The sequence below is a fragment of the Meles meles genome, chromosome 6 (assembly GCF_922984935.1).
Source record: "Meles meles chromosome 6, mMelMel3.1 paternal haplotype, whole genome shotgun sequence".
Lineage (NCBI taxonomy): Eukaryota > Metazoa > Chordata > Mammalia > Carnivora > Mustelidae > Meles > Meles meles.
Window position 1 is genome coordinate 137,484,755 of NC_060071.1, and position 236,982 is coordinate 137,721,736.

At 41.9% G+C, this 236,982-nt stretch overlaps 2 protein-coding genes, 1 non-coding gene and 1 pseudogene across 12 annotated transcripts; 2 read left to right on the forward strand and 2 right to left on the reverse strand.

The window, feature by feature from the left end:
- Positions 1-6,677: 6,677 nt before the first annotated feature.
- On the forward strand, positions 6,678-197,951 carry NUMB (NUMB endocytic adaptor protein). 8 transcript variants are annotated; one of them, XM_046009246.1, is made up of 13 exons: positions 6,678-6,760; positions 53,028-53,159; positions 86,277-86,361; positions 124,009-124,149; positions 154,827-154,901; positions 160,338-160,370; positions 180,380-180,454; positions 182,332-182,472; positions 187,219-187,423; positions 189,554-189,844; positions 191,807-191,956; positions 194,842-194,988; positions 195,878-197,951. In XM_046009246.1, the coding sequence occupies exons 4-13, from the start codon at positions 124,024-124,026 to the stop codon at positions 196,591-196,593; spliced, it is 1,959 nt and encodes a 652-aa protein (XP_045865202.1). In that variant the 5' UTR covers positions 6,678-6,760; positions 53,028-53,159; positions 86,277-86,361; positions 124,009-124,023; the 3' UTR covers positions 196,594-197,951. The 8 variants fall into 8 exon arrangements, with proteins under 8 accessions (XP_045865202.1, XP_045865206.1, XP_045865208.1 ...); XM_046009250.1 differs by lacking the exon at positions 6,678-6,760 and adding an exon at positions 6,927-7,093 and having other exon boundaries at positions 189,563-189,844; XM_046009245.1 differs by lacking the exon at positions 6,678-6,760 and adding an exon at positions 6,934-7,093.
- LOC123945274 lies at positions 48,835-48,970 on the forward strand. Its single transcript, XR_006819141.1, has one exon. It is a non-coding gene; the product is annotated as a U4 spliceosomal RNA (small nuclear RNA).
- Positions 132,434-132,563, reverse strand: LOC123945248 (annotated as a pseudogene).
- A 1,881-nt stretch (positions 197,952-199,832) lies between the features above and the next one.
- On the reverse strand, positions 199,833-230,377 carry PAPLN (papilin, proteoglycan like sulfated glycoprotein). Of its 3 annotated transcripts, none has more exons than XM_046009243.1 (28): positions 230,265-230,377; positions 227,447-227,506; positions 225,797-225,912; positions 224,924-224,984; positions 224,504-224,606; positions 222,604-222,734; positions 221,757-221,880; positions 221,309-221,389; positions 221,051-221,223; positions 220,827-220,950; positions 220,317-220,443; positions 219,864-219,929; positions 219,126-219,333; positions 218,414-218,596; positions 218,055-218,196; positions 213,305-213,385; positions 212,895-213,144; positions 211,913-212,033; positions 211,397-211,535; positions 209,934-210,375; positions 209,099-209,239; positions 208,825-208,949; positions 208,443-208,581; positions 207,808-207,945; positions 206,973-207,100; positions 206,750-206,858; positions 203,631-203,797; positions 199,833-200,242 (listed from the first exon to the last, which is right to left on the reverse strand). In XM_046009243.1, exons 2-28 carry the CDS (start codon positions 227,498-227,500, stop codon positions 200,067-200,069), a joined length of 3,849 nt encoding a protein of 1,282 aa, XP_045865199.1. In that variant the 5' UTR covers positions 227,501-227,506; positions 230,265-230,377; the 3' UTR covers positions 199,833-200,066. The 3 variants fall into 3 exon arrangements, with proteins under 3 accessions (XP_045865199.1, XP_045865198.1, XP_045865200.1); XM_046009242.1 differs by having other exon boundaries at positions 219,864-220,001; XM_046009244.1 differs by lacking the exon at positions 219,864-219,929.
- Positions 230,378-236,982: the final 6,605 nt, after the last annotated feature.

A 236,982-nucleotide genomic window follows, 5' to 3' on the forward strand; every position in this document is an offset into this window, starting at 1 on the left:
GCTGATTTTGAGGATACATTTCTTAGCATAGGGCAGGCAGGAAATTAGGCAGGAGTTCAGCTTTGTTGGCCATATTTTATGAACCCCAAATCCAGCATTACGGTCTGTCAGGTGTAGGGTACACATAGATAAATGAGACAAAATATTTGGAAATAAGTCCATCCTGGGAAAGTTACCGTAATCATAGCATATCTAGTAGCTTGGAGAGGAAACCAGTTATCACACACTCATGTGAAGTTAATAACAACTGATGGCTACTGAGTACATATTATGTGCTCAGTACTTCCTGACTTATGTAGATTATCTCATTTATTCTTCACAAAGGCTTTGCTCTAATAGCTAGAAAGGAGAAAATCAATCATTCCATTCCATTACTATATGTACTGTTATATTAATAGTAATAATAGTTATTACTTATGCCAGTTACATAATATATGCCAGGCCCTGAATTGAACACATTCTCTCATTTAATCTTTATTTTTTAAGAGGATTTTATTTCTTTATTTGAGAGAGAGACTGCATGCACAAGTAGGTTGCTGGGGCAGAGGGAGAAGGAGAAGCTCCCTGCTGAGCAGAGAGCCCAATGTGGAGCTCAATCCCAGGACCCTGGGATCATGACCAGAGCTGAAGGCAGACGCTTAACCGACAGAGCCACCCAGGCGCCCATCTCATTTAATCTTTAAATGAAACCAACAGAGAAGTATTATTATTTCCTAAGGTAGGCTAATTCTTTTGGTGGTGGTGGTGTTGTTGTTGTTTAGAGGCTGGGGAGGAGCAGAGGAAGAAGGACCGAGAAAACTCTAAGCAGGCTCCATGCCCAGCGGGAGCCCAACAGCAGGGTTCCATCTCACAACCCTGAGATCACCAGCCTGAAATCATGACCTGAGCTGAAGTCCAGAGTCAGACGCTTAGTCAACTGAGCCACTCCGGCACCTCTAAGGAATGCTAATTCTAAAGTGACCCCAATGAGCCTCCTCTTGGTATTTATATTTGATATAATTTGGTATTTATATATGATAGAATGTGGCAAAGTGATGGGATATCAGTTTTGTGATTAGATTACAAAAGACAATGACTTCTGTCTTGCTAGCCTTCTCTCTCTTCATGGCTCTCCCTCTTGCCCTCTTGCTTGCTTACTCTAATGACATAAGCTGCCATGTTTTGAGATGCTTTATGGAGAGACCTTCATGGCAAGGCACCGAGGGAGGCCGTGTATCAATAGCTCATGAGGACCTAAGGCCTTAGCCTCAAGCCTATGAGCTATTGACTTCTGCCATCCCAACGGAGCCTTGAGATCACTGCAGCCTTGCAAGACTCTCAGAGCCAGAGGACTCAGTTAAGGGGCATCAGGATTTCTGACCCACAGAAATGGAGATAATAAATGTTGATTTAAGTTAGTAAATTTGGGGGTAACTTGTTATGCAACGAAAGATAACTAACACATCCCATTTTGTAGATGAAGAAACTGAAGCTTGGGGAACATGGATCAAATTTCCCAAAGTCACACAGCTCGTAAATGGCAGAGCCAGGATTTGAACACATTTAGGTTCAAGAGTCTTAGCTCTGGGGTGCCTGGGTGACTCAGTGGGTTAAGCTTCTGCCTTTGACTCAGGTCACGATCTCAGGGTCCTGGGATAGAGCCCCACATCGGGCTCTCTGCACAGTGGGGAGCCTGCTTCCCCCTCTCTCTGCCTGCCTCTCTGCCTACTTATGATCTCTATCTGTCAAATAAATAAAATCTTTAAAAAAAAAAGTCTTAGCTCAAATCTACTTTCTTACATAATTCTAAGAGATTGGAAAAGTGGAGTTCTAGAAGGCATTCTACTCTCTGAAATCTTTGGAGTGTAGCCATGTTTCCAGGAAACTCTTTGTGTGTAGAACAGGGATGGACAAAAGTTTAAATGGTGCTCAAAAGCCCACTCCCTGCTGCGGAAGAATGGCTGGTCCACCCACAGATCTAGTGATAGTAACCGGGGGCTCCATTCAACAGCATAAAGGCAGAGCTAAGAGAGGCGGCCCATCCATTTCACAAGCACTCAAGTTATCTTATCTCTAAAATTCAAGGTGGGTAAAGGGGACTACAAATTTTTCTTGAGGATGAAAATGCATGCATTACATAATGAAGAGGTCTGGTGTGCTATTTAAAAATCATATGGGGGCGCCTGGGTGGTTTAGTCAGTTAAACATCCAACTCTTGGTTTCAGCTCAGGTCCTGATCTCAGGGTTGCGAGACTGAGTCATGTGTCGGGCTCCTTGCTCACTGTCGAGTCTGCTCGAGATTCTTTCCCTCTCCTCCCCCTCTGTCCCTACCCCACCTCCCTCTCTCTCTCTCAAATAAATAAATAAAAATCTTGAAAAAAAATCTATGAGCGCTAGCATTGGAAAGGAAATGGTTTTGCCTGAGAGAACATCAATTTTCACTTTTTTTTTTTTTTTTTAAATCTTTTCCCATCCATGGAAGAAGCCTTGAACTTTGAAACCACAGTGCTTTGTTCCAGCATGGATAGTAGCTTGGCATTTCTCTGTGTTGGTATCTCCTCAGTTTGAGAGGGTGAAAACATCTTTTGGACAGTTTCCCTTTTTCCAGAGCTCCATGCCAGTGGTCACCTTTATAAAATCAAATGAAGATATTCTTGTTGGTTGGCTGCATAGATCTTGTCGGCTTTGCCCTGATGCCAGAGCCGCAGGTTTTGGAGCTCAGGGAGGACTTCCATGGTGGCAGTAAAGCAAAGATCCCATAGGGTAAAGTTCGGACATGGTTCTTTGAGCCAGCGACAGAGGCTGCACTCCGTTGGTGTAATTGTGTAACTTGGTATAAAGTCCACAGCAGGGTGGAGGGGAGGTAGGACTCTAAACCAGCTCAGCAGTCTGTGGCCTCTTGGCTCTGTCTAGCTTTCCTTACTCTCTTCTCTGCTGGCCTTCCTCCAAACCCCCCCCCCCAATCCCTTCATCCCTGTCAGTCTCCATCTTCAGGGATCCCTAATTCAGGGAACTATCTCTTTTTTTTTTTTTTTTTTTTTTGACAGAGAGAGATCACAAGTAGGCAGAGAGGCAGGCAGAGAGAGGGGAAGGAAGCAGGCTCCCTGCTGAGCAGAGAGCCAGATGCAGGGCTGGATCCCAGGACCCTGAGATCATGACCTGAGCCGAGCTGAAGGCAGCGGCTTAACCACTGAGCCACCCAGGCGCCCCAGGGAACTACCTCTTATCAAATACTTTGGCTTGCTTCCAACTGCTAGAAGCGGGCAGCTCCTGCACTTGTCTGCTATCTGAATGCTTTTCTTCTCTACCGGACGTTTGTTTCTCTAATCCATTTGGAATTGTGTGTAGAATCCAAGGAAGGGGTGGGAGAAACCCAAACCCCCCCCTCCCCCAGAAAAGAGCTTTTCCCTTATGAGGTTGCCCCTTGGACTAAAAGAGCAATGAAAGGAAACCAGGATTCTGCCCCCTTGGAAAAGCGACGTGAGGAAAAGAGGGCAGAAAGTAATGTCAGCATGCACTGGAGCCCAGGGCAAATCGTGCCACTCCTTAGACATCAGGACATCACTCCAAGTCCGTCATTGTCTACTTAATCAGGATTTATAAAGTCTGTTTTTGCCTTTAATATACCTGCTATCCTGGTCTTGCTCAAGTGGCTCTGAGCAGATATCATCGGCTCCACCTCCACCGGGAGCCTCACAACACAAAGAAGCAGACGCCCCAACTCCAGTGTTCTTGCCTTCTAAAGTGGGGTCTTAAGAGTAGTGAAGATATAGCACCAGAAAGAAAAGAGAGTCTGGATGGCTGAATTACCTTAGAAGGTCTCCTTGTGCGTGCAAAATCAAAATTTTATTTTATTTATTTAATTATTTTATTTTTTAAAGCTTTAATTAATTTATTTTTTTAAAAGATTTTATTTATTTATTCGACAGAGAGAGAGATCACAAGTAGGCAGAGAGGCAGGCAGAGAGAGAGGAGGAAGCAGGCTCCCCACCAAGCAGAGAGCCCGATGCGGGGCTCGATCCCAGGACCCTGGGATCATGACCCGAGCCGAAGGCAGAGGCTTAACCCACTGAGCCACCCAGGCACCCCAAAGCTTTAATTTATTTTTTGACAGAGAGAGAGCGAGCGAGCACAAGCAGGGGGAGCACAAGGCAGAGGGAGACGAGAAATAGGCTCTCTGCTGAGCAGAGAGCCCTGATGTGGAGCTCAATCTCAGGACACTGGGATCATGACCTGAGCTAAAGGCAGATGCGTAACCAGCTAAGCCACCCAGGCGCCTCCTGCACAGACTTTAATAACACAATAAATAGCTTTTTTGGTGGATCAAAGAATGTTCCTTAAAACCTCCCTTCTTGAAGATTATTTTTTTCTCTTCTTACTGGGTCGAAGATGTTTGTTTTACATTTCTTATCTGATTTTCACAGGGAATGGTAGCGGTAGAAGTGTATATATGTACGTATGAGTGAAAACATTTATGAATGCTTTGTTTTTTTTCAGTGTATGGGCTAGAATGAATAGCTGCTGACCTTGTGGCAGTATTCCTAGTTTTGTGATAGTAATTTTGTTGAGTTCCTGAACTTGATGGCAAGTCCTCTTAGCGAGACTGGCATAATTCTATGTTCTCTACGGCACCAAGTCACCGTGATTGTACAAGAGCCATTATTACCCAAAGTACCATAATAATGCCCATGCCCTCCTATGATGTAATTGTTTCCTATCTGCCAGGACATTAATTGCCTTCTAACTTGCTCTAAAATTGGTAGGTAGGGCATACTGCCAAGACTAGAGAGAAGAAAACTGGTAATATATGAAAAGGCTGTGTAAAGGACATACTGATACCTCCTTCTCTTTGGAGAATCTTCACATTTGCATGTTACTTCATTTGTTATGGATGTTAGCTCAGGCTTGCCTTATGTCTTGGCTTCCACCTTATCATGGTCAATGTCTGATCTTTCCTTTAACTGAATGATTCAGACATCTCTGAAGTTATTTTGTCTTTTCCACTTTCCTTTTACAGGCTTTTTATGAGTCACTGAATTGAAGGGGAGGTTATTTCTAAATTGGAAGGTGAGGATGAGGGAAGGGGGAGGAAAGTTCCGGAAAATAACCAGGAAAAGACACCTTATTGTTATAGTTACTGGGGAATAATTTCCGCTTAGTTTGGTGATAGGTGGTTTATTTAAACTTGACTAAAAATATAAGCTAGAAAATAGACAATTTCCCCCCCTGGATAACAGTGCAATTTTAGACTATTTGTAGCTTGCTCTGCAAAGGACAGAAGAGTGAATAGAAGAGATGTGGGACAAAGAGTTAGCAGGAAGAACAAAGGGGCAAAGTACAAAATTTCTAAAGTCCAGATTCTCAGTTCCATAGGAAGTTCCCAACCATAAGGTAATGCTTGTGACGAGGTACCTCTTTGATTGTCCCAATCCATCCCTGGGTATGTTTCATGGTCCATGGGTTTGTGCATTATAGGTAGAGTTGTAAGGAAGGTACATTTAAATCTGACTTAGACATTTAAAGAGTAATCAGGCCAGCATTTTATTATTTAGGAGCAGGAAAAGTGGGTGGAAATGAAAAAGAAAAGCAATATCTAATGATGGATATATTTCTAGGAGCACAAGAGTTTTTATAGCAACACCAGATTTCTCAAAAATGCATACTGTGACTTGTACCCAAATGAATAAAAAACGCAATCATTTATTCTTGTGTATTGTGCCAATGTAAGAAAAGGGCTGCTATTCATCCAATGGTCCTAATTTAGACTGCTAGGAAGAGGAGAGGTTGGGGGGAAAAAAAAGACAAGCTTTTCAAGTATCTGACACACATCTAGTATGGCTATTTAAGAACTGCTGAAAATAAAAATCAAGTTGGGAGAAGGTGGGAGGAACTGAATTCTCATTTCCAGAGCATCACAAGGGTAGATGTGGTCCGTTTAGTCCCAACTTGCCGCTGGTGGCTGCTTGGTCACTTGACAGGAGCCAGCTAGGGGTGAGTCTGGAAGCTAGAGAACGCTCAACATGCCACTCCAGTTTATTAACGACGTTTTACTGGCAACAGAAGCGACTGATTTCTGCTAAATAAACGGGTGTGCTTTGCCCTTTAGCATGGAGACTTCCGGAAAGAACTTCAAGGAAACTGAGTGCATTTGGAACTTTCAAGAAGAAGAAAATTTTATCTGTGTGATTTCCTCCCAAGGAGTTGGAAAACAAGCCTTAAACACAACCTCTGATATTGGTATTTTGTTAAGCACTACCCTATAAACTAGCAGTGATAAACTTCTCTTTATAGGAGGGAAACTGGCGAAAGGGATGGGTATACAGCGTGAATTCTACAACAAAGAGTTAACCCCTCCCGGGTAACCTCAGCTGTGAGCGTCTGCCCCTTCCTTGCTTTCTACTGCGCAACCAAACTGTGCCCAAGCTTGAACCAACCATGACCATCACAACCCTTGCCAGTTGACTTAACAGACGCTTTTGGCAGCCTATCATAACTTCGAACTGCCCAACCATCAACCAATGACAACTAAAGCTTGGTCCTGGGCTCTCCGGGTCCGAACGGGGGCTAATACCGGGTCCCGGAAAAGGGGCGGCGAGGAAGCTATGACGGACGGCTACGCTCAGCCAATCAGAGCAGAAAGTCGCCTCCCCACTATCCAATGGAGAGGTAGAAAGTATGAAATGGGGTGGGCCTGTTGTCATGGGGGAGGTGGTGGCGCTTGGTGGCTACTGGCGGCCGAGGTAGAGGCAGTGGCGCTGGAGTTGGTTGGGGGCAGCGTCAGGTGAGTGCCGGTATCGCGGTCTTGGGGTCTGGGGGCCGTCGCGGGGCGGAAACTCCACCTCGGTGCTCCGGAGGCGGAGGCCAGAAGAAGGGGCCTTGGACCGTGGGCCGGGTCGGGCCGGGGCCAGGGCGGCGGCGGCGGCGGCGGCGGCGGTGGCGGCGGCTGCGGCGAGTTCGCGCTGACTGGGCTGGTGGGAGAATGGCCCGGTTCCCGGCGGCGAGTTCGGGTTGGCCAGATAGGCTGGGGCCGGACACTAGTGTTTCTGGTCTGGAGATCTCTGGGACGTCCCGCTGCTTGGGTCTGGGGCACTGAGCGGCGGCGGGTGTGTGAGAGGTAAAATCCCTCGGGAGACCGGAGCGGACGGGGTCCCGGTGGGGTGGGGGGGCGGTGACCCGGGGTGACTGGCAACGACCTGGTCCGAGGACCGGGTGACTTCGGCGTACGCAGCCAGCACAGCTTGGGTGCGAGGGAGCAGAGGAACCCGGGAATCCCAGGAGCGGCCCGAGCGGGGAAAGCTGGGGGCCAGGAAACTGGGAGTGGCCGGGGTCCGAGGGAGCCGGGAGACCGAGGGCGGTCAGGGTTCGGAGTGCCAGTGAGCGGCCTGGGTCCGAGCGAGGGGGTCGAGGAAAGGCGGGTTGGGGGGGGGCGGTTTGCTGGGGACCCTCTTGTGGAGGGCAACTGTCGGAGGGTGGAGGGCTCCCGGGGGAGTCAGGTTTTAGGAGTTTTAGCCGCGGGTTTTAGGAGGGTGGGACCTGTGGAGACCTTGAGCAGCTGGGGTCGAACCGGAGCGCCCTGCCCCCACTGCTGGTCTGGGATGGGATACCCGAGACTGGACTGGGAGCTCCTGGTCTGACGATCCGCGGGGCATCAGGGATCCTCGAGGAGTAGCTCGGATTCGATACTAGGCTGACGGGTCTACTGGAGAGTGGAAGTTGTCTCCGTTGGAGAGAAGTCAAGCAAAATGACACAGGGGTGGGCGGGGAGAAATAATTTCCTTATAGGAAGCGCGTAGTAGATGGGGCGTAGTTGGAGGGAGCGAGAAAGTTGGTCAGGAAGAGAGTGGTGGTCTTGTGGAAACTGGCCAGAATAGTAGGTGGGAGAAATTAGCAGTGTGGCCATTAGCGGATTTTAAGGACTAAAGAAATAGAAGAAACTTTGGCTTCGTATACTAAGGTGTAAAGGAAAAAGCTCCTAAAAGGGTTAAGTGGCTTGCGTTCCAGTGCTTTATGAAAAAAAAAATTGTTTTAGCATGACTCCAGTGATTAGAAAATGAGGACGTTGACAGAATGGTGAATTTGAAAGGGAAAAGGAGAGGAGTCGCTGAAACTAAGGGAGTAGAACCGGGGACTTGATCAGAAAGAGGGGAGTCATGAAAGGATGGACATACCCTGGCCACATTACAAATACATTTGAATTCAAGTTCCACCACTTAGCTTGGACAGTTTAAACTCTCTGTGCAAGTTTCCTCGTCTGTATAATAGGGATAATAATAGTCTCTATTTATTAGGGTTGTTTTTTCACATGAGTTAATATTTGTAGAACTTTGAGAATAGTGGCTGCCACGGAGGGAGCCCAGGGTACTTACTGACTGGATTGTTAAATAGAGGAAAAAGACCAGGGATTTTTTATGCTGTGGTTCTCAAACTTTAGTTTGCACGAGAAACATTTTGGGCTTGGTAAAATACGGACTGCTGGCTCCCTCCAGAGTTTCTAATTCAGTAAGTTTGGAGTGGGTCCTGCGAATTTGCATTTATCTCAGGTGATGCTTATGTTGGTCAGAGGATCACACTTTAAAAACCACTTGCTTCCATGAAAACAATAATAATGTAGCAACCTTAAAATATCTGTCTCCTGCTATAGACAAGGAGAGGCAGATTGCCAAAAATGATCCAAATATAAGGGATACTCTCTGAGAAGCCCTGTTTTTCAAACTGTGGATCATGATTTATTAGTAATTTATAAAATCAAGTTAGTGTGTTACCGTGGCGTTGAAAATAAAGTGAAATAGAACAGAATTGCAGTTTCCTTGGTAAGGAAAAGTATTGTTTGGGAAATTTTTCTCATATGTGTGTGTTCTAGGTCACAATGTAAAATGTATTTCTTACAGGCAAAAGAGTTTAAAAAATTGTTTTGAGCCATGCACTGCAGGAGGGGGTTTTGAGGACTGGGTTTATTATTTATGTTTTTATTTTTATTTTTCTGCTAATTTGTCTCCAGTGGTGATACATTCTATTACATTTCTTCTGATTCGGTTTCTCTTATGTTTGCTTTATCACATACTGTGTTGTGCCTCTTTTTAGATACTGAGAATCTTTGGTATGAGGAATTAAGGAAATGTGAGGCAGAGAAATGAAGTCGAGTGGTGTTTCTTAGATGTGGTACACCTTTGTTTCACTTGTGCCTTCTTGTTTATCCTTTCTTTTTATACCACTGTACTGTAAAGCACTGTAAAAAACCTAAGTATACATAGACATATTGGCAGTAAACAACTAATGCTGAAATGGACTGGTTTGAGAAGAGTTCATGTATAGAAAATAAGCAAAAAATAAGTAAGACCCATTTCAAAGGAGAAAAGCAAAGCAGTGTTTCCTTTTTAAAAGAGCGAAAGTTATTTAAAGCTTCTCGTGGCCTTACATTAATACAAAACATATAATATAGAAGCATTTTTAAGGGAATCAGCTATACTTGTGTATTTTAGATTTCTATGTTTCTGAAGAGCGAAAAAAGTGATAATAATCCACAGTAAAATGTACCTGGGATAGAGGCCTAACTACAAAGTAAAGTAAATAGTTTATTAAGCAGGAGCTTTTTTTTTTTTTTTTAAAGATTTTATTTATTTATTTGACAGAGATCACAAGTAGGCAGAGAGGCAGGCAGAGAGAGGAGGAAGCAGGCTCCCCGCTGAGCACAGAGCCCGATGCGGGGCTCGATCCCAGGACTCTGGGGATCATGACCTGAGCTGAAAGCAGAGGCTTTAACCCACTGAGCCACGCAGGTGCCCCGTTTTTTGTTGTTGTTGTTGTTGTTGTTGTTTGTTTGTTTGTTTGTTTGTTTTATTTGACAGAGAGAGAGATCACAAGTAGGCAAAGAGGCAAGCGGGAGTGGGGCGGGGAAGTGGATGCAGGCTCCCTGCCAAGCAGAGAGCCTGATGTGGGGCTTGATCCCAGGACCCCAGGATCATGACCTGAGCCAAAGGCAGAGGCTTAACCCACTGATCCGCCCAGGAGCTTTTGTTTTGATGTTTTTCTCCCTTGAGAATGAACTGTGTGTGGCATATTTGGTAAATTTAACTTGTTTGAGGGAGTTAAGTGTAATCTACAGTAACTTTTTAAAGCTGTGTTAAGAATATATATGTATTTTCTGTGCTGTTTGGTTTGATTTTTCTTCTATAAAAACCTAGATGGTTTATATTTAGGAAGAGTTGATTTAGGTTAGTTTTTGTGGATATAAGAACAGAGAAAGCAGTATGGAAAACAGATTCTTGCAGTTCTCCTTAAAATTTTTAATCCAAGGGATTTATGTAACCCTTTCATTAATGTTTTATTGATGTAAAGAATCTCTTGGTGTAGCTTTGCATTAGGGTTTTTTTTTTTTTTAAAGATTTTATTTATTTATTTGACAGAGAGAGAGATCACAAGTAGGCAGAGAGGCAGGCAGAGAGAGAGGAGGAAGCAGGCTCCCCGCAGAGCAGAGAGCCCGATGTGGGGCTCGATCCCAGGACCCTGAGATCATGACCTGAGCCAAAGGCAGCAGCTTAATCCACTGAGCCACCCAGGTGCCCTGCATTAGGGTTTTTAAAAAATTTTTTGAGAGAGAGAGGGAGAGAGGGAGGGAAAAGGAGCACACGAGCAGGGGCGGGGGAAAGGAAGAAGCAGACCCTGGGTGAACAAGGAGCCTGAATCGGGGCTGGATCCCAGGACCCTGGGATCACAACCTGAGCTGAAGGCAGATGCTTAACTTTCTGAGCCACCCAGATGCCCCACATTAGGGATTTTTACATAATTTCTTGTCTCTCAAAAATAATTTCTCTCAGATTTTTATGTTTCATTAAAATTTCAATTTTTGTTTCGAAGACTACAAAACATAGAATCATTACATATTTGAATTGAAAAACATAAGCAGTCTTTTCAAGAATAAAATTACTGATTTTTATGACATCCAAGGATGAAAGCTTTTGAATTCCTTGCATTGCATTAAATGGAGTATTCCTACCACCAAAATGGTTGTTCTGTAAGTCACTGTGCAGTTGGTGGGCACATTTGTAGAGATCATTCAGTTTTTTACTAACTGATGGAGGAATGTAAAATCTTAATTAATTGAGTGTGGGAAAATATGAAAGTTCGTTCTTTGTGAGCATTCGACCAGTTTGATTACTTGCTTCTTAATAAATGGACTTTATTCAGTTGACTTATTATTCACCCATAATTTAATCACACTTATCTGTGAATAGCTCTGATTGCTCAACTTACTTTACAGTGAGATTTGTTAATCTGTAGTTGAATGAATGGTGGTTTTTAAATCCCAAAGAAACTTTATGTTCCAGACTGTACAATTTAGTGAGACTTAATTTCATATAGCAAAGAAAATTCAAGTAAATGATTTTAAAAAGTAGAAGTTCAATTAACACTAGTTAATTAAATTTATTTTCTATTTCAGTAGCGTTTTATCCTCTTTTATTAATAGCTTCCGATCTGCTCTCTCTGCTTCTAGACTTTATACAGTAAATCCTAATGGAAACTTTGGTGCCTGAAAAATCTAGTTCGTAAAAGTAGAGAAACATGTCTGGTTTTCAGTTCGCCGAGAGAACTACTTTTATCAGGAAAGGTCCCTTGGTAAACGTATTACCTTAAAAAAAAGTTGCTTATTTAATAGAGTACTTGAAAACCAGCATTTTATTTAGGACTTGCCACAACGTCTATTGTGTTTGATAGATTTTGATTTCCACAGAACGGCTCTTGAATTCTCCCAGTTTCTGAACTCTGATACATGTTTCCTTGATAGGGCTAAAGAGAATGGAAACAGTTGTACTCCTTAAATATTAAAAAAGAATTTTGCTATCTTATTTTTTTATCTTGACATTAAAATAAATCCTTTTATTTGCCAAGAGAATTTGTTTCAGTAATACAACCTATTGGAAATTTCATTATTAAAGTTAGAAATACTATATAAAGTCTTAGGATACTTGTTCAGATGTGAGACATGGGTTCTGGTAAGTAGGATGTCCTTATGATACTGCTACGTATTTTTGAGAATGTAAAGTATCCGCAGTTGGAAATCTTGGGGCAGAGGAAGGATTGAAACTAAGGAAGAATGAGGAGAATACGGACATGTGTTTAAGGAGGAGTCTGGAGGATCTGTAGGAAGGATGTCTAGAGTAGTGAGCCACTCTTGGCAGTTTTCCTAGAGTGACATATGTAAAGGAGGATGATCCTATTTTGCAGCATTCTCCCATGGACGGATTTTTTGTTCTGTGCAGCTTCCACTGCTTGCCATGACTCTTCCTTTGTTATCTTCCACTCGGGAAAGCAGGTCAGAATGCAAGTGAATAGACTAAGAATTGCTAGTCCTAGAGGATAGGAGCCTGGGCAGGACCACGTGGAATTAGAAGGCTGGACACTTGTCTCTGCTTCTGTAGCTCTTCCGAATAGGTCCCTAGCAGTTGTCCCTAGGCCAAACCATACCATTTGTCCTTCCCAGTGAACTCTGGGATTAAGCAGTGGGAAGAGACCCCCTGTCATCTAAATGGGTTACCAAGGAGCTGGTGTATTAATAATTAGTGTTCAGTGACTTCCCCTTCTCTCACCACCAAATCTCTGTTTCTTCTCGCTTGCTGATTCCTTATGTTCTCCTAATCAGGATCAAAGTCCTGAGTTCTCTGATTAGATAGCAAAATTTTAATTGTGGTAACTTGTTTATACTAAGGTACATATAGTTAATTAGGAAAATTATTATCAGATTCTTTTCCATTTATTTAGGGAGGAAGAAGGATTGAAAGCTGTGGAAAACTGCTTCGCTCCTGAATAAAGGCAAAGTCAGGGAAGCCAGCAACACAGAGAAATATAATATTAGGTTGACTTCCGAAACTTAAATTTCAATCTTGAGCTCTTCTTGACTCTGTTGTCTTATTTTTAGTCCCATCTATTGAATACTTGGATCTTTCTTTTAATTCAGTTATATTTTTTGCCTTTAAGTCACAGTAAAATTCTTAATTATTTACACCCAGATTAGCAATGTTATAACTAATTCCTAAATTCTTTTGGGTTATGAAGCATAGCTGTGGAACCTATCAGATAAATTTTTCATTAGATCAGACTTCTGGGTTTTTTTAAGCTAATATTTAAGTATTGAATCTCCTTGGCATTGAGTATCCTTAACATATAGTGTGGCAGTTCTCAATCTGCAAATCTTTGAATTGGGGTGGATGTTTTGTACAGTTAATTCATTTGCTCATCAAATGTTAATCTGACAAAAAGTAGTTGGTAGTAGACAAAAGTAGTAAGTTCTAAAAATATAATTATACTTAAAAATACATATACTTAGAACTTACTACTTTTATATATATGCATATGCATATGTTATCTGTATTATATAAATGTTGAGGTGAATTAAATTTTTTATTTTGAAGGTTAGACTGAATTCATAGAAGCTTTGGTTGTTTTGACTATTTGTCTGCATATTGAATATTCAGCTATTATCATACAGGGATTAGATACTATTTTGACTTTTAAAAAAAATTTAATTTTTTTTTTTTTACTGTTTGACTTTTAAAAAGGTTCATCCTTAAAAGCTCTTAGCCTACCTACGTTTTCTATCTTTTCCTTACCCAAATGTGGCTTTTTAGAAACCCTAGTATGCTTCTGTTTTCCCCAACATGGTGTATGCATTCTTTTTCCTCTCTTTTGGGTAACTTTATTCAGGTATAATTGACATACAATGAAATTGCAGATGTTTTAAGATACGGTTTGATGAGTTTTTGCCTATTTATCCACCACAATCAAGATAAGGAACATACTTAACCATTCTAAAAGTTTCCTTGTGCCTGTTTATAATCTATCTCTCCCTTTCCACCCTTAGAGGTAACCACTAATCTGTCATAGATTATCTATCTGCATTTTCTAGAATTTTATGTAAAGATAATTGTAGTGTGTACTTTTTTTGATAGGGAGGTCTGGCTTCTTTCACTCAACCTAATTTATTTGAGATTTATCCATGTTATTTTGTGCATCAGGAGTTTATTCCTTTTTATTGTGGAGTAGTATTCCAATATATAGTTATATCACAATTTTAAAAATCTCTTGTTGATAGACACTGGATTTTTTCCAGTTTTTGGCTATTCACACAAAGCTGTTATGAACATTCCTATACAAGTTTTTATATGGATATGTGTTTTCATTTTTTTTTTTAAAGATTTATTTATTTATTTGAGAGGGAGAGCAAGCTCGCACATGTGGGAGGCAGAGAGGGAGAACCCTAAGCACACTCCCCACCGAGTGCAGAGCCTGACTGGGGCTCCATCTGCGGCCCATGAGATCATAACCCTGGTGGAAACCAAGGGTCAGTGGCCCAACCAACTAAGCCATCCAGGGGTCCCTTCATTTTTTTGGGTATATCTCTAGTAGTAGTAGAATTGCTGGTTTATATGGTAACTCAGTTTTCCAAAGGAGCTATATATGCCATTTTGTATTTCTACCAAGAGAGGCAGTGAGCAATCCAGAGAGCATTCCACATCCTCACCTACACTTGTTACTACTTTTGGATTTTTTTTTTCCCATTTTATTTATTTTTTCAGCGTAACAGTATTCATTCTTTTTGCACAACACCCAGTGCTCCATGCAAAACGTGCCCTCCCCATTACCCACCACCTGTTCCCCCAACCTCCCACCCCTGACCCTTCAAAACCCTCAGGTTGGGGGCGCCTGGGTGGCTCAGCGGGTTAAAGCCTCTGCCTTCGGCTCAGGTCATGATCCCAGGGTCCTGGGATCGAGCCCCACGTCGGGCTCTCTGCTTGGCTGGGAGCCTGCTTCCTCCTCTCTCTCTCTCTGCCTGCCTCTCTGCCTACTTGTGATCTCTATCTGTCAAATAAATAAATCTTTAAAAAAAAAAAAAAAAAACCCTCAGGTTGTTTTTCAGAGTCCATAGTCTCTTATGGTTCGCCTTACTTTTGGATTTTTATTATAGCTATCCTAGTAGATGTGAAGGGACAACTCGTTGTGGTATTCCTTTGAATTTCCCTGATGGCTAATGAGAATTTTTTCATGGGTTTATTGCCTGTTTATCTTCTTGGAGAAATGTTTTTTGGATCCCTTGCCCAATTTAAAAATGGGGTTATTTGCCTATTATTATGTAGTTTGAGTTGTAAAAATAAACATTCTGGACACAAGTCCCTTATAGATACTGGATTTGCAACTAATTTCTTTCTTCCTTCCTCTCCTTTCCTTTTCTTTCCGTTCTGTTCCATTCCTTTCCTTTCTTTCCTTCCTTCCTTCCTCCCTTCCTTTCTTTGAAAGTGTATTTATCTATTTATTTTGTAATCTCTGTACCCAACATGGGGCTCTAACTCAGGACCCCAAGAACAAGAGTCACATGCTCTTCTGACTAAACCAGCCAGTAACCTTTGTTACAAAAGTTTAATAAACTATTCTGCTTTGTTACTAATTCTTCGAAGTAGTAGTTTGTTGGCCTTTTGGTCTAGTGTGGCAGTTGGGATTGTGGTGCCAAGGGAAGCATTTTAGAGTTGCAGGAATGGTTTATAAATGAATCCACTGATCTAAATATATGATTGTATAATTTTATCCTTACATTGTTTCATACTTGGACATTGAATGAAGTTCAGGTGTCATTTTTCTCCTGACAGTGCAGCCTTGTGTCCATATTTCTATAGAAGCTTCAGTGTTGGACCTTTAATGGAAATCAGGGTCAGATTTTTAAACATCTTACTTAGGGTCAAAATCAAGGATTAGTATAACTAACATAGGTTTCTTTCCAATGTAATCTTAGTTGAAGTTGAGAAATAGCATAGTATTTTCCTTTTCATTTAAAATATAATATAAATGTAATTCTTTTACAGTTTGTGTGATTTACTTAGCATTTTCAGATAAACTGATTCTTTTTTTTTTTTTTTTAAAGATTATTTATTTATTTATTTGACAGAGAGAGATCACAAGCAGACAGAGAGGTAGGCAGAGAGAGAGAGGGAAGCAGGCTCCCTGCTGAGCAGAGAGCCCGATGCGGGGCTCGATCCCAGGACCCTGAGATCATGACCTGAGCCTAAGGCAGTGGCTTAACCCACTGAGCCACCCAGGCGCCCCTCTTTTTTTTTTTTTTAAGATTTTTATTTATTTATTTGACAGAGAGATTACAAGTAGGCAGAGGAGGCAGGCAGAGAGAGAGGGGGAAACAGGTTCCCAGCTGAGTAGAGAGCCTGATGCAGGGCTCCATCCCAGGACTCTGAGATCATGACCTGAGCCAAAGGCAGAGGCTTAACCCACTGAGCCACCCAGGTGCCCCTAAACTGATTCTTTGTTTAAAGAACATTTAACTGGGGCTTCTGGATGGCTCAGTTGGTTAAGTGACCAACTCTTAACTTCCACTCAGGTCCTGATCTCATGGGTTGTGAGATCCAGCCTTGGATTGGGGCTCTGAGTTCAGTGGAGAATCTGCTTGAGATTCTGTTTCTCCCTCTGCCTCCCCTTCTCTCTCTCTCTTTTTCAAGTAAGTCTTTTTAAATTAAATTTAATTTTTTTAAAAGATTTTGTTATTTGAGAGAGAGAGAATAAAAGATATAGAGACAGTATGAGAAGGGGAAAGGAAGAAGCAGGGACTCTAGGATCACGACCTGGGCCGAACGCAGTCGCTTGACCAACTGAGCCACCCAGGTGCCTCAAGTAAATCTTTAAAAAAACCCACAAAAAACATTTAACTCTAAATTGAGCTCCTTTTCCATATGTTTTAATAGGCATTATATTTTCTTTTTGGAGATCTTAGGAGCAAAGGGAAAAGTATACATCTTTTACATAGTATTTGAATTTGTGTGTCTCATTTCTCTTTGTGGAGTTCTGCTTCTTTAGAATATAAGGGCAATACTTTGCCAAGTAAGAACTAATTTCCTGGGAAGGCAGGTTGCTGGCTTGACTTCTGGCTGTGCCTGAGTTTAGTTCTATGCAAAATAATGAAATCACCTAATTATTTTCTCTAATTCAAATTAAACATGATTGGTTTATATTTGCATTGTATTGAATTCTGTAACCTTTTCTTATAGATTTGTTAACATACCTTGAAGGACTTTGACTTCATTTGATAAGTTGACTATTTGTATCTGAAATGATACTAATGATGTGTTCCTTCATTGAATGTTCTTACTCTTTGGGTCTCCCCCCACCTCCCCAGTAGATGTAGTTAGTGTGGGATATCACTTGTGCTTCTACAAGAAAGCCCAGACACTGAAATATAATCATAGTTTCTATGATATTGACCCTTCATTCTTTTTTAAAAGATTTTGTTTATTTATTTTGAGAGAGAGTGTGTGTACATGCACACAGGTGAGTGGGGGAAAGGGCAGAGGGAGAGTGAATCACAGGTTAACTCTACTCTGAGCGTGCAGCCCAACGAAAGGCTCAAGGTAGGGCTTGATCCCACCACCCAGAGCATGACCAGAGCTGAAATCAAGAGCTGGGCACTCAAACCAGTAAGCCACCCAGGTGCTCTGACGCTTCATTATTTTTTTAATGACATTAACATTTATCTATTTTTTCCTCATGCAGATTTTTATTGAACACATAATTTTGGAACTTGCTTTTTTTTTTTAAGGCTCCACACTGGGCATCGAGCCCAATGCAGAGCTTGAACTCATGACCCTGAGACCAGTACCAGGAGATGGTCACTTAACTGAGTAAACCACCTAGGCACCACTGGAACCTGCCTTTTTTTTTTTTTTTTTAAAGATTTTACTTATTTATTTGACAGAGATCACAAGTAGGGAGAGAGGCAGGCAGAGAGAGAGGAGGAAGCAGGCTCCCTGCCAAGCAGGGAGCCCGATGCGGGGCTCGATCCCAGGACCCTGGGATCATGACCTGAGCGAAAGGCAGAGGCTTTAACCCACTGAGCCACCCAGGCGCCCCTGCCTTTTTGTTTTAAAACATACATTGTAATATCATTATAATTATTTGAAAACAGTTTAAAACAGCTGAGGAATATTCCATTAAAGGGTATATCGTCATTTATACAAGGGATTTCCATAGTTTCACATTCAGATTATTAATTTATTAATTTCCAATTATTATAGACAAAACATCATTGAATATTGCTAAACACAGATCTTTGTCCACATTTCTATAATGTTAAGATAGATTTCTATAAGTGGAATTATCAAGTCAAGGTATACATTTCTGAGTGTTTTCAAGAGAGCAGAACATTGCATAATTCCTTTCTAGAAGGTTGTACAAATTTATGTTTCCATTAACGGTGTATGAGGTTGAGGTATATACCCTTGCCAGCAGTGTTATCATTTAAAAATATTTGCTAATTTGATAGGGAGAAAATAGTAACTGGTTTCTGAAATTTTTATTTTATCATTAGTGGAACATTTTAAATATTATCATTAGCCTTTAAGTATTTCCTTTAAGTGAAGTTATATTCCTGTTCTTTGCCGTTTTTCTTTTTCTGAGTGGTCTCTAATTTTTTTTTTTTTTTAAAGATTTTATTTATTTATTTGACAGAGAGAGAGGTCACAAGTAGGCAGAGAGGCAGGCAGAGAGAGAGGAGGAAGCAGGCTCCCCACGGAGCAGAGAGCCTGATGTGGGGCTCGATCCCAGGACCCTGAGATCATGACCTGAGCCGAAGGCAGCGGCTTAATCCACTGAGCCACCCAGGCGCCCCGGTCTCTAATTTTTTTATTTAAGATTTTATTTATTTGAAAGAGAGAGAGATCACAAGTAGGCAGAGAGGCAGGCAGAGAGATGGGGAGGGAATCAGGCTCCCTGCTAAGCGGAGAGCCCAATGTGGGCCTTGATCCCAGGACCCTGAGATCATGACCTGAGCCGAAGACAGAGTCTTTAACCCACTGAGCCACCCAGGCACCCTGAGTGGTCTCTAATTTTTATGTGGAATTTAGGGATGGATAATATTCAGAGCTGTGACTTAATTTACATAAATGATCAGCAAAAAGTTTAATGTACCTGTCTTTTTTTTTTAGATTTTATTTATTTGTTTTGAGGAGAGAATGAGCAGTGGGGAGGGGTAAAGAGAGGGAGAGAGAGAGACAGACTTCCTGCTGAGCATTAATGCCCCTTTCAATTTTTTTTTAAGATTTTTTAAAATTTATTTGACAATTTAAACCATCCCTAGAGCACAGTTTATTCAATTTACCTCAAGTCCAATTTGTATCTCCCTAAGGCATGGTTTCCTATGAAGTAGCCATTTTTTTTTTTTTTTTAAGATTTTATTTATTTATTTGACAGAGAGAGATCACAAGCAGACAGAGAGGCAGGCAGAGAGAGAGAGAGGGAAGCAGGCTCCCCGCCGAGCAGAGAGCCTGATGCGGGACCCGATCCCAGGACCCCGAGATCATGACCCGAGCCGAAGGCAGCGGCTCAACCCACCGAGCTACCAAGCGAGTCTTTTTTTTTATATATACATGAATGACTTCTGGAGGGAACACTCAGGAGGAACATGTACCAAGAACACATAAGAAAAAATATGTACACATACATTTAAGAGTTTCACTTAATAAAAGTAGTATTGCGTAATAAAACCCTGAGATTTATTTGTCCCTCTCTCTCTTTTTTTAAATTAAATTAATTTTTTTTGTTTTTCTTTCTTTTTAAAAAATTATTTATATTAACATATAATGTATTATTTACCCTAGGGGTACAGGTCTGTGAATCATCAAGCTTACACATTTCACAGCACTCACCATAGCACATACCCTCCACATGACCTTTTTTTTTTATTTTTAAATTTTAATTTAAATTTTAATTTTTTTAAAGATTTTATTTATTAATTTGACAGAGATCACAAGTAGGCAGAGAGAGGAAGGGAAGCAGGCTCCCTGCTGAGCAGAGAGCCCGATGTGGGGCTCAATCCCAGGCCCCTGAGATCATGACCTGAGCCGAAAGTAGAGGCTTTAACCCACTGAGCCACCCAGGTACCCCAAGGTTTTTTTTATTTTTGAGCAATCTCTACACCCAGTGTAGGGCTTGAACTCACAGTCCCCAAGATCAGGGCTTGCATGCTCTATCGTCTGAGCCAGCCAGGTGTTATTTGCTACTTAAAAGCACCAACTAAAAAATTCCTCAGAAGTTTTATCTTGCAAAAAAAATTGAAGCGAGTTCCTAAACAAAAAATAAGGTTATTTTCAGAATAAAAATGATCTTCAACGAGGGATTAAAATACATTTTAAAATGAGACAGGGGGCGCCTGGGTGGCTCAGCGGGTTAAGGCCTCTGCCTTCGGCTCAGGTCATGATCCCGGGGTCCTGGGATCGAGCCCCGCATCGGGCTCTCTGCTTGGCTGGGAGCCTGCTTCCTCCTCTCTCTCTCTCTGCCTGCCTTTCTGCCTACTTGCCTACTTGTGATCTCTATCTGTCAAATAAATAAATCTTTAAAATAAAATAAAATAAAATAAAATGAGACAGAACTTGAAAATAGAAATCCTCAGTAAGTAATAAATTCAAATCATTAGTGTAAACAACAGATAACTTCCTAGGTCGCATAGTATTCCATTTTATGAATACCACACTTCGTTTTTCTGTTGTCCTGTCGATAGACATTTGTGTTATTTCCAGTTTTTGCCTGTTAGGAATAAGGCTGCTATTAACATTCTTGTACAGGTCTTTTTGTGAACATATGTTTCATTTCTTTTGGTCAGCTACCCACCAGTGGAATTGTTGCATCACAGGGTAGAGGTATGGTTAACTGTAAGAAATTGCCAAATGATTATCCACTAGCAGTGTATGAGGTCCCGTTGCTGCCTATCATTGCCATCACCTGAGTTGTTAATTTCTTTGATTTTTTTTTTTTTTAGCCAGTCAAGTGGGTATAAAATGATGTCTTAGAATGATTTTTATTTGCATTTTTCAGATAACTAAAGATGTTGAACATTTATTCTTTTTTTTATTAAAATCTTTACAAGAGCAGATTTGCAGATTAATAGTAAATATATTAATAAAACGTTTAGTATGTTTTATTGCTATATATGGATCTAGACTTATTAATCTGATCTGTAAGGTCAGAGTTTAATTTTTTTTTTCTAAAGATTTCATTTATTTATTTGACAGAGAAAGCACAAGCAGGGAGAGCAGGGGAGGGAAAAAAGCAGGCTTCCTGCTGAGCAGGAAGCTGGATGTGGGGCTCCATCCCAGGACTCAGGGATCATGACCCGAGCCTAAGGCAGACACATAATGACTGAGCCACCCAGGCACCCTTAATTTGTAATTAAAAATAAAATGAAAAAGATTTATTTCAAGTGTAAGATTTTTCAGAATTTCCATATCATAGTGATAATTCTTAGATTTCTTGGAGACAAGTAAACGTTTGCTGTTGATTAATACTTGTGAGAATTTTGTTTGATAAGTAAATGATTTAAAAGGAAGACTTGAGGCTGTGTTTTGTAGAGCTGCTGTTTGAATTTGGTATATTGAATCATTGATTCAGGAACATTAAAATTGCATGATCTGGCTAGGACACTAGCTTGTATTTGAGCCACTTGAGAGAACTGATAGTCTAGTAATGGGATTAGGTGGTAGTAGTAACACTAGCAGCAGCTGATGCTGTATTCGAGGCATTGTTCTAAGTGCTTTACAGGCAACTCATTTAATTCTCACAATAACTCCTATGAGGGTAGGTATTATGATCTTTATTATTATTATTAAATATTTTATTTATTGAGAGAGAGTGTGCATGTGTGTATGAGCTCACGTTGGTGGGGAGGGGCAGAGGGAGAGGAAGGAGCAGGTGCTCCATCCCAGGACCCCAGGATCATGACTCCAGCCCAAGGAATTAACTGACTGAGCCATCCAGGTGCCCCGTCATTATTATCCTTATTTTCCTGTTGAGAAATTTTAGGTACAGAGGTTAAGCATTTACCCAAAATCATAGAGCAAATGGTGGACTCAAACATAAGTAGTCTGGCTTCAGAGGTCATATTCTTACCCTTCAGTGCTTAAGTGATTAAATACAGTCAATTTTATGTTCTTTATAGAGCATATCCTTCTGTGGTACTGGTGGTCGTAGTGTAAATTGGGATTTCAATTTTGCGAATAGGTTCACGTTTTCAAATAGGTTCTCTACAAGTCTCCTTCACTTCACTATCAGTATTCCTGCATGTATCCCAGGGGTGTGATTTATGGAAGGAAAGTTTCATCTGAGTTAACAGATGGTGAACAACCCTAGTAACCTGAGATTGAGTGCTTTTCTAGAGATGTCATTTCTGTCTATACCTTAATTGAACCTTTGGAATTGGAGCAACTACTTTCAGACAATCTTCAGCCTTGTTTGTTTAACTGGTCTCTGTGAAAATCTCTAAATGTAAATGTTTAACATCCTCTGGAAACAAACTGAGTGAGATATGAGGTTGATGGAGCTTGTGCCTGAGAAAATTTGGCCGAATAACAGCGCTCCCTAAATATATGATATTCATAGATATTTTTGATGTGCTGACACAAGAATCACAGTTCCTAAAATTCTTTTCTTCCTGAATCTTCCGCATACTGAAACCATGAAACTCTTCTTTGTCTTTAGTTTGGATTTAGATAAGATTCATCTTTGAGGGTAGGGCTGGATTTTTTTTTTTTTAAGATTTTATTTTTAAGTAATTTCCGAATCCAGTGTGGGACTTGCACTTAAACACCCTGAGATCAAGATCATGACCTGAGCTGAAGGCAGAGGCTTTAACCCACTGAGCCACCCAGGAGCCTCTGGTGCCTGATGATCTAAAAAGGATTTCAATACTGAAATATTCAAATTATTCTGAAATTATAGTGAATAATATGAATTTTTTAAAATCAGCTTTTTAAATATCAAAAACAAATGTGCCAGTGCTGTTTATAGAGCAGTATCTGGCACTGATTTTCAGTGAAGATCTTTTTTGGGGGGCTTTTATTTTATTTTATTTTTTCAGTGTTCCAAAATTCATTGTTTATGCACCACACCCAGTGCTTCATGCAATATGTGCCCTCCTTAATACCCACCACCAGGCTCACCCAACCCCCTACTCCCCTCCCCTCCAAAACCCTCAGGTTGTTTCTCAGAGTCCATTCAGTGAAGATCTTTTTTTTTTTTAAGATTTTATTCATTTGACAGGCAGAGATCACAAGTAGGCAGAGAGGCAGGCAGAGTAAGAGGAGGAAGCAGGCTCCCTGCTGAGCAGAGAGCCCCATGTGGGACTCCATCCCTGAACCCTGGGATCTTGACCCGAGCTGAAGGCAGAGGCTTTAACCCACTGAGCCACCCAGGCGCCCCATTCAGTGAAGATCTTAAGTCATATGTCATATTTCTGTTTACATGTGGGCCTGTTTTTATGCTCTTTTTGCTTATCTCAGAGCTAGTAGTACATTGTCTTTATTTACAATAGCTTTGTAATAAATTTAGATGTCTGGTATGGTGAGGACTCATACCCCCACTTCGTTATTCTTTAAAATTATCTTGGTTATTCTTCTAAATCTCTATTGGCGTTTAAAATACTGTAATTTTGGGGCACCTGGGTAGCTCAGCCATGAAGCGTCTGCCTTTGGCTCAGGTCATGATCCCAGCGTCCTGGGATTGAGTCCCACATCCGGCTCCCTGCTCAGCAGGAAGCCCGCTTCTCCCTCCCCCACTCCCCATGGTTGTGTTCTCTCGTTGTCTCTCTCTGTGTCAAATAAATAAATAAAATCTTTAAAAAATAAAATAAAATTCTGTGATTTTTGTGTATTCTGCTTAGACTTTCTGGGTATTTATTGGTAGTCATTATATACTTATTGAATGAATGTAGTGAACAACAGCCAGTTACCCTCTAAAGGCTTATGAATAATAGTGTTGAAAGTTATTATCAGTAAAATTATGACTTTTGAGAATATTGCTAAAAAAATAAACCTGCCTTTTACTTTTGGAAGTATTTTATTAAATTACTTTCAAATTTGGGCTGGGTGTAATATTAAATGTCTTGAAAGGTCCTACCCCTGGCCTCCCTGCCTGCCACCTTTTCCCATCATATTCCCTTTGGAGTAAAATTTTGGGAAGTGTAAATAGGATTTTTGAAAAATTGTTTAGACAGTTAGTTTAAAACCTCCTTAAAAGTCATGATAAATTCCACATGAAGTTGATGAAGCATGCTTTCAATGAACACTTTTACTTGTATAAGTATATGCGTTCCATCATTTGAACTTCAGACCTGGAAAGGACATTAGTTTTTGTTTGCTTGAAAATACTTCATATTTTCATTCTGTAGTGGGTAAGGTTGAGTTCTATAGCACATTTACTGAAAAATTTGTTTTCTGTTTCCTAATTAAGATCATCAAACATGATTTCAGTGGAACTCTACAGTTTCTCTGTCTGTAGCTGCTTTGGTTTTTCATCTCTTCTTCTTATATGCCCTTTATTTATTTATTTTTAAATAGTTTGTTTGTTTATTTGTCAGAGAAAGGGCACAAACAGGGGGAGCAGCAGGCAGAGGGAGAAGCAGATTCTCCGCTGAGCAAGGAGCCAGACGTGGGACTCAGTCCCAGGACCCGGAGATCATGACCTGAGCTGAAGGTCGACACTTAACCAGCTGATGACTCTTAACCAGGCATCCCTGTCCTTTACTTTTTGCCCTTTTTGTTTTTTTATTAAGGTTGTTTGTCCTGACCTGAATGCTTTTTTTCCCCCGTATTACCTTTTTAAGCGATAATAGAACCATCTTCTTTTTTTTTTTAATTTGTACATTTTTAAATTATTTTTATTAATGTATAATGTATTATTTGCCCCAGGGGTACAGGTCTGGGAATCATCAGGCTTACACATTTCACAGCACTCATCACAGCACATACCCTCCCCAATATCCATAACCCAACCGCCTTCTCCCTATCTCCCCCCCAAGCAACCCTCGGTTTAGAACCATCTTATATGAGTGCTTTCTTACCACTTTTTCTACATTTTATTTCTATTTTGATCCCGTAGCACTTTGTAGCAATATTATATGGCATATTATCTGCTCTGCATTTATAGTTACATCCATTTTCCTCCCTAAGTAGATTATATACCTACTGGGAATAGGATCTTTGTCACTTTGACTTACGCTTTGTAACACCCAAAGTTACCTATCATAGTTCCTTGTATGTCGTTGGTCCCCAGTGGTGTTGGAATTGAATTAATTTAATTATCTCTGTCCTCAATGAAGTTTATAGTGTGGGGGAAGGAGATACACAATATGAAGATAAGTACAGAGGAAAATTGCCATTTGAGACTATGCAGTAAAAAGAATGAATAGTATGCTGTAATAGGAGAATAACAGAGGAACCAGTTTTGATCTTGTTGGCAAAGTCCACCTTTAGGTTGACATTTGAATTGGTATGAAGAACTAGAAGGAACCACAGTGCACAGAGCTGGAGGTATTTTGTCCTTGTGGGAAGAGTAAAGAAAGAGCTTGAATTTTGAGGTACTGAAGTAAGGCTATAGCTTAGTGAGTGTGAGGGAAAGTACTTTTTAGGATGAGCTTAGATAGGTATAAAGAGGTCAGTCATGAAGTGCCTTGTAGGTTGCTATAGATTTGGATTTTGTTCTAACTGGGGTTCCATTGAAGGATTTTTTTTTTTTTTTTTTAAGATTTGTTTATTTATTTGACAGAGAGATAGCACAAGTAGGTAGAGCAGCAGACAGAGGGAGAGGGAGAAAAAGGCTCTCCACTGAGCAGGGAGCCAGATGTGGGGCTCGATCCCAGGACCCTGGTTTCATTTCCTGAGCCGAAGGCAGCCGTTTAACTGACTGAGCTACCCAGGTGCCCCACCACTGAAGGATTTTAAGCAGAGGATAAGATAAATATGGTAATACATTTTAAAAAGATTTATTTATTTTAGAGAAAGAGACAGTGTGAGTGAGCTGGGGAGGGGCAGGGGAAGCAGACTCCCTGCCAATTGGGGAGCCTGATTCAGGTCTCAATCTCAAGGCCCTGGAATCATGACCTGAGCTGAAATCAAGAGTGAGAGCCTGGATGGCTCTGTGGATTGGGCCGCTGCCTTCGGCTCGGGTCGTGATCTCGGGGTCCTGATCTCGGGGTCCTGGGATCGAGTCCCGCATCGGGCTCTCTGCTCCGCGGGGTGCCTGCTTCCTCCTCTCTCTCTGCCCGCCTCTCTGCCTACTTGTGATCTCTCTGTCAGATAAATAAATAAAATCTTTAAAAAAAAAAAAAGAGTGAGAGCATGATACACATTTTTAAAAGATTATCATGGCTATTATCTGATAGTTAGGTTTTAGGGAGAAGCAGAAGAGAGAGCAGGAAGAGCAATTTATTTATTTATTTATTTATTTTTTTAAATTTATTTATTTGACAGAAAGAGATCACAAGTAGGCAGAGAGGCAGGCAGAGAGAGTGAGAGGGAAGCAGGCTCCCTGCCGAGCAGAGAGCCCGATGCGGGACTCGATCCCAGGACCCTGAGATCATGACCTGAGCCGAAGGCAGCGGCTTAAACCACTGAGCCACCCAGGCGCCCCAGGAAGAGCAATTTAGAAGAGTGTTGGAAGTAGAGACAGAAGTGGATGAATTCAGATATATTTTAGTGATAGAATTTTCAAGATTTACTGATGGATTAGATGTGAAAGAGAAAAAGAAATCAAAGGAATCAAAACTTACTACCAAGTTTCTGGCTTGGTATTAACATATAAGAGGACTAGGAAAAGAACTTATTATGAGGATGAGAATCATTGGGATCTGTGAATTTCCAAGTGACATCTAAATGATAGTGTTGGGATATGGGAGGCTGGAGCTTAAGGAGAGGCGATACTGGAAATTGTCATTATATAGGTGGTATTGAGAGACATGAGGAAAGGGTGAGATCGGCTGTCTGGTACTGAGCTCAGAAGAACTCCAAATATTCTTTCTAGTGAGGTGGGGAATGGAGTTTATATCGAGAGAAACCAGGATATGTCATGGAAGCCTAAGAGAAGAGAGAGAGAACAGTGCCAGTGTGATTTATCAAAATGGAAATTATTGATGGTAATATGTTGGTCATCTTTGTATGTTTCTCCAGATCTATTTTTGCCCTTTTCTTCTCTGCTTTGTGCTTCAGAAGGCTGACCTCTATGGTTTATATTACCCAGGCTTCTTTTCCTTCTGGCTTCGTGTTGTGTACAGCCAGTGGGGATACAATTGGCAGGAGACTGGACGGTGGAAGGAAAAAGAGATTAGGGTATTTATTCCCTTTCCTCTTCCCGACGGGGCTCCAGTTTAGATAAAAACTGCATACCTTTACCTGTAGCTGCAGGGTACCTTTTCCACTGCCATAGGTTTTTCTGGTTTTGTTAACTTCAGGCTTCAGAGAGGTGAAACTTGTACACCTTGTACTTTCTAGTAGTTTAAAGAAGGTAATAGCTTCTTTTTCTTTCTTTTTTTTTTTTTCTTGATTGCTCTCTATATATGCTACTTTAATCTGACCACACTTTTGTAAATAGTCTCTCCATTAAGCTCTCTTCATTTATTCCTTTAAGTGTGCTATCTGTTCAAGGGGCAGTTTCAATGAACTTGTGGAGGTAGACCAGTTTGGAACAGGTTGAATAGTAAATGGAAAGTTGAGAATTAGAGACTGTGAGAACTGATAATTTTTGAGGAATGAGGCTCTAAAGGGTAGCAAATGGGGGAGGAGGTGGAGCATAGCTGTGTAGGGAATAATGGGATACTCTACAAAACATGTAAATATGGGAGGTAATGGTACATGTTTACGTGATACTGAGAATGATCTTGTAGAGGAGGAAAGATTGGTGATCTAGGAGAGAGTAAATTATGGAAGGAAAGAAACCTCTAAGTGAAAGAGAGAATGCAAAGAGCAAACTTCAGTGGTCATTTAATAGGAATCAGGGGCACATGGGTGGTTCAGTCGGTTAAGTATCCGACCCTTGGTTTTGGCTCAGGTCATGATTTCAGGGTCTTGGGATTGAGCCCCATTTTGGGCTCTGAGCGCAATGTGGAGTCTGCTTGGGATTCTGCTTCTCTCGCTCTGCCCCTCTCCCTGCTCTCGCTCACTTATTTGCTCTTGCTCTATCAAAATGGAAAAAATTTTAAAAAAATAATAATCAGAGATGCTTATTCATTTTAAAGCAGTGGAGAAGAAGATGACTGTTCAGTTTGGGGGGGATGTTACAGATTTGGTTGTGGAAAAAATTGGGAGCTTCATTGATGGCTTCTGTTTTCTTAATGAAGGTATTATAAATTAAGTAGTGGGAGAAATGGAGAGTGGGTGAAATGTTTAAAAGTTGCAAAACAGCCACAACAGGGAGCTTTTAGAGTAATATTGTTGTGGTTGAGGTTGTTAGTTGTGAATTTATGACAATAATCAGTCTGACTGGTTATGTGATTTTCTTCAATATTATGTTGCTCTGTCGTGGTCATGGAGAAGAATAACGAGTTTTGCTAGGAGAGTGTGAAGGAGAGGGACTGGGCAATAGTAAATAGAGTGCAAGGAGTGATTGATTATATTGATGAACTGTAAAATCTGTACTGGATAAAAAAGACGAGTGAAACTAGGGGAATGATAGGAAGAAAGTGGAGGGTTTCGTAAGTAGGTAGTTTCATTAAGAATGAAGAATTATTTCTGAGGGACAGTTGAACAAGTGAGTTGGAAAGATCAAACCTTTTATTATATGTCTTCTTTCTCATTTATGTCCCAAATAACCAGAATTTGTATAGACTTAGCCGCTTGGCATCTCCCATTCTATTTTTTTTTTTCAAAGATTTTATGCTCACTCAAAGAGCATGAGTGAGAGAGAGTGAGAGCACAAGCAGTGAAACAGCAGAGGGAAGGGGTGGGGGGGAACAGGCTCCCTGCTGAGTGGGGAGCCCAACACAGGGCTTCCTCCCAGAACCCTGGGATCATGACCTGAGCCGAAGGCAGACACTTAACCAGCTGAGCCACTCAGGTGCCCCGTAGAATCTCCCATTCTGAATAGACAGCTTTTTAATTTTATATTGCTCCCCCCCCCCCCCCCCCCCCCCCCGCTTTTTAGGACTTACTTGAGAGAGAGCAGGTATATACGTGTGTGCCCTGGGAAGAGGGGAAGAGGAAGAGGGAGGGAAGGAGATTCCCATTGAGTGCGAAGTCCCACAGGGGGCTCAGTCTCATGACCCTGAGATCCTGACCTGACCTGAAACCGAGAGTCAGTCACTCAACTGAGTCACACAGGTGCCCCCAAATAGACAGTTTAAATCCACATTTTAGCCAAATCGATTTAAACACAGTCTCTGACCTATAGAACTTATGAGTGTTATTTAAAACAAGGCATTTTCAAGTCTATTAAAAAATATTTTTCTATTTGATAAATGTGAATATTTATCAAATTGACTTTCTTTGATAACTTTCTATAACAAACTTCCTTTGTTAACTTTCTATGCACAGGAAAATAATTTTTTTCTGAAAAATACCTGATTCTATTTAGGATCTTTCTATGAAATTGGTGACATAAGATCTAAACTTATTTTTCCTTAAAACCATTAAAAAACTCTTATTCATTATTGGTACAGTCTTTTGGAAAACAGTTTGGCAGGTTCTCACATACAGTTAAACACACACTTATTGTAATGATCTAATAGATCTAATAAGTATTTACTCAAGTGAAACGAAAACTTCATCTGTGCTAATGCCCCAAACTGGAGACAAATTCACATGTATGGCAACTGTGAACCTCCATACAGTGGACTACCATTCGGCAGTGCATGCAGCAGCATGGGCGGATAGTGATGCATTATGCTAAGTGAAAGAAGCCAGACTCTGACCACATACTGCCTGATTCCATTTTTACACTCTTTTGGAATAAATGAAACTAAAAGGACAGAAAACTGACCAGTGGTTGGCAGGAAGGGAAGGCGTGAGAGAATTTTTTGGGGTATTCTGTATTGCCTGTATCTGTTGTATATCTTGATTGTGGTGATGCTATGTATTTTTCAAACACAGAAATGTACACTTAAAAGTGAATTTCAGGGTTGCCTGGATGGTGCAGTCGGTTGGGCGTCTGACTCTTCATTTCGGCTCAGGTCATGATCTCAGGGTCATCAGATTGAGTCCTGAGTGGGGCTCTGTGCTTAGCAGCAGTGTCTGCTTGAGTTTCTCCCTCCCTCTCCTTCTCCTCTCCCTCATAGGTGCATGCATGAGTGAGTGAGCTCTCAAATAAGTAAATCTTTAAAGAAAAAGTGAATTTCAGTGTTTCTAAGTTATACCTCAATTAAAGTTCTAGGATATGTTACCATATTAAAAAGTATTTTGGAAAACTATCTCAAAATGTTTGTTTTTAGATTCTACTTATGTGACTTTTGGGGGAGCAGAGAGTGGTAGACAAGCATCATTAGCATTTATAAAGTTGTTTGAAACTCTAGAAATGTGTAAATGCTGAATTTGTCTATGTGTAGCAAACGTTGCTATCATGTGTTTAAAAGAATGTTACAATGTTAGCATTAGTAGAGAAAAAGAGGGACACTTGGGTGTCTCAGTCGGTTAGGTGTCTGCCTTTGCTCAGGTTATGATCCCAGAGTCCTAGGATGGAGTCTTGTGCATCTATCTGTCTTCTTCCTCCGCAGGGTGCTTGCTTTTCCCTCCACCTGCCACTCCCCCTGCTTCTGCTCTCTCCGTCTCTGACAAATAAATAAATAAAATCTTTAAAAAAAAAAAAAAAAAGAACCTGAAGTCTCGGTTAGGTTAGCCAAAGTTGCACAGCTAGTTGTTAGCAGAGATAGGTCTAGAATTTAAGTGATGGATTACTAATTTGATCCTTGTTTTACTAAAACACAGTTTTTATTCTGAGTTAGTTCTTCTAGAGACTATTTTTAATTCCTATTTGGAACTCTTTAATTGTGTCATCCTCAAGCTGGAAACCACTCCCTTCCTAGTGGTAGGAAAGGCCTGTGTCTGGTTGATAATAGGACTGTGTCTAGTTGATAAATAGGAAGGCTGAATTTGAGAGATCCTGCATCACTTAAAGTTTGCTTAGACATAATCAACAAATTTAGTTATAAAGACGCTTTTCTTTAGGTGTGGGAAACTGGATGCTTAGTTTTGGAATTGTCAAAGGTTACCAGTTAGAAATAGGTTTTTGTAACTTTATTGCATTTAAAAATCAACCTTTTGCTGGGGCAAAAGAGGAGTGAGTGTGCAACTCTTTTTTTTTTTTTTTTTTTTTTTTTTAAAGATTTTATTTATTTATTTGACAGAGAGAGATCACAAGTAGGCAGAGAGGCAGGGCAGAGAGAGAGGAGGAAGTGGGCTCACCTGCGGAGCAGAGAGCCTGATGCGGGGCTCGATCCCAGGACCCTGAGATCATGACCTGAGCCGAAGGCAGCGGCTTAATCCACTGAGCCACCCAGGTGCCCCGAGTGTGCAACTCTTGATCTTGGTCTTATGAGTTCAAGCCTCATGTTGGATATAGAGATTACTAAATAAATAAAAACTTAAGAAAAACCCCAGTGTTTTCAGATTATCATGATTCTTCGTTTGTTCGGAAGGTAGGAAAAGTTTAAGAATGGTAGGTTTTTTCTGGTTACCTTAAGGAATGAGGATTTATCTTATAAATACCAGGGGTGTGAGGAAGCACCAGAAAGGCTTAATAGTTATACACTTACGAAATGGAGACTGGAATGTCATTCAGATACAGTAGCAGATTTAGTTGTCTTCTTCATTTTTTTTTATGGAAAGTACAATTTTATTTCCTATTTTTTTAAAGTTTTTGTTATTGAAGTATAGTTGACATACAATGTTATATGAGTTTCAGGTGCACAGTGCAGTGATTCAACAATTCTGGACATTATACAGTGCTCATCACTTAAGTGTAGTCACCGTCTGTAGCCATACAAGGTTGTTATTAACTATATTCCTTATGTTGTACTTTTCCTCTCTGTGACCTAATGTGAAGTTTGTGCCTCTTAATCCCCTTCACTTACTTGCCTACCCCTCCCTTTTCTGGCAACCACTAGTTTATTCTCTGTATTTATAAGCCTGTTTCTGTTTTGTTTTGTTTTTTAGATGCCACATATAAGTGAAATCATGTGGCAGTTGTCTTTTAATGTCTGATTTATTTCACTTAGCATAATACCCTCTGGGTCTATCCATGCTGTTGCAAATGCAAAACCTCATTCTTTTTTATGGCTGAGTAATATTTGTTTGTGTGTACACCACCGTCTTCTTTATCCATTCATCTTTTGATGGACACTGAGGTTGTTTCTGTGTCTTGGCTGTTGTAAATAATGCTACATTGAACACAGGGGTGTGTGTGTGTGTATATATATATATATATATATTTTTAAAGATTTTATTTATTTATATGACAAAGGGAGAGAGAGCACAAGTAGGCAGAGAGGCAGGCAAAGAGAGAGGGGGAAGCAGGCTCCCCACTGAGCAGAGAGCCTGATGCGGGGCTCGATCCCAGGACCCTGAGATCATGACCTGAGATGAAGGCAGAGGCTTAACCCCCTGAGCTACCCAGGCGCCCCATATCTTTTTGAATAATACTGAGGGGTTTGTTTTTTGTTTTTGTTTTGGGTGCGGAAGTAAGTACCCAGTAGTGAAATTACTGAATCATACAGTATTTCTGTTTTTAATTTTTTGAGTTACCTTCATACTGTTTTCCACAGTGGTTGCACCAACTTACATTCCTACCATCAGTACATGAGGGTTCACTTTTCTCCACATCCTCAGTCAACACTTGTTATTTCTTTTCTTTTTTTGATAATAGCCATTCTGACTAGTGTGAGGTGGTACCTCATTGTAGTTTTGGTTTGTTGGGAAGGTAGGAAAGATCTAAGAATGGTAGGTTTTTTCTGGTTACCCTGTGGAATGAGCTGATTACTAATCTGGTGATTAGTAATGTTGGGCATGTCTTTATATGTCTATTGGCCATTTGTATGTCTTCTTTGGAAAAATGTCTATTTAGGTCCTTCGCCTGTTTTAACCAGAACATTTGGGGTCTTTTTGGTGTTGACTTGTATACATTCTTTATATATTTTGAATATTACCCCCTTTACAGATATATTAAATATTTCTGAGACTCAGAAAACTTTCCCTGTCCCTCTGTGTTCTCCTCTTCCCTTGTGGTATAAGTTTTATCCTTGCCTCTGGACCCTAGTTCTGGAGCCAGGCTTAGAGTTCCTGCCCCTCAGAGATATTGGTGATAGTGTGAATGTTGCAGAACCAGTTTCAGAGCTAACTGGTTATCCTGGTTACTTTCTTGATTTTGAAACTGTGTGTGTGTCTTGCAACCTTTGTGGAAGTTATTTACTATGAACCATAGTCCTAGGTAGAATTGGCAAGTTTTTTCTTTTCTTCAAAGATTTTATTTATTTATTTATTTTAAAGATTTATTTATTTGAGAGAGAAAGACAGATAGTGAATGTATGCTGTGGGGAAGGGGCAGAGGAAGCAGAAGAGGGAGTCTCAAGCAGACTCCGAGCTGAGCACAGAGCCTGACACAGGGCTCTGTCTCGCAACCCTGAGATCATAACCTGAGCTGAAACCTAGAGTTGGATGCTCGGTCAACTCTGCCACCCAGACATCCCTAAATTTCTTATTTTTAAGTAAGCTCTACAGCCAACTTGGGGCTTGAACTCAGAACCCTGAGATTGAGAGTCACATGCTCCACTAACTGAGCCAACCAGGTGCCCCAAGTTGTTTTCTTTCTTTTTTTCTTTTTTCTTTATTTGACAGACAGAGATCACAAGCAGGCAGAGAGGCAGGCAGAGAGAGAGGAGGAAGCAGGCTCCCTGTAGAGCAGACAGCCTGAGACCTGAGCCAAAGGCAGAGGCTTTAACCCCCTGAGCCACCCAGGCACCCCCCCCCCAAGTTGTTTTCTTTATATGGCAGGCTACTCAAGTCCTAGCTCTGAGAAATCCTTTGTCTTACTTGTATGGAAGACTTTTAGTCCCTTTTCCCCAGGGAAGCCAAACTCCCAGGTGGTTATTTTTGGACTAGGACCCTTGTGGGCTTTTTGCTTCATCATTGCTTACCATTTTGCAGTTATGTTCCCTGTCACTTCCTGAGAGATATGTGTATTATTTTTTGAGCTAGTTGTACATTATTTATTTATGTATTTGACACATTTGCATATTTTTCTTGGATAAACTTACTGTGCCAACTAGAAGCCTTTTTAATCTTTCAAAGTTACAGTTTCTCATTTTTAAAATTGGATTTGTAGCCCTTACCTCTTGTATTTCGTATTTTGATGAAATGAGGTTGTATACACTCCTGTATTTGTATTCTATGAACAATGCCTAGCATATAGTAAGTGGTGTATATATGGCAGCTGTTATGTTCTGTGCGGATCCTATAATCCTATAATTACTTATTGATTTTTTATTTAGACAGATATATCTGTATCTATATAGATAAAGATATCTGTATATAATATATATAATATATAATAACCCTAAAACCCTAAAGTGTCAGTCAGTATTGGAAATTTTTGCAAATGTATTTGGGGATTATGGTGTGTTTTGGGGCTTTTGGGTGGTATATTTAAATCTGATTTTAATCTGTGTCTTAGCAACTTTGAATTGGAGGTTTTTCAAGATGAATTGTAATTTTTTTTAATATAATAAAGTGCTAAAGTGTTTAGTTCTTTGTATTTGTGGTAACATTTTAGAAATATTTAGGTGATTGATTTTTTTTTTAAGATTTTATTTATTTATTTGACAGACAGCGATCACAAGTAGGCAGAGAGGCAGGCAGAGAGAGATGGAGAAGGAGGCTTCCTGCTGAGCAGAGAGCCGGATGTGAGACTTGATCCCAGGACCCTGGGATCATGACCTGAGCTGAAGGTAGAGGCTTTAACCTACTGAGCCACCCAGGCGCCCAGTGACTGATAATTCTTTTAAGCTCTATTGCATACACTTTTCCATTAGCTACTAATCAAAAAAGTCAGTGCATTAGGTATAGATATCACAGAGATTATGGAAGTTATAATGGATTGAATTTCAAGCCTGGAAAAGGGAAGTAACTGTACATGAAGGAGAAAATAAGGTCTTGTTTCAAGTGGAGATTTTGGCTTAGACATCCGTAGTTATGACTGAGTAAAGTTCCTCTTTGGGAAAGAGGAACAAAAAGGAGGGATAAAATATTATAAGACAGGGACGCTTGACTGACTCAGTCTGTAGAGCATGCAACTCTTTTTTTTTTTTTTAAAGATTTTTATTTATTTATTTGACAGAGAGAGATCACAAGTAGGCAGAGAGGCAAGCAGAGAGAGTGAGAGGGAAGCAGGCTCCCTGCCGAGCAGAGAGCCCGATGCGGGACTCGATCCCAGGACCCTGAGATCATGACCTGAGCCGAAGGCAGTGGCCTAAACCACTGAGCCACCCAGGCGCCCCGAGCATGCAACTCTTGATCTCAAGTTTTAAACCCTGCGTTACTTAAAAATAAAAATAAAATAAAAAAATACATAAGACTTGCAGCTTGTGTGTATAGTTTATAACTGATATGCTTTCAAGTTGTAACTCCTAAAGTCTTCACTCCAGTCAAACTTTACCCGTGAATTTAGAAGTATAAATGGAAAAAAATTTTTTCTTTTAAAATAGAAATGTCAAATTATTCTTTCTTCTTGAGTTTTGGGTTCAAATTAGTGGAGGGATGAGACATGTGGATTATTGTCCACTCTTCTTTAGGGAAACCTTGGTATATTATTCTGCCCTTTGGAGATGTGTCTAAGATTGTGCTTGCTGATAAATGATCTTACTTCCTTATTTCTTCAGCTGAAATAATAAGACATACTACTTCCTTTTCCTCTTACATCAAGCCCTGAGTGTGCCTTTGCTTTTGTTTTTGTCTTGTCTTATAGACTGTTGTGTGGATATGGATGTTTGTAACTATGGAAGTGTATTATCAATTAAGAAGCGTAGCACAGCACCAAATAGAGTTTTAAAGTTAATCCACATGAACGAGAACTAATTCAATATGCCATCTTCTCATGTTGTTATTCTCAAATAAAGTTTAGAGAACTTCTTCTGAGAGGACTAATCGAGGGACTATGTTAGAGACACTTTGGCTAAACTGAGATTTTATGAAATTCTTTTCTTTTTTTTAAGATTTAATTTATTTATTTGACAGAGACACACCAGAGAGGGAACACAAGTAGGGGGTTGGGAGAGAAGAAGCAGGCTTGCCACTGAGCAGGGAGCTCAGTGCTGGGCTCCATCCCAGGACTCTGGGGTCATGACCTGGGCTAAAGGCAGATGCTTAATGACTGAGCCACCCAGGCACCATTTTTTATGAAGTTCTTTTTTTTTTTTTTTTAAAGATTTTATTTATTTATTTGACAGACAGAGATCATAAGTAGGCAGAGAAGCAGGCAGAGAGAAAGGGGGAAGCAGGTTCCCTGCTGAGCAGAGAGCCCGATGTGGGGCTCGATCCCAGGACCCTGAGATCATGACCTGAGCCGAAGGCAGAGGCTTTAACCCACTGAGCCACCCAGGCGCCCCTTTATGAAGTTCTTTTTTTTTTTTTTTTTTTTTTTAAAGATTTTATTTATTTATTTGACAGAGAGAAATCACAAGTAGGCAGAGAGGTAGGCAGAGAGAGTGAGAAGGAAGCAGGCTCCCTGCCAAGCAGAGAGCCCGATGCGGGACTCGATCCCAGGATCCCGAGATCATGACCTGAGCCGAAGGCAGCAGCTTAAACCACTGAGCCACCCAGGCGCCCCCTTTATGAAGTTCTTAATGGTTGTGCGTTTCTTTCCAAGCGGAAAGGGTTTTGTTTCCTTTTTTTTTTTAAAGATTTATTTATTTATTTATTTGAGAGAGAGAGGAGAATGAGAGAGAAAGAAAGCAAGTGCATAGTGTGGGGAAGGGCAGAGGGAGAGGGAGAGAGAATCCTCCAGTGGGACTCCCTGCTGAGTACAAAGCCAGATATGGGGCTGGATCCCAGGACCCTGAGATCATGACCTGAGCCGAAATCAAGTTGGTCACCTAACCTACTGAGTCATCCAGGCACCCCCATATAGAAAGATTTTTAAAAAGACTGTTAATTTTTTTTTTTTTTTTTTTTTAAAGATTTTATTTATTTATTTGACAGAGAGAGATCACAAGTAGGCAGACTGTTAATTTTTTAACTGTCAGAATCTATAGTGAGATTACTGGAGTGTTGGATTAAATAGAAGATTGAATAAAATTATGATCCAGAGTTGTTCTTTTTTTTAAAGATTTATTTATTTATTTACAGTATTTATTTGACAGGGAGAGAAACAGTGAGAGAGGGAACACAAGCAGAGGGCTGTGAGAGGTAGAAGCAGGATTCCTGCTGAGCAGGGAGCCTGATGCCAGGCTCAGAGGACACCACTCAGGCACCCTGATCCAGAATCTTTGATATTGGAAAGTAATTAGATACTGTATGTCATGGTAATTGCTAAGATTATACCTTTATTCTGGGCTGCCTGGCTGGCTCTGTCTGTAGAGCATACAACTCTTGATCTTGGGGCTGTAAATTCAAGGCCCATGTTGGGTATAGAGATTACTTTAAAAAAAAAATCTGGGGCGCCTGGGTGGCTCAGTGGATTAAGCAGCTGCCTTCGGCTCAGGTCATGATCTCAGGGTCCTGGGATCGAGCCCCGCATCAGGCTCTCTGCTCCGTGGGGAGCCTGCTTCCTCCTCTCTCTCTGCCTGCCTCTCTGCCTACTTGTGATCTCTCTCTGTCAAATAAATAAATAAAATCTTAAAAAAAAAAAAAAATCTTAGGGGCACCTGGATGGCTCAGTGGGTTAAGCTTCTGCCTTCGGCTCAGGTCATGGTCCCAGGGTCCTGGGATCAAGCCCCACATTGGGCTCTCTGCTCAGCGGGAAGCCTGCTTCCTCCTCTCTCTCTCTCTGCCTGCCTCTCCAACTACTTGAGATCTCTGTCTGTCAAATAAATAAAGTAAAAAAAAAAAATTTTTTTTTAATCTTTAAAAAATTCTCATATTGAGAAATAGCTACTATAGGTAGTCTGCTGTACTCAGAATAGCTCAAGATGCTTTATGTTGCTCTTTTACCATTAACACTTCTCTTGCATTGGCTGAGGTTTTTTTGTTTTTTTTTTTTAAATTTATTTATTTGAGAGGGAGGGAATGAACAAGAAAGAGAACACAAGCAGGGGGAGCAGCAGAGGCAGAGGGACAAGCAGGGAGCCCTGTGTGGGGCTCGATCCCAGGACCTTGGGAGCGTAATCTGAAGGCAGCTACCCAGATGTACCTGATGAGTTTTTTAATCTGTATTGCTATATTGAATCTTTGTGAAGCAGTATAGTTTGATGGAAAGAACATAGGATTTGAAATCAGAGGGCTTAAAGTCCTGTCTCTCAGTTTACCAGCTCTGTGACTTTGAATGATTGTTCTCCTTACAAGTAATACTAAAAAAAAGATATCTGTCTTAATAGAATTATTATAAAGATTAAAATTAAGTATGCTTTGTAAACTGTAACATACTTTTTGAGTATTACAATATTTTTCAATTGGGACCTTTGTTGTATTTTGCAAAAATAACACTGTCCTGAAAGATTGCTTTCAGATGGGTGAAAAAATTGCCCAACTTTGGATTGATGTGTCACTTTCTTTGGAGGTGAGGATTCTTGGGTTTTATTTATTTATTTATTTATTTTAATATTTATTTATTTATTTTTGATCCTTGGGTTTTAATCTGCCTTTATATACTTTCTCTAATAATAATTTTCTTCACTGAATGAGGAATTCTTTTTTCTTTAAAGTTTTTATTAAGTAATTTCTCTACCCAATGTGGGGCCCAAACTCGTGACCCCGAGAACCGAGCCAGCCAGGGGCCACTCTTCTTTGCCAAAGTTAGAAATTGGGTAGGCTTTATCATTTCATTTAGCTTTATGGTGTTGTGAAAATAAAGGCTGTCTGGAAACCACACTGGGACTTAGCCTTTCTAGAAGTCACTGGTTCTCAGTGGGGTCAGGACCCCTATGAATCTTTGAATCTTTGAAGGTGCACTTTTGGTTGCCACAATGATTAGGGTGGGGTAGGTGCAGCACTGTTGTTCAGTGAGCAGAAGCCAGGAATGCCATACATTCCACAATGTCTGAGACAGTTCTGCATGATTTTTGAACATTTTCCCAGCTCTCGTAGGTGAAAAACCTGTCTGTACTTACCTAGTGCTAATTCTGTTATACATTTAAACAGTAATTTTTTGCATGGTTTTAATAGACACTAAATTTTCTAGGAATACAACTGCTTAGTAAACTGAGGGCAGATTATACTTTGTTCAGAACTTTAACAAGAGTTGTTAACTGTTTTTGGAAAATCATTACCAATGGCATTGACCCTTTTGGCATCTGATTCTCTAATACAACTCAGTTGTGTCAGTCTACATTTGTAGATGTTATGTGCATGGCATGTCTGTGTATGTGTGCAAGTGTCAATTTCCTTAATAATGAATGCTGGGATGGTTATACCTGAACATTTCAGTATTACAATGTATTAAATTACTTTTCTTTCTTTTATATTATATTAGGCATTATCTTAAGTTTTGGAAACTGAGGATAGATAAATTACCTACTTGCATCTCAGTTCAGCTCTTCTTCTTTTATTTTTTAAAGATTTTATTTATTTATTGGGAGAGTACATGCCACGTGAGTAGGAGGAGGGACAGGGAGGCAGAGAGAGGAATCCCAAGCTGACTCTGAGCTGAGGCTGAGCACAGAGCCCAGGTGAGCATGGAGCCAGGGTAGGGGGTGTTTGATCATTCAGTCTCATGACCCTGAGAGTCAGACATGCAACTGACTGAGCCACCCAGGCACCCCAGTTTGTGCTCTTGAAACAAAAATCTTTTATTTTAGTGGAGTTTCTGGATGGAGCCTGTATTTAATGGAAATCTACCTTGCCTTTCAAGAGAGAGAGGATGTTGATGTTGATCCGTGTTATAGATGTCTGTCCTCTTTCCTTTTCTGTTTTCCCTTCCCATTATGAAGTATATGGTACTCAGACAAGAATATGGGGTTGTGTATGTAAGTAATGAAGCATATAATAAAACCAATACCTGTGAACATATCACCCAGGTTAAGGAATATCTTACCAGTATTGTTGGTATGTTTCTCCTTGATTTCCATTCACCTGTCTCTCTACCAGGGATAAAACTATTCAGAATTTTTGTTTTGATTTGTTTGTTATTTCCTTCCTTAAGTTTACCACATTTGTATGTATTTCAAAAATTTATTATTTAGTATTGCTTATTTTTTAGCTATAAAAATGGAATCATAGTATACATATATTCTTGTTTTGTTTTACTACATATATTTATTTGCTTTGGCTAATCAATATTATGTTTTTAAGATTCACCTATATCAGTATGTGTAACTGTTATTTATTTTCTCAGGTATATGTATTAGTTGTATGACTGTACCACAGTTTTATCTTTTCTCCTAAAGATAGACATTGTTAAAAAAAAAAAAAGATGGATGTTGTTTTTTTCCATTTTGTTGGTATTACAGAGAAATTCTTGCTTATCTTTGGGTGCACATGCACAAACATTTCTCTACAACAGTGAATTTTAAACATTTTTAATTTTTAATTTTTTTTTTTAAGATTTTATTTATTTATTTGACAGTGAGAGAGAGAGAGAGATCACAAGTAGGCAGAGAGGCAGGCAGAGAGCGAGAGAGAGGGAAGCAGGCTCCCTGCCGAGCAGAGAGCCGGATGCGGGACTCGATCCCAGGACCCCGAGATCATGACCTGAGCCGAAGGCAGCGGCTTAACCCACTGAGCCACCCAGACGCCCTTTAATTTTTATTTTTTAAAGATTTTATTTATTTGAGAGAGAGGGAGAGAGAGCACGCACGAGCCAGGGAGGGAAGGGCAGAGGGAGAAGCAGGCTTCCCACTGAGCAGGGAGCTCCATGCAGGGCTCTGTCCCAAAACTGTTGAGATCAGGATGTGAGCCCAAGGTAGATACTTAACCGATTGAGCCACCTGGGTATCTCTTTAAACATTTTTTAAAAAGATTTTTTTTATTTGTTAGAGATAAAAAGCATGAGCAGAGGGGAGGGACAAGCAGACTCCCCACTTGGCAGGGAGTCGCACACAGGGCTTGATACCAGGAACCTGGGCTTGTCACCCAAGCCAAAGGCAGATGCTTAAAGAACTGAGCCACCCAGGTGTCCCAAATTTTAAACATTTTTGATGGTGACCCCCCCAAGCATGCATAGAGTTGAAAGAAAAATGAGGATCAGTAGATCGATATTCATCCTTAATATACATGATGCACTCATCTTTTCCATTTTATTTCTCTCTAAGTGCTAATTGTGATCTAAATGTTTTCACAGTTTAAAATAGTTATCTTGGGGCGCCTGGGTGGCTCAGTGGGTTAAGCCGCTGCCTTCGGCTCAGGTCATGATCTCAGGGTCCTGGGATCGAGTCCCGCATGGGGCTCTCTGCTCAGCAGGGAGCCTGCTTCCCTCTCTCTCTCTCTGCCTGCCTCTCTGCCTACTTGTGATCTCTCTGTCAAATAAATAAATAAAATCTTTAAAAAAAAAAAATAAATAAAATAGTTATCTTGGTTTCTTGTGGAGAGCATTATGTTGACCTGACTTCCCTTTGGTGCCAGAGGGCAACATCTCATGAAGTGAGAGTGCACCTGGCTAAGCAGAACACTGCTCCTACACCTGGAAATACCTGGTTTCTTGAGCTCAGTGAAGATTCAGCTAGGACTAAATTTGGATTCAGCCCCTAAGTACCTGCCATTCCTTTATGGGGTGAATTCTCTAGGTATGCCCTAACCAGATATTTTGAGTTATGCAAGAGTCCTACCGTTCTCAGAGAATGTGAGGGGCGGGATAGGATTGGTTGGAGCTTTCTGTTCTTGATGTGTGCTTTGTTTACTTTCATACCAGACTTGGCTCCTCCTCTTACTGACTTCTCAAAGGCCCAGGTCTCAGTAGTTTATTCTTCAGTGTTCTGGTGACTTTCTAATATCCGTATTCAGATATTTGAGATATTTCCTCTTACTTGGGTTCTTTACTTTGCTATATACTAGATAGCTTCAATTTTTTGCTGAAGAGTATGAGAGTTAATTTACATAGGAATTTGACTTTCATCTTAAGTAGTTAGTAAAAAACACGGAAGCTATATGTTTTAACTCTGTCTCGGTGTCTCTTTAGAATATGTATGCAAACTGTAATTTACAGAGCTATGCTTTGAACCTCAGGGGAAGAATATTTACATTTGGTGCTATTTTTAATACAGGTTTTTCTTTTAATTCCAGTTCACCTACCGTATTATGTTAGTTTCAGGTATACATTAAAGTGATTCGGCAGTTCCACACATCACTCTGTGCTCCTCAAGATAAGTGCACTCCTTAATCCCTATCACCTGTTTAACCCATCTCCCTCTCCCTTCCCCTCTGGTAACCATCAGTTTGTTCTCTCTAATTAAGACTCTATTTCTTGGTTTGCCCCCCTCTTTTTTTCCACCTTTGTTCTTTTGTATTGTTTCTTAGATTCCAGATATGAGTGAAATCATGGTATTTGTTTTTCTCTGAGTGACTTATTTTGCTTAGCATTATACTCTCTAGCTCCATCCATGTTGTTGGAAATGGCAAGATTTCATTCTTTTCTGTGGCTGAATAGTATTTGTGTGTGTGTGTGTGTGTGTGTGTGTGTGTGTCTTTTTTTATCCATTCAACAATTGACGGACACTTGGGTTGCTTCTGTATCTTGGCTGTTGTAAATAATGCTGCTATAAATGTAAACATAGAGACAAACCATAAATGACTCTTAATCTCACAAAACAAACTGGGGGTTGCTGGGGGGAGGTGGGATTGGGAGAGGGGGAGGGGGCTATGGACATTGGGGAGGTGAGGCGAACCATAAGAGACTATGGACTCTGAAAAACAACCTGAGGGTTTTGAAGGGTCAGGGGTGGGAGGTTGGGGGAACAGGTGGTGGGTAATAGGGAGGGGAGGGCACGTTTTGCATGGAGCACTGGGTGTTGTGCAAAAACAATGAATACTGTTATGCTGAAAAAAATAAATAAAATGGGGAAAAAAAATGTAAACATAGGAGTTTTTTTGAGTTAGTGTTCTTCTATTCTTTGGGTAAATACCCACTAGTGGGATTGCTGGATAGTAGAGTAGTTCTTTTTTAAATTTTTTGAGGAACCTCCATGCTATTTTCCAGAGTGGCTACACCGGTTTGCATTCCCACCAGCAGTGCACCAAGGGTTCCTTTTTCTCCATATTGTCTCCAACACATGTTTTTTCTTGTGATGGTGATTTTATCCATTCCGACTGGCATACATTTGGTACTATTCCTGATGACTTGTGTAGGGAGTGCTGAATAGGATTGGAAACAGGAATAACCAAAGTAATGCATTTTTTAAATTTCACTTTTTATGAGCATAGGACTCAAAAATAATAAACACAAAGGTTTTCTCCAGTCTATAAGATGTGTTATGGTTATTGTTACCATTTTTTAATTTAATTTTATTTTCCTAAAGATTTTATTTATTTATTTGGGAGAGAGAGCACGAGCAGGAGCATGAGTGGGGGTGGGGGGTAGGGAAAAGCAGGCTCCCCGCTGAGCAGGGGAGCCTGATTGGGCCTCCATCGCAACATCTTTAGATCATGACCTGAGCCAAAGGCAGATGCTTAATAGACTGAGCCAACCAGGTGCCCCTGTAATTTTTTTATTGTAGTAAAGTATATAATAACATAAAATTTACGGTTTTTAAAAAAGATTTTATTTATTTATTTGATAGAGAAATCACAAGTAGGCAGAGAGGCAGGCAGAGAGAGGATGGAAGCAGGCTCCCTGCTGAGCAGAGAGCCTGATGCGGGGCTTGATCCCAGTACCCTGAGATCATGACCCGAGCTGAAAGCAGAGGCTTAACCCACTGAGCCACCCAGGCTCCCAAAATTTACTGTTTTAACCATTCTTTTCTATTTTTATCATTTAAGAATGTACAGTTCAGTAGCATTAGTACATTCACATTGTTGTGCAACCATGATTACTATCTATCTCTAGAACTTTATCTTTCCAAACAGAAACTGTACACATTAAGCAGTAATTCCTCATTTTCCCCTCCTCCCAGCCCATGGCAGCCAGCCTTCTACTTTCTCTCTCTATGAATTTGACTATTTTGAGTATCTCGAAGACAGGAAATCATATAGTATTTGTTCTTTCGTATCTGGTTTTATTTCATTTAGCATAATGTTTTCAAGGTTCATCCGTGTTGTAGCATGTGTCAAAACACTGCTTTTTAAGGCTAATATTCCATTATATGTATATGCCACATTTTGTTTATCTGTTAATCTATCAATGGACATTTAGGTTGTCTTCATCTTTTGGCTATTTAAATAATGCTGCTATGAACTTTGGTGTTCAGATATCTAAGTACGTGCTTTCAGTTCTGTTGGGTGTATACCCAGAAATGGAATTGCTGGATCATATGGTAATTCCGTGTTTATTTTTTTCTGAGGAACCGCCATACATTTTACTGTTTTTTTTTAAACATCTATAACTTATTATAGATGTATTTCTAATTAATAATTATAGATCTACATTATCATTTTTAATGGCTGTGTAAGATTTCAGAGTATGAATATATCATGGTTTATTTGTAGACATTCTGTAATGGTAATAGTTTTGCTATTATAAACAATACTATGATTCATCATTCAACAATAGTATTTACTCATCAGGGATTTACTGAACATCTGCTGTGTACTGAGCATCTGTAATAGCTCTTATGTCCATATATGCTTATACACATCTAGTTACTTAGGATACATTTTTTAGAAGTGGGGCTTTTGGGTCAAAGTATGGGCCTATTTTGAAGTGTGGTTATTTTCCTGAAAGCCTTTATAATGATAAACTGTTGTTAGATATAATCTTAGCAGTAGTGAATAGGAGTGCTAGATTCCATATACCTTAGGGAACAATGGTTCTTACTGATATTTTTAGTATTTGTCAGTCTGAAATAATAATGATAATAGTTTGCATCTCTTTGGGGTGCCTGGGTGGCTCAGTCTGTTAGTGTCTGCCTTCGGCTCAGGTCATGGTCTTAGGGTTCTGGGCTCCATCCTTATACATCGGGCTCCCTGCCTAGTGGGGAGTCTGCTTCTCACTCCATCTCTGCCTCTACCTCTGCTCCTTTCTCTTGCTTGCTCAATTCACTCTCTCTCTCTCTCAAATAAATAAATAAAACCTAAAAAAAAGTATTTGCATCTCTTTGATCACTAGTGAAGTTTAACATCTTGTGCTTTTGCTTTTATTTCTTTTTTTGTAAGCTGTATTTTCATGTATTTCTGCCCATGCAGAACTTCTTAGATGTTAAGGGTATTAAATCTCTGTTTTGTATTGTAGATATTTTCCCAATTGTCATTTGTGTCTTTGCTTTCTTTCACAATGGCTTTTACAGTGTAGATGTTTTACTTTTTAAAAAGTTTAGTTATTTTTAGTAATCTCTGCACCCAGTTGAGGGCTACACTTGACCCCTAAATTGAGAGTTGTGTGCTCTTCTAACTGAGCGTCAGGCACCCCTAGGTGCTTTACATTTTTGTAGTCCTTTATGATATCTGTTTTGGTCCCTTGTTCTGGTGTTCTTTCCCCACCCTGATTTAACCTTTACGTAATTTTTTTGTATATAATAGATTTCTAGGAAATGTTTTTTAGAAATAGAAACCTCTGCATGAGCTGCTTACATCGATGTTTTGGATAAATCTAATATAGATAGGGAAAATGAGGTGTAGAAGGAAGGTGAGGAATCAAAACTTGATTTTAACCTTTAATTTTTAAAAAATTTTATTTATTTATTTGAGAGAGAGCATGAGGGAGTGTGAGTGGGGCTGGGAAGGAGGAAGTTCATTGGGAGAGGGAAAGAGAATCTCAAGCAGACTCTGTGCTGGGTGCATAGTCCAGCCAGGGGAGAGGGGCTCGATCTCACGAACCTGAGACCATGACTTGAACCAAAACCAAGAGTCAGTCACTTAACCAACTGAGCCACCCAGGTGCTCCTAACCATTTTTATTTTTAGTGAAAATCTTCATAGAGAGCAATGAAAACTTTTCTAGTCTCATGCTAGAACCTGATTTGCTTTTTATTGATTTCTAAGGGTTAGGGATGTATTTCCTTGTTCCTTATTAATTTAGATATGTAGGATATGGTAGGTGAGAGAAATGGTACATTAAACAGCCTTTTTTTTTTTTTTTTTTTTAAAGTTGGCTCCAAGTCCAGTGTGGGGCTTGAACTCATGACTCTCAGATCAAGAGTCACATGCTGTACCACCTGAGCTAGACAGGTATCTCAACTCAGAGATACTCTAAAATTTACTTGTTCTCAAAATTTCTTTTTTATTAAAAAAAATTTTTTTTAAAGATTTAATTAATTTATTTTAATTTATTTATTTGACAGAGACAGTGAGAGAGAGAGAGAGCGCGCTCACAAGCAGGGGGAGCAGCAGAGGGAAAGGGAGAAGCAGGCTTCCCGCTGAGGGGGGAGCCAGATGTGGGATTCCTAGGACCCTGGGATCATGACCTGAGCCCAACTGACTGAGCCACCCAGGCACCCCTATTTTAAAATTTTTTTATTTTTTAAAGATTTTTATTTGTTTATTTGATAGCGGGAGAGAGAACACAAGAAGGAGGAGCGAGAGAGGGAGAAGTAGGATCATTACTGGGTAGGACCCTGGGTAGTTCTGCACCTGAGCCAAAAGCAGGCATTTAACCAACTGAGCCACCTAGGTGCCTCTCAGAATTTCTTGCACTGTCATCATTGGAAGTTTCTGAAATGGATGCTGCTTCAATTGCTATTCTGCTCTTTGCTTTTGTAGTTGCTTTTGCCTTTTTTAAGTCCCTAAATCACATTCTTTGAGACTTTTGATTACTATTAACCTCTGTTCTTTTCTCTATCTTGTTGCCATATGTGGTCCCTGATTTTTTTTTTTTTTTGACTTTTCTGTACTTTTATTCTTTTCTTTTCTCTGTTTCAACGTTAAGTGCAATAAAGATTGGAAGCACTTATTTCTTCTGGCTTTGAAGAAACTAATCATACCATGTGATCTTCAGTCTTTATTTACAGATTCTTTCTAGCAGTGTGTACATTTTAGGCTTCCTTAAGCTCTGAGTGTATAACTTTTCTGGACATTTGCATTTGCCTAGCTACTTGGATGATAGTGTGAATGTAGTGGAAGTATTGTCATTTGACCTAAAATATAATAATAAAATACAGTAATAATAATATGATATTGGGGCACCTGGTTGGCTCAGTTGAAAGAGCATGAGTTTTGATCTCAGGGTCATGAGTGAGCCCCGCCCTTGGGTTTGGACGATTACTTAAAATGAATAAATAAATTAAAACTTAAAAAAGATATGTAATGATAGGAAAAAGTGTTTTGGAGCCTTATGAACTTACTAGTGAACCTGCCTAGTGACCTTGACCAAGTCTTTTAAAGTGGCACATTTTTTATTTTGTACATTTAGATGATCTCATATTTTGGCTTCCTTTTCTTAGATAGAATTTTGCTTACATAGCAAATGCAAGAGCCAGAGATTTAAAAGTCAGAGGACTTTAAGGATCATCTGGTATCTATTCTTTTGCTTCTACAAATATTCACCTGGCAGTGTTTTGGTTTTGAGGGTATATTGACATCTCTGGCTTCATAGAACTTAGTTATTTATGAAAAGAAGGTTGTGAAGAAAGTGTGATCTTATTTAAAGATTCCTCACTTCATTTTGGTAGGTCTTCTTTTTTTTTTTTTTAAAGATTATTTATTTATTTATTTGACAGACAGAGATCACAGTAGGCAGAGAGGCAGGCAGAGAGAGAGGAGGAAGCAGGCTCCCTGCTGAGCAGAGAGCCTGATGTGGGTCTCGATCCCAGGACCCTGGGATCATGACCTGAGCGAAGGCAGAGACTTAACCTACTGAACCACCCAGGTGCCCCTAATTCCTTTTTTTAAATAGATAATATAGGGTTTTTTGTTTTTCTGTTTTTTTTTTCCATAGGCACATTGTGTGTGGGAAGTATGTCAGATTTCTTTGTTTTCCAGGTCTGAATAAAACTGACCTGTTGTGCTTAAGTTGCCCTTCTCCGATCTGTTCCTCTGGGGACAGCTACTTGGAACATAAACCAAGCTGGGAGTTCATTTTACTTCATAGAATTAGAAAGACTCTTAATTTTGGAGTGGTATAAAATGTCCAGTGGGTATTGAACATTTATCTGTAGGGAAAAATTTGGCAAACCAATCTTGGAACCAGCAGCCTTTTATTTAGTGTTTCCATTTGTGTTTTTAGAAATTTAAACTTTTGGGGCACCTGGGTGGCTCAGTTGGTTAAGCGTCTGGTTTTGGCTCAGGTCATGATTTCAGGGTCCTGGGATGGAGCCCTACATCGGGCGGAGCCTGTCTTCCTCTCCTCCCTACTTGTTCTCTTTCACTCTCTCTCAAATAAAATCTTAAAAAAAAAAAAAAGAAATTTAAACTTTTTTCCCCCCTCTGGTACTATTTTAGAAATAATCCATGTTCATATTTCCCTTTTAATATAGCATCTGGCCTCCTCCAACATGAAGATAGAGGGAAAATTACTGTGAATCTTCATATTATTATGACCCCTTGATTAGTGTTACTGCATTATTGGCTTTCTTGAAAATAGTTACAGTATAGTAAGGAGAATTTTAGGTTATTGTGTTGTTATGGAGGCAGAATGATGTGAAATGTAATCATGGACAGAATATGGCTATTTTAATTCTAATGGCTCATTATAATCAAATACATGTCAAGTGTTCTCTGTAGTAACAATTCAGTTTCTATATATTTGGACAGCATTTATTATGTTACGTATATTGTTATTTCTCTGTAAGGTTTTTTGTTTGTTTGTTTTTGTATTTAGTTCTCTTTTAACACAACTGTTAAAGCTCAAGTAAAACATCAGAGTGACATTATAGGCTGTTTTAGAATCAGGCCAATGAAGCTTTGCGCAGTGGCAGTATCGTAGCCAATGAGGTTTATCCGAGGCGCGATTATTGCTAATAGAATCAGGCCAATGAAGAAATGAAATTAAGCACATTGTTGGCTAAAAATACATTTTGCAAGTTACATCTAAAATTTTTTAGAGCATGTATTGGAAATATAATTCAGCTCTTCTTATTTTTTTTTTTTAAAAGATTTTATTTGCTTATCTGTCAGAGCAAAAACGAGAGCAAGTGAGCACAAGTAGGGGGAGCGGCAGGCAGAGGGAGAAGCAGGCCAAGGAGCCTGATGTGGCCTTGATCCCAGGACCCCGGGATCATGACCTCAGCTGAGGGCAGACACTTAACTGACTAAGCCACCTAGGTGTCCCTCAGATGTTCTTAGTCTGTGGAGTTTTTAAAAAAATGTGATTATTTGAAAGTAAATGTCCAAACAAAATAAGTTTCTAAGTTTCTGTTATCTTCCATTTTTAAACTGATTTTTCCTTTAGGACTGCATAAGCCTTTCCTGTATATTCGAAAACTCAAGATAGTAATACCTGGAATTAGAGTAAATGAAAAAGAAATTACAGTTAAGCCTAACATTGAGATAATTAAATTTAAAAGAATAAAATTAGTTGGTTAAGCATCTGACTCTTCTTTTTTTTTTTTTTTTAATTTTTATTTATTTGACAGACAGAGATCACAAGTAGGCAGAGACGCAGGCAGAGAGAGAGGGAAGCAGGCTCCCTGCTGAGCAGAGAGCCCGATGCGGGGCTCGATCCCAGGACTCTGGGACCATGACCTGAGCCGAAAGCAGAGGCTTTAACCCACTGAGCCACCCAGGTGCCCCAAGCATCTGACTCTTGATTTCAGTTTAGGTCTTAATCTCAGGGTTGTGAGTTCAAGCCCCATGACCATTTAAATAAAAAAATAATAATAAAAAGGGCATCTGGTTGACTTAGTTGGTTAAGTATTTGCCTTTGGCTCAGGTCGTGATCCCTGGGTTCTGGGATGAAGCCCTACCTCAGGCTCCCTGCTCAGTAGGGAGCCTGCTTCTCCCTCTCCTCCCTACTTGTTGCTATCTCTATCTCTTTCTCTCAAATAAATAAATAAAATCTTTTAAAAAATAATAAAGTTAGGATATTACTTATTCATGTTACCACTTATCTTTTTTTAAAATATTTTATTTATTTATTTGACAGAGAGAGAGGTCACAAGTAGGCAGAGAGGCAGGCAGAGAGAGAGGAAAAAACAGGCTCCCCACTGAGAGCCCGATGCGGGGCTCCATCCCAGGACCCTGAGATCATGACCTGAGCCGAAGGCAGAGACTTAAACCACTGAGCCACCCAGGCGCCCCCTTGTTACCACTTATTAATAATACTACCACATTGGTATGTAGGCCCTTCAAGGGGAGGGACTATATTATGTATTTGAGTTTAGTGCACATATTAAAAGACTCCTTGTTCTGTTTTTTAAAAAAAAAAAAATCATTAGAAGCAAATACGCCCAGTTCTGGTAAAATCTTTTTTTTTTTTTTTTTTTTGTAAAGTTGCTTAGTTAAATAAAAATAAAAAGGGGGCTTTGTAGTCATGCTGCTGGATTTTTTCTTTTTTCTTTTTTTAAAAATCCTAACCCTACCTCCTAGTAGTTTTATGATATTGGAAGTAATTTGACTTTTCTATGTCCAACTTTATTATAAAATGATCATATAAACAATTCATTTCATAAGGGTTCTTGTCAGGATTAAGTGAGATAATCCATGGAAAGTGCTTAGAAGAGTTTTTGGCACATAGTAAGTGCTTAATTAATGTTAGGGGCTGGTACTCTTCGTATTCAGGATCACACTATTGCATTGTCTGGTGAATTTATTTTGCTTTTTATTTTATTGTATTTTAATTTTTTTTTTTTAAGATTTTATATATTTATTTGACAGAGACAGAGACAGTGAGAGAAGGAACACAAGCAGGGGGAGTGGGAGAGGGAGAAGCAGGCTTCCCACTGAGCAGGGATCCCGATGCAGGGCTCAATCCCAGGACCCTGGGATCATGACCTGAGCTGAAGGCAGATGCTTAATGACTGAGCCACCCAAGCACCCCTTGTATTTTAATTTTTAAAATATATTTTATTTATTCATTTAAGACACAGAGAGATACAGAGAGAGCATTAGCAGGAGGAGAGGCAAAGGTAGAAGAAGGAAATTCTCTGCTGAGCTGGGAGTCCAACATGAGGCTCAACCCCAGGACCTGGAGATCATAATCTGAGCCAAAGGCAGATACCTAACCGACCAAGCCACCCAGGCATTGCCTACATGATACATTTTCAGTTTGTCTTCTGGAAAGTGTGTAAGCCAACCTTTTGGGTGGATTGGCCTTTGTTTTGAGCATCTTATCTATTTACTGCAACTCTGTGTTTTCTGTAATCATTCCTGTTTTGCAAATCAGGAAATTGAAATTTAAAGAGGTTAAGTAATTCCTCATACAACTATAAAGTTCACTTTAAAATCCTACTTAATTTGAGGCCCCTGGCTGTCTCAGTTGGTGGAGTGTACAACTCTTGATCTCAGAGTTGTGAGTTCAAGTTCCATGTAGTGTGTAGAGATTACTTAAAAAAAAAAATCTTAAAAAAAAAATAGAAAAAGGGGCACCAGAGTGGCTCAGTCATGAAGCATCTGCCTTTGTCTCTGGTCAGGATCCTGGGGTCCTGGGATCGAGCCTTGCATTGGGCTCCCTGCTTGGCAAGAAGCCTATTTCTCCCTCTCCCACTCCCCCTGCTTGTGTTCCCTCTCTTGCTGTATCTCTGTCAAATAAGTAAATAAAATCTTTAAAAAATAAAAAATAAAGGGGCGCCTGGGTGGCTCAGTGGGTTAAAGCCTCAGCCTTCGGCTCAGGTCATGATCCCAGGGTCCTGGGATCGAGACCCGCATTGGGCTCTCTGCTCCGCATGGAGCCTGCTTCCTCCTCACTCTCTGCCTGCCTCTCTGCCTAGTTGTGATTTCTCTCTGTCAAATAAATATAAGAAAAAAAAAATAAAAATAAAATAAATAAAAAATAAAAATAAATTAAAAAATAAAATTCTACTTAATTTAAAAATCCTTCTACTGTTTTACCTCTTAAAAGGTGTAAAGCCTCTATTAGAAAACTTAACCTGTTATATTGTCTTTGGGATTTGTGTATATAAATTTCATATTAGATTGGGAGATTTTTTTTTTTAGAGTGGGAACTAATCTTATTTATTTTTGGGCTCCCCCACCAACTAGTAGAGTACCTGTCACATACTGGGTACCTAAAAAATAACTAGTTGAGTAGCAAATGGATACACAGAATGTTAGAAATAGAGGGGATTTTAGAGCTCATGGAAATCATAGAGACACTAGAATTTCTAAAAAGAATTCTATGTTGCTTACATAGGCTACAGCTTTTGATTTTGACTATTTATAAAACAATTAGTACTGTCTATCACATCATCTCATAAAAGAAGCCATTTTATACCAGAAAAAAGTAGGAAGGACAGTCTCAGAGTAAGCACAGTTGGTAACTTTACACCCACTTTCAGTCATGGCTGGCATCTTTTTAAAGATTAGATTTCAGGAACCATTATCTAATGCAACCCTCTTTCTTTAGAGATGATATATCTGAGCTCAGAAAAGTATCAGAGTTCTTACAGCAAGGCAGAATAACTGAGTTTAGAACCCAGGTTTTCTGACTGCTAGCCCAAAATTTTGATCCAGTCACCTTAGTCTTCATCACATAATGACAGTTAGACACACAGAATTCATTCCTTAAGTAAGATCATATATCTAGGAAGAAGTAGAGCTGGGACTTGAATCCACGTTAACCAATTACACTTTCAGTAAAACCTGTGCATTACTTACAAGTAATCTTAACCCATTCTACCAGCCCCCATTCAGTTGTAAAGGTGGAGTTATAAATGATTGAAAGGAAATGTTTGAGGGTGCCTGGGTGGCTCAGTCGGTTAAGTGTCTGACTTCAGCTCAGGTCATAATCTTGGGGTCCTGGGATCAAGCCCTGCATCTAGCTCTGTGTTCAGTAGAGAGTCTGCTTCTCTCTCTCTCCCTCTGCCCTTCCCCCTGCTCTTGCTCTCTGTCTCTCTGAAATTTTCAGAGACTCTCTGTCTCTCTGAAATAAAATCTTAAAAAAAAAAAAAAAAGGAAACGTTTTATATTTAGCATTTTCTTTCCTTAAAAATTTCAGATTTGGAGCTTCAGCAACTTCTTCCAGGGAGGAGGTCCAGTGTGGCTGCTGTTCCAACCTACGATCTTGATTCATATCCATAGATTGGAATATTGGTGTACAAGCCATCCTCAGACACCTCACTAAGGACAGGTATGTGAAAGAGACAGTAAAGATAAGTAGAATGAATGCTAATGTTTTTCCTGTTTCTTGTTAGATGAAAACAGTTGACTGTCTTTAAAAATTTAGCCCTTTATCCTGGTAAAAACAAAGTATTTGGAATATTAATTGAGTGCAGCAAAATATTTTCTTGATGGTAAAATACGTGTCAAAATGTTAACAGTGGTGAAACTTAGGGTAATTAAAATTTTTCTTTTTTTCTCTTTTTGTGTATTTTTAAAATTATATTTATGAGCTTGTATTAGATTGTTACATAACAAACCACCCTAACTAGTGGTTTTAAACATACCAGTCATTTATTTTGCTTAGGTACTTGTAATTTGGACAAGAGCTGCTTAGTGGGGACAGCTTGTCTCTGTTAATATGTGGCCTAAGATGAAGTAGCTGGAAGGGTGGGGGCAGCTTGATGGTGGGACACTGGAATTGTTCGAAGGCTTGGCACACTCATATATGTCTGGTGGTTAATGCTAGCTTTTGGTAGGGACCTAAGCCTGGGCTGTTAGCCACGACACCTACACATGGCCTCTCCTTTTGGTTGCTTGGCTTCCTCACAGCATGGTGGCTAGGTTCCAAGAAAGAGCACCCCAGGAGAGCAAGATGAAGTTGCATGGCATATTTGACTTTGTTTTGGAAGTCACATAGTAGTACTCTGCTTTTTTCTGTTGGTTGAGGTAGTCCTAAAGGTCCACCTAGGTTCAAATAAGGGGGTAGACATAGACCACACCACTTAAAGGGAGGAGTATCAGCATCTGATTAGAAGAAGGGCATGTGGGATGGTATCTGCCATTGTAGCCATCTTTGGTGAATAGGATGTGCCACAGTTTGTATTACTTTTAAGATAAGAGTATAAATAATGTATGTAACATGTAAAAAGAGGACTGTGGACAGAAAATAATGGTGTATAAGTTCAGTAGAATTTTGTGTGCTTTTCCTGTCTAAGTAGGGTATGATGCTGAAAATAAGATGCCTAAACAGGAAGAGGAGAAATAGATTTTGAACTTTCTTTGTATCAATGAAGCAGCAAACTGAAAAATGGAGACAAAAATTTATAAACTAGGTGCAAAATAAGATTTGTAATTTGGATTTTTTGTTTTTGAAAAAATGCTTTTAGTTTAGTTTAATGGCTACTTGTTTTTTTTTTTTAAATTTTAACATTTGGAGAATTATTTGGGAAACTGCTTTCTAATGTGATAGATTTGAGAAACTGGTGTCAGTGTTACTCTGCATCAAGTTTGTTTTGTCTGTCTACTTTTAAGGAAAACTATGTAATCTTTTTTAGGATTGTACAATTTTATCTGCTAAATTTCTGGCAAATAGCTTAAAATTTCAGTGGAACAAGAAAATTTGCCAAGTTGTAGAATATTTGGTTGTGTTATTATTTTTTATAAAGACTTACTTATTTGAGAGAAAGAGAGCACTAGTGGGGAAGGAGCAGAGGGAGAGGGAGAGAATCTCAGGCAGATTCCTGCTGAGCAGGAAGCCGGACTTGGATCTCAATCTCAGGACTCTGAGATCATGACTTGAGGTGAAATCAAGAGTCAGTTGCTTAACTGATTGAGCCACCCAGATGCCCTATTTGGTTGTATTATTGATCACATTTACTCACCAGTTACATGAATTGCCTTTGGCAGTTTTGAATATAGCTAGTACTTAATTTCTGAATGTAATGGGATAATATTTTTAGGTAATTCTCTAAGTATTACATAGAGATGTTGATCCATTCACTTTATGTTGGAAATAAGCTATAATTCATATATACCAGTGTATATGTGTGTACACATACACACACCCACACACTCATTATCTCTTAGGTCCAGAAAGATTTTCTTGCTGTCTAGATTTGAGCCTAATACGGCAGAGATGATTCAGTTCTATTTCCCAACTACTCACAGATATCTTATAGTGGAAAATGACTGAACCGGCTCTTGTGACATTAGAGGTAATCTCAGAAGTTTACTCTTAACTGTGAATAATCCGAATTGACTGAGTTTGTGAAACAATGTATTTTGGTTCAAAGGTATGATAATTGGGAAACCTGTTTTAATTTTTTTTTTTTTTTTTCATTTAAAAACATGTTCTCTAGTAGTTGGGAATAATGAGTAGTGTAAAATATTGTGTCTTAAGTAACAACAACAACAAATATGTGCATATATATACAAATATGTATATATATATCGCCTGCAAGTATTAACTTGCCTTCTTTTTTTGTTTTAAGCATTTTTAAAGCCCACTTTTGCTTTTAAGAAGTCTGAATAGGTAAATTTCTGATAACATCTTTTCCAGGTTTATCTTTCCTCCATTCTGCAGGCCTGTGCCTGAGGGGATAAAAATCCCTTGAGTGAGTGAAATACTGCTTTCTGTCTGAAGCTAAAACAAACAATATTAAAAACTTCTAGAATATCCTATGGAAATTGCAAATATGCTGGTATTTACTCTGTGGCACTCTGTTCAGTTCATGGATGGAGGTAAATGATGAGGTTCTCTTCTGAAGATGAATGATTATTGGGGCACCTGTATGACTCAGTCAGCTGGGCGCATGCCTTGCCTCTGGTCATGATCTCAGGGTCCTAGGGTGGAGCCACACATTGGGCTTCCTGCTCAGCCGGGAGTCTGCTTCTCCCTCTCCCTCAGCCCCCCCACCAGCTTGCTCTTTCTCAAATAAAATCTTTTTTTTTTTTTTTTTAAAGATTTTATTTATTTATTTGACAGACAGACATCACAAGTAGGCAGAGAGGCAGGCAGAGAGAGAGAGGGAGCAGGGTACAAGCAGGCTCCCCGCTGAGCAGAGAGCCGGACGCGGGACTCGATCCCAGGACCCTGGGATCATGACCTGAGCCCAAGGCAGCGGCTTAACCCACTGAGCCACCCAGGCGCCCTCAAATAAAATCTTTAAAAAGATGAATGACTATGTAAATATTCTTTAAAAATACAAAAAAGATTTTTGAATAGTTGTGAAAGGCAGAAATTAAATTTTTCTTCTTTTTTTAAAGATCATATTTATTTTACGGAGAGAGACACAGTGAGAGAGGGAACACAAGCAGGGGGAGTGGGAGAGAGAGAAGCAGGTTTCCTGCTGAGCAGGGAGCCTGATGTGGGACTTGATCCCAGGACCCTGGGATCCTGACCTGAGCCAAAGGCAGATGCTTAATGACTGAGCCACCCAGGTGCCCCAGAAATTATATTTCTTTGGGATTAGTGGTTATCCTACTTATTCTGATTTCTAAAATTATGATGACTCTCTGTTGAAAAATGGCATTCAGTTCATGCTTGTACAGACTTTTGGCAAAAGAGAAGTTGTGTGACTTTATTTTCTTGAACTCTCCACCCCCATTATTAAAAAATATAACACCTGTTGTGTTTGAAACATTTAACAAAGTGTTTAAAATTTATGGTAAGAAAAAAAAATTTGTGGTAAGGAAGTGATTGACATAGCATAAAATTTACCATATTAACTATTTTTTAGTGTATAGTTCAGTAATATTAATAAGTATATTCACATTGTTGAAGAGCCAGTCTCCAGAACTTTTCATCTTGTAGAACTGAAACTCTATACATATTAAATAACACCTCCTTTATTCTCCCCTCCCTCTATCCCCTGGTAACCAGGATTCTATTTCTGTCTATGAATTTGACTACTGTAGGTACCACATATAAATGGAATCATACAGAATTGTCTTTTTGTGATTGGCTTATTTCACTGAGCGTGATGTCCTCGAGGACATTTGATATAGTACATGCCAAAATTTCCTTCTTCTTCTTGTTCTTTTTTTTTTTTTTTTTTGGTAGAGAGAAGGAAAGAGAGGGGCAGTAGGAGAGGGAGAGAGAGAATCTTAAGCAGGTTCCACACCCAGCATGAAGCCTGAGATCATGACCTGAGCTGAAATCAGGAGTCAGATACCTAACCAATTGAGCCACATAGACACTCCAGCAGTGTTCCCTTTTATTATTGAGTATTCTGTTGTTTAGTTTTACCAAATTTTATTTATGTATTTTTTAAAGCTTTTATTTTTAGGTCATCTCTATACTCAGTGTGGGGCTTGAACTTAAAACCCCGAGATCAACAGTCACCTGCTCTACTGACTGAGCCAGCCAGGCACCCCTCAATACCAATTTAAAAAATTAATTCATTGATGAGTATTTGGATTGGCTTTTATTATATTTATCATCTCATCATTTTTAAAAAATTTTATTTATTTATTTTAGAGACAGAGTATGAACTGGAGGGTTAAAGGGGGAGGGAGAGAGAATCTCAAGCAGACTGTGTGGAGTGTGGAGTCCTGTGCAAGGGCTCAATCTTACAACCCTGAGATTGTGACCTGAGCTGAAACCAAGAATTAGATGCTTAACAGATTATGCCACCCAGGTGCCACTATCTCATCATTTAAACATTTTCTCCTTTGTATATTTAATATATACATATGTTTAATATAATACATCTAAATATAATATATACACATATTGAGGGATATATTCAGATTTTTTTAGTAATATGTACAGGATCAAAAAAGTTTGAAGGTTACTGTTCTAATCCAGAATAGTCAGAAAACAGAAAACAGCTAGAATTATCCTTAGTCACAGGTCTGATTGTACCATTTATAATTAATTACTGAAAATTACTGAAAAAGGTTAATTTCTTAATGTGATGTTTGAGGAGCTGTACCTTAATAGATCTGTACTTTCTATCTGTTTTCTGGCTACATTTCAGTCTTGTAGCTCAGTGCTGCCTTTTAGATTATTCTCACCAAATTCCTTCTATTTCCTTTAATACATGATGTACTGCCTTTGAGTTTTGGCCAACTCTTTCCATTGCCTAGAATGCTGGTCCCTGCCCACCTTGCCTTTTTAGAGGTACTATGATATAAATGAATATCATTTAAACTCCAGCTAAAGCACTTCTCTGAAGTGCTCCCTTGCTTATCCAAGTCAATTTAATTGCTTTATTTTCTGCACTAACTGTGTATGTGGTATGTATCTGTATTGTAGCAGCTCTCAAACTAAATTGCAGTTCAGTTATTAGTGTGTCTGCTTCCTTTCCTAGACTGCTACTCCTTGAGGACAAAGAAGGGGCCTTATTCATCCAGTACTTGTATGAGTGAAAGGGTAGTAGCATTGTGGGTGAGGCCTTCTGGATGAAGGGCTACCCATTATCTCAGTTTTCAAATTTTTTGTTATGTTAATTACCTTAGGTCCGTACCTACACAGGTTGAGGGTGAGCTCAAGAGTTCATAAACGGGGGCGCCTGGGTGGCTCAGTGGGTTAAGCCGCTGCCTTCGGCTCAGGTCGTGATCTCAGGGTCCTGGGATCGAGTCCCGCATCGGGTTCTCTGCTCAGCGGGGAGCCTGCTTCCCTCTCTCTCTCTGCCTGCCTCTCTGTCTACTTGTGATCTCTCTCTGTCAAATAAATAAAAAAAAAAAAAAAAAAAAAGTTCATAAACAACTTTATGGAATCATTTCCCTGAGGACGTAGAGAAAAGGAAAAAAAAAAGTTTAGTCTGCCCACTTGAAGGCAAGGTTTCCCTTGGAATTTTCACCCCCGGAGGCTTTCTGTTTTGAGATGCTCTTGCTGCTGCTGCTGTACCCACCACAGAAGATCTTGGAGAACTGGAACATGAGAGGATGGGGAGAAAGAGAGAGAAAATTCTCAAGGGATTCATTCCTCTTTCTGAGATTTATTTATTTATTTTTATTAAAGCCTTTGACAGAGAGAGAGCTAGAGTCAGAGAGAGCACACATAAGCAAGGAGAGCAGCAGGCAGAGGCAGAGGGAGAGGGAGAAGCAGGCTCCTTGCTCAGCAGGGACCCTGATGTGAGCTCCATCTCTGGACCTTGGGATCATGTCCAGAGCCAGAGGCAGACACTTACTGACTGAGCCACCTAGGCGCCCCATCTTTTTCTAAGCTTTAGAAGTTCTCTTTCCTAGCTTTGAGCCAGGGCTAGAGGACTTATCCTGTATTTCTTTTCACCTAGGTCTCATAGTGCTCACTTACAAGTTTTGGATTATGTTGTGTCTGGGCTGGGAAGTACTAGAGGGAAAAAGTGGTAAACTCATAGCTAGTTCAGTGATACTTGGAATTCTGGTGCTCTTCCCAGATCCGTCTGTAATGTTTACTTTTCAGGGTCTTCAAATAGCTGTTCATGCATTCCATCCACATTTTATAGTTTAGTTCATTGAGAGATAAATGGAGGTGTTTGTTTACTTTATTACCAAATGGGAAGTCTTCCCAAAACTTTTAACATTTTATTTTTCTATAATTTTAGATTCGTAGGAAGTTGAAAAAGAAGATAGAGAGGTCCAGTGTGACTTTTACCATTTCCCCCAGTGGTTATGTTTTACATAATTATAGCATAATACTCAAGCCAGGAAACTAACATTAACACCAGCTTCTGTTATGAACATTTAAAATATACAAGAATGTTGAAGGAAGGGGCGCCTGGATGGTTCAGTGGGTTAGGCCTCTGCCTTTGGCTCAGGTCATGATCTCGGGGTCCTGGGATTGAGCCCCGCATCAGGCTTTCTGTTCAGTGGGGAGCCTGCTTCCTCCTCTCTCTCTGCCTGCCTTTCTGCCTACTTGTGATCTCTCTCTGTCAAATAAATAAATAAAATCTTAAAAAAAAAAAAAAAGAATGTTGAAGGAATAGTACATTGAACATCTGTATATCTGAGTGATAATTCAGTAACTTAAATGTTTTACCATGCTTGGTGTATATATATATATATATATATATATGCACATATTAGAATATGTGCTTATCTTTTGTCTGTGAACCACTTGAAAGCACATTGCAGGCATCAGCATACTTTGCCCCTAAGTACTTAGTTTTATCTTCCAAAAATAAAAGAAGGGCATTATACTTTAATAAACATTTGATAAAAGCAGATTATTTTTCTATATAACTCTAATACCATTATCATACCTAAGAATACTAGTAGTATGAATGGGGGAGGGGAGACAGTAGTCATAATGTTCCAGGGCTTTTGTTTTGAAGGCTTAAGTTATTGTTTGAGGAGATGGCCCTCCTGATGATGTACTCTTGGTGATAGTTTTGAGTATCTGAGCTCCTGCCATGTGTGCAGTTCAAAGCCCAGGGAGCCTCCTGATCCTGTATTCTTGTTTTCTGTCACTCTGCCCCCAGCTCGCACTTCCTACAGCTGTCTGAGCAGATACTTAGAATAGTTCTTATCAAGAGATTATCATTTTGTCGCACTGATTTAGGACTAGCATGTAACTTTGGTTTTAGTTATTAGGAAAGTACAGTTATAGTTGTGGTAGTTTTTGATAATGGTGATGTGTAAGGATTGTATCCAACTGGAAAGTAATTGAAAACCTGGCTACGAGGCTTAAACAAAGAAAGGTCTGTTTTTCTTACATAAGTCTGGAATGAGGCAGTTGCTCGTGTTGCTTCAGTGGCTCAACAATACTACGCGGCCGGTATCTTTGTGATTTGCTTGGCCTTCATGGTCCCAAGATAGCTACAACTCCAGCCTTCTACCCACATTTAAGGAGAAAGGCAAAAGGTCCAGACCAAGCAAAAGCTTTCCTATTACTGTTTCTAGAAAGTTACTTTTAATATCTCTTGGACCAAAATTGGGTCCTATGGTTACTTCTAACTGTCAGTAGCCTTTTGGCCTCTATAGTGAGGTACAAGGAGGAAGAAAGGATTTGCGAATGGCTTTTTGGACAGCTAGTTAACAGCATCTGTCACAATTACATGATTGCATTCATTTTACTTCAGAAGTTCTTTTGACATCAGTATTGTATTCCCCACATAGGTGCTTTACAGTTACATAGTAACATCTTACTGGGTACTGGAGGAAACAAAAGGAATTTTAAATTTAGTTGTGAAGGTGAGCTTTTTGGTTATGCAGGGTAAACTTCAGCTTGAATTTTGGGACTTTGGGCAGGTTTTTGACTTTGGGCATCTGTTTTCTCATATGTGAAATGGCGTTAATAATACCTGACTTTTAGGATACTTGTGAAATGGGAAGGAGATAATTTATGTAAAGTACTTAATATAGTGCCTGCTGCATTGGTGGTGTGACAAGGAGATATTATAATTGTTTGGTTAGTAGATGTGCTAGAATAGAAGAACATGGACTTCATAGTCAACAGACTTGATTCCTAGTGTCACTACACAGTAAATGTATGGTCTTAGGCAAATCATGTAATCTCTCTGAGATAGTTTATTAACGTGCAGTGTTTATCTTTTAGGATTGTTTGAAGGATTAAAAATTATATATGTACAGTGTGGCACCATGTAAGCTCTCAGTAAAAAGCATCTTTTCCTGCTGTTTTTCGTTATTATTTCTGTAATTTGGGATCCGTATAATAGGTAGGGAATCAATCATCGAATTTACTTTAGAAATTTATTTGAGGTTTACTTATTTATAATTAAAGGAATACTGTTGATTAGTAGTGAAAATTTTTCATCTGTTCCAAAAATCAGCTGCAGAAACCAGATAGTGTTACTGTGAAAAACAAGACTTTTTTTAAATGAAGTGTTTATTTTTAAGTCATCTGTACACCTAATGTAGGGCTTGAATTTATAACCCTGAGATCAAGAGTCACCTGCTCCACTGACTGAGCCAACCAGGTACCACAATAAAAAACTTTAAATTTGGGGCACCTGGGTGGCTCAGTGGATTTGAGCCTCTGCCTTCAACTCAGGTCATGATCCCAGGGTTCTGGGATGGAGCCCCGCATCAGGCTCTCTGCTCAGCAGGGAGCCTGCTTCCTCCTCTCTCTCTCTCTCTGCCTCTCTGCCTACTTGTGATCTCTCTCTGTCAAATAAATTTAAAAAAAAACAATAAAAACCTTTAAATTTAGTTGCGAAGGTGAGTTTTTGGTTATGTAATACAAAACTGGACTTGAATTTTAGGTCTTTGGCATAATGGTATTGTGTTGTGAATCTTGCTTATTCTTTTTTGCTCAACACTATCTTAAGATTTAAACTTGCTTATTTATTTATTTATTTATTTAGTTAGTTAGTAGCCTCCACTCCCCGTGTGGAACCTAGTATAGGGCTTGAACTCAACAACCCTGAGCTCAAGACCTGGGCTGAGATCAAGAGTTGGACACTTAAACGACTGAGCCACGCATGTACCCCAAGATTCAAACATGTTTACAATCTAGTGTGTAACTACTGACTGTTGTATAATAATCCATTCTATGTGGATTTTTACATTTTATTTACTTGTTTCTTTAATGAATCTTTAGGTGTGGCTTGGAAACTGCCTACACAAATAGTACTGTTATGTATTTTCTTATACATATTCCCTATTGAATTATGCAGTGGTTTCCCTGTGGTATATACTGAGGAAAGGAATTACTGACACATGGTCTGTATACATACTTAATTTCACTTAATATTGCCAGATTGTTTCTCAGAGCGGTTGCCCAGTTTATGCTCCTACCAGTACTATTTTAGGGTTTCTGTGTCCTTAAATCCTCACCAGCATTCGGTCTTACCCATCTTTTTAGCCTTGTCAATCTAATGGGTATAATGTAGTGTTTTGTTTTTCTTTTCTTTTACTTTTTTTATTTTAGAGAGAGAGAGAGGGAGAGAGCATGAGTTGGGAGAGGAGAGACTGAGGGAGAGGGGGAGAGGGAATTCTAAGCAAACTTCACACTGAGCATGGAGCCTGGCACAGGGCTTGATCCCAAGATCCTGAGATCTTGAGCCTGAGCCAAAATCAAGAGTCAGATGCTTAACTGACTGAGCCACCCACTGAGGCACCCCAAGTAGTGTTTTGTTTTAGTTTACATTTTTGTGATTTGAGAGTGAGATTTGGTATCTATTTATTTTATTTACTTATTTAAAAAAATATTTTATTTATTTATTTGATAGAGATTACAAGTAGTCAGAGAGGCAGGCAGGGAGAGAGGAGGAAACAGGCTCCCCACTGAGCAGAGATCCTGATGCGGGGCTCGATCCAAGGACCCTGAGACCATGACCTGAGCCAAAGGCAGAGGCTTTAACCCACTGAGCCACCCAGGTGCCCCTTGGCATCTATTTATTGATACCATTTGGGTTTTCCCTCCATATTGACTAAAAATATTACCCAAATAATGCATATGGAGATATTTTTAAAAATTGTCTCTACTTTTTTTCTTGTTGTTTTGTGTTTTGTTGTAGATTTTTTTAAAAAATTAAGATCATCTGTAATATTCTAATCTAGCAATAATGGCTATTAATATTGGCTGTATCTTTCTGGCTGTTAAAATTCATACATTTACAAATTCATATACACACAAATATATATATTTGTTAATAGGATCACAGGCCTGGGTATGCTATTTTTTGTAATGTACACTTTTCATTTCACAATGATTTATGACCATTTTCCTGTGTTATTGGAAATGTATCTACATTACCATGTAATGGGTGCATATAATTTCATTTTATGGCCTTAAGTTATTTAATCTTATATTGTGGGACATATATGCTATTTTTTTTCTCATTAACGGTACTTTTGTGAACTGTTAATCAAGCCTAAGCCTACATTTTGATGAGGCAAGGCTCTTGCTCCCTTTGTGAAACTAGATTTGTAATAGCAAGTTGTAGGCTGTCTCTGTTTATTTTCTGCTTGGATTCTAGGGCGGCTGTTAACGCTTCATTTTATAAAGACAACGTCTAGCCCTCCATGTTCCAGGGCAAGAGTTTAAAGACTTCCCAGTTAGCCTTTATTCTTTCTATCTTTTCTTCCTCTGTCAAGGCCTAGTTAACAAAGGATAGTGAAACGGTGGATAGACCTGTATTTAAATATCCTTGTCTCTTCTGAAAGAGGGGTTGGTTGCTAAATTTCACCTATAAGGAACTCATCTAAATTGATAACTTCCTTTTATTTTTTAAAATGTTACTAGCTTTATATTATAAAAGTAAAAATGTTTGTTGTAAAACAGTTGAGAAAACATAGAAAACCATAAAGAAAATAAAATTCCTATAATCCTACTCAAAGATAACTGCTATTACAATTATACCTTAATCTTTTTAGATGTTTTTTCTAGATGGTGTGCACTGGCTCACCAGAACCAGTAATTAAAGAATTACGCAAGCCCAAATCAATGGTAACTTGATGTTGGCAATGGTGGGGGTAGTTACACCGTGGAAATTGGTAAACGATGTAAACCAGGGCTTCCTTCTCTCTGCCTGATTCTATCCAGAGCCAGTTTTTTGGCACACTATTGCATTTATACATTATATCAATAAGAAGAGATCTACTTCTTAATGGCTTCTTAGAAGTCTGTTGTATCGATCTGTGGTTCTTAGTGTGGTCCTTGGAGGAGCAGTGTCAGTGTTACCTGGAAAACTTTGAAATGCAAATTCTTGGCCTCTATCCAGAGCTACAGAATCAGAAACTCTTCTGTTGGGGCCCATTAGTCTATGGTCCTACAAGCTCTGTGGGTGATTCTGATGTATGCTAAAGCTTGAGAACCAGTGGTATAGATATACCATAAATGATCAGATTGGTCTGATGATTTCTGTGTGATAAATTCCTAGACATATGTTCATTTAAATGTGTTTAGGTGGATATTGCCAAGTTGTATTCAAAAAAGGCTCTACTAGTTTCTATTCCCACTACATCAATTTCATTTTAGGTTCTAGTTCCATGTAGACAAAAACAGCTATGTTAAATACCTTCTTTTCTAGCTGCATCTGTATCCATTTATCTGTGCTAGAACTCATTTCGCCAGCATTGTCTTCAACAATGAAGTATTTTAATGTTATTTCTACTTTTAAGAAGAGGATAGTTGAGACATAAAAAAAACAAATAATAGCAAATAAACAAAGGCTCCAAAACCACTGTGCCTTGCTTGTAGAAGACATCTAAGCATCTTGTGTGGCTCTACCCGTACTCCCCCCGTGAGTGATTAACCCATGCTTCTTACCTTCTTTAACCCATGCTTCTTACCTTCCACATGTTACATTATTCTGAAACACCACTTTAAAATATAATAAGAGCTTCTTGCTGTGAAAGTTGCTACTAACGTTGCTACGCTGTTAGAAGGGGCAAAAGATCCCAGCAAGAACTTGTGACTCTTCTTGGTTTATATAGACACTAAGTGGTAAATATCTTAAAGATTTTTATTAGGATAGGAGCCAGAATTCATAAGTTTGGTGAAAAGAAGGCTAATTTAAGCAGCTTTGCCATATTTTATTGGCCCTGTTTATTGGTGCTCCAGTTTTTTCATTTTGAGCTTTTATTGAAGAATGGTTACAAACACTAAAACTGGTGCTTATCCCAACCTTCATCCTTAAGGGACTTCTTTTTTCCCTAGAATGAATGCTTTGGAGTCCAAACTTAATTTTGTGATGGCATTAATAGGGTCTGCCAAATTGCCAAGATTCCAGATTATACAACCTCAGAAATAATTTGATTATTTAACAATTTAATGTCTTAATTTAAGTAAATTAACTTAACTAATTTTGTTTGAAGTGATGACTCCAAAGTTTATGTTCTTGACCTGAACAGTTCTCAGAGATTCTGCTCTGAAGGAAAGATGAACATTGGAGCTGAAATGGTAGCCCCCGGTTCTTTGTTGTTTCATCTTACCTTCCAGTCCAGTGTGGTAGTTTGGAGAGCGACTTAGCCTTAGTCAAGTCATCTGATTTCTTTGTGCAGCAGTTTTCTTATCTGTAAAACTGAGCTACTGATACCTCTCTCACAGGATTATTATCAGAATGAAATGCAACATGATATGTAATGTGCACAGCATAATTCTCTCATAGTACCTAGTAATTGGTAGATGCTTTTTGATTTCTCTTAATAGTAAATATTCCTTTTTTTAAAAAGATTTATTTATTTATTTGAGAGTGTGTGCAAGCAGGGGGTGGGGCAGAGGGAAAGAATTTCAAGCTGACTCCCTGCTGAATGATCTTGTCTGGAGATCATGACCTGAGGCAAAATCAAGAGCCTGACACTCAACAACTAAGCCACCCAGCTGCTTGAATGTAAGCCTTGTAGCTCTCTCCTTGATATTTCCTTTTTTGGGTCTTGTCCTCCTTTCAGAATTTGATATAAGCCTTGACCCCTCTTATCAGAAAAATGTACCCGTCCATTAAACTTGACTGAAGGCTGGGGACTTTGTAGATCACCCCCCACCCCCACCCCACCCTGCCAAAGCTCATCTGTGAACCAAGTTGAGGATCTTTGCAGAACAGTTCCTTGGCAGATTCTCCGGTTTATTGGCTTTAATTGTCATCCCAGTGTAGATGGGTGGCTCTTAAGTCTGGTTGTTTGCCTTGTGAACTTCTTTCTACCTATGGACATATTTATCATGGTATCTTTATGTACTAGAGACTTAATAAGTGAATGGAGAAATAAATCACACATTTTAATTGTTGATACAGGCAAAATAAATTATGACACCATATGGCTAGATTAGAGATCATACTCACTGTAAATTATAGCTAATCAAGTTAAATGAAGTTAGGTAGTGATTTAGGCACAACTGTCTCATTTCCTCCAGTACCCATTGAAATTTAAGTGTAAACCTACACAAAGGGTTTTGGTCACCAATTATAGTGAGGACATGAGTTTCCAAGAAACCCATCAACTGTGGTAGCTTCTTTCAAACTCTAAGGTTAGGGGCATCTGGGTGTAGCTCAGTTGGTGTAATGTCCGACTCTTGATTTCTGTTCAGGTCATGATCTTGGGGTCCTGGGATCGAGCTCCACATCAGGCTCTGCACTCTGCATGGAATCACCTTGGGATTCTCTCTCTCTCAAATAAATAAATCTTAACAAACAAACAAACAAACAGTTTGTTTAGAGCCAGAATATAAACTCATCTGAAAATTTGCTATTTCGCTTTCAAGTAGTTATCATAGACAACTGTGTATTCTTAGTATTAGAACTTTGTGCCTTCATCTCTTCCATCCCTTCTCTCCACAGGTTTAGTTACGGCTCTAATAGTTGCAGGGGACAGAAACCCAGTTTAAAGGGGAAAAGTGTTATTGGCCCAAGTAATTGAGTAATTCAAAGTCAAGTCTGATTTCGTAGAGATTTAGGGGCTCAAATGAGTATCAGGGGCTCTCACTTTTATTCCTTATTTCTCGGCTCTATTTTTCTTTACCTCTTTTCCTTCTGGGACAGGTAGCTTTCTTTATGTAGTCAAGGAAGAAGGCTGGAAGCAGCTCTAGTTTATGTTGGTTTTATAACTGCAGTCATAGCAGAAGAGAGGTAATCTTCCTCATAGTATTAGAAAAAATTCCTGGGAAAGACTTTGGACTTGATTGCTGAATTACCTGTATAAATGATCCTCAAAGTGTGGTCCCTGGGTCAGTATTATCAGCACCATCTGAGAGATATTAGCAATGTAAATTCTGGGGCCTCTTCCCGGATATACTGAGTCTGAAACCAGCATTCTTTGCTTTAACAAGCCTTCTTGGTGAGTCTGATGATGTATGCTAAAGTTTGAGAAGCACTGATCTATATGACCAGTACTCACAGCTGTCTGAAATAGAGAAGAAGATCCTTTACCTTTGGAATAATTATTGGTTTTTTACCTTCCCTAACAATGCCCCTGGAAACAATTTTTTTAAATTTAAATTTCTGCAAGATTATGGTCTGTACGGTTCATTCAACTGAAATGTTCTCTTTAAGTAGATGAGTTTCTCTAAATTTTTTTTTTAAGATTACATTTATTTGAGAGAGTGCATGTGAGCATGAGTGGGGGGAGGGGAAGAGGGAGAGGGAGAAGCAGACTCTGCACTGAGAGGGAGTTGTGTGGGGCTTGATCCCAGGACCCTAAGATTATGACCTGAGCTAAAGTCAGACACTTAACTGAGCCACCCAGATATCCCTCTGATTTTTTTAACGATACATTAAATCATACATTTAATGATACAAAATAGCATTATTTGCATGCCATCTATATACCAGTCAGGTCAAATATGTTTTATACACAGGTCTTTAATCCTTCACACAATGCCATAAAATAGGTCATGGTTCCCATTGTTGCTAAAAAGAAAACTGAGGCTGAGAGAGGTTTGTCTAAGGTGGATTAAGGTCGTCTATCAAATAAGTGGAAAATTAGAGTTTGAATGTAGATACTCAAGGCATTTTATAGAGGGTCTACTTTGTGAAGGGATCTGTTATAAGTATCAGGAGTACAAAACTGGTTAAGACCTAGTCTTTGTCCTCCATAAAGAGGACAGCCAGTACAGGGTAATGGCTCCAGTAACAAAGATACTGAAAGAGTAATTTGGGAAGCAGTGGAGGGAGCTTCTAACTTGGCTTGGCTTGGCTTGGGGAAGGCTTCAAAAAGGGGTGTGATTTTTGATGTTTGAGTAGATATCATTTTAAAAATTCCTTTGATGAACACAAAAATCTTACAAAAAAACTCATTCATTCTACTTTCATGTTTAATGACATTTCAAAATAAACTACTTCTAAAAGCAAATCAAAGCAATGATAACTTTAGAATGTTTTTTCGAACCACATTTGCCCTTTATCCCAATTTCTAATGTGTTCTCAAAGGAGAGTCTTGTTTTAGCACTTCAGAATTTTCTTTCTTTTTTCTTCTTTTTCTTTTTTAAGATTTTATTTCTTTGTCAGAGAGAGAGAGAGGGCACAAACAGAGGGAGCAGCAGGCGGATGGAGAAGCAGGCTCCCCATTGAGAAAGGAGCCCAGTGCCGGACTTGGTCCCAGGTTCATGACCTGAGCTGAAGGCAGACGCTCAACCTACTGAGCCACCCAGGTGTCCCAGAACTTCATAATTTTCAAAGCTACATTGTAAGCCATGGGAGATGTGCCATAATTTATTCAACCACTTCCCTCCCGCACTTTTTTTTTTTTTAAGCATTTAAGCTTATAATTTTTATGGTTATAAATGGTGCTATGGTGAATGTTTTTCCACATTCATCTTTGTATACTTATATTATGCTTTTAGTATAATTCCTAGAAATAGAATTGCTGTACCCAATATTTGTATTTTGGGTTTATATTCCTCCTCTTTTTTTTCTTTTTTTAAGATTTTATTTATTTGACAGACAGAGATCACAAGTAGGCAGAGAGGCAGGCAGAGAGAGGAGGAAGAAGGCTCCCCATGGAGCAGAGAGCCCGATGCGGGGCTCAATCCCAGGACCCTGGGCTCATGACCTGAGCCGAAGGCAGAGGCTTTAACCCACTGAGCCACCCGGGTGCCCCTATATTCCTCCCCTTGTCACATGTCATTGTCATTTGCATTTTTTGTTTGTTTTTAAAATACCTTCACATGTTATGCCTTTATAACGTCAGTTATAAAGTTATGGGTTTTCATAATTTGTTTTCATTTTTGTTGGTAAGTAGATAAAACATAGTTAATTTCTGGTCATTTTTGGCATGTAAGCCTATAAATTAAGGTGATACACATAAGCAGTGTGTCTCTGTTAATATAGTGGCCCAGTCGTTAAGCATCTGCCTTTGGCTGGGGTCATGATTGCACCGTCCCGGGATCGAGCCCCACATCAGGCTCCCTGCTCAGCAGGGTCTGTTTCTTCCTCTCCCTTTGCCCTTACCCCTGCTTATGTGTGTGCATGCACCTCCCCCCACAAGTGAATAAATAAATTATTTTTAAATATTTTCTTTGTTTATTTGACAGAGAGCACAAGCAGGGGCAGTAGCAGGCAGAGGGAGAGGGAGAAGCAGGCTTCCCACAGAGCAGGGGGAGCCTGATGTGGGACTCAATCCCAGGAACCTGAGTTCATGACCTGAGCCAAACGGAGGAGTTTAAGCAACTGAGCCACCCAGGCACCCTGAATAAATAAATTCTTAAAAAGAAAGAAGGAAAGAAAGAAAGAAAGAAAGAAAGAAAAGAAAAGAGAGAGGAAGGGAGAGAGGGAGGGAGGAAAGGGAGGGAGGAAGGAAGGATAAATTCTGTATAAATCACTTGTTCTAATAATCTTCTACCAAATTTTCTTCCTCTGTAATATAATCATTGAAAGTCTCATTTCTGACTTAAAAAATATTTCCTCACAAGGAAATTATATCTTATAAGGGAGAGGTTTTCCAGAATTTTAGTTTTTATGGTAAGGTTGCTTCTATTAGAATTCTTAAAGCATCTGATAGATTGGGTGTCCTTTATTATCTTTTTCTTTGATTTATAATCTCACTGGTTTGGATTGTGTTGAGTACATATTAGAGTCTCAACAAAATCTTTGTGGGTTGTGGGGGCCTTTAAAATCTTTGGACTTCCTAACATAGAAAAAAGTTTGAATTGGAATTTTTCTTTCTGTTTCATTTTGTTTTCTGTCAGAATTTCCCGGTGGTATTCAGTTAGGACTCAGGGATTTTATTCTAGAGATCAGTCAGCCTGTTCTTTCCTTAGGAGTTATTCAGAATCTTTTTTCCTTTGTGGTATGCGCTTACTAGGCAGAGTAGCCACGGTATTCTAGTAAGAAAACTTATTGCCAAAACACCCACTACAGCAGAAGACTGACCTACTTAATGGTAACAAGTTGAAAAAAAAAAATCTGTGGAATTGTACCAGCATTGGATCAACTTCTTTCTTCTCTTGTGGTGGATGGGGTGGGGGTAGATAGACAAGAGGATAAGAAAGGATAGTGAACTGCTGCAGGGAAGTAAGTAATGTTGTGAGTGAGTATTTAATTACCTGAAATTGTTTGATTAAAAGCTATTCATCTGGTACAATTTGGAAGCCTCTAAAGTGCAGCAGTTCTTCTTAAATCACTTTAAACTTTAAAAACAAAAACCAAAAAACCAGGGGCACCTGGGTGGCTCAGTTGGTTAAGTGTCTGCCTTCAGCTCAGGTCATGATCCCAGAGTACTGGGGTTAAGCCCCATGTTGCGCTCCCTCTCCCTCTGTTCCTCCCTGCTACTCATACTCTTTCCCCCTCTGTCTCTCAAATTAATAAAATCTTTAAAAAAATGTTTTTTCAATTTTATTTGGAATTTTATAGATACTGAAACAAAAAAAGAATGTTTGGAATTTTTATTTGTAGCAAGTGACTATGGGCCTTAACTTTATCAAACTCATTTTTTCCATTGTTACCCAGTCTAATTTTCACTACTCTCAGTATCACTAGCATCTAAATTTTAGAGCTGTGTTGCCAGTACAGAAACCACTAGCATATGTGGCTACTTAAATTGATTAAAACTGAGTAAAATAGAAACACTAATTCTTCTGTCAAACTGGCCACATTTCAAGGGCTTACTTGCCAAATGTGGCTAGTAATACCATATTGAGTAGCATAGATACAGAACATTTTCATCATTGAAGAAAGTTCTGTTGGATAGGATTGTTCTAAAGGCTGCCGCATTCTGTCATGCTTTCAGGGTTTCCCAAGCTTGGCACTGTTGATATTTTGGACCAGATAATTTTTTGTTTTGGAGGCCTTGGAGGATATTTTGCAACATCCTTGGCCTCTAGTCACTAGATGTCAGTAACATTCACCCAGTTTTGACAATCAAAAATGTTTCCAGATATTACCAAAAGTCCCCTCGGGAACAAAATCAACCTTGAGAACCACTGATCCGCTTGCATATATTAGTTCTGTATTCAGCTAGTTTTTGCTTCACAAAAAGCTTAGTGGCTTAAATAAATAATTTAATAGCTTGTGACTCTGGATTGTTAGTTTGGCTAGGGCTGTATTGATCTCTCTGGTCTGTTGGTGGTCTGGCTGGGCCAGATAGCCTCACTTACATGTTGGCAAGCTTTTGTCCAGGGTAGGATTGGGAAATTTGTTCTCCATATGGCCTTTCTAAGAGGCAGATTCATTCAATTGTTGGCTTAAAGTTCTAAGAGTACAGGAGAAGACAAAGTCCAATATTCAAGCACTTTTCCGGTCTGTTGTATTGACACCCATTGGCCAAAGCAAGTCATATGGCCAAGTCCACATTCAAGAGGGAAAGAAATAGATTCCACCTCCCAATAGGAAGAGTAGTAAAGTCATGTTATAAAGGAGCGTGCAAAAGGAATGAAGCAATTATTGTGGGTATTTTTGCAAAAACTTTACTGCTGTTATTTTTGGATAACAGAAGGGCCTTATTGACTTTCATTATATTTATCATTTTTGTCTTGTTTTTGCTCTATCATTCAGCCTTCTGGCTAAGATCAAATGTTTGTTTTTGCTTTGTTTTTATTTTATTGTTTTAAATCCATAATTGTTTAACTTTACTCACGTATTTGCTCTTTTGAATATTCTTGATTCTTTCCTATGTTATCATGCTTTCATCCAAGGTTATTTCCTTACTTCATAGATAATTCCTTTTTTTTTAGTGTGAATCTGCTGGTAGCGAATGTTCTGTTTTTGTCTGAAAGCATTTTTATTTTGCCTTCATTTTTGGAGGTTTTTTTTTTTTAAGATTTTATTTATTTATATGACAGGGTGTTAGAGAGCACAAGTAGGTAGAGCAGTAGGGAGAGGGAGAAGGAGAAGCAGACTCTCCACTGAGCAGGGAGCCCAATGTGAGGGTTGATCCAAGGACCCAGCGATCAGACGCTTAACCCACTGAGCCACCCTGGCACCCCAGGGATTTTTTTTCTTTAACAGAAAAATTTTGATTTTCCCCACTTTCTCATTAGACTCTTCTTTTAAAAAAAGATTTTATTTATTTATTTGAGAGAGAGCGCACAGAGGAAAAGGGAGCAGCAGACTCCCTCCTGAGCAGAGAGCACAGTGCAGGGCTCAATCCCAGGGCCTTGAGATCATGACCTGAGTGGAAGGGCAGACACCTAACCAGCTGAGCCCCCAGGCACCCCTCTCATTAAACTAGTATTTTCATTCTCCTTTGCTCAGAGAATTTTATCCTAATGTAATATTCTTACTTAAACATATATATTTTTAATTCCAGTATAGTTAAGATACAGTGTTATATTTGTTTCAGTTTTTACAACATAGTGATTGAACAGTCTATACCTTACTCAGTGCTTATCACAGTATTCTTTTTTTTTTTAAAAGAGGCAGGCGGAGTGGGGTTGGGGGGAAGCAGGCTCCCCGTTGAGCAGAGAGGCTGATGCGGGGCTCGATCCCAGGACCCTGGGATCATGACCTGAGCCGAAGGCAGAGGCTTTAACCCACTGAGCCACCCAGGTGCCCCAAGAGTACTCTTCTTAAAAAAAAATTTTTTTTAAAGATTTTATTTATTTATTTGTCACAGAGAGGCAGGCAGAGAGAGAGGGGAAACAGGCTCCCCACTGAGCAGAGAGCCTGATGCGGGGCTCGATTCCAGGACCCTGAGATCATGACCCAAACTGAAGGCAGAGGCTTAACCCACTGAGCCACCCAGGTATCTCCACAGTAAGAGTACTCTTTATCCCTTTCATGTATTTTACCCATCCTCTCTTCTGATAACCATCCATTTGTTTCTCTGTAGTTAAGAGTCTGTTTTGTTGTTTGTTTGTCTCTTCTTTGTTGGTTTCTGTTGTTTCTTAAATTCCAAATATGAGTGAAATCATGTGGTATTTGTTATTCTCTGACTGACTTACCTTACTTAGCATTATAACCTGATGATGGATGATGTTAAGAACTTTTCATGTGTTTGTTGGCCATCTGTGTGTCTTTGGAGAAATGTCTCTTCATGACTTCTGCACAATTTTAAATTGGATTATTTGCTTTTTGGGTGTTGAGTTGTATATTCTTTATATATTTTGGATACTAATCCTTCACCAGATATGTCATTTCCAAATATCTTCTCTGATTTGGGAAGTTGTCTTTTAGTTTTGTTGATTGTTTCTTTTGCTGTGTAGAAGTTTTTATTTTGATGTAGTCCCAATAGTTTATTTTTTTTTTAAAAAATTAAAAAGATTTTATTTGAGAGAGAGAGTGAGCATGAGCGGGGGTGGGGCAGAGGGAGAAGCAGACTCCCTGCTAAGCAGGGAGCCTGACACAGGGCTCCATTCCAGGGCCCTGGCATCATGACCTGAGTGGGAGGCAGGTGCTTAACTGAGTGAGCCACCCAGGCACCCCTACTTTGTTTATTTTTGCCTTTGTTTCCCTTGGCTCAGGAGACATATAAAAAAAAAAAAATGTTTCCCTTGGCTCAGAAGACGTATAAAAAAAAAATGTTGCTATGTCCAATGTCAGAGAAATTGCTGCCTATGTTCTCTTCTAGGATTTTTATGGTTTCAGGTGTCACATTAGGTCCTTAATCTATTTTGAGTTTATTTTTGTATATAGTGTGAAAAAGTGGTCCAGTTTCACTCTTTTGCTTGTAGCTGTCCACTTTTCCCAGTGCCTTTTTTTTTTTTTTAAGATTTTATTTATTTATTTGACAGAGAGAGATCACAAGTAGGCAGAGAGGCAGGCAGAGAGAGTGAGAGGGAAGCAGGCTCCCTTTAGAGCAGAGAGCCGGACGTGGGACTCGATCCCAGGACCCTGAGATCATGACCTGAGCCGAAGGCAGCGGCTCAAACCACTGAGCCACCCAGGCGCCCCTTCCCAGTGCCTTTTGTTGAAGAGATTATCCTTCCCTTTGGATGTTCCTGCTTTGTCAAAGATTATTTGATCATATAGTTGTGGCTTTATTTCTGGGTTTTCTGTTCTGTTGTAATGATCTATGTGTCTTTTGTGCCAATACTATACTGTTTTGATTACCACAGCTTTTTAATATAACTTGAAGTCCAGAATTGTGATTCTTCTAGTTTTGTTCTTCCTTTTCAAGATTGCTTTGACTGTTCTGGGTCTTTTGTGGTTCCATACAAATTTTAGGATTATTTTTTCTAGTTCTGTGGAAAATGCTGTTGGTATTTTGATAGGGATTGCATCACATCTGTAGGTTGCTTTGAGTAGTATGGCTATTTTCCTTTAAAATTTTATTTTTATGTAATCTCTACACCCAACAGTGGAGCTCTAACTCAGAACCCTGAGATCAAGAATTGTATGCTCTACTGAGTGAGCCAGCCAGAAATCCCAGGTGATATGGCCATTTTAACAGTATTTGTTCTTCTAATGCATGAGTGTGGAATATCTTTCCATTGCATTGTGTCATCTTCAGTTTCTTTCATCAGTGTATTAAAAGTTGTCAGAGTACTGGTCTTTCACCTCCTTGGTTAAGTTATTCCTAGATATTTTATTATTTTTGGTATAATTCTAAATGGGACTGTTTTCTTAATCTCTGCTGCTTCATTATTTGTGTATAGATATGCAAAGGACTTCTGTATATTGATTTTGTATCCCATTACCTTACTGAATTTGTTTTTCAGTTCTAGTAGTTTTTTTGGTGGAATCTTTATGGTTTTCTATACATAGAATCACGTCATCTGTAAAGAGTGAAAGTTTTACTTCTTCCTTACCAATTTGGATGCCTTTTATTTCTTCTCCTTGGCTCGTTGTTGTGGCTGGGACTTCAATACTATGTTGAATAAAAGTGGTGAGAGTGGACATCCTTGTCTTGTTCCTGATCTTATGGGAAAAGCTCTCAGTTTCTCACCATAGAGTATGATGCCAGATCTGGGTTTTAGCATATATGGCCTCTTACATGCTGAGGTGTGTTCCCTCTAAACCTGCTTTATAGAGGGTTTTTGTCATGAATGGATGTTGTGCTTTGTCAAATGCTTTTTCCGCATCTATTGAAATGATCATGGTTTTTTTACCCTTTCTCTTGTTGATGTGGAGTATTGTGTTGATTGATTTGTGGATATTGAAGCACTCCTACCTACATCCCAGGAAAAAATCCCACTTGATCATGGTGAATGATTTTTTTTGTGTGTATTGTTAGATTTGGTTGGATTTTTTTCATGTGTCGTTAGATTTGCTAATACTTTGTTGAGGTGGTATATTGGGTCTGTGTTCATGAGAGACCTTGGCCTGTAGTTTTCTTTTTTTGTAGTGCCTTTATTTGGTTTTGGTATCAGAGTAACGCTAGCTTCATAGAATGAATTTGGAAGCTTTCTGAAGGAAAGCTCTTCAGACTCTTTTTTTTTTTTTTTTTAGAATTTATTTTTATTTATTTGACAGAGAGAGAGATCATAAGTAGGCAGAGGCAGGCAGAGAGGGAGAAGCAGGCTCCCTGCTGAGCAGAGAGCCTGATGTGGGGCTCAATCCCAGGACCCTGAGACCATGAACCAAGCTGAAGGCAGAGGCTTAACCACTGAGCCACCCAGGCGCCCCTCTGAAGGATATTTTTATTGGGCATAGAATTTCAGCTTGGCAGTTGTTTTCTTACAGCATTTTAAATATATCACATTGGTATATAAACAATGAATCTTGGAACACTGAAAAAATAAAATAAAGTCAATCAATCAGTCAGTCAATATCCCATTGTCTTCTGATTCCTTTGTTGTTGTTGTTATTAGAGAAGTGGTATCTTTGGTTTTCATCAGTTTTAAATAATTCTTCTAGGTGATTTTCTTTGTGTTTAAGTTCCTTGAATTCCATAGACCCTTTGAATCTGTAGCTTGATATCTTTCATTAGGTTTGGAATATATTTAAAATATTTTTTCTGAAAGGAGAAAATGAAACAAGATGGGATCGGGACGGAGACAAACCATAAAAGACTCTTAATCTCACAAAAGAAACTGAGGGTTGCTGGGGGTGGGGAGGTAGGGAGAGGTTGGTTCGGTTATGGACATTGGGGAAGGTATGTGCTATGGTGAGTGCTGTGAAATGTGTTAAGTCTGATGATTCATAGACCTGTATCTGTGGGGCAAATAATACATTATATACTAATAGAAATAATTAAAAAAATAAAATATTGTTTCTGTCCCACTTTTTCACTCACTCCTGCTGGGATTTAGGAGAGCTATATGTTATATCTTTCTCTGCATCTTATGTGTCTGTAGTGTGCTTTTCTCTATTTTCCATCTTTTTGTTTTTGTTTTTGTCCTTCATGTGGGTATTTTCTATTGACTATTTTCTATTAAGTTTTTTCTTTTTTAAGGTTTTATTTATTTGAGACAGAGAGAGAGAGCGAGAGCAAGTGTGCACAGGCAGGGGGAGAAGCAGGCTCCCCATAGAACAGAGAACCCGATGTGGGGCCTGATCGCAGGACTCTAGGATCATGACCCGAGCTGAAGGCAGACGCTTAACCAATTGAGCCACCCAGGCACCCCTACTGACTGTTTTCTAGTTTAGTGTCTAATCTGCTGTTACAAGCATCTGTTTTATTATTAATTTTATATGTATATATTTTTTTAGTTCTAAAATTTCAGTTCTTTTTTGTTTTTATAGGTTTCTGTTGTCTGGTGAAATTCGCATCTTGTCATCTATTTTCTCAAACATTTTAATCACTTTTATTTATTTATTTATTTATTTTTTAATGCTTTTATTCGTTTATTTGAGAGAGAGAGCTGGTTGGGGACAGGGCAAAGGGAGAGGGCAAAAGACTCCCCGATGAGCAGGGGGCTTGATACAGAGATCATGACCCAAGGTAGATGCTTAACCAACTGAGCCACCCAGGTGCCCCTAATCACAGTTATTTTAAAGTCTGTGTCTGATAATTAAACTGTCTGGATCCCCTTTTGGTCTTTTCTTAATGTCTGCTTTTTCTCTTGTCTTTCAGTCATTTGGTCCTCCTGGCATTCCTGATAATTTTTTAAATGAATATCAGTGTATATTAAAAATGATAGAGGGTCTTGATGATGATATTGTTTTCTAGAGAGGATTTAATTTTCTTGTAGTGGTAGTTAAAAGTAGGAGCAAATGACCTTGATTCAGTACAGGCTTGAGATGATTGGAGGCTTTGTTTTAGACTTCCTAGGGGCTGCTTTAAGTCCAGTTTCCCCTTACTTTGAGAGTTCCGTCCTTCAGAGGTATCAAATGGAATCCTGGGGTATTTGCCAGAGCTTGTCCTTGGCAAGCTCTGAAGTATACTTTTTTTCCCCAACACTGTGAGCCTATCCAAAGTTCTGCTTACCTTTTTTTGCTTTAAAATAGGCTTCTTTTCCTTTTTTTGGCCTCTTGTTTCCCCCACAGGTTAGGATTCAATAAATACCCTAAGGGCAAATGCAGTACAGAATGTCCAGCCTCATTTTTCTGTGGTTACCTTTTCTGTGGACTTTCAACCCCTCAAATCTTGCTGTCTTGATAAGCCCTGAGCTCTAATTTCTGTCTTTGCAACCCTGTGAAACTGCCAACAGGTCTAGTAAGCAGCTAGTTGCCTCAAGAGGAAAAAGTAATGGAGAACAGCAGGCTTAACTCTGCATCTCCTTTTTCTTTGGTGTTTTGGCGTCTAACATCCTGCCTGCTTTCTGTGTTTTATTTTTTGTTTTTAAATCCCATTTTTGTAGTTTTTCTTGCCAGGAGAATTGGTCAGATACAATTCACTGTATAATAATTTGTAATGAACGTCTATTATTAAATAATATATTAAATAATAACTTAAAATAATACAGCAATATTATAAACAATTTAAAACATACATTGATCATTACAAAAGAGGGCATGAACTTGAACTTGACAAGAGGGCATGAACTTGAACAATGAATTTGACAGTTGAGGATCCTGCCCTCATGTAACTTTTATTCTTGCAGAGAAGAGAGGTATTAACTACACCTTTATTTATATTGTGTTAAACCATAAAAGAGAAGTACAGGTTGTTACCTGCTTATTTTGAGATTTAGTTCAGGTGGGGGGGGGGGTGGTCCAAGGACAGTTACTTGGAGAAATGATATTTGAGCAGAGCTGTGAAGGTGAGTAGAATTAACTTAGGGAAAAGTAAGATGTTTAAACTATGGATTAAAGAGACTTTAAGATGAAAAAGGGCATAGTGGGTTTAAGGTATCGAAGAAGGCGAGTGTACTTGGACTGATAGGCAAGCACAAAATTATACCAAGCTCTTTATAAGCCTTATTAAGTATTTTTTAGTGTTTTTTCCCCATTTTTTCTATTCTGATGTGATCACTTGTTTGACTCTAATTCATCCTCTGTCCTTAGACAGAGTTATTTGTTTTAGTTATTTATGCAGTACAAATACATTAGGTGTCTTTTGCAAACAAGGTTCTAAATGAGATACTGATGTTGATTAAAGACAATATGGAACATTGGCTCCAGAGTCAGACAAACCTGAGCTAAAATGTTACCTTACTAATTAGCTGTATAATTTTGCATCAGTTATTTAACATTTCTGAACCTGAATTTTCTCATGTGCTAAATACTAATGGAAGTGATAATAGAAGGATTAAATGAGCTGATAAATTTGCTCAATATTTTTTTTTTAAAGATTTCTTATTTATTTATTTGACAGAGAGAGATCACAAGTAGGCAGAGAGGCAGGCAGAGAGAGTGGGATGGAAGCAGGCTCCCTGCCGAGCAGAGAGCCCGACGCGGGACTCGATCCCAGGACCCCGAGATCATGACCTGAGCCGAAGGCAGCGGCCCAAACCACTGAGCCACCCAGGCGCCCTAAATTTGCTCAATAAATGGTGGCTCTTTTTACTATTAAACAACTACAAACCATGAATTCTGCTTTCAAGTTGCCTAAATTCTCTAGGACATGATATACATCAATAGTTACAATATGTAAAGGGCAGTAAATGATACAAGAACTGACAAAGCAGTGGAGTTACTACTTCCAGACTTGAATATTAGGACTATTTAAAGATGAATGTAATATATGATAGACTTGGAGCTAGCTGTTTTCAAAAGTAAATTTGGTATATCGCTATCTTATTCATAAATGCTTTCATTTTATTTTTATTTATTTATTTTAAAGATTTAATTTATTTATTTGTCGGGGAGAGAGATAGTGACAGAGGGAATACAAGCCAGAGGGAGAGGCTGAGGGAGAAACAGGCTCCCCACTGAGCTGGGAGCCCAATGCAGGGCTCCATCCCAGGACCCTGGGATCATGACCAGAGCAGAAGGCAGACACTTAATGACTGAGCCACCCCTGTGCTCCTCAACGTTTACATCTTATCAAGCTAAACAACCACTCTCCTGATTTCTTTCCTCATAATATCTTGTGAAACCATATGAAGCAGTTGGCTTCCTTTCTGACCTCTTTTCTTATTCTCCCTTTACTTAGGAAGCTATAGCTTCATCATGGACTTTCTATTCCTCTGACGCACTAGGTATAGTTCTGCCTCAGGACTTGTGCACTTGGTGTTCCTTTGCCCCAGAGTACTTTCTTCTACCTGTCTACTTGGGTTTTCCCTGTCACTACCTAATACAGATCTGTCTGCTCAAATATGACCTAAATAGCAAAGAGGAAATTACCTCTTTATTTAAAAGAATGTGTCCTCTTTTTTACCTACCCCATCACTTTACTTCCTGTTACCCCAATTTTCTTCATATACAACATATTATATATTTGTTTCTTTATTATTTTTTCAGCCTCCCCAAATAAAATACACCAACAGGAGGGTAGAGACCTTGGTTCGTTCTCAGTCTTATCTCCATAGTCTAGAAGAGTATCTGTCTTATAATTGCTTCTCCATACATAATTTGTTGAATAAATGAACACATGTTTTCTGGTTCAAAGCACAATGTTTTTTTTTAAACATTTATTTATTTATGTATGTATTTATTTTAGAGAGAAAGAGCAGGGGGTATGGGTGGCAGAGGGAGAGAGAGTCTTAAGCAGACGCCACACTGAGCTTGGCACCTGACATGGGTGCCATTTTGTCTGGTAGACAGTAGTAGGTCTTTTGAGACATTTTTTGGGTAAGATTTAGAAATGTGGGTTGTTTGATACTTCAGGTAGGTGAGTTAATGACAGGGTAATATGCAGTGTACAAAGGGCAAACACATGATACCATTACCTACTTGATCCTGGAGAGAAGTTTTTTTTGGCCTATTATAAGTCCTACTTTGGATCTGACCACCTTTTTTTTTTTAAAGATTTTATTTATTTATTAGACAGAGATACAGTGAGAGAGGGAACACAAGCAAGGGGTGTGTGAGAGGGAGAAGCAGGCTTCCCACCAAGCAGGGAGCCCAATGTGGGGCTCGATCCCAGGACCCCGGGATCATGACCGGACTGAAGGCAGACGCTTAACAGCTGAGCCACCCAGGCGCCCCTGACCACTTTTTTTTTTTTTTAACTACTTTTAAGAGCATTTCTACATTACAGCAAAATTAAGCAGAAAATACAGAGTACATATTCCCTCTGCCCCCACATATGCACAACCTCCCTGACTATTAACATAGGCCACTGGAGTGGTACATTTGTTACAGTGAATGAACTTATGGTGACATATCATTAATACCCAAAGTCCACAGTTTTTGTTAGGGTTCACTCTTTGTGTTACATATTCTGTAAGTTTTGACAAATATATGATGACCTCTAGCCAACATAACAATATTATACAGAATAGTTTCAATGTCCTAAAATCTCTTCTGTCTGTATGTCTTTCAAAATCCTCTAGCCTTTGGCAACCAACCACTGGCAATCTTTTTATTCTCCAAAGTTTTGCTTTTTCCAGAATGCCATAGAGTGGGAATCATACAATATGTAGCCTTTTCTCTTGGTCTTAAAGTTTTCCATGTGTCTTTTCTTGGTTTGGTAGCTCTTTTCTTTTTAGTGCTAAATATTATTCCATTCTCTAGATGTATCACAGTTTATTCATTTACCTACCAAAGGACTTCTTGGTTGCTTTCAAGTTTTGGCTGATATAAATAACCATGTGCAGGTTTTCTGTGGATGCACGTATTCAACTCCTTTGGATAAATACCAAGGAAGAGGATTGCTGAATCATGTGGTAAGAGTATGTTTAGTTTTTAAGGAACTGCCCAACTGTCTTTCAGAGTGGTGGTACCATTTTGCAATCCCATCAAGAAAAAGTGAAAGTTACTGTTGCTCCACATCCTTGCCAGAATTTGGTGTTGTCAGTGTTCTGGATTTTGGACATTCTAATAATAGGTGTATAGTGGCATCTTATTGTGATTTGTGGTTCCTGAATGACATATGATGTTGAACATCTTTCTAAAGATTTTATTTATTTATTTGAGAGAGAGGCAGTGAGAGAGAGCATGAGCATGGAGAAGGTCAGAGGGAGAAGCAGACTCCCCGTGGAGCTGGGAGCCCGATGCGGGACTCGATCCCAGGACTCTGGGATCATGACCTGAGCCGAAGGCAGTCGTCCAACCAACTGAGCCACCCAGGCATCCCTGAACATCTTTTTATATCTTGATTTGCCACCTGTATATCTTTGTTGAGATATCTGTCAAGTCTTTTACTCACTTTTAAATCAAGTTGTTTTCTTATTCCTCAGTGTTTTGTTTTTTTTTTTTTAAGATTTTATTTATTTATTTGACAGACAGAGATCACAAGTAGGCAGAGAGGCAGGCAGAGAGAGAGAGAGGAGGAAGCAGGCTCCCTGCTGAGCAGAGAGCCCGATGCGGGGCTCCATCCCAAGACCCTGGGATCATGACCTGAGCCAAAGGCAGAGGCTTTAACCCACTGAGCCACCCAGGCATCCCTGTAACAGAAATTTTAACATTGATACAATACTGATTTGGTTAGCTCTACTGTGGTTATCTGTCTGTCTTCCTAGAAAGATACATGGAAACATGGAGTGCTAAAATGGTACAATGTCTGCAACTCACTGACATGGTTCAGGGAAAAAGGTGTGAGAGAGAGAATGGCAAAGTAAATGGGGTAAAATGTAAATAATTGGTGGCATTTGGAAGTTATATAAAGATAAAAAGTCACCTAAAAATTCCCAAGTTACAGTCCTCTTTGAACAACTTGATTTTACTAGTTATTTATAGAATTTTTAAAAGATTTTATTTGGCAGAGAGAGCGAGAGAGGGAATGCAAGCAGGGGGAGTGGGAGAGGGAGAAGCAGGTTTCCCACTGAGCAGGGAGCCTGAAGTGGGGCTCGATCACAGGACTCTGAGATCATGACCTGAGCCGAAAGCAGACGCTTAACGATTGAGCCACCCAGGTGCCCCTAGTTATTTATAGAATTTTTAAAAGGTACAAAAATTATTATCATCACTTAAAGAAGTAAAATAGTGAAGGAAATGCTGATTAAGTCAAGAAATTACGAACTGTTAAGATACAGAGCAGAAGGACCTGAATTTTTGTTTAGAGTTCTGTCATGACCAAGTAACTTCATTGAACACCTCACTGTCCTATGTTCATTTCCTTCAACATGTGTACAGTAGGTTTTTAAAGGACTTCCTAAACATTTCCTGTATACTAATAAGTTTTCCTTAAAAAGCATGCTTTGTAAAAATCAGATTGCCAGGGGCGCCTGGGTAGCTCAGTCTCATTAAGTGTCTGTTTTTGGCTCAGGTCATGGCCCAGGGTCCTAGGATTGAGTCCCACTTTCGGCTGCCTGCTCATCGGGAAGTCTGCTTTTCCCTCTCCCACTCCCCCTGCTTGTATTCCCTCTCTCGCTGTGTCTCTGTCAAATAAATAAATAAAATCTTTTTTAAAAAATCAGACTGGCATGTTCTAGACAAACACTTTCATAAATTTATTAAGAAAATTTGAAGACCAGGGGTGCCTTGGTGGCCCAGTCGTTACGCATCTGCCTTCAGCTCAGGTCATGATCCCAGGGTCCTAGGACTGAGCCCAACATCGGGCTCCCTGCTCAGCAGAAAGCCTGCTTCCCCGTCTCCCTCTGCTGCTCCCCCACTTGTGTTTCATCTCTTGCCATGTCTCTCTCTCTCTCTCTCTGTCAAATAAATAAAGAAGGAAAGAAAGAAAGAAAATTTGAAGACCATTTTATAAGCTTTTTGTTTGTATTTTGAAAGTTTTTATTTAAATTCCAGTTAGTTCACATACAATGTAATGTTAGTTTGATATGTACAATTTAGTGATTCAGCAGTTCCATACATCACTTGGTGGTCATCACAACAAGTCGTGTGTGTGTGTGTGTGTGTGTGTGTGTGTGTGTGTCTTTTCTTTTCCCCCTTTGCTCATTTGGTTCTTAAATTCCACCGATGAGTAAAATCATACAGTATTTGTCTTTCTCTGACTGACTTATATTTTACTTAGCATTATACTGTCCAGCTCTGCCCATGTTGTTGCAAATGGCAAGATTTCATTCTTTTTATGGCTGAGTAATAGTCCACTGTGTATATGTACCACATCTTTCTTTGTTCATCAGTCAGTGGGCACTTGGGCTGCTTCCATCTCTTGGCTATTGTAAATAATGCAGCTCTAAACATAAGAGTGTCTGTATTTCTTTGAATTAGTGTTTTTGTGTTCTTCGGGTAAATACCCAGTAGTACATTTGCTGGATTGTAGGGTAGTTCTTTTTTTTAACTTTTTGAGGAACCTGTGTAACTGTTTTACACAGTGGCTACACCAGTTTGCAGTTCCATCAACAGTGCACAAAGGGTTCCTTTTTCTCCACATCCTCACCCAACACCTGCTGTTCCTTGTGTTGTTGATTTTAGCCATCTGACCCCTGGTGTGAGGTGATATCTCATTGCGATTTTGATTTGAATTTCCTGAGGATTAGTGATGATAAGAATCTTTACATGTGTCTGTTGGCATTTTTGCAATTATTTTTGTTACAAGGGAATATTTTAGGGAATGGAAGTTCTTTATTAAATCTTTGAGCTACAATGACCACACACATTTTAATTTTATGTAATAAGTTATTTTAATACTTAGTATAATTCTTAATAGATTGGTGACACTCATAAAAACTCACCTTGATATTAGTATCAGTGAGCTGCTAACAAAATTATTCTATAGGGTCTGTGTAAAATATTCCTATCATTCCTTTTTTAAAAAAAGTTTTTATCAGGGTTCTAAAAATAATGAGGCATATTCAAATATATTGCTTATAGTTTTTCTTTGTTCTAGAAATTCATGAAATAAAGGTTATTTAAAGGTATTTTTTCATACTTTTTGGGATTTAAAAAAATTTGAGTATAATTGCTACACAATGTTATATTAGTTTTAGGTGTGCAGTATAGCGCATTATGCTATGCTCACAAGTGTAGCTACCATCTGTCACCATACAACACTATTATATTACCATTGACTATATTCCTTTGCTGTGCCTTTTAGTCCCATGATTTATTCATTCAATATCCAAAAGCCTGTATTTCCCACTCCCCTTCACCCATTTTGCTCAGCTCCCTACCTTCCTCCTCTCTGGCAACCATCAGTTTGTTCTCTGGATTTATAGGTCTGATTCTGTTTTTGTTTGTTTATTCATTTATTTTTAGATTACACATAAGTAAAATCATATAGCCTTTTTTTTTCTCAGTCTGACTTATTTCACTTAGTATAATACCCTCTAAGTCCATCCATGTTGTCTCAAATGGCACGATTTCATCCTTTTTTATGGCTGAATAGTATTCTGTTTACATATATACATACACACACACATAGTCACACACAAAAACACACCCCACCTCTTTCTTATCCATTCGTCTGTTGATGACACTTAGGTTGCTTCTGTATCTTGGCTGTTTTAAATAATATTGCAATAAACAGGACTGCGAATAAAAAAGCAATAATGAAAATAAAAAAGATTTTTATATTGTATTATTTAAAAAAACCCTTTAAATAAACACCTAACCATATAACAAATAGATAATGTTATAGATAATTTATTGGTAAATGCAGATATTGATATAAATGTGTTTATTAATTATAAAATTATTTAATTGAGATTCTAAAGTCAGCGACAGTAACAATTTAAGTTGTTTGACCAGTGAAATGCTAGTTAAAATGGAGTAGTCATTCCTTGGTGATAACAATAGTTCTACCCTGCTTTGATGGCATGTCTCTCTTTTTTTTTTCCTTATAAAAATTCCTTTCTACCATTGCTAGGCATCACTCCTTGTTGACACAGCCCTTCATGTTTTGGGCCCTTTGAGTACTTACTACAAGTGTTAGAAAGGATATGTGTGGAATGGAATTTGTGGGAGTTGTCAGCAAACAATGATATCTGTTCTGTTTGTCCCTTTCTTTGTGTGTATACAGTATTTTATATTTCAAAGATTCAGTATTTTACCTCTTAGGCATTTGACTTGAATCTAGGGGAATTATTTGTTATGAATTAGAGGAGACTGTTATTCTACATTAGTGTGTGGATTTTATAGTTTCTACAGTAACTTGGAGTGGTCCTCTTCTTATATCATTAGAATAAAGTCCTGTTTTCTAGAGGAAATTGAGGACCTCCTCTTTGTATTTTATATACCTGTGCTATGTTTGGAATTACTCTATCAGTGCGATGTAGCAGTAATTATGTTACTAACAACAGTTTTGTGAGATGTTTATTATTCTCATTTTACAGATGAGGAAACTGAGGCTTGGTGAAGTTACGAAACTTGTCCAAAGTCACACAGCTTGTAAAGGGCACAGCCAAGATTCAGAGCCAGGTCTGTCCAACTTCAAAACTCTTAATTATAGCCATGAAACTTTGAAATACCTGTTAAGTGTCAACCTATGATAAGTTGTACTGCTATTAATATTGCTTAACTGTTGTTTAACTGTTACTGATAATTTTTTTAATGGTGAGTATTTGTTCATGATAATTTTATGTATCTTTTAAATATTGTGAAAAGAGGTGTAACATAGTAATTGAGGGTCTGGGCTCTGGAGACAGACTCCTGGGTGTGAATCCCTAAGCTTTTCCACTTGTGTGACATTGGGAAAGTAACTTAACGTTTTCTGTACCTCAGTTTTCCTACCTGTAAAATGGTGTAGCAGTATGACCCATCTGGTAAAGTTGTTGTGAAGATTAAATTATTTAATACGTACAAAAGCCCTTATAACAATGCCTGGCATGCAGTAAGCATTCAGTAAATGTTAGCTACTGGTATTATCATCTCCTTGCAGTTAGTAAAACAAATGATCATTACTTCTAATGAAGTTGAATAAGGAAAGTTTAAGCAGCAATATAAGATTTCACATAAACCAAAATTAAATTTGAATAAGTTAGATCTAAGGAAAATCATACATTTGATCAATTTCAGATCTATGGTAGAGCAAACTGGGTAACTGCTTATGGACCTTACGCATAGAAGTATATTTTATGTACAGGGACTATGCATAGGTCCATGTAGATACCTTTTGAGCTCTATATGATTATTGTATTATGAATGTGTTTTGTCTGTTTTCCTCTTATAGATGCAATTTATATTCAGAATCAATGTTTACATTTTTAGGTGGCTTTTAAGGAGATACTTCGGCAGTGTTCACATATAATTACCAAGAACCAAAACCTTACGTGTTATGTAAAATGTTAGGAACATTTCATCACTTGCATGAATAGTTATCAGAACTTACATTGTGTTGAATGTGCACACTGATTGTTCTTTGAACCAAGGGGGCCACAGCACATTCAGCTAGAACTCAGCAGTGTACTGATCATATGCTCTTTACTCATATTTCTTTATTCCGACTGTAAGAATTCTGAAGTGCCATATCCACTGTTACTACAATTTAGTTAAAATATCTGTGATTAGTGACTAAGAAGTTCATACCAATTGTAAAAATACCCATAAATGGTAGTAATTGGAGTCAAGTTATGCAAATATTCCAAAGCTATAATTTTAAAATGGGACTTACCTTATGGGGCACCTGGGTGGCTCAGTCACTTAAGCATCTGACTTCAGCTCAGGTCATGATCTCGGGGTCCTGGGATTGAGCCCTTTGAGCAGGGAGCCCACTTGTCCCTCTCCCTTTTCCCCTTTCCCTGCTTGTGCTCACTCTGTGTCTCTCTCTCAAGTAAATAAATAAAATGGGACTTGCCTTTTATATGAGCCTAAGATCTCTGTAACTTTTTTAAAAAAGATCTTTGTAACTTTAAACGTACACATGCATTTAATTCTCTTTATTTCATGATACTGAGTCTTCCTATCCTTGAACATGGTATGTCTTTCTAGTTATTTAAATATTTAAAAATATCTCTCAGTAAAGTTTATTTCTTTTTTTCGTAAATCTCTCTCATGTCTCTTTGAATTATTAGATACCTTATTTCTTGTTACTATTACAAATAGTATATTTTTCCTCTTTTGTTTTTCCTTTCCATTTCTATTTGCTGATGTAAGCTTTTTTGATATATAATACAGATCTATATTCAGTTGTCTTATCAAATTATTTAGTAAAATACTTTGCATGCAGATTGTGTCTTTTTTTCCAATAGTTAACATATTCTCTCTCCCTCCCTCTCTCTCTTTTTTTTTTTTTTTTTTTTTTTGCCTTACTGTGCTAATTAGGACTTCCAGTACAATATTCAATACAGGTGTTAATAGTGGGCATTCTTATGTTGCAGTTAATTTTTAGAAGCAAGTGCTTCTTATGTTTCACTGTTAAGAATAGTGTTTGGTGTAGATTTTTGATAGATACTCTGGGTTAAAGACATTTCTGTTGTTAGTTGGCTAAGATGTTTTTTGTTTGTGAAGAACAAGTAATAAATTTTATCAGACACTTTTTCTATACGTGTGAGAAGATCATATGGTTGTCTTTCCTTATTCTGTTAAGGTGGTGAATGAAATTTATAGGTTTTTCTATGTTGAATTAACATTGCATTACAGGAATGAACCCAACTTAATATGATGGTCTTTTTTCATATACAAGTGGTTTTAGTTTATTAGTATTTCATTTAAGATTTTTGTATCTAAGTTCATGGATGATATTGGCCCGTAATTTTATTTCTTATGTTATCTTTGTTTGATTTTGGTATTCAGATTATACCACCTCAAAGAATGAGTTGGGAACTATTCTGTTCTGTCCCCTCCCTCCTCTAAGGGTTTATATAAGACTAGAATGATCTGTTTCTTGAAAGTTTGGTTGAACTTCTGTTCAACTGTCTGGGCTTAGTATTTTGAGGGGAGTGTGTGGGCTTAGTAGTTTTTGAGGAGGTATGTATTCAGATTTCTAAATAGTTTTTATTTAAAATTTCTGTTTCTAGTTAGAGCAGTTTTTAGAAAAAAAGTTTTCTTTTTTAGGAATCCACCCATTTTTGTCTATATTTGGTATAAAGTTGTTCATTCTTTTCTTATCATTTAAATTTCTGCTTAGTATTTCTTTTTTATTCCTAATATTTTTTGTGACTTCTGTTTTCTTTTATCAGTCTTATTAGAGAGTTTATATATTTTCTTAGCTTTATCAAAAACCAGTGCTTGACTCTGATTTTCTTTGTTATGTGTTTTCTTTTTCATTAATCTTTGGCTTTTCGCCTTTACACAATTTTTTTTTTTTTAAGGATTTTTTATTTATTTATTTGACACAGAGAGATCACAAGTAGGCAGAGAGGCAGGCAAAGAGAGAGAGGAGGAAGCAGGGTCCCTGCGGAGCAGAGAGCCCGATGCGGGGCTCGATCCCAGGACCCTGAGATCATGACCTGAGCCGAAGGCAGTGGCTTAATCCACTGAGCCACCCAGGCGCCCCCGACACACTTTTTTTTTTTTTTAAGATTATTAGTTTATTTATTTGACAGACAGAGATCACAAGTAGGCAGAGAGGCAGGCAGAAAGAGAGAGAGAGGGAAGCAGGCTCCCCACCAAGCAGAGAGCCCAATGCGGGGCTTGATCCCAGGACCCTGAGATCATGACCTGAGCTGAAGGCAGAGGCTTTAACCCACTGAGCCACTCAGGCACCCCTCCTTTACACACTTCTTAAATGAAAAGCAGAATCTAACATTAGGATATCTCATATTTTCCAAGGACAGGATTTCAGTAGGCTTTGAGAATAGCTGGACCCAGGGACTTATAGTACTACCAGGACATTCATTCTTTCTTTTTCCTTTAAGTCTTCCTTTCCTCTTGTTGTCATCTGACTTTTCTACTCTTCAGTCTACAAGGCAGAAAATGGTGACAATGAGCCTCTGAATTTGATGTCAGTTTCAACTTTGTGTGCTCTTGATTCCTCTGGGGATTTCAGATTTTTCCATCTGGATCACTTCTTTCTTTTTGGAGAATTTTTTTCTTTAGAATTCTCTTTAGTGAGATTTTCTGTAGTAAACTCTCAGCTATTTTGTCTGAAATCTATGTCTTTTTTTTTTTTTTTTTTGGTCTATCACTTTTTTTGATAGATATTCCATTAGGTATAAAATTTTGGGCTGGCAGTATTTTTGTAGTCATTGTAAGAGATAATTCCACTCTCTCTTGGTTTCCATTGTTGCTATTGATAAATCAGCTGCCTAATAATTGTTAACTTAAGTGAATGTGTCTTTTGTTTTGTGTTAGAAAACTTACTGCTTTTGAACTCTTTATTTTTTTGTTTTTTCTGAAGTTTCATATGCTGTGCCTAGGTATAGATTTCTTTTAATTTATCCTGTGTGAGACTTTTTACTGTGAATTGCTTATTTTCCCTAGAAAAAAATATTAGTGGTTCTTCTTTGAGGCCCAAGAAGGAAACACATTGCTTTAAGAGGATATACCTTTAGTTTTTCCCCCCAGATACCTCAAGGTACTCACTGCAGTTTGGTGACTGAATTTATCCTTTGAAGTTTTGGACCACCCTAATGGGGTGACTTTGGACTGCAAATATGTGTGTGGTTCTGCTTTTCTTTACAGCCTCTTAGGAATCCTTTGTTCTCTTCTACATCAGGAAGACCAGTTTCCTTGTCCTTTCATAATGAAGGAGTGGATTGAGTTTACTTTTCCTATTCATTCTTTTCCTGAGTATGAAACTTTTGCTGGGGGGGGGGGTCCCAGCTTTATGGAGAAAGGGTCTCTTGTTAGATTTTCCATTTGGAGTGGGTCTTATTTTTTGGTTTTTGTTCTCTCCGAAGAGATTATAAAAATTAAAGCTTAACTTGGTGAGTTAGGCAGATGTATACAAGATAAAAACTATGTTGTTATACCACTTATCTCTTTGAGTTTCTGCCTTCTCATAGATTTTGGTCTGGTAATTCCTTTATGATCTTGTCAGCACTTCAGTGCTTTTTGAAATAAAATTTTATCCGTCACTTTTAACTGTTTTCAATGAAGAATTGGGCAAATAATCTAGCCTAAAATGTTATTGGAAGTGGAATTTTATTCAAATTTCTTGGAGTTTTCTCTTTTCTTTTTCTGATTCCTTCAGGTAGATGCTTAAGCACCAATTATTAGGCTTTTTTCTAACATAAGCATTTTTTTTTTTTAAGATTTTATTTATTTATTTGACAGAGCGAGATCACAAATAGACAGAGAGGCAGGCAGAGAGAGAGAGAAGGAAGCAGGCTCCCGCTGAGCAAAGAGCCCGACGTGGGACTCGATCCCAGGACCCTGAGATCATGACCCGAGCCGAAGGCAGTGGCTTAACCCACTGAGCCACCCAGGCGCCCTAACATAAGCATTTTTTAAAAAAGATTTTATTTATTCATTTGAGAGAGAGAGAGAGCAAGCCAGTGGAAGGAGTAGGGGGAGAGGTACTAACAGACTCCGTGTGGAGAATGGAGTCTGATGCAGGGCTTGATCCCATGACCTGAGATTGTGACCTAAGCTGAAACCAAGAGCCAGACACTCTATCAACTAACCCACCCAGGCACCCCTCTAATGTAAGCATTTAAAGTTATACATATTTTTAAAAGATTTAATTTACTTATTTCACAGAGAGAGGGATGACAGGTAGGCAGAGAGGCAGGTGGGGGGGGGGGGGAGCAGGCTCCCTGCTGAGCAGAGAGCCTGATGTGGGGCTCAATCCAGGGCCCTGAGATCATGAACTGAGCCGAAGGCAGAGGCCTTAACCCACTGAACCACCCAGGTGCCCCTAAAGCTATATATTTATAAGTGGTTCATCAGGTTTGAAGTGGAATATTTTCATTATTACTACTATTTTTTTAGAGGGGAGGGACAAAGGCGGTAGTGAGGGGAGAGGGGAGAGAGAGAGAAAATCCCAAGTAGGCTCCATGCTCAGTGCAGAGTCTGATCAGTCCCATGACCCCTAGATCGTGACCTGAGCTGAAATCAAGAGTTAGACACTTATCTGACTGAACGAGCCAGGCGCCCCTAATTATTTTTAACTATGTGTATTTAAGGTTTTTAATTTGCTATTATAATTTTTAGTTATACTTGCTTTTTTAAGTCATGACCTGTGATCCACAAGTCAATTAGGAGTTTTGAAATACATGGATTTTAGGGGTGCCTGGGTGGCTCAGTGAGTTAAAGCCTCTGCCTTCAGCTCAGGTCATGATCCAAGGGTCCTGGGATTGAGCCCCACATCAGGCTTTCTGCTCAGCAGGGAGCCTGCTTCCCCCTCTCTCTCTCTGCCTGCCTCTCTGCCTAATTGTGATCTCTGTCTGTCAAATAAATAAATAAAATCTTAAAAAAAAAGAAAAAAAAAAGAAATACATGGATTTTAAAAGATTCTTTTTGTTGTATTTAACACACCTTTCAAAAAACCCAGGATTTTCAGTTTGGATCACAAAGCAAGACTCAGCTCTGTGCTGTATAAAAGAGATGTACAAAATGATTTAGAAAAGCTAAAAATAAAGGGAAAGGCAAAAATATGTAAGGCAAATGAAAACAATATAAGAAGGTATGAGTTGCTCTGTGAACACTCTTTTGGGGGACTTTTTCTTCCCTTCCTGATCACAAACTTCAGTGAATAACCAATATTCTGTATCACTGAGACTTATTGAGATTCTTGGAAGACTGATTTTACATTAATAACTGAATGGTCATTTTTCTTCCTTTTTCTCCCCCTTCTTTTCCTTCTCCTCTTCTCTCTTCTTCTCTTCCTCTTTTCCTTAGACTTTAATATCTCTGAAACTAGGATCCATCTCTCATGGTATGCATCTTATTACTGGTGATATTTCACAATTAAGGAACAATTACTAATAATTAATTTTGGCAGCATTTTTCTCTTAGTGCAACATATCCTACAATCTCTAGTATCTTAGTTTTGGTGAAATATACATTTTTACATGTATATCATGATGCTTCATCCTACCCCATCCTCTGCTTGAAATGCTTCTCTTTTTTGTCTTTCCCATCCTATGCTTATATCATTCAAGACCTTAAGGGTGGGGGTGCTTGGATGGCTCAGCCTGGTAAATGTCTGACTTTGGCTTAGGTCATGATCGCCAGGGTCCTGGGATTGAGTCCCACAGCACGCTTCTTGCTCAGTGGGGACCCTGCTTCTTACATCTCCCTCTGCTTCTCCTCCACCTGACTCGTGTTCTTACTCACTGTGCTCTCTCTTTCAAATAAATGAGTAAAAAATCTTAAAGACCTTAAGAGTGGAAATAATCTTTAGTTTCCCATTCTGGTTCCTGTTGTTCCAGCACCTAGCATAATATGTTGCTGGATGCAGGGTTTTATTTAATTAACAATTAAGGGAAGTGTGTACATATAATGAATCATAGCATGGGCTGTGACGTATTTATATTAGTGATCAATTTTTTTAGCTTGTTGGTAAGAGGAATTAAAAACCTACATTTTGGATAGAAAGAACAGAATCCAGTGATTCCTACATTAAGTAAGTTAGAGAATTCATTGGCTCAGTGCTTACTCATCTGGTGATGTTTGAGAGTTTAACCAATGAAACAAAAAAAGAATTACAAAATATAGACACTGATTGAAATAAAAAGAGTAGTATAATACAGAATAAAAGAGTGGAATTTAGAAAGAGGAAGAAAGAAGTCTTCATCAACGAGAAGATACTTAGCTTGAGACTTGATATATACTAGTGAAAGACAGCAGTTGTTGAAAGCACTGAGAGAAAAGCATTTCAGACAGGGAAATAGCAGGCCCAAAGTGGGGAAGAGCTTTTATTTAACTGAAAGACTCATAGTTGTGGAGAGTGTCACCTCAAGGTAAGAGAGGCAGGCAGGAGCGGTACCTTAATATGCTAACATTTACTTAGCATTTGGGGTGTACTGGGTACAGTTCCAGGCACTTTTTCTTGGGCAATGTGAATTATTCTGCCATACTGACTTCTCAGATGCTGAGAGTTTGGATTTCATTTGAAGACGCATTAGAAAACCTTGGCACTATTATGCGGTGCTGTGATCCATTTTACATTTTCAAAGATTACACTGGCTGCTTTGTGCACAGTTGATCAGAAGGAGGCTTATACTAGTCAGGTAAGAGGCAAAGTTGTTGGAGCGCCTGGGTGGCTCAGTAGGTTAAGCGTCTGCCTTCAGCTCAGGTCATGTTCTTGGGGTCCTAGGATTGAGCCCTATATCAGGCTCTCTGCTCAGCAGGGAGCCTGCTCCCCCCTCTCTCTCTGCCTGCCTCTCTGCCTACTTGTGATCTCTCTCTCTGTCAAATAAATAAATAAAATCTTAAAAAAAAAGAAAAGAGGCAAAGTTGTTTTGAACCGTGGTTCTGATGATGGAGATGAAGAGCAGTGGACCAATTTAAGATGTTTTATAAGTCTTGTGTTAATGTCTTGGATAAGGGGAGAGGATTGTGAGAGAAAGGGAACAATCAGATCCCAGAGAGTTAAAGAATTGAAGAGATGATGTGTGTAGATATTATGTGAAGTTTTTTGTCAGTTAAAGGAGAGCAGAGCTGTTTTTAACCTTCTTACTTCTGTAATTTTTCCAGTGACATTTCTGTCTCTCTCTTTTAAATTCTTGGAACCAGATATATTTTTATTCTAGTCTGCCTCTCCAGATTCCAGCACCTTTTTCTCATCCCACACTTAACAGATGCTTAGAGGAGGGAAGTCAGTGTAAAAGTAGGATAGCATTCTTAGCAATTCTGCCCTTTTTCTTCAGGATGTTCCTTGCTAAATCAGTCCTTTTGTATCAGAGGAAAACCATTTTGTTTTATAAGTAAAGCTTTAATTCTTGAAAGGACACCATCTTCGTGAAGTCAGCCATGTGTATTTGTATCGTGGGGTCAGGGATGATAATATTGTTATTATTTTTTGGTTGTATGTATTTTTATGGTAAGTCTTAACATGCCTTAGAAGGTAAAGGTGACTGTAGCTGAACTGCAAATTCAGTTTACCACTTGTTTTCTCAGTTGAAAGGCAAGAGATCAACTAAAAGATAAAATTAGTTTTGTAACTAACTGAAAGACAAAGTTTTCAGAAGAGATAACTTTTTTTTTTAAGATTTTATTTATTTATTTGACAGAAAGAGAGAGCAACGCACCAGAGCAGGAACACAGAATGGGGAGTGGGGGAGGGAGAGGCAGGCTTTCCGCTGAGCAGAGAGCCTGATGTGGGGTTTGATCCCAGGATCCTGGGATCATGACCTGAGCCAAAGGCAGCCACTTAATGAGTGAGCCCAGGTGCTCCAGAAGAAATAGCTTTTTAAAAAATGCTTTTTAAATATTACAGGTTCAGTTTTTGAAACCACCTTTGACTGCAGTTTTAAGTAGACAGTTCTTTCCTCATTTTATGAAGCTCTGGTTTTCTCTTACTGTCTTTCATGAGTGAATAAAGCAGCCATATATCAAAACCAGTGGAAGAATTTTGTGGACAAGATGAGTGGGAAGATTAGAATGAGGAAGGCAGAAACTGAAAATTAAAGTCAGGTGATAGATAAGGATCACGAAATACTGTTTTAATCCACTGTTCTTAAATTTTGGGTAGTTACCTTATCCTTTGGGATTATGATGGAAAGTGAAACAATCTGGCCCTGGAAAGTACACAGACACATGCACATTCAGATTTATACATAACATTAGGGCATTGCTACAGCTGAAGAGCATGTAGGATGCCTGATGTCCTGGTCAAGAAAACATGGTCTAAATGGCAGTCAGGGCTTGAGAGTATGTGGCTGGGGAGTTTTGACATTCAAACTGTGACAGTGTTCCCTTCTCAAATACCAATCTTTAGGACAGCCAAGATTAATTTTTTGTTTTTAAACCTCTGGTGTGACAGCTAATAAAGCAAAAACGGTTTTTAGTTTTAGCTATTGAGAAGTTAGAGTAATCTGCTTTTAAAATTTTTTCTTTTTAAATGCCATAGATAGCAGTTTTTTGCAGTAAGGCAATATGGTATTCAGGTTACCCAAATATAAATAGCCTACTAAAAAAAGTTGAACTGGAATATAAACAAATTTCAAATTCACCAACACGTATGTATATATAGGAACTAAGTAAATATCTCTTTTGGGAAATAGGTTTAAAAAAAAAAACAGCTGTTTGTTCTTTCTGCCTTTCCGTGAATCTGTTTGTAAATTAAATTTTATCACAAAACAGAGCTTTTTTTTTTTTTTTAAAGATTTTATTTATTTATTTGACAGAGAGAGAGATCACAAGTAGATAGAGAGGCAGGCAGAGAGAGAGGAGGAAGCAGGCTCCCTGCGGAGCAGAGAGCCCGATGCGGGGCTCGATCCCAGGACCCTGAGATCATGACCTGAGCCGAAGGCAGCGGCTTAATCCACTGAGCCACCCAGGCGCCCCCAAAACAGAGCTTTTAAATGAATTTTATTAATCTGTAAGTTTAGTCTTGGGCATTTTTATTTTACTGTTGGTGATGAAGCTATACTTCGTCACTCTTCATTTGGCTCAGCCCTTAAGTGGAACACTGAGCCAGTGATGCAACTTAATAGGTTATAAATTGTTTCCTTTTAGGCAAATAATCCAGAATTCTTAGGATTCACTGATTGAATAGGAGATTGACTAGATGACCTACTACTGAATGCTTTGGCAGAGAGGCAGAGAGGCAGGCAGAGAGAGAGGAGGAAGCAGGTTCCCTGCCAAGCAGAGAGCCCGATGCAGGGCTCGATCCCAGGACCCTGAGATGATGACCTGAGCTGAAGGCAGAGAGGCTTAACCCACTGAGCCACCCAGGTGCCCCATTTTTTTTAACTTACTTGATGAAATAAAAGGATTTTGGGGGTGACTGGGTGGTTCACTTGGTTAAGCATCTGCCTTGGGCTCAGGTCATGATCCTGGGGTCCTTGGATTGAGCCCCATGTTGGGCTTCCTGCTCAGTGGGGATTCTGCTTCTCCCTGTCCTTCTACCCCTCCCCCGTGCTCATGCATGCTTTCTTTCTCTCTCTCTCACTCACTCTCTAATTTGTGCTCTCTCTCTCAGATAAATAAAATCTTTAAATTTTTTTTAAAAAGGATTTTTTCTTCATCCTAAATGTTATTTATAACTTGAAAGCATGTTACACATCATAAGAAATAGAAATCAAAGAACGTTTAAAAATTAAATACTTGATGCTTTAAGGTAATGGTGGTTTAATAAGGAATTTTAAGCTTTAATTTTAGTGACTGAACCAAAAGTGTTTTTGGCAGATAGACAGTCAATGCATTTTTTTCCCTCATAACTTTCCTTGTAGAATTCTGGAATACAAACATGAGGAATAATACAGTAAAATTGTATATATTCACATTCAACCGTCTTTGTTCAGAGAATAGTAAAATAGTTAAAAGTGATTAAATTAAATTTGAATTTAGATTCTCTTTGCTATTATGTTCAGTGAGTTTCTTCTCTGTAGCATTTTTGTGCCTCTGGTAGGATGAACATGTCATGTGGTTCTAGTGCTAGGTAGATGCTTCTCTCATGGCATAGCTCCTAAGCATAAGCCAGCTACTTCAACTGTGTTCAGTTGAAAATAGCAAACTGTTCCATACTATAAAAAAATCCCCGGTTGTGTTGGATTTATTATAAGATAGTGCTGTACTTTATGGATGATATAAGGTATGCCCAAGATAATTTTGAATTTATGTGATTTCTGCTTTTAGTGCTATCTTTGGAATATCTTTGGAATAACCCTGTGAGATGAGAGTCTCCTGAAAAAAGTTTAGCTAATGATTTTACTATTTTTTTCAGGTGTTCAAAATGGTACCCATAGTTTTATATTTTAGTGTATATTGTTACATTTGGAGCTAATTAACAGTGTTGTAAAAAATTAGAGTAATTTTGCCATTTTGGCTAACTTTGTTCTTTTGTTTGTTTTTCTTACAAGGAAACAATCTTAAATATCAGGGTCAAGTTTCCTGTGTCTTTTATACCTCTTATGTATATCAAATTAGTGCTGTAGTTTTGGGTTGTTCTTTTCTTCATAGTAAACTTTCTTTTTTTTTTTAAATTTTTTGTTTTTGTTTTTTTTTTTTAAGATTTATTTATGTATTTATTTATTTGTCAGAGAGAGAGAAAGAGTGAGCACAGGCAGACAGAGTGGCAGGCAGAGGCAGAGAGAGAAGCAGGCTCCCTGCCAAGCAAGGAGCCCTATGTGGGACTCGATCCCAGGATGCTGGGATCTTGACCCGGGCAGCCGCTTAACCAGCTGAGCCACCCAGGCATCCCCATAGTAAACTTTCTAAAGCATACTCCTATCTTGTCCACTCTTCCTTTTAATTTATATATAAGAGAGGCCTAAAGTTTGAGGTGTAGTTGTGACTATGAAGCAAAGAAAAGCAAACAAATACAATTTAGGAGGGACTAAATATCAATGACTTCCTTCTTTTGAATAAAGTGAGACTTAACTTTTATAACTACATGTGATTTTTCTTTTTTTTAAGATTTATTTATATATTTGAGAGAGAGAGAGCAAGAGAGCACAAATGGGAATGGCAAAGGGGGAGAGAATCTGAAGCAGACTCCATGCTGAGTAGAGCCCCAGTGTGGGGCTCACAACCCTGAGATCACAATCTAAGCTGAAACGAAGAGTCAGTTGCTTAACCAGCTTTGCCACCCAGGCATCCCAGTGATTTATTTTCTTACTCTTTGTTAGATATCTCTTAATTATGTGTGTGTATGTATTTATATTTCTATACTTGCCACCCCATCCTCAGCTTCAGAAAGGATTTAACATGGCTTGCTTTCCACCTAATTAAAATTATAAAATAGTTGATATATCCAAAAGAATATAATGTAGGGTATAGAGCACAATGAAATGAAAACTTGTGCATCTGCTACTCAGTTTAAGATTAGAACATTACTTAACATTTTCATTATTGGGATCCCAGAAAGAAAAGAAAGAGAAAGGGGGACAGAAAATGTATTTGAAGAAATAATAGCTGATGGCTCCCCAAATCTGGAAAAGGACTTAGAAATCCAGATCCAGGAGGTACAGAGAGCTCCCAACAAAATGAACACAAGGAGGTAAACATCAAGACACACAGTAATTAAAATGGCAAAAAGTAGTGATAAGGGGAGAATTTTAAAAGCAGAAAGAGAAAACAGACCCAGGTAGAAGGGAAACTGCATAAGGCCGTCAGCTGATTTTTCATCAGAAACTTTGCAGAGCAGAAGAGAGTGGCATGATATATTCAAAGTGCTGAAAGGAAAAAGCCAGCCAGTGGAACAGAATAGAGAATCCAGAAATGGACCTTCACCTCTATATAGGGTCAGCTAATCTTCGACAAAGCTGGAAAGACTATAGAATGGGAAAAGGACAGTGTAGGGGCACCTGGGTGGCTCAGGGATTAAGCCTCTGCCTTTGGCTCAGGTCATGATCTCAGAGTCCTGGGGTCCAGCCCCACGTCAGGCTCTCTGCTCAGCAGGGAGCCTGCTTCCCCCTCTCTCTGCCTGCCTCTCTGCCAACTTGTGATCTCTCTCTCTGTCAAATAAATAAGTAAAAAATCTTTTAAAAAGAAAAAGGACAGTCTCTTCAACAAATGGTGCTGGGAAAATTGGATATGAATGAAACTGTACCTTTTTCTTAAACCATACACAAATATGAACTCAAAATAGATGAAAGACCTAAATGTAAGACGGGAATCCATCAAAATCATAGAGGAGAACACAGGCAGCAACCTCTTCAACCTCAGCTACAGCACCTTCTTGCCAGACTAGTCTCCAAAGTCAAGGGAAACAAAGCAAAAATGAACTCTTGGGACTTCATCAAGATAAAAAGCTTCTGCACAGCAAAGGAAACAGTCAACAAAACTAAAAGTCAACCTATTAAATGGGTAAAGATATTTGCAAATGATATATCAAATGAAGGACTAGTATCAGGGGCACCTGGGTGGCTTTGTTGCTTGAGCATGTGCCTCTGGCTCAGGTTGTGATGCCAGGGTCCTGGGATTGATCCCTGCATGGGGCTCCCTGTTCATGGAGGGCCTGCTTCTCCTTTTCCTCCCACTCACGCGTGTGAGCGCACTCTCTCTCTCTCTCAAATAAATAAATCTTTTATTAAAGGGGGACTAGTATCCAAGATGTATAAAGAACTTACCAAACTCCACACCTAAAAAACAAATAATCCAGTCAAGAAATGGGCAGAAGACATGAACAGACGTTTCTCCTCTGTCTCCTCGTATGTCTATGAACAGACATACAAATGACCAACAGACACATTAAAAAATGCTCAGCACCTCTTGGCATCAGGGAAATACAAATCAAACCATAATGAGACACCATCTCACACCAGTCAGAATGGCTAAAATTAACAAGTCACGAAACAACAAATGTTGGCAAGGATGGGGAGAAAAGCAAATCATCTTATGCCATTTGTGGGAATGCAGACTGGTTTGGCTACTCTGGAAAACACTACATACAGAGGTTCCTCAAAAAGTTGAAAATAGAGCTCCTTTATGACTCAGCAATTGTAGTACTAGGTATTTACCCCAGAGATACAAATGTAGTGATCCAGAGGGGCACATGTACCCAGTGTTTATAGCAGTAATGTCCACAATAGCCAAACAATGGAAAGAACCAAGATGTCCATCAACAGATGAATGGATAAAGAAGATGTGGTACACACACACAATGGAATATTACTTGGCCATCAGAAAGGACGAATACTTACCATCATTTACATTGATGTGGATGGAACTGCTGGAGGTATTATGCTGAGCAAAATAAGTCAATCAGAGAAAGACAATTACATGGTTTCACTCATGTGGAATATATGAAACAGTGCAGAGGATCATAGGGGAAAGGAGGGAAAACTGAAAAGGAAGTCATCAGGGAGGGAGACAAACTCATAACTACAGGAAACAAACTGAGGGTTACCGGAGTGAGAGTTGGTGAGGAGATGGGGTAATTGGGCGATGGGCATTAAGGAGGGCACATGATGATATAACACTGGGTGTTATATGCAACTGATGAATTATTAAAGTCGACATCTGAAACAATGATTTACTATATATTGGCTAATTGAATTTAAATTAAAAAAAAAAAACACAACAACAAAAAACAGCGAAGAACACTCTTTCTAGCAAGGCTATCATTCAGAACAGAAAGAGAGTTTCCCAAACAAAAGTTAAAGGAATCCATGATCACTAAACCAGCCCTACAAGAAATATTAAATGGGAATCTTTAAGTGGAAAGGAAAGACCATAAACAGGATTAAGAAAAGCAGGAAGCACCAAAGCAGTGATATTAAGTATATCTATAAAAATCAGTCAAGGAATTCACAAAATAAAAGGATGTAAAGTATGACACCATTTACCTAAAGCATGGTGGGTGGTGGGTAGTAAAGAATGGGTTTAAACTTAAGTGACCATCAACTTAATATAGACTGCTATGTGCCTAAGAGATTATATACAAACCTAATGGTTATAAAGAGAAAGGAATCCAAGTATATAGCTAAAGAAAGCCAGCAAATCATAAGAGAGCAAGAGAAAAAAGGAACAGAGAAGAACTACAAAAGCAACCATAAAATAAGTAACAAAATGGCAATAAGTACATAGCTACCAATAATTACTTGGAATTTAGAGGGACTAAACACTCAAAGACATAGGGTGACGGAATGCACAAAAGAGCAAGACCCAATTATATGCTGCCTATAGGAGACTCATTTCAGACCTAAAGAATACATGCAAATTGAAAGGAAAGAGATAGGAAAGAGTTTGTCATGAAAATAGAAGTGAAAAGAAAGCCAGGGTAGCAATATTTATGTTGGACAAAATAGACTTTAACACAAAGAATGTAACAAGAGACAAGGAAGGACATTACATAAGCATAAAAGGAATAATCCAGGAAGAAGATATAACAATTTTAAGTATTTATGATGCGAGCACTCAGATACATAAAGAAGCTAATAGCAAATATAAAGGAAGTAATTGATAGTCATATGGTAATAGGGGACTTTAACACCCAACTTACATCAATGGATAGGTCATCCAATCAGAAAATCAATAAGGAAATTACGGCTTGAATGACACATTGGACCAGATGGAATTGACAGATATTTTCAGAACATTCTATCCTAAAAGAACAGAATACACATCTTTTGAAGTACACATACATGGAACATTCTACAGAATATATCACATATTAGGCCTCCAAACAAGTCCGAACAAATTGAAAAAGCTGAAGTCATACTAGGCATCTTCTGACCACAGTGCTATGAAACTAGAAATCAGCCACCAAAAACAAATAAATAAATAAAAATATCTGGAAAACAATACAGTTACATGGAGGTTAAATAACATGCTACTAAACACTGACTGGGTCAACCAGGAAATCAAGGAGGAAATGACAAATACATGGAGATAAATGAAAACAAAACACAATGGTCAAAAATCTTTGCGACACAGCAAAAGTTGTTTTAAGAGGGAAGTTTATAGGAATATAGGCCTCCCTCAAGAAGCAAGAAGAATTTCAAACAACCTAACCTTATAGCTCTTATACCTTAAAGAGCTAGAAAAAGAACAAAGGAAACTCAAAACCAATAGAAGGAAGGAAATAATAAAGATTAGAGCAGAAATGAACAAAATAGAAACTAAAAAAAAACAAAAACAAAACAGAGCAGATCAATGAAACCAGGAGCTGGTTCTTCAGAAAGATCAACAAAATTTATAAACCTTTAGCCAGACTCACCAAAAAGAGGGGGAGAACTTAAACAAAATCAGAAATTGAAGAGGAGAAATAACAGTAATACAGAAATACAAAGGACTATAAGAGAATATTCTGAAAAATTATATGCAAACAATTTGGAAGTCTAGAAGAAATGGATAAATTCCTAGATGCATATAACCTCCCAATACTGAATCAGGAAGAAATAGAAAGTTTGAACAGACCATTTACCAGCAATGAAATTGAATCAGTAATAAAATACTCCCAAGGAAAAAAAAAAAGTCTAGGACCAGACGACTTCACAGGTGAATTCTACTAAACATTTAAAGAAGAATTACGACCTATTCTTCTCAAACTATTCCACAACACAGAAGAGGTGGGAAAGCTTCCAAATTCATTCTGTGAAGCTAACGTTATTGATACCAAAACTAGATAAAGACACTACAAAAAAAGGGCGGGGGGACTACAGGCCAGTATCTCTCATGAACATAGATGCAATAATCCTCAACAAAACATTAGCAAATCCAACAGTACATGAAAAAAATCATTCACCATGATCAAGTGGGATCTATTCCTGGGATGCAGGAGTGCTTCAGTATCCACAAATCAATCAACATGATACTTCACATCAACAAGAGAAAGGATAAAAAAAACCCATGATCATTTCAATAGATGCAGAAAAAGCATTTGACAAAGCACAACATCCATTCATGACAAAACCCTCAATAAAGCAGGTTTAGAGGGAACACACCTCAGTATATAAGAGGCCATATACGCTAAAACCCAGATCTGACATCATACTGTATGGTGGAAAACTGAGAGCTTTTCCCTTAAGATCAGGAACAAGACAAGGATGTCCACTCTCACCACTTTTATTCAACATAGTATTGGAAGTCCCAGCCACAACAACGAGCCAAGAAGAAGAAATAAAAGGCATCCAAATTGGTAAGGAAGAAGTAAAACTTTCACTCTGCAGATGACGTGATCCTATATATAGAAAACCATAAAGATTCCACCAAAAAACTACTAGAACTGATAAAACGAATTCGGTAAGGTAATGGGATACAAAATCAATATACAGAGGTCCTTTGCTTATCTATACACAAATAATGAAGCAGCAGAAAGAGAAATTAAGAAAACAGTCCCATTTAGAATTATACCAAAAATAATAAAATACCTAGGAATAACTTAACCAAAGAGGTGAAAGATCAGTACTCTGAAAACTATAATACACTGATGAAAGAAATTGAAGATGACACAATGCAATAGATGGACGTTCCATGCTTACAGAGTAGAAGAACAAATATTGCCACACTACCCAAAGCAACATACAGATTTGATGCAATCCCTATCAAAATACCAACAGCATTTGTCACAGAACTAGAACAATTAATCCTAAAATTTGTATGGAACCACAAAAGACCCTGAATAGCCAAAGCAGCCTTGAAGAGGAAGAACAAAACTGAAAATATCACAAACCCAGACTTCAAGATATGCTGCAAAGCTGTAGTAATAAAAATGGCACAAAAGTGAGACACATAGATCAGTGGAATAGAATAGAAAATCCATGGGGAGCTAGCTGAGTGGCTCAGTCAGTTGAGTATCTGACTCGTGATAGAGGCTCAGGTCATGATCCTGGGGTCCTGGGATTGAGCCCCATGTCAGGCTCCATGCTCAGCAGGGTGTCTACTTAAGGATTTTCTCCTCCTTCTGTCCCTCCTCCCACTTGTGCACACACACATGCTCTCTCTGTCAAATAAATAAATCTCTTTAAAAAAAAAACAAACCATATATAGGGACACCTGGGTGGCTCAGTCAGTTAATCCACTGCTTTTGGCTCAGGTCATGATCCCAGGGTCCTGGGATCAAGTCCCATATCGGGCTCCTTGCTCAGCAGGGAGCCTGCTGCTCTCTCCGCCTCTGCCTGCCACTCTGCCTGCTTGGATGTGTGTACGCGCGCTCTCTCTCTCTCTCTCTCTGACAAATAAATAAAATATTTTAAAAATAAATGTATATAACTCAACACTCCAAAAAACAAATAATCCAATTAAAAATGGGCAGAAGACATAAACAGACATTTCTTCATCGAAAATACACAGATGGCCAACAAGCGCAGGAAAGGATGATCAGTGTCACTCATCATGAGGGAAATACAAATCAAAAATCACAAATGAGAGATCACCTCACATCTGTCAGACTGGTTAAAATCAACAACACAAGGAACAACAGGTGTTGGCAAGGATGTGGGGAAAAGGGAACCCTTTTGCTGTGTTGGTGGGAATGTGAACTGGTGTAGCCACTTTGGAAAATAGTATGGAAGTTCCTCAGAAAGTTAAAAATAGAATTACCCAGTGATCCAGCAATTGGACTGCTAGATATTTACTACCCAAAGAATATAAAAACACTAATTCAGAAGGATACATTCAGCCCTGTCTTTATTGCAGCATTATCTACAATTATGGAAGCAGCACAAGTGTCCATCTATAGATGAATGGAAGAAGCTGTAATGTTTTCTACAATGGAATATTATTCAGCCAGGAAAACAAATGGAATCTTGTCATTTGCAACAACATGGATGGATCTAGAGGGTATAAAGCTAAGAGAAATAAGTCCATCAGAGAAAGACAGATACCGTATGATCTCACTCGTGGAATTTAAGAAATGAAAGAAATGAACATATTAAAAAAGAGACAACGGACACCTGGGTGGCTCAGTGGGTTAAGGTCTCTGCCTTCAGCTCGGGTCATGGTCCCGGGGTCCTGGGATCGAGCCCTGCTCAGCATGGAGCCTGCTTCCTCCTCTCTCTGCCTGCCTCTCTGCCTACTTGTGACATCTGCCTGTCAAATAAATAAATAAAATCTTTAAAAAAAAAAAAAAGACAAAAACATAGATTTCTCTATAGAGATCAAGCTGGTGGTTACCAGAGAGAAGATAGGTGGGGGGATGGGTGAAATAGGAGAAGGGGATTAAGAGTATACTTATCATGATAAGCACTGAGTAATGTGTATAACTGTTGAATCCTTGTATTGTAACACCAGAAACTCATGTAAGAATGTGTGTTAACTGTTACTGGAATTAAGGGGAAAAAAATAATTAGAACATTATTGAAACTTTGAAGTCCCATGTGAACCTTTCCCAATTATGTTGTCCCCCTTTCTTTTCCCTCAGTCACACTGCCCCTAATTATGTTTGTATTTTCTTTATTGTTTTGGTAATTATGTATGTATCCCTAGGTATTGTTTAGTTCTGCATATTCTTGAGAGTGTAATGTCAGTCTAAGAGCACAGTCTCATGACAAGTGGTTATGCCATCATGTGATTAGGGCATATTAATTCTCCATGCCTGTTTCTTTCTGTATGAAATAGAGATTAAAAGTAGAATTTATCTGGGGCACCTGGGTGGCTCAGTTGGTTGAGTGTCCAACTCTTGGTTTTGGCTCAGGTCATGATCTCAGTGTTGTGGGATCCACCCTCATGTGGGGCTCTGTGCTCAGCAGGGAGTCTGCTTGTCCCTCTGCCTCTGCCTCTCCCATCTCTCTCTCTCTCTCTGTATCTCTATTTCTTTCTGTCTCTCTATCTAAAATAAATAAATAAGGGGCGCCTGGGTGGCTCAGTGGGTTAAAGCCTCTGCCTTTCTCTCAGGTCATGATCCCAGAGTCCTGGGATCGAGCCCCGCATCGGGCTCTCTGCTTGGCAGGGAGCCTGCTTCCTCCTCTCTCTCTCTCTGCCTGCCTCTCTCCCTACTTGTGATCTCTCTCTGTCAAATAAATAAAATAAATAAATAAAATTAAAAAAAATAAAATTTACCTGATAGGGCTGATACAAGGATTAAAGGAGTCATTGTATGCAAAGTGCATAGTGTACAGTGCCTATCATAGAGGCAGTATTGTCTGAGTGTTAGTTGTTAGTATCTATATAAAGGAATCATAACATAAGCAGTTTGCTTCCCTCCTTCAACATTGTGAGAGTCATCCATGATATATGCTGTAAATCATTCATTTTTACTTCTTTTTCTCTTAATTATTTTTTTAAAAGATTTTATTTATTTGAAACACAGAAAGAGAACAAGCAGGAGGAAGGCAGAGAGAGAGGGAGAAGCAGACTCCCCATTGAGCAGGGAGCCTGACTCCGGGCTCAATCCCAGGACCCTGGGATCATTACCTGAGTTGAAGGCAGACCCTTAACTGACTGAGCCACCCAGATACCCCTGAGATTGATTGATTGATTGATTGATTGATTGATTTAAAGATTTTATGCATTTATTTGACACAGAGAGATCACAAGTAGGCAGAGACAGGCAGAGAGAGGGGGGAAGGAAGCAGGCTCTCCGCTGTGCAGAGAGCCCGATGTGGGGCTCGATCCCAGGACCCTGAGATCTCGACCTGAGCTGAAGGCAGAGGCTTAACCCACTGAGCCACCCAGGCGCCCCTGAGATTTATTTTTTATTCTTTTTTTTTTTTTTTACTTCTGGGTAGTATTCCAGTGTGTGAATATTCTGTATTTCTTATGTGAATGTATAATTAGATTCCAGTGTTACTGTTCTTTTACTGTTACTAACCACAAACAATGCTACACAGATATGCTATATGCCTTCCTGTGTACATGTCTAAGAGTTTCTCAGGGATGTATACCTAGAAGTGGAATTGCTGAGTTGTGAGGGTATTTGTGTCTTCAACTTGGCTATACAATGCCAAATTCCTTTTCAAAATGGTTGCCCCAGTTTATGCTCCTATTAAGAGAATAAGAATGAATGCCTGTCGCCTCATATCTTACTGTTAAATTCTTTAATATTTGCTAAGCTGAAAGCGGTAAGATGACATAAGGTGTTTTAATTCGCATCTTCCTGATTACTGCTGAGGTTGGGCATTTTCTTCATGTATTCATTGGTCATTTCTGTAGCTTTGTATGTAAAATACAGTATATTTTGCTCATTTTCCATTTATACTCTATTTTAAACTGATAATCTGATTTGCGTATTATTTTTTAGAAGTCTTTAAATGTCAGGATACTAATAACTTATTTATAATGGCAAATATTCTCCTAATTTGTGGCATGTCTTTCATTTTCAGGTGGATGATCTTTTGTAAACATTTACAGATTAGAGGAAATTCTTTTGTTAGGTTATTGTCTTGTTTGGGATATATGTATAAAATATAGTTTCCAGAATCCTTAGTCCATACTGTAAAAAAGTGAGGCTTTTGGAGTCTTATATTTAGTTCATTCCAATGTAAATAACCATTACAGAAAAACTCTTGCATTATTATAGAGTTATTATAGAGTGCTCAATAGCTTTTATTAAAACTTTTTTATATTAAAATAATCCAGTTGTATAACCATAAAGCTAACTACATGTGCCATGTTGATAAGACATTGTTAGAAATTATACCTTTTGTCCATTAATTCTTGGTCTTTTAAATTTTATTACATTTTTCCAGTAGATAAGACCATTTCCAGCTTGTGGCTCACCATGTGAAACAATTATTATTCCTTGTTTTATATTAGAGAATTTTGTTTGTTTTAAGACGTAATAGTGTTGTGCCTTATATGACTGCACTGGCCATAGAAGATGACTCTTCTAGGAATTTTAATCTCCTTTGTTGTTGAATATAACAAGTCAGATAAACCTTTGTTTGCCAGTTAAGTTTTTCTTAGAAAGCTTTCTTTTATTTTGAGTTTTATTTTTGAGGTTTTTTATTTGTGATGTCTGTAGGTAGCATTTATGAGCTGATCCTATAATTAATTTGTCTCTTCCTTTAATGTGGTCTTCCTGTGGTTAGGGACAGTTATTTCCTATTTCTTTTCCTTTTTTTTTTTTTTTTTTTAAAGTGGGCTCCATGCCCAGTGGCACCCAACGTGGTACTTGAACTCACAACCCTAAGATCAAGACCTGAGGTGAGATCAAGAGTTGGATGCTTGGGGCGCCTGGGTGGCTCAGTGGATTAAGCCACTGCCTTCGGCTCAGGTCATGATCTCAGGGTCCTGGGATCGAGCCCCGCATCGGGCTCTCTGCTCCGCAGGGAGCCTGCTTCCTGAACCTCTCTCTGTGCCTGCCTCTCTGCCTACTTGTGATCTCTCTCTCTGTCAAATAAATAAATAAAATCTTAAAAAAAAAAAAAAAGAGTTGGATGCTTAACCAACTGAACCACCCAGGTGCCCCAGGGACAGTTATCTCAACTATCTGTAAGCTTGCACATGAAACTCCTACATTGGAACCATTCACACAGTGGATACCTGGTATTTAATATCTCTTCTTGTTCTTTTTTCTTTCCTGTGTAGAGCAAATACCTGTATGTGCATGCAATCCTTCATATACTCTATACGTAGACAGTGTTGAAGAAATTTGTCAAGGGGCGCCTGGGTGGCTCAGTGGTTTAAGCCTCTGCCTTCGGCTCAGGTCATGATCCCAGGGTCCTCGGATCGAGTCCCGCATCGGGCTCTCTGCTTGGCTGGGAGCCTGCTTCCTCCTCTCTCTCTCTCTCTCTGCTTGCCTCTCTGCCTACTTGTGATCTCTCTCTGTCGAATAAATAAATAAAATCTTAAAAAAAAATATTAAAAAAAAAAAAAAAGAAATTTGTCAAGCATGAGCTTAATTACCATGAAAAGTATGACAGGTCACCTGATTTTCTTTTTTTTTTTATTATTTATTTGACAGAGAGAGATCACAAGTAGATAGAGAGGCAGGCAGAGAGAGAGAGGGAAGCAGGCTCCCTGCTGAGCAGAGAGCCCGATGTGGGGCTTGATCCCAGGACCCCGAGATCATGACCTGAGCCGAAAGCAGAGGCTTTAACCCACTGAGCCACCCAGGCGCCCGGTCACCTGATTTTTTGGTCATTGTAGATAAGATTTCCTATTTGAAACAGTTGAGCAGTTACTTTGTTTTAGAAAATGTGTCTTTTTCAGCATTAATAATGGAATCTCATACACCTCTCTCCCACTGAAATAGTCTCAATGTGATTTCAACAGATTTTATCAGTGAATAGTGCATTTTCTAGAGCTGTTACAGAAATAAGATTCAGGAGCACTTCTACTCTTAACCATCAGGATCCAGTTCACCATCATCTACAGGATTTACTTAATAGTAGCCTCTCATTGTCTCCGTGCTTTCATTCTTGTTCTCATCAACCCATTCCTCTTCTTCATTTTTTAAGTGAACAGTTCCGTGTTATTTAGCACATTCACAGTGTTGTACAGCCACCACCTCTATCTAGTTCCAAAACACGTTTTATTCAAGTATAATTAGCATATAGTGTTAGATTAGCTTCAGGTGTACAGCATACTGACTTGGCAATTCCATACAGTACTCATTGCTCATTATGTTAAGTGTGCTTTTTTTTTTTTTTAAGATTTATTTATTTATTTGAGAGAGAGAGAGGGAGAAAGAGAGAAAAGGAGAGGGAGAGAATCCCAAGCAAACTCCTTACTGAGCTCTGAGTCTAAGGCAGGGCTCAATCTCACCACCCTGAGACTGTGACCTGAGCCGAATCCAAGAGTCAGACGTTCAACCTCAACCGACTTATCCCATGATAAGTGTATTCTTAATCCCTTTATCTGTTTCATACATCCCCCCACCACCTACCCTCTGGCAGCCACTGGTTTGTTCTCTGTATTTAAGAGTCTGGGTTTTTAAAAAAAAATTTTATTGAATGTATATGGATGGATTATTAGCTCCACGGGTACAGGTCTGTGAAACGCCAGGTTTATATACTTCACAGAGTCTGGGTTTTTTTGTTTGTCATCTTTTTTCTTCATTTGTTTTGTTTCTTAAATCTCACATGAGTGAGATCATATGGTATTCGTGTTTCTGACTGACTTACTTCATTTAGCTTTATGTCCTGTAGGGTCCATGTTGTTGCAAATGGTAAGATTTCATTCTTTTTTTTAATGACTGACTAGTATTCCATTGTAGAATATACCACATCTTTATCCATTCATCTGTTCATGGACACTTGGGTTGCTTCCCTATCTTGGCTATTGTAAATAATGCTGCAATAAGCAAAAGGGTGCAGGTATCTTTTTTGAATTAGTGTTTTCGTTTTCTTTGGGTAAATACTTAGCTGTGGCATTATTAGATCATATAGTAATTCTATTTTAAACATCTTAAGGAAACTCCATACTCTTTCTACAGTGGCTGTACCAGTTTACCTGCAAGATTCACTTGAGACTTAAAGACATGCAGATTGAAAGTGAAGGGGTGACAAAACATTTACAAGGCAAATAGAAGTGCAAAGAAAGCCCGGTGGCAATACTTATATAAGCAAAATAGAATTTAAAACAAAGACTGTAACAATATACAAAGAAGGACACTGAGTCATCAGAAAGGGAACAGTCCAGCGAAAGGATATAACAATTGTAAACATTTGTACACTCACTTGGGAGCACCTAAATACAAAAAGCAGCTATTAACAGATACACAGAAGGAAATTGACAGTAAGAACATAATAGGGGAATCTTACCCCCCCGCTTAAATCTATGAATAGATCATCCAGATAGAAAATCAGTAACAAACAGTAGCTTTGTTTTTTGGGAGTTTTTGTTCTTTTTATTTTTTAGACTTTATTTTTTTTTAAAGTAATTTCTACACCCAATGTGAGTGAGGCTTGAACCTAAAACTCTGAGATCGAGAGACACGCTCTACTGACTGAGCCAGCCAGGTGCCCAGTGACTTTAACAACACATTGGACTAGATGGATCTGACAGATACATTCACAACATACCATGCAAAAGCAGTGGAATACACATTCTTTTCAAGTGCACCTGGAACATCCTCTGGAGCAGATTCTGTTAGGCCCCCAAACAAATTTCAACAGATTAACAAAAACTGAAATCCTATCATGCGTCTTTTCTGACCGGAATGGTATGAAACTAGAAATCAATGACCAGAAAAAAACTCTGGAAAGAACACAAATAAGTGAAGTCTAAATAACATGCTATAAACAATGAATGGGTCAACCACAAAATCAAAAAGGAAATCTTTAGTCCATTCTTTTTTTTTTTAAATTATTTTTATTAACATATAATGTATTACTTGGCCCCAGGGGTACAGGTGTGTGAATCATCAGTCTTACACGTTTCACAGCACTCGCCATAGCACATACCCTCCCCAGTGTCCATCACCCAGCCACCCTCTCCATAATCCTCCACCCCCCAGCAACCCTCAGTTTGTTTTGTGAGATTAGGGGTCTCTTATGCTTTGTCTCCCTCCTGATCCCATCTTGTTTCATTTTTTTCCTTCCCTACTCCCCACAACCCCTTCCCTTATAGCAACCAAACACAAAGCATAAGTTCTATTTAGAACCTTTCAATGGCTTCCTGTTTCTCTCAGAAGGAAAAAATCAAAGTGTTTAACCTGCAAGACCCTGACTTTGCCCTATACCCGTCTGGTCTCATCTCTCCTAGTCTATTGTTTCATTTTGCACTGAACACCCTGACTAACTTTCTGTTTGTCAGTTACTCTAGGCAAGCCACCCCCTCAAGAAATTGCACTCATTTTCTTTTCCTGGAATTCTCATCCTACTTGTATGCTCCCTTTCTTACCTCCTTCAATTCTTTGCTCATATATATATATATATATATATAAAGATTTTATTTATTTATTTGAGAGAGAGAGAGACACAGTGAGAGAGAGCATGAGGGGGAGGTCAGAGGGAGAAACAGACTCCCCATGGAGTTGGGAGCCCAATGCGGGACTCGATCCCAGAACTCCAGGATCACGACCTGAGTCTAAGGCAGTGCTTAACCAGCTGAGCCACCCAGGCGCCCCATATATTACTTTCTTATCTTAAAACTTTATCCCTGCCTCCAGCACTTCTAATTCCCCTCTTAACCCTGTTCATCTTTTTCTGCATAACATTTAGCATTTTCTCACGTGCAAGTCAGTGGTGTGCTACTAAGTGTTCCACTACTAGTTCTCTGAGTGTAGGTATGATGGTCGATATTTCTGTTTATGGTAATGAGTAAGGGGAAGTGAAACAATGAAGATGTGCATCAGCATTTCACTGATGTGTCAGTCGGGTGAGAAACTTCTTTACGGAACTGGATAATAGTTTTCAAGTACTAGAAGAGTATGTTCTCAAATTTTTTGTGCTATTCATAATGTGATGGTTATAGATAGCACACATTTTTGAATTTAGTCAACATTTTCTCCAGCAGTTTCTTAGATCTAGACCATCAAAAAATACTCAAGATATGATTGGTAGTTTTTGCTAAGTTCCATGGTATAAATACTGCCACCATGGCCGATTTCGAGCCACCAGCATGGAAGTCCGTGAATATGATGTTGTGGACAGATGTACAGTAGCACAGCTCTTCCACCATACAGATACAAAAATCATAAATAATTTCAAAGCAGCATATACAATAAAACATAGAAAAATGATTAGGAAGTGATGAGTTTTTAGTATTTATTGCCTTTGTTTTAAAATAATTTATTTAGTTATACACTTATATATTTTTTAACACCTGGTTTGCATACTTGCAAAGAGTGAAATAATGAGTAAATGAAAATTTATCATTTCATCTTACCACTTGCACACCAGTGTAAATAATTTGCTTATTTATCTTCTGTCTATCTCCTTCATAGAGGCAGGGTTTTTGTTCTATATTGTTTATTGTTTCATGGCATGGTAGGTAGTCAATAAATACCTATTGAATACATTTTAATGAAACTATTTGAGGCTTTTTATACATAAATTAAAATTTACATGAGCAAATGCCTGTATTAGGTGCTGAGTGAAACAAATCTTGTCTTTAAAGAAATATGAAACCTTTTTTCTCTTTTCAAATATGAAGTTTTGATTTTAACAAAAGCATATAAATCTTATTTTTCTGAATTATTAGATCCAAAAGCATGCTGCTCTGAGAAGGACAGAAAGATTTTCAAATTTGCCTTGCTTAGAGTAAGGTAGTATGTGATCACTTTTTAATTTTTTTATTTACTTATTCTTAAAGACAATTTTTTTTTAAGATTTTATTTATTTGAGACTGAGAGAGCACAAGTGGGGGGAGGGCAGAGGGAGAAGGGGAAGCAGACTCCCTGCTGAGTGGCACCTGCCCCCCAAGATGACATGGGGCTCCATCCCAGGACCCTGGGATCATGACCTGAGCCAAAGGCAGACCCTTAACTGCCCGAGCCACCCAGGTATCCCTTAAAGACTTCATTTTTGAGTAATCTCAACACCCACCCTGGAACTCGAACTTATAACCCTGAGATCAAGAATTGCATGTACTACTGTCTGTGCCAGCCAGGCACCCCAATTCCTTTTTAATAAAAAGAAAAAAATGAAAGTATATGTGTAGAAAAGAACAAAGAGAAAACTCCAGTGTCACTGGAAGTTTTTTCTGCTTCGTGGGAGTATAGGCCGTTTGTATTTCATTCTTTGGACTTCTTGGTTTTTTGGTGCTCTTTACAAGTAACATTTATTACTTTGGTAAAATTAAAAGCAAGTTTGTTTGTTTCTTTCTTTCTTCCTTTCTAAAGAGCTGTCCGAAAACTTCTCTTTATTTTTATTTATTTTTCTTTTTTTTTTAAATTTTTTTTTTTTTTAAGCATTTTATCTATTTATTTGACAGAGGGAGAAAGATCACAAGTAGGCAGAGAGGCAGACAGAGAGAGAGGGGGAAGCAGGCTCCCACCGAGCAGAGAGCCCGATGCGGGGCTCGATCCCAGAACTCTGGGACCACGACCTGAGCCAAAGGCAGAGGCCTAACCCACTGAGCCACCCAGGCGCCCCTATTTTTATTTATTTTTCTTAAGATTTATTTATCCATTTGACAGAGAGAGACACAGCAAGAGAGGGAACACATGTAGGGGGAGTGGGAGAAGGAGAAGCAGGCTTCTTGCTGAGCAGGGAGCCTGATGCAGGGCTTGATCCCAGGACCCTGGGATCAAGACCTGAGCCAAAGGCAGATGCTTAATGACTGAGCCACACAGGCATCCCCCAAAGCAAGTTTCATTATCATACGATGGTGTAGAATTTTAGTTGAAAGAAGACGAAAGTAAAATATTAAAATTAGAAAATACAGTGTGAAGAAACAAAGAGAAATGAAAAGGCCACAGTATATTTGAAAGGCTTGATTTTCATAGGATTTTATAGGGAGGTGGGAAATGAGGCCAGAAGAAGGTTGGGTTGGGATTGTAGAGGCTCCTGAATGCCAGAGTCACAAATTGAACTGTAGAATCTTCAACAGTTTTTGAACAGGAACAAGGATGAGTTTTAAGAATACTGATCTGGCACAACCATGTAGGAAGATTAGAGGAAAGAGAGCTTGGAGTCCAGGGGTTGTTGCAAAAGTTCATGGATGAAGTGATGTTTGTTTGTTTGTTTATTTATTTAACCAGAGCTGTTAGGAATAGAAAGGGATGACTGAATGCTAGAGATACTGATACTGTCATCCAGTAGCGTCAGTTGATGGACTGGGTATAGAAGACTTAAAGGGAAAAGTGTCAGAGATGAACTAGAGTTTGTCATCATTTTAAAGCTTTGAGGGATGTAAAAGTGCTATGTAGAAGTAGGAAAATCAGGAAGAGGAAGAGCTTGTTTGAAAGGAAGATAAATTTGATTTAGGGACATCTTGAGTTGGAGTGGAAAGTATAAGACTGGAATTCACACAAAAAACATCAGGGCTAGATCTTAACTCTCTGGAAAAAAATACACACACACACACATTATGTAGGAAAAAATATGCTTAAACTTAGTTGACTTTAATTCGTTGAAAAAAAATCTCAGTTCAGTATATAATCTTTGAATTCAAAGAAGGAAAGATATAGCTATAAAGTTAAATATTGATAGGGACATTTAAATTTTGCTAATAAGGTGAATTACATGGCTTTTTGAATATTAGCTAACTGCATTTCTTAGAAAAACTCCATGTGGGCTTGATGTATTATCCTTTTAATGTTTTGTTTGGTTTGATCTGCTAAATTTTTGTTTAGAATTGTTGCATGTATACTCATGAAAGATACTTGTCTCTAGCTTACTTTTTAAATAATGTTTTTGTTTGGTTTGGGTATCAGAGTACTGTTAGCCTGATAGAGGAATCTAAAAATATTCCCTCTTCAACATTTTGGGAAGAGTTTGTATAGAATTGGTATTTCTTAGATGTTTAGGAGGATTCAGCAATGAATGCATTTAGCCTAGGAGTTATCTTTGTGGAAAGATTTTTAACTATAAATTCAATTTCATTAATAGGTTAGGTGTAGGTGTTTGGGTTATCTGTTTCTTCTTGAGTAAGCTATGGTAGTTTGGGTCTTGGAAGGCATTTTTCCATGTTGTTCATGAGTTTATTAGCATAAACTTGTTCATAATATTCCTTACAGTGGTGATACATCTTTCATTCTTTTTTTTTTTTTTTAAAGATTTTATTTATTTATTTGACAGAGAGAGATCACAAGCAGACAGAGAGGCAGGCAGAGAGAGAGAGGGGAAGCAGGCTCCCTGCTGAGCAGAGAGCCCGATGCGGGACTCGATCCCAGGACCCCGAGATCACGACCTGAGCCGAAAGCAGCGGCTCAACCCACTGAGCCACCCAGGTGCCCTACATCTTTCATTCTTGATATCACTCATTGAAGGACACTCATGGTGTCTTTCCCCCATTAGTGTGGCTACAGGTTTATCAGTTTTATTAATCTTCTGAAAGAATCAGCTTTTGGTTTCTTTTTCTTGGTCTTTGTTTTTCTACTTTACTGCTTTCTGTTCTGATCTCTACTAGTTCCTTTTTTTTCTACTTACTTTGCATTTCTTTGCCCCTTTAGTTTCTGTAGGTGGAAGCTGAGAACATGGATTTAAGTAAGACCTTTTTTTAAAAAAAATGCGAACATTTAGTGCAGGGTTTCTCAGTAGTGGCACTATTGACATTTTAAGCTGAATAATGTTTTGTTGTGAGGGCTGTCCTATACATTATAGGACATTTAGGAGTATCCCTGGTCAATACCCACTAGATGCCAGTAGCACCCCCTGGCAACAACCAATAATAATATGAGATATTGCCAAATGTGTCCTCATGGGCAATGATTGTCCCTGATTGAGAACCACTGGTTTAGTGTTGTAAATTTCTAGGTAGTACCTTTGCAGCATCCTGTAAACTTTTATATATTGTGTTTTCATTTAGTTCAAAATACTTTCTGAATTCCCTTTTGATTTGTACTTTTACCCATGGGCTATTTTGAAGTGTAGTTTCCAAAGATTTGGTGATTTAATTCTATTGTGGTCAGAGATCATACTTTGCATGATTTGAACCCTTTTGAATTTGCAGCTTGTTTTATGGCCCAGAATGTGGTCTATGTTTGTAAACTTTCCATATGCACTTGAGAAGAATGTATATTTCTGTTACCACTGAAGAGAAGAATTCTATGTCAGGTCATGTTGATTGATACTGTTGTTCAAGTTTTGCTGTTTACATCGTTGCTGATTTTTGCTTATTCTGCTTATATTTCTATTGATTATTGAGAAGGGAATATATAGCCATTCCAGTTTTATTTTGACTGGTATTAATGTGGTGTACTGTCTTCTGTCCTTTTACTTTCAACCTGTTCGTGTCTTTATGTTTAAAGTGGGTTAATTATAAGCAGCATATGATTGGATCTTGCTGTTTTATTCATTCTTAATGAAGAACTGCTTGGTCTGTTTGACTGCTGGGGAGCTAGTGTCACTGCGTAAGGTGCTGTCTCCTCTAACAGGTATGTTCCTGATCTCATGGGGTAACATGTAGAGATGGGGGCCAACTTGGTGGACAGAATGGAGGCTACTGCATTTTCCTCCACTAGGGCAACCCTCTGGGGACCCTGAAGGGAGCCAGCAACTGTGCCTGAGAGAGATGGCTCTTTTGGAATCTTGACTTGCACCATTGCTGACCAATCATAACCTTCAGTGGCCTTAGTACTCTGTTAAACCAGGTGTTAACCTATTAGTTCTTGAGTTGTGGAAGATCCAGCGGTGATCCCGGGAGAGGAGCTCAGCGCAGTGACTGTTTACCATCTAGAATGTATGGCTGTATTAGTACATACCAGCCAGTTAGGTGGTGTGTGCACCTCTGTTTATCATTTTTTTAGTATTCTGGGTTTAATTCTAATTACTGCATCCTGACTCCTATTAGGAAAAAAGAGGAAAATAAAGAGATCATCACAGGAAACGTTTTCACCTACAATTATTGCATATGGTTGCTCTGACCTCTCCCCTAAGCTTCAAGGCTTACACACATCTCTATTTCAAAGCCCTCTTAACAGGCCCCTCAAATTCAACAGTTCAGTTCACTGAGGCCTAAAGTTTAGGAGTCACATTTGGATTTCTTTCTCTTCCCCACCTTCTGTAGTCAGTCACCAATTCCTGCTGTTGACTTTCCCCACAAAGAGAATCCTGTTGATTCAGCAAAGCTGAGGTTTTAAACTTATTTCAACGACTTTGTCAGAGTCTTGGTAGTTAGGGGAAGTTAGGAAAGGGTAATTCTAGGGTTCTGAGATTGGGATTCATAAGGTTTAAGGCACTTCCTTCAAGATGGGGAACTGGTTGGGGCGGGCAAAGTATGTGGCACGGTATTCGGAATTAGTGGACATAATAAAAAAAGGCTGTTGAAGTAATTTGTTATCCTGTCAGGAGAGCTCTTTGCCCTGCTGCACACACTGTTTGCTCAGATAAGCTTATTTGTAAGATTTTCTTGAGGCAAACAGTAAAGCTAATTACTGGTTTAGTCTTACCATCCTGGGCAAAAACAATTTCCTGGGGCACAGTTATGGCATAATGACTTAATTCTCTCTGCTACTCTTAGTTTTAAGCTTTTCTTTAGACCCTTTTTTCTTTTTATTTTTTTTTAGTCACCTTTTTTCTACCTACACTGTTACCACTGCCCTAGTTCAAGCTTTCATCATAACTTGCCTAGATTATTTAAAATGCCTTATAACTCATCTGTAGTGTTTTTGTCCTCAGATTTGTTTTCCATACTGCCACCAAAGTAATGTAACTGTATTGCAACTCTAACACTGATGTGTGTAAAAACCTTTTAGTGGCTTCTGGTCGTCTGTAGGATAAAATTGGCACCTGACCTTGTTTGCACTCTTTGTGCATTGCTGTCTGACGTTTGATTTCCTGCATCTGTGCATTTGTTGATGCTGCCGCCTCCACCTGGAATATCTTTTCCTTCTTACCGTACGTGGCTAATTTTCATTTGTCTTTTAAAAAGTTAAGTTGGTCTTTATCTCCTATAGGAAGTGTTTTCTGAACCTAGACTGTGCTTTGAGAACAATGCAGGGGGCACCTGGGTGGCTCAGTGGGTTAAGCCTCTGCCTTCAGCTCAGGTCATGATCTCAGGGTCCTGGGATCAAGCCCTGCATTGGGCTTTCTGCTTAGCAGGAAACCTGCTTTGGCCTGCCTCTCTGCCTGTTTGTGATCTCTCTCTCTCTCTCTGTTTAAAAAAAAAAAAAAAAAAAAAAAAATCTTTAAAATTTGCAGAGCAGTTAAGTAGTATGAGAACTGTGGAAAGGGGGCACCTGGGTGGCTCAGTGAGTTAAAGCCTCTGCCTTCTGCTCAGGTCATGATCCCAGGGTCCTGGGATAGAGTCCCGCATCAGGCTCTTTGCTCAGCAGGGAGCCTGCTTCCCTTCCTCTCTCTCTGGCTGCCTCTCTGCCTACCTGTGATCTCTGTCTGTCAAATAAATAAATAAAATCTTAAAAAAAAAAAAAAACTGTGGAAAGATTTTTTGAATTTGCCTGTTATCTAGCTAGCAGAATGGGGATTTCATTTTTTTTTTCCTTCTTTTTTTGTAGGACAAAGTAAGTTTTTTGTTCTCAGTTTTTAAACTGGCAAAAATACATCCTTTACCTGTGTTCAACCAGGACTTTCTCAAGGGCTGTGATTTTCTTTTCTTCCTTTCTTTTTTTTTTTTTTTTTTAATTTTCTTTATTTGGGAGTGAAGTTTAATTTTATTGAGGGCCTGAAGTAAATGCCACTTTGAATTAACATGTTTTCTATTTTTTTTTTTTTTTTTTGGTTGTTACCTCTTTTGTCTTCGTGAGCAAAATCATTATATATATATAGAGAGAGAGATTACTTGAAACAGAATGTTTGGTCTCTCCCTTGATGGTTAATTCTTACCTTGATTACTAGATTATTTACAGGCCATTGGTAGTTACCCATTAAGAAGTAGCAAGCAAGATACTATCATTAGTATTTTCATTTTATCAAGTTCATTTTAGAATTATTGTGATTATATCACTCATTTTCAAAAAATTTTTGGCCACCAAACCCTTTTCTTAAACATATATGGAATCCTGGGACGCCTGGGTGGCTCAGTGGGTTAAGCCTCTGCCTTCGGCCCAGGTCATGATCTCAGGGTCCTGGGATGGAGCCCCACATCAGGCTCTCTGCTCGGTGGGGAGCCTGCTTCCCTCTCTCTCTCTGCCTGCCTCTCTGCCTACTTGTGATTTCTCTCTCTGTGTTAAATAAATAAAATCTTTAAAAAAAATATGGAATCCCAATATATGAATCAGATAAAGTGGAATTTGTATGAAGCTGTGACAGGGACCTGAAGTCCCTCGTATGTTGTGTCTAGCCTTCTAACTTCCTTCTCTTTGTCTCCAGGCAGTGGCCCATCAGGCTCTCTGCTCGGTAGGGAGCCTGCTTCCCCCCCCCCCTCTGCCTGCCTTTCTGCCTACTTGTGATTTCTCTCTCTGTGTTAAATAAATAAAATCTTTTTTTTTTTTTTTAAAGATTTTATTTATTTTTTGACAGAGAGAGAGAGAGATCACAAGTAGGCAGAGAGGCAGGCAGAGAGGAGGGGGAAGCAGGCTCCCTGCTGAGCAGAGAGTCTGATGCGGGACTCGATCCCAGGATCCTGAGATCATGACCCGAGCCGAAGGCAGCGGCCCAACCGACTGAGCCACCCAGGCGCCCCAAATAAATAAAATCTTAAAAAAAAAAAAATGGAATCCCAATATATGAATCAGATAAAGTGGAATTTGTATGAAGCTGTGACAGGGACCTGAAGTCCCTTGTATGTTGTGTCTAGCCTTCTAACTTCCTTCTCTTTTTCTCCAGCCAGTGGTCCTCCTCTGTGGAAATCCTAGAGCTACTTAAAGCATAATTTGAAAATCATGGATACATAATACTCTGTGGAAATGCTGATAACCATATTGGTATTGAAAGTCACAAGACACTTAGGTGTCGAGTCAGTTGGCACTTCCACTCTGTTGTCTTATTGGTTAATAGAATGTACAACAATAAATAGCTGCCCAAAGAGCAAGTAAATGTACTAAAATTATTTAGACAGAGGTTGTATGGCTTCCTTTAAGGGAAGTTGTCCAGGTTGTTCCTTTTTCGATGTGATGCTGGACTACCATTACATCTGTAGTCTCCTTCCAGCACCAGTGATTCTCTTTGGTCTTGTATGTCTACATTTATCCTACCTAGTAAATATTATTTAAATATGATGGGGATCTATGTTGTCTTTTATTTCTTCAAATTCATAGTGTGCCATAAATATGAGAGGTCCTGTGTTAAAATGCAGAGTAGTATTTAAATGAGATATAGTTTACTATTAAGGAAATAGAAAATTGCTGTAAGGTTTGAGGAGTACAGTAAAAGCAGAAGATATTAATGGAAGTCCTATGAAATGAAAGGACCTAACCCATTCCTAACTAGGAAAATGCTAGTTTCCCTGAAGACTCCCAAGTTTACTTAAAAGATGAGTAGACTTTAACCGGAGGCAAATAGGGAAAGGTCTTTCTAGGGAGAGAGGAACATATAAATAGGCTCTGAAGAGGGCATGCCTTGTTTGGAGACCTGTAAGTAGTTCAGTATGGCTGGAGCTTAGCATGTGATTGGGATTGGTGAATGAAACCAGATGAAAAGGGACTGTGTTTTTCCAAGCTTAGACATTTGGACTTGACCTTGAAAGTGTTGTGAAACGAGTGAAGGATTTTAAGCTGAACAATTCCATGGTCAGATTTGTGTTTTAGAAAGCATTTTGGCAGTAGTCAAGAGAACAGATTAGAATGAACCTTTCTTGGAAGCAAAGCAACCATTAAGTAATTGACTTTTGCAGTAATTTACACAAAAATGTCTGAGGATAGTAGAACTGATGTGGGTGGGGGAATGAATTCAAGATATACTAAGGAGGAAAGAGCAGTAGAGTTATTAGTCAGAGAAAGAGTGAATTCAGGGATGACTCTTAGTAGGGTTGTCCCCCTACAAAGAGAAAGAAGTTAAGAAGAAAGGAATCTCATTGGCTTTTTGCCCCAAGATTCTTAGAGTGCCAACTTGAGCAAGGATATAGGTGCTTTTTTATTTCTTTATATTTGTATTTGCATATGTTTTTCAAATGTATATGAAGAAGTAATAACAGGATGTATTATCAGGGAAGGTTATGGAATTTTTTTTTTTCAAATCTATTAGATTAAGATAGACTCTTACTTAAGATAGTTTAGGAATGAGTAATCTACTTAAAGGGAAAGGAATGGACTACCTTTTGTCCAGTCATTTGATTATTTATCTATTTCATATACTTTATGAATCAATTTTGATTTGAGAATAAATTCATTTTTAGAAAATCCAGGATTTTTTCCTTTCCATTTGTTTGTTAGAATTTTTCCCTTTTAAGACAATGTGTGGTAGGATTGGGTTGTCTGTATAAACTAGCTAATTTAGTAATAGTTCTTGTGTGACATTATGCATTTTAAGATATAAAATGATTTTCATCAGAATGCAAACTTTGATTTTCAAGTCTTTGATTGGTGTCCTGTGGGAATTAATGTTTAATCCCTTGCTCTTTAACACTTCTAACAGAGAGGATGTTTCCTGTATATAGCTTTGTCACATCATTTTTTTTTTTTTAAGATTTTATTTATTTGACAGACAGAAATCACAAGTAGGCAGAGAGGCAGGCACAGAGAGAAGGGGAGGCAGGCTCCCTGCCAAGCAGAGACCCTGATGCGGGGCTTGATCCCAGGACCCTGGGATCATGACCTGAGCCGAAGGCAGAGGCTTTAAACCACTGAGCCTCCCAGGCGCCCCTGTCACATCATTTTTAAAAGTTAAGATCTGTCTTAGGCTTGTTGAGGTGGTTAAATCCCCTCAAGGAAGGAATGAACAATGCTGTGCTCCTTAACAGAAAACTAGAGGTATTGGTTTCAGATTTTGAGATCTGCTCTGCAAAGGGACACATTCATTATGTTTATTCATTGGTTCTTGAATGTTCTGTTGTTTCTTATCAGTTAGGTCTTCCTTCCCTGTAGATATGTGATTTCTTCTGTACCTTTGAAAGCATTAGAGAGTTACCTCTTCCAGTAACAAAAACAATAATAGACGATAGTTCAATACCTTTTAATTTACAGTATTAATGGTAAGACTTGTACCTTTATAACTGAAACCTGTTAACTCACTTTCATTCTGTAATGATTATAGATATGAAAGTATATTCTGATGTTATACTACTTGCAAGGAATTTTTTCCTTAGAATAAATTAATCCTAGTAGAACTTTTTCTTCTTTATGTTATGTTTATTTTTTATTTTTTTTTTTTAAAGATTTTATTTATTTATTTGACAGAGATCACAAGTAGGGAGAGAGGCAGGCAGAGAGAGAGAGAGAGGAGGAAGCAGGCTCCCTGCCAAGCAGAGAGCCCGATGCGGGGCTCGATCCCAGGACACTGGGATCATGACCTGAGCTGAAGGCAGAGGCTTTAACCCACTGAGCCACCCAGGCGCCCCCTGTTATGTTTATTTTTTAAAAAGATTTGTTTATTTACTTACTTATTTGAGAGAGCAAGTGAGCACAAGCCAGGGGAGAGGCAGAGGGAGAAGCAGACACCCTACTGAGCAGGGAACCTGACATGGGGCTGGATCCCAGTACCCTGGGATCATGACCTGAGCCAAAGGCAGACACTTAACTGACTGAGCCACCCACGTGCCCCTCTTCTTTATGTTTAAAAGAAACTTTATTTGTTTCCTTTTTATAAAGATGTTTTATATTCAGGCTATAGTCCCTGGTTTGCTTAATGTTTTCTAATATTAAGCCAAAAGGTCCCTAAATTTTAGTGTTTAGGAATTTTTTTTTCCTGAAGTATGAATGTTTTCAGACATTGACAGCAGTCTGTAATTTGGCCTACATGTACAAATTTCCTTATTCAGAAATTAGAATGGATTTGAGGGGCAGGTCAGTAGGAACACTCATTGGATTATTACAATTAAAATGCTTGAAAGTTCTTTGAATAACATCTTTTCCAAAACTTAGAGGTTATTGTAGTTTTATAAGAGCTATTATAGTTTTGTGGGGTTTTTTGAAAAACGAAATGATTTATTTGAGCTTAGAGTTAATCTAATAGGAGGGATACTAGTTGTTCATTTTCTGTTAACCAAAATGTTTCATCTGGGACATTAGTTTTATATCAGCATGGTAATCCAAACTTTGTTAGAGGTAATAACCTCTTTTTCATATTTCTTTAACTCTGTCTACAGGTTGTAAAAGTTAAAATGAACAAACTACGGCAAAGTTTTAGGAGAAAGAAAGATGTTTATGTTCCAGAGGCCAGTCGTCCACATCAGTGGCAGACAGATGAAGAAGGGGTTCGTACTGGAAAATGTAGCTTCCCAGTTAAGGTAAGAGCTCGTGTTTCTGTAATTCTAGACATGGAAAAGAATTGACAGCCTATTATATGTGAAATCCCATTGATTAGGACCATCAGAAGTAAACCCTCTAAAATCTAATCCCTTCATTTCCTGCTTCAAAGTAGAATTAATCAGAAAAATATAATTAATGGTTTTTTTCTCTTTATATTTTAAATAAGAATTTCTGATATATAATCTGGAATCACTACAAATAAGATCACTTCTGATGAGAAACTGATCCTGAGATATCTAAAAATCCCAAATTATCAAGAATCAAATTATTTTGAGTAATAAGCTTACTCAGTGGTTGGGCAGAGGGAACAGGAATCTGTTTTCTTAAATACAGGCCGAGTATGTTTTAGAAAATCTTAATAGAGTTAAAAGGGATTTTCTCTTTAATCTTTTAACTGTTTGCTGTACAGAGGCCATTTAAACTAATGCCTTCATTTGTCAGATCAGAAAATGGAAGTGCAAAGAAGTTAAGAACATAGTGAATATGTTAAAAAGGGGGTGCCATGTAGGTGTTTTTTCTTGCTACTACTTGACACTCTGGAGAAAAGGGGTAACATTTAAAGTCACAAAAGAAATGTACATGGTACACTGTTCAGTGAGAAGAAGCAATTTATAAATATATAAGCATTCTATGACATGTGTTAAGTACAGGGTACTAGACCAAAATGTTAATGTCTTCCAAGAAAAAATTTACTCTAATATAAAATGTTAACATTTTCCCCTACTTTCTACATATTCTTATGTATGAATATTCTTACTGTGATTTTTCTCCTTGTACTGCCTCAGAAAGGGAAAAATTTTGTATGTCAGGAAAAGTGATTTGTAGAATCTACAGGTTAGATAAATACATGTTGTTGTTTTTTTAAGATTTATTTATTTATGAGAGAACGTGAGTGCATGTGCACATGGAAGGGGCAGAGGGAGAGAGAGAATTTCAAGCACATTCCTTGCTGACCAAGGAGCCCAACACAGGGGCTCAGTCCCACAACCATGGGATCATGACCTGAGCCAAAACCAAGAGTCAGATGCCCATCCAGCTGCACCACCCAGTGCCACATGAATACATGGTTTTTAAAATACACAAATTTTTCCACAGTCTGTCAATAACTAAGCATTTTCCTAATCACTGAGCTTTGTCTACTTAACTCATTTGCTGTTCTTCTTTTATAGGAATAATAAACTTAAATATTTTAATTTAAGATTTTGGTTATGATATTAAAACATTTAAAAACTCCTCATACATTTATACTAACATGTTCTCTACTATCTCCCCAACCTCATCCCAAAGAGAGGCTCATTTTGATTGTACAAGTTGAGTACTCTTACACATTGTTGATTACTTAGAGTATAAGTTATAACCTCTTAGGGCAATTTGAAAATAGCAATTAAAATTTTATTTAATTTTTAAAACTTGAGGCTTACATTTTGTTTTAAAGATTGATTTATTTATTTGTTGGAGAGAGAGAAAGAGTGAGCATGGCGGGGGTGGTGCAGGCAGAGGGAGAAGCAGGCTCCCCACAGAGCAAGGAGCCTGATGTAAACTCCATCCAGGGTCCTGGGATCATGACGTGAGCTGAAGGCAGATGCTTAACCCACTGAACCACCCAGGTGTCCTAAGTTAAAATTTTAAACGCACTTTTCATTTGATCAGAAATTTTACATTTAAGAACTACATTTAGAGGGACTTGGGTGGCTCAGTCAGTTAAGCATCAAATTGCTGATCTCAGCTCAGGTCTTAACTTTAGGCTCTTGACATCAAGTCCTGCACTGGGCTCCATGCTAGGCATGGAGCTTACTTAAAAAAAAAAAAAAAAAGAAAAGAAAAAGAAAGAAAGGAAAAAGGGACTTACATTTAAGGGGCCCCTGGCTGGTTCAGTCAGAAGAGCATGTGACTCTTGGGGGTTGTGAGTTCAAGCCCTACATCGGGTATGGAGATTAATTTTAAAAAATAATAATAAACTTTAAAAAATAGTAGGAGGCAAACCATAAGAGATTCTTAACTATAGAGAACAAACTGAGGGTTGATGGAGAGGAGGTGTTCCTGGGGAGGTGGGCTAAATGGGGGCTAGATGGGGATTAAGGAGGGCACTTATAATGAGCACTGGGTATTATATATCAGTGATGAATCACTAATTCTGTTCCTGAAACCAGTATTACACTATATGTGTATTTAAATAAATTATTTATTTAAATTTAAATGTATTTAAATTTAAATAAAAACGAGACAAAATTACATTTAAGTACATTTATAGATATACTGGCACAAGTGGTCATTAGCATTGTTTGATAACAAAAATCTGGGGCACCTGGGTGGCTCAGTCATTAAGCATCTGCCTTTGGCTCAGGTCATGATCCTGGGGTCCTGGGATTGAGCCCCGCATCGGGCTCTCTGCTCAGGGGGAAGCCTGCTTCTCCTTCTCCTACTCCCCCTGCTTGTGTTCCCTCTCTCACTGTCTCTTTCTCTGTGTCAAATAAATAAAGTCTTTTAAAAATATGATAGCAAAAATCTGGAAACAAGTTAAATGCCCATCATTCTGGGATTCGCATAAGAAATTATGACATCCAGGACAGCCCTCTCAGGTCCCTTCCCTTTTTGGGAGCTTTATACTGTATCACTCCATAAACTTTGTACTATTGCTCAGGAAAAAAAAAAAAAGAAAGAAATTATGACATCCATTAAGTGGAATTCTTCGCTACTCTTAAAAAAGAAACAAGGTAGACCTATATTCATACATTTGGTAAAATTTTTTGAATACCTGCTCTGTGCTGGGCATATGCTCAGTGGTAAACAAAAAGACAGTTCTTGCTCTTGTAGAGTTCTTAGTCTCCCCATGGGAGTACAAACTTAAATTAGATATTTGCTTTAATAATATATGATTTTAGGGGCGCCTGGGTGGCTCAGTGGCTTAAGCCTCTGCCTTCAGTTCAGGTCATGAACTCAGGGTCCTGGGATCGAGCCCCGCTCTCTGCTAGGGGGGAAGCCTGCTTTCCCCTCTCTCTCTGCTTACTGCTCTGCCTACTTGTGATCTCTCTCTCTCTATCAAATAAATAAATAAAATCTTTAAAAAAAATAATTAAAAAATAATACATGATTTTAGACTGAGATAAATGCTTTTTAAAAAGGGAAGGCTGTAGTTTAAGAAGTTTATGAGATGAACCTGGAAAGAAGTAGGATGTAGCCTAATAGGCCATGTTAAGGATTTGGAACTTTAATAGGAAGCTACTACATGGTGTGGGTTTTGTTTTTTTTTTTTTTTTTCATTATTTATTTTATTGTGGTAAAATATACAACATAAAATTTACCATTTTAACCATTTCTGTGTGTACAGTACAGTAATATTAATGACATTCATATTGTTGTGCAGTCATCAACACCATCCATCTCCAGAACTTTTCATCTTCCCAAACTGGGACTCTGGGTGTGGTGTCATTTGGAGGTAGTCCATATGGATGTGAAGAGTTTGGTGAGAGATTACTACAGGAATCCAAAGGAGAGATAATATTTACTCTGAACTAGGGTGATAACTGTGGAGAAGAAAAGAAATGAAGTAAATTGAGAAATAATTAAGAGATAAAGCCAACAAGAATTGGAAATGGACGGAATGGTGTTAAGGATGACACCTAGTTTCTTGTTCCAAACTGATAGAGGTGATGATCATTGACATAAGACACATTGAAAAAATATTCTGTGATATGCTCACATAGAAAGGTTACTTTAATGTATTATTAGGTCGTAAAGGCAAGGCATAGCACAATGTACATAATATGATTCTGTTTGTAGTTAAAAAGAAAAAAAAAGCAAGGAAAAGCAGATATATAGATATCTGCTTATATATGTAAGAAATATCTGTAAGAAGACACAAGTAAATCTGAATTACAGAATGGAAATGAAGGAATTGGGATCTTTTTACTTTTCAATATTTATCTTTTGGAACTAGTGATATTTCTCATGAGCATGTATCATATTTGTAATAAATAAGCATATGTTTTAAAAACCACATTCACAGGATTCTGAAAGGCTGGTATTATAGTATTGAAATAATTGAAGTAAAGTTAATTGAAGCACTTTCAATTGGCTGTGAAATATACAGCTTTTAAGTATTCTGTTTTTAAAGATTTTATTTATTTTGACACGAAGAGAGCACAAGTAGAGGTGGGGAGAAGCAGGCTCCCTGTGGACCTCGATTCTAGGACCCTGGGATCATGAGCTGAGCTGAAGGCAGAAAATTTAAGTGACTGAACCACCTAGGCACCCCAGCTTTTAAGTATTTTGTGTGGGACAAGTAAGATTCAGTATCATTCAGTGCTGTAGTCATTTATCATAATAAACAGTTGATGGGATGTACTTTAGAGATAAAAATATAAGATGTAAGATTTACATGTTACATAGGCAGGGGAGCTTATTTAGAGTGGGTTTTTTTGTTTTTGTTTTTGTTTTAAGGTTTTATTTATTTATTTGACAGACAGAGATCACAAGTAGGCAGAGAGGCAGGCAGAGAGAGAGGAGGAAGCAGGCTCCCCGCCGAGCAGAGATCCCGATGCGGGGCTCGATCCCAGGACCCTGAGATCATGACCTGAGCCGAAAGCAGAGGCTTTAACCCACTGAGTCACCCAGGCGCCCCTAGGGTGTTTTTTGTATGGTCTTCTCCAAATGCCCTTGAAAGCCTTTCTACAAGACATTCATCCTCTCTGCTATGTTGTGGCTCCCCATCCCTTATCTGCCTTTCCTTCCCACCCCACACACATATACAAGTGACACATGGTTGGATAGGAGAATCAGAACCTGAAATTATTTTTGGTAGCCTAAAAATAGATAAATTTCCTCACTCAAATATAGCTGGGCAAATAATGTCTTATCTGTCCTTGCCTTAGGGACCACAGAATTCTGAACCTAATGAGTCGGCATAAAAAGTTACCCAAGTAGACAACTAGGAGGGTGGCGGTGGGCATGCTCACTGAGGAAGAACATGTTTGAGAGTAGAGAAGAGGAGTTCCTTTGAAGTGCCAATGAGATGTGTGCATGCAGATCCCCACTCACCACAAGCACCATGAGTTTTGATTTTGAGATTACAAATAAATTCTAGTAAGTAGGTACATTTGCAAATGTGGAATTCTTAAATAATGAGGGTTGACTATGTATAACTTATCACTGAAGTCCTGAGTAAGTGAGATTGCCTAGAGGAAGTAAGAGGAGGGGAGGGCCTAGGACAAATGTAGAAGGGATAGGCAGTGAAATGGGTATCTTCAAAGGAGAATAAGAATGAGAGGTCTCAGAAGGCAAGGTTTCAAGGAAAGAGAAAGTGGTCAAATGCTATGAAGAGATCAAGGAAGAAATGAAACTTCATTAGATTAAAAATCTGAAAGTCGGGGCGCCTGGGTGGCTCAGTGGATTAAGCCGCTGCCTTCGGCTCGGGTCATGATCTCAGGGTCCTGGGATCGAGCCCCGCATCGGGCTCTCTGCTCTGCAGGGAGACTGCTTCCTCCTCTCTCTCTGCCTGCCTCTCTGCCTACTTGTGATCTCTCTATCTCTGTCAAATAAATAAATAAAATCTTTAAAAAAAAAAATCTGAAAGTCTTGGTGACTTTGATGATAGCACTTATGGGGAGTCATGAGGATGGAATCTAGATTGAGGAGTAAATGGGTGCAAAATAAAGAGGAAGATGACAAATCTAGAGATTACTAATTCAAGAAGTTTGTCTGACAAGGTTATATGAGTATGGGAAGGGGTGGAAGGGAAGTATTACAAAGCTCACAAGAAAACTTTTGGTGTTGATGGCTGCTTATTCTATTGATTGTGATGATGGTTTCTCAGGTATATACACAAACGCAGCCAATTGTAACTTTATATATAGTTCATTATATGTCAACAAGGTGGTTAATTTTTTTTTTTTAATGAAAGAGTTTGTTCAAAGGAGAACAGAAAGGCAGAATAACAAGGGGAGTGTGAGGTTGAGAAACTGTGTGTTGTTTTAAAACTGTTTTAGCAATTTTATTAGATGCAGTTTACATACCATAAAGTTTACTCATTAAAATCTATAAATCACTGGTAGTTTAATTTTATGTTGAATCTTGTGTTTAATGTAGGAGAGACTTGAACGTAACTAAAGGGACTTTATAAAGAAGCATGTAGAGAGTGGATTAATTTTAGATAGAGGAAGGATGCTGCTTCTATTATAAAGTAGCAAAGGTGGGATATGGGGTAAATAAATGCACTTAAATTTATGGTGTTGGTGGCTTAAGACTGATGGTGTTCTATTTTAAAGACATATTTTCTCAAGGAAATAACGAAGACATTTGTAGAAGACTGAGGAGAGAAGTTGTGGAGTTAGGTTTTAAAGACAGTGAAGTAGCTACTCCGTAGAGTGGGAGATCTAGAATACGCAATTACCAGGAAAAGAAATGCGATTACTAGATAGTAATCAAGTGAAACAACTCATTTGATCTCTGCCATGTATGTTTAAGTGTACTGGTGCCTGGGGCGCCTGGGTGGCTCAGTGGATTAAAGCCTCTGCCTTCAGTTCAGGTCATGATCTCAGGGCCCTGGGATCGAGCCCCGCTCTCTGCTAGGGGGGAAGCCTGCTTTCCCCTCTCTCTCTGCTTACTGCTCTGCCTACTTGTGATCTCTCTCTCTCTCTGTCAAGTAAATGAATAAAATCTTTTTAAAAAAATTATACTCGTGCCTATATAATTATAATAATTTAGTATTACAGTAATGATTAGCATAAAGTAGGTTTCAGAGCTTGTCTTGCAATTCTGCTAGGATAACAAGATAATCTTTCTAATAGAGGAGGAATTTTGATGTTAGAAGTCAGATATTACCTGTAAAAATTAATGTAGTGGTTCTCAAAGTGAGGTCCCCAAAATCTTTTGTGGGATCCTGACATACTTTCTGTTCCAACTATGTATCTGTGTGAAGCCATAGTTTTGTTTTGTTTTGTTTTTTTAAGATTTTATTTATTTATTAGAATAGAGCATGAGAGAGTGCGAGAGGGAGCACGCACACACAAGTGAGGGGAGGGGCAGAGGGAGAGGAAGAAGCAGACTCCCCGCTGAGCAGGGAGTCTGACTTGGGGCTCCATCCCAGGATTCTGGGATCATGACCTGAGCTGAAGGCAGATGCCTAACCGACTGACCTACACAAGCGCCCTACCCATTGTTTCTTTATATACTTCAGAACAACATGTTCTGACAGATTGAATGTAGATGCAAATTTCAAAATCCAGTTTTCTGTTAAGCCAGATATTAGAGAGATTTTCAGAAATGTGAAGCAATGCCACTCTTCTCTCAAAATTGTTTCATTTTGGAAAATAGTTATTTTTCATTAAAAATGTCATTTATGGGAGATTCATTCTCTTTTCCTTTACAAGTCTTCCAGATACTCTGTATCCCTCTCTATGTAGTAAACTCTGCTTTCACTTCTTGCTGGCTTGTCTCAGATTTCCATTCTTCCAGAAGCCAAGGACCCTCTTGGCTGGTCCTCTGGGAGGACCTGGCCTCTGCATCACTAATTAATGGGACATTGTGGAAAGTGCTTAGAAAGGTACTACGTTGTGGATAAAAATTTGCCCTAGACTAAAATCTGCTCTGACTCCACCTAACAAAGCTTAAAATCAAGCCTCAGAATTATCAAAATGCCTAAATGTATCCCAGAACAAAGGTCATGTATATTTAATAGGAATACAAGAGTATCAGCATCCAAAAAGGTTAAATTTGCAATGTCTGGCATCCAGTTCAAAATTACCAGTCATGCAAAGCAGCAGAAAAATATAACCTGTAATAAGGAGGAAAATCAAAGAGACATAGGCCCAGAAATAACCAATGCTAGAATTAGTAGACAAGGACATTAAAACTTGAACGTAATATCCCCTATATTCAAAAAGTAGAAGATAATATAACACTGTAGTTAACTACACTGGAACTAAAATTTAAAAAAAATAAAAACTTTTAAAAGTTTAAAAATGGGGGTGCCTGGCTGGCTCAGTTGGAGCATATGACTCTTGATCTCAGGGTCATAGGTTTGAGCCCTATGTTAGGTGTAGAGTTTATTTAAATAAAGTTTATTTAAATAAACTTAAAAGAATTTTTAAATGTCATTTTTGTTAACATATAGTGGGGTTTATTATCATTTTTCAATGAATTTTTAGAAGTGAGATTCTTAGTTTTAATTTCTGATATAGTAAAATTATATAACTGACCCAAAAAAAATGCTTTGGAGTCTTCAGTGTAATGGGTCCTGTGATCAAAAATTGTGAGACCTTCTGATTAAAACAGTATGCTTCATCAATTAAAGTAATATACTACTTGTAATTGCTTACTAACATTATATTTTAATTAGCAATAATCGCGCCTCGGATAAACCTCATTGGCTACGATACTGCCACTGCGCAAAGCTACTAACATTATATTTTAAGATGCTAGTATTAATTTTGGTTGTTGGGATGCCTCAGTGGCTCAGTCAGTTAAACATCTGCCTTTATCTCAGGTCATGATCCCAGGGTCCTGGAATCAAGTCCCGCATTGGGCTTCTTGCTCTGTAAGGAGCCTGCTTCTCCCTCTGCCTGCCACTCCCCCTGCTTGTGCTCTCTCTCTCTCTGACAAATAAATATATAAAATCTTTAAAGATTTTTTTTTTGGTTGTTAAAATAAGTTAGTGGAATCTGAGCCAGTTTATTGATCCTTTGATTTGTAATTAAAATCTTTATTCTCTGATTAAAGACTTGATTAAAGATTAAATATTTAATCTTTAAATTAAATTAAATTAAATACTGATTAAAGATTAAATATTCTCTGATATTCTCTGTAGAATATATATGGAATGCTAAAACGAACCTTTTGGTTAGATTGTGGATTTCATAGTATCTTTAAATTTGGAAGGATAGAGACTTAAGGGACTGGATACAGAATTCATGCTTATTAGTATTGCTTATAAATTGATCTACTTTAACTCACTGTAGAGATGGAAGGACTTCTTATCCCATTTAAGGTTATAATAATATAATAACCCATTTAAGGTTATATTCCTAAACCTAGTTTATATTTAGTTTTTATTTATATTTATATTTAATTTATATAAATATAAATCATATGAATATATATAATTATATATAAATTTATATAAATATAAACTATTTATTTTTTTAAAAAGATTTATTTTATTTATTTGACAGAGAGAGAGAGATCATAAGTAGGCAGAGAGGCAGGCAGAGAGAGAGGAGGAAGCAGGCTCCCTGCTGAGCAGAGGGCCCGATGCAGGGCTTGATCCCAGGACCCTGAGATCACAACCTGAGACGAAGGCAGAGGCTTAACCCACTGAGCCACCCAGGCGCCCCTAAATATAAGCTATTTATATTTAGTTATAAATCCTAAACACATGGAAGTGTGCTAGTATGTACAAATAGGGTAGACCAAATGGAGAACTGAGCATATGAATGCTAGAATTGCATGTGTTTACCTCCTGGACTAACATTGCTGATTAAATGTTCTTCCAGGTTGTTCTGGGGCCCAATATTTTTTAAAAGATAAGGATTGCCATTGTGCTAGAAGTTACAAGAGATAGTGTTTTAATAACAGATTTTGCAGGGGTTGGCCATTAGAACAGTAACACCAAGCAATTCTTGGACACCAGCAGTGTTTGAGAATTCAACCTAATTGTGACACTGTCTTACCTGCAGATAGCAACAGATTCCTCAGTTTTAGGGTTCAGGCCTATAATACTTTCCCCTTGCCCTCCACCCCATACTTCAGATACCAGTCACAAGGCCCAGATTGTTTGTCACCTATGTTTCTGAATAATGGTTACAGATTAGAGATCCATTGATCTCCTTAGGTTTAATTAATTTGCTAGAGGCAGCTCACAGAACTCAGGGGGAACACTTAATATTTAACAATTTATGAAAGGACATGATAAAGGGTATGAATCAATGGTGAGATAAAGAGATACATAGGGGGACCCCTGGGTGGCTCAGTCAATTAAGCATCTGCCTTCTGCTCAGGTCATGATCCCAGGTTACTGGGATTGAGTCCTGCCTTGGGCTCCCTCCTCAGCAGGGAGCCTGCTTCTCCCTCTGCCTGCTTCTCCTTCTGCTTGGTGCTCCCCCTGCTTGTGTTCTCTCTCTGTGACAAATAAGTAAATAAAACCTTTTTTAAAAAGAGAGAGAAATACATAGGATGAAGTCCTGAACAAAGTTGCTTCTGCCCTCATGGAGCTTGGGGCTTGGCTTGGTGACACTTAGAAGTGTTCTGATTCCCCAAGTAGGTAAGCTCTTCAAAAAGAAAGGCCCAAAACTGTCTTTTGGAGGCATCTTTACATAGTCATAATTGACTAAATCATTGACTGAATCTTCAGTCCCTCTTCTCTCTCCAGAGGTTGGGAGGTGGGACTGGCAGATTCAAATCTTTTTTTTTTAGATTTTATTTATTTGACAGACAAAGATCACAAGTAGGCAGAGAGGCAGGCAGAGAGAGAGAGAGGGAGAAGCAGGCTCCCCACAGAGCAGAGAGCCTGATGCAGAGCAATCCCAGGACTCTGGGATCAGGACCCAAACTGAAGGCAGAGGCTTTAACCCACTGAGCCACACTGGAGCCCACCCCTTTAATCACCGCTTGGTCCTCCAGGCAACCAGCTGCCTCCCTTAAATGCTTTCCCAAAGTTGCCCCTTTACATAACAAAAGACACTTTTTATCACTTCTAATACTCAGGAAATTCCAAGGATTGGGGGAACTGCCAGTCAGAAACTGGTCAAAGATCAAATATATGAGAAATATATTGTGGTCATCTGAATGACCAAATCTGTTATTTCTTGCAGATCACAGTATCACACAGGCTTTTCTTATTTTGCATGTAACCAAATAGCCATGGTACAGAAAGTAGAGCTCGTACTATTTCAGTATTTCTAATAGCGTAGGTCCTAATCTACTGGTTTACCTACCATATAACAAGTATCATTTGTAATTTCAGAAGTTTTGGGTGCACAGTGTTAATGCCAAATGAAAAGTTGCTAACTGCACTTTATCAAGAAAACACAAATGCACAGAATAAAAAGTAAAATGGGAAAATACAGATACTAATGGAATTTTTAAAATTAAAATTCTAGGGCGCCTGGGTGGCTCAGTGGTTTAAGCCGCTGCCTTCGGCTCAGGTCATGATCTCAGGGTCCTGGGATCGAGTCCCGCATCGGGCTCTCTGCTCGGCAGGGAGCCTGCTTCCCTCTCACTCTCTCTGCCTGCCTCTCTGCCTACTTGTATCTCTCTGTCAAATAAATAAATAAAAAAAAATCTAAAATTCTATAAAATAAACTTGAAAATAAGGATAAAATTGGTAATACCCTTAGGTTATGTAAATGACCAAAACTGCCTCCCCCAAAAAACTAAAAATATAAAAGAGACTAATTTGTGTAGAAGAAATACTGTAATATGTAAGAATTATCTACCTCCTTTTTTCCACCTCCCACCCCTAACATAGGAAGGGAACTATTAATTTAACCCTAACCCTAATTGTGTGTTTATATATATAAAATGGAGTTAGAGTCTAATCTAAATAATGACAAGTTTTTAATCCATTCTAAGTGTCTAGTAGCACGTTCAGATGTCATATAAGAAGCAGAATATCCTCTATGCATACTACCTACGAGTGATTTTCCAAGTCATTATTACCAGAAATGCCTCCATGTATTTCTTAAACACTCCCCTTTGAGAAACCACTGGTATAGGGCCTTACAGATTATTTTAAGGACTTTGGCTTTTATTTAGAGTGAAATGGGAAGCCATTGGAGAATTTTGAGCAGAGGAATGACTTTATATAAATTATATTTTTAAATGATACTCTGATTCTTGCGCTGAGAATCAGCTGTAGAGAAGAGCAAGGGTGGAAGCAGAGAGATCAGTTAAGTGGCTATTGTGAAAATCCAGACGTGAAGGATGATGATGACTTCCATCAGGGTGATGGTAGTAGAAGTGGTAAGAAGGGGTCAGATTCTGGATGTATTTTGTAGATAGAGCTGATAGTATTTATTGATGGATTAAATTGTGAATGTCCATCAAAAGGGAGAAGTCAAGGATAGTGCAGATTTTTGATCTGAGCAGTTGGAAGGGTAGACTTGCCTTATATTATTTGGGGGAAGACTGTTGGTAGTGGAGTGATTCATGAATGAAGGATAATACCAAGCATTTAATTTTGATTCTGTTATAAACGGTAACTTTTTAAAAATTTCATTTTCTGCTTATTGCTGTTACAGAAATAAAATTGACTTTTCAAAAATTGAGATATAATTGACATATGACATTATATTAGTTTCAAGTGTACAACATAATGATCTGATATTTGTATATATTACAGAATGATACAATTGACTTATTAATTTTTTACAGTTGACTTTTGTATGTTAAAATTGTATCCAGTTTCCTTGCTAAACTCACTTATTCTAATAATTGTATATTCTTTTGGGTTTTCTAATAATACAGTTATATAATCTATGAATAATTATTGTTGTATTTCTTACATTCTAATCTTTTTTTTTTCCCCATTTTATTTATTTTTTTCAGCATAACAGTATTCATTGTTTTTGCACAACACCCAGTGCTCCATGCAAAACGTGCCCTCCCTATTACCCACCACCTGTTCCCCCAACCTCCCACCCCTGACCCTTCAAAACCCTCAGGTTGTTTTTCAGAGTCCATAGTCTCTTATGGTTCGCCTCACCTCCCCAATGTCCATAGCCCCCTCCCCCTCTCCCAATCCCACCTCCCCCCAGCAACCCCCAGTTTGTTTTGTGAGATTAAGAGTCATTTATGGTTTGTCTTACATTCTAATCTTTATACTTTTATGTATATATGTATGTATGTCCCTTCATTGCATTGGTCAGAGACTGATGTTTATAACTTTGGGTAGAATTGGTGATAAAAAGAATACTTGCCTTATTCTCAGTCTTACCACAGTTTATCAGATTAAACAAGTTCCCTTCTGTTCTTGGTTTAAAAATTATTAAAATTATGAATGGAAACTAAATTTTGAGATGATAACATAAATTTTATCTTCTGTTGGTAAATTATACTTGTGATTTTTTTTGAATAGTCAGCTAACCTTACATTCGTGGAATAAATTCAATTCATTATAGACAGATACTGATCAAGTTGAGTTTATTTAGTATATTTCTAGGTTTTCTTTGGTAATATTTTGTTCAGAAATTTCACATCTATGCTTTTGAGTCAGAATGGACTGTAATTTTGCTTTCTCATTTTGTCTTTGTTAGATTTTGTGTTAATAGAACTGAGGCTGGATTACAGTTTTAGCAAGACTCTGTCTACTTCTGGTTTACTTCTGGTATGGTGACGTACTTTTCGTGTGTTTAAGCTGAGATACTTTAGTGTTCACTGGAACCTATTCCTCTGGTTGGTCCGGAATTCTAATTCTTCACTGCTCAGCAAATTGAAAATGCCAAAAATTCATTCTTTTTAACATGTTTATCTGTTTCTTGTAATTCTTGTGAGTTGGTTTTTAGGCACCTGATCAGATTTAATTTATTAAGCGTTGAAGAATGGTGATACTTTAATTCTGTCATCCTTTCTTCACTTATCAGCTGTAATATTTCTATAAAGCAAAATCCCCATATCTACTGCTTGGTTAGCAGTGGTTTAGTTTAGCTAGAAAGTTAGGGTAATTTCATTTATGAAGGAAATATTGAGCCATAAGCAATGTTACCAAAATGGTTGACTGTTCATTTGATCAGCTTTTTTTTTTAAGAGTAACATTGTTAATGTATGTAAGACCAATAAACTATAAACCACTACTTAAATAGGAGAGTTGCCTAAGTAATGTGAGATAGTAAAAAGAAGATAGATAGTTGAAAGAAGAAAGATCTAGGAGTGAAAAGATCAAAGGTCTATTCCTGGCTCTGAATAGTTAATTTACTAGTTACATGACCTTGTGCAAATCACTTAACCTGTTTGACACCAGTGCCATATTTGAAAGGTGAAGATTTTGAGTCTCCTTAATTCTTTCTAACTTTAAACTCCTGTGATTAGATTTAATACATATACTTAGGTCGGATGACTCGTTCAATGTAATCGTACTTGAAATTTATACAGAAAAGTAATCTGTTATAATTTGACTTAACTACTCCTCTTTAATTAAAGACCCCAAACAAATTTTGATATCATGTTCTACACATCTGCATCCTGTATTTGCAATATAATACAGATTATGTATATCTGATAATATGCCTTACACCTTATAAATTGATTATGATGTCTTTTTTTTTGCCAATGTTGGAAACTGTTGACTGTATGTTCTCTCACATCAGACCTGTGCATTTCTTCTCATGGTCTATATTACCAAAACAAGGGGAAAGTCTACTTTTTAAATAATTTTTTCAAGAAAAGGAAAAATGAATTAATTCATCCAAGAATGAAATTCCACACACTAGTTTTTCTAAAGTGCATTTTTGTGAATAAAAGTCCCTTACTCAGAGGGATTTTGGAAAAGACATACAGACAAAAGAAGTCCTGGTGTCAAATATTTTAGCCATTAAAGCATAAATCAGCTGCAATTCTTCAGAGAGATAGTGTCTCAGAGGAGAAAAGAGACCTCCTTAATAATGTTTATTTCAGTGGGCATGTTTTTCTCATCATCTAGGAAGGCACAGCACTGACTTCCATCTCCACATTCCCAAAATAGATTGCAGTCTATATAGGAGATATTTTTGTTCTGTCTTCTCCATTAAGTCTCTCCCACCTTTTTTTTGTTGGCATAAATACCCATAAGGGACCAGTTGAGTTGATCAAAATGATGGAATAAAATCCTTTGCAAACACTTTGAAACCTATATTCATATCTCAGCAACTAAAGGTAATTCTGAGACCCTAAAACCCTACTTTCTCATTTTATTATTTATTTATTTATTTGAGAGAGACAGTACAAGCATGAGGGGCAGAAGGAGAGGGAGAGAGAATGTCAAGCAGACTCCACCCAGAGCATGGATCCTGATGTTTTAACATTCATTCCAAAGGTCTGGACTCAGAAAAAGCAGAGCATTAGAACTGAGAACCCATTATAGAACCAGAACCTTCAGTGGGATTTATAATCAGTGAAACAGAGAACTAAAAGAAAAAGCAAAAAACAAAACAAAACAAAAACCGAAAACAAAAATTAAAAAAAAAAAAAAATAGAAGCTTGCCTCTGCTCACACCCTGGGTAAAAAAGAGGCATCTCCCACCAAAAATTTAAACATTGATCTGGACTTTATATGCTATAACCTGCATGGTGTAAGAATCTTCAGATTAATATACAATAGGTCTTAGGCTACAAATACACCTGTGGTACCTTTTAGAACCAAATGTAAAACCACTGTATAATCCAGAAGGCATGATTTTTTTTTTTCCAGAAAAGTTCAGCTTCAGTAAAGATGAATTTACAATTTAAAAAAGAAAGTTATAAATCATATGTGGAAGTGATCAGCAGTTATTATAAGGATTATACAATAAAGAACAAATTAGCACTGTAAGAACTTGAATTAATAGACTATAGAGGACACTATAAAATATGTATATATAAAATCATTTATTAATTCAAACCATAAGGCAAAAATAAGACAGTGAAAAAGAAAGAATAGATAGATCTGACGAAGAATCAAATCTAAGCTTCTGAAAATGAAAAATACTGTTACTATAATTGAATTTAGTGGATAGATTCAGTAGTAGATTAGACTTACTGAAAAGAGAGTTGGTAAACTGGAGATAGATTTGATGAAGTTCCCCAGAGTGCAGCACAAGGTGATAAAGAGAAGATCCAAAAAAGAGATGAGGAAGGCTTTGAACAAGAGCTAGAACAAACAGTCCTGAAATTTATATGGAACCACAGTAGACCCCAAATACCCAAAGCAATCTTAAAAAAGAAAAACAAAGTTGGAGGCCTCACAATTCCAGACTTCAAGTTATATTACAAAGCTGTAGTAATCAAAACAGTATGATGCTGGCATAAAAATAGATCATAGATCAATGGAACAGAATAGAAAACCCAGAAATGAACCCATAGCTATATAGTCAGTTAATCTTCAACAAAGCAGGAAGGAATATCCAGTGGGGAAAAGACAGTCTCTTCAACAAATGGTGTTGAGAAAACTGGACAGCAACATGCAAAAGAATGAAACTAGACCACTTTCTTATACCATATAAAAAATAAAAATGCATTAAAGACCTAAATATGAGACCTGAAACCATAAAATTCCCGAATAGAACACAGGTGGTAACTTCTTCGAAATTGGCCATAGCAAATTCTTCTAGGTAGGTCTCCTGAGGCAAAGGAAACAAAAACAAAATGAACTATTGGGACTACATCAAAATAAAAACCTTCTGCACAACAAAGGAAACAGTCAACAAAACTAAAAGGCAACCTGTGGAATGGGAGAAGATATTTGCAAAAGACCCATCTAACAAAGGGTTAGTATTCAAAATCTAAAAAGAACTTAAAGGGGCGCCTGGGTGGCTCAGTGGGTTAAGCTTCTGCCTTGGGCTTGGGTCATGATCTCAAGGTCCTGGGATCGAGCTCTGCATCGGGCTCTCTGCTCGACAGGGAGCCTGCTTCCCCTCTTGCTCTCTGCCTACTTGTGATCTTTCTCTCTCTGTCAAATAAATAAATAAAATCTTAAAAAAAAAAGAACTTAAAACCCAAGAAACAAATCATCTAATTAAAAAATGGGCAGTAGACATGAATGGACATTTTTCCAAAGAAGACATACAGATGGCTAACAGACACGTGAAAAGGTGATTAGCATAACTTATTATCAGGGAAATGCACATCAAATCCAAACTACAGTATTACCTCACACCTGTCATAATGGCTAAAATCAACAACACAAGAAATGACAGGTGTTGGCAAAGTTGCAGAGAAAAAGGAACCCTCTTGCAGGGTTGGCGGGAATGTAAACAGATGCAGCCATTCTGGAAAACAGTATGGAGGTTCCTCAGAAAGTTAAAAATAGAATGACTCTGTGATCCAGCAATTGCACTACTAGGTATTTACCAAAAGAATACAGAAATACGAATCCAGAGGCGTATATGCACCCTGATGGTTATAGCAGCATTATCTACAATATTCAAATTATGGAAGCAGCCCGAGTGTCCCATCAGTTGATGAATTGTTAAAGAAGATGTGGTATGTATATACAATGGAATATTACTCAGTCATAAAAAATAATGAAAACTCGCCATTTGCAATAACAGGGAGCTATAGAGTATAATGCTAAGTGAAACAAGGAAAGACAAATGCCATATGATTTCACTTAAATGTGGAATCAAAGAAGCAAAGGGAAAAAAGAGGCAAACTGAGAAACAAACTCTTAACTATACAGAACAAACAGATGGTTATCTGAGGAGAGGTGGGTGGGGGGTGAGCTTAATGGGTGTTGGGGATTAAGGAATGCATTTCTTGTGATGAGCACTGGGTGATGTATAGAAGTGTTGCATCACTGTATTGTACAACTGAAAGTGATACGACATTACTAACTGGAATTTAAATATAAACTTAAAAAATAAAATATAAATAGGTAAAATGAAAAAAAATGAGCAAAGGATGTAAATTGATATTTCCCCAAAGAAGATACACAATTGGCCAATTAGCATGTGAAAAGATAGATTAGGAGCATACAAATAAAAAACACAAGATACCTACTTTACACCTGTTAGGAGGATGGTATAATTTAAAAAGAAAGAAAATGAAGTGCTGGTGAGCATGTGGGGAAATTGAAACCCTCATACATTTTGATAGGAATGTTAAATAGTGCAATGCTATGGATTGCACTTGCTAATCTAGAAAGAAATGTACAAGAGTGTATTTGAAGGCTACCATAAAACTTCAGAGACATAAAAGACTTGAATAAATACTGTAGATGGGATAGGTCAGTATTACAGTATCAGTTTTTCTCAGCTAGTGAACTTAGGGCAATCTTAATTAAACACCAAGGGTTTGGAGCACCTGAGTGGCTCAGTTGGTTAGTGTCTGCCTTTGGCTCATGTCATGATCCCAGGGTCCTGGGATTGAGCCCTGAGTCAGGCTCCCTGCTCAGCGAGAAGTCTGCTTCTCCCTATCCTTCTGTCCCTCCATCCCACTTGTGTCCTCTTGCTTGCTCTCTCTCAAATAAATAAATAAAATCTCAAAAACACCAAGGGTGTTTTGGACAGGAATTGAACAGAATTATTCCAAAGTTGATATCAAAGATTAAAGACAGGAAATAACTAAGAAAGTTCTATGGGAGAAAAATTAAAGTGATCATGCCAAAACATATTAAAACTTACTTACTTAATTTATTTATATTAATTATTTTATTAACATATAATGTATTATTTGTTTCAGGGGTACAGGTCTGTGATTCATCAGTCTTACACAATTCATAGCACTCACCATAACACATACCCTCCCCAATGTCCATCACCCAGCCACCCCATCCCTCCACCCACCTCCACTCTAGCAACCCTTAGTTTGTTTCCTGAGATTAAGAGTCTCTTATGGTTTCTCTCCCTCTCTGGTTTTGTCTTGTTTTATTTTTCCCTCCCTTCCCCTATGATCCTCTTTCTTGTTTCTTAGATGCCTCATATCAGTGAGATCATATGATAATTGTCTCTCTCTGATTGACGTACTTCACTCCGTTTAATACCCTTTAGTTCCATCCACATCGTTGCAAATTGCAAGATTTTGTTTTTTGATTGCTGCATAATATTCAATTGTTATATACCCAATATCTTCTTTTTTCATTCATCTCTCGATAGACATCTAGGCCTTTCCATAGTTTGGCTATTGTGGACATTGCTGCTCTAAACATTTGGGTGCATGTGCCCCTTCGGATAACTACATTTGTATCTTTAGGGTAAATACCCAGTAGTGCAATTGCTGCGTCATAGGGTAGCTCTATTTCAACTTTTTAAGGAACCTCTGTACTGTTTACCAGAGTGGCTGCACCAGCTTGCATTCCCACCAACAGTGTAGGAGGGTTCCCCTTTCTCTGCGTCCTTGCCAACATCTTTCGTTTCCTAACTTGTTAATTTTAGCCATTCTGACTGGTGTGAGGTGGTATCTCATTGTGGTTTTGATTTGTATTTCCCTGATGCCGAGTGACGTGGAGCACTTTTCATGTGTCTGTTGGCCATTTGGATGTCTTCTTTGCAGAAATGTCTGTTCATGTCCTCTGCTCATTTCTTGATTGGCTTGTTTGTCCTTTGCTAAGTTCTGTATAGATTTTGCTAAGTTCTGTATAGATTTTGGATACTAGTCCTTTATCTGATATGTCATTTGCAGATATCTTCTCCCATTCTGTCGGTTGTCTTTTGCTAAGTTCTGTATAGTTTGCTAAGTTCTGTATAGATTTTGGATACTAGTCCTTTATCTGATATGTCATTTGCGGATATCTTCTCCCATTCTGTCGGTTGTCTTTTGGTTTTGTTGACTGTTTCCTTTGCTGTGCAAAAGCTTTTGATCTTGATGAAGTCCCAATAGTTCATTTTTGCCCTTGCTTCCCTTGCCTTTGGTGATGTTTCTAGGAAGAAGTTGCTATGGCTGAGGTTAAAGAGGTTGCTGCCTGTGTTCTAAGGGATTTTGATGGATTCCTGTCTCACACTGAGGTCTTTCATCCATTTTGTGTCTATTTTTGTGTATGATGTAAGGAAATGGTCCAGTTTCATTCATCAGCATGTGGCCCTCCAATTTTCCCAACACCATTTGCCGAAGAGACTTTTTTCCATGGGACATTCTTTCCTGCTTTGTTGAAGATTAGTTGACCATACAGTTGAGGGTCCATTTCTGGGCTCTCTATTCTTTTCCATTGATCTCTTTTCGTTTTTGTGCCAGTACCATACTGTCTTAATGATTATAGCTTTGTAATAGAGCTTTAAGTCTGGAATTGTGATGCTACCAGATTTGGTTTTCTTTTTCAACATTCCTCTGGTTATTCAGGGTCTTTTTTGGTTCCATACAAATTTTAGGATTATTTGTTCCATTAAAAAAAAAAAAGTTGATGGTATTTTGATAGGGATTGCATTAAATGTATAGATTGCTCTAGGTAGCATAGACTTTTTCACAATATTTATTCTTCCAGTCCATCAGCATGGAATGTTTTTCCATTTCTTTATGTCTTCCTCAGTTTCTTTTACGAATGTTCTATAGTTGTCTGAGTACAGATTCTTTGCCTCTTTGGTTAGGTTTATTCCTAGGTATCTTATGGTTTGGGGAGCAGTTGTAAATAGAATCAAATCCTTAATTTCTCTTTCTTCCATCTTGTTGTTGGTGTATAGAAATGCAACTGATTTCTGTGCTTTGATTTATATCATGACACTTCACTGAATTCTTGGATGAGTTCTAGCAATTTTGGGTTAGAGTCTTTTGGGGTTTCCACATAAAGTATCATATCATCTACAGAGAGTTTGATTTTTTCTTTGCCAATTCGGAGCTTTTTATTTTGTTGTTGTTGTTATCTCATTGCTGAAGTTAGGACTTCTAGTACTATGTTGAATAGCAGTGGTGATAGTGGACATCACTGCCAAGTTCCTGCCCTTAGGGTTGACAATCTCTCAGTTTTTCCCCGTTGAGAATAATACTTTTAGGTTTTTCATAGATGACTTTTATGATATTGAGGTATGTACCCTCTCTGCCTACACTGTGAAGAGTTTTGATCAAGAAAGGATGTTGTACTTTGTCAAATGCTTTTTCTGCATCTACTGAGAGTATCATATGGTTCTTGTTATTTGTTTTATTAATGTACTGTGTCACATTGATTAATTTGCGGATATTGAACCAACCTTGCAGCCCAGGAATAAATCCCACTTGGTCATGGTGAATAATCCTTTCAATGTACTGTTGGATCCTGTTGGCTAGTTTTCTGGTGAGAATTTTTGCATCCATGTTCATCAGGGATAGTGGTCTGTAATTCTCCTGTTTGATGGGGTCTTTGTCTGGTTTGGGGATCAAGGTAATGCTGGCCTCATAAAATGAGTTTGGAAGTTTTCCTTCCATTTCTATTTTTTGGAACAGTTTCAGGAAAATGGGTATTAATTCTTCCTTAAATGTTTGGTAGAATTCCCCTGGGAAGCCATCTGGCTCTGGCTTTTTGTTTGTTGGGAGATTTTTTATTATTGCTTCAATTTCCTTACTGGTTATGGGTCTGCTCAGGTTTTCTCTTTCTTCCTGGTTCAGTTTTGGTAGTTTATGCATTCTAGGAATTCATCCATTTCTTCCAGGTTGTCAGATTTGCTGGCATATAGTTGCTCATAATATGTTTTTATAATTGTTTGTATTTCTTGGGTATTGGTTGTGATCTCTCCTCTTTCATGATTTTATTAATTTGGGTCTTTCTCTTTTCTTTTTTTTTTTTTTTTCTTTTTTCTTTTTGATAAGTCTGGCCACGGGTTTATCAATCTTATTCATTCTTTCAGGGAACTACCTCCTGCTTTGGTTGATCTGTTCAACTGTTCTTTTGGTTTCTATTTCATTGATTTCAGCTCTGATCTTTATTATTTCTTTTATGCTGGGTTTAGACTTTCTTTGCCATTCTCTCTCCAGCTCCTTTGGTTATAGGGTTAGATTGTGTACTTGGGACATTTCTTACTTCTTGAGAAAGGCTTGTATTGCTATATACTTTCCTCTTCAGACCACCTTTGCTGTATCTCAAAGGTTTTGAACAGTTGTGTTTTGTTTTCATTTGTTTCCATGATTTTTTAAAATTCTTCTTTAATTTCCTGGTTGACCCATTCATTCTTTAGTAGGATCCTCTTTAGCCTCCATGTATTTCAGTTCTTTTCAACTTTTGTCTTGTGATTGAATTCTAGTTTCAAAGCATTGTGGTCTGGAAATGTGCGGGGAATGATACCATTCTTTTGGTACCAGTTGAGACCTGATTTGTGTCCCAGGATGTGATCTATTCTGGAGAATGTTCCATGTGCACTAGAGAAGAATGTGTATTATGTTGGTTTGTGATGCAGTTGTTCTGAATATATCTGTGAAGTCCATCTGATCCAGTGTGTCATTTAAAGCCCTTATTCCCTTGTTGATCTTTCGCTTAGATGATCTGCCCATTTCAATGAGGGGGATGTTAAAGCCCACTACTATTATTGTATTATTGTTGATGTGTTTCTTTGATTTTGTTTCTTTGATTTGATTGGCTTATGTAATTGGCTGCTCCCATGTTAGGGTCATAGATACTTAAAATTATTAGATCATCTTGTTGGATAGACCCTTTAAGTATGATATAGTGTCCTTCCTCCTCTCTTGTTAAAGTCTTTGGTTTAAAATCTAATTTGTCTTCCATCTTTTTGTGTCTTCTTCAGTTTCTTTCATGAGTATTCTGTAGTTCCTCGAGTACAGATCCTTTACCTCTTTGGTTAGGTTTATTCCCAGGTATCTTATGGTTCTTGGTGCTATAGTAAATGGAATCGATTCTCTAATTTCCCTTTCTGTATTTTCATTGTTAGTGTATAAGAAAGCCACTGATTTCTGTACATTGACTTTGTATCCTGCCACGTTACTGAATTGCTGTATGAGTTCTAATAGTTTGGGGGTGGACTCTTTTGGGTTTTCCATATAAAGAATCATGTCATCTGCAAAGAGAGATTTTACTTCTTCATTGCCAATTTGGATACCTTTTGTTTCTCTTTGTTATCTGATTGCTGTTGCTAGGACTTCTAATACTATGTTGAACAAGAGTGGTGAGAGTGGGCGTCCTTGTCGTGTTCCTGATCTCAACGGGAAGGCTGCGAGCTTTTTCCCATTGAGGATGATATTTGCAGTGGGTCACACAAAAAGATGGAAGACCATCATGCTCTTGGATCAGAAGAATAAACATTGTTAAAATGTCTATACTGCCTAGAGCAATTTATACTTTTAATGCCATTCCAATCAAAATTCCACCAGTATTTTTCAAAGAGCTGGAGCAAATAATCCTAAAATTTGTATGGAATGAGAAGAGACCCCGAATTGCTAAGGAAATGTTGAAAAACAAAAATAAAACTGGCAGCATCACGTTACCTGATTTCAAGCTTTACTACAAAGCTGTGATCACCAAGACAGCATGGTACTGGCATAAAAACAGACACATAGACCAGTGGAACAGAGTAGAGAGCCCAGCCATGGACCCTCAACACTATGGTCAAATAATCTTTGACAAAACAGGAAAAAATATACAGTGGAAAAAAGACAGTCTCTTCAATAAATGGTGCTGGGAAAATTGGACAGCTATATGCAGAAGAATGAAAATCGACCATTCTCTTACACCATACACAAAGATAAACTCGAAATGGATAAAAGACCTCAATGTGAGACAGGAATCCATCAGAATCCTAGAGGAGAACATAGGCAGTAACCTCTTCGATATCAGCCACAGCAACTTCTTTCAAGATATGTCTCCAAAGGCCAAGGAAACAAAAGCGAAAATGAACTTTTGGGATGTCATCAAGATCAAAAGCTTCTGCACAGCAAAGGAAACAGTCAACAAAACAAAGAAGCAACCCACGGAATGGGAAATAATTTGCAAATGACAGTATAGACAGAAGGTTGATATCCAGGATCTATAAAGAACTTCTCAAACTCAACACACATGAAACAGATAATTATATAAAAAAAATGGGCAGAAGGTATGAACAGACACTTTTCCAATGAAGACATACAAATGGCTATCAGACACATGAAAAAATGTTCTTCACTAGCCATCAGGGAGATTCAAATTAAAACCACATTGAGATACCACCTTACACCAGTTAGAATGGCCAAAATTAGCAAGACAGGAAACAACGTGTGTTGGAGAGGATGTGGAGAAAGGGGAACCCTCTTACACTGTTGGTGGGAATGCAAGTTGGTGCAGCCACTTTGGAGAACAATGTGGAGATTCCTTAAGAAATTAAAAATAGAACTTCCCTATGACCCTGCAATTGCACTGCTGGGTATTTACCCCAAAGATGCAGATGTAGTGAAAAGAAGGGCCATCTGTACCCCAATGTTTATTGCAGCAATGGCCACAGTCGCCAAACTGTGGAAAGAACCGAGATGTCCTTCAACAGACGAATGGATAAGGAAGATGTGGTCCATATACACGATGGAGTATTATGCCTCCATCAGTAAGGATGAATACCCAACTTTTGTATCAACATGGATGGGACTGGAAGAGATTATGCTGAGTGAAATAAATCAAGCAGAGAGAGTCAGTTATCATATGGTTTCACTTATTTGTGGAGCATAACAAATACCATGGAGGACATGGGGAGATGGAGAGGAGAAGGAGAGTTGAGGGAAATTGGAAGGGGAGATGAACCATGAGAGACTATCAGCTCTGAAAAACAACCTGAGGGTTTTGAAGGGGTGGGGGGTGGGAGGTTGGCGGAACCAGGTAGTGGGTATTAGGGAGGGCACGTATTGCATGGAGCACTGGGTGTGGTGCAAAAACAATGAATAGTGTTACACTGAAAAGAAATTTTTAAAAAAATCTAATTTGTCTGATAAGGATTGCCACTCCAGCTTCTTTTGCTGTCCATTAGCATCTCAATGGTTTCCCACCCCCATTTTAAACTCGGAAGTGTCTTTGGGTCTAAGTGAGTCTCTTGCAGACAGCATATTGATAAGTCTTGTTTTTTAATCTAACTTGATACCTTGTATCTTTTGATTGGGGCATTTAGCCCATTTACATTCATGGGGGTAACTGTTGAAAGATATGATTTTAGTGTTATTGTATTGCCTGTAAGGTGACTGTTACTGTATATTGTCTCTGTTCCTTTCTGGTCTGTGTTACTTTTAGGCTCTCTCTTTGCTTAGAGGACCCCTTTCAGTATTTCCTATAGGGCTGCTGTTTGCAAATTTTTTTAGTTTTTGTTTGTACTGGAAGATTTTTAGTTCTCCTTCTATTTTCAGTGACAGCCTAGCCTGATATAGTATTCTTGGCTGCATATTTTTCTCATTTAGTGCTCTGAACATACCATCCTAGTCCTTTCTGGCCTGCTAGGTCTCTGTGATAGGTCTGCTGCTAATCTAATATTTCTGTTGTTGTAGGTTACAGACCTCTTGTCCCCTGAGCTGCTTTCAGGATTTTCTCTTTATCTCTGAGACAAGTTTTACTATTAGATGACTGGATGTTGAGCTATTTTTATTGATTTTGAGGAAGGTTCTCTGTGCCTCCTGGATTTTGATGCCTATTTCCTTCCCCAAATTAGGGAAGTTCTCTGCTATATTTTGCTCCAATATACCTTCTGCCTCTCTCTTTCTTCTGCTTCTGGGATCCCAATTATTCTAATGTTGTTTTGTCTTATGGTATCACTTGTCTCTTAAGTTCTCCCCTTATGATCCAGTAGTTTGTTTCTCTTTTTCTCAGCTTCTTTATTGTCCATCATTTGGTCTTTTGTATCACTGATTCTCTCTTCTGCCTCATTAACCCAGTAGTTAGAGCCTGTTTTTTTAATTGCTCCTCATTGATAGACTTTTTAATTTCAACTTGGTTAGATTTTAGTTCTTTTATTTCTCCAAAAAGGGATTCTCTAATATCTTCTGTGTTTTTTTTTCAAGCCGCACTAGTATATTTATAATAATCGTCATTCTGAACACTAGTTCCAACATCTTACCAATGTCCATGTTGATTAGGTCCCTGGCAGTCAGTACTGCCACTTGTTCTATTTTTTTTTTTTTTTTTTTGAGGTGAGTCTTTCCCTTTTGTCATTTTGTCCAGATAAGATTAGATGAATGAGAGAACAAAATGCTGAAAAGGTAACAATGATCCCAGAAAATACACATAACCAAATCAGAAGAGACCCAAAATTGGGGGGGAAATATAGGGGGGGAATATATGTATATATATATGAATGATCAAGGTGGTGAACAGAATAGAGCTATACTCTAGATTTTGGTTGTATTTTGGTCTGTTAGGAGAAACTGCATCCCAAAATTTTAAGGAAGGAAAAAAAAAATACATATATATATACCAAAAAAAGGGAGTAAATACAATGGATGGATGAACTATGACTATAAATATGAAAATTTAAAAATATTTTTAAAAAGGAATTGATAAGAAGTTGGTTGGGAAAAAAAATGTTAAGAAAAGGAGAACGTGATCAGGCAGGAAACTAGAACAAACCATATACTAGATTTAGGGTATATTTTAGTCTGTTAGAAGAAACTATCCCTGGGCGCCTGGGTGGCTCAGTGGGTTCAGCCTCTGCCTTTGGCTCAGGTCATGATCTCAGGGTCCTGGGATCAAGCCCCACATCGGGCTCTCTGCTTGGCGGGGAACCTGCTTCCCCCACCCTTCTGCCTGCCTCTCTGCCTGCCTCTCTGCCTACTTGTGATCTCTCTCTCTCTATCAAATAAATTAATTTTTTTTAAATCTTAAAAAAAAGAAACTGTATCCCAAAATTTTAAAGAGAGAAAAACTTATGAAAAAAAATGAAAAAAAATTTCTTTAAATTTTTTTATTCACATATAATGTATTATTAGCCCCAGGGGTACAGGTCTCCAAATCGCCAGGTTTACACACTTCTCAGCACTCACCATATAGTGCATATTTTGCCCAATAAAATTTTTTTAAAAAATAGAAAAAGAAAATAAATAAAATTTTAAAAATTAATTTTGAAAGACTAAAGAGTCATGGGGAAAAAGCCAAAAATTCTGTGTGCTGTATTCTCCTAGCACTGGAGTTTTGTGTTCTCATTGATCAGTAAACTTGGTCATGGCTGGATGTTCTTGCTGATCTTCCAAGAGTTAGGCCTGTTGCAGTGATTTTCAAATGTCCTTGCCTGAGGTAGAATTGCACCACCCTTGCCAGGGGCCAGGCTAAGCAATCTGCTCAGGTTCGGGTTTGCTCTTGGTAGCTTTTGTTTCCTGAAAGCTTTGCGTATAGCTTTGGAGGATGGGAATGAAAATGGCGGCCTTCCAGTATCCAGCCCCTCAGTGAGACCTTAGAGAAAAGCAGTCAGTGACTCCTGTTTCCCTGGTCTCTGGCTAACTCTGTGCTCACCTATACTGTGAACAAGCGTTTCTGTCTCTGGCACACAACCCCGTTTGGAATTTCCAAACCCAGCAGATTCCTGCAGTGTACTCCCATGCTGCTCCTCCAGGGGGAGATAGGGGAGTCTCCCTGGATCTGCCACTTGTTGGGTCCTTGATCGAAGAGTAGTGGCCTAGTTGTGTTGTGGATCATGATTTATGAAAAGCCCAAACTGAGAGCCCACTTCTCAAGTCCGTTTTTGCAGGCAGCTTCCCTGCTCCAATACCCGAGAGTTCTGCCACACTCAGGTACCCCCTGTCTTTCCGTTGCCCCCAAGGGACCTGAGACCCCCCACTGTCCCAGTGAGGATTCCACTCCCCATTTAGCCTCTGGAGTAATGTTCGTTCTGTGGAGCAGACTTCTAAAAGTTCTGATTTTGTGCCCTGCCACTCTATCACTTGCTGGGAGCTGGCTGATGGAGACTCCCTCCCCCACCAGCCCCCATGGTCTGTCTTCCTGTATATCACCTGCTATTCACTACTCTACATGCCCTGTCTTCCAGAAAGTAGTTGCTTTTCTGTTCATAGAATTGCTGCTATTCTTTGATCTCCCGTTGAGTTTGTAGGTGTTCAGAATGGTTTGATAACCAGCTGAATTCCTGGGACCAGACGAAATTTAGATCTCCTACTCCTCTGCCATCTTGCTCCTCCCCCATATTAAAAGATTCTTAAACTATAATAAGTAAAAATAGAAGTAACAGTAAAACAAAATAGAATGTCCAGGATAATGTCATTTTTAATAATATGTATTTGGCATTTCAAGTCAGTGATTAAGGATAGAGTAAAAAACAAAACAACAGACTAAAAGAATTTAACAGTATATATAACAAGTTGCTAAGAATGAGATGTCAGAATTTCTTAAGATGTCAGGACAGTGGTGCAGGTTTTACTATTTTCCACTGCTTTATTTTCCTTACTTGTTGGACCAGGAAATTAAGAATATATTTTTGGTGTTTGAAAAAGGCCAAATATCAACAAAACATAAAAAAATCCTTTTTAGAGCTTAATTCATCCAGAGAGGTATTGAAGCATCCATTCATCATTGTCTTCTAAGCTGAAAAATAGAGCTTTCCAGAATTTGAGTTTAGGGATACCTGAGTGTCTCAGTTGGTTAAGTGTCTGTCTTTGGCTTAGGTCATGATCCCAGGGTCCTGGGATCAAGTCCCACATCAGGCTCCTTGCTCAGCGGGGAGCCTGCTTCTCCCTCTGCCTGCTGTTTCCTCAGCTTGTGTTCTCTCTCTCTCTCTCTCAGAAATAAATAAAATCCTAAAAAATAATAACAATAATTTTAGTTTGATATCCCTATCACTATAGCATCTGACTGTTGAGAACCAGCCTTCAGTGAGGGAGTACTCTGTTATTTCTTAAGTGTGAAATCAGTCTGAAAATCTAGAACTAGTTGACCAAACACTTGACATTTCTGATAGCCTATAATTTTGAGTTAGTATTTTTCTATAATTTTGAGTTAGTATTAGGAAAAAGATAAGCAAAGATGACTAAGTTTGGAATCTGTGTTAAAGCTATCCTGTAGTGAGCCAGACAGAGATACACTGATGAAAATTTGCTATTAGCATCCTTTCTTATTGATATGAAACCTTATTATTTTTAATGTAGTAGTATAGAAATTTTCTAAAATTTGAGGTTCTTATGTATACTCAGTATCCATAATGGATTCAGTGATATTAAATTTGAGAAAACATTACTTTACCACTGTACATCATCTGTAAAACCAAAGAATGTAACTAAATGTGGATCTAGATAGGAAGTGTAAAATTTGTAGCCAAATTCATTGCATTTGAGAATCCAAAATAAAATATGTAAATATTTATCTTATTGGATTTCATGTTACTTGGATTTGCCCTAAAGAGATTATATTCTTTCAACCTAGAACTATATATATAGTACATTATTTGATTCACTAAAAAGTGAGCATTCTTCCTATTTATATAATATTCATTCAGAATTACAGCTCTTACAATTCTTTAGACATTTTGGTCTCAGTTTATGATCTTTATGATTGATTCCTCAAGTATTTTGTTACCTGAAGTCGAGAACTTTCCTAAATTTATTTTAATTCATGGGTTTTATGCACTTTCTCAGTATTGGAAAGATTTGAGTAAAAGTAAAAGATAACCATGTATGCATTTTAAGAGTGTTCTGGGTCAAGCCGCTTGGGTTTGAGTTTTCACTAGCTGAATGACCTTGGGCAAGTTACTTAAACTCTATGCCTGTGTTTCCTGGAGCTCTTGTTATTCTACTCTCCCATGAGCTCGCACCATTTCACATCTACTCAGGGCCAAATGATGGGAGATATACAAGAAGCAGAAAGGGCATTGGTTCATCTTCCTGGAATCACAATTTCACTATACCAAGAGGAAAGTTCTCCTCTCAGGCTCTTGCAGGTTTCCACTGCTACCACCACCACAGGATAGCTTTGGGAGCTGGGGTGTGAGAAGAAAAATAAGAGATAAGTAAAAGGGAGAGAGATTCCTATACTCTCTCTGAAGATAAGGCATTTCCTTATTTGATCCTTGAGCCACAGCTAGAGTGCTTTTTCCAGAGTTCTTTCTTTGTGATAGCACACAGTTTTGGATTTCTGGCTGTATAAAGGCCAAGTTGGAAGTATCAGAAAGGGGAAGGGGGAAAATGGAGCAGGAGAGTAGGAGGCAAACTCCTTGCCAGTTCAGAAATAATTTGGATCCTGGTATTCTTCTCAGACAGCTTTTCTGCTCTTTACAAAAGGGGCTTGAAATACGTTCTGTTCAGGTTTTATGGTTTCATTCAATGGGTGGGACAGGGAAGATCGAGTCTACTAAATTGTACCCAGAACCAGCTTAAATTTCCTTTTTAAAAGAGAGCATTTTGGTAATATTTTCACCATCCTGTCTTTATTTTTCCCAAGGCTATTCCCATACAGAGGTACAATTTGAATTGCATTACTGTCTTGGAAAAAAAAAAAATTTGATTATCTCTCCATTGACTGTAGAATTAAGTAGAGACTCATTCCAGCATTCAGATTCCCAGCTGTACATATATCAAATCCTACCCAAACGGGAGTACTTGCGGATATATAGTTACACTATTCCACACCTATAACTTTTCTTAAATTCTTTCTACCTAAAATGGTTTCCCAGCCTTTCAGTTTTTGCCTCTTCAAATTCTACACATCTTTTAAAAGCTTTAAATGTATTGTCTTCTTAAAATTTGTCTTTTTAGTTCTCTGCCCTGCTCTTATGTGCTCCCCATAAAAGGATATGTGATCTCTTCAGTCTTTGAATAACTTATTTTTATTTGTGCCTTTTTCAGTATGTGTGTATACATATTTACATATGTATACATTTTGTTTTAAGGATTATTTTTGTTTTCAGAGATACAGTAACTGTGTCTAACACAGGCTGTTGTTATCTTCAGATCCAATAAATTTAGGTAACGTTTAGTGCCTGCCATTACTTTTCCACTTCTCTGTAACAATTCTTTGAGACATTTATTCTGAATTTCATTCATATGAGGATACTGAGGGTAAGTAAAGTAGCATCTTAACTCTTATACAGTGGCAGTTTCTTGAGTGCAGAAATTTTAATACTCAGTTTTCTTCCAACTAATACCTACCATGTAGTAGCTACTCAATATGCATAGCAATAACCCTTTTTTCTTCTTTCTGCAGTACCTTGGCCATGTAGAAGTTGATGAGTCAAGAGGAATGCACATCTGTGAAGATGCTGTAAAAAGATTGAAAGCTGTATGTATTTGATGGCTGCCACTGTTTATCTATGTACTGATATATTTTCTTAAGAGATTTTGTTCAGTAAATTTTAGTGATTCACTATCCAGTAAGACCAGTGTTTCTCTTAAGGCAAAAGATGTGGCCTCTAGTAAAGAGCATCTCATGCTCTCTGTCCAAAGGAGTAAATTATAAAGACCAACTTCGTCAGTTTAGGCCAGACATTATCCAAAAAGTACTTCGGATTCAGAACCCATATGAAACAAGTGGTATGAAATCTTACAGGTGAATAATGTTCTAAAACCAAGAGAAAACTGTTACAGTTAGTGTCTTAACCTAACTGTGATAGATGGGTTATAAATTGCTGATGTTAAATTTACTCTAAGAAACGGTGGAAGGTAGAGTTATCTCTGATGATGGCCAGTGAGGTTTACAGTGGGGGCAGGACTTACTATCTTGACTACTACTCTCCAGATTCCTTCTGTACACCCCTCTGACATAAACAGTGTATTTCCCCTGCCTTTTTCACAGACTTTGGCATACTTGAAATGGAGAGTCCTTTTCCAGGATGAATAATATTTTCTTTGCCTGTTATACCTTAGACTAAATCCCAAGCACATCCTTGTGTATTTAATAAAAGGAGAGAATGGATTCAGAGTTCACAAAGGTTCACATAGAAGTGTTAATACCATATTTTGGATAGGTTTGAAATGTCTCATAAACTCTGACAATCCTCTTCACAACCTTCCTTCTCTCCAATGTGTGGCCTTTTTCCAAACTCTTTGCTGTGAAAGCTTTAACTATTACTTCTGCATGACCTTGCCCCAGACAGCATTAAATACTTGTTTGCTTTGGGTTTGCTGGTATGGTAGGCTGCCACAAGTTGGTTACTAATGAGTGCTTTTTTTCCCCCTCAATTTGCTTATCAAAACTTTTCTGCTTGGTATATTTTATATGACCTCTCATCCATAATCCCTCATTATAAAAGATATAAGATTAAAGAAGCAAGCAACTTAGAGAAGTGTATTATATTTTGGAACAAATGTCTGTGAATCTGTTGTAAAAGGGAAAGGAGGAGAGAAATAACTGATTATAGTATGCAAGGAACAACAACAAAAAAAAACCCCCAATATGTAGACATATGGTATACTACATGTACATACATACATACCATTTACCTCAGATTATGGTCATTTAAATTCTTAAATGATTGACTCCCTTCCTATTCTAATCATCATTAATGTTAAAGGGACTTACTTTCATCTGTTATGGTATGTGAAGCTATAATGTATAGACTTGTCATGTCTATCTGAATATATTCTCCAGTTAAATACACCCTCAGACAATGTAATTTTCCAAGAAACATAAATTCAGTCTCTTCTTTACAGAATAATTCCAATTTCACTAAAAAAGTAAGTTTAGCTTGGAAAATTTTTTAAAGTAATACAGTGATTTGTCCTCCTAGTCATTAAAGAATATTTAAACATCATAATACTAATGACTGAAAACAACAGGCGAATCAGTGAATAGACTCAATAGACCTGAAACAGACTACAAATAGTTACCAAAATCTTATAACTTACATAACTTGCAGGTAGACGGTCATTGTGGAATGAGCCTTTAGAAAGTCTTCTAATTCAGAGCATGGCTTCATGTTCACTCTCTAAATAAGGGAAAACTAGGGATGATTTTAATTTGCACAGAAGATATTAAGAAATGGTATTTTAGTTTAATGAGCAGTGAATCCTCTTAACTAGTTTTTTTAGCCTACATTTAATAGAAACATCTCTTCATTATATAGATTTTATGTTCATTATCTAAAATACAAATGAATAAAAACAGTACAAAAAATTTTTTATAATCACAGAGATAGCCACTATTCACCATTTAGTTTTAAAACTAATTTTTTTTTAGGGACACCTGACTGGCTCAGTCAGAAATGCATGTGACTCTTTATCTGGGTCATGGGTTCGAGCCCCACGTTGGGTGTAGAAATTAAAATAAACTTTAAAAAGAATTTTTTTAATTTAGTGAATTTTTTTAACCTATTTATTTATTTATTAATATTTTATTTATTTATTTGACAGAGAGAGAGGTCACAAGTAGGCAGAGAGGCAGGCAGAGAAAGAGGGAGAAACAGGCTCCCCACTGAGCAGAGAGCCTGATGCAGGGCTCGATCCCAGGACCCTGAGATCATGACCTGAGCTGAAGGCAGAGGCTTAAACTAACACTGAGCTACCCAGGCGCCCCTCTTTTTATTTTTTGATCATGAAGATTATAAACTATAAATATCTCAAGTCCTACTTGAGATGTGGACTGTTTAGATAAAAAAATTTAAGAAGTTTGGTTTTTTACCAGAAATAGAAACCAAATTGCCATTTAAAAAATTATACCTATGCCTGGAACAGTATCTGGCACATAGTAGTCACTCAAAAATTATTTCTAGAATATACAGAAAACAATTCAGTCAATATGGTCAAATCAAATCTCATAACAATTATCATAACCCTATCTTACATTTAATGTCTTAAAGTTTATGAAAACCTTTTGTTTATCTCTAAATGATTCGTACTTCCCTGTGGTCATTTATGACTAATATGAAGTTCTGTAAGTACGTTGATTGCTTTTCTGGACATACTTAAACTTTTGGACTTTGAGGGGAAATTGACCACTTCTGAACTTTTCATTCAAGAAGTTATTTAAAATTTTTCAGACTAATGCTATCCAAGAGACTTGGGGCAAATGTTGTGCATAGTTTCACATAGATAAACATGTATTTAAAAAATAAGATTGAATTTTGGGATCAATTTCCTGTTTATTGTACTCAATGAAACTTCCTCTTATAAATACTCTTTCTAATGCTATACTGAGAAGTTTGCAGAAAGTTGGAAGTCTTCAAGATGTTGTTCTTCTCAGACCATATTAGTCCACAAATGTTTTAGATTTTTGTCTTTTCATATTTTTACTATGAAGAAATTTCTAGTTGCCTCCCCACCCTTACAAAACATTCATCTAACATTTAAAATCTGCTGTGCCAGATGCTTATATTGTGCCAAAAGCTGTGTCTTCCTTAGAGTTTCAAATAAATGGAAGCAAATGTAGAAGTGTACAAGCTTACAGATTAAAGAAGAAATAACGTGTTTATGGAACTAGTTTGAATGCCAGAGTTTTAAATTAAAGAATTACATAGCTCAGATGTACGAGTTAAGAAGCAAAACAAACATCTTAAACCTATCACTTGAATGATGTTTGAACTAAAAATGTGACATTCTGGAGCTTTTTAAGTTTGCAAATAATTGAAGAAGCCAGATAATTTGCAAATATAGTTCTTATTTATCCTCAAAGTAGTCCCTTACAATTTAGGATCACTTTAACATCAACTAGAAGTTACCTGTATAATTAATATTCTCAAATGAAAAGATAAAACTAAACAAGATCACCTTTTTTTAAAGATTGTTTTAAACCTGCTTCTCAGAGCATAAATGTTTAAATTCTTCTTACTTTGTATGACAAAGTTAATTACAGCTATTTTCAACTCATTTGCTTTGTGACATACGTGCACAAATTAGCCACTTTAGGACTTCGATCATATACGATAAATGGCAGAAACAACTATTGCCCATTTTCAGTGCCTTTATTGACATAGTTGAAGGGTGAGTAGTACCATCGTTTATTAGTCTATTTTGTAAAAAGTGAGGTAACCAAAGGCCCTTGCTGACACTGGTCCAAGATGTTCTTTCCTTTTAAAGGTCTTTTCTTCCCATTGTCTCTAAATGTCTCTCCCTCTCTGTCTTGGTTTTAGACTAGTTCCATTATACTGACAGTTTCTAATATGTTGTTTTTTTATTCACTATTTGATATATTTGCTTTAATATATGTTCTTGTTTTAGCAGGTAAAAGAATCATAACTTTTTTTTTTTTTTTTTAGAAAAAAGCACTAATATTCTCTAATAACTATCTTTTAATGCATTTTGCACGTCAACTTTTTTCATTAACAACTGAGGTCTTTGAAGAAAAGAGGGCATACTACATGTTTAACAAGAGATTTTCTGGGAGCTGAACTAAATATTAACAGATCTCTTTCCCTCACCTCCCTATCCCTCAAGAATGGTGAATCTTTTATCTTTGGCTGCATCTTTAAAAGCTGATGGTCACTCACAGTCTAACAAAACTAGGGTCACCAAACTTGGCAGTAGAAATAAACTTAGTCTTATTGCAGTAACTACCCCAATTTATTGTTTTTCCAGCTTAAGTTCAAACAGTTTTTGGAAATATTTGGTGCTGTTTGTAACTTAGGTAGGAAACAAATTCTTCAGTGTTTGAGAGTAGTGAATGAGTTTATAAATTGTCTGAGAGAGTAAAATTTCAGTACATTTGTCTTTTTCTGGGCATTTATCCAACATTAAAAACTGATGATAAAAACTAAAGGCTTAAATAGTTCAACCAAAGTTAGGAAATGTAAAGTTAAGATAGCTTGAGTTAGAACCCGTCTACTTCATATAAGTTCTTCTGATCTTAAATGGTGGTCAGCTTTCAAAATTTCTATAAGCTTAAAAATTGGTACTGGAACCAGAGATGATGTCTCTTATCTACATAGTTTCAGAGTTATATACTTAAAATTGTCAATGCAAGTTTCATTATTCTAAAACAGTATCATTTTAAAGGAAAACAAAATCCTATCTTAAAAATTTCAGTTGTGGTCCACAGATATATTTTTTTTTCACCTGCAGTGAAAGCATTAGCTTTGTGTTCTTTAAGGACAATGTATTCTCTGTTTAGAATAGAGCATATCTGTTATTTTCCTAAGATTGTTGTGGCATTGATCAGCCCACACATATACATACTTAGAAATTGATCCCAGTGGGTGAGTAAAGATTCTCTAAGTGACATCTTGAACTTGGTAAGAAAAAGTCTGACGAAGATTCTTGCTGCACACTCATAATTTAATTTTATGTATAGCATTTTTATGTGATTATGCGGTTATCCAAATGTGGACTTTTTTTTAAGTTGATGACTTCCATATAGTAGACCACTGATATTTTAAATTGAAAAATGTATATGGAAGTTGAAAATGTACTTACTACTCACGATTAGGAAATTTAAAATACAAATCTCAGCATGTCTTAATCTTTTTCTCTGCTGCCAAATTTGGATAACCTCTGTTTCAGAAGTAAATAGAGAATACTAAACTAACTAGTTGCTCTGCATGGATACAGGTTCTGATTTCTTCTCTTCCTATGGATTCTTAGGCCATACAGTATGTATCCCTGCATTTTCATGCACCCTTCCTTTTTCCCTGTCACTCCTGGTATGGATAACTCTTTAAAACTCTCACTCCCTCCCCTTCTCCTACTTTGCCCTTTACCCAACTTCTGTATATGCTTACTGGTGTGAAACCCTGGGACATTTAGCCCATACAATAATAGCGCTCGACTTGTCCCCCTGTTCCTCCAGGAAAGGAAGTTCTTCAAAGGCTTCTTTGGAAAAGTAAGTTTGATGCCACATTCGTGCTTGCTTTATAAGGAGTTACACCCCCAGTATAGCACTGACATTTGTTTCTTTATAATACAGGAATTGATTTGACTATATATGGAAATTAATTGGAAAGTTGCTGTCTATGATATTAACTGTGTGTCTGTTTATACTAAAGTCCAGTAAAGAAAGCAAATAGGTTGAAAAAGTATTATTTCCTCAAGGCTAGGTGTTTAATTTGATCTTGCAGAGCTGTTCATATTAGCTTATTAGCTGGATTTTTTAACAAGTGGGTTTTACTTAGTGCTCAATATTGACAGAAATGGGAAGAAATGTTAGTAAGTTCAAGTGGAAATTGAATGTACCTCAGATTTTACATTCATTGCAAATGGTTTTTTTCAGTCTAAATTAAATTTCAGGTGAAGTGAGTGAAAGTACATAAATTTATCTTTGGGGATTCTGTCATTTTTAGTCTGGGCTGCTAATCTAAAAAAAACTATCTTAATTAGTTGTCTACCAAATAATCTGTCATCATATGGGTTATTCCTTCTGTACATGCTTTTCAAGTATTTGTTATTTAATGTTCCTATTTCCTTAGAATTAAGAATATATATATAAATAGGTAAACACATTTCTAACATTTTTGTCAGAATTTATCATTGTTTAAGTAAGTGCTAGGAAATAATTCAAATTTAGCAGTATAAGAAAACACTACTGTCACTGGATATAAATTACTAAGAGTTAATGTGAATATAAAAATCCCATCATTTTTTGTTTTTCTGGGTTTTTTGGTTTTTTACTGGGTGGTTTTGTTACTTTGAAGTTTTGTTTTAAAGATCAAATAGTTTCCATTTTATTCTCAAGTAAATATTTTAGTTGTGACTGGTTTTCATGTGTTCATATAGCCCACCTGATTTGTTTATAAACAAATTTGAAAAGACTTTAGATTGAATTACTTGACTCAGTTACTGCTGTCAATCTGAATAGAAAGTCATATAATTAACCCACATGTCACAATAAAATTTCTAGTAGACATTTGAGTTTGAGTTAAATTAACAGGTCCATATCTAGAAAGACTCCTATAGACATTTGCACCATTACAGTTAACCCTGAGCAATGCCTGGAGTCAGGGCTTCCAACCCTCTCTGCAGTCAGAAAGTGCTATATGATTTTTTTACTCCCCAGGAACTTAACTCTAATAGCCTACTGTTGACCTTACCAATAACATAAACAGTTGATCAACACATATGTTGTATGTTATATGTTTTACATACTGTATTTTTATGATAAAGTAATCCAGAGAAAGGAAAATGTTATTAAGAGAATCTTAAGAAAAAATGAATTTATAGTTCCATACTATAGTTATAAAAATATATATATATGTAGATTTGTACAGGGCAGTGTGTTTAAGGGTCAGTTGTATAAATACTCAATAGAATTGTTGAGGAAGTTTCTTTGGTAGCTATTTATTCTTTCCCAAATAGAATTTCTTTCTTTTTTTTTTAATTTTTTTTTTAAATTTTTATTTATTTGACAGAGAGAGAGAGGTCACAAGTGGGCAGAGAGGCAGGCAGAGATAAAGGGGGAAGCAGGCTCCCCACCAAGCAGAGAGCCCGATGTGGGGCTCGATCCCAGGACCCTGAAATCATGACCTGAGCCCCAAGGCAGAGGCTTAACCCACTGAGCCACCCAGGTGCCCCCCAAATAGAATTTCTCAAAACAACTTAACATCATTAATTATTATACAGTTTAAAGTAGATTCCAAGTGATCAATTTTTAACATCTCTACTTTAGTAAAAACAATCTTGTGTAGACTTTGTATAAAAGACTAGATTATAGAAAATATTGATAAAATTTATAGAAAAAACATATCAAAAGAAGACTTGTTAAGAAATTATAACATGGTGTTGGGAACAAAGGTAGCTCTCATTTTGAAATCAACCCCAAAGTGGCAATATTTATCGCTATACAGAGTGGAGTCATGGTTCACCTACGTGTAGCCGAACTGGGTCACACTGTGCTTCTTAGCTGTTTCACTGTATTTTGCAACATAAATTTATATGGCCTAAGAAAGAAAATCAGGAATCCTCTCACTTAATCCTTAAAATAACGCTGAAATAATTATTCTCCCTGTTCTACAATGAGGACACGAAAGTTTACGGAAGAGACCTACCCAAGTTCACAGAGTAAGTTAAGAAGCTAAAATTTGGACCCAGATAATTGGACTCCAGAGCTCACATTCTTAATCACTGTGCTATATAATTACACCGGTTTCATATTAGTTACAACCGAAGTTTAAAAGATTTAACCTTGCTTGGGTGCCTGGCTCATTCTGTCAGTGGAGTATGTGACTCTTGATCTTGGGTTATGGATTAAGCCCGTCACTGGGTATATAGATTACTTGAAAATAAAATCTTTAAAAAAATAAAAGATTTAACCTTAGAAGATGCTAATAAATAGCTTTCTATAAACTCATTTTACTACTTCTTTGAGGTTAATAATTTAATTTCGGATTTTATGTCTAGTCAACTTACCTCTTTATTAAGGTTTTAAAGAGTCTTTTTTAGTAGTTCAAACTAGCATTTTATTAATTTGGAGATATCTAAATCATACTACTGAGTTTTACTCTCACAAAAGATGCTAAGCAGATGAGCACTGGGTGTCATATGGAGGTGCTGAGTCACTAAATTGTAGACCTGAAACTAATATTATACTGTATGTTAACTAACTGGAATTTAAATAAAAACCTTTAAAAAGGTGTGCGGGGAGTGGCACCTGGGTGGCTCAGTCGATTAAGCGTCTGCCTTTGGCTCAGGTCCGATTCGGTCCTGGGATCGGCGAGCCCTGTGTCAGGCTCCTTGCTTAGCAGGGGAGCTGCTTCTCCCTCTCCCTCTGCCTGCTGCTCCCCCTGCTTGTGTGTGTGCATGCTCTCTCTCTGTCACATAAATAACTAAAATCTTCAAAAAAAAAAACAAAACACCAAACTTTAAAGAAAGGGGGGAAATGGTGCTGAACAATCTCATTATAACATCTATGAGCAAATGTCATAATTCTTTTGTTATTGGGAGGAGAATTCTTTTTATGGCAGGTTTATTCTAACATAAAATTTTTAAAATTATAGTAAGTCATTTTAAGAGTTTGGAAAACCATCAAGAAAAGAGCATTACCCATAATCTTACCAGAAATGTGCTTTTAAATGAAAAACTTTTATTTTTTTGAAAAACTTCTTAAAATGGAGCCTTTTAAATCTTTCAAGTTGCCATCGTTGAGCTCACTTCCACATTAGGCTACAGGAAATAGGCTGGTCAAGGAGACTTAGTTTGTCAAACTTGCCAGGCCAGTTGTGGTTTAATAAAAGCTGAAAATGAAGAATCTCATAGAACAGTATATGGTAGGAAGTTTATTATTTTTTTAAATTAAAATATAGTTGACGTGTATTAGTTTCAAATGTACAAGATAGTGATTTTATAATTACATTATGAGACACTCACTATGATAAGTGTATTAACCATCTGTAACCATGCAAAGTTACTACAATATGATTGATTATAGGGAGTTTTTAGCCAGTATAGTTTCCCATAAATTGTGAGACTTTCTTAGCCTTCCCCTCATGTATCATTTAATGGTCCAGGATAAAGAGAACAACAGTTTTCAAGAGGTGTTTCCATTAAACATATTTGCACAAAAGTAGGTGGATGGCAGGATTTTTACCTCTGACTTTGAATTTATAAATCATGGCTAGGAGGACTGCTTCCTTGCTTTCCTACGTTGTTTCCTGAACCTGACCAGCCGGTCACTTCTCTATTCCTGTGTCACCATTTAATGAGAGGAGTGTCTGCACAAGCGTTCACAATAGGGAATGGGTAAACCCGAGTCTGTTACAGAACTGTTACTGTTTAGCCCATCGTAAGCTTTTCCCCTTAAAGCAGGGAAAAACCCTGAAAACCCGAAACAACTTTTTCCAAGCTAGCTCCATTAAATTGCTCACCGTTGTTAGGAGAGCCAAGAAGGTACTCAGCTTTTTAGGAAGTACTATATACAGGTTCATTAGTGCATTTGGCCATACCAAGCAAATACTTGATTAACCAAGTAATTACACGGCACTTAACACTTGAAAAAGATGTTATAATTTTAATATATTTGAAGAACTCCATGAGCTAAGTGATCTGTATTTACATTTTATGAGGAACTGATCGAATACAGAGATACGAAATGTTCTCAGGCTACCCTGTTAGGTCTCTTTAAAGCCATCATACTGGAAAAATTCAATTCAGTCTACCTCCTGTGAGTCTTTCTTCTGTGTGTTTACTACTCATACAAAACACTTCATTTGTGGTCTCCAAATGCGTAGAGCTTTTTTTTCCCCCTGAAACCAAGCAATTTTTTGTGACATCAGCTAGTTTTCACACAATTTAACTCTGTTCTGACACTTTCTTCCTAGAGAGAGTCTGAGCCCACGGGTTAAGGGCTCAGTCCCATAAGACTGCTCCCACCCTACTTTGGATGCCAGTCATAAGTAATAGGTCCCCAGGTTACCTACAGCTTCTGTCCAGTTTGACTACAAATTGGAGGCTCCCACAACCTCCTCTTCAAGTTTAATTTGCCTAAGCAGTTCACAAAACTTAGGGAAATACTTATGTTTACTAGTTTATTTAAAATATGTGATAACAGAAACAGAACAGCCAGAGCAAGAGCTACGTAGGGTGAGGTCTGGGAGGATTCCAAGCACAGGAGTTTCTGTCCCTGTAGAGAGGGAGTATGACACTCTCCTGGTATGATGTGTTTGCCAGCTTGGAAGCTCTCTGAACCTTGTACTGTTGGGGTCTTATTGGGGCTTCCTCTCATAGGCATGGCCAACTGTAAATTCCATTTCTAGCCCCTCTCCCTCTCTGAAAGCTGGAGTATGAGGTGGGGCCAAAAAACCCAAGCCTTTAATCATGGCTTGTTCTGTCTCTGATGACCAGTACTTATCTAGGAGCCTACCCAGAGTTGTCTCATCCAACAAAAGATGTTCCTGGTGCTCTTATCACTTAGGAATTTACAAGGGTTTTAGGAGCTCTGTGTCAGGAATGGAGTCAAAGACCAAATATTAGAACAAGGGATGCTCACAGTGCTCTTTTCACTTGAGAAATTAGGAAATTATAAGATTTTCAGAAGCTTTGTGCCCAGAACCGGGGCAGAGACCAATATATATTTTCCATTATCTCACAGCTGTTTGCTTATATGTACACAGAGCTTTATGATATGCTTTGACCCACTTTGTAATCCTGACACTCATAACCACTCAATGAATTAAACAGGCGAGTTCATGAAACTGCATCTTACAAATGAATAAACAAGCTCGGAGAGGTCACCTGGTTAGTAGTAACGGGCAGCGTCTACCCTGAAACCAAGTTTTTTTCTGAAAGTTAGTGCCGTTTTTCACCTACTCCATATTGATGTTCTCTCATTCAGAAGTACACCCGGTAGCTCAGGGGCCTGAATGCTTCCCACAAACATGTTTTGTATGCCCTGAACACAGTTTATAAATTTGAATTAGTTGCCAAAATTTCAAATACTCAAAAGTTTTCACATAAAAAGTAGAATATCTATCTTAAGAATTAGAGGATCTGGCAAAATGGAATGCTTTCTGTGTGGCAACAGTGGCTTCCGCTGAGTAGCCACTGTACCCTTCAGTTGCCTGTTTGCCACAATCCCTGCAACTCCCTGTTGTCCTTACCTCAGCCTGTTTCACTCATTTTGTTACCTGCTCTTAATCCTGTAGGCATTTGAGTTTGTGAATTCTTCTCTGAGTTATTATGTCGCTTTGGGGGGGGGGGCTTTAACTCTATAAAAATCACCAAAAATATATCTGTTCTAGCAGATTCTGTTAATGAATTGGCAAATATATTTTTCTCATGTTCTTATACTTTTTCAATTGTCAAATGGCATAATTAGAAATGGTTATGTTTTAGAGAATGCATGGTTGAAAAGTAATGTGTGGTTATAGTGTTTTTACCTAATTCTAAAGAGTAAACATTGTGTGATATTTATGACTGCTCTTAAATACGTGTACTCGCATCTACGTTCTGTTTTATATTTCCCAGATTTTCTTCTCTATAACAAATCATACTTTGTGCTTACCTTCATTCTGGATCCTCTTCTTTAAAGTGAGGGAATGGGGCACCAGGATGGCTCAGTCACTTAAGCATCTGACTCTTGAACTCAGCTCAGGTCTTGATCTCAGGGTTGTGAGATTGAGCCCCACGTTAGGCTCCTTGCTCAGCATGGAGTCTGCTTGAGATTCTCTCTCTCTCCTCTGTGCCCTCCCACTCATGTGCTCTCTTGGGCAATCTCTCAAATAAATCTTTTAAAACCTGAGAAATAAAAAACAGTGGTTCTCAAGCTCAAGTCACAGTGTCTCAAACAAACTAGGGACTGTGCTAGGCTACCCAGATAAAAGGAGGAGGAGGGCAATCTTCATTTTTTTCTTAAACTCATTTACTCTCTCATTTTTAGATAACTATTTGACACCTCCTCCTTTTTCCTTAAGTTTCCAGAATTTTTTTTTACTCTGTTCTCTGTTTTGGCTGATGACCTTGCTTCCTACTTCACTGAAAAAATAGAATCAGTCAGAAGAAAACTCTCGCACGTGCTGCCACCACATCTGTCTATATCCATGCCCATATGCGCTGTTTTCCCTCGTGTGCAAGGGATGAGCTGTCTGTGCTCCCAGCCGAGGCCAGCTCCTCCACTAGACTCTTCTTATTCCAGCTCCTCCTTATCCAGCAATGCCCCGCACACACTTTTTCATTTCAGTTTTTCTTTCTATGGTGAATCAAAACAGATCCTCTTAAAAAAAAAAAAAAAAAAAAGTTTCTTGGTGCCTCAGTTTCTGCCCTCCCTTCCTCTGTTAAACCTATTAAATCAGGCCTTTACCTGCACCACTCCACCAAAGCTGTTCTTACTAAGTTTTCTTCTGTATCATTATTCCAAGGATCCTACTGCCTCCTTACCTGACCTGTTAGCAAATTTGTCATAGTCCATTCCTCTCCTGCTGCTGTTCATTTGGAGTTCAGAGATCATGGTCTTGGTTTTCCCTCATATTGCTGCCTACTTCCCAGTCTGTGGACTCTTCTCCACTTACATGTCTCCCTTAATGATGTCATCCAGTGTCATGGATTTAAATACCATCGCTGTACTGATGACTGAAACTTCTTCTTCAGGCATCTTCTCTGACCTCCATCGTGGTATTTCCGTCACAGAAGCAGTATAGCATAGGTGTTAAGGCTTGGACTCTAGGGAGTCAGGTGCTTGCATTTAATCTTGGCTCAGCTACCTACTTTTCCCCACCTATCAAAAAAAGGACAATACTATTACCCACTGCATGTGATTATTGTGAATAATAAATAAGTAAATATAAGCAAAGTATGCAAAATAGCCTGCCATAGCGGCTCAGTGTTAGGTATTGTTATCATCATCATCATTAAACACTTTACACCAGACAACTTGCACTCACTGTCACAAAACAAATTCCTAATCTGTCCCTCCCAAACTACTCTCCCCAGTCTTCCCCATCTCAGTGTAGAGCAACTCTATACCTGTGCTCTAGCCAAAAATCCTGGATCTAATTTTGAATCCTGTCTTTGTGTCATGCCCTGTATCCATATCGCATCAATCATGAGCATCAGTCTCACTGCTGCTACACTATTGCCCTGGTCCAAGCCAGCTTCTCCTCTCATCTGAGTCATTGCAGTGGTGTTCTACTTCCCCTGCTTTCATTGTTCTACCATCTGTTCTCAAGATATCAGCCCGAGTGATCTTTTAAAGACAGAGGGCTGATTATGTTGCTCCACTGCCCCAGATCCTCCATTAGCTTCCTGCCCTACTCGGAATAAAAGCCGAAGTCTTTGGGTCCTATAGGCCATTGTACATGAATTCCCTCTGTCTCTTTTCCTAGCTCCTGCTCTCACTCCATCAGTTGCAGCCACAGTAGCCTCCTTGCTATTCCTTGAGCACGGTAGGTATGCTTCTGCCCTTTGCACTTGCTGTAACCGCTAGTCTGGAGCACACTTCATTCAGTTACATGCCTGGCTCACTTCATCTCTTACCATTCTTGGTTCAAAAGCCCCATTCTCAGTGAGGCATTCACTGAGAATGCGGCATTCACTGAGAACCCTATTTTAAATTCTGAATACCACCTTCCTCCGTATACACACACACAGTATTCGCTTCCCTGCCTTATTTTTCTCTGATAGGGCTTATCAACATTTGTCATACCATACAGTTTACTTATTCATCTCTTTCTTTACTGAAACATAGGCTCTCTTAAGGTTGAAATCTTCACCTATTTTCACTGCTGAATCTTCAGTGCCTAAAATGATAGGAGTTCCATAGTAGCTATTCCAAAATATTTGGGTTAGTGAATGAACAAATGAATGAATGACAGATGCACCGCTTTCAAGTTCACCCGGTAGTGGGAGGAACCAGACAGGTAAAGAAATGCTTACCAAATCATGTGACAAGAAGAGGTATTACTGAAGCAGAAAGGAAGAATGAATGTGAGAGGTTATGATGAAGGCTTCTAGGAGGTGACACCTAAGGCTGAGACACAAAGCAGTGACTTCTAGTTAAACTAAATTAGAGGAGACCTGCATTTCAGGCAGAAGGAACCATTCACAGGACCACTGGGATGAGAGAGAAACATGCGCCTACTCATTCATTCATTCAAACTAGGGATATACAGAAAAAATCAGAAGATATGACCCAACTTTTGGGTATGATTGACCAAGAGGATTGGGGAACCCTTCATTGTGAGGAGGGGTATGACAAGTTTGGTTGTGGACAGGCTGAACTTGAGAAACTTGTGGAATTTTCATGTCTACTATTATGTATATTTGAAATACAAACTTTATATTAGAATGATCCCTGGGTTCCCTCTCCCCTCAGTTAAAAGTGATGCGGCAAACTGGAGGAGCGGAATTACCTCCAGAAATCATTCCTTTGCTCTTTGCTTCATCTTTCATGCCATTTGCTACCATCCTTATTTTTTCCTGAAAGCCTTTCAAGTCTCCTCTTACTTAGAGTGCAGGAAATAGAGTGTATCTTAGTGTCCCAGATTAAAGGGTTACTGTGGTGTTAATGAAGCAGCTGTTAGAGATAATGCTGGTCTCAAATACTGGTGAGTTTGTTTCTTTCCCTTTGCTGCTTTGTTCTTTAGGGAGTATTCACTGTATCTGGGAATTATAAAACAAAATTTGTTCCTTACGCGATTCTGTTCAGAAATTCAAATATCAACTGATAGACTTTAAGGTCCTGCTGAGATCAAAAAAGAAAGGAAGCCAGTTTTCCTGTGAAAGAAAAGAAGCTTCTTGTTCATTTATTATAAGGCACACCGTCTCATGTTGCCTGTTAGCGTGTCAGTATCTCTTTACTCTGTAGTGACTGGGTTATCTCTGTGTGTGGGTGTGGCAGACTGACCAGTGATTCTTTACACATTGGGCACACTTGAAAATCATTTCGGTTTGTACAGAAAGAATTTTGCACTATAGAATGGCAGATCACTGTTGCTCAGAAAGAGCAACTTGCTCGCCTCTCCTACCCATATTGGTCTGTTTGCTGCAGTTGCTTCTTAACATTTCAGAGTTATGCCATACTATGCTTCCCATGTGTTTTATAGCATTTCTTGCTTAGGTTTAAGCATTAGAACAACTGCTTAACCTTTTGCTCTTATCTATCTTATGCCCAACAGAATTATCTTGCCCCCAAATATCACTTCTATTTATGTTAATTGCACATTCGTATCTCATTGGTGACCTTGGGACTCAGAGAACTTTGTCGTTGAAAAGCACTGAGATCTAGTTGTGGTTTATTTATTTTTTTAATTTATTTTAACAAATAAATTAAAGGAGGGGAGGAGGAGGGGCAAAGGGAGAGAGAGAATCTTAAGTAGACTCCATGCCCAGCACAGAGCCTGAGGCAGGGCTCCATCTCACAACCCTGAGCTGATGACCTGAGCTGAAATCAAGAAGACACCCAACCAACTGAGCCACCCAGGAGCCCCCTGAGTTGCAGTTTAAAACATTAGATAGCATATAAGCATATTTGTTTAAAAGAGCAGGAGGAGGAGGAGGAGGAGGGGAAGGAAGAGGAGAAAAAGAAAAGAGGGAAAGAGGAAGGAAGGAGGGAAGGAAGAAAAGAAAGAATAATTCAGGGGCATAATTTCAAATGGGTCTGTTATTTCAGTATAATAAATTGTCTTTCCAAAAAGATTTAATTAATGTTCATTTCCAGGGATTATGAAGATTTACATCGAAGGTTGGCAAACTATGGCCCACTCTTCTTGTAAATAAAGCTTTACTAGAACAAAGCTGTGTCCATTTGTTTATATATTGTCTGTCTCCTTTTGTGCTACAATGGCAGAGTTCAGTAGTTATAACATAGACTTATAACTTGCAAAGCTTTAAATGTTTGATATCTGGTCCTTCATAGAAAAAGTCTGCCAATTTCTGATTTAAGCGGGATCTACTTTAAAAAACAAAAACAAAACTTTGGGGATAGGTAGGGAGATCAGATTCTTTATTGTAATTATTTCAATTGCCTTTTATTGTGAATACCTCTTATACTTAAGGGAAGGTGATCTTTCAGTGTACTGAGCTAAAGTTGCTGTTCCTGTGTCATTTTTGCAACTATTTTATGTTTCTTCACTGATGTTTTCATTGGAAGATTAGCTGTGCTCTTCTCTTACTTGCAAGTACAAGTTTACTAATTCAGCAATTTGTAATAGATCCACTACCTGCTTTCATTTTCTCCAGTGTCAGAGCCTGATTGATTTCTGTATTGGTTTTTGTCTGCCCAAAATGAGAGGTGTTTATGGAAGTTGTTAATTTTAAAATTCTAAGTTGGATATATAGAGAGTTGAGTGGTTACTAGCTCATTTATATTGGACATTTATCTTCTTTCACTCATAGGTTAGCCTGATCCTTTTCAGATTCTACCAGTTTAAATTCGAAGTTATTGAAGTTCTGTCTGTGTTAAATCTGTCTTCTTTCCTTGAAGAATAAGTGGTTTCCTTTTTGTTGTAAAACTGTGTTTTTCATAATTAACTAGTCAGTGTGAATTCTACCTATAACCGAAAAATTACTTTCTTTTTTTAAAGATTTTATTTATTTATTTGACAGAGAGAGAGATCACAAGTAGACAGAGGCAGGTAGAGATGGGGGGGAAGCAGGCTCCCTGTTGAGCAGAGAGCCCAGTGAGGGGCTCGATCCAAGGACCCTGAGATCATGACCTGAGTCGAAGGCAGAGGGGTGGCTCAGCATTAAGCATCCGCCTTTGGCTCAGGCGACGATCCCAGGGTTCTGGGATCGAGCCCCGCATCGGGCTCCCTGCTCAGCAGGAAGCCTGCTTCTCCCTCTCACACTCCCCTTGGTTGTGTTCCCTCTCTTGCTGTCTCTCTCTGTCAAATAAATAAATAAAATCTTTAAAAAAAAAAAAGTGTTGGAACAAGTGATGAAATAATTCTTCATGTCTCACATCTGCATTACCCTAGCTACTACATTTTATTAGTTTCTGAAGTATTATGTAGTCTTTTTTTGTAAAGAGGTATTTGTGTCACTAAGATGTACCTAAATCCTATATTTCATACTTACTCTGGGTTAGCTTTATATTTCAGTCTTTTTGTTAGCTCCAACTTATTTCCTAAGATATTGGCTTAAATAGACAGTTTTAAGGTAAACAAAAGCAAAAACTTTCATCTTCTATGACTTTTATCATTTTCTGAAAAGTGCTTAAGAACCTTAGTTGATGTGATTGGAATGAAAGACTGTAAAGGGCACAAACAGGAAGGAGCATTGCTACTGTAGAATTTGTATGATGAAGTCTGACTTGAATTTAACTGCAGGTATCTTTGAGTGTTAATATCTCAATACCTGTTGGAAGTATATTGTGGAACTATATTGTGGCCGACTGTTGTGACATCTAAGAATCAGCCCTCAAAGTAGGAACAAATGCAAGAAGAATTCATATTATCTGTTTTCTTCCCCCAGTTAGAAAATCAAAGGCCACGAAATATGACAAGTACAGTGCCTCAGTGGTACATTAGTACAACACCATAAAATTTATTATGTAGATATACCTCAAAAAGCAAAGATGTTTTCATAGCTATATAATTGGACCAAGAAAATGTCTGTTTGGCTCTATATGGTAAGGAGACTAAATGAGGAACAGTTCCATTCAGAAATGACCTTTGAAGTGCACCTGGCTGGCTCAGTCAGGTGAGCCTGCAACTCTTGATCTCGGGGTCATGAGATCACATTAGATGTAGACATTACTTAAATAAAAACTTTTTAAAATGAATCAATAATCAAATAACCTTTTTTTTTTTTCCATTTTCATTCTCCCAATCTGGAATTAGTCCTGTCCGTTGCCTCCGATGCTGAACACTGCAGGCAACAATTGCACAATGAATAGATTGATGAAGCTGCGAATATCAGTTCCTTACCAGGATTTGCAGTGCCATTTGGCAGTCTTCTGTGTCACTGATCAACTGTCTTGTATCCCCTACAATAGATATTTGGCAAATTTATTCCTTCAAGAAATACTTTTTTTTTTTTTTTGAAGATTTTATTTATTCATTTGACAGAGAGAGAGATCACAAGTAGGCAGAGAGGCAGGCAGAGAGAGAGGAAGGGAAGCAGGCTCCCTGCGGAGCAGAGAGCCCGATGCGGGGCTCGATCCCAGGACCCTGAGATCATAACCTGAGCCGAAGGCAGCGGCTTAAGCCACTGAGCCACCCAGGCGCCCCTCAAGAAATACTTCTTAAACTCCTGTGCTGTGCAGGCATCCGAGGATACCGCAGTGAACAATAAAGGTGGAAAACCTGGCCATCATGGAGGTTTCCTTGTAGCAAAATACTCCATGCTGCATAAGAGTTGGTTAAATATGGGCAGTTGGTCTTGGCGATGGGGTAACTACAGCCCCAGTTTGTCTGTAATAGTCCCAGTATAACACCTGTTTCTGGGTTTTAATAGTGCCCCCTTTCACTTCCAGAGGGTCCAGTTTGGACAGTACATTATATGACCACCCTGGTTCTAAACCTTTTACATGTATCAACTTCTTTTATTCTCATAATCATCCCATGAGGTATGTGAAATTAACATCATTACGTAGGTGTGGATATTGAAGCTTAGAGAAGTAATGTGCCCTTGGTCATACTAGTAAGTGGCAGAACCAGAATTCAAACCTAGACAACAGCCTGGTTCCAGAGTTGATGCTCTGAGTTACTATGCTGTGCAGCCCCTATACTGCTCTCATACGTGTTGACCATCTCACTTTGCCTGTCGACCGTCCTCTCCCCAGCAAAGTAAAGCAGGTTATCTCTCCTTTGCAGATGAATTTTTGTCTCCAGAGTGAACTTCCTCAACTTGCCACTCACTCCTTTACAAATCTGTGTCATTTCACTTCAGCTTCACTCTATCACTCCATTTCACGGAAGGGACATCCCTCTTCCCGTCTAAAACGTGTATTCTAGCCCCATCCCATCCCATCCCATCCTACCCCATCCCACCTCCTAGAGGGCTTTCTCCTTCTCAGGCCTTCAGTCTCCATTCTCTACTGGCTTTTCTCACTCATCATGTAAGCATGATCTGTCCTTGTTCAAAGTGTGTCTTTCAAGAAGCTTCACTTTGTTGGGAGAAGTTTTTAAAAGTTTTTTAAAGTTACTGTTGATGATAAATGGCTACCAGTTCCTTATTACCCTCTTTCAATTTCAAGTACTGTATGTATCTCTGATCCTTTTACCAATCCTACAGATACTTTACAGATGAAGAAATGGAAGCTCAGAGGGCTCCACAACTTGCTTAGCTTATGAATAGTGGCACTGAATTCAGACTTCTTATCTTATACCAAAGCCCATTCTGTCTCTAGTATATCATGCTAGTTTATCATAATTCTTAAAGATCTCACTTGATCCTCTGCCTGTCCCCCATTGCCCTATGGCTCTCCTTCTTTTTTTAGAAAAACTTATTTTTTACCATAGTTTTTTTTCATTTCGTGACTTATTTAATAAATAGTCCACCTTTCAGTATTCGCTCTTAACACTTCCATAGCTTTGGAAGAAAGCAAATTCATGACCGTGAAGCAGTAGTGAGTCTCAAAGTCTCAAAGTCTGACCTGAGACTTGTCAGTAGATTCTCCTATCTTCATTGTCCTTGAGGAGGTAATGGGACAATATGAGCCTTTTGATTCTTAAAGTTCTGGAAATGACATACATATTCTTTAATATTCAACTGTACTAAATAGGTTTTTTGAAGGAGTGTGTGAAGAAGTTACCACTGCGCCTCATCTTGAATGGTACTTTCTGTGTCATTTTCATTTTCAGCACCAGTAGGATATGGTGCTCTTCCTAAAAGAAACTGATCCCATTTGAGAGTATACTCTTTTGATGCCCAGTGAAGAGTCTCAAGAGAAACCACCTTTGGTGGTGGAATTGGGTCATTCTGGGTCTGGAAACTCTTCTCTGCGGCTTCTATATCCTTTAAAAGACTAAGGTTCCTTTTATTTTTTTTTTAAAGATTTTATTTATTTATGACAGAGAGAGATCACAAGTAGGCAGAGAGGCAGGCAGAGAGAGTGAGAGGGAAGCAGGCTCCCTGCCGAGCAGAGAGCCCGATGCGGGACTCGATCCCAGGACCCTGAGATCATGACCTGAGCCGAAGGCAGCGGCTTAAACCACTGAGCCACCCAGGCGCCCCTAAGGTTCCTTTTAAAAGCAGTCTCAGCTGTTTGCATCTGAGATGCCTTTTCCTTGTTTTCATCTACAGATTTATTCTCCAATTGTCAAAGTAATAATCTTTGTGATACTGTTTCTTCATGTCTTTTTGAAGGAGAATTTCTTTTTTTTTTTTTTTTTAAAGATTTATTTATTTATTTGACAGAGAGAGATCACGAGTAAGCAGAGAGGCAGGCAGAGAGAGGAGGAAGCAGGCTCCCCGCTGAGCAGAGAGTCCGATGCGGGGCTCGATCCCAGGACCCTGAGATCATGACCTGAGCTGAAGGCAGAGGCTTAACCCACTGAGCCACCCAGGTGCCCCTGAAAGGAGAATTTCTTAACCAAATAAGGAAATCATCTTTAGTCAAAGCTGCCTTATGAGCTTTCTTGACTCAGGACCCTGGACCAGTACAAATAAAGATCAAGGGGAGTGTAGCACACCTGGCTGGCTCTGTCAGTGGAGGGTGCGACTCTTGATCTCGGGGTTGTGGGTTTTGAGCCCCATGTTGGGTGTAGAGATTACTTAAAAATAAAATCTTAAAAGAAAAATCAAGTGAAGTGTTTTGAAGGCTCAGAGTCTGAAGGCAAATCATCTGGTTGGGTGCAAGAGCCAAAGGTGGCTGTCCGAGCCCCACTCTGACGTGTTCTGTAAAGGTACCCACTACTTTGTGGCTGCTGGGTTCCAGCACCTTTCTATAACTTTTTTTTCAACTTTTAAATTGTGTTTCATTGAAGTATAGCTGACACACAGTGTTATTGAGTTTCAGGTGTGCATCACAGTGGTTCAGCAAATCTCTACGTTAAGCTGTGCTCACCACAGGCGTAGCTACAATCTGTTACTGCGCTGTTACAGTACCGTTGACTATATTCCCTGCGCTGCACCTTTTATCCTGTGACTAACTCATTCCATAACCTGTATCTCCCACTCCCGTTTACCCGTTTTGTCCAGGCCCTCATCCTCTTCCCCTCTGTTGATCATCAGTTTGTTTTCTGTATTTATGGATCTCTTTCTGCCATTTGTTTTATTTTTGGAATTCCACGTATAAGTGAAATCATATAGTATTTGTCTTTCTCTGTCTGACTTATTTCACTTAGCAAAATACCCTGTATGTGTATCCATGTTGTCACATACAACAAGACCTTGTTGTTTTTTGTGGCAAAGTAACATTCCATTGTGTGTGTGTATCTTATCTCTTCTTTATCCATTCATCTATTGATGGACATGGGCTGCTTCCATGTCTTGGCTATTATAGATAATGCTGTAATAAATGTGGGAGTGCATGTATCTTTTCAAATTAGTGTTTTCATTTTCTTTGGGTAAATACCCTGTAGTGGCATTGCTGGATCTTATGATGGTTCTCTTAATTTTTTGAGGAACCGCCGTGCTACTTTCCACAGTGGCTGCACCAGTTTGCATCCCCACCAACAGTGCATGAGGGTTCCTTTTTCTCTGCCTCCTCACCAACACTTGTTACTTTTTGTCTTTTTGATTCCAGCCCTTCTGATATCTCATTGTGGTTTTGATTTGCATCTCCCTGATAATTAGTGATGTGGATCATCTTTTTATGTGTCTTTTGGCTTTCTGTATGTCTTCTTTAGAAAAGTGTCCTTTTAAGCCCTCAGCTCATTTCTAATCAGATTATTTGGGGTTTTGGTGTTGAGTTGTATAAATTCTTTCCATGTATTTTGGATATTAACCCCTTATCAGATAATATCATTTGCACATATCTTCTCCCATTCAGTAGGTTGCGCTTTCATTATGCTGATGGTATCTTTTGCTGCCCAAACGCTTAGGAAAGCTTTTTAAAGAGAGTAATATTTACAGATACTTCCTGCCTTTTACTTTTCTTTTTTTTTTTTTTTAAGATTTTATTTATTTATTTGACAGCGAGAGAGAGAGATCACAAGTAGGCAGAGAGGCAGGCAGAGAGAGAGAGGGAAGCAGGCTCCCTGCCGAGCAGAGAGCCCGATGTGGGCCTCGATCCCAGGACCCTGAGATCATGACCTGAGCCGAAGGCAGCGGCTTAACCCACTGAGCCACCCAGGCGCCCTGCCTTTTACTTTTCAACTTATCCTAGTCTGACTTAGTATTAGTCAGGACCTCCAGAGAAACAGAACCACCACCATCTGTTTCTGTGTGTGTGTGTGTGTGTGTGTGTGTGTGTGTGTACACACATATGTATGTGTATACATTTAGGTATCTGTCTATACATATAGAGAGAGGGAGGGACTTAAGAATTGGCTCATGCCATTACTGGGGCTGGCAAGTCTGAAATCTGTAGGGCCAGCCAGCAGTCTAGAAGCTCAGGCAGAATTTCTATGTCAGAGACTTGAGGCAGAATTTCTTCTTAGGAAAACCTGTTTTTTTTTTTTTTTTTTTTTTTTTTTTTTTTTTTTTTTTTTTTTTAGATTTTATTTATTTATTTGTCAGAGAGAGAGAGAGAGAGCGAGCAAGCACAGGCAGACAGAGTGGCAGGCAGAGGCAGAGGGAGAAGCAGGCTCCCTGCCGAGCAAGGAGCCCGATGTGGGACTCGATCCCAGGACGCTGGGATCATGACCTGAGCCGAAGGCAGCTGCTTAACCAACTGAGCCACCCAGGTGTCCCAGGAAAACCTGTTTTTAACCCTTAAAGTCTTCAACAGATAGGACAAAGCCCACCCATATTATCAAGGGTAATCTCCTTTATCTATAGTCAACTGATTGTAAATGTTAATCACATCTACAAAATATATTCAAAGCAACATCTAGACTGCTGTTTGACAAAAACAAACAAAAACCTGTGCAGTCATAGCCTAGCCAATTTGACACATAAAATCAACCATTACAAGCTTTATCACTCTACCACATCTTCATTGCTAAATCCAGTGGACACTTTGCACATCTTTTCTTGCTTGATCACTTTGAAACATTTGATATTTTGGACCCCCACTACTTCTTGAAACCCTTCTCCCTTAGTTTCAGTAACCCTAGTCTCTCTGTTCTCCTGTCTTTTTTGGTTTTTCCTTTTCTAATATTTCAAAGACTCATCTTCTCCCGGTTATTTGTTGATCATCTCTCCTGTCCTTGGTCTTCTTACTACTCCCATGATTGATGTTTCCCAAAACTAAAATTCCATCTTAGAATTCTCTGCTGAGCTTCAGATCTATGTATCCAATTACTTGTTAGACATCTCTACCTGGATATTGCATAGGCATTGCAAACTTGCTTATCTAAAACTGAACTCTTATTCTTCCCCCCTTAAACTTACTTCTGCATTTCTTCTCTTCTCTTAGTTGTAGTACTTTCTCTCCCTAATTACCCATGCCAGGAATCTGAGAGGCATTTTCTGACTTCTCCCTTGTGTTTTCCATTTAAAACTCTCTCATTTCTATCCTTTTCTCAATGAAGAGAGCTTAACCCTCATTTTCTATCATCTCGAATCATATTGTGGTTGTTCTGCCTCCTGTCGGTCTTTTTCCAGTCCATCTACACTGCTGCCACAGTGATGTTTTAAATATGCATTTAAAAATTCGTTTAGTAGGGGCGCCTGGGTGGCTCAGTGGGTTGAGCCTCTGCCTTCAGCTCAGGTCATGATCTCAGGATCCTGGGATCGAGCCCCGCATCGGGCTCTCTGCTCAGCGGGGAGCCTGCTTCCCACACTCTCTCTGCCTGTCTTTTGCCTACTTGGGATCTCTCTGTCAAATAAATAAATAAAATCTTTAAAAAAAATTCGTTTAGTAGCTCCTAATTGCCCACAAAATTAAGATAGAATTCTTCAGTAAGCATACATGGCCCTCCGTGACTAGCCTTTCCTACTCTATCTCCCACTGCTCCTTACTCACCCATCCTACTCTTGAGTCATACTGAAGTATTTATGGAGTGCAAATTTGCCACGTTGCTTGCTTCCGTGTCCTATGCTGCTGCTGCTGCCTATCATATCCACTACCTCTGTCACTCCCCTACCCCCCTTCCCCTACCTTCTGCATCTAGAAAAATTACTTCAGTACCTACTTTGATCTTCTCCTCTGAATAACCTTCCTGATTCCACAGTTAGATTTGACCATGCCTCCTTTCTGACATCATACATTGTTTGCAGCTCTACTATAACACTTAACTACTGTATTATATTATTTATTTTTTGTTTATCAAAGTGTTGCCTGTCAGTGGACTGTTTTCACTGCTTGGCATGTAATAGCCTCTTACCAAATGCCTGGTGATGGTGGAGATGATGAGCCTGGAGGGGAGTACACAGTTCATTTAAACAAATATGGAGGAACACTGAGCTTGGACACATGCAGAGGAGAGTGGTAGATACTTCTTGACCCTCTTCTGTCCCTTCTACAGGCTTCTGCTGCAGTTTTACTACCAGGTTCCTTTTGATTTATACTTTTTATAATCTGATACCTATTCTTAGCGTTTATTTTGCTTTTGTTTTATTTTGCTTGTATCTTTAAAGCAGTTGAAGAGACAGGAAGCTGTTAAATTACTATTACAAAGTCCCACTCTCCCATTTTCATTCCATCACAGGAGAAAGCGTACATCAGCTTATTCTCACATGATTCTTGTGTGCCAAAAGAAGTCTTTTCTCAGCCAATAAAAAGAATTCATGTAATAATATTAGTATTTTTCAAGTTTTTTAATCCTCCTATGTCCCCAAAATGTCTCCATGCATTTAGTATCAAATTAAAAACTACATGAGCCCTGTGTTAATCCTGACAGAAGAAATAATGGTCTTTAAAGATTGTTAAAGGAATAATGAAGACTTCTTGGGTGTTTAACATGAAAATTTCAGATGACCGCGGTTCTGCTATATGCATTATGAGTCAAAGGATAGGTCAACATCTCAGTTTAGACCTGTGTATTACTTTTTACAGTAAATACATTTGTAGAAGCTACTTGTGGTGTAACTCCTTATGTATTTCATATTTATCTGACTCTTGGTTTTCTTGGTTGACTTTTTAAAGGGGTGAAGAATCTACTTATGAATTCTTTGCCCTTTATGGAATGTGATAATCTTGGTTTTGAATCCACCTGTCCTTTCCCCTTTACTTAATTTTATCTTATTGTTTTGCATTGTGTTTCTAAAATAATGGTTTTGGCTTGTTTTTTCCTGAATGTTTCTGCAGTTTGGTTTGAGTATCTGGCTTTGGGCACCCCTCCTGAACTTGGACTCCATCTGTACTTGTGACTTTTGGAAGGCAGACGTCAATGTTTTCTATGGAAGATGACCTTTTTTTTTTTTAATGTTACGTATGTTTGTGTCTCCCCCCCTTCCTTTTTGCTTTCTCTTTAAAAGACTGGAAAGAAAGCAGTTAAAGCAGTCCTGTGGGTATCAGCAGATGGACTGAGAGTTGTGGATGAGAAAACCAAGGTAAAAATTTTATAAGTGTGAATGTTACTGTTCATTTTTTTTAAATCCCTAATGATAAAATATAATGCCGTTAAGCTGCTGTTGTCACTCTGTATCCTTCCACTTTGTCCAAAGTCTTTGGAGATACTAGTGTTCAGAAAACAAATTCAGTTATTCATTCAACCTTGTGAAAAACAGAATTCTCACAACATTTTGCTCTACATAACAGCATGTTTAGTGTAGTAAACATTTGCATTTAATGTTAGGATTTTGTTCTTATACATTTTAAGAAAATGTTTACTTCCAAAAATTTGATGTAAAATATAATGACCTTTTACCAAAGTTTTAAAAAAAAGACCACATCTGAAATATCTTCTTGTTCCTTAATAAAGGGAACTATAGTCTTAGAAAGTGATATTTGAAATGATTAACCTACTGTTTAACTTAAAAAAGCCAATTTAAGCAAAATCTTATGGACTAGTAAATGGCTCATTTGGTTAACACTTAGAATCTACACAATATCTTATATCAGAGATGGCATTTTGCATTTGAAAAAAAGTGATCCTACATGCCTGAAGAAGAACGGAGACAGAGACTCTGACATTAGAGAGCATTAAGTCTTATATAAGCACATTTAATCATTAATTTAAATTTCCTAAGAGACCTCAAGTCTGGAGAAATTTTAACAAGAAGGCAATTTTTCAAAAAACTTATGTCACTGAAAGGGAGAGACAGTCTGGCAGCTAAAGAGCAGTTTTGATGGGTAACTTACCTGATACATTTTAGGTATGACTATTACAGTTACATTAGTTCTTTTGACCTTCATCTGAGGGCCCCCCTTTTTTTTTAAGTTCAGAGGAAGTGATAGTCTTAAATGTACATTATTACTATTATTGGAAACCATAATCATCTTAATTAGCTTATTGTTAAGAACTTGTATAGTTTTCTTTAGTGTTTTGGATGAAATGTACGTGGAGGCAGTTTTTGTTTTATACCAGTTCATAGGTGATATTGCCCCCTGGTGGCTACGTATAGCACTGGCATTAATTAGTTTGGTTCTTTCCACTTCAGTGATAATAGTAATTGGTGGCTTTTCACCCTTGGACCCATCATGAATGGAAAAGAAGTTTTGCAATGTGTACAATCTATAAAGGGCTCATATTTATAATATGTAAAGAATTCGTACATGTCAATAAGAAAAATGACAGACAATCCAAAAGACTTGAAGAAGTATATTGCTAAAGAGGAAATTCATAATAATCAAGGTTATGAAAAATAAAATCATAATGAGCCACCAAAGTTGCAGAATTTTTAAAAATTGGCTGGCAAGTTTGTGGAGCAACAGAAATTCTCATAGTAATGCTTTATAAAAGCCATTTTTTAAAAGTCATTTTTTTGAGCATTTGCAGCCCCACCTCAGCATCTAGGGATTCTGGGCTATGGGAGTATCACATAGAAGAGCCTCAAGATTTTAAAAAACATTTTGTGTAATGTTTATACTGTGTAGATACAATGCCATTCAGCAAGTATACAAAGTCATACTCAAAATCAAATGATCACTAAGTCAATGTAAACTATATGGAAATTGGATGGAATTTGTTGATTTACATATATTATCAAATTGAACATGCAATGTACTGTGATAAAGATAAAATCAGCAAGCATCTGTTTTAGAACATAAAGATGAAGTGAGAAAGGCATCTGGACAAAGTGCCTCTTGGGATCTCTTCTTCATCAAATTCTTAGTATTCAGACTGCTGGCCTCAGATCTTGCTATTTCATAGTCTTGATGCTTTAGTTTTAGGGACTCTATATTGTGAAATGAGCATCCGTGTTTATTCTGAGAACCTTGAATAACCTGGTAAGTCCTCTGTTCCATTGTGTTTCCCTTTTTCCAGGACCTCATAGTTGACCAGACAATAGAAAAAGTTTCTTTCTGTGCCCCAGATAGGAACTTTGATAGAGCGTTCTCTTACATATGCCGCGACGGCACCACTCGGCGCTGGATCTGTCACTGCTTCATGGCTGTCAAGGACACGGTGAGTCCAGCAGTGCAGACTTCATCGTGACTAGCCTCAGCTGGCCAAACTCACTCTGGGCGGCTCAGCTAAGCAATTCCCACTGCAGTTTTTTATAAGTACCTGATCTTACAGGCACTTGGAAGTGCCTCAACGAGCCACTTTCATTCCTTTTATTCAGGCAGTTCACACTCTAGGTGTGACCCTGAAGCTCACAGAGCAAATGATTAGCTGAGAGCCGAGGTCAGTAAAGGAAAGTAAAAGTGCTCCGGTGATGGTGGCTGCTAAACTTCACTTGAAATCTTTAATTATTAGAGCTGGGGTGATGGGTGTTAAGGAGGGCATGTGTTGTGATGAGCGCTGAGTGTTATACGCAACTAATGAATTGTTGAACCTACCTCGAAAACTAATGATGTACTATATTCTGGCTTACAGTATAATAAAAAAAAGAACTATTTTCAAGATTCTTACATGTTTTTGTTTGCTAATACATCTAGGTAGAAGATATTGGCATTAGGGATGCCTAGGTGGCTCAGTCGGTTGGACATCTGCCTTCGTCTCGGGTCATGATCCCAGAATCCTGGGATTGAGCCCCGCTATGGGCTTCTTGCTCAGTAGGAAGTTTGCTTCTCCCTCCGTCCCTCACCCTGTTCTCTCTCCTCACTTTCTCTGTCTCTCAAATAAATTTTTTTTAACAGTTTGATTTATTTTTGTCAGAGACAGCACAAGCAGGGAGAGCTGCAGGCAGAGGGAGAAGCAGACTCTCCACGGAGCAAGAAGCCCGATGCCGATGCCAGACTCGATCCCAGGACCCCGGGATCATGGCCTGAGCTGAAGCAGACACTTAACTGACTGAGCCACCCAGGCATCTCTCAAAATATTTTTTAAAATCTAACAAAACAAAAACAAACAAACAAGACATTGGCATTAAGGTGCTTATAAATGTATTTGCAAAGGAATTCTACTACAAATGAATGAACTGAGTTGATATATTTTCAGTTAATTAAAAAATAGAAATACTGGGGTGCCTAGCTGGCTCAGTTTGTGGCATATGGGACTCTTGATCTCAGGGTCATGAGTTCAAGCCCCATGTTGGGTAAAGATTACTTTAAAAAAAAAAAAAAGGATATACTGAAATTACAGTGCAGTGAACTTTGCAGAAATTGTTGCATAGTAGAAACTTTTAGTTTTGATTAAAAATAGGGGGAAATTGGGGCTGCCTGGGTGGCTCAGTTGGTTAAGCATCTGCTTTCGGCTCAGGTCATGATAGCCCATCGTCGGGCTCCCTGCTCAGTGGGGAGTCTGCTTCTCTCTCTCTCTCCTTCTGTTGCCCCCCCCCACTCTCTCGCTCATCTAAATAAAGTCTTTTTTAAAAATGAATAATTAGGGGTGCCTGGGTGGTTCAGATGATTAAGCATCTGCCTTCAGCTCAGGTCATGATCCGAAGGTCCTGGGATCAAGCCCCGCATTGGGCTCCCTACTCAGTGGGGAGCCTGCTTCTCCCTCTCCTGCTGCTGCTCTCCCTACTTGTGCCCTCTCACTCTGTCAACTAAATAAAATCTTTAAAAAAAAAAATTAACCTATCATCTTTCACATAAAGTATCCAAAATTCTAACGAAAGACAAATATCTCAGATAATGATGATCTTAACTATAGTAGAGCATTGAGTTTATCATTGTAATTACTGAGTTTTTTAAAGTCCAGACAGAATAAGGCAGTATAGCCACTCCTAAAGGTTACAAATCAGTAAATTCTTTCCAGGGTTTATCTGAAAGGAAAGCGGTGGCCATACTGTAGAATTCACTGAAATGTTTTTCTTTTATTTATTTATTTATTTAGTTGACAGATCACAAACAGGCGGGGGGTGGGGGGGAGCAGGAGAAAGCCCAATGCGTGGCTCGATCCTAGGACCCTGAGATCACGACCTGAGCCGAAGGCAGAGAGGCTCAACCCACTGAGCCACCCAAGGTGCCCCTCCAAAATGTTTTTCAAAGCTCTTGGAGAGGGGCACCTGGGTGACTCAGTTGATTAAGCATCTGATATTCAGCTCAAGTCATGATCTCAGGGTCCTGTGTTAGAGCCCTGTATCAGGCTTCCTGCTCATCCAGGAGTCTGCTGCTCCCTCTTACTGCTCTTTCCCCTGCTCATGCGGCGCGCTCTCTCAAATAAATAAATAAAATTTGAAAAAAAGAAAAAGCTCTTGGAGACAGTGATATAAACTATTAGGAGTCCAGGCTCTGACTCAGGTCTGGGTTTCAGGTCTAGTTCTGGTTCTTAGTAACTGTGGGATTTGTGGCAAGTCATTTAACATTCTTTAAGCCTTACTTTCCACTTTCATAAAATGGAGATAACAGTTGTGAAGACTAAATTAGTAAAAGTATTTTTAGTATAGAGTTTGGCACAGGGTCACTGTCCTAAAAATGGTGGCTAATATTGTCAAATGTTCCTCCTTTGTTTGACACAGTGCTTTGAGAATGAGTTGAAGTAAATAAGTTACACTTTCTTCTTCTGTGACTTCAATAAGTCACAAAGCAATGTATTTTGCTATTACTACACAAAATCCAAAGAGTTCCCTTACATTAATTAAAACACTGTTTTTGAAATCCTAGTCCTTCAGGCTGTTTGAATCTCCTTGGCCAGTGGTTATCCTGTATCAGGATCACCTGGAGGGCTTGTTAAAACAGTGTGGGGCGCCTGGGTGGCTCAGTGGGTTAAAGCCTCTGCCTTCGGCTCGGGTCATGGTCTCGGGGTCCTGGGATCGAGTCCCGCGTCGGGCTCGCTGCTCGGCGGGGAGCCTGCTTCCCTCTCACTCTCTCTGCCTGCCTCTCTGCCTGCTTGTGATCTCTCTCTCTGTCAAATAAATAAATAAAATCTTAAAAAAAAGAAAGATTTAAAAACAAACAAACAAAAAAAACCAGTGTGTTAGCTGGGATGTCTGGGTGCCTGGTGGCTCAGTCGGTTAAGCATCTGCCTTCAGCTCGGGTCATCATCCCAGGGCCCTGGGATTGAGTCCCACACTGGGCTCCTTGCTCAACTGGCAGCCTGCTTCTCCCTCTGCCCTGCCACTGCCCCTGTTTGTGTGTGCACTTGCTCTCTGTCTCTCTCTCTGACAAATAAATAAAATCTCAAAAAAATAAAATAGTTTGTTAGACCCCACCCTCAGAGTTTTTCAAAATTGGGTGGATCGCAGATGGAGGGACCTGGAGAGGGTCTTTGTTCAAGAACTTCTGCCCTAGGCCTAGGAGAATTAACCTTCTTTGGGCTGTAGCTCTATTCTTATAATAGAGCTGTTCAGATGCAGACAGGTTCTGAAATTTTTCCAGTACTCTCTCCTATTTTATGCTTCAGTGCTGTACTCCTGATATCATCCTCCTAAGAAGTTAGATGGAAACTCGTGGATGACTAAAAAGTAACTGTCAGTTCTTAGTAGGCAGTTATGTGAAATCTTACAGTTTATAATCATGTGACAAAAGGCACTTCATACATGACTTCCTATTGTATCTGATACTGGCATATAAAATGCAGGAAGTTGCTCAGAACCATATGTAGGAGTAGCTGCCTGTACTTGTGATTTTGAAAATTCCACGGAGGGCTCCCTGTTCGCAAACACCTTTTTTCACTGTTAGTGGTACCAGCAGTTACTGTATCCTCTCTCATCTTTTTACTCCACAGTTAGATACATGGTTTAAAATACAGATAACCCTGATAAAAGTAATCCATTGAGTTTTTTAAATTTACTCTAGGTTATCCAGTTTATCTTTAAAACAATATTTAGTTTATACAAGCTCTCCTCTCTTCCCACACACAAATCAATTTTATCTATTTAATTCCTTTATAAGTAGGGAGTGTGGACGAAATCCTCCTTTAACTTCTGCCTGTGTGTGGGTGGGAGGGAGAGTTGAGGTAAGAGAGAGCTGGAAGATAGGGAAGGTAAGGGGGAAAGCATCAAAGTGATGAGGGCCTAGAATGGGGAAGGGTGCTTAGGCTGGGAGCATCCGGAAAGAGGAGACTGAGAAAGCTAAGCTTTCCTTTTCATAATTCCTGAGTCGTCTCTGGAGTTGTATTTAGTTAGCCAAAGTTTTTTTGTTTGTTTGTTTTTTAGATTTTTATTTATTTATTTGACAGAGATCACAAGTAGGCAGAGGAGGCAGGCAGAGAGAGAGGGGTAAGCAGGCTCTCTGCTGAGCAGAGAGCCCGATGCGGGGGGGCGGGGGGGGGGGGCCTCAATCCCAGGACTCAGGGATCATGACCCGAGCTGAAGGCAGAGGCTTTAACCCATTGAGCCACCCAGGTACCCCTAGTTAGCCAAAGTTTTAAGTTTACATCCTGTCGACAGTCTGTTTAGCCTCCTGAAACTTACCCTGCCTTTCCAGTAGTTTCTTAGAAATGCTTGGTACCTATTACCACTGTTCCCCTAAATGGCAAATGCAGGATTTGTGTCAGGACTTAGGGATTCAGACCTTGAGTAGTGTCTCCTAAGCTGACGGCCAGAACCAACGTGAGTGACAGAGGGGGCCTGACTGATAAGGAGGTCTCTGGAGCAACACACAAAAGCACAGTGCCCACCACAGTAAAGTATCATCAGTATGACCTGAGATAATTTATTCATTTAATTTGCCATATTGGTATGTTAAGTTACAGTTTTTAAGCTGGAGTTTCCAACATTTTCCCATGTGTAAAAAACAGACTTATTTGTGGTCCAGGCTAATTTGTAGTTGTTGGTACTGTAACTCTAAAAAAGTTTTTTAAACCTTCTGTTATGTACAGGGTGAAAGATTGAGTCATGCGGTAGGCTGTGCTTTTGCGGCCTGTTTAGAACGGAAGCAGAAGCGGGAGAAGGAATGTGGAGTGACTGCTACTTTTGATGCCAGTCGGACCACTTTTACAAGAGAAGGATCCTTCCGCGTTACAACAGCCACCGAACAAGCAGAAAGAGAGGAGATTATGAAACAAATCCAAGACGCCAAGAAAGGTACAGTCTGTTCTGCTACAATTCGCATTTATGCAAGTTAACATTTGGAAGCTCACAGGGGTAAGCTTTCTCACAGTCAGAGAGAACTCTTAGTAATATATGAAGACCTTCAGAACAAAGCTGAAAACCTAAACAAAGGCCTTTCCATTAGAGTGGCTTGTTTTGTGGCTTCTGAGGTGTTTACTGTTTCCATTATGGGAAGCGGGGGAGGAGGCTGAGAGGACATTTGAAGAAGCTACATTGAGGGAGCCTGGCTGGCTGATAAGGTCTCAGGGGCTGCTCACAAAAGCACAGTGCCCACTACAATGAAGGATCATGAGCATTCCTTAGGATAATTTATTCATTTAATTTGCCAGACTGATACATAAAATTATATGTTAAATTACAGTTTTAAGCTGGAGTTCCTAACATTTTGCCTTGTGTACAAACAGACTTATTTGTGGTTCAGGCTAAGTTGCAGTTATTGGTACTGTAACTCTAAAAAAGTTTTTTAAACCTTCTGTTAACCCCCCTGTTTAAAAACAAAACTGGGGAGTTGCAGCTTCCAACTTTTGTATAGTAGAGTGTGTGAGCATCGACTTCCAAATAAATGATTTAAACAGTGACAAAAAAAAAAAAATGGGAGAAATCCACATCCTAGGACAGACTTCTAATTCTGATGCATCTGATCTCAATGAGAAGCAAATGCTGCCAACGACCTACATCTTGAAGGAGGAAGTACAGGTTCCAGGTTCAGGCTGCAAGGGGCCCGCTGATGGTGATGCTGGGTGCAGGTGCGGGCAGAGAGTTCACAGCCGTGCACTTCGTACCCGATGATAGCTGTGTTTTAGTGCTTTAGCAGAAAAAGTCCATAGATTTTGAGAAGCTAACCTATCTTCTTCCCAAAGCCTCTGTTAACTTTAGTGTGCGATTTTTGCAGAGTTGGTGAATTTTTCTCAGGTACACATGACAGCATAGCAGAAATGCCTGTGCAAGTTATTCAGGAGTCTCGTCCAAAGTCGGGTTTGAGCGTATTGTAGAACTAAGTGATGGGGCTTAGGAAAAATGCTTCGCATTCTTGTGTACAGCTAGAGTTGAAACCGACGAGGAATGTTTTGGAATTAAACCATTCAGTTTAAATATTTACATTAATAAAAACTTGCTCATTTTTTTACTCTATCCTTTTAATTCTAAACCAGCCATTTTAGAGAATACCATTAGTCTACTACTGACTCAAACAACTCTAATTTTAAGCCTGAATATATATATATATTTTATTTGAAATTAAATTCTTGATTATGATTTTTAAAAATGTCTTATAAACATTACATTTGTACCAGATACCAAAGAATAAAAAACACCATGCTATTCTTATCAGAAAATTTAATATGTATAGCTATTATTTAGTGGGCTTCAGTGATTTTTCAGACTGGAAGCATATTCCTTAATAACACCAAATACTCCTCCTTAGTACATATAGCGCCTGCTGAAGTGGTTGAGTCCTAGCATCTAGAATTATGAGCAGAGGCGATGGAGATTTACCACCACCAGAATGGAACTCAGCTGGTGCTCACATGGAGATTGTTATGTATTTAGGTGTAATCCAGTTTAAAATGTCACTTCTGTATGCTTTTATTCTGATGAGCCACAAATGCACATTATTTATGATTTTGAAAAGACTGCTTTGTGACATTCTTTAACATCTAATCTAAATAACACTTGCTTGGACCTTTCTGTCCCTGGCACTCCCAAGGTCCTCTCTCCCCAAAAGAGCGAGTGAACAAGCATTGAAAACTATGAATCATCATTCTTTAAAGGACCTCACATAGGAGTTCATAGGTGCTGGGTTTTTGTTTTGTTTTGTTTAAAATCTTGGTCAGCGTCTTCAAGTCTTAAGTTATGAATCCCTGCATGAGAATCAAAGATCTAATATTTGTGTCTTAGTAGATATGCCATGACATGTAGTAGGATGTTAAACCTTTTATTTGTCTGAAATGTAGGAGATCTGAGTGCTGCTTTTAACCTGTCCTTTAAAAGACACATTGGGAAGGAGTGGGGTAAAAGGACCTAGGAGGGTTTGGAGTTCCTCCACTGTATAAGCTGGAATTATTTGAAGACTGCTAAGGTCCTCTTTCTCTTGACTTTCTTGAGCTGAAACAGATAAGACAGTTGGTTCATCAGTGGCCCCTGGCAATACTGCCCCACCCCCGTCCTCTCCCACCTCTCCCACTTCGGATGCCACTGCCTCCATGGAGACGAACAATCCTCATGCCATCCCACGCCGGCACGCACCCATTGAACAACTTGCCCGTCAAGGCTCTTTCCGAGGATTTCCTGCTCTTAGCCAGAAGATGTCACCCTTTAAACGCCAGCTCTCCCTGCGCATCAACGAGTTGCCTTCCACTATGCAGAGGAAGACTGATTTCCCCATAAAAAATGCAGGTAATGCAGCATCTGCCTGACTCACGGGTGCTCCAGCACAGAAGCGTTATCATCACTTCCGGTGGAGACACGAATCCCATCAGACTAGCCACCCCTCTCACTCTGAGGCTGGTTGCTGGTTATTTGTATCTTGTGTCATTACCCCCTAGGAGACTACTAAGGTTGATGCAGGGGGACGTGAATTGTTCATTTCTCTTCAACAAATAGGTGACAGAGCCATGATGGGAGCTCGGGGACCGAGCTGCAAGGCTTGCAGTTTGTCCTGATGGAAGTACGCTACCTCTCAGCCAGCCTCCTTCCAATCGTCAGGGGTCTCGAGTTTCCATTCTTACTCTACCATTTGGGACCCAACAGAGAATTAATTTAAAAGGCTTTGGAAACACATCTCTTCAAATGGTATTACTGTCAGATGTACCAGAAGAAACGGATAAGTGCTCATTGTCCTTGTGGCTCGTTGGCTCCATACAGAGGAAACTCTAAACGGGTTTCCTGTTTAAATCGAAAAGCTGTTGTTCATCAGAGACAGTGGGCTTGCTCACACATATCCATTACCTTTCAGAACTGCCACACAGGCCTTTGTGTGGCCCCTGTACAGCTGAGCCAGCCCTGGTAGCTCTATCCTCATCATAAGATCCGGAGCTAAAGTGTCAGATCTGGTCAGTGCTTTTTCGGGCTCTTTTTTACTTTGCTCTGAGACATGTTGAGCCAGTGCCATAACAGGATATAAGGAAGGTGCGTTTCACTAAGACACTCCCACTGGTGGTATATAAAAGTTCAGAGAGTTCAGGTTTTTTGACTGTTGAAACTAGACCTACCCAGCAGTTGGACTAGACGATTACTGAGGGTCTTACCAGCTCTCAGCTCCTGTAAAAACAGAAATTCCAGGTGCTTTCAGGACCTTGTCTTCAGTTCTCCTCTGGAGCAGATGGGAAACGGAAAGCATTCTTTTCATAGCTGAGTGAAAGAAAGGTTCACAGATTATCAGCTTCCCCAGTGATGTAGAAGTATCCCAGAGTCATTATTAAGAACAAAGCCTCTGGAGACCTGGGCCCCAGTTTGCTTTTTCATGTTATCACAGTCCATATACTTGCTACTTTGGTGTTTTTTTTGTTTTTGGTTTTAGAGCATGGGGTGGGGAGGTGGGAGAAGGGGTTAAAGAGAGAGGGAGAGAGAGAATAAGCAGGTTCCACGCCCAGCATGGAGCCTGATGCAGGGCTCCGTCTCACATCCCTGAAATCATGAGCTGAAACCAAGAGTTGGACATTTAACCGACTGAGCCAGCAAGGTGCCCCTATACTTGCAACTTTGGAAAAAAGAATGATGACATGGTCGTAGCTTCTTACAGAGAAAAAGAGCTGCACTGCTGCCCCTGACTTTAACCCACTTCCTGATAGAGTTAATAAGTGGCTCCAGAACTGTACCCAGACCTTGGGAAGTAGTTGGGAGACAAACAGGTTGGAAATGTCTTCCAGAAAGATCTAACTGGCAGAAAAAGAGAACACCAAGTTCTCAGTAGTTTCACAAAGGAAAGGATATAAAGAAGTCTGGGGATTGGCAGGGAGCAAGATAGTCCTTAGTACATGAATTGTTGACATTTTATATCCAATTTTTTGAAGATTTTATTTATTTATTTGACAGAGATCACAAGTAGGCAGAGAGGCAGACAGAGAGAGGGGGGAAGCAGGCTCCCTGCCAAGCAGAGAGCAGAGAGCCCGATGCGGGGCTCGATCCCCCGACCCTGAGACCAGGACCCGAGCTGAAGGCAGAGGCTTTAACCCACTGAGCCACCCAGGCGCCCCTTTATATCAATTTTTAAAGCTGTTTTTATAGCCCCACTTGATAGTTGAGACTTTTCTTTCACAAATAAGGTATGCATTATAAAAATGCCACCTAGTGTCATACTGTTCTATTTTAGAATTACTCAGTTTTCCTGTCTGGAGCCATTTTTTGTTTGCCTTGCAGTGCCGGAAGTAGAAGGAGAGGCAGAGAGTATCAGCTCTCTGTGCTCACAGATCACCAATGCCTTCAGCACACCCTCCGAGGATCCCTTCTCATCTGCCCCAATGACCAAACCAGGGACCATGATAGCACCGCAGTCTCCTGCCTTTCAAGGTTGGTACCCTCGTGGCGCACTCAGTTCTCCTTGAAGCTTGTATTTTTATGGCACAGCTCACTGACTGTTGGTTGGCACCCTGAGCTTCCCAAGAGCTGGTCAGACCCATTAATTTCCCTGTCTGATGATGTCTCAGATGCTTTAATTTCCCTGTTCGACAATGTCTTTGTTCTCTGTCCCAGTCCTGTTTCCTAAAATGTCTGCATTCATCATTCTGCATGTACCTATCATCTTTGATCCCATTCTGTTAGGAGCTTTTGTAGTCCCCCACGCCCTGCTTTATTTGCCACTTAACCGTTAAGAGAGTTTCCAGCTAGCTCTCTAGAAGCAGCAGTCATCAGAGTTGGTTCCAGTGTATACCTTTTTTTTTTTTAATTTTTAAAGATTTTATTTATTTGTCAGAGAGCACAAGCAAGGGGAGTGGCAGGCAGATGGAGAAGCAGGCTCCCTGCTGAGCAAGAAGCCTGATGCGGGGCTCAGTCCCAGGACCCCGGGATCATGACCCGAGCAGAAGGCAGACGCTTAACCAACTGAGCCATACAGGCGCCGCACAGCGTATGCGTTCTTAGCAGAGTAGTTCTCAACCCGGGGCGAATTTGCTCCCTTCAGGAAAGATTTGGCATTCACTGGTGATATTCTTGGGTGTTACAACCTGGAAGGGGTGGTTGCTACTGTCATCTGCATAGAGGCTGAGGATGGTACTAAACATCCTTCAGTGCACCCAATAGCTGCCCGCGTGACAGGGAAGCAGTCATCTGGCCCAAATGGTCAGTGGTGCCAAGGCTGAGAAACCCTGGACTCACCTCATCTTCCTCCTGTCACAAGAGGCTGTTAAAGAAAAAGGCGCTTCTTCTGGCTCTTTAGTTCATCTTCTATAACAAGTGTCCTAAAATTTGCCTTTGTAAAGGCATTGAAGAGTTAATAAAAGTTGTTTTCATAGATGCCGAGTTAATAGTTGGTTTTGACTCTGAAGTCCGCAAAGAGTCTATATATAATTTAAATTATAGACTTTGAGAATTTGAACTCTTATAATCACCATTTCTTTATTTCTTTTGAAAGAGAGCTCAGAAGTTTTTTGTTGTTTTTTTTTTTAAGATTTTATTTATTTGACAGAGAGATCACAAGTAGGCAGAGAGGCAGGCAAAGAGAGAGAGGGAGAAGCAGGCTCCCTGATGAGCAGAGAACCCTACACAGGCCTCGATCCCAGGACCCTGAGACCATGACCTGAGCTGAAGGCAGAGGCTTTAATCCACGGAGCCACCCAGGTGCCCCAGAAGAAGTTTTGCTGTTGGAGACAGTACCCCGTTCCTAAGAGAGGAAGCTACTACATGCTTTCCTTCAGAGTCTCTTTTTAATAACAAAAAGAAAAAAAAAAAAGTCCATTATAATCATATGCACCAAATGGCTTTTCATTTCATAAACAAATATTTATAATACCTATAGTAGGCACAATTTGTTGAGCACTTATTAGCACTGTGGCTGCCACATCTTGGTAAGGACTCGTGCATTTTCTCCCCTCATTTAATCTCCACAACAACCCTTTGAAGTAAGCATTACAGATAAGGAAAATGAGGCTCAGAGAGATTGAGTAAATTGCCCAAATTACACAGCCAGGATTCAAACCCAGGTCTCTCTGAATATCCTACCTGTTTTATTCTGCTGCCTCTGTGCCTGTTTACAGTGGATATACAGAACTGAATAGAACATAGTCCTTTTCCTGCCTTTAAGGAACTACCGATCTGTGGATGAGCTAGTCTTTCAGACAAGCCCTGGGGTAAATAGTACCAATGCTGAAAGCATGGTTGCCTGGTCTTAAAGAGGGAGTGATTAAAAGCAAAGGGCAGGAAACAGTGCCTGCTTGTCTGCTCTGTACTAAATACGATAGAGAGCTGGGCTAAGGAACAGAAACTCTTGGAAAAGATATCTGGAGTAAAGAAGCAAAGGTTAAGAGATTTTAATAAAGAGAGAGGAAAGAATAATAGTACTTTGAGATATTGTGAACATTACTGAGGGGGAAATCTTCAGAAAAGAGAGATGAGATTAATTCTGTAGGGAATTACAAATTTATTAACCAAATGAAAACATATACCAAATTTGATTTCTCATTTATAGCATGAGTATACGAGCCTTAGGGGGTTTTTGAGAGAATTAGATAGGATGATGCATTCTCAAGTAATGTTAATGAAGTACATTAATGATCATAAGGGATCATTATATTTAACCCATTGTTATTGTTGGCATCATTTGAACTTTTGGAAGAGTGGTAGGAGAAGGAAATGCTTTATCTACATCATTATACCAAAGGCCAAGCTATATCTGGAATAAATTTTTGCTGCTTGTTAGACAAAGCAGCTTTGTTCAGCTTAATTGGAAATTGTTTTTCTAGGTTTCATTCCCTCTCCCCCTGTACACATATTTTCCTAGAACGGTCATTTGACTTCTTTTTTTTTTTTTTTTTTTTTTAGTGTAGCTTTATTTTTTATTTCTATTTTTTTTTTAAGATTTTATTTATTTATTTGACAGACAAGAGAGAGATCACAAGTAGGCAGAGGGGAGGGGGAAGCAGACTCCCTGCTGAGCAGAGAGCCCGATGCGGGGCTTGATCGCAGGACCCTGAGATCATGACCTGAGCCGAAGCCAGAGGCTTAACCCACTGAGCCACCCAGGTGCCCCCAGTGTAGCTATCTTAATTACAATTTCTAATTCCTTCTTCGCCGAAAGGTTTGTGTATCCATTGCAAGATAGCATGGTTATCGCAACACCAGCTTTTCTGTCTTATCTGTTCCACCAGTATCGCACATTGGCCTGACCGACCCAGCTCCCGGGGGTCGCCCGTCCACCCTGCATGAATTAACTCCATCGATGTTGTCTGCTCCCATTGTAGCTAATGGCACTGACTCAGCCTTCCATGTCCTTGCTGCTAAGCCAGCCCATACCGCTCTAGCACCCGTAGCAATGCCTGTGCGTGAAACCAACCCTTGGGCCCATGCCCCTGATGCTGCTAACAAGGGAATTGCAGCCACACATTCGGGTAAGGTGGCCATGGATGGTGGTGAGGATTCTGGGATCAGATGAGTGACGCCTATTCAGGAATCAACCATTTACCTGAGTGGGAACCAGGGAGGAATCCTTTCAGGAACAGTATGATCCCCCCAGAAATAGATGGCGAAGGAGACAAACTCAAGAGATTAGATTCAGTAGTTCCTAGGGCTACGAAATAGAGCCAACCCCTAGAGCTTTCATAAAATACAGATTCCTGTGCCCTACCCTGAGGCAACCACTGAATTTGGATATGTGTGCACATGCCTGTAGCAGTTGGGTACCCCACTTCTTATGGTGGCAGGCCTACAGAAAGGGCTGCCAAAAGGCCTTCATTTTTGCTCGTCTGTACTTCCCAGTTTTCCTATAGTGAACATTTGTTAACTAAAATCAGAACAAATTTTTTTTTTTAGAACAGATTTTAAATAGTAATGAAGGCAGTTCACCTGAAGGATAACATGTGTCTTGAAGTGAGACAGGGGCCGTGAGGCATATGGCCAAGTCACTGGCTATTTTTATTCTGTTAGAGCAGAAGATGAACCGCCTTGGGCCCTGTAGAGCATGTGCAAGCTGGTGTCTGTACCATGGAGTACAGTACAGCAGTAGGAGAGGCTTTCTGATGCCAGCCAGTTGCCTTCGTTGCATGCAGTCGAGCCCTATCTAGACAGCTCCTCCACATGGCTGAGACGCAGCATGGTCTGACACGTTCCCTTAGTCCTAAAACAATACCTCCTCAGCTGGTTAAAGAGACTTTTCTCCCACCGGCCAGAACCACAAAGTATCCACACGTTAGGATCAGTCAGGTAACCAAGGTTACCAGGTAAGGAAAGAAGCCCCTAAAGATTGATTCTTTTGTCTCTCTCCATCGTGTTTGTTCCCAGGGACCGAGTGGGGTCAATCTTCTGGTGCTGCTTCTCCAGGTCTCTTCCAGGCTGGTCACAGACGCACGCCCTCTGAAGCTGACCGCTGGTTAGAAGAGGTGTCCAAGAGCGTCCGGGCTCAGCAGCCCCAGGCCTCCGCCGCTGCGCTGCAGCCAGTTCTCCAGCCTCCTCCACCCACTGCCGTGACCCAGCCGGCGCCGCCTTTCCAAGGCCATGCATTCCTCGCCTCTCAGCCCGTGCCAGTGGGTGTGGTCCCACCCCTGCAGCCAGCCTTTGTCCCTGCCCAGTCCTATCCTGTGGCCAATGGGATGCCCTATCCAGCCCCTAACGTGCCTGTGGTGGGCATCACTCCCTCCCAGATGGTAGCCAACGTGTTTGGCACTGCAGGCCACCCTCAGGCCATCCACCCCCATCAGTCTCCCAGCCTGGTCAAGCAGCAGACATTCCCTCAGTATGAGACGAGCGGTGCTACTGCCAGTCCCTTCTTTAAGCCGCCTGCTCAGCACCTCAACGGTTCTGCAGCTTTCAATGGTGTAGACGATGGCAGGTTGGCCTCAGGAGATAAGCACACAGAGGTTCCTGCGGGCACCTGCCCAGTGGATCCTTTCGAAGCCCAGTGGGCTGCATTAGAAAGCAAGTCCAAGCAGCGTACTAACCCCTCTCCCACCAATCCTTTCTCCAGTGATTTACAGAAGACGTTTGAAATTGAACTTTAAGCCGTCTCTATGGCTTACGTATTTTGTCTGTACTTAGGCAAGGGCAGGGGCAGAGGTCAAAGGAGCAAAGGGAACTTTGTGTTCCCAATCAGTATACTTTTCACTAATCCCAAAGGTCCCAAGGAGCATGTCCAGGCAGAGTGTGCTAGGAAAGGTGATTTTTTTTAAAAATGGGAAAAACATTCCTAGAGAAGAGTTGTCTTGCAGTTAGGCTCAAGAAGTCAAAGAAATGTTGCCCTCTGTCCCCTTCTTTCTCCCTCAGCCCCTTACAAATCTCTGGCAATAGAGAGGCAGAAGTATCTGAACAGGAATTTGTATTCAAAGCACATTTACTGGAATATAAAACACAACGGGAAGCAAAACAATCTCCCTTTGTTTTTCAGGCCATTCACGTGCCGCCTCAGTACTGGCCTGTCAGGTCAAGAACACGGTGGCCTGTGCTTGGGCTGGGGACGAGAGGCAGGCTGTGCCGCCAGAATTCCCAGGAGGGCACATCAGCAGCTGCCCAACAGAGCTATATTTTAGGGGCAAAGTTGAGCTTCCACTTTGAGTAAGAATAAATATTATAAATATATATCAAAAAAGCCAAAATCTTTATTTTTATGCATTTAGAATATTTTAAATAGTTCTCAATAGTAAAAAGTTGTATGAGTTGTAAGTAATCTTGCCAAAGGTAAAAGGGTTAGCTGTAAGAAATTGTACATAAGATTGATTTATCAGTGATGCCCATCGAAGCGGAGAGAGGAAAGGTTGGGAGGGGCAGATGGGATCCGAATTACTTGGCATCATTCGTTGTAAGTAGCGCATTGCGGCAACAATCATGCATCTGACCAATCCAGTCACTAGGTTGTAGTTTTAAAGAAATGAAAGAGCAGTATTGTCCTGGTTTTGAACCTGTGATGAAATTCTAATGTCGTTATTTTAATGGACTCAGTCTACGTACACTCTATAGAGAATCTGGATTTTCTTTTCCGTACTGCTGCAGTTTATGTTAGTCCTCTACTTAACACTAAGGTGACAATGACATAATCACGTCCGTTGACGGGAGCGCAGGTTACTGTGTTGGTTTGTCATGTGGGTCTTGGTGGGTTTTGTTTTGTCCTTTACGTTTTGTCCCCAGGAGTTTCGTGGGGATGGAGAGTGTAGTTCATTAGCCGTGTGTGCGTCCGACCCCCACCCCAAACCTGTGGTGAGCAGAGCATCCGCTGCCAGCTGCGGCCTCTTGACCTCTGGTAACATGAGATCCCATCTCATTTTTACTTTCGAACGTTGGCCTTACAATCAAATGTAAGTTATATATATTTGTACTGATGAGAATTTATAATCTGCTTTAACAAAAATAAATGTTCGTGGTAGAAGCTTTTGCCCATGAAGGGCTGGTCTTTCCCCTTTTCTTTATCAGCAAATATGTCGCCTTTTCTTTTTGCTCTGTTCTGCGGTTCGGCGGCTGCTACAGAACTCTGGTTTGGTGGCTAGAAGATCTTGTATTGGGACTAGTGTACTTTGTCTATTGAAGTAAAATTGGCACACAGTGTTAGTTTCAGGTGTACAACATACCGATCCAACAGTTCGTACAGCACACAGTGCTCACCACCGTAAGTGTGATCACCGTCTGTCACCACACGTGCTGTTACAGTATTGCTGACCACAGTCCCTGCGTTAGACTTCCTCTCCGAGACTCCTAACTGGAAGATTGTACCTCTGGATTAATCCATCTGTTTTGCCCATCAGGACTGGTATATTCTTAAAATTCACTTTTTGTTTATACTTTAGGCTTTGGTTGATCTAAGCATATCTCTGGTGGCAGACTCTTGCTGCTCAGGCTGTGGTCTGAAACAGGAGCATGGACTGCACCCAGCAGCTGAGTAGAGGTACAGAGCTCAGCTCTGCCCCCCCCCCCCCCGCCCCCAGCCTAGTCGGCAGAAAATACCCTGGAACAAGGTTCACCTGAAGGGCCCTGCTGGAGCGGTGAGTCTCAGCCTTGGATACATACTACAATCACCTGAGGAGCTTCTAAAATCCTCACCCTGGTCCCTACTCCAGGCCAGTAAATCAGAGTGGTGGTGGGGGGACCCCCAAGTTCAGTTGTTTTTTTTTAACTAAAAAAAAGCTCCCAGTATGGAAGAGGGTTGAGAACCACTGGTCCAGCTTGTTAGTGTTACTCTTTGCTATAACCTTAGCCCAGTACTCTGTGACTAGTTCTGAGAAGAGCTGGCTATCCTCGAACTTACCAGTTGGGGAGAACTGGGGAGTCCAAGAAAGTAGCCCTTAGTTTCCAGTTTGTCTAGCAAAACTAGCCATGGTAAATTTTGCTTACCAGGGGATCCTATTTTTTTTTTTTTTAAGTGGAAAGAAAAAAAATGCCTCTGCCCCTAATCCACGCTTCCTGTGTTGACTGAGAGGTAGACCAAGAAGTCATGGGTCACTCACCCATGATGCAGTTTCTCTTTTCCAGCCAGTGTGGTGGTAATAAGTCAGCTTTTCCCCTAATGCCTGCCTTTCCGATGTCCCGGAGTAACCTGTCAGGTCCAGCCGGTCCTCTGTAGGGTGTGTAGGTTAAGTGGAAAGGGACCTGGAAGCTCAGACTGGGCTGAATCCAGGCCCCTCGTTGAGCAGCAGCGAGGAACGGGGGGTTCTGAGAGATGGAGGCGACTTCTGCCAACTCCAGCCGTGTCTGAAGCCACTTCGCTGTTCATACATCGCCTTCCCCTTCTTCCCTCCCGTCCTGCTGGTGCTGGCGTTTAATGGTCTGGTTCTGCCTCACAGATTCCTGCTGCGGGGGGAGAGGCTCCCCGCTGGTCACTGTGCAGAGCGGGTCAGCTCGATACAGGGTGAGGTGACCCTCATAGCCAGGCTCTGCGCGTCGGCCTCAGGAGGGGAGGCCTTTCCGGAGGAAAGTAAGGGGCACCCGCAGTTCGGCCTTGCTGACGGCACCAGCTGCTGCTCCTTCACCCCCATCCCTGTCCTGGGCGCACGTGCCCTGCTGCACCTCGGCAGGAGCTCTCCCGAGCGCGCCGTTAACTGTCCGCCCGGGGCGGGGGAGGGGGGGTTTGAAGCTGCCCCCCGGAAGGGTGAGCGCGACCGGAGCAGTGGACCCGCTGTCTGACCCTGCGTACAAGGGCGTTCTAGCAAAGAGAAATGGCCTGACCCGGCAGGAGTTAGCGTGCCGATACATGGTAACTTCGAAACACTTCCACACCTCCCCACCCAGCTTTCAATGAATTGAGAACCCTGGTAACTTGCTCTAGAACCCAGTGAACGGATCCTGCTTAACAGAAATAAGGGAGGAGGCCGGAAAGGGTGGCCTTCTCCCAGCGGATGCCTCTTGACAGCTGCCTGTGGTGGCGCAGCGCAAGGTGGGTGCTGGCGAGGCGGGGCGGCCTGAAAGGGCCCCTTCTCTAAAGGACAGATCCCTTTGCCAGCCGGAGGCCACAGGCCGAGGGTTGCTTCGGGACTGGGCCCGCAGCCAGCCTTCATCCCTGCTGCCAGACGGGCTGAGCGGGAGGCTGGACGCGGGAGCAGCTGGCGCAGCAGAAGCCGGAGTAGTACTCGTTGCCGCAGAACTGGGCCTTCACGATCAGATCACAGTTGGCGAGCTCGGGCTGGTCCACACACTCCCTGCCGAGGTTCCCGGGGTGGCCGGGCGGCGCTGTGGAAGCAACCGGGGGCGGGGGGGGCGGTAAGGAAGCTGTGGACACTGAGAAGTCCCACCTGCCCTTTCTTTGCCTTAAGAGGAAAGCAACAGTAGAAGCGCCAGGCTTCCCAAAAGCACAGTCACTCTGTACTCTTTTAACACCTCTGTGCAGCCCGCGCCCCCGCCGTCGGCCTCACGGGACAGGCCGGGGTCCTGCAGCCTCAGTGCAGGACAGACTGTTAAGCCTTGACTCCATGTGATGACTCATCCCTTGACGTTAACTCCCTGCCCTCGCGCTTGGGACCTGCAGAGCTGGATGACGATTCCCTTCACCCTTGGACTGGCAAGGAAAGGTGGGGCATCCTCCCTAAGTAAAATTCTGAGTTGGGCTAGAGCTGTCCCCTTTCTCTCATTGCTGATTCCCTCCAACCTCAAAGGGTTCGTGCCTTCTGCAGCCCTAGTTTATCTCCTCACTTCGTTCCCCGTCTTCCCAGTTCTCCCACTTCCCCCAGAGAGAGGCAGCGAGCCCTTAGACAAGGTGATGGAGAGAGCAGCCTTAGGAGCCATGGTTCTAACACTGCACGAAGCACAAAGTGCTGGCTCCCGCCCCCTCTGAACATGCTAGGAGCTTCGGTGCCTTAAAAACCCCGTGAGAGGGGCGCCTGGGTGGCTCAGTGGGTTAAGCCGCTGCCTTCGGCTCAGGTCATGATCTCAGGGTCCTGGGATCGAGCCCCGCATCGGGCTCTCTGCTCCGCGGGGAGCCTGCTTCCTCCTCTCTCTCTGCCTGCCTCTCTGCCTACTTGTGATCTCTCTCTCTCTGTCAAATAAATAAAATCTTAAAAAAAAAAAAAACAAAAAACCCGTGAGAGGGGCACCGGGCGAGCCAGGGCTGTAGAACAAAGGACTCTTGATCTCAGGGTAGGCAAAAAAAAAAGGTGAAAAAAAAAATTCTGAGTTTTATCCCACTGCTTCATCTTGGGACTGAAGTGGCCTCATCTGGTTAATTTCCCTTTTCTTTCTGGAAGGGGCTCTTCTGACTCAGCCTGGTTAGGCCTGAATAGCACCTTCCCTAAAGTCAGATCTCATGGGGCTGATCTTCATCTCCTCTCCCCCTGCTTTTTCCCAGAATACAACAGGAAGATCATACCTGGGTGGTCTCAGTACCTGATTCTATACAGATCTGGGATATCAGTATGAGAGTACTAAGCCGGCATTTAAACAACAGGTTTGAATTGTGCGGGTCCACTTTTTTTTTTTCATTAAATACTGTACAATACTATAAATGTATTTTCCTTCGGATTTTCTTAACATGTGTCTGGCTTACTTCGCTGGGGATACAGTATGTAATACTGATACAGTCCGTGCTAACTTACCAGTAGGGCTCTAGTCAACAGGCTGTTAGTAAAGTTTTGGGGGGTCAAAGTTCTACGTGGATTTGACTGCACAGACGTGCCTCAGGAGTCAACCATACCCACATTTATATAAATATCAAGCCATTTATGCATTTAAAAGAAAATCAGTAACTTTGGTATCGACTTCCAGCAGTTGCAGCCCTGGGGCCTGTCCCGGGCCCGAGGAAACAGCAGCTCTGGAGCCAGACCGCCTGAGCTCGGTCCTGGCTTCCCTACTTCCCAGCGGGGTGACTTTGGGCCAGTGACTCCAGCTCTCTGCCTGTGTGGAGACGGGAACGGCTCCTCGGGCATCCAGTGACTGGCTAGAATTTGAGTGCTGAACTATGCTGTGCCAGCCCCACTCCCTCTCCTGCAGAAAAGGAGCGAGCCTCTGTTTTTATCCCTCCGGTGTTTTCTGTTTCTCACCCTGGTCTTTTAGGCAAGAAGGTTGAGAAATCCTCAAGCGAGTCCCTTACACCAGAGCGTGACTAACTCAAGGCCCGCTACCAGGACGCTGACGCTAATTCCAGTATGCCCCCAGACCGCGGATCGGGCACAGGGAGGCAGCCTCAAGCAGTGAGACCCTACAGAAAGCATAATCAACAAAATGAATACAGAGAGAGGGGCGAGACAGCTTCCAGTCAAGAAAGGTGCCCGTAGAATAGGAGAGGAGCAACACTCCCCCAGCAGAGGGCAGGAGAAAGGTGTCCTGTCCAGGAGACAGCCCAAGCCAGACCCTGCAGCCTGCGACCACACAGCAGGCGCCGCGCCAGACTGTGCTGTCGGATGGGTTTCTGATGATCATTTCCCATGTAGACGTGTCTGCAGTGAGTCACAAACACGAACTTGGGTCCTCTGACAGCTCTCTCTCACACTAGTCTGCCTTCCAGCTTGTCTCGGGTCTGGTTAAATCTGGTTGGTTTGTAGACAGAGATCAATCTGCTGGGCAGAGGGGGGAGAGAAAACCGGCCCCGGCAGTCTAGCACTTTAGTGAAGGTCAGGCCTTCCTACACCCCTGCACTCAGTCACCAAGCCTGAGCAGCTAGCGCTGTCCCAAGGGCAAAAGCAGCTCAGAAACTGGAAGCCTGCATGTTAGTCTGATCCACTAAGCAACGATTCTACCGACTTTCAGCCTTTAGCGCTGGCCACTCCCCACCTGCAGCATAGCAGCCTCAGACCACCCGCCCCCCCCCCCCCCCCGCACGCCTCCCCCCCCACCCCCGGCAGGCGGGGGAGGGAGCAGCTCTCCCGGGGCGGTGCCGGGGGGGCCCTGGCCGCTGTGAGCATGGGGACAGACTGCCCGGGAGAGGCCCTCCTAGATAGTGGTATGACACTGCTTTACAGCATGGGCCTTGGGTTCACTAATACTCAACTCTGAGCAAGAGCTGGAGAACACAAGCTGCTGAATAATGCAAGTAAAATTCTGCCAGTTCCTGGTATAATCATTTAAGGAAAAGAATATTAAATATGAGGACTAGGGTCTAATCCCGGCTGAGCCCCTCGTTGGCTGTATGGCTTATAGAAACACCACATACGGTCTCTGGATATCTTCCTCATCTGTAAGATGGGGACACTAATCTCTGCCCTTTCTGCTTTACATGGTCAAAGAGCCATAAAGGCACTTTTCAAACAGGACCATTTTTTGCCGCACTGATTAGAATGAACGGCCTCTCTGCCTTAAGGACTATAATGAAATTCCAGTCAATCCTATTTCTTGGAATCAGTAAGTCTTAGTGATACTTGACATCACCTGTTGTTACCAGATGCCTCCCTCCGCACCATCTCCTCCACCGTCACCACAGCTCTCCCAGGCGGTGAGGTCACCTGCTGCACCCGGGAGGAGGGAGGCTCAGGAAGGTTGAGCCCCTTGTCACAGTGACGCTCCCAGGAACTGGCAGAGTGAGCCGGGACCCAGGCTAGGGTCCCCCAGACTGCAGAGCCTGCCCTCCCCGCCCCATGCAGCACAAAGGCAGCTCTCAGGAACGAGCAAGTCCCTGGGGTAGGCCCCTTACCCGGCGGGACCACCCTCACGTCGGTGCTGCGGCTCACTGCCTGGCTTCCACGGTAGGCGCTGCACGTGTACGAGCCCTCGTCTCCGGCCTGCAGGTTGTGGATCAGCAGGGTGCCATCTGGGGACTGGTGGACGCGACGCCCGTCAGCCCGCACCGGCAGTCCATTCCTGGGGGAGGGGGGGGAGGACACTGGGAGAGCCGGCCAGGGCCCAGGAGGAGACAAAGGGAGGAGGTAATCATGGACAGATGACCCTCACCTCAAGAAAGAGGGGTCAGGGTGCCGAAAAGAACATTCTCATAGCAAATTCACTCGAAAGTGAGGTGAACCCACTCTGAGCACACCACTGATCTAAGTTACTGTGATCTGCCTCTTGATCCACAAAGGAACCCTGCTCTCGCTTTTCATCAACAAAGGTCTTTCAAGGGGCACGTGGGTGGCCCAGTTAGCTTAAGCCTCTGCCTTCCGCTCAGGTCATGGTCTCAGGGTCCTGGGATCAAGCCCTGCTTCGGGCTCTCTGCTCAGCAGGGAGCCTGCTTCCTCCTGTCTGCCTCTCTGCCTCCTTGTGATATCTCTCTCTCTCAAATAATTTTTTTTAAAAAAGGTCTTTTAAGGGGCGCCTGGGTGGCTCAGTGGGTTAAAGCCTCTGCCTTCAGCTCATGTCATGATCCCAGGGTCCTGGGATCGACCCCACATCGGGCTCTCCACTTCGCGGGAAGCCTGCTTTCTCCTCTCTCTCTGCCTGCTTGTGATCTGTCTATCAAATAAATAAAATCTTTTAAAAAAAAAAAGTCTTTTAAGCAGCCATGAGGCCAGGCCCTGTGCTGGGTGAGAGACATAAGCACTCCCTGCCTTGAGGGCACTGGGCTAGGGTACAGGTGATTAGGGGGTCCTCCCTGCGGATGACCTAGCTGAGCCCTGACCTGAGGATGAGGAGGAACAGCTGGCTGGTGAAAGGGACAACAAGGGGACTCGTGAACTCAAGGGGCAGCGGCCATGGTCAGAGCAGGGAACAAAGCGGGCACAGCCTAGATAGGACTTTGGCCTGGACCCTGCAGGGAATGGGGGGGTGTGAGCTAAGCAGGACGGACCAAGTATCTGCCCTTGGAAAGGCTCGCTTCCTGGGTCAAGGAGAAACCTGAAAGCAGAGAGCCGGAAGTGGCCACGGCAGACGTGCACACGTGGGGGAGGGTCTGATTTGTGAGGTGGGCAAAGAGATGACAGAGGTTCGGGGCTTGGGTTACTGGTTAATAGCAGTGCCTCTCCACCACGGGGAGATCCGGAGTGGGGATGAGGGCTGAACGGTGGAGGCTCTCTCCCACTATTTTGCATTCCGGGTGCCCGTGAGATACCAGGAGGCGACGGATTTGGGGTCTAGACCCAGACAGTGTATCAGCACTGCATGACCCAGGAAACCACGTGCCAAAAAGGTTACCCAAGGTGAAGTTAGATCAAGAACCACGGACAGGGGGCGCCTGGGTGGCTCAGTGGGTTAAGCCTCTGCCTTCGGCTCAGGTCATGGTCTCAGGGTCCTGGGATTGAGCCCCATGTTGGGCTCTCTGCTCAGCGGGGAGTCTGCTTCCCCATCTCTCTCTGCCTGCCTCTCTGCCTGCTTGTGATCTCTCTCTCTGTTAAATAAATCTTAAAAAAAAAAAAAGAACCATGGACAGCCCCCGAGGTGCAGCAGCCTCTGAGGCACTGGTGTGAGAAGATGAGCCAGCCAGGGAAACGAAAGCAGCAACCAAAGAAAGAGGACGAAGGCTAGAGGACAGGAGTGTCCTGGAGCCGAGGAGAAGGAGCATGTCAGGAAGTGCACGCGGTTGGCGGAAGAGCAGGTCACGTGGGGGCTGAGATTCGTCCAGAGGATGTAGGGACAGGGCAGTGTCTCTGAAGCGGGGGTGATGTTCGGGCAGCCAGTCCGAACAGCCGTGCTGTGATGGGGAGACTCCGTAAGAGGCCAGAGTCTGCGGGGACATGGGGGTCAGAGCCAGGTAGCTTTCGTTTTGCTTTGAGGAGGGGAATCCTGGACATGTTTGCTGCTAGGAAGACCGAAGAGAAGCAAAGAGGGAGATACGGGCCTGCTAGAATCAGTGGAGGCCAGACCCGGTCAGGGCAGGCCTGCACGGAGCACAGCTGCTCGAGCCTACAGAGCTCCCGGCCGCACAGGCCCCTTCCCAGCCTGACATCATCTCCAACGCCCACCTCTGAGGCTTGTTCAGGAACAGCCTTCCCCTCCTCAGCCTTCAGGGCCCAGACAAAGTCACGTGTGTGGCCCCCTCTTCCTTGATGGCTCCAGAGAGGGGGCAGCCCCATCCTCCGGGCACCGGTAGCACTGAGGGCCGATCTCCGGAGCTCAGCGGACACTGGGCCCTCTCCTACCTGGGGGTGCCTGGGGGGCTCAGAGCACACCAAGAGCCCCAGAGCCTGGGTGATTCCTGACACATGGCAAGGAGGAAGGGGGCAAAAGAATGTTTACTGAGGGAATGAATAAAAGAGAAACTAACGTGGAGTAAAAGACTCCTGAAGTCTTCAAAGTTGAGTCTAGCCCAGGGTTCTCAACCCCAGGGGGAGAGTGCGCCACCCAGAGGACATCAGGAGACATTGTCCTTTGGCATCTAGTGGGTAGATGGCCTGGATGCGGCCAAACACCTCACAATCCACAACACAGCCCCGACAATCAGGAATTATTCAGTCTGGGTGCCGGGGTGCCTCAGTGGGTTAAGCGGCTGCCTTTGGCTCAGGTCATGATCCCGGGCTCCTGGGACTGAGCCCCACATCCAGCTTCCTGCTCAGCGGGGAGCCTGCTTCTCCCTCTCCCCTCCACAAGACTTAGGTACCCACTCGCTCGCTCTCAAATAAAATTTTAATGAAAAAATTATCCAGTCTGAAATATCAATGGTGCCGAGGTTGAGAAACCCTGGTGTGTAGCCCAACCAAGAGAACGGTCCTACAGGGCCTTGCTGTCAGGAAGAGGGTGCTGCAGCCCCCCCACCGGAGGCAGGAGTTGAAGAATGAAGGGTGGGAACCGCACTATCCCTGCAGAAAGCTGGGCCACCTCCCGGGCTGGACAGCCTCAGGGGTGCGGGTCCGAGGGCCAGGCCGGTGCGGACTAGAGCCTTACCTGGACCATCTGATGTTCACACTTTCTCCTGTCACCACACACAGCAGCCTGGCTGTGTCCCCCTCTGGCACCATCATAGTGGAGGGCAGCTCCGCGATGGTCAGCTCCCCTAGGCCCAAGGAGGAAGCATGGTCGGCCACTTGCTAATTCTGTCCCACCTGCCCCGCCTGACCTCAGAGGTCACTAGCCCCACTCACCCTTCCGCTCAGGACTACCACCTTACCCAGAACTCTGAGCTGGACCCATCTCTGGTCTCGGGCCTGCCCGTTGAAAGCAACACAGGCGTAGAAGCCACCATCTTCCACAGTCACGTGGCTGATGACCAGAGAGCCATCGGGCTGCAGCTGGTGTCTAGGGACAAAGCACAGTCAGGTGGCTCCATCCCGAGGGAGCTGGCAGGGTCTTCCTTTCCCTGGGGAAGGGCCGAGTGGACCCTATTATTCCGTGGGGTCTGAGCAAAGGGCCATCTGACCTTAAGCCCCAAGGTCCTCCAGCTGCTGGCACTCTCATGTACTTGGAGGTGCCCGACTTTGAAGCCTGGCAATAGAAAAATCCTCTCAAGCTTCCGGATACGAAATAATTCCGGTGCGGGTTTGTGGTTCCCGCTGTACTCATTCAGTAGGCCCAAATCTTGGTTCTGCCGCTTAGGAGCTTTGTGGTGGTAAGCGCCCGTGTGTAAAACAGGGATAAGAGCGCATCCACCTCAGGGTGGCTCTTGGGCAGAGGGGACCACGGAGGACAAGCCTCGTGCTCATAACGGGTACATGTCAGCTGTTGTGATCAGCCAGAAAAGGGTCTGTCTCCGTTTTGTCCCTCAGCCGTCACCCCTCCTTAGCTGGCCCATTACTCCTGCCCACTCACCACTGGAAAGACCCAGAGACCCAAATGTCAGTTGGCCCCAGGAGCACGGCGGCCCCGCAGCAGCCTCTCTCAAGAGCCGCTGGGCTCCTGCTCAGGACTGACAGAGGTGGCGCCTGGCAACTCCCTCCCCCTCGGTCTGCACAGGGTCAGGGGCTGGCGGTGGCACAGGAGGGCTAAGAGAGCAGCTGAACACAAACCTGGGGGAAGAGAGGGGCTGCCCATCTCTCTGCCACTCAATGGTGGGGGGCGGGAAGCCCTCAGCACGGCAGGTCAGCCGGACCCGCTGGCCTGGTCGGGCGTCCACCACCCCGGGCTGGTTCCTGTCCAGAAGCAGCCTGCAGAACACACCCCCACAGCCATGAGGGGGACCCTTTGCACAAGCCCGTGGCCCCCTTCTCTCCTTCCAGATTCAGCTTCCTGACAGCTGCTTCATGCGGGTCAGGACTTTCCTGCCTTCCCTGCCGCCTGCCCCCACCCCTGCCCCAGAATCTTGACTGTCACCTCCCGGCCCTGCACCTCTGCTACTCAGTCCTTGACCTGGGCCCTCCAGCCCTCTGCAGCCCCTCTACCAACTTCCTTCAAGGCCGTCGCAGACCCTCTAGCTCCTGGTGTACTTCCCCTCCCTCAGCCCCTGGGCCTTGGATCCTCCTCGACTGGGGAGGGGCGGAGGGCTCCCCCTCCTCGTAAGAGGCCGTGCTCAGGGAGCCACGTTTCTCTCATCCTCACCGGGCAGACCCCTGTGCCCCACCCCCCCTCCTCTCACCACGAAGACCCCATCCCCCCGGGCTTCAAGCGGGGTAGGCCCGGAGCAGGACGGCACGGCTGGAGTTACCTGGTCTTGGGCCGAGGTTGCGAGGAGGAGACGGCCGCTGGGCCCCCTCCGTCCCCCACTAGGCTGGAGTCCCAAGGACTGTGGCCCTGAGCTGGGTCCCTGGTCCGAGGGAAGTGCCTTGGCTCAGCCACATCACCCCCTGTCAGGAGCCAGAAGAGGTGAGCCGCGTGCAGAATGTGGTGGAAGGAAGGGGGAGGGGCATGAAGCTGGCCGGGGACACGTGGAAAAGTGAGTGCCCCGAGGGGCAAGACCTCCACCTCGGCCCAACTGGAGCACAGGGTCCCTGCCGGCAGGAAGGGCCGCTCCAGCGCGGGCGCACCCTGGCTCAGGCCCTCCCGCCTGGGCCCACGGGAATCCCCTGCGGGTGGGGCGCAGGACAGACCTGAGACGCGAAGCTGGATCTTCCGAGAGTCACCACCCGGCCTGCTGCCACCACAGCTGTAGATGCCAGCGTCCTCTGCCCGCAGGGGGCTGATGACCAGGGAGCCATCCGGCTGCAGCTTGTGCCTGAGTGCGGGGGTGGGGGTCCGAGCTCTGGCTTCTGACGACAACGAGCCCAGCCCGCCAGAGGCCCCCCGCGCTCCTACCGGAGGGGGCTGGAGCCCTGCTTGCACCCTTCCCCCCCCAGGGGACATCGGGGGCTGCCACACACACACCTGTCGGAGGAGACGGGCTGCCCGTCTTTCTGCCACCGGCCATGGGGCTCCAGGGAGGTGTCATCATCTTGGCAGACGAGCTGCACCAACTGCCCCGGGGCCGCCTGTACCAGGGATGGCTCCTGGCCGGCCAAGCTGACCCTGGGGAGGGAGGAGGGGAGGACCTGTGCGGGACCGGGGACTCCCCTCCATCACTGTCCCACCCCGGAGGCTTGGCCTCCATCCTGTCTCGGGCACTGTCGGGGTCAGGGCATGCCCCGGGACGCCAAGCTCCAGAAGTCACTGCCTCGGGAATGCCCCCTCTCCCTCCTCCCCTCATGCCCTTGGACGTTGCTACCTCAGCCTGGTCCTGTGACGGCTGCAGGGTGGGCGCAAAGCCCAGGGCACGGAGGGGCCCGGAGAGATCCCTCACGCCAGCTCCGTGTGGGGAACTAAACGACATGCTTGACCCCTTTGGAATGTAAAGTTTTACTTATTTGGCTTTTATTCTCCCCAAAGCTCTCATGACACAGTCCCAAGACTGGAAGCCACAGTAAACCTGAGAGAACGTCGCCATTTCACACGTCAGGCAACGGGGGCTTAGAGAAGTTGGAGAACTCGCCGGAGGTCATGGGGCCTGCGGTGTAGGAGCGAGGTCTGACCCAGATGGCGCCACCATCTGCCGGCAGGTCTCCTGTCTCCAAAGGCAGCCTCCCCATGTTGCAACGACAGGAACGAGGCCCTCCCCGCGGGCTGTCTGGACGACTGGAGGTGGGGGGTGCTGCTGACCTCAGGGTGTTAGCTCCCACAGGTGCAGCCCCGGGTGGGGGCGGGGGGGGCGGGGGGGGGCGCTCACCTGTAGGAAGAGCTGCGGGAAGGCGGCGCTGGCCGCCCGGCATCTCCGCCCAGGCCAGGGGCGCTGGGCCCCAGCTCCCCGCGCCAGGGCCGCTCTCCAAAGCCCTGCGCGTGGGACTCCTCCCTCGGCCTAGGCTCTCGGTCTCGCCACGAGAGGCCACCAGAAGGCAAGGGCTTCGTCTGAACCGTGGCCCCTGTCCGCTGCCATCTGGCTTCTTGCTGGCCCCCGGGACCGCTGCCGTCACCATCTCCCCGGGCCCCGGCGGGAGGCCCGGGGCAGCTGCTCATGCACTCCTCCTCGGAGGCGAAGTTGTTGCCGTTGCCGTGGCACCCGCCGTACCAGAACCGGTTGCACCGGCCCACAGAGGGGACGAAGTACCAGCGGGCCGCCCAGTCCACGCAGGAGCCGTGGGCGCTGGGCAGCAGGCACCGCACGGGGTAGGCTGAGGGGCCAGAAGGGTGAGTGTCACCGAGCCAGGGACGTGGCCCAGCAGAGCCCCGCCGACAAGGGCCCCCCATCCCCTTGGCCTCGGACTTCGGAGCCAGGCCCTTCCCAGCTCACGGAACATGTCTACACCCCTACCCGGGCCCCTCACCTGGCCCTGGGGGCAGAGTCTGCTCCCGGCCCAGACCTACTGGGCTCCACCCACAGAACTAGAGCCCTCCAGGAGGTCAGGGCCGTGAGCAACCTGGACTGGCCCCCTCATGCCCCTCACCTCCCCATGCCTGACCCAGGGCACCAGAGCGCATGCACCGAGCAGCCCAAGGGCTTGGCCTTGACGTGCTGAGCTCACGAGGAGAACCCAGCCCTCAGCTCCCAGGAACATCTGCAAAGACGCCCCGTGTGGGGCCCACCTTGGCTCCTGGACCCCTCACTGGCCTCGAACCCACCACAGCTGCCCCCACCTCCCCAGCAGAGCCCACTCCATGTCTCTGCGTGACCATGGCTGGCCCCTGCTTGAAGCCCACCCAGGGGCCCAGCCTCCTGCAGACCCTGACCACCAGCCCATCTGGCTTCTGAAGTCCCCGTGGCAGTCCCTGGCCGTGCTGCCCACACAGTCCGTGTTCCAGCCTCAGTGACCTCCCTCCAGGGCTCATCCCAGGCCGGTGGGGACACCCCTGTCCATCCTGGCACTGACCACCATTCCACCTCTGCCCTAGAGGGGGCGGAGCCCCACGGGGCAGGGGCAGGGAGAGGATGAGCCTCCTTCTCTGTGGGGGCCCTGCCTACAGCTCTCCCCAACTCTCCCAAGCTCGCAGGTGGCCTCGAGGGCAAACTGTTGGAAATAAGAACAACGTGGCACTGTTCTCTGACCCGGCACCTAATAAGTGATCAGCAAATATCTGAAGAAATGAATGAATCACTGAGCTGGTAGGAAGCTCCAGGTGGGGCTCTGCGGAGGTGTGGGGGCCTAGGGGGACCAGAGCCTACTCACCAGGAAGGATGGAGGGACACCCACTCACCATAGCTGGGCCGGCCCACGCAGCCTTCCCCAAGAGGACCAGCAGCAGAGGCCACGTTGTCATAGCAACAGCCAAACTGGGAGCCCCGGCACTCACTGGGCTCATTCTGCTGAGCCCGGGGCTGGTGGGTCTTGGGGGCCTGGGGAGGAAGCCTAGAGTTGGGATGTTGGGGATAGGTCTGGCTCTTGCTAGGGACTCTAGGCTGCCTGGGGAAGGACAGGAAGAAGAAGGAACAGAATTATGAGCCCTTGATGAAGAGCCTCAGGGGAGATGAGAGGCCAGGGGGAGATGAGAGGCCAGGGGGAGATGAGAGGCCAGGGGAAGGTCAGATAAAGACGCACGCACACACACACGCGCGCGCGCTCCAGCCCAGGCCCATCTTGGAGGCCCTGTTGGCCAGCAGCCTTCACGGACCTCCTTTCTCCAAAGCCCAAGTTCCAGAGAGCCTGGATCACAGTGGCCCTGAGCAGGCTTGGGGGCTGAATCCCAGCCCCCTCGTGTGAACCAGACACTTACCGAGGAAGCCACCGCTCTTGACCCCGGCCTTCTCCCGGTGATGTCACTGCTGTAAGACCCTGCACAGCCCGCATGCTGGGGCCCCTCGGCCACAGACACCCCATCAGGGCAGCACCCGTACCTAGACAGGCATCACACAGTTGTCTCCTCACCACCCACCCCTGGTCCCCAACCCTTCCAGGGCCCCAAGTGACCAGTGTCCTGGAACCCAGGCTCTGAGGCTCCCCATGCTGGGGGCTGAGCAGTCAAGAATCCGAGCTGGAGACAGCGTGTCCCCGCACACGGAGCGGACCATTCTGCCTGCCGAGGCTCTGCCGCATCCGCCAACCACCCGACGGCTTCCTGGGAGGCGGCAGGAACCGAGCAGGCAGAGCCGTTGTCCTGATACCTGACGGGTCCTCGACTCCAGCCTCGCCCCCCGAAAACAGAGGCGGAAACTCGCTAAGCCTGCCCACAGTGCAAGTCCCAGGGAGGTTTTACAAGATCACAGCAGACGGAGCCCACCGCTTGCTTCAGCACTGCTGGCCAGGAGTGGGAGCGGAAGGTGAAGGAGGCACGAATCGGGGCACCTTCCGGGCTCAGGACCCTAGCCGGCGGCTGTCACTGTCCCCACCTCTCAGCAGAGGAAGCCAAGATCAGAGAAGTTAAGGAACTTGCCCCATCACCAGAACACGGCTGGTAAGTGGCTGATCCCGCCCTGCCCCCAGGCTGCTGACCTGGGCTCTTAGCACCCACTCCCCCGAGAGACTGGTCGACTGGTTTGGATCTGAACGCTAGAATTCTATCCCAAGGGCCTTCCCAGAGCTCAGGCGGACTTCTGCAGTGAGAGCAGAGATTTTCACCCCCACCCCGCACATTAGGAAGACCAGCCACAGGAAGCTGAGTCCCCAAGAGGCACAAGCAGGGCAGCCGGCAGACCCTGCAGAGTCCCGATCGGAGCTCTGCAAACCGCCTCCCCAGCCAACTAGGAAGAGGTCCCCACCTGCTCTGCTGACACGAGGCTCCCAGGCAGCCCTGCCACTGTGGCCCAAGAGACGCGGTATGGCCATCAGGACAGCACCCATAGGGGCTGTGTCTGCAGTCTCGGGGTGCCAAGTCAGACCGCGGCGGCTGCTGGTGTGGGGACTGTGGCAGAGAGGGAGCTAGGCCTGGCAGGTGGAGGCCCTGGGCTCCGCTGGGATTACCCTGCACTAAGGTTTGCTCCTGGGGGAGCCACCGTTGGTCTCTGGAATCTAGAAAGAAGAAGGAAAAGACACATGAGGTCTCCACCCGGCTGCTCACCTGCATCTGTCCACACCTGACCTGCCTTCTCCATTCCCCCTAAACCACCTGCCCCACCTTCAACCTCCAGCTCCGGGGCTCTGGGCTGGGGATGTCCGCTGAGCTGCTCACCTGGGTTGGCGGCCACCTGAGGGCCCAAAGACATCCGGGGATCCCTGGGGCCAGCGAGCACATCCTCCATGCTAGGGACTTCTGCAGGGAGCAGGCAGTCGGGCCTGAGCAGTGGCCACCTAATCCTTCACGTGCCCCCACCCCACTGCTCAGGCGGGGCCTGGGACCCCGGGACAGCGGAAGTGAGAACGAGCAGACCTGTGAGTCCATAAAACACCCTTCCCAAGTATTTTTTTTTTTTTAAAGATTTTATTTATTTATTTGACAGACAGAGATCACAAGTAGGCAGAGAGAGAGGCGGAAGCAGGCTCTCTGCAGAGCAGAGAGCCCGATGCGGGGCTCGATCCCAGGACCCCGGGACCATGACCCGAGCCAAAGGCAGAGGCCTCAACCCACTGAGCCACCCAGGCGCCCCGACCCTTCCCAAGTTTCAAGAGTCTTTAGTTCCTTAGAAAAAGCTAACATTACATGTTCAGCAAAAAGAAAAGCCAGATATAAAATTAGTATTTATGTTTGATCCCAACTACATAAAACAAAAAATGATATGTATTGATCAAATTAATGAAAAGATAAGCTGTCCGATTAAAGAAATGGGCGAAGTGGAGTGCCTGGCTGGCTCAGTCAGGAGAGCATGTGACTCTTGATCTTGGGGTCATGAGTTTGAGCCCCATGCTGGGTATAGAGATTACTTAAAAGTCTTTTAAAAAATAAAATAAAGGGGCGCCTGGGTAGCTCAGTGGGTTAAAGCCTCTGCCTTAGGCTCAGGTCATGATCTCGGGGTCCTGGGATCAAGCCCCGCATCAGGCTCTCTGCTCAGCAGGGAGTCTGCTTCCTCCTCTCTCTCTCTGCCTGCCTCTCTGCCTGCTTGTGATCTCTCTCTCTCTCTCTGTCTGTCAAATAAATAAATAAATAGAGATTGTTAAAAACTACTAACTTTTAAAAAAGCACATATAACAAAACAGTCATTTTGGAATTTAGGTGTGGATACGTGGTTGCTTACTACACAGTTCTTCAACTGTTCTGTATGTTCAAGATTTTTCACCATCCCGCCTCAAAATATTAAAAGTAGAATTACCAGGTAACACTGTGATTCCACTACTATTTACCCAAAGAATAAGAAAACACTAATTCAAAAAAATATGTGCACCTCTATGTCCATAGCAGCTTTATGTACAATAGGCACACACATGGAGAGGAATATTACTCAGCCACGAAAAAGAATGAAATCTTGCCATTTGCAGCTACACAGACGGATCTAGAGGGTATCGTGCCAAGACAAACACTGAATGAGTTCACTCATGTGTGGAATATAAGAAACAAACCCAACAGAGAAAAAAGAGAACCAAAAAACCAGACTCTCGGCTATAGAGAACACACTGGTAGTTACCAGAGGAGTGGTGGGTGGGAGGATGGGCAAAGGGGATTAAGATCCGCTTGTCATGATGAGCCCTGAGTACAGAATTGCTGAGTCACTATACTGTAATCTGCAATTAATGTGACACTGTTTAATTCCAGTGCAGTTAACACAAATGAACAAATAGGCCTGTCTTCCCAGTTTGGGGAATCAGATTAGGGGCTGCTCAGAAACGTGAAAAAAAATTTTTTTTCGCCATCTTATTGTCCAACTTGGTAAGCTTACTAAAAATCATGAGTTACCATTAGAATAGGTGAATTTTAGGGACACCTGGGTGGCTCAGTTGCTTAAGCGGCTGCCTTCAGCTCAGGTCATGATCCCAGAATCCTGGGATCAAGTCCCACATCTGGCTCCTTGCTTGGCTGGGAGCCTGCTTCTCCCTCTGCCTCTGCCTACCACTCTGCCTGCCTGTGCTCTCTTTAAAAAAAAAAAAAAAAAAAAAAAGAATAGGTGAATTTTATGGTCTATTATATTTAACCACTTCAAAGTTAGTAAAGAGATTTTTCATCATAAAATGGAGAAAAAAATGCAAAAGACTAAACACGGATGACAGGAATTTTTATAATGATGTATAACAAGCCATGCCCCAAAATGCTCACAGTTCCAAACACCCGGGGGGGGGGGGGGGGATGGGGAAGGCAGCGGGTGGCAGGGGCGTCCCTTCCTTCTATTTGTTAACACATTTCAAATTTTCCACAGTGAGCACACTACTACATAATGGAGGAAAGTTACATAAAAGAATTGAAGGGGCACCTGGGTGGCTCAGTGGGTGAAGCATCTGCCTTTGGCTCAGGTCATGATCTCGGGGTCCCGGGATCGAGTCCCACATCGGGTTCCCTGCTCAGCAGGGAGCCTGCTTCCCCCCTCCCTCTGCACCCCCTCCCCCCCCACTGATGCTTTCTCATGCGCTCTCTCAAATACATTGAAAAACTCCACCCCCCTCTGGACAACATCTTGCCAGTCCCCAGGGAATATTTAAAAAATAATTTAGGGTTGGAAAAGTCTAGTTGATAAACGGTAAAATCTGTTTTCATCTCACTGCCTCTCTGGCCCAGGCCAAACCCTGGGACAAGGCGGAGGCCCATTCCCACCCCTCTTGCGCCATCTCCTGCCCACACGGCCCACCCCCAGCGCTGCAGTCCCAATCCCCAGCAGCCTGGGAGTATGCTCCTAGCTTCCCCTCGTGGGACTCTTCCCTTCCACCTTCTCCGGCTTCGAGTCCTGCTCGGCTTCCCACGCACCCTCTGGGCACCAGGGTCTGCTGGGCGAGTGCCTGGCCCTTCATTTTCACGGCTTCTGGGGGCCCTTGGATTTCTGCAGCCCTGCTCCCCAGCAGGCTCCCGCTCCAACTGCCTCCCCTTCAGTCTGGCCCTCAGGCAGGTGCCTGTCTGTCCTCCTCAAGACCTTTTCCACCCTGTCCCTGTTGAACTCCAAAGCTTTCAGGGGCTCCCCTGGGCCTATCAGACGATTTGATCTGCAGCCCAGCCTGAGGTCCCCAGCCCTAAGAGCACCAGCCCCTGGACAGAACTCCGGCCACCACCCCCACACCCTGGCTGAGGGCGGGTTCTGGGGTCCCTGCTGGCCTCCGTCAGAGCAACTGAGTACTTGAGATGTGACCAGAGTGACTGATAAACCACATTTTACACTTATTCTCATTAGAATTAATTTAATTTTAAACTTAAAAACTGACGATTCATTTAGTGGAAGATGCTTAAATACGTTGGGAACAACTTGGGTATGTGAATCTACTTTTCCAACTGCACATCCTATAAAATCTAAATATAGATCAAGTATGCCACTGAAATTCTGCATCTGAATTAAGAAATGCTCTGAGGGGCGCCTGGGTGGCTCAGTGGCTTAAAGCCTCTGCCTTCAGCTCAGGTCATGATCCCAGGGTCCTGGGATCAAGCCCCACATCGGGCTCTCTGCTCCACAGGGAGCCTGTTTCCTCCTCTCTCTCTGCCTGCCTCTCTGCCTAGTTGTGATTTCTCTCTGTCAAATAAATAAAATAAAAAAAGAAAGAAACGCTCTGAACAATAAATATATTCAATTCAGAAGACTTTTTAGTCTTGTGAAAAAAGAATATAAAATAGCCTATTCAGTAATTTTTATACTGATTACATGTTAAAAATATTTAAGGTTAAATAAAACATTATTTAAATTTAAAAAACATTTTTAAGCAATCTCTCCACCTGACATGGGGCTCAAACTCACCACCCTAAGATCAAGAGTTGCATGCTCTTCTGTCTGAGCCAGCCAGGCAGCCCCTTAAATGTAATTCTTTTCTTTTCTTTTTTTCTTTCTTTTTAAAAGTAGGCTCCACCCCCAGCACAGAGCCCAACTCTGGGCTTGAACTCAGGACCCTGAAATCAAGACCGGAGCTGAGGTCAAGAGTCAGATGCCTCACCGGCTGAGCCACCCAGGAACCCTAGAAACCACCTAAACTCTAACTTCCCACCCATCATGGGCTTCTGTAGAGGAGTCACGGGGCTAGAGAATGTTCACACACCAAGTGGCTTTAAGGGGGAAAAGCACATACGAAACCCCGCTCGCATGCCCCAGCAGCACGCTAACAAACGTTCCCACTAAAGCAGGGATCGGGGCCATTCAATTGTCTCTATGCTGCTTTCCTAATTTCTCCAAATTTCCCACAATAAACCTAGATTATTTTATTAAAAATGGCCATTAAGTTTATTTTACAGTTCAGTCTGGCCTGAGAAGCACTATCAACCCCACTGTACAGACAGGCAAACCGACAATCGGGGAGGAGAGGCGCTTGCCACGGGGCCACACCACTGGTCAGCAATGGAGCAGAGATTTAAACTTAGGTTCGCTGTTGCGTCCAAGCCCCTGGTTCTTAGCCACCGTGCCCTGTGCTTCCCTTGGAACTTCACCAGCTTGGCTCACGGGGCCCCCAGCAGGAGCACATCCGGGCCAGACACACCTCCCCGTGGTAGCAGGAGGCCGCCATCCCCATTGCCCCCCTAGCTGAGCCCCATCCCATGTTTTTTGTCAATATCATAACCTCACACCAAGCAAGTACCAGCCTCTGGGCCCTTCCCGCGGCAGCTCCTCAGGCCTGGAGTGTCTTCTTGCCAGCAGGGATGGGGGTAGGAGAAGGGGAAGACAAGGACGGGAGCAGGACGTACTCACTCAGTCATTCAGTGAACGTTTACTGAATACCCAGCTCGTGCTAAGCTCTGGGGGGCCAGGGGGGTGTCAATAGCAAGGAGGAAATCAAGGACCTGGCCCTCCAGGAGCCACTAGCTAGGAGGCCAGACAAGCCAGGCACGATGGCCGTGGCATGGGGAGACTGGCCAGCGCCCCTGCTCTTACCTGGAGGCAGATGGCAGGGCTGCGTGTTACAGGGCTCGGCCTCCCTGGGCTTGGACAGCTGCAGGCTCCCACAGTGGCCGGGAGGCCCGAGGGCACAGATGACCTGGCGTCTCCGGGTCCCCGCGCCGCAGCTCTTGGAACACTGGGGCCCACAGGGTGGGCATGGGAAGAAAGGACAGGCTCAGAAAAGGAGCGAGACCCTGGGGTCGGGGGTCCCCACAAGGAAGAGAGGGAGGAGGAAGATGCCTGGGGAGGCAGGCCAGACCCAGGGAAGGTCACGTGTCCAGCCACCTGTCAGAGACCCAAGGGACCAGGACTGGGTGGCAGGGAGGAGACAGGGGGGAGAGGCAAGCACTCACCAGACCCCAGGCGCCCACACGCCAGGGCTGATCATGGATGGGGGGACAGTCTTCATGCACACAGGGCTCCGTGATGGGGGGGCGGTCCTCTGCGGGGCATGCTGCGGCGTGGAGCAGAGACCCCTCATCACTGCGGCAGGTGACGCTCCGCCTCCGGACCCCGGCGCCACAGCTGACAGAGCACTGCAAGGACCAGGCTGTCAGCGGGAGCTTGCTTGTCCTCCCCCGCCCCGGGAGGGGCCATGCCAGGTCAGACGGCCAGACCCCTCCCCCACCCCCAGCCCATGTTCCAGCTCCCAGGCTCAGAGAAGCTGAACCCCTCTTCTGAGGTCACATAGCCTACACCACGCCTGCTGTCACCAAGCTTAGGGACATTTTCCACGTTCCCCTTTCGAGACTTGAACACATGTAGGTGCTGGAAGCAGAGACCAGCAGCCCCAGTCAGTGCCAGCTCCTCCCCCCCCACCCAGGAAGGTGCCGGGCAAGACAAAGTCTACCCCACCCTGCCCGGGATCCTGGAGAAGGAGGGAGAGTCCAAACCCCTGCTGCTAGTCCCAGCCCTAACAGCTTCTAAGACCACCTAGCAGGTCACTTTACCTCCCAGGATCTATCTCCCGTGTGGAGGCCAAGCCTCCCTGCCCAGCTCAGCTGCGGCCCCAGCCCAGAGACCCAGTGCCTGCTTCGGTCCCCACCCTGTGGGCAGAGGCCTCACCTCTCCCCAGGGCTCCGCTCTCCAGGCTGCACAGCGCTGCAGGTTGCAAGCCCGGGTGTCAGGGGGCCTCCCAGGCTGGCCTGCACACTCCGCCTCCCCGGTGGCCTCCTGGCTGCTTGCCCCATCGGATGAGACACAGTAGACAGAGCGGGACTGGGAGCCGCCGCCACAGGAGGCCGAGCAGGGTGACCAGGGCCCCGTCTTCCAGCTGGTGGGGAGCAGGAATCCGGTAAGGCTGGCCCAGCAGCAGGGGCTGGAGTCCAGGCCTGAGGGAGCCCCAGCTTGTCACACACAGGCGTGCGCTGGGGATCCCCCAGCTTGGCCCATGCTAACACAGGGGCCTGCACAGGCACGGGGGTAGAAAGTTCTGCATAAAAGGCCCAAGCGCCCGCTCTGCCTGCCATCTCTCGCCACCGAGCACTGGTCCCTACAATAGAGCCTGGCTGCCCCCCTCTTAGCTTTCCTGTCCTCCCCCGTATCTCCTGTCCTCCTCACCGGGGCCCCTGTCATCCCCAGCCAGACTCCGTCGCCTCTGTGTCTGCCCTTGTAGGGAGCATCTCCCAGAGGGGCCACGCTCACCCGGCGGGGAGTGGCCCTGGGGCGGGGGAGGAAAGGACACCCCCAGCGGCACCGTGCGAAGCCAAGCCCACCACCATCCTGCAAGGCCAGCTGCCACCGAGGCCATGAGGGCGGAAGGACGGCGCCAGCCCAGCAGGGAACCTGCGGCCTGCAGATTACCTGTTCCTGCGTGCACGCTGGGCCCCAGCAAGGTGCCACGCTCTGGGCCGGTGCAGGTAAGAGGTCCTTCGTGCATGAACAAAGGCATTGCTGATGCCCACAGGCCCCCTGGCCTGTCCGTGGCCCACTTCCTGGCATCTGCCGAGCCAAGTCCCCTGCCGGCTCGGACAAGGACTCTAGTACCTTCCCCCACTCACCCACCACCAGCTGGACACTGTGGGTCCTGTGTGGGCACACACGGGTGGACAGAACAGCCCCGGATCCCACGCTCGTGCGCCACCGCCCCACTGCCTCCCGCAGTGACAGCTGCCTCCTCCCCACTCTGCCCCAGCTGTAGGGAGCCCTGGACACCCACCTGTTTGCTCAACACCTAGAGTTAGTAGCCTAGAGACCCCAGTGCCTTCCCACCCAAGTGCTTGGGCCCCACCGTAGGGGCGCTGGCAAGGGCCTCACCGCTTGGTCTGCGGGCAGGGGTGAGTGCTGCAGGGGCGGCGGTCGGCCGGCCGCAGCTGATGCTGGCACATGTGGTCGGGGTAGACCTCGTTGTCAGTGGTGCAGAACACCGGGCGGGACTGGTGACCTGCAGAGGCCCGGCCATCGAGGGCAGGTGAGCAGTCAACAGTCCCCAAAGGCAGTCTCTGGGCTGGGCACCGCTCTGCATGCATTCCAAGCGTCATCTTGATCAAGCCTCAGATGACCTCCTGGGTAAGTGCCATCATCATCCCCAATTTACAGAGGAGGAAACTGAGGCTTGAGAGGCGTTATGTGCACGTGCTGGTGCCCTGCTCTAACCCCTGGTCATCCACTCGGGGCTGGGCCTCTGCTGCCCAAGGAATACAGTGTCCTCCGAGATGCCACCACCTCCGGGAAGCCTTCTCTGGTTCTCTGAGCTTGGAGGGTGGGCAGGGGGGACGCTTCGTGGATTCCCGGAGCCCTGGGTGCCCCCACGTGGAGATGGCTCACCTCCCCCGCACTCGGCACTGCAGTCACTCCATGAGCCGTGGCTCCAGCGGAAGCCGGACCGGGAGCCGCCCAGGGGCAGGTGGTACTCGTAGCGCACACCGGGGTTGGGCTCCTGGCTGAGGAGCTGTGCGGGAAGGTCCTCACTGAGGCCGGGCCGCCCCCCTGGGACCCGCCCCTCCTCGGCCTGGCCTCCCGAGTGCCCCCGCCGCCCGCCAGCCCCTCACCTCGATGACCAGGGGCTCGGAGGTGGGGCCGCGAGCGAGGAGCCGCTCGGGGGCCAGGTCCCCCTCGGCCCCGCGCTCGTAGTGCAGGACGGTGCTGGCCACGGGCAGGGCCCAGGCGTCCCCGATGGTCCAGTGCCCGTTGAGGAAGTATTCTCCCCGCACGCTCTTCACCGCTGCGCACGCGTGAGCCCCAGGTCAGCTGCCACGGAGGGACCCGCCGCAGGGCCACCGCCCGGACTCACCCCAGCCCGCACTCACCCAGGAAATTCCTGCTGGCCGCCACCTCCTCCACGCGGATGCTGGTGGCCCCCGCGGGAATGATGAGGATCTGGTTGTAGCCTGGGGGAGCAGAGACACTCTGAGACCACCCACGCCCCTGGCAGCACAGCCAGGGTCAGGGACAGTAGCGGGCCTGACTGGGAAGGGGGAGGGGACAGCTGGGGGCCAGGGAGAAGGGGTGAGGAGGGGTACCTAGCCATTGGCTTTGTGAGCTCACATTGGGTGAGGAGGCAGAGGTCCTTACTAGCCCAAGCCCACAGGCTCCAGGGAAAGGCTTGGCCCTCCACCCTAAGGCACGATCGGAGGACCAGATCAGACGCCCGCAGGGCCACCAGGATGACTCAGCTGCAGAAGTCAGGCAAGGAAGGGACAGGCGACAGACCTTCACCTCAACTGCCTGTGGGCCCCCGCCCCCGACGACCCCCACCTCTGCTGAGGTCATTGGCATCAAAGGTGCCTGTGACGGGGTAGCAGGTCCTGCCGTCACCCCCACACTGCAGACACTTGTCCTCCTCCTTTGAGGAGTCGAGGTTGTAGTCACAGCCCACGACCTACCAGGCAGAGATGAGAAGAAAGACCCCAGAGGTCACGGACACACGAGGACCTGAACCCAGATCGCGCAGTAGCTATTCATCGCCCACTAAGGCCGAGTGATCTGGCCTGTGGCTGACAGTTTACCATTCCCCCGGCTCAACACCGTCTCCCCTTCTCTGGCAGCAATACGTTTTCGTTTGGGGCCCTGCCCCTCCCAGGTTGGACAGACTCCCCAACAGTGAGTGTGGGGCACGTCAGTGGGCTCCACGCCCTGCCCCAAGCAAGTGGTTTATAGGAATCCCCCAGGCCAGACAAATCTGGGGCAACTCTGGGTCGCTGGGACCCCTGAGAAGTGGGTGCCCTTTCCAGCCAGAGCTGGGAGCTGCTGATGGCCCTCTACGTATCTCCCAGGATCCCAGCGGACCCAGAGGAGAGAAAAGCCCAGAGGCGAGGAGACCGTTCCAGCCCCTGCAGCCAGCCAGCCCAGCCCTTGGGGGCTTTCTTCCCCTTTGTCAGTTTTCATGGGGTTTCTACAACTTGACACCCAGAGGGTTGTTCCTATCGGGGCACCTGGTCGCAAAGGGGAGAAGGTCATAGGGCATCTGTGATGCAAAGACACCTCAAAGCTGCCCGTGAGAAGACATTAACCTCCTGAGAGCCTCTGGTGCAGGGCAGGGAGACATCCCACAATACGCCCCAGGCCAGCCCGCAGGGGACGGGGGGGCAGGAGCACCACGCACCCGGCAGCTGCCATCCACACAGACGTCCCGTGTGCCAGGCTCACAGGGTGTCCCATCCACGACAGCCTCCCTGTGCTTGAAGTAGAAGTTCTCCCCCTTGGGAATGCAGTTCAGCTCGCACTTGTTCGGGGCTGAGGCAGACAGAGGGGGAAGCTGAGATCCCAGGCAAGCAGCAAGTCCTCTCCTGGGCACAGTGAAGGGTGGGCGGGGCCAGAAGCACACACATGGGGTGGGGGGCGTGGAGAGAAAGCCCTTGCATGGGCTCTCCCAGTGGGAGAGAATCCCACTCCACCCCCCACCCCCTGCTGGAAACGTTCACAAAACCACAGCCTCCCTGGGGATCAAGTGGAAGAAAAATCCCAGGTGTCGCAGCCTTATAATCAGCCCATGTGTTAACAATCCGATCCTCTAAGTCAGTTTCTAACAGACCAGCAGGCCTGTGGGCTGTGCTGTAACGTACTGGACCATACGGTTACATGGGGAGACGCTTCCCCCACACAACGCAGAATAGGCCTACGTAATAATTACAAATATGTATGTGTTTATAGAGACAATAATGTGAAAAGGGCTAGATGGAATGCTAGGCCAAACCCTAGGTGAGGCGTGGGGTCAAGGTCACTTAGGAGTTTTCACTTTTATAGCCATCTAAATATTATATACACATTGTTTAAACAGCCCAAAGTCCTAGTAGGAATGCAGTCACCTGCACCACAGAGAAGGCATCCCTCCATGACCCTTTCCTCTGTGTTCTGGTTTTTCTACATGGATGTATTTAGGGCACCTGGGGGGATGTAGTCTGTTGAGCATCTGACTCAATTTCAGCTCTGGTCGTGATCTCAGGTTGTGGGATCGAGCCCCGAGTAGGACTCCATGTGGGGCATAGCGTCTGCTTGGGATTCTCTCTCTCTCTCTCTCCCTCCCTCCCTCTGCTAGCATGCTTGCTCCCTCTCAAATAAATAAATATTTTAAAAAACATGGATCGGGGTGCCAGCGTGGCTCAGTGGGTTAAGCCTCTGCCTTCAGCTCAGGTCATGATCCCAGGGTCCTGGGATGGAGCTCTGCATCGGGCTCTCTGCTCAGTGGGGAGCCTGCTTCTCTCTCTCCCTCTCTGCCTACTTGTTATCTGTCTGTCAAATACATAAATAAAATCTTTTAAAAATATATGGATACGTTTCAATTATCCAGGAGGAGCAGTGGATGCCACAGACTCCCCTGGGGCCACCCCTCCAGCCAAGACCCCGCTCCCTGTCCAGCAGCACACACAGAATGTAAGTGGTCATGCAGCCAGATGCCATACTCTCCAGGAGTCGCCGGCAATGAGCAGTGACCATAAAACTCAGGAGGAGGAGCCCAAGCAATCTTCTGACACATCTGAAGTGCTTTAGTCACATTCACAGGTTTTTTCCTTGAACTGTATGGCTCTAAAATTAACCACCCGCAAAGCCACTCAGGGCAAGCCCGTGGGCCCCAGGGATCCTGAATAAATGGGCTCTTGCTGTTCCAAGCCCCCGGCAGCCCTGACCTTCAGTTGGCCCTCCCCTGGCCTGCCCTGACTGGCACCCTAATTCCCCATGGCCTCTAACTCCCCACGCCCTCTGCAGCACAAAGAACGCCTCTGGGGCAGGCCAGAGAGAGCAGGGCTCCAAGAGGCACAGACATGGCCGAGTGGACTTGTTTGAAAATGTATAGAAGGATGGAGAGACTCAAAATGACACCGCCCCCAACCACGTTGTGCAGCGACGAGCACCTGCTCGAGGGTCCTGTGAGTTTTTTAAAATGCATTTGACAGAGCGTCTGTAATGCGGTGGTAAGCACGCGCCGTGGAAAGTCAGTGTACAGAAGAGATCCGGAGCAGCTGGGCACGGGCAGCAGGGGTGCGGGCGCCGGGACTGCCACTCACCTCCGTAGTACGGCAGCCACTTGTACCGCCTTCCCTGGAAGTCCTGGCTGTCGAACTGGGAGCACTGCTCCGCCCGGAAGTCCCTGGCGCCCTCCGGGCAGCTCTGCGAGGGAGGGACGCGTGGGGCCTCCACAGGGGTCCACCCACCCCACTGCACCTGGGGTGGTCGGAGTCATCCCCACCAACATTCCCCCCTCACCCCAGCAGCTCAGGACTGGGGGTGTGGGCCCCTAGACCTCCCGAGTGCTCCCCGGCAGGGGCTTCGGGCTGCTGGAGAGGAGGCTGTCATTCTGGGTGGGAGGGGAGCAAGGGGCTTCCCACAGCCCAGACTGTGCACCTGCAGGAGGATGCCCCGGGAACTGGGAGGGGAGGAAGGGAGGGGGTCCCGGAAGCTGGGGTCCCCACTCCTTCAGGCTTTACCTCGGTGTGGCAAGAGCTGTGGCTCCGGGCAGGGCCCACGCAGCTGGAGCCCCCATCTCTCCTGAAGACGAGAACACCAGGGACCTGAACCCCATGAGCCAACACCCCCCCCTCCTCCTCAGGCTCTCCTGCAGGCCACCGAGGGGCAGAGGAGGGGGACCTGCACACACAGATCCCCTCAGGCAGACGCGGTGAGCCCTGTGTCTATACTAAAGCCAGACTCAGAAGCGTATCCCGGAGGTCCTCTAACTTGGGGCTACCTCGCCTCTTAAAGCAAATTTCCAGAGAAGACCCAACTTTGGCCTTTAGAGAAAAAGTAAGATGTAATATATACCCGCCCCCCCTCCAAGGTCATTCTGCAGTTTAGGGAGCACATGATGCCTGGAGTAAGAGCTTGAGGCTCGTCCTCCTCCCACGAGGTGCTCAGGAAGACCGAGTTCAACCCACTGACAAAGGTCACCCCCACCTTGCTTGTGCCCCAGCCTTCGCTAGCACGTTTCGGAGCGCAGGGCACATGGTAGGGGCTTAAAACTTCCCTTGCAGTGGGGGACGTCTATACTCAACAGAGACCGAAGGTAGAGGAACTCTGCGGGTTAGGAACTGAAGACTGTTCATTGGTTTGCCAAGAATTTACCGCACCTGCCCCATGCCAGACGTAGCACTGGGAGCTAGGGACTCGGGGCTGGGGGCAGCAGGCACAGCTCTAGCTCCCCTGAAACGAGGCTGACTGTCAGAATCAGAGTGTATTCGATTTCAATACTCCAGCCACGCGGCTCCCACAGCAAACCCGCGGCTCCGTGACCCAGCAGACACCTGAGCAGCCTGCCCCCCTCCGCCCCCCCTTGACAGGCTGGCCCCGCCCAGCCCCCCTACCTCTGGGAGAAGCAGGGGCGCTCCCTGACGCTGACGCCCACTCCGCAGGTCCGGCTGCAGGAGCTCCAGGGACCCCAGGGTCCCCAGGTGTCACTCTGCCGCCTCACCTTGGGAGCCTGGAGGAAAAGACACCCTCGGAGGTGTGAGTTGGTACTCAGAGGGCCCCTATCTAAAAACACCCCCCTACCTCCGCTTGGGAGCCTGGATTCTCTCTCCCAGAGCAAACACCAGGCGCCCCAAACACTCAGCACAAGGAGCCGAGAGCCTTACAAACCGCCCTGGTCTCCTGCACCCAGCACCCGCGAGGCAGCTAGCCACTTGTTTGGGGAGGGGGGCGGGGGCTACCAGCGGGCAGGAGGGAGGGAGCGAGCCAACCGGCCAGATTCCCTCCACACTGGCTCTCTGAGGAAAGAAAGCACATTTCGCATCAGGCATGTTTTGTTTCCCGGTAATTACCCCAACCATGAGCTGCCGATGTGGGGCAGGAATGAGCTCGTCCAGGCCATGCTCCACTGGCCCGTCCTGGTCCTCACCTGCCCCTGCTGCTCCCCGAACAAGCCCCTCCTCCTCCGACTCCCCCCAACCCTCCCCACGGCAAGGCAACTCAGGGACCCTCTTTCTTCCTTGCTGTGCTGTTCCCAGGGCTGCCCTGAGCAGGTGTGGGTGCGAGAGGGGGCAGAGGGAGCCACCGCTGACCAGCCTGGGTTTGCATCTGCACTTTCTGCCTCCCTCACCACTGTCCGCACCCAGGAGGGACCCCAGGGCGCCTCTGCCCCTACCCCAGCCAGAGCCAGCGAGGAGAGCTGCGGAGGAGAGCTCAGCACCCGCCCCCAGCCCCCAGCTCACATGCTGTGGGCAGGAGGAGGTGGGGGGGGTCACTCAGGTGTTTCTAAGGCAGAAAGCCCCTAAGAGGACTTAGGGCGTGCAGTACCCCTTGACTCATTTCACCTGCAGAGTAACCGGCGGTCAGTATTACAACCCCCCCCACGTGGCTACTTAGGGTCATTAAAATTAAACTAAATCAAACCACTTAATTCTTCAGTTGCAATAGCCACGATTCCCGGGCTCAGTGGCCATGGAACCAAGTGTCTCTAAGGACAGCACAGTTTCAGAACATTTTTTATCATCTCAGAAAGTTCTCTAGACCATCCCTGCTCTCTCTAGAGCTAAATCCTTAGTGCGGTGGGGGGACCCGCAAGCAAACAGAGTCAAGCTGAGGGCAGCCCAATTCGGTCCCAGGCAGATGATGGGCCATTTAGCCCTGCACCTGGGCTGGAGCCAGCCCTGCCCCCTCCCCTTCCTTCCACCTTGTAAGACTACACGGGGAGTGGGGAGTCCCGGCCTTAGGGAGCACCCAACACCTTCTGAAGGAGGACGGTGAGGGGAATTTGCACAGCCGGGAAGGCTGCTCTGGGCCCCTTGGTCAGACAGCTTCAGGCTGCACCCCTTTTTGAAAGAGCTGGGGGTCCCAGGACCTCCCGCAGGAGGTCGCGACTGGGAAAGGGGGCTCCAAGCTGTGGCGCCCTAAACCCCAGGGCGTCCTCCCAGCTGAGGGCCTGCGCCCGACCACCCAAATTCCCCTCCCCCCCCACCCCCGCCTTGCACTCCAGCTGGGGGCCCAGGCAGAGCTGTGTGCAGGGCCGCACTCACCGAGGACCTGGGCGCTGGGGCCAGCAGCAGGGGCACGAGCAGGAGCAGCCGCATCTCTGCCTGTGGGAGAGGTCGGGATTGGAAGGGTTGGGGCAGGGCCGGGTCCCTTCCTCCCGGTTGCCCACAGGTGACTGCAGAGCCACAGAAGGCCGAGAGGCCATGGTACTCAGGTGCGGGAGAAAAGGCCCGTCTACTACCGGCTTCTAAATGTTCAAGAGTACCTTCTTTCGGGATTTCAAAGGGGAAAGAAAGAGGGCCATTAAAAACACTTGTTGAAAGACAGGTTCAGAATCAAAGCAATCAGTCTCAAGCGTTTTAATTTAGCAAGAGATTCCTTTTTTTAAAAGCCATTACACCTGTTGTTTTAAAACATAATTTGTGGGGTTTTTTTTTTAGTTTTTTTTCTTAATTTGTTATTTTTTAGTAGATTTTATTTAGGGGCGCCTGGGTTAGTCTCCCTGGCTCAGTCATTAAGCGTCTGCCTTCCGCTCAAGTCATGACCGCAGGATCCTGGGATTGAGCTCCACATTGGGCTCCCTGCTCAGCGGGAAGCCTGCTTTCCCTCTCCGACTCCCTCAGCTCTTTCTGTCTGTCTGTCTCTCTCTCGCTGTCAAATAAATAAATAAAATCTTTTAAAAAATTTTATTTATTTGAGCACAAGCAGGGGGAGTGGCAGGCAGAGGGAGAGGGAGCAGATGACCCTCTAAGCAGGGAGCCCTGCTTGGGGCTCCATCCCAGGACCCCAGGATCATGACCTGAGCCGAAGACAGCCGCTTAACCCATGCGCCCGTTAATATATTAATATATATTTTTTCTTTTTTCTTTTCTTTTTTTTTTTTTTATTTGACAGAGAGAAATCACAACTAGGCAGAGAGGCAGGCAGAGAGAGGAGGAAGCAGGCTCCCCATGGAGCAGAGAGCCCGACACGGGGCTCGATCCCAGGACCCCAGGATCATGACCTGAGCCAAAGGCAGAGGCTTTAACCCACTGAGCCACCCAGGCGCCCCATATATATATATTTTAAAAGAAACTCTCCCAAGATGTCTTTAAAAATCAAAAGCTTTAAAGACATCAGCTGTATCCTACCTTCAGCCCAAACCAGCATTTCTCTGCACAAGAAAAGCTCCACAAGCCGGTTCTGTAACGTGTGTGTGTGTGTGTGTGTGTGTATGCGTTGTGGTTTCTGAGTGCAGGCTGTGGGTGACTCTGGAAGACACGGGTGAAAAGAAGTGTGTGTAGCATGTGCGTGTGCACAATGTATGTGTGCAGTGTGGCGTGAGTGTGCAAGGAGTGTGTGTGTGCAGTGTGCTGGGTTCTGTCTGCACAGTATGTGTGTATCTACATGTGTGTACGTCACTATTGGAGAATGACATACGTAATATGTTCCTTCAGTACAAAACATTCAACAAGTACTGACTTGTATGTTAAAATTTTAAAATCTGTAATTTTACCAATGTTATTCATTATTCAAGTCTAAAATGACTTCATTTTACAAGGACAAAGCAGCATACCTAAGCCAAGTTCAGCAAAATTTAATCTGGCACATTTACCGACGTACATGCTTCGTTAATTTAGCACAAACAGTGATTCATTTAGCCATTACTTTCACAGTCAAATAAATCAGAGGTTCCTGGGGCTAGCTGAGGGGGGGGGGGGACGGTTGACAGGGGTGTCGCCTGCGCCCGCCGCTCCTGTAAGAGCAGCGTGCGGGAGGGGAGGCCCGCGTGGCTCTGTGAGTCTTGTTCTAGGACAAGATGAACGACAAGGGACGCTTCTCTAGAGGAGACCGCCGTTACGGAGGGAGGTGAGCAGAGCCAAGGGAGAGACTTAAGACGGAAGAGAAGGCTTGTGATTGCTGCCCAGTTCTACCACCACGCTGCAACTGAGCCAGATCGAGACCCACAGCTGCAAACCCAAGGTCGCGAAAGCCAGAAAGGTTATTTCAATTCGCTTGGGAGAAAAAACAGAAAAAAGACCCCGTGCGACACGAGGGCCAGCCCTGCGGCTCGGGCATCGATCGGACTACTCCCCGGGGCTCCCACGGCTCCCTGAGGGCCCGGCCCGCTGCGCCCCCCTGCCGGGGCCGGCAGGGTGGGCTCCTCTCACGTTGTGTCCCCGAGGAACACGGCGCGGCCCGACCAGGGCTCCGCGGCCGAGCGGGTCTGCGCCTTCTCGCGGGGAGGTTAGACAGGACCCGCGCCCGGGGTCCCTGCGCAGCCCCCCACCGCCCCCCGCGGACATCCGGACGCCCGAGGCCCGCGCGACGCGCGACGCCCTTCCCCGGCCGCCCCCTACTCAGGAATCTTCCCGGTTTCGGTCGCGAGGAGGCGCCCGCGACCCGCACTCCTCGCTCGGGGACTGGCCCACCCGCCCCCCGCCCGGGAACGCGGCCGCTGCAGCCCCCGAAGGCGGAAGGTGCGCTTCCCACGCGAGGCGCCGGGGCGACCGGGCACGTGCTGGCCCTGGCGGCACCTCGGGGAGGGGCGCGCTCGGCCTGCGGGGCGGGTGCCCGGGCGGCGCGGGAACGGCGTCCCGCGGAGGCGACGCCCGAGGGGGCGGGCGGCGTGGGCGCGGGGCCCCGGGTCGCGTCCTGCTGCCCAGCACGAGCCCCCGGGTCTCCCCGCCTCTCCTGCGGGCCGGTGACCTTCCAGCCCCGCCCGAGGGCGCGCGGTGCGGAGAGGCGACCTGGCCGACAGCAGGATCCCCCAGCCCCTTCCTCCGACGCGGCTCAGCCTGCGGGCCGGGCGGGGCGCGTTCCTGCAGCAGCCACGGGCCAAGCCGCCCCTGCGGCCGGGTCCCTGTCCCTCCGCTCTCCTACCTGTCTCCGTGCGCGCAGGGTCCGCCGTGCCGCTCCGTCGGTGCCGCCCCGGGAATGGGAGGTTGGCCAGACGGCGAGGAACGCCTGCGGAGGTTGGACTTTCCCTGCCGCCGGCTGGCCGCCTCCCCGCCCCATCTCCCCCCGCCCGGCCCTGCAGACGCGCAGCCCCAGTCCCCGCGGAGGGGCCCCCACAGGGACCCGTGCCGCATCCCCTTGGGTCGGTGCCAGGGCTTGGCTTTCCCCCCACTCTGTTTCCGCTCTTGGGCGGGCAGCAGTCGCCCACCCGGGCCCGTTTCCTCTGTGCTAAGCCCCCCACCTCTGGATCGTCCCCCTCCACGCCCGTCTTCCTCACAGCACACCTCCGCGTCCCGCCGTCTGCTCCTCCTCCACCCCGGATTCCATGCAGGCAGACCTCACTCTATTCTGCCTGCCTGGGGTTGTCTTCTTAGGGTTGTTTGTTTGGGGACTTGGCTTTTTTGCCATTTGCTTTATTCCGCTTTGCAGATAAATCGCATTTATTTATTTATTTATTTTAAATTTATTATTTATTTATTTATTTATTACACACTGAAGGTTTGTGGCGACCCCGCCTGGAGCAAGTCTGTGGGCATCCATTCTTCCGACAACATTCGTTCAAATCGTGTCTCTGTGTCATATATTGGTAATTCTTGCAATATTTCAAAATTTTTCATGGTGATCAGTGATTATGATGTCCTGAAAGCTCAGATAAGGGTTAGCATTTTTCAGCAATAAGGTACTTTTTTTAATTCGAAAAACTGGTTTTTTTAGGGGCACGTGGCTGGCTCAGTGGGTACAGCATGTGACTCTTGATCTCAGAGGTTGTGAGTTTGAGCCCCATCCTGGGCATACAGTTTACCTTAAAAAAAAAAAAAGGTTTTTTAGTCATGCTATCGCACACTTAATAGACTACAGTATAGTGTAAACATAAGTTTTATATGCAGCGGGAACCAAAAAAATTTTACTCACTGTATTGCGATTTCATTTTATTGTGGCGGTTTGGGGGCCAGACCTGCCGTATCTCCAGGATGAGCCCGAATTTCAGGCACGGCTGTTTCTCCACGCATGCGCTGCTGCATCCTACCCTCCTAGCCAGCTTTCCCCACTGCGGAGAACGCACGCTGGAAGCCCGGTCTCCCTTCCAAACTCCTACTCACCCCTCAAGACCCTGGCCAAACGTCAGCTCTTCTAGAAGCCTTCCCCGCACCATGGCAGGCGAAGCTGGTACCCAGCCGGCTCCCTCCGTCTCTGTCCCTGTCTGCAGTGGTTTATTGTGGTGCCACGCAGTGTGGGAATCCGAGTCTCTCTACTCCGCTGTCAGCGGAACATAAATCTTGCCTCCCCAACACCTGTGCCCAGGGTGCAAGGTAGGGGCTCAAGAAATGTGATAAATTTAATTTCCTTTCCTAGTTGTCCTTTTTCACAACAAAGGCATTTCTTGCCTGCCACCCCTTTTTTGAAATTGAAAATCACCTACATTTCAATTTTTTTTGAAATTGAAAATAGCATTGGCCCTGGGCCACGTGGGAGGTGGGAAGTTCACAAGGCAGGTCCCTTTCCCTCACCCTCTTAAAGCTTCAGGCCTTTGCTTACCCCGGGCCCCTGGTCATTTCTTCCCCTGGGGCCTCCACTGGGGACAGAGAAAAGTCACGAGTGAGAGGCCCAACCCTTGTTCAGATCCCCCCCCCGCCAAGCTCCTGTAAGTCATTTCTCTAGGCTGTCACTGTTATTCAGACAAAGGCTTATTAAACCATAAACATTTTAAATCTGCCCCATTTCTTACCCATCAATGAAGAGAAAAGCGGGAGCAGCTGTGTAAGCAGGGGGCCCCCGGGGACTGGTGTGAATTCTTCAGCAAAGATAAGCTTGGCAGAGAAAAGGAGTGGAATTACCCAAAGCCTGTCTAGAAGAGGAAAACAGTTTCTTCCATTCAAGAAGCCCCACTCCCTGCCCCCATCAGCCAGGAATTTTCTGAGCTTGGTCAAAGGTCCCCGTAAAGGAGGAGGAAGCCACTTCACCTCTCTGGCTCTGGGGCTGAGTAGCTGACACCCGGGGCCTCCACTGACACCACCTTCCTTCCTGGCCTCTCTGTGATTTTCCTCAGTGATCCCTTCTCAGACACCCAGGCCCGTGATTGCTTCTCCCCACCCTGGCTGCAAAGGAGACCCTGAGTGTGGGGAGGCAGAGCCCACACACAGTGCTTGGACCCACCAGCTAGTCCCCAACGGTTACTGGCTTGGGCAAGTAGTCCCCGTCTCCACGCCTCAGTTCCGCTCCCCCAGAGGGACATGGTGAGTTCAGGGCCCAGCACACCATGGTTTACCGAAAACTGGTGGGCAAAGGGGCACCTGGGTGGCTGAGTGGGTTAAGCCATTGCCTTGGGTTCAGGTTGTGATCTCAGGGTCCTGGGATCAAGGCCCGCATAACCCTCATTGGCTCTCTGCTCAGCAGGGAGCCTGCTTCCCCCTCTCTCTCTGCCTGTCTCTCTGCCTACTTGTGATCTCTTTCTCTGTCAAATAAATAAATAAATCTTTAAAAAAAAAACAAAACAAAAACTGGTGGGCATGATCGGTGTACATATTTTTTTAAAATGGTGATGTGGAAAGAAGATTCCAGGAAAAAGTGGGAGACCTTCCCTTCCATTCTAAATTCCCCTCCCACGGGCACCAGACACTCCCTTCCACCTGGGGGGCTGAGTAGCCCCGGGTGCAGGGGGCAGACGCAGACGTACCTAGGAAAGTCATGTCACATTAAGCCTCAGTTTGCTCACTGGAGCCTCACACCGAGAGTGTGGAGGGAAGTCGGTGGCTTCTTTAAAGCCCCTACTAAGCGCCCATAGAAGTGAGTTCCTTCTGCCCCTGCGGGCAGTCTGGATCCAGTATACCCAGATTATCTCTGCAGATGGCAGATCAGGGGGCCCCACCTAGAAACAAGAAGCCAGATCTTTTTGTAAGGCTGGGTTGGGATGGAAAACTGGAGAGGGAAGGGAGAAGGTAAAACCCCAAGAGCCCCAGGGCTCCCTGCTTGCGCTACTTGTAGGAAGCCCTTCCCTCGTCCTGCCCCTGAGCTCCGGTGATGCGGGGTCTGCACTTTGGAACTGCTGCGGGGATACCTTCGTCTCTGTCTCAGCTGTGGACTTTGCAAAGTCAGGGATATGTCCCCTCACCACCCTTGAGCCCTGTCCCAGAGGCTGGTGACAGCCGTGAGGGTGTCCCTCAAGAAAGCGTGGTATAGACTCCAGGGAGAGACAGCGGAGCGCGGCTACAGCTTTTCGCTGACTACATTCAGCCCATCTGGTAAACTTGTCCAGATTGAATACGCCTTGGCTGCTGTAGCTGGAGGAGCCCCTTCAGTAGGAATTAAAGCTGCAAATGGTGTGGTATTAGCAACTGAGAAGAAACAGAGATCCATTCTGTATGATGAGCGAAGTGTACACAAAGTGGAACCAATTACCAAGCCTATAGGCCTGGTGTATAGTGGCACGGGCCGGATTACAGAGTGCTCGTGCACAGAGCCCGGAAACTCGCTCAGCGATACTATCTCCTTTACCAAGAACCCATCCCCACAGCTCAGCTGGTGCAAGAGAGTCGCATCAGTGATGCAAGAATACACTCAGTCAGGTGGCCTTCGTCCATTTGGAGTTTCCCTACTAATTTGTGGTTGGAATGAGGGGCAACCCTATTTATTTCAGTCAGATCCGTCTGGAGCTTACTTTGCCTGGAAAGCCACAGCAATGGGAAAGAACTATGTGAATGGGAAGACTTTCCTCGAGAAAAGATACAATGAAGACCTGGAACTTGAAGATGCCATTCATACAGCCATATTAACCCTAAAGGAAAGCTTTGAAGGACAAATGACGGAAGACAATATAGAGGTTGGAATCTGCAGTGAAGCCGGATTCAGGAGGCTCATTTCGACTGAAGTTAAGGATTACTTGGCAGCCATAGCATAATAACTGAGTGACTGAAAAATCTGGAATCTCAGATAATCCCTCTACTCAAAGTATGTTTCTACTTAAGGTATGTTTTGTTTTGCAGACTTTTTGCATACTTATTTCTACATGGTTTAATGGACTGATGTTTTTAAAATGACACTTATAAATCATAATAAACTGTTAAATCAAAAAAAAAAAACCAAAACCATGGTGTAGGAAGCTCAGCTGATGACAGCGTCCAGTTGCCTCACATCGGGGCTGTATCACGTTCTGGAGGCCAGCTCTGTTCCTGCTCCCACCTGCTTATCTTCGCAGCGTTTCCCCTGGTAGATGTCTTGCACATCTAATCTGACCTGACGCACAGACATCGTGGTTGCAATCCACAGAAAAAGATGTAGTTCACTTACACAGAAGAGTTGGCTAGAGTAAGGACATGAGAGCTCATGGAATTGACGGGAAGGCTAGAGAATCAGGCACAGACAAGGGCTGAAGTCCCTGCCAGCATCATAGACCATGGCCCAGGGACAGTTCTGGTTAGGACCGTCCTGCTGGACACTGGACTGCTGCCCCACCACTTTCGTGCAGGTGACACTGACCCAGCTCACCCCGGGAAAGAGGCCTGAATGCTGCTTGCAGATGCCAGGCCCACCAGACATGCCTGCACCCTGACCACCATCACCTGAGAAACAAGAACTGGCAGGTTTCCCAGATGGGAACCTCGTTCAGATGCTGGGCGACCCCCAGACGTCCGCCATCTCCCTGCAGCACCCGCCACCCGGCATTTGTTGGAATGAATTTAGAGAGTGCTGCTGGTCTTCTTTCTTCTCTTTCTGGTGGTTGTTCATTCATTCCTGAACATTGGAGGGCCTCCGCTGCTGGAAGCTGGGGACAGACCTGTCCAGGGCGGCTAAACACTTACCAACCAGCAATCTGGAGGGGAAAAAGCAGGTGTCCATTTCCATGGCGTAAATACTCCACCTCTGTTTTCAAGCTGCCAGCGAGAAGTCATAAGCCACAGAGCTGGGAAGAGCCGCAGTCGGCTCTCCCAAGCCATGACTCCGACAGGCACACCGTGCTGCCCTAGCGGAGGCTGCATTCTGGTTGCATGGGAGCAGGTGAATTCAGAAGAAAACAATCTTGCAAATACTCAAATATTTCCACTATGCCACAGCCCACTAGGAATCTAAAAGAAAAAGAACACTTTCCAGAGCGCCTGGGTGGCTCAGTGGGTTAAAGCATCTGCCTTTAGCTCAGGTCATGATCCCAAGGTCCTGGGATGGAGCCCCTGGGATCGAGCCCCGCATCAGACTCTCAGCTCAGCAGGGAGCCTGCTTCCTTCTCTCTCTCTCTGTCAAATAAATGAATAAAATCTTTAAAAAAAAAAAAAACAAAACCAGAACACTTCCCATTTGAAGATTTCTCCATTTTTTTCTCTCTACTTTTTCCTCACCCTCCCACACATATATCCATTTCCCTTGATGGAGACAAAGTTGGGGGAAGGTGGGAGGGGGCTGCTGAAGGCTCCTTCCCCGTCTGCCCCTCAACTTGACGCTGTGCTTCCAGCTCCCACGAATCTCTTCCCTGCCTCTCTTGCTGCCATATCTAAGTCAGGACCTTGCAACACCAAGCAAGACCGCCAGAGTGAGAAGTCCAGTGCTCAGTATGTCTGACGAGGCTGTCGTAAGATACGCTAGCTGGCCTTTGGAGGGGACGTTTATCCTCAAAGCTGGGACAGAAATAGAGCCCCCCCCACCCCGACCCTTCCTGCAGACATGAGGGCTATCCAGAGAGAAAGACAGGTCCTGGGATGTCCCACCCTATCGGCCCCATTCTCAATCCAGATCCTGGGACAGGGCACTAGGAGGGAGGGGAGCCCAGGTGAGGAAACTGGAGTCAGGGTGGGAGATCAGAGTCCGGACAGCCGGAACACAGATGCAAGGGGGCTTTCCAGAAAACCTGCCCTGATTGCCTCCCACCCAGCAGCTCCACCCTGAGAGCTCATCCCTTTCCTTTCACCCGGGAACACACACACACACACGTGCACATACACTGTAGGGATTGGGCTACATTACCCCCTGCGGAAACCAACTGCATGAGCTCCTGAAGACATTAGGGGGGCAGGTGTGAGGAGCGCCCCCTCTCCCACCCTCTGCTTACTGAGTGGGAGAAAGATTTGGGGCTCAGGCCCCCACAAAGCTCAGTGTGGTGTATGGGACCAGCCTAGAGGGTCCCTCTCAGCCCAGGGTGGGGGCCCCAACCTCCAGAGTAGTTGAGTGGGGATGGCCTGGGGGCCCCGATCAATGATCAAGAGTGACAGAGACAGGGTGAATCCTCGTGCCCTCGTTGCAGACCCTGCCCACCTGGCTCAGCATCTCCTGCTCTGTGACTGCTGTCCCCGCCAGCTGCCAGGGAGGGGCCCTGGATGGGGACCCCCACAGGCCAGCTGCCAAGGCTTGTAGAGCCTTTCCTCTTGGTCTCTCTCCGCCACACTCCCAGGGCGCTGCTTATCTCCTCTGCTGCTTCAGCCTGTGGATTTGGATAATTCTCAGCCCGGAAACCGAGGAGGGTTTGTGCCTTATGCTGAAAGCCTAGAAACATCACCCAGAAAGTCAGAGGACCAGCATCTCTCAATTCAGAAATGGACTTCCCAACGCTCAAGTTAAATGAAGAGGGAGGGATATTCTACTAACTTTGCGGGGGCGGGGGGGGGTTCTAAATTCTGTAATTTGTGGACCTGTTATCCTGACCCTATTTTCAAGTATTATA

What these genes read in the sequence shown, in the direction of transcription:
- NUMB (XM_046009246.1), top strand. Translation starts at nt 124,024, where the DNA reads ATGAACAAACTACGGCAAAGTTTTAGGAGAAAGAAAGATGTTTATGTT. An exon ending in AATCCAAGACGCCAAGAAAG is followed by an intron (nt 187,424 to 189,553) that starts GTACAGTCTGTT and finishes GACTTTCTTGAG; the next exon opens with CTGAAACAGATAAGACAGTT. An exon ending in GCAGTCTCCTGCCTTTCAAG is followed by an intron (nt 191,957 to 194,841) that starts GTTGGTACCCTC and finishes CTCCCATTGTAG; the next exon opens with CTAATGGCACTGACTCAGCC.
- PAPLN (XM_046009242.1), bottom strand. Translation starts at nt 227,500, where the DNA reads ATGCGGCTGCTCCTGCTCGTGCCCCTGCTGCTGGCCCCAGCGCCCAGG. An exon ending in GAGCGGAGCCCTGGGGAGAG is followed by an intron (nt 218,597 to 219,125) that starts GTGAGGCCTCTG and finishes TGGTCCTTGCAG; the next exon opens with TGCTCTGTCAGCTGTGGCGC. An exon ending in CAAGAGCGGTGGCTTCCTCG is followed by an intron (nt 211,536 to 211,912) that starts GTAAGTGTCTGG and finishes CTTCCTCCCCAG; the next exon opens with GCCCCCAAGACCCACCAGCC.